The 218,751-nt window shown below is 37.6% G+C and overlaps 1 protein-coding gene, 1 long non-coding RNA gene and 1 pseudogene across 6 annotated transcripts; 2 read left to right on the top strand and 1 right to left on the bottom strand.

Annotated features, from left to right (window-relative positions):
* Nucleotides 1-39,009: 39,009 nt before the first annotated feature.
* On the top strand, nucleotides 39,010-39,107 carry LOC132518903 (U6 spliceosomal RNA; annotated as a pseudogene).
* A 655-nt stretch (nucleotides 39,108-39,762) lies between these two features.
* On the top strand, nucleotides 39,763-90,830 carry LOC132517035 (uncharacterized). Of its 5 annotated transcripts, none has more exons than XR_009539566.1 (4): nucleotides 39,763-39,999; nucleotides 40,878-41,081; nucleotides 77,938-78,144; nucleotides 90,710-90,830. It is a non-coding gene; the product is annotated as an uncharacterized LOC132517035 (long non-coding RNA). The 5 variants fall into 5 exon arrangements; XR_009539563.1 differs by lacking the exon at nucleotides 90,710-90,830 and adding an exon at nucleotides 88,797-89,038; XR_009539565.1 differs by lacking the exon at nucleotides 90,710-90,830 and adding an exon at nucleotides 85,484-85,778.
* Nucleotides 48,643-158,581, bottom strand: SLC12A2 (solute carrier family 12 member 2). Its single transcript, XM_060143503.1, has 27 exons — nucleotides 157,345-158,581; nucleotides 130,215-130,334; nucleotides 128,916-128,991; nucleotides 128,514-128,609; nucleotides 114,027-114,166; nucleotides 112,210-112,320; nucleotides 111,528-111,636; nucleotides 99,863-99,990; nucleotides 99,681-99,765; nucleotides 97,056-97,207; nucleotides 91,558-91,665; nucleotides 90,350-90,473; nucleotides 89,202-89,303; nucleotides 87,212-87,367; nucleotides 86,518-86,617; nucleotides 81,848-81,959; nucleotides 80,254-80,394; nucleotides 69,620-69,726; nucleotides 67,509-67,588; nucleotides 65,094-65,219; nucleotides 62,236-62,283; nucleotides 60,660-60,782; nucleotides 59,054-59,165; nucleotides 57,285-57,371; nucleotides 55,869-56,004; nucleotides 52,956-53,023; nucleotides 48,643-51,714 (listed from the first exon to the last, which is right to left on the bottom strand). Exons 1-27 carry the CDS (start codon nucleotides 158,083-158,085, stop codon nucleotides 51,579-51,581), a joined length of 3,624 nt encoding a protein of 1,207 aa, XP_059999486.1. The 5' UTR covers nucleotides 158,086-158,581; the 3' UTR covers nucleotides 48,643-51,578.
* Nucleotides 158,582-218,751: the final 60,170 nt, after the last annotated feature.

The raw sequence follows: 218,751 nt of genomic DNA, 5'->3' as shown, positions 1-218,751 counted from the left end.
ATTCATCCAAACAGTACCCCAATGACAGTGTGGGTCAGTTCCAGCAATCTAGATCCCAGGAACTATTCCCTTCTATCTTCTCTCTAAGCCTGATTCTTCAGTTTCCCCAAAATTCTCTGAGCTCTCCTTTCAATCAGTTACTTTAATTGTTAGAACAAGTTGTTGCTTTCATCTTAAGAATGCTAATATCTACCGTACTCCTAGGATTATTATGAGGATTAGAACTGTGGAACTCTCCAAGCATAGGACCTAGAATACAACTGCTTTAATGATGTCAAGAAGAAGGAACTGAGTTTTTCTCAGTCCCACCTCTGGTGCCCTCTATTACCATGAATATCTAAGCCAATTTAGGTCTGCCGTTCACAAGAGCTTTGCCACTTTGATTCATTATTTCTTACATACTCCCCATCTTTCTGGTTTAGGCAGGATGGGGTTGGGTTGGGCACACTGGACCCCATCCCAGGAGAGGGAAACCACAGCCAGGCCTCTTTGTTTCTGAAGCACATGTTGGCGTCTGCTCTGCCCAGGAGGTAAACTTTTACATTTCACAAAGGACCAAGGAAAACTGTAGTAAGAACCATTCATGATCCCCGAGGATTATGCCCAACGGCCCCAAGAAGCCTGGATGTAGCCCAGCTAAGTAAAAGAGATAAATTAAATGCTGTCAGCCACTTTAATTGTTTCTTTCCATGCTGTCATCCTTTGCTTTTCCTGCAATATTCTGCTAAACTGTTTCATGGGCTGATTGAGGACATGCACGTAAAATGTTGTGACGAATAAATCATTACACAAGATGTTTTTGAAGGAATAAATGCATTTAGCCTAACAAAACTAATTCACATCTTAAAAAGCCAGCTTCTCCAAATGCCAGTTATGTCAGCTAACTCTTTCTCCAGCAACCTAGCGATTTAATTCTTCACCCTTGTCTGCTTGGTCCTGCTACACACAAATGGTTTTAAGAATAGAAAAAAAAAAAAAAAGCTTTCCGGTGTCTGTTCTAAATTTGTTTCTATCTACTTGATGTCTCTACCTTTTACTCATATTTGTTTAGAGCAAAAACAAAATAGAGGAATGATATCAACCAGGCCCCAAAGGTTTATATATCTGTATGTTCCCTTTTGCTGTTGATAGTAAAAGCAATTCTGTTTTATAGCATAGATCTTGTCCGCAAACTATAAACATCCACTTCCCTCATTTCTTCAAGTCTCTTTTGAGGGCTGATGAAGGAAGGGAAAGCCAGTGACACGTGGGTATCTCTCCAGGGTGCTCTTAATAGCAGCCATTTCTGCCGCAAGGAATCTAATTGCCTGATTGCTTGATCCTCTTCAAAAGAGGAAAATGGAGTCATGTTGGAATCAGAAAAAGCCAAGATGAGGAGTTGTGTTGCTGAGCCCCCGGCCCTGACTCCATCCAATAGCTGTCCCCTGACAAATCCTCAAACAAATCATGCCTCCTATGTAACATACAAGCCTGAATATGAGGCAATCCTAAGTGTAAGCAAGCTCCCGTTTTCCCAACTGAGACTATTAAAAAGGGAGAGAGAGAGTACAGGGCCAAATTGAATCTATAAATGTTAGGAACTGTATAAATTAATAACGTTTACTTTCTGTTTCCAATTTAGTTAATCACCTATTTAAATATGGTATAATATCTAAAATGATATATTGATTTAACATTTTATTTCTCTACAGTCACATTCTACAAACTTTTTTTTTTTTGCGGTATGCAGGCCTCTCACTGCTGTGGCCTCTCCCGCTGCAGAGCACAGGCTCCGGACACGCAGGCTCAGCGGCCATGGCTCACGGGCCCAGCCGCTCCGCGGCATGTGGGATCTTCCCGGACCGGGGCACGAACCCGTGTCCCCTGCATCGGCAGGCGGACTCTCAACCACTGCGCCACCAGGGAAGCCCTATAAACTATTTTTATTTACATTCCTTGCATGCATATTTGCCCTATATATGTGCTGCACTTTTTAAATCATTTAACACAGATTTCCAAAGTATGCTATCTCCAGTGTCACCTAAACTGTTTTTTTGTTTGTTTGGGGGCTTTTTTTTTTTTAATTTTAGTTTTATTGGAGTATAGTTGATTTACAATGTTGTGTTAGTTTCAAGTGTACAGCAAAGGGATTCAGTTATACATATAATCATTCTTTTTTAGATTCTTTTCTCATATAGGTCACCTAAACTTTTGAGATATGGCACTTTTCCAGTGAGGCTGTACTGCAATTTTTTTCTCAAGCTACAAGTGCTCATTTGCATGGTATTAGGACAATTGATTATTTTCATTCATCCTTTGATGTATATTCATGATCTTAACAGAGAAATCACTCATCATGTTGCTTTTTTAATGGTTATTAAAAATCATCTTTAAAAGATAGTAAGAAACTTGCAATTATGATATACTGCAGGAATAATTACTTAACCTATTAAATTTATTTTCCTTAAAAAATCACTATACCTCTATCAGGTGACCTTTATAAAAACCAAAGTTATCATTGATTGAAGTCATTTCAGGATAATGTAACTTCTCCAAACCTCTACTTTATTCATAATGAAGTTATTGGATGTACAGCCCATCAAATAAGGAAAATTTATAAAATTAGCACAACAACAACCTGCAGTATATGCTTGGCCAAATATAGTAACTATCTATCATAAACTTAACATTTCTATGCATGAATAAGTGAACTGTAATTAAAATTAATGTTCATATACATTAACCAGTCAACAAAGAAACAGTAATTTCTTGGTTGGTGCTTATTAATATTATATGTTTCATGGAAAGAGGGTTTTTTGGCTCATTATTTTAACTCAGTCTGAGAATCTTTTATTTTTTAAATAGCTTTTTTAAATTTCCAAATTAAAAAATTATTTTTAAAATTCACTATAGAATATTTAGAAAATATAAATTATGATGGCACCCCCAAAATGTCCCCACTCTAATCCCCAGAAACTGTGAATATGTTACTTTACATGGCAAAAAGGACTTTGCAGCTGTAATTAAAGCTAAGGACCTTCAGATGGGGAAAATAGCCTGAATTATCCAGGTGGGCCCAATGTAATCATTTGAGTCCTTAAAAGCAGAAAATCTGCTATAAACTGAATGTTTGTGTGTTTGCCCCGATCCACCAAATTCATTTGTTGAAATCCTAACCCCCAAGGTGATGGTATTTGGAGGTGGGGATTTTGAGAGGTAATGGGGTCATGAGAGTGAAGCCCTCCTGAATGGGATTAGTGCCATTATAAAAGAAACCCTAGAGAGCTTTCTTGTTCCTTCCTCCATATGAGGACAAGCAAAAAGACCACCTTTTTGGAGGAAGTCACAGCAGTAATCCAGGGGAGATATGGTGGAGGTGGTGGGAAGGAGATACGTCTGAGGTAGAGCCCACACAGTTTATTGATGAGATAAGCATGGAATATTAAAGGAAACGTAAAGGCGTAAAGGATCACGTTGGAATAAGGAGCATCCCTGAATGATGACCGAGCCTGACAAAGACTGCCACTGTTGTCCTCTGTGCCAGAACAGGCTGGCCCCATGGCAACAGCCTTCGCTGTCATTGAACAATGACATCATGAAAATACCAGACGATTTCAATGTGTCCCTTTTTAGTTGCCCAGGTGGGAGCCCCACAAAAGATAGAGTTTGTTGGAATTAATTTCTTTAAACCACCATGCATTTCTTCCAAGCTAGAGACTTAAATTGTCTCTTCCTCCAGGTTGATATGAGTCCCGTTGGGACATGTTTGCCCATCAGGAAGCTGTTGCCCCAAAGTATGGCTTGGTTTGGCATCAAAATTATCTGATAAATGGATAGAAAAAAAATTTTCTCCTAATTGCCATCTCCAACGAAGATGCATAATATTTAGAAGTCATGTGGGCTTTATCGAGCAAAGAAGATGTAACCCAAACATAAGATTTCCCCAACGGTCACTTTGCTTTCAGAGTCCTCATCTGCTCTGCACATCCATTCCACGTGCAGAATGTGAACCAGGCTCTTAGAAACAAAGTGCCACAACTTATCTGGTTCCCCATATCCTCCTATAAATACGTACAAGGAGAAAAAAAACATTCAAGAAATTTGGATCAGTAAAACATCACCACCATGTGGTTATCCTTTCACAGAAGGAAAGCAAAAGGGCTAATAGAAAGATCTAGCAATACACAGAATAAGATAAGTTATAGGAAACAGTACTGGTAACTTCAGGAGAAAGAAAGGACATGCATTGGAAAGCAATTAGTAGACATCCTGATAGCCTTCTGTGTCTCTTCTCCAATCCTGGTTCTGGAACCAGCAGCAAAATGAACCCCTCCTCCAACCTGCTCCCAAATAAAAAGGCACTTCTTCCAAAAGAGGAGATGAGAAATTCAATCCGGTTCTGATAGTCATGAATCAGACCTGCCACAAGGATGGTTCAAAAAACAAGTGTTCAAAAACATTCCCCGTGGGAAATGGTAACTGGAACAACCAAATCCCCAAACTCCACTTCAAACGTAACACTCTCCACACACGTACTTTAAGCACAGACCCAGCACTATGTATGCCAGCTGCACTTAAACTTGAGCAGCCAGGTTCATAACCCAAACAATCCCCGATTAAAAGCGTACTGACAAGAATGGTGGTGAAAACGTATAGAAAACAACAGCAGGAGCACTCAAGTCAGAAAGACAAGCGTCTAAAAATAAAACCCCACCTATCAAAATGAAGGATGAGACACAGATAAGAAAATAACAAGAAACAGATGACAATGATATTTTCCACTGAAGTGTTGCTTTTTTCTTTCTTTCTTTTTTTTTTGAGTTTTGGTGTTCCGAAAGATTTTTTCATGGGGGCTCTGAACACTTCCATGGGCATTCTACCTGTGCAAAAAAGAGTAGAAATCATTTGTCAAACTCTGAAAGAAACATTTGGCTGATATGTTATAAAAGACTTAGCAGTCTGAGTGCATCCCGAGCTCATCGATGAAGGATTTCCCCCAAAGGCATGGGAAGGCACTCTGGGAGACAGCCAGAGGGAGGCCCTTCTGTCAAGGCTTGATTAGATATCAGCTTTGGAAATTATAATCCTTAAATAAGGTAGTGGAACACCTGTCGCAAGACTCCTGGATGGTTTTATGGTTTTCTTTCTTCTGCCAGAGTCAACCGTTAAAAAATTGTGCACAAGCCTTCCCTGGTGGCGCAGTGGTTGAGAGTCCGCCTGCCGATGCAGGGGACACAGGTTCGTGCCCCAGTCCGGGAAGATCCCACATGCCGCGGAGCGGCTGGGCCCGTGAGCCATGGCCGCTGAGCCTGCGTGTCCGGAGCCTGTGCTCCGCAACAGGAGAGGCCACAACAGTGAGAGGCCCGCGTACCGCAAAAAAAAAAAAAAAAAAAATGTGCACAAAGATACTAACTCCTTAGCAACTCTAGGGAGAAGTCACTGTAAGACTGAAATAAAATATAGCTCCCCTTTAGCCCATCACAAGGTCTAGAAGAATGTTCTCTCCTGATTGGCAGAGGAAGGTAAAATTTATTTTATGTGCTGTCTTAGTAGCTACAGGTAGCTACAACAAAAATACCATAAAATGGATGGACCTAGAGATTGTTATGCTGAGTGAAGTAAGCCAGACAAAGACAAATATTATATGATTATCGCTTATATGTGGAATCTGAAAAACAAAAAAGGGTACAAATGAAGTTATTTACAAAACAGAAGTTGAGCCACAGATGTAGAAAACAAACTTGTGGTTACCAGAGGGGGAGAGGGGGAAGGATAAATTGGGAGATTGGGATGGATATATACACACTACTATATATAAAATAGATAACTAATAAGAACCTACTGTACAGCACAGGGAACTCTACTCAATACTCTGTAATGACCTATATGGGAAAAGAATCTAAAAGAGTGGATATGTGTGTATGTATAACTGATTCATTTTGCTGTATGCCTGAAACTAACACAACATTGTAAATCAACTATACTCCAATAAAAATAAAAAACAAACAAAAAATATCATAGACTGGGTGACCTATCAACAGCAGAAATTTATTCCTCACAGTTCTGAAGGCTGAGAAGTTCAAAATCAAGGCAGCAGCAGAGGATCCACTTTCTGGTTCATAGATGGCTATCTTGCTGCTGTGTCCTCACATGGTCGAAGAGGCAAGGGAGCTCTCTGAGGTCTTTTTTATAAGGGCACTAATCACTTCCCAAAGGCCCCACTTCCAAATGCCATCAGATGGAGGAATTAGATGGACACAAATATTCAGTCTATAGTAGTGCCTTTGAGGAAGGGGTAATATTTCATCATCATTTCTCAGTATAAAAACTGCTTTTGAAATTATTTATTTTACAGGGTTTATTTAAATTTGGTGGTGGTGGGGGGATTGATTTGGATTTGTGGTTTTCATGAGGGTAAATTCTGGGCATTCTAGAAAAAACAAAATGAGTTCTAAATGTTCTTCATCCCTGAGTGAAGAAGTTGCTATCAAGTGGATGTGAAAAGACCTTTATCGTTTCATATCTGGGCTAATGCCAGTCAGTGTAAGAAAGAACAAAGACAATGGGCTTCAGAAATAGACAAGGGTTTGAGGTCCTGCTCTGATGTGTACTCTCTCCATGACTCTGGCAAATTACCTCACTTCAGTGACTAAGTAGGGATTACTATTGACATACCCAAAACTGCTGCAGGGGTTAACTGAAGTAAGGCATTTAGATCTCTGGGCACAAAGTCAGGCACAGAGAAGGTGCTCAGCATCTGTCTACCTCCATTCCCTGCTCGACGCTGGTTTTCCTGCAGGTAAGACTCTCCCATATTCAGGTCAAGATCCTCAAATGATTGATTGTCTCTCCTTCTTCTCTCCATATGGAGAAAGTCTAGGTTAGAAGAGGTGGAACAAATTCTTTTGGTGTGACCTCCAACTATCTTTAGTGTTATGCGTCAAACTTAATTTATTCAGTGATTTGGCTGATTTTTTTCTACACCTCCATCATCAGATAGCCGCCAAACAGCACTTAATCCCTCTGCCAGCCCAGAAATGCCAGCTCTTTATTACTAGTCACACCAGCCCCTCCCTCCCTAAACCTTCTAGAAAAAGTAAAGTTCTCAGGAACACACCCAGAATATACCTTGATCAAAGGAAAGCAAAATATAAGTCTTGGGAACCTGTGGGCTTTACCCTGATCCAGGATTGGTTTGGACTTTCTTCTCCAAAAGTTCATTTTCGGTAACTTTTCAGAATTGTGAGTTATTTTTCTCCCTGTCACTCTTAATACAGTGGAGGGGGGGAAGTCACATGCAATAAAAAGCCCAAGTACAATACCTGAGCAGCATAATCAGCTTAGAAAGTGAGGTGTCACTGAATGAAGCCAGTCATATTAACGTATGAGCTGGAGTCAGAAAACACTCTTGGTTAAAAAAAAAAAGGAGTAGGGGAGACTTTGGCTAAGGGAGGTTAACTTTTTTTTTTTTTTTTGTGGTACGCAGGCCTCTCACTGTTGTAGCCTCTCCCATTGCGGAGCACAGGCTCCGGACGCGCAGGCTCAGCAGCCATGGCTCACGGGCCCAGCCGCTCCGTGGCATGTGGGATCTTCCCGGACCGGGGCACGAACCCGTGTCCCCTGCATCGGCAGGCGGACTCTCAACCACTGCGCCACCAGGGAAGCCCATGGGAGGTTAACTTTTAAAAGCACATTTTATAAAGACATCGTGGCTGACTCATTAATATTGAGAACCATGATGATGTTTCTTGTGGGGAATAGAAGAAGTGCTTGCTATGGGACTCCAGCAATTAACAGTGGGACAATGTGAGGTTCAAATAGTTACAATTTCCTAGCGTTTCTTGCATTATCTAACAGTGCCCACAAGTTGGCCCTTGCCATGACATGCTTGCATCCCCATCTGTATATCACATTCTTTGTGGTATGTGGGTTGCTGCGCTCAGTGCAAACCAGGGAGACCACCATGCAAGATTCAGAACACCCATTTTTGGTAGCATTAGTCACCCTTCAGCTTTTACCGGGATGTGTTTCCAAGTAAGCTTGCCCAGAGGAAGCTAAGGATGTTCAGGAAATTTTAAGGACTACTCTTTGCTCCTGGGAAAGTTTAATTTGTTGAGTAGTGGGATTGGAACAACGCCACCTACAACAGATGCTTTAGCAAAGAGGGACAGTAAAACAAATGAGTGCTCTAATGTGTAGCATCTGCAGAGAATCTAGGTGAGAATTACTGGTGTTTAATGACCTAATCCCAGCAAGGTCGGCCAATAGTAGAGTTTAGAAAGAATCAAATCTCAATTCCTTGGCACAAAAGAAGCACAATTAAGATGCAGTGTGGTAACCAGTTTGCAGGGAAGAAATAGAGACGCAGATGTAGAGAACAAATGTATGGACACCAAGGGGGAAAAGTGGTGGGGGGGGTGGGGGGGAGGATGAATTGGGAGATTAGGATTGACATGTATACACTGATGTGTATAAAATGGATAACTAGGGGCTTCCCTGGTGGCGCAGTGGTTGAGAGTCCGCCTGCCGATGCAGGGGACACGGGTTCGTGCCCCAGTCCGGGAAGATCCCACATGCCACGGAGCAGCTGGGCCCGTGAGCCGTGGCCGCTGAGCCTGCGCATCCGGAGCCCGTGCTCCGCAACGGGAGAGGCCACAACAGTGAGAGGCCCTCGTACCGCAAAAAAAAAAAAAAAAGGATAACTAATAAGAACCTGCTGTATAAAACAGTAAATAAAATTCAAAAAAAAATAGATGCAGTGTGGTGAGGTCCTGCACGTGTTAATTGTACCTGGGTTGGCATTAATATCTCTAATAAATATTCATAGGAGATTTTTTAAAATTATCTTTTTAAATAGTATAGGTGATTTTTGTTTAATAAGCTAATTTCACATCTTTCTTTATGGTGTCTATGGAGGACAAGGGGACCCTAAAAATGGTGCCAAATGAGATCCGTTGCTGCAACAAATTTGGTAGGGCCAGAGCAGGTCAGATGGTCAACAGGGCTTCAGAAAAGTACAGTCCTACTCAGAGCAGGAATTTGCATTGCTGCCCACCCTCAAGACCATGTAACACATAGCCCCAGAATGGGGACAAGCCTGGGTCTCTCCTATCAACAGTCAAGGGGCCATAAATGTATGAAGAGTCAGTGACTTCTTCCTGGGGAAGTAAACCATTCCCTAAGCTAGCCAGCAGCTTGTGAACTCAGTGAGTCAGCCTCACCAAAGGAGCCAAAAGAGCAGGTGTAGCTATATTTGTCCATCACCAGAGCCAGGATAGGGGTATGTGTATGTTATGAGATCAGAGAACCCACCAATGGCCAAGTGTGTCATTGCTAAGGATTAATATAGTTCAGCATAGAAATATGTGTGTGCGTATGCTGTGGGCCCACAGGTACTGATCTCTACCTCTTTCTCCCTTTCTCTCATGCACATACACACACACACATATAGAGGTTAATATGGACCCTTTGCTAAAACAGCCTGGTGAAGAAGAAACTATGCTGAATTGTCAGTCACTAAGCATGGATTCTTGTTCTGATTTTCCTACTACTTTGGCTGCTGTGTGTCCCAGGCTAGAAACTTTTCAGTGTTGTTTTCCTCACTCATACAGTGATAGTGTTGTATCCAGATCATTCCTGTGGTCCCTCCCAACTTGACCTGAGTTTATTTCTTGTCCCAGCTCATTTTTTGCCTTCTATTCCTTAATTCAAAAGCTTACAACTTCTTGGAGCTTCCTTCACCAAACCAGGTCTTACTATGATATTCAGAGTGAATAAGGGAGAAAGTTTAAAGAAATACATACAATACATATGGTGCTGTGATTCTTCAAGGGGCCACAATTCTTTTTCAAGGAACCCCTGCTGGTCAGAGATGGAAATTGTAGAGAAGGCACAGGTATGACCCAGGCCAGAGTTATCTTCCTATCACAGCTCCCTAGAATAAATACTTCACTCCCTCTTCTCCATGGCAATGGGCCACATGCCCCTAGGCCACTGGGCATACATTTAGGCCCGTCTGTCCCCTTTAGCACAGTTCCTCTCCCAGAAAAGCAGTGTCCTCCCTACTTCCAGGAACCCGGGCCCTGAATGGCTAAGGCATCGGAAACTCCACCCTCTGAAAACCTTCTCCCTTCCCCACCGCAACCCCCATTCTCCAAATCTACCTCTTTCTTACCAACTGCCACTACCACCAGGTCGAAGTAGGATGCTAGAAAGTCTCTATGTTTCCTTCACTTTCTTCTAAGGGCATTTAATAATTAAGAGTTGCACCATATCCAGCTGGCTACAGGAGAGAGGGAAGCAGTCTTTTTTTTTCCCATTGCTGAGCACTCATCTATTTCTCTGTGACCCTCCTACCACTTCCCCCGATTCCACCCATCTGTATATAGCACTGTCTTCTTTCAGCTAAAAATTCAGCAAGTTTATCTACTTTTTGGGGGGTGGGAGAGTGGGGTGACCAAATCACATTATTTGAAGGAAGGGTACAAAGAAAGTATCTAAGTAGATGTTTTGATACATCTTATACACAAGATAAAGTTAACCCCAACATGCATGCTCTGGTGACCAGGGAAATCACCCCCATGGCTATGGAAGCCAGCCTAAGACTTAGCTCTGGTTATCACCATCTCCCTGGTGTGTTTGTCACAGAGATACTCTGCCATGCCAGAATCGGGGGCCACCGTCTTGCACAAGATGGTTATGAGGTCACCCAATTCTTTGATGGGTTGCACCTGCTCATTCAGGTAATGAGTCTTGATGAAGTCAAACAAATGGGGGCGAGGTTGAATTTTCAGAGCCATTCCATCAACAGAATTTATACTCTTATGCACTGAGCCCTTTAAGGCTGCTGGGAATCTCAGTAATTTGGGAGGTCTGACAAAGCTGTGTGTCATAGAGCAATTATGGGTCTGGGCCCACAGGAAAAGACAGGCTGACAATGGATGGCAAGTAACTCGCAGACCTATTGCTGCTTCTGCTAATGGCTTTCTTTACTCACCTTGCCAGGAAGCCCCAGGGCTTCCAAAAGCCTCAAATGTGCCCATGACACATTATCTGGAAAGGCCATGGAGATGCCAAATTGAATAAAAATTTACGGGTTTTTACAATAAGTGGAACTGAAATATTGTAAGGATGCCAGTCAGCCTCTCAAGGGAGCTCACTGGCATTCTGTGGTTGGACCTTGGTCCCACCATGAGGGCTGGTGACTGATGCTGTCACTTGACTACATGACATTGCCCTCCCTCTGAGACTCCTCTGGCCCCTTCTGGTGGCGCAAACTTGATTCCCAGTCCAGCCTTCCCACGCAGGCTGAATCTGTTGTACAAATCAACAGGCTGCAAGTGACTTGGCAGTTTCCCCCTCCTCTCGGTTTCCTTCTTGGAAGAACAGGAGAGGTCCCTATCTGCTGCAAAACCAAGCATTTTTAATGGAAGTGCAGCTAAAAGATGCATTAAGGGGAAACACAGTATTGGAACTTTATAACACTAACATTCTTTTTGTTCTCCTCTTCATAAAATTACTTCAAAGCCACATTATGTCATAGTGTGGATGAAAAGGGGCTGGGTTAAAAAAAAGGGAATTTCATTATTAACATCACCATGGTTAACCCCAGTGCCAAGATTAACAAACCAGCCTAACCCTCTGGCAATTCACTGTCATTTAATATATACTTAGAGCCCACCCTGTGTGAAGAAATGGGGAGAACACACACGTGGCCCTTCCCAATCAGACTTTACAGCCCAAAAAGGCAAGGCTCACATCTGGCATATCCTTTCCATAAAAATATTAAAATGCCACACAGGCATGAACCAATCATTTTTAAATGGGCCTATAAACCTTAATGTTCGATAGGTGTAAGTTCTCTCTGTGTCTTTCTATTCCACACTGAAACATTTTATGGTGATTTGGAAAGAAATACCAGTATTCTTCTTTCCCTTTCTCTGACTTCAGTGTTCTGCAACTCCCCCAAAGCCTGTTACACAACAGGCACTCTGCAAGGCTCAGGAGCTCAGAGCTGAGAAATGTATGGAACATGCTCTCAGAATGCTCAGACTGGAAGGGAGAGAGGGTGATAAGAGCAGGTGGGGCCAGATAAGGATATAATGGGGGTGTTCATGACCCAGATCATGAAAGAAGCAGCTCAGGAGTTTGGGTATAGTAGATAAAGAGGGTACTATTTATGGAGGGTGGGAGGGGAGAGGGAAGGTTTGGGCAGTGAACTTTGTGAGCCAAGGAGGAAAAAGGTCAAGTTTGTCCTTCAGAAAGATAAGCCTGATGGCTGGGTGGGGAACAGATCAGAAGGGAGACGGGGGATTCAAGCTGCTGAAATGGCCAAGGCAGAGGGAAGGCTGAACTCAAAGGCAGCAGGTATCCAAGTGTAAGTGCTACCCAGGCAGAGCTTTCATCTTCACAGGCTTTCTTTCTTCAAACTGGTCGTCCTGAGAACATGCCTGCAGTGGCTGGACTGGTTCTCCTTCCACAACTCATCCTTTTCCCACATAATGAAAGAGAGGCACCTCTCACCACCAAGAATCTTACTATAGTGTAATGTGTCAGAGTAAAAAGACTTGGGGTGGGGACAGAGAGGTTGAAAACAAGGGGACAATTCAAAATATAAACATCCATCTTATGAACAGACACATTTTCCCCCCAATTTTACTTTTTACATAAATGTCTTTTTATATAAATTTATATTCATTAATTACCAAAATTAAAAATATATTTCTGCTGTTTTGGTCCATTTTGAACTACTATAAATGATGGAAATAAGTGTAACCAGCATTTTTAAATTGCATATACACTTATGATCAAAAGGAATTTTTTTAATGTCTTAATTTTGAATTTATATATACTTTGTAAACGAGAAGTATATTGGGGTTATCAATAATAGACTTTCAAGTATAAAAATATATTACATTAGGATAAAATTCTTGGAGGGGTAAAATGGAAATGCAAATTTAAAAAGAAAAAGGAATGGTGTGGGCTTCCCTGGTGGCGCAGTGGTTGAGAGTCCACCTGCCGATGCTGGGGACACGGGCTCGTGCCCTGGTCTGGGAGGATCCCACATGCCGCAGAACGGCTGGGCCCGTGAGCCATGGCCGCTGCGCCTGCGCGTCCGGAGCCTGTGCTCCGCAATGGGAGAGGCCACAGCAGTGAGAGGCCCTCGTACCGTAAAAAAAAAAAAGGAAAGAAATGGTGTAAAAATCTACAATTATTAAAGAAGATGTAGTTCATATATATGTATATATAAATTTTTCTTTTTTTTGCGATACGTGGGCCTCTCACTGCTGTGGCCTCTCCCGTTGCGGAGCACAGGCTCCAGACGCGCAGGCCCAGCTCCCATGGCTCATGGGCCCAGCCACTCCGCGGCACGTGGGATCCTCCCGGACCGGGGAAAGAACTGGCGTCCCCCCATCGGCAGGCAGACTGTCAACCACTGCGCCACCAGGGAAGCCCTCAAACTAAGGTACAAACTTTTTTTTTTTTTTTTTTTGCAGTACGCGGGCCTCTCACTGCTGTGGCCTCTCCCGTTGAGGAGCACAGGCTCCAGACGCGCAGGCCCAGCGGCCATGGCTCACGGGCCCAGCCACTCCGCGGCACGTGGGATCCTCCCGGACCGCGGAAAAAACCCGCATCCCCAGCATCGGCAGGCGGACTCTCAACCACTGCGCCACCAGGGAAGCCCCCAAACTAAGGTACAAACTTTTTTTTTTTTTTGCGGTACGCGGGCCTCTCACTGTTGCGGCCTCTCCCGTTGCGGAGCACAGGTTCCGGACGCGCAGACTCAGCAGCCATGGCTCATGGTCTCAGCCGCTCCGCGGCATGTGGGATCTTCCTGGACCGGGACACGAGCCCGTGTCCCCTGCATCGGCAGGTGGACTCTCAACCACTGAGCCACCAGGGAAGCCCTAAATTTTTAAAATTTACATACAGTAAAAGTCCCTCTTTGGAGTTACTGTTGTACGGATTTTTGGCAAATGTATTCACCATCACAATCAAGATGCAGAACAGGGACTCCCTGGCAGTCCAGTGGTTGGGACTTCACCTTCCAATGCAGGGGGTGCAGGTTCAATCCCTGGTTGGGGAGCTGGGATCCCACATGCCTTGTGGCCAAGGGACCAGGACATAGAACAGAAGCAGTGTTGTGACAAATTCAATAAAGACTTTGGGACTGGTCCACGTAAAAAAAAATAATAAAAAAAAAGATTCAGAACAGCTGCCTCACCCCCCAAAATTCTCACATGCTGCCCCTTTGGAGTCTATCCTTCCCTCCGTTTCAATCATCGGTAACCACTGTATCAATATTTGATACAGTATTGTAGTGTCATCTTTTCCAAAATTTCTTATAAATGGAATCATGCAAACTTTGGGGGTCTGACTTCAACCATTTTACTGTGCTTACCAATAGTTCATTCCTTTTCGTTGCTCAGTAGTATTCCATTGTGTGGCTAGGTCACAGTTTATCCATCACCAGTTGAAGGATATTTGAGTTTTTCTCCAGTTTCTGGCCATTAGAATAAAGGTTCTATAAACATTTGCATACAGGTCTTTGTGTGAGCATAGATTTTCATCTCATATGGGTAAATACTTAGAAGTGGGTTATTGAGTCATGCAGCAAGTACGTGTTTAACTTTAAAGAAACTGCCAAACTGTTGGCTGTACCATTTTCCATTCGACCAACAATGCATAAGAGTTCCACTTGCTTCACATCCTCACCAGCACTTGGTATTATTTTCTGTGTTTTGTCAGCCGTTCTAATAGGTATTTAGTGGTATCACATTATAGTTTTAATTTGCATTTTCTTAAAGACATAGAGCATCTTTTCATGTGCTTATTTGCCATCCCTATATCTTTTTTAATGGTGTCCAAATAGTTTTGTCACAATTTTATTGGGTTGGTTTATTATTATTATTATTATTAGATTTTGAGAGATACAAGTCCTTTGCCAGACATATGATTTGCAAATATTTTTTCCCAGTCAGTGGCTTGTCTTTTTATCCTCTTTGGAGTGCCTTTCACAGAGCAAAATGTTTTAATTTGGTAAGGTCTACTTTATCAATTTTTTTCTTTTATGGATTATGCTTTTGGTGTTACATCTGAAATCACTTTAGTAACCCAGGTTTACAATGTTAGAATGTTCCTATGTTTTCTCCTAGAAGTTTTGTGGTTTTAGGTTTTAAATTTAGGTCTATGATAATTTTGAGTTGATTCTTGTGTAAAATATGAGGGGGTATGGGTTGAGCTTCAGATTTTTTACCATGGACATTCAACTGTACCAACATCATTTGTTGAAACATGTATTATTTAACATGAATGATGGTGGGTATCGATCATTAGTATTTAGACTTTACTGGATACCTTTAAAGAGTAATAATGAGGAATGAAATGTTTTTCTTTTCATGTGTCAGTATTCATAATATGCTGGGTTAGATTCTTTGCAAATATTTGAAATTATAGAAAACACTTTATTTTTAAGTTATTTTTTATTGAAGTATAGTTGAATTACAGTGTTGTGTTAATGCTCTACAGTAAAGTGATTCAGTTATTTATATATATATAAAAATGTATATATTTATATATATATACACAAATATATATTTATATATAAATATATATATATATATATATATATACACACACATTCTTTTTCATATTCTTTTCCATTATGGTTTTTTCACAGGATATTGAATATAGTTCCCTCTGCTGTACAGTAGGACCTTGTTGTTTACCCATTCTATATATACCAATTTGCATCTGCTAATCCCAAACTCCCACTCCTACCCTCTACCACCTTCCTCCCCCTTGGCAACCACCAGTCTATTCTCTATATCCTGATTTTGTTTCTGTTTCATAGATAGGTTCACTTGTGTTATATTTTAGATTCCACATATAAGCGATATCATAAGGTATTTGTTTTTGTCTTTCTGACTTACTTCACTTAGTATGATAATCTCTAGTTGCTGTAAATGGCATTATTTTGTTCTTTTTTATGGACGAGTAGTATTCCATTGTATATATGTACCACATCTTCTTTATCCATTCATCTGTTGTTGGACATTTAGGTTGTTTCCATGACTTGGCTATTGTGAACAGTGCTGCTATGAATATAGGAGGGCATATATCTTTTTTTGTTGTTGTTTTGTTTTGTTTTGCTGTACGCAGGCCTCTCACTGTTATGGCCTCTCCTGTTGCGGAGCACAGGCTCCGGACACACAGGCTCCGGATGCACAGGCTCAGCGGCCATGGCTCACAGGCCCAGCCACTCCGCAGCATGTGGGATGTTCCCGGACGGGGGCATGAACCCATGTCCCCTGCTTCGGCAGGCGGACTCTCAACCACTGCGCCACCAGGGAAGCCCGGCATGTATCTTTTTGAATTATAGTTTTGTCTGGGTATATGCCCAGGAATGGGATTGCTGGATCATATGGTAATTCTATTTTCAGTTTTCTGAGGAACCTGCATACTCTTTTCCACAGTGGCTACACCAACTTACATTCCCACCAACAGTGTAGGAGGGTTCCCTTTTCTCCACATCCGTTCCAGCATTTGTTATTTGTAGACTTTTTTTTTTAATTTAACATTTTCTAAATAACTTTTAAAAAATTTATTTATTTATTTTTGACTGTGTTGGGTCTTCATTTCTGTGCGAGGGCTTTCTCTAGTTGCGGCAAGCAGGGGCCACTCTTCATTGCGGTGCACGGGCCTCTCACTATCGCAGCCTCTCTTGTTGCGGAAACACAGGTTCCAGACGCGCAGGCTCAGTAGTTGTGGCTCACAGGCCTAGTTGCTCCGCGGCCTGTGGGATATTTCCAGACCAGGGCTCGAACCCGTGTCCCCTGCATTGGCAGGCAGATTCTCAACCACTGAGCCACCAGAGAAGCCCATATTTGTAGATGTTTTAATGATGGCCATTCTGACTGGTGTGAGGTGATACCTCATTATAGTTTTGATTTGCATTTCTCTAATAATTAGTGATGTTGAGCATCTCTTCATGTGCCTATTGGCCTGTATCTCTTCTTCGGAGAAATGTCTCTTTAGGTCTTCTGCCCATTTTTTGATTGGGTTTTTTGTTTTTTTTGTTGTTGAGTTGTACGAACTCTTTGTATATTTTGGAAATTAAGCCCTTGTCGGTCGCATCATTTGCAAATATTTTCTCCCATTCCGTAGGTTGTCTTTTCATTTTTGTTTATGATCTCCTTTGCTGTGCAGAAGCTTGTAAGTTTGATTAGGTCCCATTTGTTTATTTTCATTGCCTTGGGAGACTGACCTAAGAAAACATTGGTACAATTTATGGCAGAGAATGTTTTGCCTGTGTTCTCTTCTAGGAGTTTTATGGTGTCGTGTCTTATGTATAACAAACATTTTAGAGGGAAGCTTGATAATATATGGGGGCTACATAGTTTTCCAAAATTATTTTGGGGAATATTCAGGCAAAAAAAGAAAAGTTCTGAAGACCTCTCAAGTATCGGCAGAAGAAATAGAGAAAAAGGGTTTTACTGAAGAGTATTTCAACTCTGAAGGCTAATAATTTGACACTAGCAGAGAGGAAAGTTAGAGAGAAAGAAGTAAAAAAAAGAAAAAATGACAACCTGGTTCTAACTTGAGGGGGATGTTGGGTGGTTGATAGTATTGCCACCAACCAAGCTCAGAAATACGGAGGTAGAGCAGACAGGGGTGGGAGAGAGGATAAGAGCTCAATGTGGATTATGCCTTTGGATAAAAGCATGGAAAGAAGCAGTTATTATTTTATGGGGTTAGAGTCTGTTTTGTTTTGGTTTGGATTGGGTGGAGATTTGTCTTTCTATTCACTCTTTTCATTTTATGTGTGTGTGTGTGTGTGTGTGCGCGCGCGCACGTGTGCACAGGTGCACTAAAAGGTTGCTTTATGTTGGACTGTTTCTTCATATACAAATTGATGTTCGACTCAGGCTAGTAGTAGAGAAGTTTGTGTGGTGTGATGGAAAAGCAAAGACGGGAAACATGCAGGTATGAAGTATGAATCCCACCTTTGCTACCACTAGCTAAGTGGCCTTGGGCAAGGTACCTTACTTCTCTGAACCTCACTTTCTTTGCGTGTAATATGGTAGTAATAACACCTACTTGAAACAGGATATTAAACGGGATATTTTTCTCATGGAACTGCAACCGAGGACAAAGGGCAACAAGTACCCCCCACACACACATTCTAATAAGAGAGGCTAGATAGATCCAGATAAGTTTGCTTATTTGTTTATGCCAAGTGAGTTATTAAGTCTAGGAGAGGGAGTCTAGGATACTAAAGTATAATTTTCAAAACAAACAAAGTACAAGATTACACACATATAAATAGAAGATTACCCATACAAACTCACTGCTAAAACCCTGGCACTGAGAGAGGGAAGAGCTGGGGAGTGTACCTAAGGCCATGGCAGGCAGAGAGGAAAACAGCCCACCTGACTGACTGTCCCATTGATACCTACAATCCTCCTATCATTGCCTTTGACGGCCCCCAGCCCTCCACACAGCCCTGTGGGCATCTCCAGGGACCTCTGGCCTCCATCTGTCAGATCTATGCAGGTTACTCTGTGCCTGCCTTACCTGCCAGCCATGGCCCCCAGGGGTTGCAGGCTGTCTTTCTGCTCTCTTCCATCACCCAGTCAGAGAGCCACTGAAACTTCTGGGTGCTGTCTCACAGTACTTTGAGGGATGACACCGGGCCTGCTGGAGGCTCCGTGAACTTCCCCTGGTCTACTGGCCTCAAAGAGCACACACTGGACATGGAGTTTCTTCCAAGGCCGAACTCTGGGAATCAACTCACAGGGTCACTTTGCTCTGGGGCCACCAAACCTACTGGGGATATTGGTGTCTCCTCTCCAGGTCTGGCCCAGGAAATACAAGGATAGGCTTGGGTTCAGAGTCCTCCCTCTCCTCAACAACCATCACGTGCACAGTCAGTTCAAACTCTTGTTTCCTTTCTCTCATCAACAACTCCTTCCCTCAGCCTAGGGCACCTCTGTCTAGTGGGGGTGGGAGATGAGGTGGTACTAGTTCTGGCTGATTTTCTCAAGCTCCTATAATACCCGAACCCCAGGCTTTTGAAATTAAGAGCTGAGACCTTGCTGTCTTTGTTCTCCAGCTCGTTCCTGACACTCCTCCCCAGTCTGGGGGACAATGCCAGGCTCTGGTCTCGGGCCAACTGGCAAGAGCATTGTGGTGGAAAGAGGTGGAGAACCCCAGTTAATACTTCACCTCCTCTTACCACATTCATTTTATATGACATACACCTTAGGTGTGATCTGCGATATTCCAGTTTTCATTAAGACCTGGCTGGCCCAGAGTCTGATTGCTTCTGGCCCCGAGTCATCTTCTAGCCGTGGGTCTGCGGTGAAGCTCATCTGAGCACATTAAGGCTAGCTAGGGAGGCCATGGGCACAGACCACAAACCCCTGGCCTGAGACAAGCTGCTTGGCTCCCACTGGGAGTCTCAGAAACCCAAGCCTACTGCACAGCAGGGGAGCAGGAAGGGAGAGTGAGAGCGAGGGGAGGCTGGTCTCCTGTGCTCTGTCCACATCAGGGCAGAAACCCTGCCAGGATCAACAGCCTGGCTCCTGGCAAAGCCTCTGCCAGGCTCCCTCAACACTGTGGTCACCAAAGGCCTGTGTTTTTTCTGAGATGTGGATTTTGAAAATGACCTCCTGAGGTCTGGCAAACAACTGAGTTCTTAGAGGAAAGAGGACAGGGAGGTGACGCCTCGCTCCAAGGGGGTTATGAAAGCAGAGCAGGCTGTTACTGCGTGGGAATGGTGCTACAACAGCATCAGTGAACGCTCAGCGTTCACCTCCATAAGACAAAACTGTAGCCCAGGGCGTGGAATCAAGTCACGGAATTGTACACCCCCAAAAGAGACCGCTGGAGATGAGTTCTCAAATGCTGTTTCCGCAGTTCAGGGGTCGATACTGTTCCTCAAACCACTTCACCTGGCTCATCTCTGAACTCCTCTGCTTGAGCATGCAAAGTTATTACCTTACCCTGCCTCCTGCCTCTGCTGAGAGATGTTCTCTTGACTCTTCTTCCTGCCATTTTTCCTACTCTTGGTCTTCTGTCTCCTCTTGCGATCTCCTTTCCTACAGAGAAAGCTGACCTTCACATATACTTTTGACCAATTATGGGGTATCTTACACTCGGTGCATTGAGATCCATGCAAGAGAGCCCCAGCCAGGCCCTGTGCTTCGTGTGCCCTGCCCTGACCGTCCTCTGCTGTGCTCCTCTCCATGCGGTGGAAAGTCTGCAGCGTCAAGGGAGCATGATGACCCAGAGCCCTCAAGCCACCCACAACTCAAACATGGTCCCCAAATTTCCCACCGCATTGGCCCCTGCCAGCTTCTAGAACCCACATCTGCTTCTTCTCTGGGTCCTTCCTCCAATGTTCATAAGGCCCTAGGGGTGGAGGGCAAGGGGAAGGTGTTTGTGAGAAGAACGGACAGAATATGGACACGTGGAATGAGGTGTGCACACCTATGCACATAAGGTCTCTTAAGCAGCCCAGGAGTTGGCTCTCCCTGTGTGTTCTAGGGCAGGACCTTGAGGGCAATGAGAATCCAGACTCCTTCCATGACATTAGGAAGGTATACTTGTCAACTTTGGATGGTAGAACATATTTTATTCAACAGCTTTTAGCTTGATTTATAACGTTAAAATGAGATAATGCGGTACAGGGCTTCCATTTGTACTCTTCCCCCCGACCTTGTAAACATGAGGGGTGGGCCGGTACTCTTGTATCAGGTGTGGGGTTTGTATCCATCCAGGTTTGTCTCCTTTCCTATAAAGACTCATAAACTGTCTTGAAGTAAATTGAAGAATACGTGGAGTGGTTTGGTTGGCCTTGACTGCACGTTAAAAGGCACCAGCAAACCCCAACTAGGGAATTAGATTGGCACATTTTTTCTGCCTCTCCAATCTTTCCAAAGTCAAGATATTCCAAAGGCCACTTTTAAAGGGCTTTTTTTAATACTTTGTTCATTGTGCTTATCTGAATTGTAACTAACTTCACAAGTACATACTCAAGGAATTTTGTACTATCATGTTGACATTTCAGAAGGATTTGATTAGTTCTAACTTCACAAAGGAGGTACATGCATTCTGTACTGTGGAGACTCTGAATGAGCTTCCCTGTACTGGTTGTGAGCTTATCCATTGTTACCCTTAACCCCACAGTGGAAAGTTATTGCTTAGTGTCACTGTGGGAAAAGTGTTTCCTTGACGTGAATTTACACTTAAGAGTAGAATGATTAAGAAACATTTTTACTGATTTATGAGATGGGCGGTTTGTGAAAACTTATTTTTGCACCACATAGCTCTTTTGAAGTGGCAACAATATCATTAAAAAATAAGCAGGCAGCCTTTTTAGTCCATAATGCTATATATGTGTGTACTCGCTCACACCTACACCCACACACAAACTTGATCTGATTGTTTTGGGTAGGATACATGAAGTTCTAACAATTAAGAAAAAAGTATTTCCTCTAACCCCACAAGCTTCTTTATTCCCCATTCTTGAGATTTACATATTTATATATCTCATATATAAATTTTGAAGGTTCATTCTGAAAACAGCAAACTTGTCTTTATCTTGATTGGCTTTAGAAAAAGTGAGATAAATTCTTTTCATAGTCCAGGGACGTTAGTAAAAAGTCAGACAAGCTTATAATTGAATTCTGACCAATCCAGTGACTAACTGCAAAACCTCGGGAAGAATCCTGAAACTTTCTGAAAGCCTCCTCTGTAAAATGGGAGTAATGATACCTACCTTATATATTTGTCTGAGAATTACATAATGGCAGATGTAAAATACTTGACACACTGCCTGGCTCATAGCAAAAACTCAATAAATGGTGGATCTATTTGTAATTACCATTTCTTTTTTTATTTGTTCCTGAAATCTGCTATCATAGAAGTGTATCAACTCTACAATTTGTCTACCATTTCTTCCAAACAAATATCTGGAGTACTTTTTTCAAAACTGATAATTTGATAGATTTTCGTCATCTCCTGACTTCTTCCTTTGATGAGCATTTTGGAGGTCAGAGCAAATGGCCTGGGGTTAGGGTAAATTCCTTCCCTACACCTACTACTCTGGCCACAGCTTGGGATATAAAAGCACAAACTCAAAACAACAGAAAGATATAAAAAACTAATAAAAGTTGAGGGAAACTCTCTAGCTTCTAGTGGGTACAATGTGTGCATTTCTAACACAACTGAAACGACACTTTAAACCTAGATTTTAAATGTGTTTGCCTCAGTTCACCAGCTTCTAACAAGCAGCTATTTCCCCTCAAAATAAGGGCAACGTCGCCATCTACTGTTTCCATTTCATAATCACTGAAAAGAAACTGCTCGGTCTTAACAATGTAAAAGCTCGGAAAAGTCTTTTTCCTTCTATAACTAATAATGCAGTCTCTATTTCAGCTTCCAGAATAAACTCCGTTTTACAGAGTTTCACTGTTTGAAAATCTCTTGTTGGGGCCTGAAGGTGGCTCGATGTTGAGAATGGGTCTTGGATAAATTTAGTTAAATTTCTTTTCCCAAATTTTGTACCATGTGTATTTGTCCTCAAGCCTTCACCCTCGATTTAGTTATACTTAAAACTGACTAATGGGTGGCAAATTGTGTGTGGTTTGGTACTTCTGCCTTGAAAATTGTACAGGCAGGGAGTACTGGGAGGTGGGAGAAACCTGAGAAATATTGAGAAGCCAATCGGTGGTTACTGCTCAAAAAGTAGTTATACTTGCTTGACAGATCCGCATAAGACCTGGGAAGGGTGGAGTCAGCTATCTAGATCAGCTCTGTGGTGCCCTAGCACCAGATCCTCAACCTGCCCCGCCCCACAGACAGTTGACAGCCATGTCGTCTCCTGGATGTAACTTTTTCCTCTGCCTCTACCATGATTTATTACTGCGTACCAACAAATAGCTAATGCAGAGCTTTTTGTTAACTGTAAAGTGGTTTTGGAAACAGCTTGTATGAAAGGCACTTTGCAAAATCAAGTCCTAAGTACTTCATGAAGCTGGAGAAAAGGTACCCTTTCCACATTTATGTACATGTCTGGCGTTTTGTTTTTCCATCACCTCACTTGGCCCCGGGAAACACCTTTCATCTTCAAATGGCTCTCTTCCACACTTCGGTGTTAATTCAGTCTCTGGTGAATTGTTTCTGCCCCTGGGTGTGTTCCTCAGACACCAAGACTGTAAGATTCCTGTGTAATAATCTGGACGGTAACAGTTCATTTTCCACAAACAATAAAATAATGTAAAGTGTCTTTAACTCCTGCCGGGATAAACTGCACACCCCTCACAGAGAACAAGGACCCCTGCTCCTCACAGAGAACAAGGACCCCTGTTCAAATCCTGGACAGGAAGCAAAATGATTTAGAACAAGTGGAGTTTTTCACGTTTTTGGAAGTGTGTTCGTCTCTACCACTGGACTGGATTCTAGCCCTTAGATTCCAGCTCTTTTTGGGGTCATTTCCCTCCTGAAATTGTGATCAAAGTGGACAAAGCCCATGGCCTGGCCAGGGTATACACCCCGGAAGAGGAGACTTTGGTTTACTTTAGTGCAGACAAGGGGCTTTCCAAAACTAAAGTTATTGGGAAAAGCAGGAGAGGGAAGGGTTGGAAACCCACCTGCACACACACCCCGGCCCCGCCCCTGCTGTTCATAATCACTCACAGACTCTGAGCTGTTTAGGAACAGATTAGGTAACCTCAGTTTCTATAATCCCTCAAGACACGATGCCACAGAAACCTCACCTCAGCTCCTCTGATTCTGGTTCAACTGTAATTACATATACTAATTAGTTTTGGGTTTTTTCCTTACCTTTTGACTCCCTTCACCCATTTCTCCCACCCCTCACCCCACCCTACACTAATAAATGATCTATTCTCTGTATCTATAAGCCTGTTTTTTTGTTTTGGTTTGGTATTATTTTTTTAGACTCTACATATTGCTATCCCGGGACAGTTATAAATTAGGCTCATAGAGTTTTTTAGATCACATTGTAATTTGTGTTGCAAATCCTGGTTATAGGTTGTTTTATGCTTGTTTGTTTTCCTTTACTCTACTGAAGCGATTGTCATTATACCCCCCAGAGAAGGGGTCCCCAGCCCCCGGGCTGCTAACCAGTACTGGTCCATGGCCTGTTAGGAACCGGACTGTACAGCAGGAGGTGAGCATCCGGCAAGCAAGCGAAGCTTCATCTGCCGTTCTTCATCACTCGCGTTACCCCCTGAACCCACACCCACCACCCACCGGTCCGTGGAACAATTGTCTTCCACAAAACTGGTCCCTGGTGCCAAAAAAGTTGGGGACCACTGCCCTAAAGTCAGGAGTTTGGACACATCAATTTCCAGATGAAATTTACTTAATAGTGTGATGCTCTCTGAGGTTCTCAGCATTTTCTGAGTGGATCTTCTGCTAGACTCCCACCCTGAGTGGGCCATGAACTTTGTCTGCTGTCTGATGTGCCTCTTGAGGTCCTAGAGCTGAAACTCATGTTGAGCAGATATGGAAAATGCCTTCTGGGCACTGTGGTTTCAACTTTTTTGGTTCCCACCTTCACTTAGATATTGGCCTAATAATTCCTTACTATTCAGTATTCTGCTGCTTTTAAAAAATACTTTTTAATATTTTATCATGGAATTTTGCTTTTTTTTTTGGCTGGGAAGGCAGGTCCAAATACCTAGCCCACCTTATTAGTTGAAATAGGGACCATTTTAGTTTGAATCAATAGTTGTCATAGTAAACATGAATTTTATAGTGTAACTTTCTTTACCTAGAAGATAGATATAAACGTTTCACTTGTTTTTACTAGCAGGAAAATAAATTATTAATGCAGTGTATTCAAGACCACTCCCTTTCCTCCACTGGTTAAGAATTCCTTCTTTGCCAGTTCAGTTCCAGGACCTTTAATTTGCAGAATTGAGACAGTGAATGAGGAGGAAGAATGAAAAGGCTTTGGAACATGCTTGAGTGGTTTATATTGGAAAGGGCTTAGAGTTACTGGCAATATAAAAAGAAAATTAAGAATGTGAGAAAGAAGGGATGAAAAGATAATCTGTGGGACTGGTCTTGGAGTCAAGTTAAACATGTGGAGGAAGGGGGAATAGAGGCTTCCCAGGTAGCTAACCATCCTCTGAGACAGTAAGAATAAGATATACAGAAAGATAACCTTAAGAGCTTTTACTGTGCTTTAAGAATGAAGGAGCTCTTGGGACTTCCCTGGTGGTCCAGTGGTTACCTTCCAGTGCAGGGGACTCAGGCTCAATCCCTGGTCAGGGAACTAAGATTCCACGTGCGACAGTGCAACTAAGCCCACGTGCTGCAACTACAGAGCCCACATGTTCTGTAGCCTGTGTACCACAACTGTGGAGCCCTCATGCCACAACTAGAGAGAAGCCTGCATGCCGCAACTAAGACCCGATGTAGCCAAATGTAAATAAAGATATTAGAAAACTGTTTTTAAAAAAAAAGAATGAAGGAGCTTTTAATAACGTTTTGAGAGCTCTCAGAAGAGAATTAGATTGATTCTCTAATAATTTGTTAGATTTCAGAGTGATATTTCTTTGAATGACTCTCTCCATGGCATTTATGTTTACAGAACTGCCTAGCTTTATTCTGATTACATCATGTGCCTTACAAATGTTCATTTTTAACAACCAAATAATGTGGTATAAAATTTAAATGGACGGAAGCCATTTTATTCCTGCCCCGGGTGGAGATTCTCTCTGTTTTACCCACAGTCGCAAAGTAAAAATTCAGGGTAAGCTTCCATTCCAGTCTTGAGCCTGTCAACTCTGAGGCCCACCATCTAAGGGTCCCACCCTCCCCCACCACAATTCACTCGGCCTCATTTAGCCCACCATCCCGCCTAACTTAAAATCACCTCCTCGAAGATGGCGGAAGAGTAAGACGCGGAGATCACCTTCCTCTCCACAGATACACCAGAAGTACATCTACGCGTGGAACAACTCCTACGGAGCACCTACTGAACGCTGGCAGAAGACCTCAGACCTCCCAAAAGGCAAGGAACCCCCCACGTACCTGGTTAGGGCAAAAGAAAAAACTAAACAGAGACAAAAGGATAGGGACGGGTCCTGCACCAGCGGGAGAGAGCTGTGAAGGAGGAAAAGTGTCCACACACTAGGAAGCCCCTTCGCGGGTGGAGACTTCGGGAGGCGGAGTGGGGGAGCTTGGGAGCCGCGGAGGAGAGCACAGCAACAGGGGTGCGGAGGGCAAAGCGGACAGATTCCAGCGCAGAGGATCAGGGCCGACCGGCACTCACCAGCCGAGAGGCTTGTCTGCTCGCCCGCCGGGGCGGGCGGGACTGGGAGCTGAGGCTCCGGCTTTTGTCAGAGCGCCGGGAGAGGACTGAAGTTGGCGGCGTGAACACAGCCTGCAGGGCGTTGGTGCGCCGCGGCTGGCCGGGAGAGAGTCCGGGGAGGGGTCTGGACCTGCCGAAGAGGCAAGAGACTTTTACGTCCCTCTTTGTTTCCTGGTGCACGAGGAGAGGGGATTAAGAGCGCTGCTTGAGAGGGCTCCAGGGACGGGCGCGAGCCGCGGCTAAGATTGCGGAGCCCAGAGACAGACATGGGACGCTGAGGCCGCTGCTGCTGCCGCCAGGAGGCCTGTGTGCGAGCACAGGTCACTAGCCACACGCCCTTCCGGGGAGCCTGTGCAGCCCGCCACTGCCAGGGTCCCGGGATCCAGGGACGGCTCCCCCGGGAGAGCGCACGGCGCCCTCAGGCTGCAGCGTCACGCCGGCCTCTGCCGCTGCAGGCCCGCCCCGCACTCCGTGACCCTCCCTACCCCCCGGCCTGGGTGAGCCAGAGCCTCCGAATCAGCGGCTCCTTTAACCCCGTCCTGTCTGAGCAAAGAACAGACGCCCTCCGGCGACCTACACGCACAGGCGGGGCCAAATCCAAAGCTGAGCCCCTGGGAACTGTCAGAACAAAGAAGAGAAAGGGAAATCTCTCCCAGCAGCCTCAGAAGCAGCGGATTAAAGCTCCACAATCAACTTGATATACCCTGCATCTGTGGAATACCTGAATAGACAACGAATCATCCCAAATTAAGGAGCCCTGTGGATGAAAGGCTCTTGGTGCTGCAGCCAGGAGTCAGTGCTGTGCCTCTGAGGTGGGAGAGCCAACTTCAGGACACTGGTCCACAAGAGGCCTCCCAGCTGCACATAATATCAAACAGCGAAAATCTCCCAGAGATGTCCATCTCAATGCCAGCACCCAGCTTCACTCAACGACCAGCAAGCTACAGTGCTGGACATCCTATGCCAAGCAACTAGCAAGACAGGAACACAACCCCACCCATTAGCAGAGAGGCTGCCCAAAATCATAGTAAGTCTACAGACACCCCAAAACACACCACCAGACGTGGACCTGCCCACCAGAAAGACAAGATCCAGCCTCATACACCAGAACACAGGCACTAGTACCCTCCACCAGGAAGCCTACACAACCCACTGAACCAACCTTAGCCACTGGGGACAGACACAAAAAACAACAGGAACTACGAACCTTCAGCCTGCAAAAAAGGAGACCCCCAAACACAGTAAGATAAGCAAAATGAAAAGACAGAAAAACACACAGCAGATGAAGGAGCAAGATAAAAACCCACCAGACCTAACAAATGAAGAGGAAATAGGCAGTCTACCTGAAAAAGAATTCAGAATAATGATAGTAAGGTTGATCCGAAATCTTGGAGATAGAATGGACAATAGAATGGACAAATTGCAAGAATCAGTTAACAAGGACCTAGAAGAACTAAAGATGAAACAAGCAATGATGAACAACACAATAAATGAAATTAAAAGTACTCTAGATGGGATCAATAGCAGAATAACTGAGGCAGAAGAACGGATAAGTGACCTGGAAGATAAAATAGTGGAAATAACTACTGCAGAGCAGAAAAAAGAAAAAAGAATGAAAAGAACTGAGGACAGTCTCAGAGACCTCTGGGACAACATTAAACGCACCAACATTCGAATTATAGGGGTTCCAGAAGAAGAAGAGAAAAAGAAAGGGACTGAGAAAATATTTCAAGAGTTTATAGTTGAAAACTTCCCTAATATGGGAAAAGAAATAGTTAATCAAGTCCAGGAAGCACAGAGAGTCCCATACAGGATAAATCCAAGGAGAAATACGCCAAGACACATATTAATCAAACTGTCAAAAATTAAATACAAAGAAAACATATTAAAAGCAGCAAGGGAAAAACAACAAATAACACACAAGGGAATCCCCATAAGGTTAACAGCTGATCTTTCAGCAGAAACTCTGCAAGCCAGAAGGGAGTGGCAGGACATATTGAAAGTGTTGAAGGAGAAAAACCTGCAACCAAGATTACTTTACCCAGCAAGGATCTCATTCAGATTTGATGGAGAAATTAAAACCTTTACAGACAAGCAAAAGCTGAGAGAGTTCAGCACCACCAAACCAGCTCTACAACTGCTAAAGGAACTTCTCTAGGCAAGAAATACAAAAGAAGGAAAGGACCTACAATAATGAACCCAAAACAATTAAGGAAATGGGAATAGGAACACACATATCGATAATTACCTTAAATGTAAATGGACTAAATGCTCCCACCAAAAGACACAGATTGGCTGAATGGATACAAAAACAAGACCCATATATTTGCTATCTACAAGAGACCCACTTCAGACCTAGAGACACATACAGACTGAAAGTAAGGGGATGGAAAAAGATATTTCATGCAAATGGAAACCAAAAGAAAGCTGGAGTAGCAATTCTCATATCAGACAAAATAGACTTTAAAACAAAGACTATTAGAAGAGACAAAGAAGGACACTACATAATGATCAAGGGATCGATCCAAGAGGAAGATATAACAATTGTAAATATTTATGCACCCAACTTAGGTGCACCTCAATACATAAGGCAAATACTGACAACCATAAAAGGGGAAATCGACAGTAACACATTCATAGTAGGGGACTTTAACACCCCACTTTCACCAATGGACAGATCATCCAAAATGAAAATAAATAAGGAAACACAAGCTTTAAATGATACATTAAACGAGATGGAGTTAATTGATATTTATAGGACATTCCATCCAAAAACAACAGAATACACATTTTTCTCAAGTGCTCATGGAACATTCTCCAGGATAGATCATATCTTGGGTCACAAATCAAGCCTTGGTAAATTTAAGAAAATTGAAATTGTATCAAGTATCTTTTCTGACCTCAACGCCATGAGACTAGATATCAATTACAGGAAAAGATCTGTAAAAAATACAAACACATGGAGGCTAAACAATACACTACTTAAAAATGAAGTGACCACTGAAGAAATCAAAGAGGAAATCAAAAAATACCTAGAAACAAACGACAATGGAGACACAACGACCCAAAACCTGTGGGATGCAGCAAAAGCAGTTCTAAGGGGGAAGTTTATAGCAATACAAGCCCACCTTAAGAAGCAGGAAACATCTCGAATAAACAACCTAACCTTGCACCTCAAGCAATTAGAGAAAGAAGAACAAAAAAACCCCAAAGCTAGCAGAAGGAAAGAAATCATAAAAATCAGATCAGAAATAAATGAAAAAGAAATGAAGGAAACAATAGCAAAGATCAATAAAACTAAAAGCTGGTTCTTTGAGAAGATTAACAAAATAGATAAACCACTAGCCAGACTCATCAAGAAAAAAAGGGAGAAGACCCAAATCAATAGAATTAGAAATGAAAAAGGAGAGGTAACAACTGACACTGCAGAAATAAAAGAGATCATGAGAGATTACTACAAGCAACTCTATGCCAATAAAATGGACAATCTGGAAGAAATGGACAAATTCTTGGAAATGCACAACCTGCCAAGACTGAATCAGGAAGAAATAGAAAATATGAACAGACCAATCACAAGCACTGAAATTGAAACTGTGATTAAAAATTTTCCAACAAAGAAAAACCCAGGACCAGATGGCTTCACAGGCGAATTCTATCAAACATTTAGAGAAGAGCTAACACCTCTCCTTCTCAAACTCTTCCAAAATATAGCAGAGGGAGGAACACTCCCAAACTCCTTCTACGAGGCCACCATCACCTTGATACCAAAACCAGACAAGGATGTCACAAAGAAAGAAAACTACAGGCCAATATCACTGATGAACATAGATGAAAAAATCCTCAACAAAATACTAGCAAACAGAATCCAACAGCACATTAAAAGGATCATACACCATGATCAAGTGGGGTTTATTCCAGGAATGCAAGGATTCTTCAATATACGCAAATCTATCAATGTGATAAACCATATTAACAAACTGAAGGAGAAAAACCATATGATCATCTCAATAGATGCAGAGAAAGCTTTTGACAAAATTCAACACCCATTTATGATAAAAACCCTCCAGAAAGTAGGCATAGAGGGAACTTTCCTCAACATAATAAAGGCCATATATGACAAGCCCACAGCAAACATCATCCTCAATGGTGAAAAACTGAAAGCATTTCCACTAAGATCAGGAACAAGACAAGGTTGCCCACTCTCACCACTCTTATTCAACATAGTTTTGGAAGTTTTAGCCACAGCAATCAGAGAAGAAAAGGAAATAAAAGGAATCCAAATCGGAAAAGAAAAAGTAAAGCTGTCACTGTTTGCAGATGACATGATCCTATACATAGAGAACCCTAAAGATGCTACCAGAAAACTACTAGAGCTAATCAATGAATTTGGTAAAGTGGCAGGATACAAAATTAATGCACAGAAATCTCTGGCATTCCTATATACTAATGATGAAAAATCTGAAAGTGAAATCAAGAAGACACTCCCATTTACCATTGCAACAAAAAGAATAAAATATCTAGGAATAAACCTACCTAAGGAGACAAAAGACCTGTATGCAGAAAATTATAAGACACTGATGAAAGAAATTAAAGACGATACAAATAGATGGAGAGATATACCATGTTCTTGGATTGGAAGAATCAACATTGTGAAAATGACTCTACTACCGAAAGCAATCTATAGATTCAATGCAATCCCTATCAAACTACCACTGGCATTTTTCACAGAACTAGAACAAAAAATTTTGCAATTTGTATGGAAACACAAAAGACCCCGAATAGCCAAAGCAATTTTGAGAACGAAAGAAGGAACTGGAGGAATCAGGCTCCCAGACTTCAGACTATACTACAAAGCTACAGTTATCAAGACGGCATGGTACTGGCACAAAAACAGAAAGATAGATCAATGGAACAGGATAGAAAGCCCAGAGATAAACCCACGCACATATGGTCACCTTATCTTTGACAAAGGAGGCAGAAATGTACAGTGGAGAAAGGACAGCCTATTCAATAAGTGGTGCTGGGAAAACTGGACAGCTACATGTAAAGGTATGAAATTAGATCACTCCCTAACACCATACACAAAAATAAGCTCAAAATGGATTAAAGACCTAAATGTAAGGCCAGAAACTATCAAACTCTTAGAGGAAAACATAGGCAGAACACTCTATGACATAAATCACAGCAAGGTCCTTTTTGACCCACCTCCTAGAGAAATGGAAATAAAAACAAGAGTAAACAAATGGGACCTAATGAAACTTAAAAGCTTTTGCGCAGCAGAGGAAAACATAAAGAAGACCAAAAGACAACCCTCAGAATGGGAGAAAATATTTGCAAATGAAGCAACTGACAAAGGATTGATCTCCAAAATTTATAAGCAGCTCATGCAGCTTAATAACAAAAAAAAAACAACCCAATCCAAAAATGGGCAGAAGACCTAAATAGACATTTCTCCAAAGAAGATATACAGAGTGCCAACAAACACATGAAAGAATGCTCAACATCACTAATCATGAGAGAAATGCAAATCAAAACTACAATGAGATATCATCTCACACCAGTCAGAATGGCCATCATCAAAAAATCTAGAAACAATAAATGCTGGAGAGGGTGTGGAGAAAAGGGAACCCTCTTACACTGTTGGTGGGAATGTAAATTGATACAGCCACTGTGGAGAACAGTATGGAAGTTCCTTAAAAAGCTACAAATAGAACTACCATATGACCCAGCAATCCCACTACTGGGCATATATCCTGAGAAAACCATAATTCAAAAAGAGTCATGTACCAAAATGTTCATTGCAGCTCTATTTACAATAGCCCGGAGATGGAAACAACCTAAGTGTCCATCATCGGATGAATGGATAAAGAAGATGTGGCACATATATACAATGGAATATTACTCAGCCATAAAAAGAGACGAAATTGAGCTATTTGTAATGAGGTGGATAGACCTAGAGTCTGTCATACAGAGTGAAGTAAGTCAGAAAGAGAGAGACAAATACCGTATGCTAACACATATATATGGAATTAAAAAAAAAATGTCATGAAAAACCTAGGGGTGAAACAGGAATAAAGACACAGACTTACTAGAGAATGGACTTGAGGTTATGGGGAGGGGGAAGGGTAAACGGTGACAAAGCGATAAAGAGGCATGGACATATATACACTACCAAACGTAAGGTAAATAGCTAGTGGGAAGCAGCCGCATAGCACAGGGAGATCAGCTCGGTGCTTTGTGACCTCCTGGAGGGGTGGGATAGGGAGGGTGGGAGGGAGGGAGACGCAAGCGGGAAGAGATATGGGAATATATGTATGTATATAACTGATTCATTTTGTTGTGAAGCTGAAGCTAACATACCATTGTAAAGCAATTATACTCCAATAAAGATGTTAAAAAAAAATTTAAATGGCATGACTTATAATTCCAAAATTTATTGAACATTTAGAATGTTTCTTTTTTTTTTTTTGTGGTACGCGGGCCTCTCACTGTTATGGCCACTCCCTTTGCGGAGCACAGGCTCCGGACGCGCAGGCTCAGCGGCCGTGGCTCACGGGCCCAGCTGCTCCGCGGCATGTGGGATCTTCCCGGACCGTGGCACGAATCTGTGTCCCCTGCATCGGCAGGCGGACTCTCAACCGCTGTGCCACCAGGGACTAATTGTTGTTAAAATATTGGAATGAATATCTTTTTTATTAAAAAATACTTCTAGCATGAATGTTCTTTTGTCAAATCTTAACATTTTTTTGACATATTGTTTTAGATCTTTTGTTTTTAAGAAAAAGAAAATTTAATTATATGGTAGAAGGCCCATTCCTGATAAAATACTCCCAGTTCCTTCCAAGAGGTAATCAATAATGTGAATTTGGTATTATTCCTGGGTTGAATTTATACTTTTAAAAATAGATGTGTGTGGGTTTCTCTGGTGGAGCAGTGGTTGAGAGTCCGCCTGCCGATGCAGTGGACACGGCTTCGTGTCCCGTTCCGGGAGGATCCCACATGCCGCGGAGCGGCTGGGCCTGTGAGCCATGGCCGCTGAGCCTGCGCGTCCGGAGCCTGTGCTCCGCAACGGGAGAGGCCGCAACAGTGAGAGGCCCGCGTACCGCAAAAAAAAAAAAAAAAAAAAAAAAGATGTGTGTGTCAAAAAACAATATGCAATATTAGTTAGCATTTAAAAATTTTCGTAAATTCATCCTATTGTATGTAAAACTTTTTTTGTTAATATCACATTTTTGAAATTTAATGTTGACACATGTAACTCTAATCCATTTATTTTAACTTATATTTATTATATTTTACCTATCATTTCAGGATGTTTATAATGGGAAGATTTTCAGGTAACCAAGTCTGTGACACTTCCAGCACTAGAAGTTCTCAACATCTTCAAATACAGTTTTTAATTTCTTTCCCATTATGCTTTCAGGAAAAAAAAAACCCAGGAGCAAAGACTACAAGATAAACATTTTTATGTTCAGGGCCACCATTTCCATTGTAGAGTTGTGCTCACTAAAATGCTATTGGTAGACATTGATTAATATTGTCATATTGCTTCCCAGGGTAGCTGTAAAAATAAATCTGATTCACATTAGCTTATTTGATTATCATGTTCAGATATTTCCTATTTAGTAGTTGTAAATGGCACCTCAAATTTGCTTTAATTTGTATTTCTTTGAATTTGCACTGGAGAGACCATTTTTCCTGGATAAATATTTGCATCTCCTTTCTTGTTATAAACGGGCATTTAAAAATTTTTGAGAGATCTTTATATTGGCTTAGACTTTTGTGATCTTTGAAGAAAATGGCCACTGCTACTTGAACTGAACATATTTCAATGGCCAAATAGACACTTAATCCACACTCAAGGCCTCAGCTAGAGCAGGCAAAAAAAACTTCTTCTGGATCTTCAAAAACAGAAACTGAGAGGTGGACACTCCAGTAGAAAAAACTACCACAAAACCACCCTGCATTGTCACTACCGTTGAGGTAAACAGAGCCACAATTTCAGTAAAATGGATTGCAGATTCAATTCATTTTAACGAAATCCATTGAGAATCCATTTTGGGCAGGAACTGTCTGTCCTAAGGCAAGGGGGAAGTAGGAGCTTACACTCTTTGGTGTATGGCAGGAGAAAGAGGAGGATGACCTAAGGAAAATAAAGACAGATGCTTTTTTCTGGTTCCTTTCCCAGCCCCATAAGATAGAAGCGTGATAGAAAGGGAAAAGGAGGAGACCAACTAGGGGCTGGCTACCTCCCCTAGCACCAGTGAAGAAGGGAGTTCCCCAGTGGTGGTAACTGGTGTCTGAGCTGTTCTGACCCACACCCAGCAGTAGCTCTGTCCTCCACAGAACTCTCAGATGACAGCAAGCTGGGAAAGCACTCCAGTTTGGGGGCCTTCCTGGAAGCTTTTTACCCATTTCGTTGAGTGTCACTGTGACATGGGATAGTGATGGTAAGGAGTATATATTGTATTTGCCATCCTGTGGACTGAGCATGGGCTATCTTTCCTACTTCCCCTTTCTGCTTTGAACGCTGGACCTCTTCACTTAGTAGATCGTCCCTCTGAATGCCAGCTTGGCCTTCAACTTGGGTTTAACATTTTTATCTCTGCCTTCTCTGCCATCATCCTAAATGGTTCATAGATGAACATGTATCTACACATATTTCTAAATAATACAAAAAACTTTCTTCTTTGTAATCTTCATATGCAATAATCCATACTCATAAACAGGATTTTTAGTTCTCAAATAGAGATGGAGTCATTAGAAAATATTTTTAGTTGTAATAGGGGAGGACTCTAATGAATGAGGAATTTCCTAACCCCTTCCTACTACAAATTATTATAAAACAGATTACAGCTCTCCACCTCCATCACTACCACTCCTTTGGGTGAGCCACAAGTGGACTGCATGCCAGTTGTGAACCATGCCCTTAACAGGAGATTTGACGACCAAAACAGTACTGTTGGCACTGCCTACTCACTTTCCATCACTATCCAACATGCACAGATGAATGCACAGATGAATAAAGATGAAAAGAAAATGCATTTATCTTTTAAGTGGAGCTATTTGATTTTGACTCAGTTTAGAGTAAGATGGAGAATTTTGAAATAATTCTTCCTTTTAAGTTGACATTATTAATGTATATGTTTGTCGGCACCCTACTGACGTGTGAAAACGTGGTTGAAACAGTTTTTAAGTAAAAAAATAATGACCTACAGTGGAGAGCAATTACAAAGAAATTTTTCAACACTCAAGCCAAGTAATGGACCTTCCTCACTGGCCCTAACTTGGTGTTTAGATACATGCCAAGTACAGCACACACTCTACTTAATTTCCTTTGCTTCAACTTCCATTATAATTATGTTTCTTTTACAAATGCAATGCCAAATTGGCCTCCTTAGATGTTGGCCTTGCAGTTTAAAGAGTTTGTATAGTTCCTAAGATAGTAAATTATCTACCACAAATATTCCAAACCATTTGGGGGGGGGTGAGATTTTATTTTCCATACTTTTTAGAATTATGACTTTAAAAAAAAGTTTCTGTGGTTGACAAGTAATCATTTTTCCTTAGGGTGGGCACTAGAATTTAATCATCTCCTGGTTCCAGATATGCCCCTTTACTAAGCTGAAGTCTGGATTAGTCATTTAGCCCTTCAAGCCTCAGTTTCCTTACCTTTGAAATGCAGATGAAAGTATCCACTTTGCACACCTCCCAAGGTGAGCAGGGATCAAATAAGGTCATGTAAAAGCTTAAATATATTTCTAAATCCCAACCTTTGGGGAAGCCAGTTATGGTGAAGTCTAGAGAAAAATACTGGTTAGCGTTCTTCCAGTTCCAAGTACTAGAAGTACAATTTAAGCAGGATTAAGGTTAACAAAAATATATTGGTTCAGTATGCAAAAATGAACTGAATTTCAAATACTGGCATACCTTGTCTTATCATGCTTCACCTTATTGCACTTTGCAGGTACTGCACTTCTTACAAATTGAAGGTTTGTGGCAACACTGAGTTAAACAAGTCTATTGGTGCTATTTTTCCAACAGCATTTGCTCACTTTGTGTCTCTGTGTCATATTTCAGTAACTTGCAATATTTCAAACTTTTTCAGTATTATTATATCTGATAAGGGACTTGTATCTAAGATATATAAACACTCTTACAACTCAATCATAAAAAGGCAAATACTTCAATTTAAAAATGGGCAAAGGATCCAAGTAGATATTTCTCCTAGAAAGATATATAGTGGCCAATAAACACAAGGAAAGATGCTTGACATCATTATTCACCAGAGAAATGCAAATCAAAACCACAATGAGATATTACTTCACACACCCACTCGTATGGCTAGAATTTAAAAGTCAGATGATAATAAGTGTTGGCAAAGAAATGAGAACACTCACTGCTGATAGAATGTAAAACAGTGTGGCCACTTTGGAAAACAGTTTGGCAGTTCCTCAAACAATTAAACAGTGTTATCATATAACCCAGCTGTTCCACTCCTAGGTATATATACTCAAAATAAATGAAAACATAAGTCTACCCCAAAACTTGCACATGAATGTTTATAGAAACATAATTTATAATAAGCAAAAGCTGATAACGCAAATATCCATCAACTGATGAGTGGGTTAACAAAATGTGGTATATGTGTACAACAGAATATTATTTCACCATGGAAAGCAATTATACATGCCATAACATGAATTAACCTTGGAAACATTATGCTAAGTGAGAAGACACAAAATACCATATATTGTATGATTCCATTTATATGAAATGATCATAATGGGCAATTCTACAGAGACAGAAAGGATTCATGGTTTCTTAGGACTGGGGAGAAGTGTGATAACTAAAGGGGATGGGGTTTCTTTTTGAAGTGATGAAAATATTCTAAAATTGACTCTGGTGATGGTTGCACATATCTCTCAGTGTACTAAAAATCCACTGAATTACATGCTCTAAATGGGTGAATTGTATGGTATCTGAATTATGCCTCAATACAGCTGTTTAAACAAAGATAGTGGCTCACATACTGAACAGTCTAGGGTCCAGACCCAGTCTCTCTCCCGTTCACAGCTCTTCCTCCCTCTGTTGGCCTTCTCACTTGGCGGCGGAGATGATGACCAGTGGCTCCCCGATGGTCTTTTACCACTATGTTACCCAGTTCAGGCTGCCATAACAAAACACCATAGGCTGAGTGGCTTAAACAACAGAGATTTATTTCTCATGGTTCTGGAGGTTGGGAAGTCAAAGAGAAACGCTTCAGCAGGATTCAGTTCAGGTAAGGACTCTCTCCCTGGCTTACAGATGGTCACTTCCTCTCTGTGTCTTCCCATGGCCTTTCCTCAGTATGTGCGTGTGTTGGGGGCTGGGGGGAATAACACATTTTGGTGTCTCTTCTTCTCACAAGGACCCTAATCCTATAGGATTTGATGTCCACCTTTATGACCTCGTTTTTAAACTTAGTTACTTCCCTAAAGGCCCAATCTCCAAATACACTGGAAGTTAGGGCTCCATCATATGAATTTTGGGGGAGGCACAGGCATTCAGTCCATAAAAACCCCTTTTGCAAGCCCAGGTGAAAGACACACTTTTCACCCAAAGGTGCTAGTGAAACCTACAGCTGCCTGCTATTGGCTCAATTTGGATCATAAGCTTGTTTTTGTAACAATCACTTTGAGTAGCCAGGCCAGAGTCAGGTGTCTACCCCAAAAGCCAGGATGGGGATAGCCCCTCTAAAACAAGACAAGAAAAGAAGGAAATTATAAGCACTCATCAAAGAAAAGAGGCAAACTGAGGCCAAATAAATGCTAATGCCTACTCCACAGTGCAAGGCTACAAGTCAGAGAGTCTGTATGCCAGGCTTGGGTGGGGCAGAGGCCGTCTGTGTGACCAAGGACAAGTCTTTAACCTCTCTATGGCCTTAGCATCCCCTGACGAGAGCATTGAAGATAAAGGGAGACAAGACGTGAAAGTCCTTAAGAATCAGAAAATCAGAACTCCCAGAACTGGAGGGTTAGGAGGAAACTTAGTGATGCTCTCACTTGACAAATGTTTAAAAATCTACTCTATAAAAGCAGATGTAAGACAGTCTGATATGAGAATCAAAATGGCTTTCACATCACTAGACTTAACGAAATCCATTTGCTAGTTGTAATAATTTTAAGCATGTCACTTCATCTCCCTTGGCCTCACTTTATTTTATGAATTAACTCATAATAATAATAATAATAATAATAATGGATGTATTAATTAACTAGTTGGGGAGAATCCCTTCACAATGTTTATCATCACTGTGTACATTTGAGATATCTTGCAATTTTAGTTGTCAATTATACATCAGTAAAACTGAAATAAAAAAACTCATAAAAACTATTCTTGAGATGAAATTTGCAAACGCAACACACTTTACAAATGCAGAGGCAGAAGTGACACACTCACATATAACTCAGATGAGCCATACAGATATAAGGATATTGGTGGTGCAACATAAGGAAATTTCTCTGGAATGTGACATCTCTAAGGAGAAGAAATTGAGCAGGAAATGCTGCCTTCTTGTAAGTGGTCTCATTAGTGCAAAGCTCTGGACTTAGGTCACAGTTTGGACCCTCGCTACATCATTTTGAGACCTTGTGCCTCTGAGAATCTTCTTCCTTGTCTATAAAATGGGGATGGCAGTGTTCACTTTGGCAGCACATATACTGAGATTGGACGGATACAGAGAAGATTAGCATGGCCCCTGTGCAAGGATGTCAGGAAAACGCCATATTTTTTTTATGTATAAACAACAAGGATATATTGTACAGCACAGGGAATTATAGCCATTATCTTGTAATAAATTTTAATGGTGTATAATCTGTAAAAATACCAAATCACAATGCTGTACACCTGAAACTAAAATTGTAAATCAACTATACTTCAATTTAAAAAATGGGGATAATTCCTACTTAAGATATTCTAAGATTAAATAATGACGTAAAATGCCTGGCACCTAGTGGGTATTCAGTTAATCGAGGTCTTAACCTCCCCTTTCCCTCATCTGCGTGACAACAGCAGCCTTGGGGTTTCCTGAGGTAATTCTACCCCAAATGCTTTCCCAGGCAGGAGTTCAGTTACTCGAAACTGGATGTTACTGAATTCCTCTGCCAGAGTCCACGTTAGTCTGAGAAAACCTGGAAACTTTTTCTACTCAGAGACAAAAATGTGCTAAAAAGAAAACAAGAGTATCTCCTCTGCTCCGGAGGGCAAGACCCTGAACTTCTTCCATCCTCAAAAGAGAATGGAAGTATAAACATTCAAGTCACAGACTTCACAGTCCACAGGAGCCACACGGGGGAGCCCGTCAGGATAACACGGATTCCGCGGCCCCAAGCGCTCCTCTGCGGGCTAGGCGCGCGCTGCTCAGTGAGGCGCAGTCTCCACGTGAGGCTGCCCCGTGGGGCGGGGTCTCCCCGTGAGACGCGCGCTGCTCAGTGAGGTGGAGTCTCCAGGTGAGGGTAAGGCGCGCACCGCCTTAGGGGGCGGGGCCTCCACGTGAGGGTAAGGCGCACGCTGCCCCGTGGGGCGGGGTCTCCACGTGAGGGCGAGGCGCGCGCTGCTCAGTGAGGTGCGGTCTCCACGTGAGGACAGGCGAACGCTGCCTTGTGGGGCGGGGCCTCCACGTCAGGGTAAGGCGCACGCTGCCCTGTGGGGCGGGGTCTACCCCGGGAGGGCTTGGCGCGCGCTGCTCAGTGAGGTGGGGGCTCCACGTGAGGGCGAGGCGCGCGCTGCTCAGTGAGGTGGGGGCTCCACGTGAGGGCGACGCGAGCGCTGCCTTGTGGGGCGGGGTTTCCACGTGAGGGTGAGGCCCACGCTGTCTCGTGGGGCGGGGTCTCCACGTGAGGGCGAGGCGCGCGCTGCTCGGTGAGGTGCGGTCTCCACGTGAGGGCGAGGAGAGCGCTGCTCAGTGAGGTGCGGTCTCCACGTGAGGGCGAGGCGCGCGCTGCTCAGTGAGGTGGGGGCTCCACGTGAGGGCGAGGCGAGCGCTGCCTTGTGGGGGCGGGGTTTCCACGTGCGGGCGAGGCCCACGCTGCCTCGTGGGGTCGGGTCTCCACGTGCGGGCGAGATCTGTCTTGCCTCTCCTCTAAACCGCAAAGAGCTGACGAGGTTCCCCCTAGCCAGTCTTCACTCCGCTCTGACTGGCATTTGATAAAACTGAAGTCAAAATAAGAAAGATGTTTTTAAAACTATAAAAGGTGTTAAAGTTGCGTTATTTTCAAGACCCTCCCCCTCCAATTAAATAAATGGTGAAATTTGAGAACTGTCAAAAAGAAGACCGAAGGGTACGGTCTAAATCATAATTACACTTGTACTAACTGTAAGAAGAGGGCGCAGACAAGGAGAGAGAAGGGAACGAGGAGAGGAGGGCGGGCGGGCGGAATTATCAAGGTTTCTTCAGTTGGTCTGCACCAGAGTTGGGCGTGACCCGGGTTAAGCAGGAGAATCCCCCGCTCCATTTAGGACCTCTAAATGGAGGCGTATGTCAACCTTCAGTCTTATGTCTCAGGAAAAGGACCTCTCAAAAGACTGGAGGTTTAACAACAAATGAGCATTTGCTTCACTTTGTGTATTTTTTGACACAAAGTTTTCTCAAAACAGCGGGCACCTGTGGGTCCGAATTGTTCAATAATCCTCAAAGAACGAAAGCCACCGAGAAAAGCGTTTAAAGGGCAGTTGAGATAACAGCCGGTGCCTGGACTTGGCCAAGCGGGTGAGTAATTTCTTAAGTACTTTGACACCTAACTAAACACTGGCTCCTTTTACTCTTGGACTTGAGCATTTCACCCCCAGCCCTATCGCCCTCTGTCAAGGGTGGGCTGGAGCCCCAGGGCTGCTCCTGACACGCTTTCCCCCAACTTGCTTCTCGCGCCGAGTTTGGGGGTCAGATCGCCTGGAATCGACCTTTTAAAAATGCCTTAAAGGAGGGCGCCCTCGCCCAGCTGCCCAGCCCCCGGTGTCCTTGGGTGTCATCTCGCGTTCTTCTCCTCCACTCCCTCCCCTTACACGATTCTACTCCTTTATATTTACTGAGGACCTATTATGTCCCAGTCACTGTGCTAAGTATTAGGGATACAGCCACCAATAACCACTTATTAAATGACCCCTTCTGCAAATAATGATAGCGTAGTGATTAGCATGAAGGAAACAAAAATTCTTGAATTGAAATAGCAGTTGTTGCAGGTTAGGTCTCAAGAATTCAAGCATACATCTTATGCATATCATTACTGTGTAGTTGTTACCACTAGAGCACTAAATCAAATCACCCATTTCAGAAATCTCCAGTCCTAATAAGGCTCCTGTTCCTGTAATTTCATTCATCCATTCTCCTGTTATCATCAGCCTTCCTCTCTATATAATTAATTTTTTCACTAATTAATTAATTCCAAAATCCTATATTGAAAACTCCTAGCTGTTCACAACTGAGATAAGCCACTGGAGATACGAAAATGAGTATGTCAGTTAAATTAATAGGGAAATCAAATATATAACAATGCCAGTGGCCCAAGAAAAAAGATGAGAGGGCTGCAGAAGGAGTTTGGCAACGGGTGTCAGAGAAGTTGACTTTTGAGATGTGTCATAAAGAAAGAGCAGGATTTTGCCAGTTGGGAAAAGTCATGAGTAATATTTACGTAACATTTTCTCATTCATAAAGTATGTATAAGAGCATGGGTTTGGGAGGCAGTTGGTCCTCAGATACTTGGCAAGACAAGGCATTGATGGCAGATGCTTTTTCACAATGATAAAACAAATTCGTTCAGTTTTTAAATATTTCACCACTCCCACTTAGTTCCAAAAATGTACTGATACTACAGTATCGGTGAAGAAGCTGGAGTGGAGTGGAAAAGAGAAAGGATGTGAAAATCCAGGGGTAGCCCTAATAATTTGAATATGTGCCATATACTCCTAATAGTATTAATACTTCACCTATCAGTCAAGGTTAAATGGAAAACAAAATAAACTACATGGTCCGTAGGGTGCATACGATAAAAAAACCAGTTCTTTTGTTCATCATTCATTTCACTTATTCAGACATTCAGCAACATTAAGTGCCCACTATGTTGTAAGCCCTGCTTAAAGTCACTGCTCCCAGAATGGTGGAAAACACAGAACAAAGCAAGTAACTCCAGTGTCGGTGGTGAGGCTATGGCAGGGGCAAGTGGGTGAGCACAGAGGGGCACAGCAGAGAGGAGGGAGCCCTAATGCAGCCTGGTGGCACCAGAGAAAACTTCCCAGAGCAGTTGATTCTGAGCTTCCTCTTGAAGAGCAAGGTCAAGGACAGACCAGCCCGTGAAACTGAGATGTTCAACTGCTTGGAAGCAAAAGCTCTGTGCAGATGGTTAATCTGGCTGGAGTAGAGAGTTAAAGACACGGGACAGTGAGAGCTGAAAATGAACCTAAAGAAGTTCATTTTCAGAATGACGTAATTAATATGAGAGGCAAAGAGACAAATAAGAAACCTGTTGTAATAATGTGAACTATATGATCATTTTGGCTAATCCACAAAGTCCGGGTCTGAGTTAGAGGACTAGAAGAGAATAAAGATTTGGACTTAGTTTTAAGTGGCTTTCGCTTGGGTGTGCTGAAGAATTTAGCAAAGAAACAGTGCAAAGGATACAAGTCAGTGGATGTAGCTCTGAGGTGGCCCTCTAGTTCTTCAGGAATGCACCCACCACGTTCAGGGGATATGGAGGGACAGAGCCTTCGGGAGAGAGGAGCCCAAAAGCGTGGCCCACATCAGTACCCAAGGAAGGGTCCATCTCCTCCAGGTGCGGGAATCATTCCTCTGCCCTGACTTTATAATCCCGAACTCTTTCTTACCATCACGTTAGGATTAGAGCAGGCCTGACGTGGTCAGTCTCACAGTGTTGGAAATCGGAACTGATGGCATAGCTAATCTATTGGTTGGAGAGAGGTAGAAATTTGAGTTGCTTAGGAGGAGAACATCAATAAGATTGGATGATGGATTATCCTGAGGGGTGAGCAAGAAGATGGCGTCACTCACAGTGCCCTGAGTGCTTGAGTATTTTCTTATTTCTAATTCAGAAGAGATGGGGGAGAAAGAGCTCACATCAACTGAACACTGTCCATATGTCACCTGTTTACATATTTTAACTTATTTAAATTTCACAACCCCTCTCTGAAGTGAATAGTATTATCCTCATAGTAGAGTTGAGGAGCAAGGCTTAGAGGGGCTGTGATCACAGTAAATAGCAGAGTCAGGACGGGAACCTGGGTCAGTCTCTCTGGAAAGCCACGTCTACACTTCTATTTCCTCTCACAAGAGGACCTTCCAGTATATTTATACTCAACTTCCCTGAAAAAATATGGTCTCCTGCAGTGAGCAGAAAATAATATTCCTTTCACTGTACTATACTGGTGACTTTCTTCTTCATCATTTTTTTAAGTTCAAGAGATAGCTCTTGTTTATCAGCTATTCCAGTACAACAAGTTCATCCAACAGAACATGTCAGCTCTCTGTGCAACCTGAGCTCATGTGCAGCTTTCTGCCAAGGAGCTAATGTTGTGCCGTGGTTTTAGAAATAGAAGAGTATCTTTGATATTTTGGAATACTTAAGCCTGTTGGAGATAGGAACATGACTTTTCCTTTATCTACATCCTGCTATTTGCAAGATAGTGATACCTTTTGGAAACTAACGATTATTTTCATAGATTTGTATCTTAGAGTGTACTTTTCTGGGATTAAGAGGAAAAAAACTCATATTCCATGTGATTTAGGAAGGGGAGAATTAAATGTAGAGCATTGCTTCCCTATTTTTGTTTCTTTAGCCGTGACACCTGAGAAAATTAATGGAAGTGATAAATCCAAAAGTGTCTCTTCTAAGGATCAGAAACAAATCCAATTGAGAAAGGAGAAAAAAAATGTGAAAAAGAAAATGAATATATCAAGTGTATAAAGTTTGAGATGATCAAATCATGCTCGAATTGCTAGAAATTTCAATACATAGGAATAAACATTTAATGAAGGATTATTAAAACTGACACAGCAAGAAATAGAAAACCTAAGTAAACAGTAACTGTGGAACGAAATCAGCATAATTTAAGTATTGCTTCTAAAGAAGGCTCTAGTCCCAATTGTGTTGGTAAATTATTTCGGTGTTCAATAGCTAATTGTCGTGTTGGGTTCCAGACCCTGAAACTTATCTTTAACTCATGTTCTAAACAGCTCCTTTATCTTCCTCCCACATGCACACCTTTCCCCGGACTTGCTCAGCTTCCTGTTTCAATTTCACCATCCACCTGTGGCCCAAGCCAGAAACCTCGATGTCATCCTCACCTCATCCCCTAGTCTCTCCTCCTAACCACACTACATTCTATTGCCTTTAAAAACTCTTTCCCAATGTTTTCTGAATCTAAACTCTTTCAATTCTTCCTGCTACTCACTTGGTTCAGTATCCTCCACTCCCTTGACATCTCTCTCTAGAACTATTGTAATGACCTTCCATCTGATACCCATGCCACCAGTGCCCACTGGCTCCCTCTACTGTAGGCTGGGGGTAATGTATGTCTTCTCCAGAGAAGTTAATCCTGCACTATACTTTTAAAATCTTTTTGGGGCTTACCATTGCATGGGCGTGGTTCAAGGGTAACAGGGTGAGCTGCTGAGAATTTAGTGCAACATAGTAGGAAAAATCAACCAAACTGCTTTCAATTTCTTTAGAAAAAGTACAGTACTCTGCCTATTTTGGTGAGGGAAGACTCTGCTATTACCATTCTAAATGCATTTCTAAATGGCTATTGCATTTCTAGATACTGTAGGAAAAGCAGAACCTTCTGTGATCTGGAGCCTACTAACTGAGCTTTTCTGAATTTTCCCATGAGGACCATTGTCAGGGAAAGGGGAAGGGAAAGGCTGGTTCTTGTTCTGGGGTTGAGGGAGGCTGACCCCCCCAGTGTGGGCAGGGACTGGGGTGGAAGGGAGTTCTGGAGAGATACTTCCCTAAGGAGAAAGGACAAGATGGGTGTGCAAATGGAGTTGCTGCAGACTAGGGAATCAGGAATCCACTGCCAAATAACCCTGTGAACAGAAACTTTGAGTCAGGGATGGCTGGGTTGGAAGACAGGGAGGGGAGTGGATTTGAAGCATTTGGCTGCAGAGCTTGGAAACCTAGTAAAGCTGTCAGTGGCTTGGGTTTGGCCTGCGAGCTGTTCACCTTTGAATCAACCTCTGGAACCTGGGCAAGCCAGCACTTGGAGAAGGAACCAGCCACTGGTGTAGACCAAAGAGCTGAGGCCCTTCCCTAATTTCCTGGGCTACATAAACCCCAGACTCCAGGGCAAACCCAAAGAAGAGGGCATGGCTTCTGAAAACTAATGAGGTTATTGTAGCCATCAACATACCACCTTTTTACTACAGTTGTTGTTGAACTACTGGGATTGAGTTGTATTTTTCAGAAGCCATAGAGCACACTATGCAGTGACAGTCTTACCTGAAGAATCAAGTCAAGCCAAGAGAGGCAAAGGAGAGAGAAGGAAAGGTAGAGACAGAACCTTAGAGTCTCTGCTTTTACACAAACTTGAGTCCCTGAACTGAGCTGTCTTCCTGGACTTCTTTTTCTGTTAGTGTGCTTTAGGTTCTATTCCTACCACTGAAGAAGATCTAACATAAAAGGAAAACACTGAGGAATGTGGAAGGGAGGTCATTATCTGAATTCACAGCTGAGGACATGGAAATAAGTGTACCCTGTGGAAGAAACTCAATAGATAAGGCATGAGTAAAGGACAAAGGCCACCGTAAAGAGAGGGTTATACTGGGAAGCTGCATTTGTGAAGGGGAGGACTTTCACTCAAAACAGAGATTGTTTGGCAGGAGCAATTAGATTTTAACAAACTCTCCAGGTGATTCTGATGCACTAAAGTTTGAGAACCACTCTTCTAGTGAGTGTTTCAATACATAATACATCTGTGCTTCCCTATCTTCAATTTTCTGAAAAACACCAACTGTGAAATTTACGGTCAAGAATGCTAAACTCACAGGTGCATGGATAGTAAACAAAGGATTATCTTTACTGATGGAACAGCCATAGAGAAAGACTACCTGAAAGAGTTAGGTCATACCTCTGAGATTAGTACCACGTAGCTAAGAGGAGATGCTGATTAAAATCAACAGATTTTAAAATTCAGGAAAAAGAACAAAAAAAAAGAAACAACAAAAAAACTAACTTCCATTCTTCACAATTCACTGTTTCCCAGAAGGAAGAATGAATGCAAGACTTTTAGCCATAAAAGCAGTCTTTCACAATCCATGAACCTTCCTTGGAGTATAACTTTCCATCCTACTACCCCCACCTCAATTCCCAAATAGTTCGTGTCATCTTTTAAATGTCTTGACTAGTTAACACTTCTAGGAACCTCAAAGGAGTTTTCATGGCTTAAGCAAAAATGTTGTGTGCTTGAAATAAAAATAACCTGTGTTATATTGTTCATACAGATAAACTCTTAAAGCTCACTCCTTTTCAAACTGTGATGACCTCCTTTTAAAAATGGGTTACTTGGGACTTAATTTTAAAAGAGCATATGCAATCATATCTTACAGCAGTAGTTGTTATATGTCTTCTGTGTACTATATGTAAATCAAAAACACACTGCCTCCTTACTTTTAAAAGTTTTTGCTCTGTTATTAGAGATATGAGCTGGATATGAAATCATCGTGTAAACTACTTCCCTTTTTCAGACTAAGTTAACACTTCCAGAATAAAATCTCCACAATTCTCTACCCCCAAAGCTTAATTAGCAGTATTCTAATGAAATTTTGACAAGTACCGAGTCTGGGAGGTCTGTTTTTGCATTCAGTATCCATGGATCACTGATTCTATTCTGTGGATTAAACAAGTAAATTTCATTTGTAGCTGTGGGCAGAGTATCTTGCTAATTGGCATTCATATCCCAGAAAAGTGGAACAAAGGATATGTGTTAACAAGACACCATCATTTTTGCGAATGAGTTCCTGATCTGTGAGGACAGCAGCCACAAGTAACGCTGCAGGAGGAGACATATTCAGAAGTCTTCACATTTTCCTCTAAAACAGTAGTTTCAAACTCTTAACGTTGTGTAACACAAAATTCAGTTGTAGCTTCAAGGGGAAAAAATGGGCTGAAGTTCTTAATGCTACCATTTAATAGCCTACCTGAAACTCCTGTGCCACACGTAAAACAGGTCTATAACCATTGTCTCCAGACTCTATAAGAAGACTGAGTTCTTCAGGTATTTTAGTAGTCTACAAAAAAATGTATTTCTAACTGATTAACCCACCAATACCTTTTATGTATCTACTATCTGAACTAGCTAAAAAGTACTTTCTGATGAGTGCATCCTAGGACTTCTGCTGTCTTTACTCAGATAGTTAAACTACCATCTATTTCCTATGATCCTACAGACATCCTGTTGATACATAAACAAAGACAGAAGTGTATCAAAGCATTTATCTTTTATTCCCAGTGAAAGAACAAAAAAACCCTGCTGGCTCAAATATGTAATTACATTCCTGTTTTGAAAACCACTGGATGCTCTGATGGTAAATGCCACATTCATAGCTGCCTTTGAATTCTCATAAACACCCCATACACATAAACAAAGAAGTGAGCAAACTGGCCCGAACAGCAGCTTATTGGAGAATAAGCAAAAAGCAAAGATCATACAATGGACACTTACATTTGTTTCAGATCTATTAGGTAGCCTGTGGCCAATCTATACTTGTAACTGTAATTTGCATTACCTGAGCACACACTTGCTGGGCAGATAAATATGAGTAGTTTGGAGATGACCAATCTATTCCAGCCATTAAGTTATGGATCAGGCAGCAGTGAATGTATAATGGCGACATCCCTGAAGATGAAAGATCTGTGCTCTAGGCCAACATCCTTTGTTGACATGACCTTGGGAATTTGCTACAATGCTCCAAGCTAAATAGTAGAAGAGAGAGAAATAGCTATCCTGAACATATAACACACCTACTGTAATGTTCAAATGATAAAGTGAAAATGCTTTGTAAAACTGTAAATTAGCTTTGCCAAAAATCTTAGAAGAGAATCAGATTATACTCAGGGGCTATGAATCCATTTTAATCTTCTAGTTTCCTCATTCATAACCATGTGATTTAACCAAAAGACAAAGCAGAATTAGAAAAGTTAAATCATTTACAAAATATCAAAATGAGCTGCATCTGATATGGCTCAGTCTCACTGTCAATATAACTAGTGATTATTCCAAAGGCTTAAGGATAGTGAAAAATTTCAAACAACTTTTCCAAGGCGTGAATATTAAAGTAAAGTATTTTAATACTTTAAAGTATTAAAGCCATTTCAAAAACTCAGACATCCATGAAGTAAATTGTATAAATGTGGTTAAATCACAAAGTTGACATAGATTTATAAAATATAAGAGTAGACATTAAATTGTTTTAATGAATCCACTTCCTTTATTGCAGTAACCTCTGTACAAAGCAGCAACTGCAATACTCAACAGTAAAACATTAGAAAAGCATTTCTGTGACAGTTATAGTACAGTATTATCAAAATATTACATTTTCAAACTTAGTAGATAAACATCCACCAGAGCTCAAATCTTTAAATTATTTTTCCATAGTCTTTAAAAATATGTAATGTCAGAAAGCATAAAAAAAGAATGTAAAAGGAAACCTAAAATACAAATGAAATAATGTAACAAATAAATATATGATTTAATTAACTGTTAATAATCACCTTAACACCACCATTCTCTAAACCCACTGAATTTTTACCTATAGAAATAATGACGTGTCATATGCCATTACATAATTATTTATTTCCAAGTTATCACCAATGATTAGAACTTAAAAAATTTTGGCATTAAAATAATGAAATTCAGCATAAATAAAATAGAGTAGAATAGCTTCAACACTAGCTAGCATCTCTAAGAATTAATTGCTGAAATTTATTAGAGCACTACAACAACCTTGAAAATTTTGACCTGGTATCTAGTGTTAAGTGAAAGTAATGCATTATTTTTTAAAGTGAAAAGCTTCTTAACATTATTTCACAGACAATATTACCCTCCCCCATTATGCATATTTAGATATATTTTATGTACTTTATACACATATGTATGATGCACGACATTTGGTTCCTGCAGTATAGATCACAATGATGTTTTCCTGAATGGGAAAAACTTAAAAAAAAAAAAAGTATGTGTACCTGTGCACATTTCAAGATAGCAGCACTCAGTTATGCCCTATTAACCATTGTAAAAGTTCAAACATATTGTTTACTGAATAATATGACATTTCTACTGTCTCTCCCTCCAAACACTACAAAACCTCCAATAAATGGTACAATGCTATGAGTTATAACATTGGAAAAAACTGTTAGAAAAACAATTACCTCATTCTCTTAACATTCTGAATTTAAAATTATTATCAGATCTCTTTTATGGTGTTAACTTAGTTCATACTCATGCAGCAAAAATATTGCACTACTGAACAACAGTAGTAATTTTATAGATTTCTATCAAGATTCATGAAAACCTACATAAACTCTGCACCAGTGAAACTTATACCAATGAACACACTGAACAGTACTTTAGATGAAATGTTCTCCATTTTCTAACTGAATGATAACTGTGTGAAGTTATATGCCCTTCAAATGATCACCTTTCTTCTCCATGAAACCTGTCTTTCAATCTGTGAACTCATGTTTACTGAAACAAAAAAATATAATCTGATGAATCTTGATCACTTTAAAATGCAAAAAACCAGCAACATGTCATTATAAATACACATATGCATCTGTGTATGCATATACATATACACACACACATACAGATATGTAGACATACTATCCCTTGAAATGTTTCTAGGAAATCCTTCCTTGAATAAAAAATGGAAAACTTCACATTAATAATTGCATATAAAGCTTTTAGTAACAGTACATAATGCACTGTCAAAACGGTACTAGTAGACTATGATGTCAAAACAGACATTTCAAAAGCACAAACTGGCAGTTTTTCTTAACACAAAAGTTTTAAAGTATTAAGAATGGATTAAATTTAAATGTTCAGAATAATCTGTTCAAACCTGAGTATATTAATTAAGACTATGAGCTTGACAATTGAATGAATTGAGCCTAAAAACATTTCACTAAGAAACCAGTGGTCCATTTAACCATTCAATGAAACACTAAATATTTTAATTATTTATAAAAAGGATGATATAGTGATATTCCATGTGTTTATTGAAATATTCTATTAAACAACAATGCTTTGTCTAATTTTCCTCCAGAAAAGTCTTCTAGCATTTCGTAAAAGTTCCTCAGATTTGAGGAAAACTCTAAATTAGGACAGATCTTTCTTCTAATAAATACAAACGATCTTAAAGATTTTTGTCTAACGATCTTAAAGATTTTTGTCTAAAGAATGACAATATGTGATTTTTCAGCATGGTATATAGAAGTACTGGATAAATCTCCAACCTTCCCTAAGGTTTCAAGAAATAGTAATCAAATAAGATATAAATAACAGCCAATTAGAGGTTTAAAAAAAAGAAGTCTATTTGGCCTTTTTTCCCCTAGATCTACATTGATACAGATTCATGAAAACCTAAACTTGGGGTCACTTTTTGGTTCCCATTTTTTTTCTTGCATTTTCATTAACTCGCCCTAATTCTCACCTTTAATATCTGACAGACACCTTTACAAAAGTAATAGAAAACATACAGTACTCAACACTAATTGGTCAATGGAAAAAGAAAAGCAGTGTCCATTTTATTTTAAGGTGAAAGAGACTAGAAATAAAAATAGCTGAAGGCAAAGTTTGACATTCTACAAATTTATAAAAGAGGATATAGTGATGCAATTTGGTTAATTTCAGAAGGCACCTCAAGGCTAAAGGCTTTTTGTACTCCTTTCATCAATCAAAAACTAACACACTTTTATTGCTATTCAAGTAGCAAAGGAAAACTTTACTCTCACAAGCTTCAGTCCAACAACAAGGAATCATCATTCACTAAGATAGAGATAAGGAATTGACTAAAACTGAAGTCTCCATACACATAGCAATGGAGCAACTTCTCTGTGTGCTTTCAAATTAATGAAATAGTGAAAATAAGTCAGTTTGCCATTGTGATGTTAACGTGTCATTGAAGATTTCAGTGATAGCAGTTACTTCACTAGGCACTGAAGTACCGTCTGGAGGGCTGTCCACTGTGCAGACAGAACATTTAAGAATAGAAGGTAAGGACACTCTGATGATTCCCACGGACTAGGAGAATTGGTGGTAGGTCCTTGGATAGAGCTTCTAACCATGCCATGTAGAGAGCACTAGACACAGCACCTTTTCGTGCAACTGGGAGACTCCTGGTTATCAAAAAAAGAAAGGAAATTAGACAATGCATTTACGTTGAGAAGAATAAAATGTAGTAAGAATTACAAATTAAGTCACAGTAATAGTAACTAAAAATTACTATAGTTACAGAATATTTTTGAGTGCAGGGAAATTCTGCATATAGTGTAGTAACTACTATACTCACATATAATTATTCCCATTTTTTTCAAGTTTGAACAAAATATTTCTCAAAAATAAGAATAGCATATAAATATTTCTATAAACCCTAACACATTTGGTATCTAACATTAAACCTCAAATTTCCCCTTAGAATTCTTTTAGATAGAAATTCTTCTATCTGAATTTCGATAGTGGTATCTATACATGGACAAATGAAATTCAAACATAATTCTACATATTAATGTTCAATTTCCTTTATCTCTCTCTGGACTCTCATTTCCATTTGTACATAGTGATAGTATGTCCAGTTGCTCCACAGAGTGTCTCTCTCCAGCTTTCTATGTTTTAGTGACTTCCATTACAGATACTTAATTATCATCAGCAAAATCTGAAATTTTCTGGTGTATTAAATATTTGTTGTTAATCAAACTAACAATCCTTTGGTATTACTTTATTTCATCATTTGGCATGTTTCAGAGATCTGAGCCTTCTTCACCTATATAAGGGCCCAGGCTCCAGGACTGAGAAAATTTGGGTTCAAGAAAGATCTAGCTAACCTGGTTTAGTGGAGGAAAAGCCAGAGTAAGCATAAGCACCGATTCAATGTGAAGACAGTGCGTTTAGATGTAAATTTTGTGTGTGGGAACTTGGTGGGAATTGAGATAGGAACTACTTTTTAAATTTAATCCTCCACGTAACTTGATGGAGTTATTTCTATGAAGAAGCTGCCTGGGATCGACGTTTTAATTTGCAGCCCTCATACCCCACAAATGTTGATGGCTATGCTGTGGTGTTTCCAAAGCTAAGGGATTTTTTAAAAGTGGGAAAAAGGATAAAGGAAAAATCGCAGATTAAACTATTATGATAAAGAAGTACTTAGATTCATGCAAGCTTAAGGTTAATATTTTTTTTTCTTTCCTCCTATCTTAAATGATTTCTTCATATGCTTAAAGCAAAGTATATTTAATAAGTATTTTTCCTCATAACCACAAAGTCATTATGGATGTTATATATACTTGGTAATAGAAATGAATCCTAATTGAATTATCATAAAGTGAATACCCAAGGAAATCTTTGTATAGGTATTACTTACATGACAATGATATTAGCTGTGTTTGAATGTTCCTTTAATAATTCATTTAACCTGATCTGCCGGTATGTCTGAAATAAAACAGAACAAAGTCATTACTAGACCTTTTGAAAACTGGAATTTACCCTGGTTCATAAAGCTATTAAGTAGACAAAAAGCAAAATCAATTTTGGTATAATAAAAATATCTTTCCAGAATTTTAAAAAAAATTAATGCTTTGCACTATCCAAATATAGTTACAACTTAAAGTAGATTTAGTTTACACCACTGGTTCCTCTCATAACCAACTGCAGTTTTTTTTTTTTTTTAACATCTTTATTGGAGTATAATTGCTTTACAGTGGTGTGTATCTGCTTTATAACAAAATGAATCAGTTATACATATACATATGTTCCCATATCTCTTCCCTCTTGCGTCTCCCTCCCTCCCACCCTCCCTATCCCACCCCTCTAGGTGGTCACAAAGCACCGAGCTGATCTCCCTGTGCTATGCGGCTGCTTCCCACTAGCCATCTGTTTTACGTTTGGTAGTGTATATATGTCCATGCCACTCTCTCACTTTGTCACAGCTTACCCTTCCCCCTCCCCATATCCTCAAGTCCATTCTCTAGTAGGTCTGTGTCTTTATTCCTGTCTTGCCCCTAGGTTCTTCATGAACTATTTTTTTTTCTTAGATTCCATATATATGTGTTAGCATACGGTATTTGTTTTTCTCTTTCTGACTTACTTCACTCTGTATGACAGACTCTAGATCCATCCACCTCACTACAAATAACTCAATTTCGTTTCTTTTTAGGGCTGAGTAATATTCCATCTTATATATGTGCCACATCTTTATCCATTCATCTGTTGATGGGACACTTAGGTTGCTTCCATGTCCTGGCTATTGTAAATAGAGCTGCAAAGAACATTTTGGTACATGATTTTGAATTACAGTTTTCTCAGGGTATATGCCCAGTAGTGGGATTGCTGGGTCATATGGTAGTTCTATGTTCAGTTTTTTAAGGAACCTCCATACTGTTCTCCATAGTGGCTGTATCAATTTACATTCCCACCAACAGTGCAAGAGTGTTCCCTTTTCTCCACACCCTCTCCAGCATTTATTGTTTGTAGATTTTTTGATGATGGCCATTCTGACCGGTGTGACATGATATCCCATTGTAGTTTTGATTTGCATTTCTCTAATGATTAATGATGTTGAGCATCCTTTCATGTGTTTGTTGGCAATCTGTATATCTTCTTTGGAGAAATGTCTATTTAGGTCTTCTGCCCATTTTTGGATTGGGTTGTTTGTTTTTTTTGATATTGAGCTGCATGAACTGCTTGTAAATTTTGGAGATTAATCCTTTGTCAGTTGCTTCATCTGCAAATATTTTCTCCCATTCTGAGGGTGGTCTTTTCATCTTGTTTATGGTTTCCTTTGCTGTGCAAAAGCTTTTAAGTTTCATTAGGTCCCATTTGTTTATTTTTGTTTTTATTTCCATTTCTCTAGGAGGTGGGTTCAAAAGGATCTTGCTGTAATTTATGTCATAGAGTGTTCTGCCTATGTTTTCCTCTAAGAGTTTGATAGTGTCTGACCTTACATTTAGGTCTTTAATCCATTTTGAGTTTATTTTTGTGTATGGTGTTAGGGAGTGTTCACATTTCATACTTTTACATGTACCTGTCCAGTTTTCCCAGCACCACTTATTGAAGAGGCTGTCTTTTCTCCACTGTATATTCTTGCCTCCTTTATCAATGATAAGGTGACCATATGTGCATGGGTTTATCTCTGGGCTTTCTATCCTGTTCCATTGATCTATATTTCTGTTTTTGTGCCAGTACCATACTGCCTTGATTACTGTAGCTTTGTAGTATAGTCTGAAGTCAGGGAGCCTGATTCCTCCAGCTCCGTTTTTCTTTCTCAAGATTGCTTTGGCTGTTCTGGGTCTTCTGTGTTTCCATACAAATTGTGAAATTTTTTGTTCCAGTACTGTGAAAAATGCTATTGTTAGTTTGATAGGGATTGCACTGAATCTGTAGATTGCTTTGGGTAGTAGAGTCATTTTCACAATGTTGATTCTTCCAATCCAAGAACATGGTATATCTCTCCATCTGTTTGTATCATCTTTAATTTCTTTCATCAGTGTCATAATTTTCTGCATACAGGTCTTTCGTCTCCTTAGGTAGGTTTATTCCTAGATATTTTATTCTTTTTGTTGCAGTGGTAAATGGGAGTGTTTCCTTAATTTCACGTTCAGATTTTTCATCATTAGTGTATAGGAATGCTAGAGATTTCTGTGCATTAATTTTGTACCCTGTTACTTTACCAAATTCATTGATTAGCTCTAGTAGTTTTCTGGTAGCATCTTTAGGATTCTCTATGTATAGTATCATGTCATCTGCAAACAGTGACAGCTTTACTTCTTCTTTTCCGATTTGGATTCCTTTTATTTCTTTTTCTTCTCTGACTGCTGTGGCTAAAACTTCCAAAACTATGTTGAATATTAGTGGTGAGAGTGGGCAACCTTGTCTTGTTCGTGATCTTAGAGGAAATGGTTTCAGTTTTTCACCATTGAGGACGATGTTGGCTGTGGGTTTGTCATATATGGCCTTTATTATGCTGAGGAACGTTCCTTCTATGCCTACTTTCTGGAGGGTTTTTATCATAAATGGGTGTTGAATTTTGTCGAAAACTTTTTCTGCATCTATTGAGATGATCATATGCTTTTTCTCCTTCAATTTGTTAATATGGTGTATCACACTGATTGATTTGCAAATACTGAAGAATCCTTGCATTCCTGGGAGAAACCCCACTTGATTATGGTGTATGATCCTTTTAATGTCCCACTGCAGTTCTTGATACATATGTCTTAAGTTATTTTTTAAAAAAATCACATGGAAGATTAATGAAAAGGAAGCAGGAGAGAAAGAATACCTTGGTCTTATAAAGTTCAAGCTCATTATCTGTTATTCGCCATGGTTCATCTTCTTTCATTTTATCTGCAATATCTTGTTCTTTATCATCTTCATGAAGTCTGTATGGCTCAATCATTTCATCAAAAGCTACAATACTTAGAAAAACAGAATACAGATAATTAACCTTATGCTGAATTACTTAACAGTAAGATCTTAAACACTAAATTATAACTTGAAAAGTTAGTGTAATTATAACTATAGAAGTTAGTGTTTTCCAACCATCGTGCTCCCTTCCATACTCTGACTATAACAATCACTCTGGCAATTTATTTTGAAAATAGCAATCACTAGTTTCTCTAACTGGTTAGAAATTTAGAATCATATTCATAATAAAAGAACTGCAATTTTAACTGCTAGTGCAGGTTTCCTTGTATCTGCCCCTACTCCTATACCCCAGCCCGCCAACCTAAATAAATTTCATCACATTAGCCAAAATGATCCTGTTAAACATTGAGTCTAATTGTGTTACTCCTTTACTCAAAACACTCAATTGCTTTCCCAGTTCAAGTACCACTGAAGAGAAGTAGTGTAAGAAGAGGTACTAGAACATTTTGAAGGGAGGAAAGGGCAGATATTAAACATTTAAGATCCAGAATTAAGCTGTAGGTCCAAAGATACTAAAAAGGACAAAAAAGATAGTGGAAGAACATGAACAGCATTCTAAACCTCTATGAATGTGAAAAACATATTTTTCAGAACCAGTCTCATACAAATCTCCTAGTATATATTCTTCTATAAGAGAAAAAAATGTCTCCCTGACTACAACCTTACAAGGTATACCTTACTGTTCTCTACTTAAAATGAATTCTTTATACCAGCTTCATCAGATATTCAACATATATCTGAAAGTAATTAAAATTATGTACAGTAATATAAATATATATAATTATAACAACTTCCATATACCATTTCCAGGTAGAATAGTCCACAAGTCTACTTTTCTTTGACTCTTGAGAATTCTGAATGCAATTACTATAGGCAAATTCTTAGATTTATTTTTTTCCCTATTTCAGTAAAAAAACAAAATAGTGGAAAGTGTTACACATGTGGAGTAAGGACTGAGTGGTCATAATGAACAATGGAAATTTAAAGAACCATGTGGAATTTCTGTGGCACTAATGATTTTCAAAAACTACTGGTAAATCAGTAATTGAATTCTTCTCTAAATATTAAAAACCCTTTAGACTTACTTCAATATCTGCAATAGGCATGCCAACTATCTGCTAGATTAAAAACAAGTTGACTTCACATGTAACTAACAGCAGGCAAAGTCCCCAGGTAATTAGTTTAAGTTAAATGATCTGTTAGCATGTCTGAGTAGGCCATCCATAAAAGAATCAGAAATTTATACAAAGTAATTAATCCAATAACTTACTTTTCTTTCTTTGGTTTAGTATTAATATCTCCTAAGACCATGATATCAGAGAAGTCTATCCGGAACTTGCTAAGCAAAGTAGCCATCCTAGAACAAAGCATTGAGACACATGAAGGGTGTATATAGAAGTATTCTTACTCTATTTATGGCTGAATCGATAGGTACTAAACAGAGTCCATCTGAATTAACTTACAAAGTAGACATCTAAATTCTGAGTAGAAACTTGTGTTGTATTCTTTTATTTTCTCTGAATCTCTCCTTAGTATCCAATAATGAATGGACAGAGCAAGACATTAATAATGAAATCTGAATGGCAACTAGTTTTTTTAAAGTTAATTTTAGTCAAATTATATTGGTAAGTATATGTATTTCAGTAAAAACTAGTAAACAGTTATTTTAAAATTAGTCCAACTCTGACTTTTCGGGCAAAACTGAAGCTATAACTGATGGCAGATTAAGTTCACAGCTTTTTTTTTTTTTTTTTTTTATAACTGGGACAAACGTGAAAAGGAGCTCCAATAAGCCTCTAATTTTTCAGTAAATAAATACCTTTTTGGAGGCAGAGTTGGCAATTAAACTTTGGTGGTAACAATAAAAAAGTTGAAACACACATACAGGAAAAGCAATTAACAAAACAGGATTTTATTTTTAATAAAATGAGTTTTCTAAATTAAGGTAACAGAAAACAAGCTATAGGTTTAACTTTTAAATTACTAGTATTTCTTGCATAATTCATGATTTGAAATGTATAAACACTTAGCTCAACTCCAGTGTAAATCTACTAAGTGCCTAATATGTGTTATAGGACCCACAAAACTCAAATCTAAGATAAGAAAATAATTCAAGCCTCAGAATGTAATGATTGGTATCAAGTATATCGTGTTTCAGGAAGGGAATGTAACAACTACAAAGAAACAGGGAAGGCGTTATGAGGAAGGTGACAATAAGTACTGGGGTTTTAAAGAATGGAGTTATTTTAACAGAGAAGGGAGGAGGCAAGTGAAGAACTATTTGTAGTAGACAGATGAGAGCAGGCAAAGAAGTGAAAGTCTGAAATCATATGTTTGTTTAGAGCAGATGTAGAAATGTAAACTGAAGTACAAGGCGTATTTGGGGGAATAGGAGATATAGACAGAAAGGAAACAGGAGGACAGATCGTAAAGGGCCCTATCGCCTAGACTCTCTGTGGTGTGTAACAGAGAAGAAGTTAAAAATATTTGGGGCAGAGGCATCACATGATCAAAGCTTTGCTTTCTAAACGTGAAACTGGGAGCAATATGCATGATATATTACGAAATGATCAGAGATGAGACACAGTGTACTTAGAGAAGCAATGAAACCAGAACTAGAATTGTGACAGGACAGACAGAAATAAGAAAATGGACAATGCCATCCTGCATTTCTGTTGTCTAGAAGTCTACAAAATATAATGCATATACAAATATCACTTTTGTGTATTTTTTACCCTGATTTTTCTTTTTAAAAAAGGCTGCTTAACACTTTGATGCTGCAAGTATTTAATAAAGATTTTCTAAAATGTCAATATGTTAAAAAATATTACATATTAGTAAAACCAAGAATCTAAACTTAAACGTTAAGACTAAAAGAGAATGAGGTTTTACTTGTTTAACTAGACTTTTCAGCTTCACTACAGAACAGAGCAACATGACTGACATTTTCTGTGTTGTCTAATTGTTATCCGTATCAAATCTATATTGAAATAATGAAGTACTACTAGATAAATGCCCATCAATTTAAAACAGACTTACGCTCTCCGGTCATGGTCTATTCTGTTTATTTTTCCACCAATGAATACTCTGATCTTACAATCTTTCCACTTTTTCTTGGTAGTCAGAAGATAAGGTATCAATAAGGTCAAACCTGAATCATAAAAATATAACAAGTCACTTATTAAAACACTAATTTCTCAATTAAGAACTTTTAATTCAAGTTAGTTGCTAAAAACACCTTTATTATAACTCAATATGAAAGAAAATTGTTCTTTTGTTCTTTCAGTCCTTCCTTAATAATTCAGTCAAAAAGCCACTTGGCCTGAATAAGGAGAGAGGCCCAGTGGAGTCAGGGCCCATGCGAGGAAGTCAAAGAAATGAGATAGTGGCCTGGCAGGGTAGGGAGACTGGTTATATCAGGACTGAGGAAAAGAGAGTATTCACTGAAGCTAACGGGAGCCGTGTTTCTCAATGGAATGAGAAACATAAAAAGGGAGAAGCTGGAGCGAACCCTGCAGTGTTGCAATGGAAGTGGTTTCAATCTATACCTGTATATACAAATAGGTGTGTGTGTGGGGGGGGTGGGGGGGGGTGTTTCCTACATCTGTCCACTAAGAGGGCCTGGGAGCAGTCACACCCTAGTAGAAACGGGCATTTCTAATGCCCTGACCTTTGTTTCTAAATACCATTCTCCACTAAAAGGAATCAAGCCTCTTTGGATAAAGGGTGATTCAAGTGTTGGTGTAGGTAAAGTACAAAACTGAGCCTGGAATGTCTTATTTTATCAGAAAATAAAGAATGATTTGGACATGACAAATGGACACAGAAGTTATCCTAAAGAGAATACTGCTGGCCAAATCTGGGACAACATCAAAACAAACTATGAGAATGAAAAAATCATAATCCACTGAATAAAACAGGAATCCATAAGTCCACACAGAAGTAAAGAGAAAGCTCCTCTTTATAGTTAAACACCAACTAATAAATGAAGAAATGACAGGATTGGAAAAATCACCATTTGGACACCACAAACACACCACAACAATCGTAACAGCAAGAATAAATTCAGGCAGAAATATCAATGGATGCTAAAGATGGTGCCAAAAATAGCAGTAATGATGGTATATGTGCATAGTCTCAAAGTAACTCCCCATGCCCCAAATATCATAATCATGAAAGGGGGTAACGATAAGTTTTCGGTATATAAACCTTGGGAAAACCACCTTACTCAATGGTCAAAGCTACCTTCACCAGTGATGAGACAAATCAACACTATGCCACCTGATAAGACGCAGACAGAAGGGCACAGCATCACTTCTGTGATATTTCTACCCACAGAAACTAATTATGATGAATCATTAAACAGCACTCCAAATCAAGTGACATTGTACAAAATGGTCTGTAATATCTAAAAATAATGTTAAAGTCATGAAGCTCAAGGAAGGACTGAGCAACTTTCAATTTGAAGGATACTGAAGGGACAGGACAACAAAGTGTGATGCCTGATTCTGGAACTAATCCTGTTGCTTTGGGGGACCTGGCTTAACGGGAATGGGGTCAATGAAGAGTATATACCATTTCCTAGTACTACCCCCAAAACTTCAGAAAATTTAAACTTCTTAAAAACATATATTAGCAACCTTACCTCCATCATCAAAAAGCCACCAGACATCAATAGTGTTCTTTCCCTGTTTTTTCTGAAACTGTGTACTGGCTTCAAGAAGCTTTTGGTCAGCTACATTTAAAGGCACAGCAGGGCCTTTGGGTTCTGAAGGATCAAGCAGAAAAATAAGATATTAGGGAGAAGGTAAATATTAAAGTATATTTTGCTAAATTCCCATAGTTCCCTAACTTTTGTATATTCAAATGTTTATAATGTAGTTGTATATATGACATCAATCATAAGGTTATAGTTGTTTACAATTTAAATATACTTTTAAAAGGGTTACAGATAAAGAATATCTCTATAATACCTAAACTCATCCAAATTATCTTGCCTAATTTCTAATATTTTGAAGCATTCTGAATGAAAGAGAATCATAAAAACTACTAAAGAAAATTATGATCGCTAGATTTTGATTTTTGAAAAGCTGTTTCAGGCTAACTGGGCAAATTAAGCTTATGCCCGTTCCATGAACATAATTTCTTTTGTAATCTGGTTTCTCAATAATTCAAAGCTCAAAAAAAATTTTAAATGTAACGTTATCTGTAATATAAAAGACAGAAAGAAATGGGAGACATATCAATACAGTCATGCAGTTATCACAATGAAACCTCTCAGTCTAAGGAAAAACTCCCTCATCTATACCTAACTTTTGTCCCCTCAATATGTGAGGCCCAATTCTAAAGCCATATAACCACCACATCTTTCTTTGAATCACAGAAAGACTGTGGGAACTCCTAGGAAGGGCACCCATCTACTGTAGGTCTAAAGAACAATTTATCAAGGGAGTTCCCATTATGTATCCCCAGGAATTAAAAAGGAAGAAAAAAAAATCAGCACCGACTCTGTGAGCAAGCAAATGACTATAATGAAATCCCTACACCAAATTTTAAAAGCATAAATCCACAGAAGGAAGTCTGATCACTTTTGTAGAATGTCTGTCATTCACTTTTCATGCTGCCATGATGTACGCAAAACATGACGAATGATTTTGCATGATGAAATAATATGGCTACCAAACCACACTGCTCCATAACTCTCACCTCTATCTCCTTCTCATAAAATTCATGTACGTTGACATGACTGTATCTCCCAAACGCAGCAGGACTGTGAGAAATATTGTAATTTTTGAAATGAGAAATATATTAGTATCAAAATTAAGGACTTGGCTGGGTACAACTGATGGTAAAGAATGCAAGTGACACTGTAAATAAACCTATTTCAGTGTCTCTACTTATCATCTAAACCATGCAGTTTAAATTTAAAAATTAAAATACTGACTTTCAGGATTTGAATATTTCTGAAATACTACCATGATTTAAAAGAATTTGTCTTTGATTTAAAGGAATTTGTCTTTGATATATCACCTTTTCCTGGGGTAATTTAATGCTTTAGTTGGCCTAATGATAATTTTTCTAATCTGCATTTAATAAAAAACTGTAACATCACCTCACCATGGAAATAAAAACCAAGGTAAAGGAAGAAAATAATAAGATTGGAGTTAAAGAATTAACAGTATGAGAAAAAGGATTAAAATAAAATGATGAAAAATGCCTGCCTTTTTTCAACAGTGGTTGAGTTGGAGTCTTGCCATCCTCTTCCTCATCTAGATTATGTTTAAAAAACACAAAATATAAGTTAATTGCCTTCTTATTAATAAAATAATGAAAATGTAACTAGAACACATTTATAAATAAAACATAGTATGAAGAAACAGTGTGAAAAATAATTAAGACTGAAGATATTTTCTACACTGAGTGTTCAGGATTTGAAAAAGCAAACATATTTTAGACTCCTCCAACAGGGCTACTGAGTAACACCCACCCCTAAATTTCATTCCTGTAAAACGGACAAAAACTTCAGAATTTTTAAACTTTTAAACTTTCATACTTGAAATTAGTTGCTCTGGCTTATAAAGTAGAAATATGATATTATAAAACTGATGTTGCAAGTAATACATAAATTTCAAACATGCCACTGCATCACTGTGCAAATGACTGACAAGGAATTTTAGAAGCACTTAATAGATATATTTGATATTTGTAAAAATTAATCACCACTTGAAATATTTAGGAATTTGATCAGAGACAAGAGTCTTTTGGTTTATATAAAATGCCAGGTTATACAGGAGTGATTTTTCAAATACATAAATTTATATATATACATATATGTATGTGTGTGTGTATATATATATATATATACATACACATATATACACGTGTGTGTGTACATGCATGTATATAGCATATGTTGGTCCATTTACATACCTATAAATATTTCCTAGGGTTAATAGTTTTCCTAATCTGAAATTTTTTTCCTATTCTAAGCTGTACTATTTGTTTAAGGCACATAAAACTCCCAACTTGGACAGGAAAGAGTACACTGCAGTGGGCTCTTGAGCCAGACTCCCAGCATTCCAAGATTACCTCTAACCCTTCTTCTAGCTGTGTGACCTTAAGCTAGTTACTTTACTTAACTCCTCACTTTCCTCATTTGTTAAAAGGGTGAACAATACCTACCTCTTAAGGTTGTCATATTGCAAGCATTAATGCACTCAGCTCAGTGCCTAGCACAAAACATATATTCAAAGGGTACTCTTTCTGTCCCTCTGCATACTGCATGCCTCAATAAGACAGACGTACGAAATATAATAACTATACCAGAATGTTTATAATTCTGAAGACGTTTAAAATTATATAAACTTTCCTATATTTTCTGTACTAATTTTGAAAATAATTGGCTAAATAGAAAATAAGCACAAAATAAATGCTATTTTTGAATGCTAATTTTTATGCCTGTTATGGAACAAGAAACATTTCAATTATTACATTTAATTTAATAGTATTAAATATTACTGTTCATATAAAGTAGATATTTGATATTATCTATTTTTAATGATAATAAAAAACATAAATATAACTATGGACATTCTGTATTCATTTCAAAGAGCTCAGAAATGTCAAGGAAATCTTGACACTGAAAAATGATTTAAACAAAGTTAAAGGCATTTACATTTTTATAATAAAAAGATGAGTAGAAATGTACTGACCCAGTTCCCTACTCTATAAAAATAGACTTCATAAGATTGTGACATACATTAATGAGCTAATGAATGGATAACATCTACTACAATGTGAGAGGAACAGTAGATGCCTGATAAATATATTACTTCTCCTCCTATCATAGTTTTACCTGTTAATTCCTAACAGATTCCATAAAGAAAGGATCTGTTTTAGGCAAGAGAAAATGACAACAACAACAAACAAGAGGAAATGAAAGAATGTATACCACAAACTAAAAATAAATGCAGGAACATAAGAAGAGTTATCAGAACCAGTTTATAGAATTTTGAGGTGAAATAGAAAAAAAAAGATTATAATCAAGCCAGCAAAGAATTGATATGGAAAATGGGTCTCAACTAAACTCTCAACTACCACTACTCTAAGCAAACAAGGTAAATAAGGAGGAAAGAAAAAAGCAACATTAATGCTTCTAAATAATCTAGAAGAGGTTTCAGAGGTAGGAGTTGTCCAAGGTTATCAATTTCAGGAAAAGAATGGTAATTATTTTACAGGAAGCAAAAGTATGATACGGTTTGATGATTTACAGTGCAGATTTTTCTTGTTGCATGTCAGCTGGGAGTAGGACAGATGGAGATACTAGGCTGAACAGAGGTAGGAGAGTGAGGGTGGGAGAGTAAGATTTGGAAGTCATTCCTCTTTCCTTCTCATAAACATGACATAGAGATTTGTGGATGAAATTATCCCAAAGTCTCAGGAGATTTGGAAATCTTTTTTTGGCTTAAACCACATTAGCCACCAGGAGTATTTATTTCTGTAATTATGGCCCAACAGTTCAGCAGACAAACGTAAATTGCTCATTTCTTGGGAGGAGACTACATTGAGCAATAAAATTACACTTGATATTTTACTACATTGTTTTACCTGAACAATACCAGGTACAGTAGATGTAAAAATATTCTGAGTATCTCAGCACATAAACAAAACCCCTGGTATTGAAGTATCTTGATTTACAAAAAAAATTATGTAAACTAATTTTATAAACATCATTCCTTTCAGTGTTATCATATGCTATATACACATTACTCCAAAACTACCATGTTTCTTTCCAAGTTCAGATTAATCTATGCTTCAAATTAAAATTAAGTATAAATAAAAACATACAAGAGCATGTTTAATAAACTGGCATGGTTTCTGTTCTATGATCTACTTAATACCTTAAAAATAATCATTTGTAGCCATTTTGGAAAGGCATAAATTTTACCTGAGCAACTAGAAATGAACAATACACGTTTGAGAACTGGTTACTTTGTAAGACATACCATATAATAAAAACTATTTCTTCCAAAATTAAAACATTACCATTAATAAAACTTCTTGTTTGAATAAAAATTACCTTTATGTGTAATGGATTTTTCGCTAGATGGTTTAGAAGTATCTAAATCTGATTTTTTACTATACTCCACACTTAGTACCACATCCTTAACACCAGGAGACTTCTCTTGTGATGACAGTAATTCTTCTGTAGACATAAAGTATTCAAAATGTTATCTGAATCTTTTAACAAAAGAGGGCATCATGGTATAATAGCAATTAAATGACAATTTTAAGCAAAGTTGATAATGGTTAAGTTTATAATGAATAATTTCTTATTATAAACAAATGTGACAATCAATTTTGAAATGACTATTCAACTAAATATCTTTAGCCACAACTAACTGTCAGACATTTGAATTAGGTGATGGGGAATCAGTAATGAGTGAGATGTACAGAACATAAGAATCTGGTACACAAAAGAATGATGTATAAAATGTGAACCAACTCTACTCTAAAAGTCATTTACACATGAAAAAATTTAGGATGTGACAAATGTTCATATACATATAAGATGACAGACAACAGTGAAAAATTATACCCATGACTATAAAGCCAAAACTAGGGGATAGAGTTCTTTCCTAAGCTCATGGTGAAAGTGCCATCTCTATTTTTAAAGCACTTTCTTCATTTTTTGTTTTTTGGGAAGGAGTTAGTAAACGTTTAGCTTCCACAATAAAAAAGATTTATCATAAAGACAAACATAATATGAAATTGATCTTCTGTCCATAATCCTCATCACTGATATGTGTATATTAAGAGAAATAACAATAGTATGTAAGCCTCAGTGCCAGCACTATGCTAAGACCTTCACAGACAGTATCTTCACAATAGAGATAAAGATGAGGAAACTGAGGCTTGGAAGTCAACAAATTTGCCCCAGCTACAAAACTACTAAGAGAAAAAGCTGGAATTTGCAAAGCATATCTGACTCTACAGCCTATGCTCTTAAGCCCTGTGCTAAAGCAAATTCCTGTCTCCAAATCTTAATGATGAATAAGGAGACTTTCAAAACAATTCTTATGATTATAAACACGTGAAAATATTTTCTTGAACTTCCAATCACATTTAAATCTCAGCAAATTACAGAGTATATCATTTATTAGCCAAACTCTGATGTTTTTGAGAGTGAAAGGGAACACTACTAATAATTATGCAGAGTTATTAACAGGTATCCTAAACCAAAATTACTGTTAGAGCATAACAAGCATAATAAATAGTATTTTGCAAGGCCTACTCCAGAGTAAGAAAATGCATTTTCAGCAGGCCATACTTTTGTGTTACATGGATAAAGACCTCAAAGCATTCCTTTCAGAAATGCACAATACCCTTAAAGTGGTGGGGGGAGTGGGAGGATTAGAACAGCTTAAATACATGAACAGATGAGGAAAGTTCATTATATGCCTCTCAGCTATTTAGCCTTAGCTAATTTTGATGACCTGGTTAATTAATTGATAAGGATAAAATATTAGGTACACAATTTTCTTAAACTTACAGTATTTTTTAAGCTACAAGGAAATCATTAGAGGGTATGGAATTTTCCATACTTTTTATAAAGTTGCCCAAAGTGCTAAGTATACTTTAACAGGTTTTAAGCTTAATGAAAAAAAAGTTTTAAAAGCTTAAAAAATTATATAGTTTGAGAAGAGATCAGTGGGTGTCAGGGGTTAGAGAACAGGGAAAGGGTATGAATGGAAGCTATAATGCAGTAACACAAGGGAGATCTCTGTGGTGATGGAACAACTCTGTATCTTACATGAAACAACATATGTGACAAGTGAAACAGAACCACACACATGTGCTTGTGTGCACATTTGTACATACAAGTGTATGTAAAACCGGTGAAACCTGAATAAGGTATGTAAATTGTCCCAATGTCAATTTCCTGGTTTTGATACAGAACTATAGATAAGATGTTACCAGTGGGGGAAACTGGAGGGAGGGTACACAAATTTTTGTGAATCTATAATTACTTCAAAATGAGAAAGTTACAAAATATAGTCTTTTCTGAAGAAAGAGTAAATGATATAACAAAGTTTAGTTTTTCATTATTAATATGCCTCTATGTACAAAGTATATCTTCCATAAACATGAAAATGTCTAAAATGTTTTCCTCTGATTATTTTATTTATCATGTAGTTTTATAACTTTGGCCAAACTACAATCATAACTAATGTTTGTTTCCCTTAAACTTATGATTTGAATTGAATTTTATTCTATTAATAATTACTAGCCACCATTCAGGTTGGTACAAAGAGAAAATCCAAACTTTGGTAGAGCCAATCAGATCTGATCTTAAAATGCCATACAATAAGTATATGACACATATTAGATGGTAAATATTAAAATTATTAAAGAATTTGTAGAATTACATATAATTTTCTAACAAAGTAATTTATATTTTTAAGATAAAAAATGTATTTCAAACAAGATTTACCTTGTCCTTGAAGATGAGATATATCCAGACCCTCTTTTAGGCGGATAACTACTACTCCATATTGTATATCAAAGGCGTCACTGTAACAAGAAAAAAAAAAAAAAATTCTTTTAAATCACAAAAATTTCTGTCTCTCTCCTCTATAAAATGAAGGCAATAGTAGATGATCTCTAAATTTACTTTCAGCTTTAAGTATCTGATTCTTATAATATGCTTTAAAAATTACAGTGACATCCATATTTTCTCCAGATTCACTGGAGAAAAAATTAATAGACATGTTAACCTTCCTCTGCTGTACTGTGAAAGATCTAATTAACTATTAGAGAAGAAATAACTACAAGTATTTTAAAAAATAGTTAATAAAGTAATTGAATCAAAATCAATTTCCTTAAAGAAAATCCAGTGAATATAGCTCTTAGTCTACTTCAGACTAAAATAGGTAAATGTTTTTGCTATAAGGTATAGAAATTTCTATAATGTATATAATTTCTTTAAGCTATAGAAGTTGATTTGCAGTTTCAGACCCTCCATACTGTTAATATATACATAGTAAATAAAGTATACCTCAACTGTTCAAGGTATTTAAAATCACAACCAGAACATAAGTGTTACAAGATAAAAGAGTAAGCAGTATCACTGCTTTAAAATAGCCATCAATGTCTATGGTTCCAGAAACCAGAGAGCAATATTTTACCTATCTTTAAACTGCTGCTTGACATATAATACTTGGATTAATACTTGACTCTCAGAGCAAACATTCACTTCAGTTCCTAAAAGATCAGTGTCAGAAAAGACTCCTTTCTTTCAGCGCTCCCATTATGACAAACTACAACTAATAATGAATGAATTATTTGCAAAAATGTCACTTTTTCTATTTTCTAGGATAATTACTCCATCTCACTGGTCTTACGTCTTCAAAGAAAAAAAGCATACTCTTTGGCTCAAAGCCCACATGATGTAGTCTTTCTTTCACAGTCTCCTTCTTTCCCTAATCCCCATGCGTACAAAGTACAGACTACAGAATTAGAAAGGGAGAGTGAAGTGCTGTTTACGAAAAAGTTAACAAACCCAAAGCCAAAGACCAGTCACAACCTCTGACAAACCAGCAGAGCTTGAATTTTACTAAAAACCATTTAACAATTACTTGGGAAATCTTAAGTATCGTATATTTTACTAATGAATATAAAGAGATTTATGAAAGTAAAGTATGAGATCTGGTTACTTCCACAAAGATGTTTCAAGGTAGCTATGAAAACAAAAGCATTATATGTGATACAGGCAAATAATTATGTGGTTCTACCAATAGATACAACAGGAGCTCCAGGAAGGGAAATAACTCCAGTGAGTTAAGGATAAACAGATAAAAATTCACAGAGAAGTAGGATTTGAATCTGGTACTAGAGTTATTTTGCCAAATATAAATTTTTTTTAAATGACAATTTTTATAAAGAAATACTTTATAAGGAGTGAACAGTTCTATTTCAGCAGCATCTGTGACAAGAAAAAGACTACTCTTCAAGTATGATGTACTAAGAGGGAATCCTTATCCTCTATAAAACAGTGTGAATGAGATAAAGAGATTTGCTAAATAAATACTAGGAATACTAGAAAAGGTACTTTTCAAGATTAAAAACAAAATATGACAAAATAGAAATTTTATTCTTTTTATTAAATAACTCACTCCCAAAACACCTTTGTAATAGATTAAACAGATACGTATCCAAAAATAACATGGATAGATTCAAATCAGAAAGACAAAGTAACAAAAGGATAAGAACTCATTAGACAACCTGTAAGAAGGAAATTAAAGTGAAGTAAATCAAAACTATGCTGTCTTATAAACATCATTGGAAATACCACTGAAAAGTGAATAGTAAACGCAGAACTTAATACTTCAAGGGGGTGGAAAAGCAAACATGTAAGTGCATTTTAAAAAAAGAAATGTAAATAACTTCCAAATGATTATTTTCATTCTATGCTTCTACTAGAAGAGACTATATGAGAAACAGACTTCAAAAACCAGTGCAAGCTTTCAAAATTAATATTTTCTGAATCAACTAAGTTACTGAATTAAAAGGATACTTACTTAAAAAAAAAAAAAGGATACTTACTGAAATAAGTTTATATACATATCCATATCCCTCATATCTGCTTGCAACCAGTCTTTCTTAAATCCAAGGACAAGTGTGTTTGGTTTCATACGCCCAAGACCAGCAGCCTAAAACACAGAAAAAATACAACTTTAAAGATATGCCACTCACAAAATGCTTTTTAAATGACAATATCCTCCTAATGGACAGCCTCTAAACATTTTTATTTTTAACGTGTTTTTATAAATTTATTTATTTTATTTATTTTTGGCTGTGTTGAGTCTTCGTTGCTACGCATGGGCTTTCTCTAGTTGCAGTGAGCGGGGGCTACTCTTCATTGGGGTGCGGGGGCTTCTCACTGCTGTGGCTTCTCTTGTTGCGGAGCATGGGCTCTAGGCGCATGGGTTTTCGTAGTTGTGGCTCGTGGGCTCTAGAGCGTAGGCTCAGTAGTTGTGGCGCATGGGTTTAGTTGCTCCACGGCATGTAGGATCTCCCCAGACCAGGGATCAAACCAGTGTCCCCTGCATTAGCAGGTGGATTCTTAACCACTGTGCCACCAGGGAAGTCCCTAAACATAAAATTGTGTACCCTTATCAGCAAAAATAGTTGAGCATCCAATGCATGCATATTTATAAATTATACATACATTAATTATATTACTTATGATTAAACATACACAAAAATAGAAGATAAACACCTGAAAAGTTCTAAATGTATATTTTGTACTTTTATGATTTATCAGAATTTTCATTTTTAGGAAGGGAAAGATGATGGAATATACTTAACCTTTCATAAAAATCATAACAATACAGTGGTATTCCCAGTTACATATTTTGCCATTAAAACCTAGAAGCAGAAGTCCAAATTGAATACATGCGTTGTTGGCTACAGTTCAGAATTCCATCAGTTTTTCTTGCAACTTCATGTAGAGTTGCAATTCAATATGCTTATACAAATATGCTCCCAGATCCAATTAATTTCTTTTGTAATTTTTAAAAAATTAATTAATTAATTTTTGTCTGCATTGTATCTTTGTTGCTCACATGGGCTTTAGTTGCAGCGAGTGGGGGCTACTCTTCATTGTGGTGCGCAGGCTTCTCACTGCAGTGGCTTCTCTTGTTGCGGAGTGTGGGCTCTAGGCGCGCGGGCTTCAGTAGTTGTGGCACGCAGGCTAAGTAGTTGTGGCTTGCGGGCTCTAGAGCACAGGCTCAGTAGTTGTGGCACATGGGCTTAGTTGCTCTGCGGCATGTGTAATCTTCCCGGACCAGGGCTTGAACCTACGTCTCCTGCACTGGCAGGTGGATTCTTAACCAGTGCGCCACCAGGGAAGTCCTCTTTCATAATATTTTAAAACACACTAAAAATTCTATTCCCAAGGTTGGCTACTCACATAAGATTTTTTTTTTATGGTAAAAGATAAATAAAACAGTTTGCCATTTTAGCCATTTTAACATGTACAATTCAATGGCATTAATTACATTCACAATGTTGTACAACCAACCCCACTATCTGTTTCCAAAAGTTTCTCATCACCCTAAACAGAAATTCTGTAAACACTAAGTAATAACTACCCGTTCTTTCCTCCCTCCAGGCCCTGGTAACACCTAATCTACTTTTGTCTCTACGAGTTTGCTTATCCTAGATATTTCCTATAAATGGAATCACACAATATTTGTCCCTTGTGTCTGGCTTATTTCATTTAGCATAATGTCTTCCAGGTTCATCCATGTTACAGCATCTATTAGAACTTCTTTCCTTTTTATGGCTGAATAATATTTCATTCTATGTGTATACTACATTTTGTCTATCCATTCATCTGTTGACACATGCTTAGGTTGTTTCTATCTTTTGGCTACTGTGAATAATGCTGCAACAAACACTGGCCTACAAATATCTGTGTGACTCCCAGCTTTTAATTTCTTTGGGTATATGCCTAGGAGTAGACTTGCTGGATATACAGTAATTCCTTGTTTAGACTTTTGAGGAACTACTAAGCTGTCTCCCACAGCAGCTGCATCATTTCACACTCCCACCAGCAATGCAAAGGTTCCAATTTCTCCACATCCTCAGCAACACTTGTTAGTTCCTGTTTGTTTGTTTACTTAATTACACACATGCTAGTAGTGTAAAATGGTATCTCACTGTAGCTTTGATTTGCATTGCTCTAGTGACTAATGATACTGAACATTTTTTCATGTGCTTATTAGTTATCTTTATTTCTTTGGAGAAATGTTTATTCAAGTTATTAGCAAATTTTTTAATTGGGTTGTCTGTCTTTTTGTTGCTGCTTTAGGAATTCTATGTATATTTTGGATATTAAACCTTATCAGATATATGATGTAAAAAGATTTTCTTCCATTCTGTAGATTGTCTTTTCATTTTCTTGATAATGTCCTTAGACGCACAAAAGTTTTTAATTGTGAAGTCGAATTTGTTTACTTGTTTTGTTGCTTGTGCTTTTGGTGCCATATCTAAGAATCCATTGCCAAATTCAAGGTCATGAAGATCTACCTCTATGTTTTCTTTAAAGAGCTTTATGGTTTTAGCCCTTATATTTAGATCTTAGATCCATTTTGAATTAATATTTTATGTGCCATGAGGTCACACTTAAGTTTTTATAAGTGATATACTTAAATCATTTTTTGTTAAACTTACCAAGTGCTGACCATGTGCCAGACACTGTTGTAAAGACTCTGCATAATTAGGGAACAAAAGAAATAAGCCTAACCATGTAAAGTTTACATTCATTTTCAAAATGTTCTATCCATGCACAAGTTTCTTTCAAGAAATAAGAATTTTTTTTCCACTCTACTATAAACAATGCTTTGCCCTCAGGAGACAGATAAAGAATATTTTTTATTTAAAAAACTGTTATATAGCAAGGTAGCCACTAACCACACAACATAATTTTGATATTTTTGGGGTTTTTTGGTAAAAGAAAACCAAGAAATATCTTCAAGTTTTATTGTTTTTTAATGAAGTAAGCTACAAGATGACCAGCAACTTCTTGATGGTACAAAATACTGTGAGAGTTACTCCGTTTCTCATCACAAACTTTGGTTACAACCTTATTATAATTAAAAGGTTTTATTTTTATAAAATTGACAGTAACATTCAGAGGTACTCTGTGCACTTCTGTTTTCAACTTCATTATCGTAATAACTTTCCCTTGAATGAGTAAAGAAATTTCACATCTATCAGTCATCCTAAATCCTTTGTAAATTCTAATCGAAGTACCTATTCAGTTAGAAGTAATGTTTTCAGTTTCCATAAAACATCATGTGTTTTAAAGAAATAACATTACTGAAAATATGTCTTCTCTGGAACATATTCCTTTTGGCTCACAGAAAATCAGTTCTTCATGGACCTCCATAATTGAAACTGATATAGCAAAATGCAGTCATCTGAAGCTTATTACAAATAGCTTCGGTTTCAATCAAAACATTCTCACTGTGTTGTTTTTTTGAATCGTTAGCAATGTTTTCTGTGAATCTTCCACCAGAACTTGCTGACAAGAAAGGCATTTAGTTTGTTATAATATTTTTCTGTGTATCATCATAACCATTTTTACTGTAGCAGAAAGAACAACTCTTTCCCCAATAGTATGTGGCTTTTTATTTCTGTCATGACTATTAAGTAAAAACATTTCCAAACATCATGGTTATCTAATTTAGTTAAGTACTGCCATGAGATTCATATTTAAGAATTACTAACAAGAAATGAAGGAAACAACAGCAAAGATCAATAAAACTAAAAGCTGTTTGTTTGAGAAGATAAACGAAATTGATAAACCATTAGCCAGACTCATCAAGAAAAACAGGGAGAAGACTCAATAGAACTAGAAATGAAAAAGGAAAATAACAACTGACACTGCAGAAATACAAAGGATCATGAGAGATTACTACAAGCAACTATATGCCAATAAAATGGACAACCTGGAAGAAATGGACAAATTCTTAGAAAAGAAGAACATCCCAAGACTGAACCAGGAAGAAATAGAAAATATGAACAGACCAATCACAAGCACTGAAATCGAGACTGTGATTAAAAATCTTCCAACAGGGCTTCCCTGGTAGCGCAGTGGTTGAGAGTCCGCCTGGCGATGCAGGGGACACAGGTTCATGCCCCGGTCCGGGAAGATCCCACATGCCGCGGAGTGGCTGGGCCTGTAAGCCATGGCTGCTGGGCCTGCGCGTCCGGAGCCTGTGCTCCGCAATGGGAGAGGCCGCAACAGTGAGAGGTCCGCGTACCGAAAAAAAAAAAATCTTCCAACAAACAAAAGCCCAGGACCAGATAGCTACACAGGCGAATTCTATCAAATATTTAGAGAAAGCTAAAACCTCTCCTTCTCAAACTCTTGCAAAATATAGCAGAGGGAGAAACACTCCCAAACTCATTCTACGAGGCCACCATCACCCTGATAACAAAACCAGACAAAGATGTCACAAAGAAAGAAAACTACAGGCCAATATCACGGATGAACATAGATGTAAAAATCCTCAACAAAATACTAGCAAACAGAATCTGACAGCACAATAAAAGGATCATACACAATGATCAAGTGGGATTTATCCCAGGAATGCAAGGATTCTTCAATATATGCAATTCGATGTGATACACCATATTAACAAATTGAAGGATAAAAACCCTATAATCATCTCAATAGATGGAGAAAAAGCTTTCAACAAAATTCAACACCCATTTATGATAAAAACCCTCCAGAAAGTAAGCATAGAGGGAACTTACCTCAACATAATAAAGGCCATATATGACAAACCCTCAGCTAACACTGTTCTCAATGGTGAAAAACTGAAACCATTTCCTCTAAGATCAGGAACAAGACAAGGTTGTCCACTCTTACCACTATTATTCAACACAGCTTTGGAAGTTTTAGCCACAGCAATCAGAAAAGAAAAAGAAATAAAAGGAATCCAAATCGAAAAAGAAGTAGTAAACTGTCACTGTTTGCAAAGGACATGATACTATACATAGAGAATCCTAAAGATGCTACCAGAAACTACTAGAACTAATCAATGAATTTGGTAAAGTAGCAGAATACAAAATTAATGCACAGAAATCTCTAGCATTCCTATACACTAATGATGAAAAATCTGAAAGAGAAATTAAGGAAACACTCCCATTTACCACTGCAACAAAAAGAATAAAATACCTAGGAATAAACTTACCTAAGAAGACAAAAGATCTATATGCAGAAAACTATAAGACACTGATGAAAGAAATTAAAGACAAGACAGACAGATGGAGAGATATACCATGTTTTTGGATTGGAAGAATCAACATTGTGAAAATGACTCTACTACCCAAAGCAATCTATAGATTCAATGCAATCCCTATCAAGCTACCACTGGCATTTTTCACAGACTAGAACAAAAAACTGCACAATTTGCATGGAAACAGAAAAGACCCCGAATAGCCAAAGCAATCTTGAGAAAGAAAAATGGAGCTGGAGGAATCAGGCTCCCTGACTTCAGAATATACTACAAAGCTACAGTAATCAAGACAGTATGGTACTGGCACAAAAACAGAAATATAGGTCAATGGAACAGGATAGAAAGCCCAGAGAAAAACCCACGCACATACGGTCACCTTATTTTTGATAAAGGAGGCAAGAACATACAGTGGAGAAAAGACAGCCTCTTCAGTAAGTGCTGTTGGGGAAACTGTACAGCCTCATGTAAAAGAATGAAATTAGAACACTCCCTAACACCATACACAAAAATAAACTCAAAATGGATTAAAGACCTAAATGTAAGGTCAGACACTATCAAACTCTTAGAGGAAAACATAGGCAGAACACTCTATGACATAAATCACAACAGGATCCTTTTCGACCAACCTCCTAGAGAAATGGAAATAAAAACAAAAATAAACAAATGGGACCTAATGAAACTTAAAAGCTTTTGCACAGCAAAGGAAACCATAAACAAGACGGAAAGACAACCCTCAGAATGGGAGAAAATATTTGCAAATGAAGCAACTGACAAAGGATTAATCTCCAAAATTTACAAGCAGCTCATGCAGCTCCACATCAAAAAAACAAAATACCCAATCCAAAAACGGGCAGAAGACCTAAATAGACATTTCTCCAAAGAAGATATACAGATCGCCAACAAACACATGAAAGGATGCTCAACATCACTAACCATTAGAGAAATGCAAATCAAAACTACAATGAGATATCATCTCACACCGGTCAGAATGGCTATCATCAAAAAATCTAGAAACAATAAATGCTGGAGAGGGTGTGGAGAAAAGGGAACCCTCCTGCACTGTTAGTGGGAATGTAAATTGATACAGATACAGCCACTATGGAGAACAGTATGGAGGTTCCTTAAAAAACTAAAAATAGAACTACCATATGTCCCAGCAATCCCACTACTAGGCACATACCCTGAGAAAACCATAATTCAGAAAGAGTCAAGTACCACAATATTCATTGCAGCTCTATTTACAATAGCCAGGATGTGGAAGCTACCTAAGTGTCCATCGACAGATGAATGGATAAAGATGTGGCACATATATACAATGGAATATTACTCAGCCATAAAAAGAAACGAAATTGAGTTATTTGTAGTGAGGTGGATGGACCTAGAGACTGTCATATAGAGTGAAGTATGTCAGAAAGAGAAAAACAAATACCATATGCTAACACATATATATGGAATCAAAAAAAAATGGTTCTAAAGAACCTAGGGGCAGGACAGAAATAAAGACACAGATGTAGAGAATGGACCTGATGACACAGGGAGGGGGAAGGGTAAGCTGGGGTGAAGTGAGAGAGTGGCATACACTACCAAATGTAAAAGAGATAGCTAGTGGGAAGCAGCCGCATAGCACAGGGAGATCAGCTTGGTGCTTTGTGACCACCTAGAGGGGTGGGATAGGGAGGGTGGGAGGGAGACGCAAGAGGGAGGAGATATGGGGATATATGTATATGTGTAACTAATTCACTTTGTTATAAAGCAGAAACTAACACACCATTGTAAAGCAATTATACTCCAATAAAGATGTTAAAAAAAAAGAAATTGCTTTAGCATATTATGCTAAATCCATTAAAAATAGTCATTAAATGTTTCATTAATTAAAGAATGTTGTTGACAATGGAAATGTATAATAAAATATTGGCTGAAAAAAAGCATCACTGAACAAAAATGCAGAGTTTTGGCTTCATATTCTAGATGGTTAGTTTTTAAAGGTTGAGCTAATAGTGATGGCTTTAAATTATCCTTAGTTAATATCATGGCATTAAATATATGTGTGTATATATATTTGGAAAGGGGCTACAGGACTTGGGTATAATTTATATTTTAAATATTATTGGCAATGTTATTTCGGTCTACATTTTTTTTAGAAAATTAAAAAAAAATTGCTGTTTACCTCAAAATGTGGCTAATGAAGAAGAGGAAAGGTTTCAGAAACACTCAGCATATATTACAGGATAATTCTAGACTAGCTTTGCTCAGGAAAAAAGGTAGTTTTAGCTACACTAAGACTAAATGAGATCTACTTGATTTAAAGGGCATCATGATGTAATCTGAATTTTTTGTAAAAACAAGAGTTTTTTCTAATTTAAAATGAATGTTTAAAATTGGATTGACAATCAAGTGGCCCCTGCCTTAAAAAAAAAAAGAAAAAGAAAACAAAAGAAAAGAAAAATCCATTTAAACAAAGAAGTTAGCAGTGTTAATGTCTTACTGCCAAAGGGCTCCATAAGCAAGTTATTGACAAGACTACCTCTCCTTAAAACAATGAATCTCTAAATAAATTCTTATAACTAATAACTAGACAAATGAAGGGACAAAGAAATGAAAAGTCAGAATGTATAGTAAAACAAACCCATCTAAAACAGCACCGCTAGAACTATAAAATAAGTCACTGTATAAAGAAATCAATGTACAAAAAACTATTTTGACAAAGATTATAAACCTCTAACAGACATAAAGGCATTTTCCACTTTATGTAACAGGTTTCGAGAAGGTTCGAAGGAAAGAGAAGTACACTCAGTGGCAACTTACACTAAAATTTCAGTGATTAGTTCTAAAGAGGCAATTCACCTATCTGTAAGGATATTTTAAACAGTTCCTCAGACAGCTCTGCCACTGGAATAAACCATCTCCTGGGCATCTTTGTAAAGGAAATAGCACTTGCCAGGTTTATAGGGCAGTCTCAAAATGACACTGTTCTATGTATGCTCCCTTTGCCCCACACTGGTGAAACTGTCATGACCCACAGGGGTGCGTATGTTAGGTAGAGCAGAATGATAAGGAGGATGGTTCCTAACTCTTGGCCAATTTACGATATCATCATTTATACCACAGAAACCCACGAGGGCAGTGGCTCTCAAAGTGTAGTGCCTGGACTGGACCAGCAGCAGCAGCGTGATCACCGGGAAACTTGTTAGAAATGCAAATTCTTGGGCCTCACCCTAGACCTACTGAATCACTGTAAAGATGCGGCCCAGCAGTCTGTGTTTTAGCAAGTCCACCACGTGATTCTGATGCAGGCTGAAGTTAAGAACCATTGCTGTAAGTAAATATTTTCATTTCCTTCATAACATTTATTAAATACATAGAGTAGTTATCAAAGTATTCCTATAAACTGCACAAAAGCAAGCAAGATTTACCCACTAGAAACAACCTTATGACCAGGGGTGGAATTCCGTTTGAAATATTTATATATTTCACATACAAAAGCGAATAAAGTAATAAATAATCATGTATCCACCACTCAGCTTAAGAAAACAAATTTCACAAATATCAAGTACCCAACGTATCCTTTTCAAGATCTTGTATTTTTACTATATATTCCATTATCTAGGCATATATACGTATGAATTTTTAAGTTACATATTTTTAAAAATTTACATCATCTTCATATTACTCATGTTCTTATTTTAACTTGCTATTTTCCTTAACATTTCTGTCTGAGGTTTATCCTCATTGATATGTATAGTACCTTTTCACCACTATATGGAATTCCACTGCATGATTATGCCACAATTTTCAATAATATGATTAATGGCTGCTGAAGTTACTTTAATTTCCTTTTCACTGTAAGAAATGATAGTGCTATGAAACTTCACATAGCCTTCTTCACATGTGTAAAATTTCTCTGTGGTATACACTTAAGAATGGAATGTCTCAGGATATCTGCACTTTTCAAAGACACAGAATACTGCCAGGTTGCTGTCCCAAGTGATTGTCCAGTCTACATTTACTACAGCAGTGCAAAGATTTCCAAGTGCTCTACACCATTTCTAACACTTGGTATTGGCAGACCTGATTCTGATCAATCTGACAGGTATGGAATAAAGCTGTACTGCGGTTTTAATTTTTACTTCTGTCATTTAGGTTTCCTCTTCTTTGCATGTCTATTGCTATTCTTTTTTTCTCTTATAGATTTAGTATTTCTTTATATATTGTGCACCACATTCTTTTGCTGGTAACATTATCTTCTTTAGGTCTGTGGCTTCATTTTTTGTTTTCATGCTTTCTTTAGAAGCACAGTTTTATAAATGTTAACTAAAAAATAATCGGTTTCTTCTTCATAATTCAACTTTTTGTGTCTCATTTAAAAACTTCTTCCCTAGTCCAAGATCATAAAATTATTCTCTATTTTCTTCTAAAAGCTTACAAATTTTGCCTTTCATGTTTACGTCTTTAATCTATCTGGAAATGTTTTGTTGTTTGGTTTATAAGGATGTGTTATATATATTTTTCACATAAATTATCAATTATCCCAGCTCATCTTTTCAATGTCACCTCTGTCATGTATTAAATTTCCTATATGAGTGGCTCTATTTCTACTCAGTTGAATTGTCTGTCTCTACTTCAATACCACAATGTCTTAATCACAATAGTTTTATGCTAATAAGCCTTTATATCTGGCAAAGCAATCCCACTCCCACCCCTTATTATTCCTGAGGATAGCCTATGCTATTCTTAACCAAGTGCTTGTCAAGTTTTAAAAAACACAAAACAGAAAGGGCCCAGTGACAGCACTGAGTCCCCCACCTCTAACAAAGCAGCTCCACAATCGACACAGTCAATGGGCTTTTGCTTAAGCTTTCTTTTGAAGAAAGAGGTTCCTATAAAAATAAGTTGGCCAACACTGTCTCCCTACAACCTTTAAGGGTTGAAGAAACTGAGTTTCTGAGAAGTTAAATAACTTGATTGGTCCGAAATCCATAATAAGGAAGTAGCAGTGCTAGCATTTAAACCTACGACTGATTCCAAATCCCACATTCTGGTTACTAGGACACACACAAAACCGAAAGAGAAGTCTAAGTTTAGCACCAGTAAAATAATAGTGAGAAATATAGTAGGGAATTAGAATTTTTAAAAAATTAAATAAGGACTGCCATTACTTAAAACAACAGGGAGTGAATGGGAACTATCTTAGGAAAAGGACAGAAATAGGCTAAGATAATTCACAAAGAGGTTCTTCACTGTCAGCCAACAGCACAGTATTTCTGTAACTCTCAAATTATACAAACTGTAATATTCTACTTAAGTAAAGATATTTTAAAGATTTATGATTTTTATTAATGTGAATAATGAAACCTGGAATAAACAAGTTTTTGAAAGCTTACACAAAACTAAAATACTGTCATTTGAAAGATGTAACAAATTTACCTGCATCAAATGTTGTGCACCCTCTCTCAAATCATCTGCATGTACTGGAGCATAAAAAGCCTTCGTTTTGTTTTTAATAAGCCATCGCTGATATTTGGCTTGATCAATGGACATCTCTTTCATAGCTTGTCTTCGAGGGCCCTTTAAGGTAAAAATATTAATAATGTCTTTAACTGAAAGGTAATCTATTTCCCCTTTATAAAAATCCTCCTGTTATCTTGGTTTAAACAAGGTGTCTAAACATGGCGGTGGGGGAGAAGGGAAGTATAATGATAGCTTTTCATTTTCCTGTCAGTGAATTCTTTCCAATAAAGATTATGAAAAAACAGTGTTGATGGAACAAAGACACAGAGGGTGCCAGTAGAAGGAAGAAGAGGAGAGGAATAAACACAGACTTGGAAAAATAAATGTTTTGATACTATTAAATGAAAGAAATTATAAATTATTGAAAATGGAGAAGAGATTACACAGAGAAAAATAAGAGCCTTCTGTTTTTCTATGGAAAGTTTCCCATCTTATTTTTTGTTTGTCTCAAATGTCTGAGTTGTTAATTCTCAGAAACCTAGAAGTATCATTACAAGTCAAAGTGAGCTATATAAATACGTTTTTTCTTTGTACTTGTTAAACGATGAAATGACACAAGAAAGGCTTTTTTAACTTGCCATTCTATTTTGATCCTTGTAAGCAACACATAAAATGTGTTACACGTTTTACCTAAAATGTATTTTTAAAAAATCTAAAACTAAGATTAAAAGTATACCCTAATTATACATGAATAAGACAAGGAAAAGTACAATTTATCTTTCCTAGTAGAATTTCCCCTTTGTAATTTCTTATGCTCAAGACCCCAACCTGAATTGATCTAAGATAAACTGTGAAACTCCACAGGTCCTGAGTGGAGTCAGTGTCTCAGTGTGTTCTTCCACTACCCCCCCCCACATGCACGCACATGCACACTCACACGCACGTGCATGCACACTCACTTTGCTACTATACAAGTAGAAGATCAACTCTAGCAGGGGCTGGGACGTAGGGCATATAACACACATTTCTAGCACCAAAATAAAATGAACAGTAGAGCCTGGGAGATAAGTTAATCTGGCAAATACTCCAATTTCTTATGCTGAAAAGGTGATCCATCATCTAGTAATTGTTTTCAATAGCCAGGATGCCAAAAACAAAAAACTACTTTTGGATGACCGTCTACCCCTATTTTAAATAATTTCCTTGCTCATGAATAAAACTAAAATGAATGAGCAATTAAAGTGTTTGAATTTGGAAATTCAGCATTCACTCTACTCTTCTTACATATCAGATACTAGATATCTACCATGATTTGTCCACCTCCTCCAGCCTCTTTTTTTTCCTGGTAAGTATATGTTCCCAGTATTCTCAGGACTTTATGAGATTTATCAGCAAGCAAAAACACATACTGAATTCCATTTAGGTTCCTTAGTTATTGGGAAGTAATTTTTCTTAGCAAAGCAATATAGTTGCTAAGACCTACTCAAATTATTTCAAATCTAGAAAGCTCCACAAATTACATACACAGAGTGAAAAATGTTTTAATATAGAAAACAAAACTAGTACTTACCACATGTACATGACCACAGATCATCAAACCAACATTTTTTGTGAAATCATGAACAAGATGAAGTAAAGCTGGGCGTGAGTTTGGAGCACCTGTCATAACAAGACACTGTGGCCTAATTTAAGATTAAAAAGAAAGAGAAGTTTAGGGTTTTGATAACATGGACATGATTTTAAGTCACTTCTCTAAGAATATATTATTACACTAGCCACTCCTTTATGCAACTGTCCTCAAGACAGGCCACAAGATTCTCACAGAAGATGACATAACTAGGGTTCCTTGGTACATGAGAAATGCAGAAAAACAAAACCTTCTTTGAACAACCATCATACCAAATGTCCTAAATTAATAGGTAATATTATACATCAAGATTCTGGGAGGCACTACAGAAAGAAATGACCATGCTGGTTAAAAACATGTAACAACTTTTCATCTTACAAAGGTAATAAATATTCCAGTTCTTTCACAGAGTCCACAAAACTTCCTGAGAGCATGGCCTTGCCTTCATGTAAAAAACAGGTCACTTTCCTTCTTAGCTTGATCACATCATACTTACTTCTACTTTGTAATATCAGCCCTCCCTAATCTAGTTTAATTTTAATGACGTCATATGAGTAAAACCACCTGTGGTGAAGAAAAGGTTTCTATTTGAACTAAAAGTTTTAATACTAATTAATTATGCTGAAAGCCAAAATTGAATTCAGTTGCCTTTGCAAACACAAGACAGTGGCAAGACTTTCATGGGTTTTTTTTTTTGGTTTTTTTTTTGCAGTACGCGGGTCTCTCACTGTTGTGGCCTCTCCCGTCGTGGAGCACAGGCTCCAGATGCACAGGCTCAGCGGCCATGGCTCAAGGGCCCAGCTGCTCCGCGGCATGTGGGATCCTCCCGGACCGGGGCACGAACCCACGTCCCCTGCATCGGCAGGCGGACTCTCAACCACTGCGCCACCAGGGAAGCCCTTTCATGTATTTTTAACCCTTGATTTTTGTTGACGAGAAATAAAAATCAACCTTGTTTGAGGAAAAAAAATTCAGGTATCCATGTTATGAATTCAAACAGATTCAGAAAAAATTTTTTTAAAAAAATTTTGATTTTTTTTTTAAATTAAGTTTTATTGGAGTATAGTTGCTTCACAATGTTGTTAGCTTCTACTGCACAGCAAAATGAATCACAACAATGTGTATAATTAAAACAAACTTTAACAAAAAGCAAATAGACTAAAAATTCTGACTTACCTACTAAATTGTTAGGGTAGTTCCTAACTATACTTATAAAATAAGCAGGAAAACCTGAATAAAGACCTAAAAATGGTACTAACTCATTCAGAATTTTAGCAAGCTATGTGAAAAGCCAGTTCTGCTTGGGGGAATTGCTTTGGGGCAATCAAATATGAAGTCCTCCTCTAAGGCCCAGACTGCTAGTAGTCCAGTCTCTCCACCTGAGCTTCAGCAGGCTACATGGCTCCCCAGCTAAACACTGCATTTCCTAGCCTTCCTAGCAGCTAAAAGTGGCCCTGTGACTGATTTCCAGCCCGTACGATGTCCCTAATTCCTTGTCCTGTTCTTTAAAAATGAAGCTGGCCACCCTCCATACTTTTCTCCCCTTTCCGGTAAGCTAGGCCGTGGTGGAGGGGGGGTGATGTCTTTGACCACATGGACAGAAAAACACATCCTAGGGAATGGCAGACTGACAGATAAAAGGAATGTGGAACTTGAATAACCAAGTGCAGCCAATCTACTTACCAGCCATGAATATCCATCTACCTCTGGACTATCACATAACACTGATATCTATCTTGTTTAGCCACTTTAGTTTTTCAGCTTTTTGTTATGGTAGTTTAACCTATTACTAATATAACCTATTACTGAGGGAAATGAACTTGTAGTCCCTATCTTTACTATCAATAGATAGTAAACACACCACACAAAGGCATAATTTGGGTGTAATTTTATCATTCTAAAGAAAGGTATAGAACAAAATATATTAGGGATTATTTCTAGTAACAATGACAGAGTATGAACATCTGCCTTCATCTTTACTCCCTCCTTAAAAATCTCCATAGTATGATGGGATTTTTTAAGTCACCAAAAATATGGAGAACAGGATAGGACACAATAGCATTGAATTTTGAAAGCCAGAAAGCAGATGGAAGAAAAATAAAGGATTTGACAAATCAGGAAAAGGCTAAATTACAAATGAGCATAAGAGAAAACTATGAAGCCATCTGATTTTACACCTAAGAACCATCAAAATGCCTAGGACTTAGAGGCAATAGATGTCTTTGGAAATGGCAGGGGCAATATGTTAAAGAAACTAAAATAAGAAGGACTGATTTAAAGTTTGCATAAGAAGCACCTAGATGAACCCAAATCATTTCCATCACTATGATGGGCAACTGTCCCTGTCCCTCTCCAATCCTGTTAGGCTAGGGCTTATTTGCTAGAGAGACCTCTGGTCTGGGAGCATAAGCATATGTCCCAGATCTCTGGTCTGAGGGCATAAGCAGCTACTTTAAGTAGGGGAGTTAGGAGAACATTTACTATATGCTGAACCCTGAGATCTCTGAGCTGCCTTCCCACTTGGCTCTCAGAACTCTGGTAGCCAGAACTTTATCAACAAGCAGAAGATTAAAAGATTCTTTTCTGAGAAATCTAATCAGATCAAAATAGAAAACCTTTAAGATGACTTAAATTTCTTAAAGAACCAGCAAAGCCACATTAATCTACATCAAGGGCTTCACTGACAAGCCCCAGCCACCAATGCAGAACTTCCCTGGCCCAGGATCACAGATACTTCAGACAATGCTAAATCTAAGAACCCAAATTAAAGAGGCAGGAAATAGTGAGAAAGACTATTTCTCACTATTCAAGGAAATAGAAACTGTGAAGCGAAGAAAACAAAATCTTCTGGCAAATTTGGTGAACGCTGAGATACTGATAAATAGAAATTTAAACAGGAAAAAAAATTTATTGCCTACACAGAAAACAAAAAGCCTGTACAGGAAAAAAAAGCAATCATAATTTACTACATGGCTGGGCTCTTGAATCATGCTTAAAATGTCAGAATATAAATATCAAGTCTAATATAATCAAAATAATGACATAAAAAATACCCTGGGATGGTGGGGTAAAGGGAAGGGTGCACATGTGTGGTGGGCATACATGGATGAAAGAAATCAGCAGATAACGCCTTAAGTTAAAACTCAAACAATACAACAAGACAAACCCTCTTTTTGGGAATATGAAGTAAATATTACACGATTCAGTTAAAAGTGGTTGCCTGTGGCATGAGAGAAACAGGGATTTGAGAAGTGGGGCAATTGCTAATTTTCATGACAAACCTAAGTTTTTCCTCTTTAAACTATGTTCATGTATAATTCTGATAAAAATTTTAAAACACTTTAGAATAAAATTTTTTTTAAATTTCCCCATTACTGTAATAAGCCAAAGCAACAGTTTTTTATTAATGGCAAATTAACTCTGACTCTTGGTCATACTCTCAGTTCTGGAATACAACTTTTTACGTAAAGGAATGATTTCTATTTTCTGCCATATTTGGCATCGACTAGTCAAAATGTTCAAAATGTACTGCATTTAAAGTTTTCCTCCCAGGGCTCTCATTTCTTTTTCTTTTTCCAGTTTCTCTCTACTCCTAAGCTGAAGATCTGTGGTCTCTGGAAAACTTTCATTCTAGAAGAAAGTTGCGGGCAGGGCGGGGGGAAGAACCCAAAGAGTTAACAAAAAGATATACAAAGATGTTTCTTCCTGGGGGAAATTTGGTAGAGCACTTCTTTTCTGGCACGTATCCACTCTGGAAGTTTTCTTTAAAAAAGAGTTTGCCTTTTGATTTACTGAAACAAGGAATTTATTTCTGTGATTACTGTGCAGAAGCCAGTGAGAAGTGATTACTCATGACTGTGGAAAGTCACCTGTTCAGAACCAGGCTTACATGAACAGTATGAGAATGGCTGTCTAATGATCTATTGTCTAAAAATGACAAGCCTACTTATAGCTTGGTATAAGTAATAATCTACAATTTCTAAGAATCTATATAAATAAACAATACTCCTGGATTTACAACAGTGCTTTAGTAACTGAATCTCATCAATTATTAGAAGCATGTTAAATTAAGGAATAGTTTTTAAAATGATAACTGATAAACTATTATAAGATAAAAAATAAAGTAATTTATTGAAGAAAGTAAGAAATACTCTTCACTCTAAGGCATTCTTTATCACTAAAACTGGTTTCCAGTACCACAATGAGAATGAAGCCACTAACATGAAAATATTTACTGACTTAGTAAAATTGCAAAAAGGGGATTTTTATGAATTTCATCCTCAGTAGTTATATAACTACTGAGGCCACAGAGGGGGAAAAAAAGTTTACTTTATGATACCTACTATTTAAAAGTTTTCAAATGAGAGACCTCCAAAACTTTCACAACATTTTTGCAGGGTAGATGATAATTTATCTCTTTGTAAAATTTTGATAACAAGAAACCTCAATCTTGTTTTTGAATAAACTGCTCAAATCAAACCAAAACAAGAAATAATACCCTATGCTTTTAGAGAAATTTCCATGAAATATCAGCATATGAAAATGTTACTGAACAATAAAGGAAGAACTGATTGCCACCTAAGACAAAATGTTTCTGTTACCTTATGACTTACCTGAAGTTTTTCACATGATCTTCCACTCCAGAAAGACGTATCGAATGCTGCAGTGCATTCAGGTAAGTCAGGGCTTGTGTGGAGGATCCCCAGTTCACATCTGTGGGAAGACAGTATTCATGCAGCAGCTTAATACCGGTTGTAACAAGTCATCAATAACAAGTACTTTCACATTTAAAAAGTCAATTGCTAAAATAAACTATTGTACTCAGGACTTTCAATAGTTCAAGTTCATGGCATGAAATTAAGACAATGCCAATCTGAACTACAATTACATTTAAAAAAAAAGTACAACTTAGAAAAGACTGGGATGATAGGGCTGCAGACATGCTGTGCATGCAACTCAAAATGAGCCTTTTACAAATAAAGACAACATTTAAAAATTACTGCTTATATAGCCAAAGGTCTAAAAGGAAAGAGGCAGATCTATGATTGTTATAAAGTACTATTTATAGTACTGAACAGTTTAAGTTATTTGAACAGGCAAATTTTACCTCTTACTGAATAAACAAACAGTCTGGACACAAATGATGATTTTAGACATTTGTTACTTTAGAGACTTAATAAGCATATTAGAGAAATAATTGTTTCTGAGATGATTAAAACAGTATCTTCTTTGTCCATTTCATTTCTAAAGCCACCATTCTAATCCAAAACTTCATTCTCTCATACTTGGATTACAAAATGTAATTACCTGGTTTTTTGTAGGTAACATAAATGTAAAGTCCAAGAACTATCACATATGTTAGCAGTGCAGCCCACCAGTTAATGACAAACATCACTATGCAACAAAGAATTGCTCCAAGTAGTGATATCCACATGTTGTAGTATTTGAAGGCAGGGCGCCATCCTAACAATAACAAACAAAATAGATAAATAAAAGTCACTTGGATACCTCATCTGCTTTAGACAGTGGTACATACGTATGCACAAAATAAATTTCTCTGCGGCTGCTACACTAAAAGGTCTTTAAATGTGAACTATAAGGCTAATTATAACAGTGAAGTCATAGACCATTACTGATCACAACATCATGATTCCTGACAGCCATGAAGTGGGCACATCTATTTATGTCCACATTACCCTATCTTACTAGTTTCTGTATTCAAAAAATTCCCTACCAAAAAAGTATAAATCGGCCTACCCCAGTGAATGCTAAAAACTAGAGAAGATTAAAACATTAGGTTTCAAATTGAGTCCTTAATAGTGCGGTTTTATTTTCTGTGTTTTAGCAGGAGACACATCTATATCCTAATGAATGTATAAAACAATTCAAACTGTTCTTCAGAATCATTAAAAAAGTAATCTACTTGCTAGAAAAACTGTGAGTTGACTATAGAATTATACCTTCCCATTTGGGGAAGTATTTATGAATTAATAAGCTCACTCGAAAAACTGTTGAAGACCGTGTTTTAAAATTTTCATTCATAGGTAATTCCAGAGCCCAAAATACTATTTTTAAATCATTTCAATAAAACTTATATTCTTTTCTAAAATTAAACTTTTAAATTTTGAGATAACTGCAGATTCACACAAAGTTGTAAGAAATAATAAAACAGAGATTCCGGACACCCTTTACCTAGTTACTCCCAATGATAACATCTTGCAAAATGATATCACGATATCACAACTAAAATATTAATACAGTCAAGATAAGGAAAAGTCCAACACAAGGATCCCTTGTGTTGCCCTTTTATAGCCACACCCGTACCCACCTCTAAAATTTATATTCTTAAAGTAAAAACTGAAGCTAAGGTGTTTGTGTCCTAAGTTCCCATACTTTATCTTTCCTTTTCTGAGAAACTTTTAGACCCTTAGAAGGAACAGTGCTTTTGTTCCGTATTTCCTTCTCTGATGTCCAACTGCTATCATGGTTTATAACAAAACCCATAAAAAATGTATATGGAGTAATTTTTCAGTTGATAAAGACCCCTTATATTAGAACTCCACAGAACTCATTGTGTTAAAAATATTCCTGGATAGGTTAACTATATCATAATAATGTTCTTGGAACTGAAATAGCAATCATCTGAATAAAATAATAAAAGCAGAAAAAAGCAAAGTAATTCTTTCACAGTGTCAGAATTTAAAATTAATGCTATTTTAAATTCTTTGAAGACAAGAAACAGGCATTATTTACCAATCAACTTCATGATAAAGAGATCTTTGAAGACTCAGTTTGACTCAACTATAAAGGCAGAGTGAAGCACTCGTGAGCTAATTCTCCACATGCCATCTTTTAAAATGTGTTAAAGTTTTGTTTTCCTGGGCTTCCCTAGTGGCGCAGTGGTTAAGAATCCGCCTGCCAATGCAGGGGACACGGGTTCGAGCCCTGGTCCAGGAAGATCTCATATGCTGTGGAGCAACTAAGCCTGTGCGCCACCACTACTGAGCCTGCGCTCTAGAGCAAGCGAGCTACAACTACTGAGCCCACGTGCTACAACTGCTGAAGCCTGCGTGCCTAGAGCCCATGCTCCGGAACAAGAGAAGCCACTGCAATGAGAAGCTCATGTACCCCAATGAAGAGTAGGCCCTGCTCGCTGCAACTAGAGAAAGCAACAAAGACCCAACACAGCCAAAAATAAATAAATAAAATAAATAAATTTATATATAAAAAAAGTTTCATTTTCTCTAAAATTAGACATTACCACATTTACAGAACTTTTAAAAAAACGTAAAGTCACCTGGAGATTTTGCAAGTGATGCATGAAATACTGAAAAATTGATCAACGCATATGATGCAAGGAAGAAGTTAGAGATAATTGGAGCAATAACATTCAGTTCAGCTGCAAAAGAAACATGAAGCATATTTAACTGACATATTAGACCTTTTTTTAACTCTTCAAAACTATGAATTATTTCAAACCTGTAGATAACAGCATAATGAATACTCCTACATCCACAAACCAGATTTAATGAATTTTGCCATATATACTTTATATACTTTAATTTTCAGAAATCATACCTTATGTACACAGTAGAAGCCCCCTTTATACCTCAACTCATCAAAGTTGGAATATTCTTTCCAATGACATTTCGTTTTACTACACACATAAATGGTCCATAAGCATTGTGTAGCACTCTTCTGGGTGTTTTAAAAGTTAACGTAAATTATATCATACTATATTATCATTCTGTAATTTGTTATTTTTACATTTATTATATTTGAGATTCATCCATATTAATATATGAAAACCAAGTTTATTCATTTTTTTACTGCTGAATATTATTCTGCAGTTTCACTCTTCTGTTGATAGGTACTCAGGTTGCTTCCATTTATCACTATTATAATTAATGACACTAAGAATATTCTTATATATGTGCATTTCTATAGGGTAAAAACCCCTAAAAAGAACTGTTGGGTCACAGGACACTTAACCAAATACATTCTTAAATATCACATGAGAGTTAGTTTCCAGTAGTATAATCAGACTTTTAATAAAAGTCCAAAGTCTTCTTGAGCAGTGAAAGACCCATTAGCTTCCTTACGATCAGAGGCAACAGTACCAAAAAGTAGATCGGCGGAGGTTCTACCTTCATGAAAGACACTGGAATCCTTTTCCTTACGCTATTATCATATTTGTTTTAGGGACAAGAACCTGAGAGTTCCCTCTAGCCCTAATGGAGAATTAGTGATGGTAAGAATTTTAGCAAATATTTAACAAGCACTATTATTTGCATTATTTTCTAAACACTCTTTCCTTTGATCAAAAAGAAACTAACTTAGTATTGCAGGCAAAGTAACAGTTTGTTTATAATTTAACAATTCAGTGTTGACAGCTGATACTATAAATGCACCAACATCTACATTAGCGTACATTTATAGACTAACCAATTAAGATGAATCCAAGTGCGATTAAGAATGTTAAGATGTAGCCACGAAGAGGTTCATTATTTTTCCCATAACCTTTAGCAAACATCTGGAAAGCTGGGTAGATGTTGTCCTTACATAAGGCCTAATGAAGAAATGTAAACATTAAAATGAAATATATCGAAATAAGACATACAGATCTGCTTACAGTTACAATAGGTTAATCAGGAATGGAACCCAAGTTTCTAATTCTTGGTCCTCTTTCTTTCCCCTCACGCTGCTTCACCTACAAACTGTAAAGGAGATTCAAACATTTCTAGCATCAGAAAGACAGGAGGTTTAGAATACACTGAAGTTTTTATCCATTTTATTCCACCCCAGGTTGAAATTCTTATATGAATAAAGAGCCAAAGGAGCAGGCATACACATAGAAGAAATGTGGAACCTTGAGAAGTATGACAGACGTGTGACCTATTTTAAGAAAACCAAGTCCAAATCCTAGACTCAAAACAAATGAAAATCCTAATTATAAAACATAATCACCTTTCTTAAAACAATACTGAAAATAATTTTAGTAAATATTCTACACCTCTACTGTACTAACTAGCTACAATAAAAAATTAAGAACAAACAAAAAGAACAAAGGAAATTAACAAAGCTGCAGAATCGATATCTCATTTGTTTTAGTAATAAAAAGTATTTTCTATCCAGTATCAGCCATTTATTTAATGCTCATTTAAGGGAAACAATGTCTATCATACTTATTATTTATATCCTGAGTACCTAACATAATGCATAGCACGTATTAGACATTCAGATATTCATAAAATTAAACATTAATGTTGGCATTATGCTAATAGGAATAAGATACTTTAATTCTTTTGATTTATGGTCTTGGACTATACTTTTTATCCTTGGTAAGACATTATGAAAATTTATGCTAACAGTATGTCCATAAAGCAAAAATTCATCACCACTTCCAGAAAGACAACTCAAAACTTACACCCTGAGAGTAGATATAGGCCAAGTGTTTATATATACACATCCACATTCATATGCATAAAATTAAATATGCTACTCTGGATATATGTGTTTGTATATGTCATATAAATATCAATACATGGGCTTGATAGAAGTAAACAAATAATTTAAAAATATTAAAAATCCCATATTTAAATATATTACCTTAACTGCCCCTTTAATAAAATTTGTAACATGAAAATACTTACCTGAAATATTTTGGGCGCACTCACAAGGGATGCTAATGCAGAAGAAAGAGTGGCTGAAAAGATACCTGCAGAAATTAGTGGTGCAAAGCCTGACACCATGCTCATTACCTTAAAAAAGTGACAAAAATGGAAAAGTAAGTCTTACATAAAATTCAAAAAAGAACACAACACTTCATCTTTATTATTCCTATGAAGAACACTAATAGTAATTCTGGGAGAAATCTGATAAAAATAACAATAGTAAACAGTAATAATGGTTACGTGCGTACAAACTTCTGAAACTGATTTACCACCAGCCCTAAATGTAAAAAAACTTTTTATTTTGTAAAATGTCAAAGGCACACACAATGGCAGAAGAACATACTAAACTACAAAGTATCCATCGCTCAGTTTCAACAGGGCCAATCTTTTCATTATTGTGAATTAAACCCCAGATCTCATTTCATGCGTAAATTTTTGTGTGTACCTCTAATGCGTAAAAACCTTTAAAAACTGTAACTCCAGGGCTTCCCTGGTGGTGCAGTGGTTGAGAGTCCGCCTGCCAATGCAGGGGACACGGGTTTGTGCCCCGGTTCGGTAGGATCCCACATGCTGCGGAGCGGCTGGGCCCGTGAGCCATGGCTGCTGAGCCTGCGCGTCCGGAGCCTGTGCTCCGCAATGGGAGAGGCCACAGCAGTGAGAGGCCCGCATACCGCAAAAACAAAAAACAAACCAAAAAAAACTGTAACTACAAAGTCACTGTCACAGCTTATAAACTGGGTAATTCCTTAACAGCATCAAATACCCAATCACATTCAAAATCCCCAAATTATTCCTCTTTTCTTGCTTTTTAAAAGTTTGTTCAAATCAGGATCCACAAAAGGATTACATTTACATTTGGTTGATATGTCTCTTAAGTCTTTTTCAATCTACAGGCTCACCCTTTCCTTTACATTTTATGATTTTTATGTCATTTCTCCTAGAGAAACCCCACGCTCTGGATTTTGCCGACAATCTCCACTGCCTTGTTTAACTTGTTCCTCTCACCTCTATTTCTAGTCAACTGGTAGGTAGGTAGATCTAGACAAGTTGATCAGACTGAGGTACAAGTTTTCTGGCAAGAATATTCCAAGGTGGTTTGATATACTTCTGTCAGGAAGGTTGTTTCCTTTTTTTAATGTTAAGATAGTAGATTGGTATTGTGGTTATGTTTTTTGTTTGTCTTTAAAGAGTACTTATTAAAGCTAAAAGTAGAAATATCCAGCTGAAAGGATCTAACTCCAGGATTTGCCTCTAAATAATCTAGGAAGTGAGGAGTCATAAATAAAACAAAATTAGCCATGCGCTGATAACTGATGAACTTGGAAAATGTGTATGTTAGGTACATTACATTGCTTTCTCTATCTTTGTACATGTTCAAACATTTCCCTATGATGAAGTTTAAAAAAAATGGATCACTAACTTAGACAATGAGAAGGCAATCAAATAAATCCAAACAGAGGAGCACAATACAAAATAAATTGCCTGGACTCTTCAAAATGTCAACATCCTGAAAGGTTAAAACAGGCAGGCTGGGAACTCCTCTAGATTAAAGAATTTTAAAGTAACTAAAGGCCATGTGTGACACCAGATTGAATCCTGGATCTGAGAAAAATTGATCTGGGACATTACTGGAAGAAGAGAGGAAGTATGAATATGGAATATATATTTAGACAACAGTATTTCATCAACACTGAATTACTTGGGTGGGAAATTTTACCGTGCTTGTACAGAATGTTTTAAATATTTCAATCTGATTGTCATGTGATGTCTATAATTTATTCTCATTATGTTTGAGGAGAAAAATACTATACATATATATATATATATATATATATATATATAAAGATAAGGCAAATGGGGCAAAATATAAACTACTAGTAAATACAAATGAAGGGTAGGTACACAGGTTTTCATTGCACTGTTCCTTGTGAACCTTTGAAATCTGTCTAAGTATTAAATTGATTCCTAAGAGTTGTTTAATGGATTCAGGTACTGTCAACTTGATCTATGCATTATAAATTTTACCAGTAGTGAATGATGATCAACATCTAGATTCATTACTTCATTAGTGGAGATTTACCTTTCATTTATATTGACCAAGAACATGCCAACTGAGACCAAGGAGATAAGGAAATCAGGTTTTAGGCTGTTTACTATACACTTGCCTATAATTTAATATTAAGTCTGATGTAAAACTAGCTCTGGGCACAATCCCTGGCCATAATACCTAAGTCTGGTTTCATGTATACATAAACCACCTTGTTTCACTTAAATGTCTCTCCCTGCATCTTTCAGAAGATTTAGATTTAAACCTGAAGAACATATTTAAGAGTTTTAAGAAACATTAGCATTGACTTCTCTGACTTCTCTGAGAAAAGAAAAAAGATGATTTTCTATTCAGCCTTTTAATACCAATTTAGTAGTTACATACACATGATACATTTTTCATAATCACTATTTTTACACAGTTATTATTTAATGCTAGATTATCTAGCATTGCCAAATCTGTCCTTAGGGAAGGAGATTATAAAGGATAGATAAGGTGGACCAAGATAAAAATAAGCAGACTTGATTTCTGTTATATATACTTCTCAGATAATACAAAATTCCATGTCTGTCTGTAATGCCTTCAAAGTTAAGTAAGTACAAAGGCAGGAGGTAAATGAAGAAAAAAGGGGAGAAAAAAGAATATGATACATTGATAGATTAAGCCAAAACTGACACCAGCAACATTACATATAACCATAACATTTCACCTTTCATGTTTTGAGGAAAAGATTCATTTTCTTTTCTTCCATCATCTCTGAATTAAGATAAATAATGCTCCATGCTTAGCGTCTAGAAACTATGCTTCTATGATTTGCCAAGTTTCCTGTTTTCTAGTTATACATTTATCCAATAACCTTTGTGTTTCCCACCATTTTATGGTAAAATATGAGTAGCAAGTAAATGAAATGATTCAAATAATAGTAACATCAGTGTTATCAAAAATACATAGTGGGAACAAAGATGAAAAACAAAAGATGGTCTGGTCTTTAATAAGGGGGGGAAAAAGACAAAAGTCTAATAAAAAGTAAAAAAAAAAAAGTGGCAAGTAAAACGAATGGTGAGATTTTGTGTGGGAAATGTGTGTGTGTTGACGATTTAGGGTCCAAAAAAATGTTCATGGAACTGGGTTTGAAGAGCAGACAGATTTGGACATATAAAAAGAAAAAGCCAGTGCATTCCAAGCAGAGTGAAGCAACAAATAAAGCAACAGAGTAGGGTAAGCGTGTGCATGTATACATATACAAACACGTAATGACTGGAGTTCAGTCTGGATAGAAGCAGTGGGACCTAAGTTTGGGTATGAAAGGCTCTGAAGGAGCAAAGAAGCTCACATTTTGTTTATTAAGCAGTGGTGAGTCAAAGGTTTCAGAGGACATTAAAATGTAGAAATATAAGAAACATAAAACTAAAGAAAATTAAACATTTAAGAAAAATAAAGTGACCCTATTATATATGCATATATTTATCAACTATATGCAAAACAGTATTATATAGTGTGCCTTTGTATAGATTTCATGATGGAGTCTCCACTTACATGCTCCTCAGTTACGTTCTATTCACCATTCTTCATTTTCCAAGTGACAAGCAATTGATAATTTTACAGGATTTTCTTTCCATTCTGTATCGCTTTACAAAGTATTTTTTTTTTAATTTACTTAAATTGGAAAAGCAACTTTACGTACACCAAATTCTCACACTTTGCTTGAATGAGTCCATACTTAGACTTGATAAAGACAACACACTTCTGTATTTCAAGGCAACAACACAGAAATCTGATTGGCATTTTCAGTCACTGGGCAGAGACCAACATCTGTGCCTTTCATACACAGTATCAATGTCCGAATTGGCCTGAATAATTAGCTGGACATGAATACTTTCTTTCATTCCTACGATTTTGCCTAGTCTTATGACTAGAAAAAACAAACTTCTATTACATAATTGCGTTCAATATTTTTAACCACTGAAAGTGCAGTAAATTGCTTGAAACTATACAAAAGAAAATACAAATAATGGCATTAAATATTTAAGTTATAAAATTTTAATGTAAAATACACAGATTCTACATAAAATGTCTATATAATGTTCTACAATACATTAAATCCTCAACTATTCTGTTTATTATGTTTACACATTACTGGAGAAACACTAGGAAGCGAAATTTTTATTTTCCACTTTGAATTAGCAGTACCATCTATTCTATAAATTTACCACAGAATATTTTGTTTTAATCTCCTGAATTTACACCTTTATGTTCTTTTGTTTCTAGCATCCTGAGGCTTATCAAGCAACTCTCAAAATATCCTCCAAATTTTAGTGATTCCTTTTCCTCTTCTATCTAAAACCCATAAATTTTATAAAAATTTCATTTTGCTTTCAGTATCTTACAGAGGTAATAATAAAACTGATATTCTCCAAATACTTAAGCAGTAACACTAATCTTCACACAGTTCATACGTTTAATAGTTCACAAACTTTCAAGCATCCATTAATAATTTTATTAATCTGTTGTTCAATAGTGGTTTAACACAGCATCACTATATGATAGCCAGATCTAATGAAATAAAACTACTGATACTAATCAATACTTTTTTAAAAGGGCATTCATATATAAAGCAATTATGGAGAAACCTCAAATTGGAAAACTGAACTCATTTCAATTAGTATGGGTTTAAATTGCTCAAAATAAAAATGAAATACTTAGATGTAAGTCTAACAAAATATGTACAGGATTGATATTCTGAAAACTACATAATACTTATGAAAGAAGTTAAAGAAGATCTAAATAAATGGAGAAACGTAAGTGTTCATGGGTTGGAACACTCAACATAGTAAATCTATCAATCCTCCCCAAATTCATGTACAAGTTTAATGCAGTTCCTATCAAAATTCCAACAAGACTTTTTTGTAGATAAACATAGATTATTCTAAAATTTATTTGGAAAAGCAAAGGGACTAAAATAGCTAAAACAATTTTGAAAAAGAATAAAGTAGGAGGAATCAAGCTACCCGATTTTAAGACTTAAAACCAACTATAGTAATCAAGAAAGTATGGCATTGGTGGAGGGATAGACACAAAGATCAATGGAACACAACAGAGAATCCAAAAATAGATCCAGCACATATGACCATGTGTGAGATGTTTTCTTGCTTTCTGAAACAGTATACTGTATATATGTACTATATATTATACCCTATGATAAAAGTGTTGCCCTCTGGGGCCCTTTTGCCTCTGAACAGGCTCAGATTTCATTCTTTCATATTTTTCTGTTTTCACAATTAGTTGCGTACAGTCTTTATTGATATCTGGGTATAAAGTAACAACAATCCTCCCTTCTAAGTTTTTGCTATACTCTGAATTGTCAGAGTTGATAGCAGTCTGACCTCTAGATGAACACAGAATGTCTGTATAATATAAATTTGATGCTCACCTGGAAGTTGTTCATTAGGCCATAGGAACAAGGATAGCTTTCACAAGATGAAAAGTCAAAGTTAAATTTGCAGGCTGCAGAAGTACAGTTTGTTAGCTCTGTTACAATAGTGTCATTAACGTTCCCCGTAGCATCCCGAACAACACAAGAACCTGAAGCACAAGTGACAATGAGGACAAAAAATCAAACTAATGCTTACATTCATTTCAAAATTATATACACCCATAAAGAAATTACAGTGCTGACTGTATATACTTGCTTATTATAGCATACATTGTATTTACAATTAAGAAAGGTTTACCTGAAACAGAATTTGGAAAGCATCATGGTCCTCAGTATTAAGAATTATTTGGAATAACGTATGATGTATAACTAACAGTAATGACCATTCCTTAGAGTTCATATATTCTTACTTTTGAAGCACTTTAACAATGCTTTCTCATCATATATGATGTAAAAATCACAGGCATTACAACAAAAACTAAACAATAAAACAAAAATTAAGTTTTGAAAGGAAGAGTTTTTTTAATGACTAGACAGTCTGTATACAGTTCTTCATACTTAAATTTCTTCTTTGGACTTTCAGAGCAGTGTTTGCAAAACCATCTCCTTAAAGGTACTCCTGAAACCACTGGAGGTTGAGGGCAGAACAGAGAGAGCCCTATCTAACCTTAAAGCAGCTATGCTTTTATAGTTCATATTTTGATGTTCTCCATCAGAATTGTCTGGGGAAAAAAGGTTCCACTGCTTGAGCTAGTTACACAATTACTAGTGTATAGGTGATCTTTACTGACTCCGCTACTGAATATCAGGGAGAAAGGGCTACTCCTGTTGCCCTAGTGTAAACAGAATGAAATGAGTACAAGGGCAAGCATTATTGGAGCGTCAGGTAAAAACAGAAATGTTTTCCTGCAATAACAAATTATTTCCCATGAAACATAATCAGTTATATCATTTTTTTAATTAAAAGTAAATTTTCTAGCTTATGTATAATGTATATAAACAGCAGTCCCCAATTTTTTTGGCACCAGGGACTGGGTTCGTGTCAGACAATTTTTCCATGGACGGGGTGGGGATGGTGGGGGGTGGGGTGGGGTGGTGGTGGATGGTTCAGGCAGTAATGCGTGCGATGGGGAGTGGAAGATGAAGCTTCGCTCATTCACATGCCACTCCCCTCCTGCTGAGCAGCCTGGTTCCTAATGGGCCGCGGACCAGTACAGGTCTGCAACCCGGGGGCTGGGGATCCCTGTATACAAGCATGCTAGAAACTTTTAGGGGAATACAAAAATATTTTGCTAATAAGCTTATAAATGTAATTCATTTTCTTTTTTCAAAATGAATTTCAGGAATTTCTGTATGCATTGCAATGATAAATGTAATCGAGTTACTTTTTCAAATGTTAACACAGCCCACCATGATAATATTATTAGCATTTCTAACTCTTGTTTAATAAAATTTCAAAATTACATTTATGCAAATTAGCAGCTCAGTTTGTAAAAACAGTTCTGTCATTACTTCCCAACACATGACTGAATATATGGCAAAAATAAAAATTTTCTTACTCAAATACATGGAAAATTTATATTCTGTAGTCAATGAATTTGGAGTTTGTAATTCTTCTGATTAGTACTAGACTAAGATTTATTCTTGTAGTATGCTTAAAATTTTTACTGTAAAACCTGAATTTTAGAATTTAGATATTAAAGACAATGCTTACATTTTAAAAACATATGTTTTCCGGGTAAACTATGTACTTTCATGAATGTGTACTAAATTCAAGACAAGACAGTATCTACAGTCAATGTATGCAAATTATATGTAAAATCAGTAGTTACTAAATTTTTTTCTGTACTCTGTTTCAGTTAAGAACCTCCTATTACAAATAGCCTTTTAAAATTATTTATTTATTTGCTTATAAATAAATAAAACACCAAAACCCTCTTTGCCATGAAAACAGTTTTTTAAAGGAAGTGCCATTATCATATGGTTGGTAACAAAATCTCTGACCTTTGACTTCCTTATCTATAAAGATTTAGAGACTGGCTGATCACTTAAGTCCTTTCTTCAAGTTCTAAAATGTTATGATTCCATGAATGTATTAAAGTGGCTTAAAACCATTTTCATTAATTTAATAACACTTTTCATTCAATTCCTGTGCATTGAAATTAGGTTTTATGGTAAAAAATGCCAGGTATTTCTTAATAGCCTTGAAACAATCTTCATACAACAAGATTACATAAAAATATAAAATAACCATCATAAACAAAAATATTCCAAAATTTGTAACGCTCAGAAAGTAAAATGCATTTACTTCTACATATGAATTACATTTTCTGTAAATATATCTCAGTGAAATTTAAGAATCTGCAGATAAGATTTTACATAACTTTCTAGCTTACTAATTAATAGAAATCCTAAAGGAAAAACCTTAGAGCATTTAGTGACTTAGATAATGTCTACAGAATCACCACTAGTTTACTTATTTTTGAAAATACAAAACTTAGAATCTTTTTATTGAACTATTTCTTAATTTAAAAGTTAGAAATATAATGTCATGAAAATGAATCTTTATAGTATGTACATCATTAAATTTCTGAAACACATAACAAATGTAAGGTTATTTACCTACAGATACTGCAATTCCTATGTAAACCACCGTAGTAATTAAAATGGCTAAGAGTGTTCCTTTGGGTATGGCTGACTGAGGATCCTAGAAGACAAGAACATTTTTTAAGTCTACCTTTAAAAATAAATATAGGTATATCACTTTTTGTATAAAATCGATACAGCATTATTAAAATACTTACTGCGAGATCACCTGAGATATTTGCTCCGGCCAGAATACCAGTTGCGGCAGGAAAAAAGATGGCAAACACAGAAAAAAAGTTCTCTTCCTCTCGAAAATCTGGTCCAAAGTTCTCATTAAATATTTCAGCTGTAGAGAACAAAATATTTTTGGCAATTAATGGATAGCAGATTAGACCATGATAATTTAGGTTAAGAATAAGTGTTTATCTAAGACCCCTGACTTTTCTTCAGCTCAAGTAACTGGTAAATTCTTGAATTATTTCCTAATTCAAGTATGTATTGGTGTTTCTCTTTTCTTATATGAGGGAAATGGTTTACATTCAAAATGATTTGACCTGGTTCATGCCCCACTATTTTTTATACCTTACTAATTATGTTTCAAGCACCTCTAACTTGATTGTTATCTCTCCAAGAGGTCAAAGAAGCAAGAAAGCAGGCAGAAGAACAAAAGGGACATAAAACAAACCTGGAACCACATTTTTCCTTACATCCAGCTTATAGTCTATCTATCTGTACAGCTTTCTCTATTTCCTAGTGGTGACTTGTTTGACTTTTGAGGCTATTCATCTGGCATCCAGATAATTTGTAGCTAAGACAAACCAGGTAAAGGTCCTTTCCATTTCAACAATAATGAAAGCTTCAACTAGTCCTGCTGTTTCCATCTATTCTGACAGGCCCTGACACTGAAACAACCAATTAACGGTCATCCATCCATCCATCCAATATTTGCATATACACCACGTGCCAGGTCCTGTACTGGAACCATCCAGTATCTCAAAGTACTGAGAGATCCAACAGCAACAAGCTACCTTCATGGAACTTAAGAGTATCAATGAGGAGCTACAAAACAAGTTAAAAAGGTCACTGCAAATAGCAGTAAATGTACGGATGGAAACAGGGTGTTGTGATAAATAATGAAAGAGAGACAAACTAATTCAATGTGGTTACAGAAGGCTAAAGAGATACAACTAAGGAGCTAACACTTAAGCTGAGACTTTAATGAGCAGGAATCAGCCATGTGATGTTCCAGGAGAAAGAGTACACCAGGAATAACCAACAACATGTAGAAAGGCGCTGAGGCAGGAAAAAAGTTTACCTCTTTTGGAGAACTAAAAGATGCAAAGCCCTCACAGTAAGGGGGAGATGAAATGAGATGGAAGGGATCAGCAGGGGTGAGATTATGCAAAATTTTAATTTTATAGGAGTTTAGATTTTGTCCTACGCCAAGGTGGGCGTAGAACCACACAACTGACATGATGCTTATGTGGATGCTGCATGGACAGTGGACTGAAAGCATCAGCATCTGAAGCAGGGAGACCAATTAGGAGGTACTGCAGTGGTTCAATCTAGTGATGGGAGAATAATGTACTGATTAGAGAAGGATTAGTAAGTAAGAGGGCAAGTAGAAAACACTGAAATCCTGGTTTCTTTCACTTACTAGGATGGAGAGGTCTGAGAACGGTTAGGTAGGAGGGACATCAAATAAACAATTGAATGTATACCTATATCTGGAGTTTAAAGGAGAGATGCAGGAATAGAAATATGTGAATCTCTTGAGAGCATTTTGAGCCATGAGAAAAGATATTGCCAAAGGAAAGAATACAGTTAGAAGATGCAGGACAACACTCTGTGCAACTCTGACATTTAGAGGATGGAAAGAAGAGAAGGGGTAACAGGAGTAATAGATATAGTGACCAGTGAATTAGGTAGAAAAGAACTCACTAGAACACAGTGACTGACATCAAATAAAACAAGAAAAGTGTTTCAAGGAGAATGGGACAACTAAATATAATGTTGCTGAGAGTCAGAAGACTAAAAAACTGCACGCTGTACCTAGCAACATGTTATTGTGACCATGACAGACAGAAGCCAGTTAATAGGGGTTGAGAATGAATGAAATAAGACCATTTGGTGAAAGTAACATGGGGAATAAGTTACACACGGTCTCAAAGTATCTCTCCACAAACTACTTATTAATTACAAAGAAGAAAGTGGCAACCTAACAACAGATAAAACTCTCAGGTAGCACTTTCACCAAGTCATTAAATTTAACACCATCAGTGATGGGGAAAACTGACATCATGTGAGTCTCCTGATGTGAGACTCTGAAGACACACTCTTCATGTAGTGTTCTTGGCAAAAGTAAACAAGTGAATCTATGGAAATCAAACAAAACCAACTGGAGGGACTTTCTAAAAAAACAAATGGTCTGTACTCTTGAAGAATGTCAATGTAGGGAAAGAAAAATAAAAGGCTGTGGGGCGGACCAAGAGGATGTGGAAATCATGTATCCGCACAACTAGGGGACCTACCAGGCACCAGTGGGGGACCATGGACACAAAAGGGGATGGGAGGAACCCCCAGTGACCGGCTTGCGGGATCTTGGTTCCCAGGCTGGAGGTCAGGCCTGAGCTCCTGTGGTGGGAGCTCTGAGTCCAAACCACTGGACTAACAGAGAACCTACGATCCCAGGCAATATTAATTAGAGTGAGGCTTCCCAGAGGTCCTAATCTCAGCACCAAGACCCAGCTCCATCCAACTGTCTGCAAACTCCAGTGCTGGATGCCTCAGGCCAAACAACCAGTAAGACAAGAATACAGCCCCACCCATCAAAAAAAAAAAAGAAAGAAAGAAACGACAAAAAAATATGTTACATATGAAGGAGCAAGGTAAAAACCTACAAAACCAAATAAATGAAGACGAAATAGGCAACCTACCTGAAAAAAGAATTCAGAGTAATGATACTAAAGATGACCCCAAATCTCGGAAACAGAATGGAGAAAATACAAGAAACACTTAACAAGGATCTAGAAGAACTAAAGAGCAAACAAACAATGATGAACAACACAATAATTGAAATTAAAAGTACAATACAAAGTACTCTAGAAGGAATCAATAGAATAACTGAGGCAGAAGAACAGATAAGTGAGCTGGAAGATAAAATGGTGGAAATAACTGCCAGGGAGCAGAAAAAAGAATGAAAAGAATTAAGGACAGTCTCAGAGGCCTCTGGGACAACATTAAACACAGCAACATTCAAATTATAGGGGTCCCAGAAAAAGAAGAGAAAAAGAAAGGGTCTGAGAAAATATTTGAAGAGATTATAGTCGAAAACTTCCCTAACATGGGAAAGGAAATAGTCAATCAAGTCCAGGAAGCACAGAGAGTCCCATACAGGATAAACCCAAAGACAACATGCCAAGACACATATTAATCAAACTATCAAAAATTAACTACAAAGAAAATATATTAAAAGCATCAAGGGAAAGCAACAAATAACACACAAGGGAATCCACATAAGGTTAACAGCTGATCTTTCAGCAGAAACTCTGCAAGCCAGAAGGGACTGGCAGGACATATTTAAAGTGATGAAAGGGAAAAACCTACAAACAAGAATACTCTACCCAGCAAGGATCTCATTCAGATTCGATGAAGAAATTAAAACCTTTACAGACAAGCAAAAGTTAACAGAATTCAGCACCACCAAACCAGATTTACAACAAATGCTAAAGGAACTTTTTTAGGCAGGAAACACAAGAGAAGGAAAGGACCTACAAAAACAAAAACAAAACAATTAAGAAATGGTAATAGGAACCTACATATCGATAATTACCTTAAATGTAAAAGGATTGAATGCTCCAACCAAAAGACACAGACTGGCTGAATGGATACAAAAACAAGACCCATATATATGCTGTCTACAAGAGACCCACTTCAGACCTGGGTAAACATACAGACTGAAAGTGAGGGGATAGAAAAAGATATTCCATGCAAATGGAAATCAAAAGAAAGCTAGAGTAGTAATTCTCATATCAGACAAAATAGACTTTAAAATAAAGCCTATTACAAGAGACAAAGAAGGACACTACATAATTATCAAGGGATCAATCCAAGAAGAAGATATAACAATTGTAAATATTTATGCACCCGATATAGGAGCACCTCAATACATAAGGCAAATGCCAACAGCCATAAAAGGGGAAATTGACAGTAACACAATCCTAGTAGGGGACTTTAACACACCCCACTTTCACCAGTGGGCTGATCATCCAAAATGAAAATAAAAAAGCAAACACAAGTTTTAAATGAGACATTAAACAAGATGGACTTAATTGATATTTATAGGACATTCCATCCCAAAACAACAGAATACACTTTCTTCTCAAGAGCTCATGAAACATTCTCCAGGATAGACCATATCTTGGGTCATAAATCAAGCCTTGGTAAATTTAATAAAATTGAAATCATATCAAGTATCTTTTCTGATCACAACGCTATAAGACGAGATATCAACTGCAGGAAAAAAAAAACTGTTAAAAATACAAACACATGGAGGCTAAACAGTACACTACCAAGAGATCACTGAAGAAATCAAAGAGAAAACCAAAAAACTACCTAAAAACAAATGACAATGAAAACATGACAATGCAAAATGTATGAGATGCAGCAAAAGCAGTTCTAAGAGGGAAGTTTATAGCAATACAATCCTACCTCAAGAAACAAGACACATCTCAAACAACCTAACCTCACATTTAAAGCAGTTAGAGAAAGAAGAACAAAAAAAATCCCAAAGGTAGCAGACGGAAAGAAATCATAAAGATCAGATCAGAAATAAATGAAAAAGAAATTAAGGAATCAATAGCAAAGATCAATAAAACTAAAAGCTGGTTCTTTGAGAAGATAAACAAAATTGATAAACCATTAGCCAGACTCATCAGGAAAAAAAGGGAGAAGACTCAAATCAACAGAACTAGAAATGAAAATGGAAAAGTAACAACTGACACTGCAGAAATACAAAGGATCATGAGAGATTACTACAAGCAACTATATGCCAATAAAATGGACAACCTGAAAGAAATGGATAAATTCTTAGAAATGCACAACGTTCCGAGACTGAACCTGGAAGAAAGAAAATATGAACAGACCAATCACAAGCACTGAAATTAAGACTGTGATTAAAAATCTTCCAACAAACAAAGGCCCAGGACCAGATGGCTTCACAGGTGAATTCTATCAAACGTTAAAAGAAGAGCTAACACCTATCCTTCTCAAACTCTTCCAAAATACAGCAGAAGGAAGAACACTCCCAAGCTCATTCTACAAGGCCACCATCACCCTGATACCAAAACCAGACAAAGATGTCACAAAGAAAAAGATCTACAGGCCAATATCACTGATGAACATAGATGCAAAAATCCTCAAAAAAATACTAGCAAACAGAATCCAACAGCACATTAAAAGGATCATACACCATGATCAAGTAGGGTTTCTCCCAGGAATGCAAGGATTCTTCAATATATGCAAATCAATCAATGTGATATACCATATTAACAAATTGAAGGATAAAAACCATATGATCATCTAAATAGATGCAGAAAAAGCTTTCGACAAATTCAACACCTATTTATGATAAAAACTCTGCAGAAAGTAAGCACAGAGGGAACTTATCTCAACATAATAAAGGCTACACATGACAAACCCACAGCCAACATCGTTCTCAACGGTGAAAAATTGAAACCATTTCCTCTAAGATCAGGAACAAGACAAGGCTGCCAACTCTCACCACTATTATTCAACATAGATTTGGAAATTTTAGCCACAGCAATCAGAGACAAAAAAGAAATAAACGGAATCCAAATTGGAAAAGAAGAAGGAAAAGTGTGACTGCTCGCAGATGACATGATACTATACCTAGAGAATCGTAAAGATGCTACCAGAAAAGCACCAGATCTAATCAATGAATTTGTAGAGTAGCAGGATACAAAATTAATGTACAGAAATCTCTTGCATTCCTATACACTAATGATGAAGAATCTGAAAGAGAAATTAAGGAAACACTCCCAGTTACCATTGCAACCAAAAGAATAAAATACCTAGGAATAAATCTACCTAGGGAGAAAAAAGACATGTATGCATAAAACAATAAGACACTGATGAAAGAAATTAAAGATAATACAAACAGATAGAGAGGTATACCATGTTCTTGTATTGGAAGAATCAACATTGTGAAAATGACTCTACTACCCAAAGCAATCTACAGATTCAGTGCAATCCCTATCAAACTAACAATAGCATTTTTCACAGTACTAGAACAAAAAATTTCACAATTTGTATGGAAACACAGAAGACCCAGAACAGCCAAAGCAATCTTGAGAAAGAAAAATGGAGCTGGAGGAATCAGGCTCCCTGACTTCAGAATATACTACAAAACTACAGTAATCAAGACAGTATGGTACTGGCATAAAAAGAGAAATATAGATCAATGGAACAGGATAGAAAGCCCAGAGATAAACCCATGCACATATGGTCACCTTATATTTGAAAAAGGAGGCAAGAATATTCAATGGAGAAAAGACAGCCTCTTCAATAAGTGGTGCAGGGAAAACTGGACAGCTACATGTAAAAGAATGAAATTAGAATACCCCCTAATACCATACACAAAAATAAACTCAAAATGGATTAAGGGGCTTCCCTGGTGGCGCAGTGGTTGAGAGTCCGCCTGCCAATGCGCGGGACGCGGGTTCGTGCCCCGGTCCGGGAGGATCCCACATGCTGCGGAGCGACTGGGTCCGTGAGCCATGGCCGCTGGGCCTGTGGGTCCAGAGCCTGTGCTCCGCAGCGGGAGAGGCCACAGCAGTGAGAGGCCCGCGTACCGCAAAAAAAAAAAAAAAAAAAAAAAAAAAAAAAAGGATTAAAGACCTAAATGTAAGGCCAGACACTATCAGACTCTTAGAGGAAAACATAGGGAGAACACTCTATGACATAAATCACAACAAGATCCTTTTTCATCTATCTCCTAGAGAAATGGAAATAAAAACAAAAATAAACAAATGGGACCTAATGAAACTTAAAAGCTTTTGCACAGCAAAGGAAACCGTAAACAACACTAAAAGACAACCCTCAGAATGGGAGAAAATATTTGCAAATGAAGCAACTGACAAAGGATTAATCTCCAAAATTTACAAGCAGCTCATGCAGCTCCATATCAAAAAAACAAACAACCCAATCCAAAAATGGGCAGAAGACCTAAATAGACATTTCTCCAAAGAAGATATACAGATTGCCAACAAACACATGAAAGGAGACTCAATATCACTAATCATTACAGAAATGTAAATCAAAACTACAATGAGATATCACGTCACACTAGTCAGAATGGCCATCATCTAAAAATCTACAAACAGTATATGCTGGAGAGAGTGTGGAGAAAATGGAACCCTCTTGCACTGTTGGTGGGAATATAAATTGATACAGCCACTATGGAGAACAGTATGGAGGTTCCTTAAAAAACTAAAAATAGAACTACCATATGACCCAGCAATCCCACTACTGGGCATATACCCTGAGAAAACCATAATTCAAAAAGAGTCATGTACCACAATGTTCATTGCAGCTCTATTTACAATAGCCAGGACATGGAAGCAACCTAAGTGTCCATCGATAGATGAATGGATAAAGAAGATGTGGCACATATATACAACGGAATATTACTCAGCCATAAAAAGAAACGAAGTTGAGCTATTTGTAATGAGGTGGATAGACCTAGAGTCTGTCATACAGAGTGAAGTAAGTCAGAAAGAGAGAGACAAATACCGTATGCTAACACATATATATGGAATTTTAAAAAAAATGTCATGAAAAACCTAGGGGTGAAACAGGAATAAAGACACAGACTTACTAGAGAATGGACTTGAGGCTATGGGGAGGGGGAAGGGTAAACGGTGACAAAGCGATAAAGAGGCATGGACATATATACACTACCAAAAGTAAGGTAGTTAGCTAGTGGGAAGCAGCCGCATAGCACAGGGAGATCAGCTCGGTGCTTTGTGACCGCCTGGAGGGGTGGGATAGGCAGGGTGGGAGGGAGGGAGACGCAAGCGGGAAGAGATATGGGAATATATGTATATATATAACTGATTCATTTTGTTGTGAAGCTGAAACTAACATACCATTGTAAAGCAATTATACTCCAATAAAGATGTTAAAAAAAAAAAAAAGATTATTCTGGATAGCTAATGTTGCAGGTTGTCTGATCAATGAAAGCCCTGTTGAGTTGTAAATACACCAGTGCTGTGAGAATCAGATTAAATCATTTGTTCTTTAAAAAAAAAAAAAAAAGAAACGAAATTGAGATATTTGTAGTGAGGTGGATGGACCTAGAATCTGTCACACAGAGTGAAGTAAGTCAGAATGAGAAAAACAAGTACCGTATGCTAACACATATATATGGAATCTAAAAAAAAAAAAAAAAAAAAAAGGTTCTGATGAACCTAGTGGCAGGACAGGAATAAAGATGAAGACGTAGAGAATGGACTTGAGGACACAGGGAGGGGGATGGGTAAGCTGGGACGAAGTGAGAGAGTAACATGGACATATACACACTACCAAATGTAAAATAGATAGCTAGTGTAAAGCAGCTGCATAGCACAGGGAGATCAGCTCGGTGCTTTGTGACCACCTAGAAGGGTGGGATTAGGAGGTGGGGAGGGAGGCACAAGAGGGAGGGGATATGGGGATATATGTATGCATATAGCTGATTCACTTTGTTATACAGCAGAAACTAACATAACATTGTAAAGCAATTATACTCCAAAAAAGCTGTTAAAAAAATAAATAAAAAATAAAAGGCTAAGGCACTGTTTCAGATTAAAGGGGACTGAAGATTATGTAAAGAACTAGTTTTAAAAAAAGGAGATTGAAGAGGCATGACAAGTGAATGCAATACAGGATCATGGACTGGATCCTGGAACAGGGAATAAAAAGTCTGTACATAATCTTTGTACAAACAGTTGGAGGGACTTCCCTGGTGGTGCAGTGGTTAAGACTGTGCTTCCAATGCAGAGGGCCCGGTTTCGATCCCTGGTCAGGGAGGTAGATCCCACATGCATGCCGCAACTAAGAGTTCACATGCCACAACTAAGGAGCCTGCCTGCCGCAACTAAGACCCGGCACAACCAAATAAGAAAAAAAGAAAGGAAGGAAGAAAGAAAGAGTTGGAAAAATTTGTACATGAAAAATGTTATATATAACATTATGCCAAAGTTAAACCTCCTGAACTGTCCTTTTCCTTAGTAGATGCACACTTAAGTATTTATAGGTAAGAAGTCATGATTTCTGCAACTTCTCTCAAAAGGTTTAGCAATCATAGTAATAACAATTAGATATATGAGTGATAAAATAAATGTGGCAAAAAAGAACATAAAAGTGTAAATTTTTTTGTGAATGTAGGTAAAGGGTGCAAGGAATTCATTTATTTTTTTATAAATTTATTTATTTTTATTTATTTGTTTTTTGGCTGCGTTGGGTCTTCGTTGCTGCACGTGGGCTCTCTCTAGTTGCAGCAAGAGGGACTACTCTTTATTGCGGTGCGCGGGTTTCTCATTGGCTTCTTTTTGTTGTGGAGCACGGGCTCTAGGCACACAGGCTTCAGTAGTTGTGGCTCGCGGGCTCTAGAGCGCTGGCTCAGTAGTTGTGGCGCACAGGTTTAGTTGCTCCTCGGCATGTGGGATCTTCCTGGACCAGGGATCGAACCCTGTGCCCCACATTGTCAGGCAGACTCTTAACCACTGAACCACCAGGGAAGCCTCCAAGGAATTTATTGTATTAATTTTTCAAGTTGTCTGTGAGTTTCAATTTTTTTTGAAATAACAAGCAATAAATGGGAGGTAAGGATTTGAGAAATTTGTCTGTGAAAGGGGCCTGGAAAGTAAGGTGGTAACTGGAGGAGAATAAAAGACCAGAGGTAGTATTTTCAAGGATGGGAATTACTAGAGCAAGTATGTAAGGTTATACAGAGCTGACAGTTTTGATGCAGGGAAGCAAGTAAATTACCAAAGGATAAATGCCTTTGAGAAAGTAAATGAAATGGGATCTAGATCACAGCAGAGGCACCGGTCTTTGGCAAAAGGGAGATATTTCTCATATCAAAAAGGAAAAAGGAGAAAATGAATACCCTATTAGGTAGTCATTTGAACTGACAAGTTTATTAACATAACCTGTTCACTGCAGACACTACCTTAATAAAAGAAAGGCCAAGCAGTATCAACTGCTAAAAAGGAAAAGTCATATTCCAAAGTATATTTAAATTTATTTATCTCAGATTGAGATAAGCCCAGATGTGCTATTTGAATACAATATAAATTATTACTATACTAGATAAGGATGGATCTGAAAAAAAGGAAATGAAAAATATGGCCTAGCAGATATTTACAGATATTTTTAAATCAATTAAAGCCATAAACAGAAAATACATATTAGGAATCTTTTTAGAAGTAACCATCTACTATAATTTTAGAAATAAAGGTGGCAAAAACGAATGTTCAAAAGTCTATAATGTAAAAAAAATTTAAGTAAAAAACACATTCATAATTAGAAGAAATGTCACAAATACAATTTATGAGAGAACGAAATACAGAAAATTATCTAACTAATAATACTAACCTTCACTTCTGGCATGCCTAAAAGACACCTCTTCCCCTAATTCAGGAAATCATGATTAGACATTTAGTGCCTGGTTTCAGAAGTAGGCATAAGTGCTAGTAACCAGAACAGACATCACACTATCTATCAACTCAGGATGAGTAGGTAAAATTATTGCAGGCAGGTGTTCTTGCTTAAGGTAAGCACCTTGAAACAACTCTTATGTGAAAACTGCCCAGCCAAGTCAGTGTCAGACATAGGCCAAACAAGCGCGACTCATATATGTTCCAAGGATGGTGTGGTGTTACCAGTCGGCAATTAGATTAAGGAGCTTACACCAGAAGGTAAATCAACTAGGTCTCTAGGATCCAAAATTTAGTCAACTAATTTTTTTCCAGTAAGACTTTCTGAAGGAAGAAGTGCATTGATTTATTGTACATTCTGCATCTTTTCACAAATCTGTATGCATAGCTCTGGGCTAAACAACTCAGGAGAAGTGAAGCTAGGCTTTTCCTTCTAAGGCCTCAAAACAAGGAGTTTTTGTCAATTTAAGACAGACACACCTATTACCCTAAGTGATAAGCACCTCTGATGCTACTGCACCTATTCTTTCTGGCTTTCATTCTACCTTGCAGAGATAGGCTGCTCAATGGAGGGAGTGGGGAGAAGAGGAGATGCAGAAAGACACTTTAGGAAACAATAAGTGACAAGTAAATTTCACCTGTAGTGAAAATTAGATGCAGACTGAAAGAGGGTATGGAAGATAAAAACTGGAAAATTCTCACACAATTAATAATGTAAACTGTAGAAAAACTTAGGTTGCAATTATACCAAGAAACTAATATTTCTAGTTGCTTTCACAGTCTTAGGCACTTTTAGATTATTGTGTTTAAATACAACTAAAAGAATGAAAAAGTGATGTTAGAACAAAACTTACAATTTCAGTAACAAATTCTCCAAATGAGAAGAGAACAAAAGCACTTTTCCTCAATAGCACTGATTTCTCTACATTCTATCACCTTTTGTTGCTAGTAATCAGAAATGAAAGATGTAAATAAAAGTGATTTTTTTTACTCCAATTACACAACAAACATAGAGGAACCAAACTAAACTGGAAAGTCAATTACTGTTAGTCACTACACCAAACTCAATTACATTACAAACTATGTAAAATGTACTAAATTTATTTAACACTGGAATGCTGTAATATGCACCTTTAAAAAAAATTCTATCTTTCTTACTTACACTTATAACCAAAGAAACCTTTGGGTTTCTTGCTCTCCAATGGGATAAATGTTCCTATGATGAAATCAGCAATAGCAAGTAGTAGAATCACCAAAAGCACAATCTGAGCCTGAAATTTTAAACGTGAAAAATCAAAATCAAATATATCATGTCTATACATTAATTCAGTTCGACTAGAATATAACTTCCATGAGGGAAAGCTTCTGTCTTATTTCCCTGGTGCCTCACACAATGCCAAGCACAAAGCAGGTGCTTAATAAATTTTTGTTAAATAAACAATCTTTAAAGAACTATCCAAAATGAATAGCAAAAGTAGGATCAGGCCATATATTTCTGAAATGAATTAAAGATGTGCATGTCCTGTTAACAAATAACAGAAACTTTAAAAATATAGGAAAAAAATCACAGTACTTATATTACCTTTACTAAATCCCTCTGACATACCCCATAATTCTTTTTTTTCCTACATACTCTGATTACCTCTTAAAATGACTGTTATCTCCAAATCCTCACTACGTCGCCAAATAGAAAATGATCTTATACGTGAACTTCTTTGAAAATGGCCACTTAGGAACCTTCAAAATCTGAAAATATTACTACACCTTAGAACATTCCTAAAACACAAGGTCTAAAAGTTTGTACATTCAACATTTACAAATGTTCCAATGATATCACTACTTACTTTTGCCTCCCATTCCATTCCAGCTACTGAGATACCTAAAAGGATTACCACTGTAATGGCTCCAATAATTCGGATATCATTGATTTCATCTATCATAAGTATGGAATGTTCCTACAAAAAGAAAATAATAGGATGAGCAGTATTAGTTAGTTCAGATAAATTCTTCAATTCTCTTTGAAAGTTTTAGAACTATCACAGTGCCTCACATGCAGAAGTTGAATAAATGCCTACTTAAGGAATGAATAGAGAGACCTAGGGAAAAGGAATGAATTACTGTTTACTATTAAGGTGTCATTCAAGCAGCTGAAGACATCAAAAGTATGATCAAATTATTAACGCTGCTGTATTTTATACAGACTCAAATATGAAAAAGAATTGCTAACAAGTAAGGAAAAAAATCCTAATATGACTAAGTAGTACTAATAGGATTTTTTAAAGTTACAAAGCAGAAATATATTTTGCATTCATTGCGGTTAGTGAGCTCATTCTTTTAATGGTCTCTTATGTTGCATAAGGAAAAGAGATGTACACACTATCATGCTGCTGTCCAAATCACACCAATCCGTTCTAAGAGCAAAATTACTTGTGGCTAAATATCAATGACATCAAAAACATATACTAAATTAAACAATGAATGAATATGAATTCTTAATGATTACACCGCTTTCTCACTTCCTTTGCTTTGTCTCTTTGGCCTACACAACTAAGGTCAATGCCAATGCAAGAGTCAGTCCTTTCAGATGTCACACTTCCTAACATACCATGTACTACAGTAGATGAACAGTTACAACCTAACATGACAACTATAGGTGTCACTCAAGGTTCCTCTCATTTAATAATACTGAATCCTATTTCACTTGTACTGCTTTAACTACACACATACTAATTACTCTTTTCAAACAAGTTCTCTTCTCAACTCCAGAGCAATATTATCAACCACTTTCTGGCCAGCTCTGCTTAGATATACTACTTAGATATACCAAATTAGACATCCAAAACGAAAATGTTCTGCATCCTCTCTCACAGTAAATGGCATTACCATCCGTCTAAATCTTCCTTTCTCTTTCTCTAATTTCCCACATCTCATTCATCAAGTCCACTTACTCAACTTTTTAAAAATCTCTCAAATACACCCACATCTCTCCAGCCTCACTGGTCACTGGTTTAATATTAGCCACCATCTCCTCTCAGGACAGCTACAACAACCTTTTAAATGGTCTCCATCTCCAGATGTGATCCCTCAAATACATTCTTTATACTGTGGTCAGATATTTCTTTAGGCCCCAAATCTGATTATCATGGATCCGCAACTCCAGTCAAGGTAAGATTCAAATTTAAGAGCAAATAAAACCCTTCCTGGCATGATCCTTTTTTCTCCCTCTCATCTATCTCTTGCCTCTTAGTGCTCCAGCCATACTGAAATATTCTGTTTTTCTTTTTTTCTTTTTTAATATATCATACTCTACTCCTTCTAGATCTGTTTCCTTTTCTTCCCTATTCCCCTCATACCATACTTTACCTCTCCTATCTGCCTGCTAATGGCTAGACTCCCTTCCTTGGAAAACCCTGCCTTGACACTCCTCTGACACCCCACTCCTGGATGGTATACTAAGTGATCCCCCTCGTGTTGCCACGGCCCCCTACAGTTAGCCATTTCTGACACTCTATAATAAATTTTTTTGTCTATCTCCCATACTAAACGTCTTGAAAGGCGAGTTTCATGTTCCTTGCTGCTTTCCTAGTATCATATATGGTAAGTGGCACATAAACCCTCAATAAAGATTTGGGAAACAAATGACTGGAAAAAGGTGAATTACCTTAAGCAACTCCACCACAGTTTCGGCAAATCCAACCACATACATAGCAACTGCAACAGCATTGGCAAAAGCGAAGATCAGGCCAATCGCACCGCCAAATTCTGGCCCTAGACTTCTAGATATTAAATAATATGCTCCTCCTAAAGAAAAGGAAAAAAAACACGCCAAAAGTACTAATGTTAGAATTTTAAATGTCAATCCTTTTAATTATACAAGACTTCACAAAGCACATGCCACCAGTCAACACAGCAGTTAAACTCATAGGCAAGTGGGTGAGCATATTTTTAGGAAGAAACACCCAGAAAGAATTCTTTACAACCCACTTCATTCATAACAGTTCTGAATATCCAGAGAATTCTCCTCATGTTAAATATAAAATCATCCTGCTATTTAAATATCTTTCTCTTCTAAAACTTAGATTAAAATGGGTAACAGCCTCTTCCTCATATTCAGAGACACCAAGATCATTTCCCAATGATTTTCTAAGTAGTAGTTTTAATCTTAATGTAACATTTAAATTCACAATCGACATGATTCCAGTTACTTAAATTAGTGTGGTAATTTGCTGGTAACGTGAATACTAAGGCAAAAAAGAAAGTATCAGAAGAAACTTAAAGGATAGCACATACTGGCACCCTTAACAGATATATTAATAGTTTGTATTCTAATAAATCCTGCCTAAATGGCAGAGCAGACAAAGACATTAAATAAGCTGTCATGAAGCAAGTATTTTTCTAACTTGAAAAACAAATCAGTATGATGATTTTGAGTCAGTCTAGTCTTAGTTGAAGTCACTAAGAGCTCTCCTTGTTGGACACTGATGAAGTATTTATTCTTAAGACCATATAATGAAATGCCATTAAACAGCTTAATATTTATTTCTACTGCTTTCCCAGTATAATGAAGACAAACGCAACAACAGATTCTACAATTTAATAAAGTACTAAATGTGCAAACTTTATTTTGGAAATATCTGTAATAGGTTTTGTAGTTAATTTTTATCAAGTTTCTCAAAATATTATATACTTTAAACCTGTCCAACAAAACTACCTTAGTAATTCACTTTACTAATTAATAATTTTTATCATCTTGAAAATTCTGAAGAAAAAGAATTGCAACCTGACCATTTAGTATTAGTCTCACTTTATTTATGAGATGAAATGACTTAAAAACTTCCCCCAAATCTTTCTGAACACTAAAAATTCTAATGGACTTATATAATGACAAGTTTAATTAATCACAAGGAAAATCCCTGGAATATAATTAATCACAGCCTACATTTAACAAACATGTTTTCAAAATTCATGTAAATTATTTCATTTAATCCCAATACCAATAATGAATTAAGAGAAGTATTATCTATCCCGATTTTATAGATAAGAAAATTAAGTCACAATAAAAGGTTAATTGAAATCAGTCAACCATTCACGTGCTTCAGTAGTTGACAATACAAACTTTAGAATGAGAAATATCACCAAGAGAGCCTATAAATCATGGAATTCATTTGTTATGTGTTTAAAGTTTTGATTTTATGAAATTTCAAATCTTTCTATTACTAAAAATATATATATCTTCTTTTTAAAATTTATTTATTTAATTTTATTTTGGCTGCATTGGGCCTTTGTTGCCGTGCACAGGCTTTTCTCTAGTTGCTGCGAGCGGGGGCTACTCTTCGTTGTGGTACGGGGGCTTCTCATCGTGGTGGCTTCTCTTGTTGCGGAGCATGGGCTCTAGGCACGCGGGCTTCAGTAGTTGTGGCACGCGGGCTCAGTAGTTGTGGCTCGTGGACCCTAGAGTGCGGGCTCAGTAGTTGTGGTGCACGGGCTTAGCTGCTCTGCGGCATGTGGGATCTTCCCGGACCAGGGCTCAAACCCATGTCCCCTGCATTGGCAGGCGGATTCTTAACCACTGCACCACCAGGGAAGCCCCCCAAAAATATCTATCTTAAGGGGCATTTAACATGGGTAAAGATAATGGGAAGGGAAATATGAATATTCTTTATATGAATAAAGATAATCGGAAGGGAAATGAATATAAGTAACAAATTCTGACATTTCAGAACTATTTAAAAATCTTCTTCCAATTGGGATACCTAAACTTAAAACCTAGGACCCAGTTTCATTACTTTTTAAAAGATTTTTATTTTTTTTTAAGAAAAAGTTACATATGAAGAATATAAAAGCATCTGCTTATCGTCCTATACTTTAAATTCCTGATGAAAAGCAAAAGTACTCTGCCCTATTTCTTCTCACTTCCATTCCTGCATCCTAGAGGTAACCAGTTTTAAGAGCAGCTTTCTCCCCCTTTTTTTCCTTAGCAACAAAATAGATAGCATAAAAGATCTACTACTCTGAAAGACTGGTCTATTTACTAATCAGCATAGAGTGGCATCTTAAATTAAAATTTTTATTAAATTTAAATTTTATTAAATTTTTAACTTAATTCTAGCAAGTACAATTGACTCTTGCATGACACAGGTTTGCACTGTGCAGGTCCACTTATACGTGGATGTTTTTCAACAAATATATTGAAAAACTTTTTGGAGATTTGCGACAATTTGAAAAAACTCACAGACGAATCACACAGCATAGAAATATTGAAAAGATTAAGACAAGGTTACGTATGTCATGAATGCATAAAATATATGTGGATACCAGTCTATCCTTACATAGGTATGAGTTGAGTGATATTTAATATAAAATTAATGTGTTAATTTTCTTAGTGTTTTATGTAACTTTGCTCTCAGAGAATTAATTACCGTTCAGTATGTGCCGTATTTCCCCTCACCCCTTCTAATTAGAGAAACTGACTATCATCACAGATAAATGTTTTTTTAAAATGTTACAATGTTAACAATACTGTATTATGAATATGACTGTACTGCTATATGCCATAAAAATTGTACAATGATTCACTCAGTGTATAGGCTAGGCTATCCTGACACAATCGTATCATTATACTGGGTTACAATAAAGCAATCATATTGCTGCCTCTTTGTTATCAATGTATGAATTGTTATACCTGTAAGTAAATACAAATTTCTTTTTCCACATTAGCCTCTCTTTTTTTAATGTTTTTTTAATTTCTCATATTTAAAAAAATTTTTTTGTTGGAGGATAGCTGATTTACAATCTTGTGTTAGTTTCAGGTGTACAGCAAAGTGAATCTTTTCATATTTATCTCTAGTGTTAGTAATATGTGTAACATACACTACACAGTGTTTTGTATTATATAAGACAATATTGATGTAGGCAGTGACAGATGATACATCTTGCAAACAGATGATATAAAACATATGGGATCAGTACAGTACTGTAAATGTACCTTTTCCTCCCTAGGATTTTCTTAATAACATTTTATTTTCTCTAGCTTACTTTATTGTAAGAATGCAGTATATAATACATATATACAAAATATGTGTTAATTGATGGTTTATGTTATCTGCAAGACTTCTGGTCAACAGTCTATTAGTTAAGTTTTGGGGGACTTCAAAGTTATACATGGATTTTCGACTGAACAGGGGTCATCAGCATCTCTAACCTATGTGTTGTTCAAGGGACAACTATACTATTACCATTCCCATTTACATATACGAAAATTAAAGCTTAGAGAAGTTAAATAACTTGACCAAGGTCATGCAAGTAGTAAGGGAAGAAGTAGGCTTAAACTCAGGTCTCTCTGACTTGTGTGCTTACTTGGTACAGTAGGTATAATTAAATTAGCCTTTTTATTATCATTGAATAAGCTGAAGAGTATGAAAAAAATTATGATGAATTAAGAGGCAACAATAGAAAAAATAACTATTTTATTTACAAAAAATCTACTGCTCAAGCAAACACGGGAAGTCAATATGGAAAAACTACCCTCATGGACTCTCATAATTTGGCCATAAAATGCCTTGTCTCCTGAGTGTAGAAGACATCAATGAGTCAGGTACGAGAGATACTTAAGTAATGACAATACTATATACACTGGGTTCCATTATTACTACACATTGATCTGGGGACACATGCCCCTGAAGCTCTCACTAGATTTCAAATCAACAACCAAAACACTGACTAGGTTAATCAAGAGCCATATGATTACTGGCCATAAAGTAAGTCACTATAAATTTCAAAGAATTGAAATGAGACAGTATTACTGACCACAACAGTGTTAAATTAAATGTATAGACTTCCCCTAACTATTTCTAAATTATGCAACACACTTTTAAGTAACCCACTAGTAAAAGAATAAACCACAGGGAAATTAAAAAGCATTTTGAATTGAATGATAATGAAAAGAAAACATATCAAAATTAGTGGGATATATCTAAAACAGGAATTACAGGGAAATTTATAGTTTTAAATTCTTATATTAAAAAATGATACTTCAATTAAAAATAAATAAATAAATAAGGTGAAATCAATGATCTAAGCTTCTACGTTAAGAAAGCAGAAGTAAGTAAACCTAAAGTATAAAAAAATAATAAAGGGTTAAAACCACTGATGCAGAAAACAATAAAGAAAAATCAATAAGGCCAAAATAGGCAAACTCCTTGAAAAACCTGCCAAAACTATAACAAGAACAGTAAACTGAAATAATCCTATAGCTATCAAAGAAATTAAATTTGTAATACACACACACACACACACACACACACACACACACACAACCATAGGCACAGGTAGCTCCATTGTTGAGGAAGAAATAAGATCAATTTTACAAAAACTGTTTCAGAAAACTGAGGATGAAGGAATACTAGCCAACACCCCTTATGAGTTTAGCATAATCCTAACGCCAAAACCTGACAAAGTTTATTACAAAAAAAAGAAAATTTTAGACAAATATTCCTCATGATCATAGATTAAAAAATCTTTAACAAAATGTTAGCAAGTAAAAAGTAGCAGAAAGCATAATATCTTTGACCAAATATATCTTTGATCTTTGTGGGGTTTATGCCACAAATGCTAGGTTATTAAGATTCAAAATATCATATAATTTGTGATAATAACAGAATAAGAGAAGAAACCCATATAACCATTTCAACAGATGTAGAAAAAATCATGACAAAATTCAACATCCATTCATAATAAACAGTCAGCAATTCAGAAATAGAACTGTCTCAATCTGACGAATGACATCTTCCAAAACTCCATAGTTAACATCTTAATAGTGATATATTGAACTCAATCCCTCTAAAACTGGGAACAGGCAAGGATGTTTATTCTCACCACTTCTATTCACCATGGTATTGGAGGTCCTACCTAATTGAACAGTGTGAAAAAAGAGAGGGAGAGAAAGAGGGAGACAGGAAAATACTAAAGATTGGAAAGAAAGAGTATAAACCATCTCTATTCACAGATGACATGACTGTTTATGTTTAGCAAAGTCACAGAATAGAGAACCAAGATATGAAAGTCTATTGCATTTCTATACACAATCATAAAAAAATTGGAAAATGAAATTTACAAATACCATTTACCAGATGAAAAACATGACTGATGGGTAAATTTAACAAAACATGCAAGACTTGTATACTGAAAATATACAACATTACTGAGAGAACCAAAGACCTAAATAAATGGACAGATATAGCATGTTTAGAGATTGGAAGATTCAATATTGTTAACATGACCATTCTTCCCAAAAAGATTTTTTAAGAGTGAAATTCCAAAGCCCCAGCAAGGTTTTTTGTTTTTGTAGAAATTGATATTGCTAATTCAAAAATTTATATGGAAATACAAAGAACCTAGAAGAGCCAAAACAATTTTGAAAAAGAACAGAGTTGAAAGACTTAGGACATATAAAGCTAAGCAATCAAAACAGGGTAGTCTTAGAATAACTGGCATAAGAGAACAAACAAACAAATCAGTGGAACAGGATACAATACGGACAATACACAGAAAACTGATCTTTCAACAACAGTACCAAAACTAATTCAACATGGAATAGATAGTTGGTTGACAAATGGTGCTGGAAGAAGTGGCTATCTATATGGGGGGATAAGAGTAGGGGAGAGAAGAACAATCTCTGTCTCACATAATGTGAGGCTATTCATAGTTAAGAATCTAAAAATAAACCATAAAGATTCTAAGGGAAAACATAGGGAAATATCATCATGACCTTGGGATAAGCAAAGATTTCAAGACAGAACAATAAAAGCACTAGTCAATAAATTAAATAGACAGATAAATAAATCTGAGAATCTGGGCTTCCTCAAAATGGTAAACGTTTCCTCTTCAAAAGACATGATTTAGAAAACGATAAAAAAAGATGATGCAAGTCACACACTAGGAAAAATATACACAATACATGTTAGACATAAGACTTGTATCCAGAAGGTATTTTTAAAAATTCCTCCAAATCAGAAACAAAAAGATAACCCACTTTAAAAACTGGCCAAAGATATGAAAATATTACAAGGTAAGATATACAAGTGGTCACAAGCACATGAAAAGATGCTTATCATCATCATCATTAATCATCAGGGAAATGCAGTGGCGGTAAGACACTATTAAACCTTCATAAACACAGCTATAATTAGAAAGCTGTAACAAGTGTTGGCAAGAATGTGGAAAAACTGGTAGTCTCATATATTGCTGATGGGAGTATAAAATGGTACGACCACTGTAGAAAATCACTTGGCAGTTTCTTATAAATGAAAAGTATACCTACCCCATGAATCAAGAAGTCATTCCTAGGTAGTGTCCCAAAATGAACAAAAACATACAAAACCACAAAGACTTGTACAAGAATGTTCATGTCAGCTTATTCATAATAACCTCATACTAAAAAATAGCCCAAATGTCCATCAATAGGCACTAAATAAACACATTTTTTACTATTACAAATTTTATAGTGATAAAATGGAATACTACACAGTAACAAAAATGAACAAACTACTAAAATGGATATATTCCAAAGACATTATGTTAGGTGAAAGAGATGAGACATAAAAAGAGTACCTTCTGTATAATCCAGCCTGGGCTACCAGTGAGGATCTGATTGTCAAGAAACTTTCCAGTGTGATGGAAATATTCCATGTTTTGATTGAGCTAGATGTTACGCAGGTTTACATGCTTATGAAAACTCACAGAACTGTAAACTTAAAATCTGTGCATTTCACTACATGTGAATTTTACTTCAATAATGCTTATTTAATAAGCTATAAATCAACTGTCAACAACTAACATTTTTTAAATTGTACCATAGTCAAAATGAGATAGCAGGAAGTAATCATATATGTTAGACTTCAAAAGGAGATTTCTGGAAAGGGGCATTATCAGATACAGCTTTCACGAATACTCACAACAACTGACTTCAACTCAAACTACATAGAACCTTTAAAGTAATATGCACAAAGATAAAAAACCCAAACAACTATATGCAGGAAGGTAGGAGCAGTATTTATTAAATTTTGACCAGGCACTCTGGATGTTTGTCTAATAACTATGCCACAAAACAGACATTTCTTAAACCACATGTGGCTCTTAAAAGTTCTCATCACAAAGAAAAAAAATTTTTCCCTTTGGTATCTATAACAGATGATGGATGTTCACTAAACAATGTGGTAATTATTAAAATATATATAAGTCAAGTCATTTTATGCCCTATTAAACTTGTACAGTGTTGTATGTCAATTATATCTCAATAAAAATAAAAATAAATCACACATGGCTCAGTTAGCACCATATGGCTCTATGTGCTAAGGTGGACTAAATGTTTCATATTAATGTGAAAAATATTTGAATTTTTAGAAACACTAACAAACCTGTTCAACTCCAAGTTAATTTCTTTTGGACTATTTAATCTTCATTTATTGTGAAGTAATGCTTCACATGAAGTAATGCTACTAATGCTCACTCTTAGACAAAAGTTGGACAACAAATCTTACTGTCCATTGTGATGCTGAAAAATCACAGCAAGCATGTGGTCTAGGACATCCTCAGTGACTCAAGGTTGTGGGTAACAATCTCTGAACAAAACCAAACTTTGACACACATTTTCTATCAAAATTAATTTCTTTCAAAGATTAGCTTGAAGCCCATTCAATTTAAAATACAAACTACAACTACGAGGTAGAAAAATGAACACATTTAAAATTTAATAAAGTCTGAAAGGTAATAAGCTCCAGTTTTAAACAGTTTTGTGAAACGACAATGTGATGGTTAATTTTATGTGTCAATCTGGCTGGGCCCTAGAGCCCAGATATGTGGTCAAACATTATTCTAGATGTTTCTGTGAGGGTGTTGGGCTGAGATTTACATATAAATTGATGGACTATGAGTAAAGCAGATTGCCCTCCATAATTTGTGTGAGCCTCATTCAATCAGCTGAAGACCTAAATAGAACGAAGACAGACATCCCCTCTCCAACAAAAGAGAATTCTATAGTAGATAAGCCTTCACATGTGAACTCAGGCCATTCCTGGATATTCAGCCTGATGGCCTTCAGATTAAACTGCAGCATCAGCTCATTCCTGAGTCCTCAGACTGCTGGTTCACTCTTGAATATTTTGGGCTTCCCAGCCTCTGCAATCACATGACTCAACTCCTTCCAATTATTCTTTCTACCTATGTACACTTCCTATTGGTTCTGTTTCTCTGGAGAACCCAGACTAATACATACATGATACAAGGTAAAATGCAAATCACACCAAAAAAGGTCTTGTATACAAAATATATAAAGAACTCAAAGCTCAATAGTAGGAAACCACAATAAAATAACCTCAATAAATACCCTCCAAAACACTGGGCAAAAGATTTGAGTATAGAAAGAAAACTATTCAGCAATTACTCTTCAGAGTTCATCTGGTATGATTAGCAAATACTCCAGAATCCTTTGTCAGAGCAGTAAGCTACCTACTTCTGTACACTCACTTAACAGTTTATTCAAAGACACCTTGTATAAAATTCTGAGGAAGAACTTTAGGAATGCTATGGGGTGATGATGGATCCAAATGGATTCAACATCCATTTTAGTTATTGTTCTAGGAAATGTATCCTAATACCCTGGTTAACAAATACGCAACAAGGAATCTGCCTGTTAACATTCAGTAAATTTCCTCTATTCCGTTGCCATTATGAAGCCATACAGGAAAAGGCGAAGTGACAAACATGTAATCTTCAGACCATAATTCGGTACTATGTTATCATTGTGACTGATCACTTGAATACGTTAAACTTTAAAATCAAAGACATGTAGCTCTAATTCTGCAGCAGACAATTTGGGAACCAAGTTAAAGTATTTTTAATCATTAAAGACTGGCAAAATTGAAAGGTCACCAAATGAATCAAAGAGAAAACCCAAGCCAAATTATTTACAATTACTTGCCAGATTCACGTTTGAGTTACTTGTGGTGCATAAGTAGTGCTTTACTGAACTGAAAACACAATGTTTATGTTTAAGTCCAATAACTCATAATATAAGTTATAGAACTGCTTTTATTCTTTTTTTTTTTGGCCATGCGGCATCTTAATTTCCCCAACCAGGAATCGAACCAGTGGAAGTAAGGAGTCCTAACCAGTGGACTGCCAGGGAAGTCCCAACTGTTATAGAACTGCTTTTTACAGCTTCTTCAAACATTTCACTGATCTGAAAAACTACAATTTGAAATAATTTAGCAATAAAAGGAAAGAACTACAGAGCTGAAATCTAATTTACAACTCCTTGGTTGGTAATGATAGGAACTGATAAAGTTATACAATAGGCTAAACAAAAAAATCTGACAATCAATGATAATCTGATTTTTTACCAATACAGAGAGTACCTTCTGTCACTTACAAGATGTGAAAAATGTTAGTTTTTCCTCACTTCCAATGGTTTGGCTTTACCTATATACAAAAGTGAGGAGGTCAATTATTTCAGAGAGAAGGAAAAGATACCAGTATGTGAAGGTAATTCTGACATATTGCAGACATTTTTAAAAGGTTTACCAGTAGAATTTGCATAAAATTAATTTTGTTTAAAAAAAAGGCTGTTTAATTTTGTATAATGCAACATCAATGTTGTATGACATCAGACAATGTATTTCAAAGACCATGGTACCATGCCTAGCAGTTAGATCTCAAAAAATAACTGTCACTATTATCTGAACATAAGCTCCAAGAAAATAATAGGGTCTTGTCTGGCTTGCACTGTTACAAACCCAGTGCCTGACACAAAGTGCTCAACAATTATCTGTTGATTGACTGAAATACAAGGAATATAAAAATTTGATCTTAGTCACTTATGCAGATTTCTATTGACTTTAGATTCTCAGAACTGCCCATCACAAATTTGATGTAGCCTGGGCTTTTATGTGAAAGTGTACTGACCTCTGCTTTTTTTTTTTTTTTCTGACCTCTGCTTTTAATACTCCAAACCAGAAAGTGGTTGAAGAACTGTTCCCTTCTATTGCTCAGTTCACATAATACACTATAATCCACAAGCAGAATTTACATTTCCATCTTATAAAAGGTTGCCTGTGGTTGTCCTCTATTTCACAGATGAGTTGATATTCAGAGGTTAATTATCTGAGAACAGAAGAGACTCTGGTCTGTGAAATCTAGGAAATGCAGACCTGAGTGACAGTGGCTGCTGGCCAGCGCCATCTAAGTTGCAGAACCTGTTGCACACGGTCCAAGGAAATTCTGTAAAATCCAAGATCTCAAGGACACTGGGAGGACTTGCAGAACAGGAAAGAGCTCTGGGCTCCCAGGTGCAACAATCTGTAGAGCCTGAATATGTGCGCTAGGGCAGGGAGTATGCCAGTGACTCCATCAGCTAGTTGCTGGTGCTAGTTTTATTCTGTAGAGGCAGAGGGCCTAGGGGATGGTTCTCTAACCTGCCACCAGTAGCTTTAAATAGCAACCCCCCATATTACTATAGTCTAATCAAGACTGAAACTCAGAATCTTGTATTTTCTAAGTTTTTACTTTTTTTCCCAGAAACCCTGAATATTTCCATATTATTTTTATCCTAGACTTCATAATTGGACACTATTACATTTGTTCACAAGTTGACAGTTAATTTATATTTTTTAAAAAACTACACTTTTCTAGATTGGTACCTGTTTAATATCTAAAATGTACTGTTAAAGCCAACGTTAAGGCTATTTAGTAACATTAACTAGCTGTGGCATAAATCACACAACACTAGGAAAAGTACACATTTCACACACTTACATGGAGTTGGAAGTACATATACCTCACAAAACAAGAATAAAATATTATTCAGTGTTAATATAAAAATACATGTCATAATTCAGTTAAGAGTCAAGATAAATAAAATTAAAATGTCAAGCACTACCTCAAAATAGTTCTTTATATTAATAACTACGCACTCAAGTTTACAAAAGGGCTCTTAAGACAGAAATTAGTAAAGAGAGCAGCCACAACGTCTCAGCAATATTTTGAGTAAAATACTTCCTTGTTAATGCCCTTAATAGTCAACTTTCAGTCCACAGAAAATTAAGATGGGTCTCCAGACATCTCTGTTCCCGTAGTATCCCTCCACTTCTCCTATCTAAGTCTTTGCACCCTGACCCTCCAGATAGCTCTAGCTCTACTGCTCTCCTCTTACGCAGCCCTTTCAAGGAAGGAAGTCAAATAAAGTCCTCAGTGGTTGGGCTAGAGGGCATCCAATGCAGGCACCCTTGGTCCCATATTACTAAAAGATAAAAAGCTTATTGTGAAGAACAGCAAATAAACTGCATCTATACATTAAGTCTCTTAAAGTTTGTTTTAAACCATAATTCCCTCTCTCTGTTTTTTGCTCCTTGTAAAGTTTTATTGAACAAGGATTCCTTGTTCCAGAGAGATTCCTAGTCTGGCATTTGCTGTCGTCATCCTACAGTGTCATTTAGTAAGTTCCTCTCTCCCCTGAATATGCTTCCTGAAGCTATAGGCATGATGTGATTCATATTCGATATTTCACAGGTAGTCTTATTAAGTAAAGCATTTACAAAGTTGAAATATTCCCTTTTCTTCTTCACTTATTTTGTAGAAAAATTACCCAAAGGATAAATCTCTTATCAATTTTTTGCTTACAGTGAGTTCAGGTAAGGAGTTTTCACTCAGAAAACTTGATTCACACTAGATTCTTTATCAATTTTCAAAATAAGTTTTAGTTCTCTAGCATTCTTCAAAGGTGAAAATGACATTTTTGTGTGTGTGTGATGTCTGTGAACCTAGGGATTTTATGTTCTCATTTAAATCAGTTACTATTAGTAGTAGTATTGCTGTTCTATCCAAATTTAAGTCAGTGTTAGTTTCTTCAAGTTGGCTCCTTGGTCCTTTTGACATGAAACAAAGTAGGCTTTGTTACCTTCTTTACTTTTTGATGTGGAAAGATGTCTAGACTTCTCTAGTACATTTCCTATCCAGATCTGGAATCAATGCTTTCTCCAAGGTTCCCTGGTTCCTTTGAATGGAAATACACAATGTGGGCACTCAGGGTGTTCACTGATACTGGGCTGGTCATTTGTTACAGGTGATATTTGTGGACAGAGCTAAGAAATATATACTTTTGGGATAAAATGTATGAGTCATACTGATACTTTCAATTTAGAACCATGAATACAGAATACAATGTAATCTCACCAGTTTTATACCTATATCTACTTTCTCCCTTGTGGAAATACCGTTTTTCCAAGAAACCAAAATAAATCCTGTTAGGGATCTCCAAGTCTACAAAGCAGATGGAGAGGAGACACAGGGGTTTACATTTATTGCAAGAATCTCCAGGAACTTTCACTGCAGACGATGCAGCTCATTTATTATTCTATAAAGGATTAGCCAGCTTTCTAACATCACTAACTGATCTAAGGGAAAAATGAATGCCTTCTAGCAAAGCTTCAAAGCATTTGGTCACTTCTTTAAATTAATGGCTTTCTCTTTTTCTATAGGTTTCATTATTTCAGCAAATGTATTTACTTTGTCATTTATGAACAAACGATAACAGAAGAATTCCAAATTGTATAATCCATTTTTTTTTTCTCTATAGTTAGTTACTCTCTGTGAACTATCATTTTGAGGGAACTCAGGCAAAACTGCAACAACATATGGTACTTTGCTGGGACACATCTTCATGCACTCCATATTCTCATACTTCCTTGGTGTCCAGGACAGAAAACTAGATACAAGTCTCTGAGGTATTCATAAAAATATATGAAAACTACTGGTAGTATTGAAACATGAAATGGCTTTTTAGTCACAACGCAGGAAAATCTATACTTTCCTTAAGTTTGCACTCACACAGAGAACAGAATGGGGTTTGTGCTGACAGTGGGTCCATGCCCCACTCCCCTTGAGGCTTACAACCTAGATTTGAAGGGCTGAAGACAAGGAGAAATTTTATGATGATTTGCTGATCCTCTCAAATACCTAACACAGCATCCCATTTCTCCCCCTATGTCCATTCCCCAATAGCAGCAGAATGAAATGAAGCATGGGGCACCCAGTTACATAAGAAACCAAGAATCTCTCAGCACTGTCTGATCAATCGTTGGACATAACCACATCTTGGACCCCAATTTGCTCAACCCGGATTCACGTACATATAAAACTTCAGCCAGCAGTGATGCATGCTCAGCACAGTCATAACTACAGATGTGAGCTACCAGCTTCCCTTAGGGCCATAGTGATCTGAATTCTCTGGTATGTAAAAAAATATGAAGACGACTGGGGAAAAATGAAAAGCTCAATCCGGTTCTCTCTTTCTCCAAGTACTAACGCAGAAAAAGCAGAAATTGCATGTATATAACGTCAAATACAGATCTGCAAAATAGTTGAGGCAGATGGAACAGGTAGATTCTTTTCTCACTTGATCTGCTATGATGAATTTACAGAAGCTGGTATACATTTTCTCTTCTTTCCCTTAGGATCTTCCCCTCACTCCAGCTGAATGATGAGTTTTTGTTTGGAAAATGGATTTCTTTTCTTCTTGTTTTCAGGGGTCCCAAGGCCATTCTCCTGGTGTCCTGGGTGTTCTCCCTGGGAAGAGTAAAACCTCACAAGGCAGGTCTTGTGGGCTCCAATAAAATAGGCCTCAGGGTACCCAGAGAAGAGAGCTAGAGTTGAGGGCATGGATTCAGCGTCCCAGGTGTAACTCACACAAGCTATTAGACCATGAGGACAGAACTCTGCCTAAGTTTCCTTCAGTGGGGAGGAATGAGGTTACACCTGTACAATACTGACCAAATGCAGGATGCACACCACTGATCCAAGGGCTGAAGCCTGGGAGAAGGCAACAAGGGGTGCCTTGGTGGAGAAGAAAGCCAGTTAGAAGCTCCATTCTTGTTACCAAACACACTGAACAATCTGAAGCATACATGTTTGTGTATGGATCAACTTAAAATTTTATATTCAAAATATTAGTTAAAAAGTACTTGACAGCAACTTTCTTGCCTATATAGAACCTGATATGTTGCTTCTTTAAGGTAAAAAATAACTAGAGATATTTTAAAATCTCAATTTATTTAGTGTCAGTAATCCAATGCTGATGATGTAAAAAGACTGAATTTACCTCCTCGTACAAATCCATTAGTAGCTATTGCCGAAGTAGACAATCCTGTGATAGTTGTCACAACAGTGGCCATTATTATTACAAGGACTGACAGACCTTTAGCGAAAAAGAAAAGAGACTTGAGAATACTTACACTCTCATTTAAACCTGCCACATCTAGAACTGGTTAGTCTAAGTATACTGAATTTACATTACAAGCTATAAATTATCTTACTTTTATCTCATATTAGATCAAATCAGAATTATGAAAAAAGTGACATTAAGACAACAGTCTGATACAAAGGAGAACATACTGTAGAATGATTCCAACTGCTTGAATTTTATGAGGTTCAGACTACACATGCACACAGCCCTTTCCCTATTCATTCTCAAATGAATCAAGCAGTATGTCACTTCACTTACCTATTCCAGCTTGACCCACAATCCATGACAATCTAATAAAGAGCATTACTCCCCAAATGTTTAACATACATCGTACCTAGAAAAAGAGGCCAAGTCACAGATGAAAAGTAATTAAATACACAGTAAATGCTAAACTAGCCAATAGTAGGATAACATACATTTTAAACTATAGAAGGTCCTTTCAAATCTCTTATCCCACCCTTAAACAGTTTTTTTAAAGAGCTTTATTGAGAGCTTAAATGTGAGCTAATTAAAGTATAATGTAATATACGAGTATATGTGTGTGTATGTACTTTATACACACACATTTATCTGAAGCAGCAGAAGCAAAAGAACAAGAAAGGCACAAGGAATATTTTAAGACTTCAGCCCTAAAAAAAGGAGCTTATGTTCCCCCTTATCAATGCAAGTCAGTTTTTTACTTATTCTTTTATAACGTCTTCACTTCATGATTTCTACAGCGGATTTAAGTATTATGTAATATCTGTCAACACAAAATGCCAACTGTTCACACATCTTTCGAAAACCTACTCTTTGTAAGACAGCATCCTCAATTTATTTTTACTTTTATTTATTATGCTCGTACATAGAATACAGCCTTCCAAAATAGTAAAATCTAAGAATAGGCAAACAACACAACTCAGAGCTTAAAATACACTCTACTGATTAGACAATAAAATCACTACTAGAACTGGTATTTTTCCCTCTACTTCTCCCCTAAATGTCAATACAACTCTATATTAGTGCTTCCAAAGTCCCAATGAGACTCTCTACTCCAGTCAGATCCTTAGTGCCTATTCAAACACAGAAAAAGAAAGTAAATCTGAACCTTAATCACCTAAACCTGTCTACTGAAGTGATCTCAACACTTATGTCTCCTTTATTCTGTTGCTTGTTAACATCTATACATTTCTCTTCAAAAGACAATACAGTAGCAGGAAAGGAAGCAGGCATATTTCAGCTATATTACCTGCCCAGCTTTCTTGATTGCGTTGCTCTCATCAATTTAATAGCTTCATACTTAATTTTTGAAAAGTGACAATATGTGAGATTCAGAAGAGGTTATAAAATATAACTTAGAAGTAATCAAATATAATTTGATTAAATTAATAAATATATTTACTTCACTGAATTTAATACCCACAAGGAAAGGAGGTGCAAGTATTCATTTGGTCCTCCATAACAATCAGATAAAACCGTTTAAAAAAGAGAAAGCATTATCTCGAGAATGATGATATTAGGAAGATTGTATAATAAACAAAAATGTGTAACTCTAAAATTAAGTCTATAGGTACATACTAGCACACCCTTGATCCAGCCAAACTTCACAACTCCTTTACTTTCCGCGGTATATGTGACCACAGCCTCTCGGGTTGGTGTACTTTCTTCCCCGTTTGCAAAGCCATCCTCAAAAGGTTCCTGGTTATAAGAGGAAATGCGAATTATGCTTAAGAATTATTTAAAATTTAAAATCACCTGATAAAAACAAACATCACTAAATACACTTAGTGTATTTACAAGAATCAAGGGTTTCTGAATATTTTACCTAAGGACTGAGTTTTAAAAATTTAATTATCATGAAACCCATTTTAATAATTTAAACTTTTAATTACATTTTGGTGGTATCTGGAGAACACAAAGAATACTATTTGCTAAGTATAGGCTAACCAGGTCAGTCAATTCAGACCTTGTCTCTCCAGCCACAACTTTATATTGCCTGGATGCCACCCTTCCCCTATCTGGACTTTCAGTGTTAACAATATAAAAGTCTTCTTCGTCACCAGTGAACAGTTTTCCCTTTATAGTCTCTGACAGCGGGACTCCGTGGATCCCAAGATTCACCCCTAACTCCTGCCTTTACTCACTCCTGAGTTCAGTCACTCAGCACTCTTCATTCTTTCCTTTCTAATTTTTCTCAGATTCAGACGTGAACTGGTTGACACAATGCATTTTCACTAGTGTTTCCTTCTAAGGCTTTTATGTTTCATGTCTGATTCTATAATTCTTAGTTTTTCTTCTTTATATTCTCTCTTTCCTTCTCTCCATGGCTCTCAACTTTTGTTCAGTCCCAACACACCCAAGGCACATGACAAACTTCCAAACCAGTGGCAGTGCCTTAAACAGATCATGAAGGGTGGAAGGGTGTTGGGAAATAGAAAATGTTCTAGATCTAGAATCCTGTCCCTAACACTAGCCCCATAGTTCTTCCTCTACCCATATCTCAACAGCAGGGAACAAAGTACAGCTATATTTCAAACATTCAGTCTTTAAATGAAAAAGAGCCAACTAAATTAATTATCATTTAATCCTGAACACTGTGATCTAGATTTCCTACAATACTTTTTTAAGAAATCATTTTCAGTAGTTATACCCTCTACTGAATTCTGAATATAATTTTTTTCATAGAAATGAGCTGCAGCAAGTTCTGTGTTACAACAGAGAAAAAACTATGTAGTAATCCAAACTTCCTTTTTTTCTTTGACTTCTGTTAGCCAAGTAGACTCATTTAATTCCCTTAATGCATTATTGCTATATGGCCTTTCAAAGTGCTATCAACCTAGATCAGCTCTTATATTCCATATTTTTATAATGTACCTACTGCAAATTCTTAGATTTTTAAGCAATAGAAGAAACAGTATAGTAAGTTAGATGCAGTAATTTCTTTAAGTATATTTTTTGAAATTATTTTACCTAGGCTCTTTTAAATAATGAAATTTTAAACTAATCTCCACGTTTACACTAAAAGACATAGCTATAACTTCAACTACATGAAATACATGGAAAATAACTCATTTTAAGATTACTAAGAACTTAAAAATGAACTTTAATGTTGACTAATTCTGATAGCTCACAAACTTTTAAAAACAGATCCTAAGAGAAATAAATCATCATAATTTCCCTTACAGCACAGTTTCATAACTACTGTCTACTGTATCAAATGATTATTGTACTTTAAAAAGGATGCCCCAGGCTTATGGCATATAAGACACTTCATAAAAATTCTGTAATCACCCCAATCTTCTATACTTTTTAAAACAGCCTTACTGAGCTCTTATTCACATACTCACCCATTTAAAGTGCATATTTCAATGATTTTTAGTATATTCACAAAGTTGTACAATTATCACCACAGTCAATTTTAGAACATTTCCATCATCCCAAAAGAAGCTCCACACCTGTAAGCAGTCACTCTCCATTTCCCCTTTTCTGAAGCTCCTGGCAATTACTTACTGACTTTCTATCTCTATGGATTTGCTCTTCTGATATTTCATATAAATGGAATAATGCAATCATACAACATGTGGCCTTTGTGTGCGGCTTCTTTTCCTTAGCATAACGTTTTCAAGGTTCATCCATGTTATAGTACATATCACTCTTTTTTATTGCCAAATAATATTCTGTTGTATGGATATACCCCATTTTAAAATCTGTTCATCAGCTGATGAACATTTGGGCCTATTCTACATTTTAGCTATTATGAATAATGCTGCCGTGAATATCTGTGCACAAGTTTTTGTGTAGACATGTGTTCTTCATTTACCTTGGGTATATACCTAGAAGAATTTCTGGGCCATGAAATACTTTTTGCAATGACTATTTCTGGTTGTCTTTCCCACCTCTTCTTTTGTATCAGTCTGCAGACTGTCACTCCTCATTTTAGTCCATGTGTCTATTTTTATCCCTCTTTCGTGCTTAGAATTTGTTATAAACATGGAAACCAGTAATAGTTAAACGTGTGAGAAATACGTACAAACAGGAAAAAATGTAATCGGGGCCTGTGTAGCTCAGCAACCCACTTTGGCTTTACGTCCACTGTTGTTTATGTTCTATACAGTAGGACATCACTGATGAATTCCCCCAACGCTGCCCCCAAAAAAGAAAAAAAAGAGAATTGATGGCTCAACTGTTCAATTATTCAAATAAAGCCAGAACAAAAATGTTTGCCTATTAACTCAATCAACTTTAAAGTAGACAGAAGTTCCTTAGATTTCACTCTAGGATATTTGGTGCTCTTCAGTTATAAAATAACATAAAATATTATATAACCTGCAAGTATTACAGGAAAATATAATGCCTATAATAATACACAAGAAAATACAATGCCTATAATTATACACAGAGAGATATTTCTATTCCCATCTCTATTAAAAGAAAACTAAAGATGTGTGTACTTAATAGGCTACTTTCTCCAAGGCTAAATTCTGATGTGCATGTCTTTTTAATAATTCAGAAGCAGGCAGGCGTCTTAATATTTTTGCTTTATTTATTAGAATTCCACCTGAAAATTGAAGATCTAGCAATAATTATACCGGTTTCCACAATACTATGAACAACTATATTCAAAAAACACCGTAAGATTTTTCTGCATGTATAACATATTTTAAAAGAAAAATGAATCCAAATAAAATTTAAGTTTAACTTCCTTATCATGTTCCAATAGCTCTATTTTAAAAAGTGTTATTAATCTTTAAAATACAATTCAAAAATTAAAATGAATTGAGTATGTTATTTTTTATATTTCAATCAACAGATTTAAGTTAAATAAAATTGGGTTTATATTTATTTCCTGAAATAACAAGAAACCAAGGTAGAATACATTTTGTTTCTATAAATACATTAGTTTCAGAGAAATAAGGAAATTGTTGAGTATGGCGTTTTATCTACACACACACACACACACACAAAATATTGTATACAAATCTTATTACCAGGAAAATTTCACATATACACTTATGAACTATAAATTATACTGACAGAAAAGTACATAAATAAAATCTTCAATCTACCTACCATTTTCAGAGAAATGAAGGGTTTGTGTTTTTTACTGTTTTTCACATAATGAATACAATGTCAAAAATAACAACATGATTTTTTGGATAACACCATATTAAATGAGGTGGAACAAACTAATTTAAATTTATTTGGGGAAATAATCTTTCAAAAAGTAGCACTGTAAATCTGAGTCTACAAAGCAAGGATTAAGACTGGGCATGAGGGACTTCGCTGGTGGTGCAGTAGTTAAGAATCAGCCTGCCAATGCAGGGGACACGGGTTCGAGCCCTGGTACGGGAAGATCCCACATGCCGCGAAGCAACTAAGCCCGTGCACCACAACTACTTAGCCTGCGCTCTAAAGGCTCATGAGCCACAACCACTGAAGCCCACGCGCGTAGAGCCCGGGATCCGCAACAAGAGAAGCCACCACAATGAGAAGCCCGTGCACTGCAACGAAGAGTAGCCCTCGCTCGCCGCAACTAGAGAAAGCCCGTGCACAGCAACAAAGACCCAAAGCAGCCAAAAATAAATTAAAAAAAAAAAAAAGACTGGGCATGAGAACAAGAGTGGGGAAGAGAGGAAGAGACAGAGGAAACAATGGAAAACACAGAGAGGTAGACCCTCAGTAACTGGAAGGATTTCTTAATTTGAGGAGCCATGAAACACAGAGTTCCACCAGGCTGTTAAAAAATTCATGACTGGAAATTAGGAGAGGGGCCAGGGATAAAGAGCTAGTGGGTGAAGCTATGGAAAAAGAATGAAAAGAGAAACTTTGGGAAAGAAAACCTGAGTAGCTGAGCATTTTTCTGAGAATACAGAAAACATAAGAATGAAAGGGAACTCTGGTTTCCATGGTCATTTATTTCTTTGCAGGGAGTAGAGAAAAGGAGAATTTCTGCACTGTGGATACTCTCCCTTGTATATTCAAATTTCTACCTCAACTTGATCATTCTTTGTCCTCTAACCATAGTTATCTTTTTGCTGCACACCACACACCCCACCTCCAAATGTCCAGCCAAACGTGCTGAAATACTACCCCACGTTCATCAATGCACACCAACCTGGCTTCACCATGCCACAACACTGGAATAGTTTTAAGACATCCAAGGACTTCTCTGCTACCAAATCTAATAAATCTAATGTACAGTTTTTAGTCCCTGTCTCAAAGAACTTTTGAAACAGCTCATGATACTGTTGACAACTCCCTCTTTCTTCAAACTTCTTTTGAAATACCACACTCTCTTAGCCTCTTCCACCCAGCAGTTAAATGGTAAGAGTCCTTTCAATACTTGGTCTTAGACCCATCTCTTTTTTTCACTGTTTCTCCTATGGTCATCTCACCAGACCTGTAGCTTTAAACACCCTCTGTATGTGATAAGTAATAAGTGACGGCTCCCATACTTTTCCAGATCAGACCTCCCCTCTCAATATCAGCCCTGTGTGTAAAATACTGATGTTGCCACTTTTATAGTTCCTTACTTTCACTACTCCAATTCTTACCAAATAAGAAAAAAGAAATTGTCAGTGTACTACAAACAACTTTCCTCTAAATGAAAAGGAGAGGGAAACAGTTTCTCTTTTTTGGATTAGTTTTTAATTCTTAAAGGTTTCAGTAGACACTTAAATATCAAAAAAAGTATCTGATCAGAAAGATAGTACGTTCTAGACTCACAGATTTAGAGAACGAACTTATGGTTACCCATGGGGGTGGGGGGAAGGGGGGGGAGGGATGGATTGGAAGTGTGGGAGTGACTTGTACACCCTGCTATATTTAAAACAGATAACCAACAAGGACTTACTGTATAGCACAAGGAACACAGCTCAATATTCTGTAGTAACATAAATGGGAAATGAATTTGAAAAGAATAGATACATGTATAACTGGATCACTGTGCTATATGCCTGAAACTAACACAACATTGTTAATCAACTATGCTCCAATATAAAAATTTCTTAAATAAAATTAAAAAAAAACTTTCCATCAAAAAATTCTTAATAATTAAAATCCTTTATAATGTAAATTGATTTTAGATTTATTCTGCAATACACGTCTTAAAATTTTAGTTTTTCAGTTTCCAATATCCAAAACTTAACTTGTTTTGAATTCACTAATTTAAATTACCCTTTACATATCAAAGGTCATAACTCACACTCTGCTTGACCTAAAAAAAAAATACAACTGAACACAAAGGCTAGGCTTATTGATGATTTCTCAGTAAAAAAATTCCTAAAAAATCAAGCTATCATTTCTTCCCTAACACCAGAATTTTTTTCAGTATTTTAGAGACAACCTAGGATGAAGACAGATTTTTTAAAGTGATGAACAATAAAGCTTTAGGAAAAAATACTTATCCAAGCTTTTAAAAAATTACAATTAGAAACCTTAACACTGCTTTCACTGGCTCTGTAACCGAGAGTGCAGTATTGTCTTCTGTGTACATCCTCATCATGGGCACACCAACACACTTTTCATTGATAAATGCTTTAGGTACACATTACACCAAAATGTCAGTTATTTTCTTTCTTCAGACATCCCAGTTACTAAGTCCACAAGACTTTCATCTCAAGTATACAAGGTAGTGTAGATGGTCTTTGCGACATCACTGGACAAGGATGTTAATACCCATGAAAGATGATTGTGCAGTGCTCAGAATGATTTATGATCATGTTTTGTCCAAAGCTGAATAAAGGTGCTTATCATTGTACAAAGAAAAATCAAGACTGTCTAGACAGTGCAACTTTTGAATACAGTTAGAATAAAACACATTTCTGGCAAAGCCTATTACCAAATATATTCATTTTTATACAAATTTATTCTCTTTTTTATAGTTAAACTGGTAAAGACTTGGCAAAAGTATCTTAGCTCAGCAATTTCAGGCCATAGTAGGCAAAAGACAGTAACCTACATAATTTTTTTAAAATTTGGGAGGAGGAGAAAATGTTTGGGTTTTTATTTTGTCTTACTGGTGTTTCAAAGAACAACTGAGCAAAGCTGTACCAAACTATCTCTTTAGGTCTATGGCTGCTACAATATTGTTTCCAGGTAGACTTAAGGGTGCTCAAATATGGACACTTTTTGAAGAGGGAAATGTACCAGTCCCTTAAAGTAACTTCTGATATTTTTCTGTTACCTGAAGATTCTACAGTTGCAAAAAGCAGTTTCTGAGCATAAACCACAACCACATCCTTCCACTCATTCATTAAACAAATATTTATTAATCAGTTTTATCAAGAACCACGCTAGGGACTCCCAGAGTTGATATTTTTATAGTAGAGGCTAAAGATGATGGGTAGGTTTTCTATCTTCTATCCAGGGCATTTTCTACTATACCAAGAAGCCTCTATTAATTGTTTAATCCAGTTAAAAAAAAAAAACAAAAAAAAAAACAACGGTTGATGCCTCTTTTCAAGTCACAGCCTCTCTGTGACAGTTTCCTAATCTGTAAAATGGAGATAATAATCCCTGACCACCTGTACCATTTCCTTGGAGTCTCAAGACTGTAAATAAAGATCAATGTGTTACAGCCACATAAAGCAGCTGAGGTTTCTCGGGCTTGACTATCAAGCCAACTGATACAGCTTGATTATAATACAGCAATTTACGTTTCAGTGCCATGTTAGAAATGTAAAAGTGTGACTCACAGTTATACACTTCAAAAGGCTTAGCAGGAAAATTATTCCTAGATGGCCTGGCTTTTCAATGCCCAGCCACTTCTCAACAAGAACAAGATTACACACTCAGTTGACCCTATCAGAGCAAAGGCAGCATTTTCTTTTCCCTGAGGCTGTACATGCTCTCAGCGCCCAGTCAGTGTTGCTCCTGCGGCACCTGCTGGGAAGCTCAAACCCAAATATATTCATTTTTTATGAATGTTATAAAAAGGTCCTCCATGTTAATATGGAGGACCAAAACCCATGCCAGTGAGCATCCCTTAACTCCTCTTGCAACTAAGGGTCCTCCTCCTTTTGTCCCCACACTGCATCTCTGAAATATATCTTGCATTAAATCTTGATCATGTTTTATGGATCCATTATGAATCCATGCTTCTGTGTTAAGGTTCATTTATTTAGAGAAACAAAATTTTCTTTTTTTCTTTTCTTTTTTTTTTCTTTTTGGCTGTGTTGAGTCTTTGTTGCTGCGTGTGAGCTTTCTCTAGTTGTGGCGGGCGGGGGCTACTCTTCGTTGTGGTGCACTGGCTTCTCACTGTGGTGACTTCTCTTGTTGCGGAGCACGGGCTCTAGGCACGCAGGCTCAGTACTTGTGGCTCGCGGGCTCTTGAGTGCAGGCTCAGTAGGTGTGGCGCACAGGCGCAGCTGCTCCGTGGCATGTGGGATCTTCCCAGACCAGGGCTTGAACCTGTGTCCCCTGCATTGGCAGGCAGATTCTTAACCACTGCACCACCGGGGAAGTCCATAGGGAAACAAAATTTTCTATTAGCATTATCTCTGCAACTAGAAAGTGGTTATTAAACTAATACATTAACTTACATAGTTAATGTGAGGATTGGGTAAGATAAGGTATTCGTTTACATTAAAAAAAAGCTAAAATTATTGAAGATGAAGAAAGCTACAAAGGACTAAAGATAGGATATGAGATGGCTTTATTTTTTCAATATAACAAAATTATATGTATTGGCTAGTCATTTTCTGGCTGCCACAAAATATGCATCAAACAATCATTTACCCTGCCAAATGAAGACTAGGGAACTACACTGCATCCTAGCATTTTGATCTATGAAATAAAATTTGGATCCCAATCACAACTGATGTTACTTTTTACACAGTAAATCAACCTTACCAAATAATCTTAAGCAACAGAAAAAAAACCAAACTACCTCAACTGGAAAACAACGTTGCGGGGGGCAGATATATAGCTTATAAAATTTTGCATGCATTTAACAACTACTTATTTAGAAGATGTTATGTACAGGGTAGTAGCTATGGTAGAAATAAGAGAAATTTTTAAATATACAGAACTGTCTACCCTCATTCAAATTATCTGATTTCAAATTATTCTGGCAGACCATATCATCTAAATGCTAAAAATTTGTTAATTACAACTACCAAAAAGGTCACAAGTTCAACATGAAGGGTGATCACACATAAATAGAACTGAAACAATAATCCATTCCAGAAGTTTTAAATTCTCCCCAATTAATATTTGTACTAAATGAAAAACAAGATGGAAAAGCCTATTTAGCAGTGTAACAATCTGCCTCTTCCATCTTTTTCTGAGCAATTCTCTTACTATTTCCTATAACTACAAACACACTTGGAAAATATAACAGGGAAAAGGATGATTTTTTTTCTCCATGACTTTTAAAGAGTTTGACTCTGGATAAGAATTGATTTATAGGTTAGGCAATAATTTGGTTTTGCATATTTGGGGTAAGGTGAACCCTGGCATAGAATCCAACCCAATTCAAGTTTATTGTGACATACACCAGATTTTTTGTTCTAAGTAATATTGCAAGATACATCAAAATAGTAGTTTTTCTACTGTCAAGAAACAAAAGTTTCATACAAAATACAGTTGTACATAATCTAGGTTTGGCTATCCATTACTCATGGGGTAAAATAAGAATCTGTAGTATAGGAGACCCTCATCGTCTCTCCGGCTTCCTTTAATTACAGCCAACGTTTACTGAAATACTACTGTGTTCCAGACACTTCCCTAAATGCTTTCACACCCCATTTCCCTGAACTGGCACATCTTTGAGAGACAGATCTAATCTCCACTTAACAAATGTGGGAACAGTCTTTTGACAGGTTAACTTACCCCAAACCGTGTAGCTATTAATGTGGCAATGCAGAGAATCTTCTAAATGGTAGAATTCCACATATTACAGGGAGCCAAGGTGAATTATTTAAAGTTACCTATTTTGGACAAGGAGACATTACACAAATCGCCCAACTTAAGAAACTGTCCTGCTCAAACTTCCCAATTCCTCAGCTATTTTCGCTCTTTACCTTGCTTCATCCTTCCCTCCTTCCTCTGCTTCCAAACCTACAGAAGCTAAGGATTTCTGACACAGTTCTCATAAAAATGACAGCAGAAGTTCTGCGCTGTGTATGACACCAGAGGGTATTTTTAAAAATTTCTTTGCTCTTTGTAGAAATTCCCCCAGGGTCTACAGTGTGTGCGAAACTCTTTGCCCTACAGGACTGTTACAGACAGCTGGATCAGACCTCCTATGGAGGAGAAAAAATTGCTAGTGTACAGATATAACCCACCTGGAAGGCACGTAAAATGTTTAATATGAAATTGTGTCCTAAATAGAGTTATACGAGTTATTTAACTTTAGGAGCTTATTTGGAGGCTATGGTGGTAGACAGGGTAGTTAGACCAATAAATCGTTCAGTTTCTATGTTACCTAGAATTTTCTTTTTCCAATTAAAAACCGACATTAGCAGCGCAAGCTAGCAACTCCTTCTGATCAAATGCTCTTGGTCATACTGGGTTCCTTCTTCCCGTACATGCTTTACCATTGCAACCTCTTCACCCCTGGGTCCACTTACACATCCATGCCCTCTCAGGAAGCCTTGAAAAAGAAAATTATCCACACAGAATCCTTGAGATTTGTCATCAATGTTTTATTACCACACATAGTAAGATTTGACATGATTAAAGAAAAAGTAAATATTAGTCTGTTTTAGTAGTCTCTGTATTTTTCCAGTCATACACCACTTTATTATTTCTATTAATTTTCCTTGAAGTTTTTTATACACCTTCAAAATCCTATCCTTTAAGTTAGAAAATTTCTGAGAGTTCTATCAAATATTTAATTTGATATAATACTGCTTTATTGCTGAAATGTTGATTTTAAAGTATTTTCTCCTGGGGGACTTTTTGCCTGCTACCCTGTCTTTAACACACTTTGAATATGGCTGGCTCCTTCTCAAACTTTAGGTCTTAGCTCAAGTGTAGCCTCCTTCCCAGACCACCCAACATATAGTTTCTTCTCAGCAGTGCCCCTTTTTTCTTCTTCATAGCATATATCACACCCAGTAATTATTTTTTTTATTTACTCAGCTCTTGTAATATATGTACCTACCTCCACTCCTTCAATGTGTATTAAAATGGAAGGTCCACAAGGGTACAGACCTCTCCCTGTCATTTTTAATCAAAGACACAGTGAATGAATATTGAGTCTTTATGGGCAATCCCTGTTTTCCAAATAATGTCCTGAAATAGTAACAAGTAAAATTTTAAATGTCTGCTCCTGAGTCAGATCCAAGTTCAAGATCTAGCTCTGCTATCACTAGCTATGTGAACTCTGGCAAGTTGTTTAACACCTCTGGCCCTCAGTTTCCACATCTGTAAAATGGAGATAATATTACCTATCCCATAGTGTTTGAGAAGATAAAGTGAGAAAATATCATGATTGTATAGAACACAAAAACTCTCATACACTGCTGGTGGGAATATAAATTGGTACACAACTTTGGAAAAGAAGTTTGGGCATTATCTTCTTAAGCTGAAAAAAATGCATACCTTTTAACCCAGCAATTCTAATCCTAGATATATCCCTATAGATAAACAACACTTAAATGAAGTAGGACACTTATATTAAAATGTTCGTATCAGCATTGCTAAAAACTGCGAAGGACCAGAAACAGTCTCAAACATCCACAACTACAGAACTGTAGCATTTCATATAATGGAAGATAATTAGCAATACAAATGAATGAATTAAAAATACACACAAACATAACAGTGAGCAAAAGATGACAGATGAAAAAGCACTGTATGATTCCATATAAAGTTTTAAAGCAGGCAAAACTAGACTAATGGTCTTCCAGAATACATAAAGGTGACAAAAACAAACAAACAAAATACCAAGACCCAGACCCAAATAAATGATCACCATTAAGTCAGGACAGTGGCTACTTTTGGCACAGGGAGATCAGTATGGGGTGCACAGAGGGTTTCTGGAGTGCCAGCAATGTTCTATTCCTTGATCTGGGTGGTGATCACTTGATTAAGTTATGCATTTAGTCTTTACATTTTTTTTCTCTGCTATATACCACCATTCTAAAAAGACCTTTAGGGCTTCCCTGGTGGCGCAGTGGTTAAGAATATGCCTGCCACTGCAGGGGACACGGGTTCGAGCCCTGGTCCAGGACGATCCCACATGCCGCACAGCAACTAAGCCCATGAGCCACAACTACTGAGCCTGTGCTCTGGAGCCCACAAGCCACAACTACTGAAGCCGTGTGCCTAGAGCCCGAGCTCCACAACAAGAAAGGCCACTGCAATGAGAAGCCTGCGCACCGCAACAAAGAGTAGCCCCCGCTCGCTGCAACTGGAGAAAGCCCACGCAGTAAAAAAGACCCAACACAGCCAAAAATAAAATAAAAATTTAAAAATAAATAAATAAATAAAGCAATGGGCAAAATGTCTAAAAAAATAAAATAAAAAGACTTTTAAAAGATTAAAAAACAAAATGTATTAACTGCTTGGTACACTGTCTGACATTAACAGGGTAAGTGGTTGATAAATTTTGGCTATTATTATAAACAACAAATAAGTGATTATTTCAACTGCCCATGGGGTGAGTTTAAATAGCTGGATGTTGAACAAATACACAAAAATAAGTACTGCAAAACATTATTAATCTAGACTCTACTACACTGCTTCCTATAATACTGGCAGTTTAAGATTACCTCTGGAAGAATAAACAAAAACACTGACCTATATATAGAAATGTGGCATCTCCATTCTGAATGGTGGTAAAAGATTTATTACCTACACCATCAAGAAGTCAATAGGATATAGTGTGAAGAACCTGGCTTTGAGCCAATGATCACACTACTAGAAATCTTTTGTAACTTCTCTAGTGCTAAAAATGTGTTTAATAAATGAAAGCTTCCTCCCTGTGCTGTTTTCTTTGGTGGCAACTGATAAGCACATCATAGCAACACTAGCTAGGGTTAATATTAAATTGCACAGTAGGAGAACAGAAGCATAACTTGTGGGCCTAGCTTTATTTAAGCAAATTAAATCACTGTTACTGACACTCAGAGGAGTGGGGAATCTTCATTTCAGGGCACAGTTAGTATAAAAGAATTCACTGCTTTCTTTACAAGCAGCATATTATTGATTTAAAAAAAAAAACAAAATTACACTTCAAAAAAGTTAAAGTTCACCAAAAAATGGTATTTAAATCCTAAAAACAAACTTCTGAACTAAAGTATCCATCAAGATACTTTAGATAAAAATTTCTCATTTTAATAGCATCTTCTTAATACTAAAGTAAGCTAAAGTGTTAAATTAATATTATGAAACAAAGCCAAATCATTAACTAAAAATGGACGCATACATATGCAAATTTAGATGCCAAAGTGGCTGGGCTTATTCTAACCGTTTTTTCTTTAAGTACTAGCCAATTATATCACCCCAAAGCTACCAACATTTCCTATCCGTGCTGTCGGTGATTGGTGTATTCAGTGTAATGCTCCCCATACAGACTATGCTCTCAAAACAAAGTATTGTTTTACAGGAATCCAATCTGCTCTGGTTAACAATGGTCTATTAATATCCAGTGGCATTAATGCAAAGCTCAAAACTCAAGTGCCACAGATAAAAGTGGATGCTGTGACCATGTGACTTTACAATGAACCAAGTCAGAACTGCTGATTGCAGTCAAAGAATTCAGTCCTCTACCTAGCCCATCGTGTTCAAGACTGAGTTACAACAAAACGCATTATGCATAGCATAATTTATACATTATTTCAAATCCCACACAACTTGCTAATGTCAACAAATAGCTTAAAAACATTTTAATTCAACTTACCAGAAAACTTATATTATTAAGTGATACTGGAAGGTGTAACTGTGTCATTTACATTTCAAATTGTTTTATTTTTAAAATAAGGAGAACCAAAAGTTGTCAAAGATATAAATATATGACTTAGCAATATCCTAAATGGGTAAAGTATTAGAAAAGCAATATACATGGAGAACCACGCGATAACAAAAACTACATTTAGCACGTGGTATGCACTTGATAGTTCATGTATTTCTCACATGAATATGTGCTATTTCTCACTATGAATTATCATCTTTCCCATTTTCTATAGAAGGAGACTGAGAATCTGAGGTGACAAGTTCTTTTTCTGAAGGTTACACAAGCATTAAGCGGAAAGGCCAAGATTTAAACCCCTGACTGACAGCTAAACTATCTATGTATGGAAAAAAAACTAGGACAGATTGAAAAAAAGCAAAGACCAGAAAGGAAATACTCTTAGATAGATACAGCTGCACTGAGTTTGCTTTCTTTTTCAACTGAGAGCACTTCCCCAAGTGTGTGCAACTTGGATGGCTTAAAGTGAAGCCTTCCTAGCTTGAAATATTAGAAAAGAGAGCCCAAGAGCCAAAAGAGGAACTAGAAATTAAGTGGGAATCTCTAGGAAAAAAAAAAACAGAATGATAGCAAGGGTAAGCCCCAAATCTCAGGTGACCACTAAATCACACAGGTACAGGGGAGGATCTGCACCACACACACACACACACACACACACACACACACACACACACACACACACACACACACACACACACACACACACACACACACACACACACACACACACCCAAAGAGATAGGCTAAAAAAGCAGCAGCTGAAAACACAGGACACAACAGAGATATCAGGTACTGCAAGTGGGGATAGAGGACTCAGTGTGCAGTTTGAATCTAGGCAACTTAAGTACCTGTTAGAACAAAAAACAATAATCCTTAGCAGAATACTGAAAAAAACAACTACCCAAAGTTGCTACAATGTGTTATCTACATAGAAGTCTAGTCTTTACCCCAAAATATTACTGAACAGGAAAATATAACCCATAATCAAGAAAAAAAGTCATTAGACATTAACTCCAAGTGGGCCCAGATGTTAGATATGAGAGACAAAGACTTCAAAATAGCTGTAATGAACATACTAAAAAATTAAAGGTAAATACGGTATCAGTGAGTAACAGAGAGGGAATCTCAACAGAGAAATGGAAGCTATATTTTAAAAATTAGAGATTCTTAATCTGAAAATCAAAATAATTGAAATAAAAAATTCATTAGATGGATTCAACAGCAGAGTGGAAATGGCTGGAGGAAGCAGTGAAACCCATTAACTTACAGATAGAAGAAATTTAAACCCAAAAAGGATCCACACAAAGAGAAAAGCCCCTATGTACAAATTCCTGAAAGCCAAAGGTAAAGAATATATCTTGAAAGCAACCACAGAAAACCAATGTATCATATACAGATGAGCAATGGTATGATTAATGGTTGTCTTATCAGAAATAATGGTGGGCAGAAGACACTGGAAGTGCATACTCAAACCACTGAAAGAAGAAACTCTGGCAACCAGGAAACTGACATCCAGCAAAACTATCCTTCAAAAGTGAAGTAAAGACATCTTCAGATAATAAAAACAAAGAATTTTGTTGCCAGTTGACCTCCCTTACAACAACTACTCAAGGAAGGGAAATAGTATCAGATGGCAACACAGATCTACAAGAAGAAATGGGGGAAAAAAAAAAAGGAAATAAAACACCATATAAGCATTCTTTCCTTTTTTTTTTAAAGTCATAGGACTTTTGTTGAAAACAAAAAGTACAACACTGTATTGCTGGGTTTGTAATTTACACGATGACCAAAGTACTAAGAAAAGTATTCTGTTTTAAGGTTCCTATATTTTAGCTGAAAAAATTCAATATTCTCTGTAAGTGGAACAACCACTGAAATAATGCAAAGAGATATATAACAAGAAAGTAAATAGAATTAAAATGGATATTAAAAAATATCTGATTAGCATAGAAGATGGCAGGAAAAGAGGATTAGAGGAACAAAAACGGGTATGAAAACCAACAAATAGCAAAATACCATGCCTAATAACAGCCAAATCACAATAAATGTAAATGAACTAAAGAGTCTGCAGAGAAAATGCAAGTTATGGTACACATATCATACGGTACATGTATGAGACTATCATAAAAACATTCACTTAAATAGAAGATTACTATGGGTGACATAGGAAACTGATTACTTATGATTAGTTATTTAATGCTAGGTGGGAAGAGTAGGATATAAAATCATAATTTTTACATGTATAAAAATGTAAAAGTGTTAAGGATTTGAGGTCTTTAACTTTCTCTGTTTTTCAAACCTCCTACATTATCTTCTCTTCATAATGATACGGTAACAAACATTTTAAATAAACAAAGTACAACAAAACCCTTGGAGTAAATTTTTAAAGTGTTGGTTCTGAAAAGGACTAATACTTAGCCTCTTAAAATGCGATACTCTAGGATGACACGAGACTGAAATTTTCCAAATGTGTAGTTGGCTGCCTCTTTTTGTATTGAGATTTAAAACACCATGGTTACTTTGTGCCAGCACTATGCTAGACGGAGATACTGTGACAACCAAAACTCAGGTCCTGTCTCTGTGTCTACTCAAGAGCTATTCTAAGACTGCTATTTTCTGCTTTTTATGATTTTCTTATTTTCTATCTGTATAACATGCTGGTCATCTTTGAATCCACCTCTGCCAGTGTTCATTTTCCCTTCTAATCTGCCCTCGCTCTGAAAACCAGAAGGCCATATTTGTTATAACTGTGTATAAAGTTTAACTATGTAGTCCCCAAGTGCAGGTGTGCTGAACCCTTTTAAATGAGGCCTTTTTGTTGTTATTGTTGCTGCTTTGCTTAATTACTGAATCAGCTTTGTTTCTAATCAGCAAATCTGCCAAATAATTGGGACTGAAATAGGTGAGACGATAATTTTTCAAGTGCTACAAGCCAAATCTATTATTTCTGGAAACTTACAGGTAAGCCAGTACTAAGAATAATTTATCATAAAGCTTAACTTCTGAAATAGTAAAGCCTGATTATTTGTGTCTGAAACCATTAGGTTCTATAACAGAGAGGTAATATCTCACTCCAACTATTCCATGTGAACTCATCAGGATTCAGACTTACCAGTTAGTACTTTTGTGTCTGACTTCCCTACAGAATTTGTCCTAGCACCTCACATGTGAGTTTTCACTAACGTGTCTATGTTTAAATCCAGCATCTACCACTCACTGGCTGTGAGACTTAGGCAAGTTGCTATTAGCCTCTGAGTTTGTCTATCTGTAAACTAATTGGTTTGGAAGATTACTGTGCACAGACTACAGACTGCTCCTGAAACATGACAGATGTTGAATAATTGGTAACATTATACAACTCATTATACAATTATCTAAGGATTAAATCCAGATCTTTGATAGGTTCCTACAGTAGGATGTTTCAAACTGACAATCAGCATATCAAAACAAACAAACAAAGCAACAAAAAAACCCACAACTATGTACTACTGTCATAATGATAACCAAAGTCTGTCTAGGACACTGGTTCTCAAACCTGGCTCTCTGGGAATCACCAGGAAAGCTTTTTTAAAATGGCATGTATATTCTTTGAGAGAGAGGAATCTGTAATTTTTCTCCAGGTAATTCTTTTAGAAATTTGGGAATCACTAGTCCAAAAGAAAAGGGAGACAGAGCTAGTTTCAAAGAGATGCAGCCTTACCAAGTATTAGTTAAGTGCTTAGGCAAACCACAACCTTGCAAAATATGACTGCTACTCTACGACCTTCTGAAAACCCATTTCCTCCAAAGATAGATTTGAAGATCAAATACAGATACATGAGTTAAGAGTGCTTTGGAAACTTAACACTTTATACAACATTAAGAAATTCTTCACAGCCTTTGCAATATTAAAGACCCAGATCTCCATTCTCAGAAAGAGATAAATTCCACTGATTCAACAAACATTTCATTGAGGGCCTAATATGTTTAGACAACTTTATTTAAGGAAGGATCTCATGCAAAATTAGAGAAAATTTGACTGTTTAATAATTTTAAACTAGTGGTGACTATTTAACATGTAAGAAAAGGAAGGGAGAAATCCAAGAAAGGAGGAATGAGGGAAGGGAAAAGTTCCTTTAAATATCACTTCCCCTGACAGCACTGGCTAACTGATTTCTCTGTGATGAGGGAAATGTTCTGTATCTTCATTGTCCAGTATGGTAGCCACTAGCCAACATGTGGGTATCGAGCACTTAAAATCTGGCTCAAGTAGATACATTTTTAACTTTAATTTATACTTAGTTTAGGGACTTCCCTGGCAGTCCAGTGGTTAAGAATCCGCCTTCCAATGCAGGGAACACGGGTTCAATCCCTGGTCAGGGAACTAAGATCCCACATGCCGCAGGGCAACTAAGCCCATGCACCACAACTAGAGAGCCTGTGTGCCTCAACTACAGAGCCCATGCGCTCTGGAACCCACGCACCACAACTACAGAGCCCACGCACCACAACTACAGAGCCCACACACTCTGGAGCCCTTGCACCACAACTACTGAGCCGGTGCTCTGGAGCCCATGCACCACAACTAGAGAGAAGTCTGCACGCTGCAATGAAAGATCCCGCGTGCTGCAACTAACACCCAACACAGCCAAAAATAAATAAATAAATAACTATTTAAAAAATAAAAAATAAAAAAATTTAGTTTAACAGCCAAATGTGACTAGTGGTTATAGTACTGAAAAGTGCAACACTAGAACATTTAAACATTTACATCACACTTTTGGGAGATACAGATAAGAAAAGCAGAAGAATTTAAAAAAAAAAAAACTTACTATGATTCCATTTATAAGAAACTTTCTTATACTTAAATTTTTTTTTAAATATTTTTTTATTGGGAAAAGATCTATCCATACAGTGAAACTGAGGGGTCCAAATCTTTTCTACTTTATCTTCAATGAACTAAAACATAACTGACATGGGAATTTAAAAAAACAAAACAAACAAACAAAAAAACCAAAATAGCAAGAACTTACATAGTATTAAACTGTAGGACATTGGAATTAACATCAACTGGGAGTCAAAATGGTTGTTGCAAGTTCCAACTGTGGCTCTGCCAGTTACGGGTCTTATGATTTTGGACAGGTTACTTAGTTCTTTTGTATCTTAAATTCCAAATGTGCAAACTGGGGCCATCTGCCCGTCAAATGTCCTTTAGAGATTCTAGATTACAATATAAGGTGCATAAAAGAGTTTAAGATTCTTCTGTACTACAATAATTTATAAAGAATAGTTCTATTATTCAACGTGTATTGATTGAGGGTCTGCTATGTAGTAGGGGCATAATGATAAACAGTCACAGACATAGTCCGCTCCTCATGGAACTTGAAGTCAACTCAAGTTTACTCAAATAACCATCTTAACAAACATGCTCCCACTAACTGAAATAAGGGCTCGAAGAGAAAAGAGGTTTGTCCTAGACTGGAGGATAAAGGCTTCCTCTCTCAGGAAATAAAGATTGAAGTGAAATATTAAGACTGAAAAGTTATCAGTATGGTATGGAGGAGAAGGGAGGAAGAATTCATGGATAGTATTACATACAAAGGCACTATGGCCAGAGGAAGTACTGTGCCATTGAGAAATTGAAACACTAAAGAAGAGGCAGGCCAGAACTAGACAATGCAGGGCTAGTTTTACGCCAAGAAATAACATGATCAATTTTGTTTTAGAAAGATCACTCCAGGCTCAATAGTAATAGGAGGGCATAGTGAATAGGGGAAACCATAGAAGGCTACTGGAGAAAGATATGCTGCAGACTGCTCTAGGATGGTAGCAGTGAGGATGAAAATAATATTTAGGAAATAAAGGTGATACAAAGAACTCGGTGATGAACTGGATGTAGAGAGGTGAGAAAAAGTGTCAAGGATCACTCAGTTTTCTCACTTGTGCAATATGATGAATGGTGGTACCATTCACAGAGACACAGGGCACAGGAAGAGGGCCTGGGTGGTTTTGTTTTCAGAGGTAGAGGAAGAAAACTCATAAGTTTGTGAGTGTGGGGTGTCCTTTCGGCAGGAAGCAAAAACGTCCAGCAGGCTCTGGATGCCCAGAACTCACAAAGGTAGTATTAGTACGAGACAAAATTTGGGGAGCAATTAGCCTACAGGTGATATAGACAGGGGATATACAGAGAGAGAAGACGGCAGAGGAAGAAGGAAAGCCAGAATCAAGCCTAGAGGATGGCCAGTTTAGAGACGAAGGAAAATGCAGAAGACATTGGGCTGAAAGAGCCAGAGAGAAAGAAGTAAAACTAAAGGAGAGAGTGATGTTACAGAAGCCAAGGAAGTATCAAGAAGACTTCAAAAGAATATCAAATGCTGCTGGAAGGCTGAATGCTGCTGAGAAAAAACGTTTGCTGGAATTGGTGATAAGGATGGAGAAGGTCACTGGTGACTTCAATAAGAACTATTTAGGTGAGGGGCTTCCCTGGTGGTGCAGTGGTTAAGAATCCGCCTGCCAATGCAGGGGACATGGGTTCAAGCCCTGGTCCGGGAAGATCCCACATGCCACGGCGCAACTAAGCCTGTGCGCCACAACTACTGAGCCTGTGCTCTGGAGCCCGTGAGCCACAACTACTGAGCCCATGTGCCACAACTACTGAGCCTGCGTTCTAGAGCCCGTGCTCCACAACAAGAGAAGCCACCGCGATGAGAAGCCCGCGCACCACAAAGAGTAGCCCCCGATCTCTGCAACTAGAGAAAGCCCGCGCACAGCAACGAAGACCCAATGCAGCCAAAAATAAATACATTTTTTTAAAAAAGAACTATTTAGGTGAAACGATGGGGTAAAAGTCATGCTACAGCAGATGATCAGGGTCCTCATAGGTCCTTTAAGTCTTCCTCCACTGGAGTATAATAAAGCCTGCTCTACCAAGCCACCTACCCACAAAAAAGCCCCAAAGTGACTCGCACGCTAAACTCTGTTAGAAGCTACATCATTGAAGGAACCAATTCATACCAACCCAACAAAGAACCATCCAGAGGTTTCTAGTATTCTTACTTTAGATGAATAGCTAATTTGTCAGTGTTCAGGAACAGCATAGTAAAAATTTAAGGCAGAGAAATTTCTGAGCCCAAGGGTACTATGACCACACCAGCCACAATCAGCTTCTGCAGAGAGACAAGATTCCACTAAGCTATGTTTGCCTTTCAGACTTCCCCTTCTTCTAATCAGAAATCCCCAAGTCCTCCATGGGCTCCAAGTTTTTCATAATAGCTTTAAGAAAGCACTACTACAGGTTCTAGTGAAAAATGTAAGAATCATAAATCCAATGGCAGATGATAAATTTCATATTTAATGGGAAACCATTGATATATTTTTAACTTCAGTATTTAAGTAGTTTTCCTCGTCCATTCCTCACTCTCTCACTTTGTGGAGTCAACCCACTAGTTCCCCACCCCTTTATACTCTATTTGAAAAACTACCGGTTCTCACGGTTTTACCTGAAATTTGCAGCATAAAAGCACATTTTTATACTACAAATTAAAACCCATTTTCTTAGGTTCTATTATTTCACAAACCAGTAGCTGCAATTTTGTAAGTGTTTGCCCCATTGTAGAACTAATTTGTAGAAATGAAACCCAACTCTTGAGTCCACCTCCAAAACTTGCTCTTCCCAGTCTCCCACCTCTTCATAAATATCGACTCCATTCTCAACAGGGGAAAACCCCCCATCCAAACAGTCACCAAATCCCAACAATTCCACCTTTTAAACATATCCAGCATCTAAACAGCTGTCATTGTATCAAACACTATCACCTTCATAAAAGTCATCATCATCTTAACTAAAACACTGCAGTAGGCTTCTAACTTGTTTCCCAGCTTCCACTCTTACCCCCTTACAGGATACTCTCCACACAGCATGAGAGTGATGTTTTAAAAATGTAAGTCAGGTCATGTCAAGTCTGTGCTCAGAGCTCTCCATGACTCCCTACCTCACTCAGGGTAAAACCCCAAGTCTTCATCACGATATACCAAGTTCTACACTGTTTGCTTTTCACTATTGCTCTAACCTCCTCCCCTATGACTCTCCTGCTAGTCACTCCAGTCTTGCCGGCCCTCTTGATTCTCAGTCATGCCAAGCATACCCCAGGCACACTGCCATCTCAAGGTCTTGGTGTTTGCCGTCCTCTGCCTAGTGTTCTTCCCCTCAGGTGTTTTCACGGGCTGATCTTTCACTCCCGTCTAGTGTCTGCTCATGTACCAGAGGGGGCTTCTCTAACTCCCCCAGAATAACACCACCCCAGCTATCAGCATCTATCCACCTTTCGGTTTCTTCTCGGCAGTTACACTGACCTATCTGTTTACTCTCTCCTACTGCTAGAATGAAAGCTCCACAAGTCTGTTGTGCTCACTGCTGGAACCCCAGCACTCAGAACAGGGCTATTATTGATGCTCAATCAAGATTTGTTGAATAACTAAATTCATATTCATTTCACTTCAGCATGGAGCCAATGTGACTAGTGCTACAGACTTTACAAACGCGTATGAAACATGTAATTAAAAATTAGTGAAAACAAACACACTAAATACATAAGAACCTAGAAATGCTCTTTTGGTCCTTCAAATTCTGGTCTAACAAGATTGGGAATGTGACTATGAACCCAAACACACATAGAGAAGACGCTGATTACGACAGCAGTGTATAGATTTTTTGCCAAATTTTAAATCCCCAAATTTATCTTTCCTTCTCCCCAGGCAGTTAGTTGGTATATACTTGGAGAATGTGTACAGTCTTACAGGTAAACCAGACTTCAGCTCTGGTGGCATGGGTTTAGAGGGTGGGGCCCCTGGCAAAATTGTGAAACAGTGCAAGTTTGTGCCCTGCACAACTATTTCTGATCAAGGTCCCACCTTTACTCATTCCTGGACCTACTCTATTCCTTATCCCCAGGGATGTGACCCATTCTGGTTCCCCCAGGGCGACCTTCAAAGACTCAAGCTCTGTACTGACATGATTAGTAGTGTGTGGAATTTCTTGTCCACGGCTCAGCACAGCGCATTTAGAGCAGCAGCTACACTTGTTTAGTGTTTTAAAGTCCCTGTTAAGTGGGAGGGACTGCCCACCCTGATACATTCGATAAACGAATCTTTATTAACTACCTATTCTCTGTCTGGAGATGAATGAGACACCAGCTCAGATCCTAGTGAAAGAGACAGTCATATTAGTCAGTAATTACATTGTCACAAGAATTCCTCCTCTTTTCTCTCAGTTATGTAACCATTCTACTCTCAGGAGGTCAAGATAGAAGAGTGATGTTGGCAACCCCCAACATGTCCCCCTCAACGTCCCTGCCATCTCAGAGCAGGTCCACGGGATAGGGAGAAAGAAGAAACAACAATAAAGAGGAGCTACTATGTCCTGGCATTAATAAGAAAAACCTGGGTGTGAATGCCAGCTGTACCACTTTCTGTGAGAGTGGCATTAAGCAATTTCTTCACTTTTTATGACCCCATTTTATCATGAGTAAAATGTGTATAAGAACTTATTTCTTAGGAATTAAATGAAAAAACCAACAAGTTCAGTGAAACATAAGACACTTGATACAGCTGTTCCCTTGACCTTTCCCTTTTTATTAATAAGACAGGCTAAAATAGAGAGGCCACGTACAAAGATTTGACATACCACCAGCAAAAGGCTCCAAGTCTTGGCCTATGGACAAAACTGCAGTGGTAATGCACTCTTTTCAAACTACTTTAAAACTGCTTCAAATCCAGTAGGAGCTACTATGGATTCTCCACCACACACTTTTCCACATTTGATAATCATGCTTTCCATCACACATGTTGAAGTTGTCTATCAAATACTTATTTGTTTACCCCCCACTTTCTACTTTCTTCTTGTAGGGGCAGGAATCACTACTTCGGTTTTATTCTTTGAAATACTTAAAAAAAAAAATCAATTACTGGCATATCTCTGAAGACTTTGCGCCTTCTTTAAAACACTTTTCTCTCAGCTTCCCTGACACTGCTCTCCTGGCTATTTCTCACCAGCCTAACAGCTCCTTCTTAATTTCCTTTGCTAGTGTTGACACAATCTCTAGTAGACCTTTAGACATTCCCCAGGCCCAATCCCAGACGCTGTTTCTGTTCTCTTATTTACCCACTCTCCCCAAGTAATTTCATGCACGACTTTAGATGATAAATACATAAATATATATACATGTACATATGTATGTAAATATATATGTATATACACATACACACATATATTGCATATACATATAAAATATATTCTGCCCCTTCTCCCTCAAAATGACTCTTGGACTAAGATATCTTGCAGGCTACTCAAAAGCATTCTTTCTTTCCTCCCCAATCTATATTCCTTCTCCAGCCTTTCCCATCTTAGGCAAAGTACCAACCATCTATTCAGCTGCTCAAGTCCAAAAGCTGGGAATCAGCTTCTCGTTCACTCCCACATCCAATCCACCTACATCCCACTCATTCTGCCCTCAATCCTTACTATCTGTAAGGAGACCACAGTAAAAGCTGCTTCCATTCTCACCCTTCCCCATCCAGCAATCAAAAGCTGTCAAAACAAAACAGATCTTGTTGCTACCTCACACAAAACTCAATAACATCGCACTACCTTTATAATAAAATCTTATAGTGGCCTCCTCATAGTTCTTTTGACATACCACTCTCTCACCTCACTATCTTCACAGATTTTGTTCCTTTGGCCTGGAATATTGTTCTGCCCTATCATCAACTTAGCCTTCAGGTTTCAGCTTCAATGTCATACTTTGTATACCCATCACACAGACGACTGTTTAAAAATGGATAAGTTTATACTGTATTTTCTTGCTTTTGCACCTTTAAAATAATAAGGTGCTTTCATTTTGCACTCTAAGTTGAGTTGTTTATTACTTTATTTGGTAATACCTAATTACAGTTAAAAAAAAAAAAGGCTTCCCAAACCCCAATTAAAATTAGGTCCTATTATATCCTCACCAGCATTCTAACCCTTCTCTTTCATAGCACTGGGGGAAAAAAAAAAAAAAGTTTGTAACTAGGTTATTTGTGCAACCATTTGGTTAATGTATGCCTGAGTATGACAGAGTCAGTATCTGTTTTGCTAATCACGGCATCATCCCACAGTGCCACAGCCAGGTGGCCCACACCTAAGAAACTCTTCTCCCCAATAAATATTTGATAAATGGAGAACTCATAAGTCCTGGCCCTAGAATGGCTGCATAATATAGCAAGACGCACCATGGTTATTTAACTATTCCCCTTCAGCTGGATTTCTAGGCAAAATACTTTAAAAAGTCACAATGCTGGGCAAAAAAAGGAATTCATGTAGAAGACACTATAGTCCTTTCCCCCAACAAGTTTCTGGAGTGCATTTCTTTTACTTCTTTTGTTCTTCCATAGTTCCTAGCACAAAGTTAGATCCATGGTAGATATTTAAGCATTCAGTGACCCAAGCAGACTACATGACAGTCACTCAAGAGCTAAGATTAAATGTTACAGAATTCTAAGTATTATGATTTCACCTAGAGCTACAAGCATCAGAAAAGGTTTTAAGGAGTAAGAGTCAATCTAAAAAGTGAAGAACAACTTTTGGGAATCGAGCCAACCTATACTATCAGGCCTCCCCTGCCCTCCTTGAGCAGTGGTTTATCTATAGCCAGATTTGTATTCCTTAACATGACACATCTCTTTAATCCATTCACTCAATTCTAAACAAAATTATCTTCAAGAGGAGGTTCTATGCTTATTTAACCTAATAAACCTTTTTTGCTGTCCATAAAGGGCCCGAATGGTAAAAGGTAAAAAACTACAAAGAACTCATTACACTACATGCTGCACAAATGAATTCTGAACATAACATTTTAGATACTACATTCACTGAAAAATGCAGAAATTAGGAGAATCTAAAACTGAAGTCCTAAAGTTTAACGATGTATTTTCTTAAGGGCCAATATAAGATTCAAATGGTAACTATACTAGGCATTATTTTGCAGGCACTGAACGTGGGCCTTTGCATACATTTTTTCCCCCTAATCTTCAAAATAACTCTGAAAGGTGAGGAAGCTGAGGCTGAGAAGCTAGGTGACTTCTTCAACTACTATACATCTAAACAATACAGGTGTTCTTTTTTATATACTGTGAACTGACCAAAAACACCAAACAAACAAAAACCTGAAAATCTGGAGAACTGGAAGGGCTTTGTTATTGACAGAATTTAGTTTAAAATAACAAAAACATTCCTAGGAAGCATACTAGATCAAGGTATATAATATCCTTCAATTAAAAAAGCTTTTAAGACTTATGGGTAAATACAGACTGTTTTACTACTAAACTACAGGGCTTTGGTGAAATCTGAAACTATCTATATAATATTTCCAATAATAAAAATGCTCTAAAAGGGAAATTACCAGCTATATGATCTGCTTTATGAGAATTTTGAGTTTTGAAAGGAAAATATAATAGATTTGAAAGAAACTACAGGAATATGGATAAAATAAGTGTTTTAAAAATCGTTTTTCTTCTTATATGACAAAATACCGTAACAGAATGAAAGAAGTAGTATTACCCAAAGCTAAATGATGTCAGGCTTTTAAACAATCAATAAGCTGTAAGTGTTGGGACCTCGGCAATTATTTCAATGAATGTTATGAATGTTACATTTTCAAATACTGGGACAAGTACAGTCTTGTATGAAATGACTGTATGAAGTCAAATAATCATATCCAAAAGAAATTACATACTTTCTGTATTTAAACTTTCCGACACTTCGATCGTGTCAAACTATATGGTGCTAACTCTTTGCATTCACAAAATTCCATCAATGTAGTCATTATACACTTATAAAGGCAGTCTTCAAGTAATCCTAAATCATAAAAAATTATTAATCAAATCTCAAAAGCATCAATGTCATCTCAAAAGAACGATTTTGTACCCTGAAAAAATAAAAGTTGTATGCGGCCATAAAAGAAGAATTACAGAAATCAATAGAGTTTATAGGGATGGTTTCTGTTCACCAAGTATAACTACTTAGACAAGACCCCAGAAGGTCTTTCTGGACATCTTCCACAGAAAAAACAATTCTATTTCTCTCTCCCTCTCTCTTAGACTCTGCCCCCCGCCTTTTTGATGTAACCCTCTTCCAAAAGGTTTACATTATAAAAGTGGATTTATACCATTATCAGGAAGAGCTTGTCCCAAGACTTAAGATTTCTATATCAAGATTGCAGGAATTGAGCTTTAATAATTCATACACCACAAACACACCCTGCTAAGATTTTCCCTTCAAATACTAATGTTCCCACTCTTGGGACCCCTAACGGGTGTACATAAGCCACACAACACAACCTTTAAAAAAAGACACGGATGGTAGGTGCTCTCCACTCCCTCCTGAGAAACGTCCTCACCACCTAAACCTCCTGCACATTCCCTTCTCGGGGCCTAAAAGTACAACTGTCATTCAGAGGGATGGTAATTGTTAAGCGTGGGTGAGAAAAAAAAGCATACACAAGATATATAACTGGATGGGGGAGATTGTTAAATGCAGCCTCTCCGGTATCACGTAACTAGCCTAACCCGCTGCCAACTTTTAAGAGATTAAGTTACATTCCTCTGCAATTCCACCCTTGACAGCTGAATCCAGAGATGCCAGCGAGTTGTGCACGTCCATTCACGCCGCCTCAGCAGACGAGAGCCGGCAGCTACATCCCGCGGTCAGCGCGGACCAGCGGCTGGGGGGGGGGGGCTGGCGAGAGGGCTGCAGAGAGGGCCGGGAGAGCTCACCTTTTCTAGCTCATCGTGGAGCTCCGCCAGGCTGGGCCGGAGGAGCTTCTCGCCCAGCTGCGCTACCGTGTGCCGGTAGTAGTCGATCCTGGGCACGGCGTCCATAGTGTTGTGGCCGAAGGTGCGCAGGTAGTAGGTGTTGGTGTGGGTGTCATAGTAGTAGTGCTGGTGGTGCCCACTGCCGCTGCCGCCGCCGCCGCCCGAGTGCAGGCTGCTCCCCTCGCTCAGCACTGTGTCCCCGCCGTTCTGGAAGTTCACGTTGGGCCCGTCGCCTCCGATCCCCGCTGCATCCGACATGCTCTCGTCTGCCGACGAAGAGGCAGCTGGGTCCACGAAGTTCACGCGGAAGCGGCCCTTGGCTTCCTCGCTGCCCTTGGCTAGCCCGCTTTCGCCGCTAGCTTTCCCGTCCACGGGGGTCTCCCTGGCCCTCGCCCCAGCGTTAGCCGACGCCGCAGCCGCAGCCGCTCGCCCGGCATTCTCGGAAACCAGATCCACCTGGAAGCGGCTCTGGCTCGGGGTGGGCCCCAGGGGTCTGCCCAGCCCGTCACTGGCCGCCGCGGCGCCCTCCCCGCGGACCCCGCCGCCGCCCCGGCTCGCAGTCGCAGCATCCTCCGGCACCAAGGGCACTGCCGTGCTGGGCAGGTCCATCCCGGCGGCGGCCAGCGCGGCGGCTGGAGGCGTCTCCCCGACCCCCGCCAGCCTCGCGGCGCCGGAGGAGGGCGCCGTGGGCCCCGGCTCCATCGTCGCCCGACGCTCGGCGGACCCGGAGAGCCTGGCGGACCTGGCGGGCTGCACGCCCTCCGCGCCCCCGGCCGGCGGTGGTTGCGGCCGCAACGCCAGGTGAGGGAGTCACACTCTCCAAGCCGCGCACGCGCCGCCGCTAGCCCAGGCCCGCACGAACGCCTCCGGCAGCGGAGTCTGCGCGCGAGTGCGGCGGCCGCGGGGCGGGCCCCGCTGTTTAAAGCCTCGGCGGGGCCGCGGCGTTGGTGTCTCCTGCTGCAGCACGCGGGAGGCGGGGCCCGCGACTCGTCCGCCCCTCAGCCCGCCCAGCCGCGGTCCCGCAGTGGCGCGCGGCGGAGGTTCCCTCGGCTCCCGGCCAGTCCTGGCTCCTGCGCTACTCCACTCAGGGATCGCGTCCGGCCCGTCCACGCCGGGCCTCGGGCAGCATGAGCAGCGCGATCCGGGAGCGGCCAAGCGCCGCCTCGCCGCCGTAGCCGGGAAGATCTCTGCGCCGCTACCTCCTCTTCCGTCGCCCTCCTCCCACCCCTCCACCTCCTTCCCCCGCCCCGCTCTGCGGCGAAGAGGAGCGGGGGCCCCCCGGCCTCCTCCCTCTCTCCCCGCCCCTGGGTCAGCGCGTCAGTGGGCCGACGGCACAGGCCACGGCAGACCAGGCTGCGGACGGTGTCCGGCCCACCCGGCCAGAGAAAGGGCGCGCGGGCCCTGCCTCGGCTCACGCCGACTGCTGATGCTCCGGCGGCGGCTCCGGAGGCAGTCGCCCGCTCGCTTTTTTTTTTTTTTTTTTTTTTTTTTACGTTGTAAGCTCTCAATATGGGGCTGAGCCGGCGAGATCTCGCGAGATGCTGCCAGGGCTACCGGGCCGCTTCCCCTGCGGCACGTGGTACCCGAGGCGATGCAGGAGCGGCGGGCGGCCCTGAGCTCCTGCGGGTGATGCCGGGGGCTATCCCGTCCGGACCGCAGGTGCTTCCGAAGTTGCGGGCAAGGTGCGCCTCCCGGGGAGGCGCGCCCCCCGGCGAGGCCTGCTCGGAGCTCCGGCCCGCCGCGACTCCCCTCACCCACTCCAGGCCTGAGCCTAGAGGGAGGCAGGATTTCCTCTGTGCTGCCTTTGAGGCGTTTACCTGCCTGGCAGCGTTAGATTTCCATAACCAGATACTAATTCCAGTCGTGATGCATTGGGTGTATACACATTTCCTATGACACCTTCATTTTAAAAGCTGTGATGTTTGAAGGTGAGAAGGGAGCCTAGTTGTGATACCGTATTGTTTCAAGACGATTTTTAACTGGAGGCATTTCCAAAAAGCATAGAAATGAATACACTGAGAGCAATAACTAACCGTGGAGCACTAACCGGGAAGTTTCGACGTGGTTTAAGTTGTGAAGAATTCCGCTATTTCAAGTAAAACAGAAAGGTACTTCTCCTGTGCAGACCTATTTTCTCTTCTTTAAAAAATAGGGGAATATAATTACTTTGCAACTTTCTTAGCGGTAGAATCCATTTTTAACCTAAATTCTACCCACAGCCCTACATAAACAGATAACCATGAATGGTTTCTTCCATCACTTGTCTTTTAGTTTTGTATTGATGTTTACGTAATTTTAAATTTTATTTATGGGGATAAACACATCCTTTGCTGAATCCTGGAAGCATGATCAAAGAGAGGCAGAGTTTGCGGAACTGTTTGGAAATACCGTCAAGAAAGATGCAACCAGGCAATTTTCAAAAAATTGTCCTATCCGTGATTTTATTTGACATTCACAACTTTTCATCTCAGTTTATTATCTCTGTTGTAAAGATGGAGAGAGGAAGGAACCGCTCTTGGATCATGGAGCCACAGTTTTTAAAGTCCCTCATGAGCTGTAGTAATATTAGAAAACTAGAAGAAGCCAGAACAATCAGGTGGTCCTTTAGGCAGTACAGTTTCTACTACAAGATTGCTGCCTTAGTAGTTGATGCATGTGGTACCTTTTAGCTCCAGAGCTAATTTGGTGGCTGTGGGCATTCAACATTCACTGGTCTAAACAAATAGTAAGCACCTACTATGAGGTGCTCTGTGTTATGGGGATCTAGCAATGAGCAAAACAGACAATCCCTTCTCTCGTGGAGCTCATAGTCTAGCAGGAGAGGCGATAAACAAGATAAATAGGTAAAATATGTAGCATGCTAGTAGTGAGTGCTAAGCAATGGGGAATGGGATATGTGTGTAAGATGAAGGTGGTAAAATTTTTCATAGGATGGCCCCAGTGAGAAGGTGACATTTGAGTGTGGAAATGAGTGATGCAAATACCTGGGAAAAGAGTGTTCCAAGCAGAGGAAAAGCAAAGGCCTGAAGGTGAGAGCATGCCTGAAATGTTGATGAAATTGCACGTAGGCCAGTGTGGCTGAAGCTGCTTAAGGGTTGGGGAGAATCAAAGGTCAGAGAGTTTAGGGGTTGGGGACATGACAGTCCAGAATGTATAGCACCTCTTTGGCTTTTACTCTGAGTGGGATGGTATGTTAGCTTGGGCTGCCTTCTCACTGTGTCCTCACATGGTAGAAAGAGAACTGTGATGTCTCTTCTTCTATAGGGCACCATTTCTCTCTGATCAGGGCTCCACCCTTATGACTTCATTTAACATTAATCACCTCATTAAAGGCAATATCTTCAATACAGTCACATGGGTTAGCACTTCAACATAAGGATTTTGGGGAGACACAGTACAGTCCCTAGCAATGGCAAGTTATTGGAGGGTCTGAGTAGAGGAATGACATGATTTGATGATATATAAAGGATCAGTCTAGCTGCCTTGTTGTAAATACACAAGTGGGTAAGCAGTGGTGACAAAGAAAAAAGCAAGGGGATGTGTTAAGAGGTATTGCTGCAATCCGGGAGGTGAAGGTGTGGCTTTGACCACTGTGTGTAGCAGTGGAAATGGGAGGAAAGTGGTCAAGCTCTGAAGTGGAGGCAATAGAATTTGCTGATGGATGTGGAGTATTGTAGAGAATCCAAGAGTTTTGGCCTGAGCAACTGGAAGAATGGTATTGCTATTTTCTGAGATGTAGAAGATGGTGAATGGAGCAGGCTTGGGTTGGAGGAATATCATGAGCTCAAACGGATATGTCTGTTGGAGGAAACAAAGAAATGTATAGTAATAACAAATAATAGTCACTCATAAACGTGTGATGGCAAACCGAGAAGTTCTAGGAGAGGAATATGGTACAATGAGAATGCAAAAGAGAGGGACCAAACTTAGTCAGGGAGGAAGTGACTCTTCAGTGAGGTCTGAAGGATGACTAGGATTAAACTATAACTTTCATAGGGGTTTGAGAAAAGGGAAATACGGTGAGCAAAAGGCCTCTTGGAATGAACTTGGTCAGTTTGGTTAAAGAATAGGGATTAAGGGACAAGAGTAATAAAAGATGAGTCTATTCTAAAAGCCCTATAAAACCTATAAAATGGGTTTCCAGGAAGATTTGGGGTGGGGAGCACAAATGATCAGATTTACATTTACTAAAATTCTCTCTAGTTATTATATTGTGGGCAGAAGATTGGAGAGGAGCAAGAATAAGTATGGAAAGTCGGGATACAATTTCAGTAATCTAGGCATGAGCTGATAGTAATAATAGTAGCTAACATTTATAGGGAGTTTATGTCCTGTATACTGTGCTAAACTCTACGTTCATAGTCTTATTTAATTCTTACAGCAACACTATGAAGAACATTATAGTATTATTCCTATTTTACAGATGAAAAGCTTGGTTAAGGAAAAGAGTTTAAGAAACTTGTCTGAGGTCACTCAGCCAAAACCAAGATTTAAATCCAGGGAGATTTCTCCACTAATCAAGTTATAGGAGTTTGGATTATGGAGGATGCAGGGAAATGAGGAAGGGGAAAAATTTGAGCGATATGGTACTTAAGATGTAACTCAGAGGACTTGGAAACAGATTGAAGGAATGAGGGAAAATGAAGGATAACGAGTTTTCAAACTTGTTCACCTGGAGTTAGTTGGCAGTGACATTAGTGAGGAAGGACATTCTAAAGCTAGGTTTGAAGATGAATATGAGAAAGCTGGTCTGGGACATTTTGGGCTTTGAGACATCCAAGTGGAAAATTAAGACAGCATTTGGCTACATGGGTCTTGTGCTCAAAAAGAAGTTTGTATGAGAGTTCAAATGTGAGGGTTTTCTGCAAATAGATGATAGTAACTGACACCATGGGCATGAATACGGTCACTCAGTAAGATGGAATAGAGCAACGCCGTGCAATAGAATGTTGAAAGTATTCTGTATCAGTGTGGCCCAATGCAATAGCCATGAGCCACTTGTGCTTTTTGAGCCCTTGAAATGCCTAGGGCAATTGAACTGAATTTTTAAATTCTGTTAACTTAAGTTTATTAAACAGCCCCATGGGCTAGTGGCTTCCATATAAAACAGCATAGGTATAGAGTTCAAAAGAAGGCCTAGGGCCCAGACTTGTGTGATTCCAACATTTGATGACTAGATTAAAGGAGAAGTGGCCTGAGATATGAGAAGAAAACCAGATGAAGGCATTTGCAAAGTAGGATCAGCTGTGTTAAATTGGGCCAAGAGGTGGAAAAAGATGAGAGGTGAATATATATTGAATTTAGTAACATATATTAGCCAACATAATGAGAGGGTAATGAGAGAGGGAGCAAGGGCTCCAGGAGATAGAATCAAAGTATGCATGTGAAACTTGTAGAAACACTGTCAGGAGAAGTCTCATGTAGTTCACTGCTACCAAACATTTATCAGATTTACCAGTTGTCAATTTAGAGACACTCTGAGGAGAACAGACTTGTTGTTAGGGCCACGATGGAGGAGTAACCCAGGCACTTTGCTCATCTTCCCCTTTTGCCAGGAAGTCGGTCTGGCCATGTATGTACCAATGTCCTTACTATGTATCGAATGTACTCAGAATTTTAGGACTAGAAGGGACTTAGGATGTTGTTCCAAGCTTCTCATTTCACAAATGCTAAAATGTCCTAAAAGGAGATAAAAATTATGTTTGACCTGCAACTCTTCACATCTTGCACCATTAGAGCATGTGAGATACAAAACCTTGAGGAGCTTTAAAGTCACAGTTTTTATTTATCTTTTTTTTACACTGAGTTTTAGCTAGATGTGCTTGCTGTGCTCACATTCTACCTGGTTATGGTTTCCCATTTTTACTAGCTAGCAATCAGCATACAGGTTAGGTCAATGGTATTGACCTTGAGAAATTGATTATCATGGGAAAAATAAGTTACCCTAGAGAAGCTTGTATATGCTATAAATGTTACAATTTTGTTTTCTTATCTAAGTCTGATCATATTCTTCTTAAATTAAAAATATAAAGATTTTAAAGTCAGTCATAGAATTAAACATTAATCAAAATCTGACTTGCTTTTTATCTAAATAACACTTAAGTTAGTATTTGTAAATTATGTCTTTCAGAAAACATAGCCCAAGATTTTACTGAATCGAAATCTTTTATGTTTTGTTTATCCAAGCAGTAAATTCATGACAAATACGTTTAAAGTAAACACAATCTCTTTTCTCATTCCCTACCTCCACCTACACATGTGTTTGTCATAAAGCTAATCAAGAATAGATATGCAATATTTTTCCAACATTATTAATTAATAGAAATATTCTAAGTGATAAATGTTGTTAACTCCTAGTTAACTATAAGAAACAAAATTTGGGGCTTCCCTGGTGGCGCAGTGGTTGAGAGTCCGCCTGCCGATGCAGGGGACACGGGTTCATGTCCAGGTCTGGGAAGATCCCACATGCCGTGGAGCAGCTAGGCCTGTGAGCCATGGCCACTGAGCCTGCGCATCTGGAGCCTGTGCTCCCCAACGGGAGAGGCCACAACAGTGGCCTGCGTACTGCAAAAAAAAAAAAAAAAAGCTAATCAAGGAAATCACTAAAATTTTGTATTGGAAAAGTTATTTGTGTCTGCACTGATTTACTTCTAATTCTGCGGGCTGTGAACATTTGCAATAAAGTTCAAAATTGTTATCAAATATTAATATGTCAAATAAATACTTTTACAAAATAGCTAAGTGATTACAATCATGGTCCCCATAGCTAAACAACCTGGATTTGAATCTCAGCTTCACTGGTTACTTACTAGTCATGTGACATGGACTAGTGTGACCTCTGTGCCTCAGTTTCCTCATCTGTAAAATAGAGATAATGATGGTAGCTAACTCATAGAGTTATGAGGATTACATTAATTACTATCTATAAGGTGCTTAGGACAGTGCCTGATACATGGTAAGCCCTAATATATATAAACATTAAATAATTATTTGAAGCATTATAATGTTTTATTGAAACTTTAAAAAAATGGCTCTAAGGCTAAACATTTAAATTGTATCTTTTTGGGGGAGTGTGTCCTGTTTAGTTTTAAATTTTGCTTTTCATTTTGATTTTGAGAAGCTTTTAAATGATTTTTGAGTAGCATGTAAGCTGTCTTTTTCTGTTACAGATTTGGGGTTTTTTAAGCAGTTGTTAGTATAATTATTTTGCTGCCACTTAATTTGTTTTTTTTTAATCTTTTTTTTAATATTTATTTATTTGGTTGCGTGAGGTCTTAGTCGCAGCAGGTGGGCTCCTTAGTTGTGGCTCACAGGCTCCTCAGTTGCAGCATGTGGGCTCCTTAGTTGCGGCACATGGGCTCCTTAGTTGCGGCTTGCCAGCTCCTTAGTTGCGGCACATGGGCTCCTTAGTCGCACTGCCACTTAATTTGGAAGATAGAACAGCAGCCCAGACTGAGGATTTCTTTTTTATTCACCTTAAATCCATTTTTTCCTCCTACTGTGCCCTTTAAAACTAATGGTTTGTTACTAAAACCATTATGCACTAAATGTATGTTACATACTAAAGTATGCTATAGGAATGTTTTGTCTGTATTTCACTATACTTTCCCAAAAATAAAGATTAAAAATACACACACCAACACTTTAACAAAACACACAGGCCTTAAGAATTAAATTACACCTACTTTATGGAGTCAAATATTGTAATGTACCCCATAACTAAATTACATACCTTCATTTTCTTCACATTTTTTTTTTTTTTGGTCTTTTTTTGGCCGCACCATACAGCTTGTGGGATCTTAGTTCCCTGACCAGGGATTGAACCCGTGCCCTTGGCAGTGAAAGCGCAGAGTCCTAACCACTGGACCACCAGTGAATTCCCTACATTTTCTGCACTGTTAATGAAAAATCTCTAACTTTTTATCCTCTATTATATTCCTTAATGATTACTCCAGTTTTTCGCTTTCAAAAAGCCACAAGTATAATTGAGATATGTTTTTGTAATTGTGTAAGATTCCTGAAATTCAAAGTCATAAATATGGAAGGGATTTTAAAGGATTATATAGTAAACCCCTATACTGAGGAATAGAGTACTTGTTCTGCCTTTGACATTTAAAAAAACAAACTTTTTTTTCCTTTAGTAACACATACTCATGGTTACAAGTCCTTACAGCCATAGTATTAGACATGTAATAAATGCTCAAATACTTATTTAAGAACAGTATATTCTTCCTAATGGCTAAACTAAATTATTCTTCTAACAATTCAGACTTTTTGCTTCATGTCCTTCAGAGGTTATGGAAACCCATAAAATGTAAGGTTATTTTTGGTTTTATTTTCTAAATGATTTCCTCTTGCACGTCATTATAGAGCCCAATTTCTAGGTACATAATTATTTTTATTACTTTTCTCTGGGATCTTTCCAAGTAATTTAATCTTCTTTATATGTGGGCCAAAACTATTAAATTCAATATTCCACTTAAAAAAACAACAGGGACTTCCCTGGTGGTCCAGTGAGTAAGACTCCGTGCTTCCAACGCAGGGGGCCTGGGTTTGATCCTCTGTTGGGGAGCTAGATCCCACATGCATGCCGCAACTAAGAGTTCGCATGCCGCAACTACGAAGTCTGCGTGCTGCAACTAAGAAGTCCGCCTGCTGCAAATAAAAGATCCCGCATGCCTCAACTAAAACATGTCACAAGGAAAATCCCGCATGCTGCAGCTGAGACCCAGCACAGCCAAAATTTAAAAAACAAAACAAAACAGAAAAAACAACAGATGATCATAAAGTTAAGGACAGACTTTTACAATTCAAGTAATTATTTTTTCTTGAAACTGGGCTACCACATCTGACTTCGAAGATGGCCCTGAGTAACAACTCTTCCGATAAGTCAAAAAATGTTTTTTGTTTTTTAAGAGTTTTGAACTGAAAGTCCACCACTATTTCAACCAATTTCTAAAGACATAAAGTTCCAGAATATAAATTTTAAAATCCACATTTATGAGGTCAATTAATTAGATTTTTATAATATTTTTCTAATTATAAAGGTAACACATGTTTAATAAAGAAGTCATAGGAAAAATCAAAGGGAAATAGTACTTATAATGCCATCACCCTACAATAGCATTTACCTTTTGCTTTTTGATATTACAAAAAGATTTATTATATATTTTGTTTTGTAATTTTTAAAACTTACCAGTAACATGAACATCTTTCTGTATATATAATTATCTTGCAAATGCATGAGTCCTAATGGCTTCATAATATTGCAGTATTTGGATTTTCCATAATTTACTGAATCTATCACCTATTTTTTAATGTTTAGTTTATTTCCTTCCTTTGTAAATATAACAAGCAATGTTGCATTGAATGTCTTTGTGCATATAAATTTTTTTTAAATTGATTACTTTCTTAGGCTAAGTTCCTAGACGTGAAATTTCAGGGTATGTGTATTTTTAAAACTTTTGGCATACATTGCAAAATTGATTTTCAGAAAGGTTATATCGGTTTATTCTTCTATTAGCTTTGTATTTGAGTGCCTGTCTCCCACCATCCTTAGAAATTCTGAGAAAGATCCTTCTTAATCTTTGTCAGTCTCATTAGCAAGGTTTAATTTTCAGATCATCACTTGCTAGTGAGGGTGAACTTTTAAAAGTTTATTCATCATTTACATATCATTATTTCTGAATTGCCTGTTGATATCTATAATAGACATATTCTGTATCCTAGAAGTCTGGCTTCCATTCTGCCTTGTTTTGGTAATAGCGTACAAATGTTTTTTTGGTGGGGTGTTGGGTATGGCCTCTCTGTGCAGTTTTGGAAGGACAGAACATTGGAGGACCTTGACTGCCCCAGCCTAACTGTGGGCACATGCCCAAATGTGCCAGTCTGGTTCTCCTAAGACTTTTGAATTTTGCGGGGTGTGGTGCAACGTCAGAAAGTAAGTCCGGTTGCTGGGTCTGTTAGCTGCTCGTACTTCACTGCCTCCCTAACTAGAGAGCTGCCTTGCCTATGGGCAGCCGAAGGGTGGACTGGAGAAAGGGACAAAACAAAGGCCTTTGCCTCTCCTTGGGACTACTCTGACGAGCGCCCTGTGGGGTTGGCTAAGGCTTCAGCTGCATCTGCAGCGTTAGTTGGCTTCTCCCTCTGCCCAGTCTCGCCTCCTCATTTCCTTACAGGAGTATCTTCGGAAAGCAGTCACCAGCGAAACTTCATCTTCCACCTCAAACTGTTTCCATGGAACTGGCCTTTTATTTCAGTGATAGCACTCAGAAAAGTCTGTATAGTAGTCCCTCTGGAACTACTTCTCTTGTCCTTTTTGCATCCAGTTCTCTTTGCTTTTAGCTTTCCTATATTCTCCCAGTGATTCACTCTTAAGTTAACCAGAGTTGGCTCCCATGGCTTGCTTTTTGATATTACAAAAAGATTTATTATATATTTTGTTTTGTAATTTTTTAAACATACCAGTAACATGAACATCTTTCTGTATATATAGTTATCAATGTTCCTTGCCATTTTTCTAATGTCTTTTACTTACCAATTTTAGGAGTTTTTAGGTATCACAGACATAAACCTTAAACTAAATTGGTTCTCTTCAGTTTATCAGTTGCATTGTAGTTTTGTTCATCCTAGTGTTGACATGCAGTTATTTTTAAAACAGATTGCGATCCAGTATCTCAATCTTTTCCTCTGTGATTTTTACCTTTTATATAATGCTTAGAGAGAACCACGCCATTACAAGACCATGTGCATAAAATTAGTATGTATATATGTTTCAGTTTAACATTTTATGTTTAATCTCCTAATTCTTATAACATTTACTTTTGCTTTGGTATAAGGCAATGATTTAATAATTTTCTTCAAATAATTTGAGTATTTTGGCTTTTATATTAAAGTCTATTTTAACAGTATCCTCAAATTTCAGTGCAGGAATAAGATAAACATTTATCTTTTACTCAGACAGTAGTGCAGAACTGTGTCTCAAGCTGGCCAGGTAGCTCCGCCATTCTCATCAGGAGCTCTCATCTTTGGGTCAGAGGCAGTTGCTTCCTATCTTGCTTTTTTCTAGTCAGTGGGAAGGGGGAACTAGAGAGTAGAAAACAAGCAACTTCCTTAACAACACACACGTGCATGCGTGCGCACACACACGTGCGCGCACACACACACACACACACACAGACATACTAACACACACACACATACTCGCATTCTTGCATCTTACTGGCCAAAATTTAGGCATTTGGCTATGCATAACAGGTTAGGAAATGTCATCTTTTACTGGGCAGTCATGTGGCCAGCCAAAACCCATGGAATTGGAATTCCCTTTGATGATGAGTCCTGCCAGTGGGTAGAAATCTGCATTTTGAAGGGTTATAAAACATTCTATTAAAATGGCAATTATGTTGAACATGGAACTGAAAATGTACCTAGAAATATTAAGTGAAAATTATACATAGCTAATATTTTGTGGGGGCTTCCCCATACAAAATGGTGTGTGTGTGTGTGTGTGTGTGTGTGTGTGTGTAGGTGTACCATAGCAATTCAAAGCTTCTCTTCCTCTTCCTTCACCATCACCACCAATATGTATTTGGATGTGGAGCTTAAGTTGAGAAGAGATTTTCTTTTAATTAGATGATTTTAAGCCTCTTGACATACCTCACGTACTTCTTTTGTTCAGCTCTCAGATTCCTTTTTTGCAGGGTGGGTAAATATAAGCAATGATGATAGGAAGAATACATTAGTATGAATATTTAAGAGGATTTGCAATTTATGTAGTAAATTCATCAAGAAATACTATATTCTTGAAAAGGAATGGCTTATATCTGATTTAGGAAGAACTATTAAAGATCTAATAATGAAGAATAATCTGAAGTTCTGTCTTCTCATCTATTCTAAATATACTCAGTAATGGGACTGATTTTTATTGTGATGGTTTGGGCACAGTTTTATATTCAGTTTCTCTGTACTTTATTTTGGGGTTATAAATGCCCAAACCTTAGAATTCATCCTGCAAGCCCAAAAGATGACTCCTTGGAAACTAACATAAAATATTCTTTGATATCATAGACAGAATATTGGTTTTGTGTAAACTATGGTTTTGATGCAGAATGGTATTAGGTGCTTTGTTTTATTTTTATAGTTTTTAATCATGATATATAACAGATACAGGGAAGTGTTTAAACATATATGTACATTTTGATGAAAATTACAAAGCAAATATCTGTATAAATCATGATTTGGTAACCAAACATAACATTGCCAGGTCTCCAAAAGCCCCCAAGTGTGCCTTTTCCTCCTTACAGCCCTTTTGTCCCACTCCCAGATAGTTTGTGATAGTCATTTCCTTGGTTTTCCTATCTGTATATACACCCCTAGACATAATATAAATGGATTCATACTGCATGTTTCTTTGTGTCTTGCTTCTTTTCAGCATATGTTTGTACAGTTGATCCACGCTGATGTGTCATAGTGCATTTATTTTCACAACATTATAGCTTTGCCTTGTATGGCTATATCACAATTTATGTAGCCATTCTACTGTTAATATTTTGGTGGTTTCCACGTTAGCTTTTGTTTTTGCTATTGGGAACATTTTTGTCGTGAACATTTTAGTACACGTGATGGTGAATATATGCGTGTTTTTGTAGGGTCTATATTTAGGAGGATATTGCTGGTTTGTAGGGTATGTTCTTCACCTTCTATAGATGGCGACAAACCATCTATAGAAGGTGACAAACCATAGATGGCAAACTTTTCCAAGTGGTTGTACCAAGAATGGTATTATTTTTAAGATTCTTTACCATATCTTCAAATATTTGCTAAACGTTTCTTGAGAGAGGAAAACAAACTGGTTATACTATGGTATTGTATTTTATTATAAAATAAATTTTGTTTTTATTTTTAAATTTTATTTTATAGAAACAACAGTACATTTTATTCACCACACATTTTCATCTCTTTTGCCTATCTGCTAAGAAAGATGGATGATTGTAGAATGAACAAACCATAAGCACCCAGAAGGAAATAATAATTAAAATAATCAGGAAAATGATATTATGTTAAAGCTATTTTGGATGATGTTCTTTTTTTAAATTAATTTTTATTGGAGTATAGTTGCTTTATGTTAGTTTCTATAAAATAAATTTTAAAACACCATCTAGAAAGGATGGAAACCCATTCTTTCCCAGTCATGATTTAAAAAGGTATCTCAATATGGATGATATATATTAATATATACTATATAAAATATTTATTATATTATAAATTATCCAGTATTAATATATAAAATATAGTATAATATATAATTTATCAATGATATATTCATATAATATAATCATATAATGTATATATATCAAATATACTATGTAATACAGCATAAATATATAATATAGATAAATATATATGGTAAAATAAAATTTTAAATCAAGCAAAAGTCATAAGATGCAAAGTAAACTCTCTACTAATTCCTCTCCCTAAAGTTCTGCCTTAACTGACTGCCTAATTAACAGTTTCTTTTGTATGATTCCTGGAAAATTGTTTCTATATATTTCTCCATGTACATAAACAGATGAGAATATATATGGTATTGTTACTGAGTCTAAGCTCGCTCTGCTCGCTGCATGACAGGCCAAAAAATCGGGAGATGAGGTGTTGAGGCAAGGAATCCGACTTTATTCGGAAAGCCGGGAGTCCGAGAAGATGGCAGACTAATGTCCTAGAGTACCATCTTATTGGGGTCTTGATGCTAGTTTTATTTTTATAGAACAGAGAGGGGGAGGAGGTGTGAAAGTAAAGTAAAAAGGCCATAAGTCTTACAAAACATCTGCTGTTTTGGCCAGCCTCAGGTAGAGGATGTGTTAATTTCTTCTTTCTTGCAGCCATTCACAGGTGGGCAGGGTCAGAATGTTTCTCTGTGAGATCAGCAAAGGCACTTGTAGTTTAACATTTAGGCAGAGAGGCAGGCTTCCCCCAGGGAGGCCATTATGTATGCCAGTAGCTATAGACAACATACAAAAAGCAACTGAGAGCAGAGGTTAAAGTAAAAGAAACAGATCCAACATGGAGTCAGATTTTGTTCTTTCCTGTTACAGTATTTTTTGTTTATATTCACTTTATGTAACAGCATGTATGATTCCATTCTTTTAACAGCATGTATAACTCTTAATTTGCAATACTAAATAATGTTGAATTGTTTGGGTACATAATAATTTATTCAACCAAGCACACTAACTGATGGATATTTAGGTCATGTCCAGGTTTTTGTTATTAATGATGATGGATCAGTAAATACATTGGAACATATGCCTGGTAACTGTTGAGAGTTTATTCACTGGATGAAATCCTAGCTGTAGACTTACAGTTCACAGTGTACAAGAGTTTTAAATTCTGATAGATGTTGCAAAAATGCCCTCCAAAAAGTTGTATCAATTTACATTTCCATCACCTGCTTTTGCCAACATTGTGCATTAGCAGAATACTTTATGCTTGCTTTTCTGATCATTGAAAAATATTGGTGTGCATTTACTTAATTATGAGTGAAGTTAAGGATGATTCTATTTGTTGTTCTTTTTCTTTCAACTGCCTGTTAATATCCTTTACCTATTTTTGTATTGGGTAGTTGCACTTTTTTCTCTTAGTGTTGCTGAATGCAAGTTTATGTGCCCGATGCACAGTGAGGCCAAACAAATGGAAACGTTGGAGTTTGGAGCAGAGAAAAGTTTATTACAGGGCCGAGCAAGGAGAACGTGTGGCTTGTGCTCAAAACCCCAAACTCCCAGATGGTTTTCTGGAAGAAGTTTTTATAGGCAAAATTAGGGGTGAGGGCTACAGGTGTGACTTTCTTCTGATTGGTTGGTGGTGAGGTAACAGGACAATGTTCTAGGACTTCGGTGCTCAGCCTGGAGTTACCATCCTCCACCTGGGTGGGGGCCTTATTTCCTACCGAAGAACTCAAAGATATATTTTTATGTGTATTCCTTGAAAAGGAGCTGGAACTCTGTTTTACTGCTGCACTATTGTTTGTTGATTGCTCCTCCTTTGTTTCTGCATTCCCTCACTTTTCTGATTAGCAACTATTTGAATCTGCCCTTTGGTACCTTTGGAAGGTCTAGGAGGCTGAAGTCTTTTTCCTACAAACAAGAAATAGGGGACAAGGAAAGGCTTTTGTGTCCAGGAGGGCCCCGCAAGTTCATGCTCAATTTCATTAGTGATTTGTAAAACTCATTATAAATTAAAGAAATAAACTTTTGGCCTATTATGTGTTAACAAATATTTTCCTATTTTGTAGTTAATTTTTGTAACTTTTGTGGACTAAGTTTTAATCTTTTTTATGGTTTGGGGGTTGTACATAACTTGAAAATTGCTTAGAAGCCTATTTCACATGTTGTCATTTGTTTTGTAAATTTATAAAGACGGCTAAATTTCAGTTCCAGACCACCCCAATAAAGTGAATAGCACAATAAAGCAAGTCACACAATTTTTTCCATTTCCCAGAGCATATAAAAGTTATATTTAGGGCTTCCCTGGTGGCGCAGTGGTTGAGAGTCCGCCTGTCGATGCAGGGGACACGGGTTCGTGCCCCGGTTCGGGAAGATCCCACATGGCGCTGAGCGGCTGGGCCCGTGAGCCATGGCTGCTGAGCCTGCGCGTCCGGAGCCTGTGCTCCGCAACGGGAGAGGCCACAACGGTGAGAGGCCCGCGTACCGCAAAAAAACAAACATAAAAAGTTATATTTACACTATGCTGTAACCTATTAAGTGTGCACTAGCATTATGTCTAAAAAATGTACATGCCTTAATTAAAAGATTTTATTGCTAAAAAATGCTAACCATCATATGAACCTTCAGTGAGTTGTAATCTTCTTGCTGGTGGAGGGTCTTTTCTCAATGTTGGTAGCTGCTGACTGATCAGGACGGTGATTGCTGAAAGCTGGGGTGCTGTGACAATTCCTTAAAAATAACAATGTAGTTTGCCACATTGATGGAATCTTCCTTTTATGAATGAGTTCTCTATAGCTTACAATGCTCTTTGACAGGATTTTATGCACAGTAAAACTTCTTTCAAAATTGGAGTCAATTCTTTCAAACCCTGCCACTGTTTTATCTACTAAGTTTATGTAATATTCTAAATTCTGTGTTGTCATTTCAACAGTCTTCACAGTATCCTTACCAGGAGTAGATTCCATCTCAAGAAACCATTTTCTTTGCTCATCCATAAGAAGCAATTCCTCATGCATGCAAGTTTTATCATGAGATTGCAGCAATTCAGTCACATCTTCAGGCTCCACTTCTAATTCTAATTCTCTTGCTATTTCTACCACATCTACAGTCACTTCCTCCACTGAAGTCTTTAATCCCTCAATGTCATCCACGAGGGTTGGAATCAACTTCCTCCAAACTCCTGTTAACATTGATATTTTGATCTCTCCCATGAATCATGAATGTTCTAAATGACGTCTAGAAAGGTGACTCCTTTCCAGAGGTTTTTTAATTTACTCAGATCCATCAGATGAATCACTATCTATGGCAGCTATAGCCTTAAGAAATGTATTTCTTAAAGAATAAGGCTTGAAAGTTGAAATAACTCCTTGATCCATGGACTGCAGCATGGATGTTGTGTTAGTAGACATGAAAACAACTTGAATCTCATTGTACATCTTCATCAAATCTCTTGGGTGACCAGGTGCATGGTCTATAAGCAGTAATATTGTAACCAAGCAGGATCCTATGAGGGCTTACCGGGACAGACCTCTCCCCCATATCCTCTACTTTAGCTCCTCTCTGAAGTACCTAGATAGTAGTATCTAAAGCACATTTCCTGGGTTGTTTTACAGATTCTAAAACCCCCACCAAATGGAAGGTGTTAACTACTTGATGACCCCCAGGCCCTCAGGCTTACTGGAGCCTAAGGATTGATGCTGTTAACCCTTGTGACACCACCCTGTTACCTCACCATCAACCAATCAGAGAATTGTACATGAGCTGATCACTTACCCTGAGACTCCCCTCCATCAACTTGCCTTTAAAAATGCTTTGTTGAAATCCATGGGGAGTTCAGGCTTTTTGAGCATTAGCTGTCCTGGACTCCTTGTACGGTGCCTTACAATAAATGCTGCACTTTCCTTCACCCCAATCTGGTGTCAGTAGATTGGCTTTGCTGCATGCAGATGAGCAGACACAAATTTAGTTAGGTAACAATATTTTGAAAGAAATCTTTTTTTCTGAGTAGTAGTTCTCAAAAGTGGGCTTAAAATAGTCAGTAAACCATATTGTAAACAGATGTGTTGTCATCTAGGCTTTGTTGCTCCATTTATAGAGCACAGGCACAGTAGAGTTAGCATAATTCTTAAGGTCCCTAGGATTTTCAGAATGGTCGATGAGCACTGGCTTCCACTTAAAAGTCACAAGTGCATTAGCCCCTGACGGCAGTCAGCCTGTCCTTTGAAGCTTTGAAGCCAGGCATTGACTTCCCGTCTCTGGCTATGAAAGTCCTGGATGGCATCTTCTTCCAGTATAAGGCTATTTCATCTACAATGAAAATCTGTTGTGTAGTGTAGCCAGGTCTTCTGGTTAACTTGCTGCAGCTTCTACATCAGCACTTGCTACTTCACCTTGCACTTTGATGTTATAGAGACAGCTTCTAAATTTAAACCTCATGAACCAACCTCTGCTAGCTTCAAACTTTTCTTCTGCAGCTTCCTCACCTCTCTCAGCCTTTATGGAATTGAAGAGAGTTAGGGCCTTGCTCTGGATTAGGCTTTGGTTTAAGGGAATGTTATTATGGTTCATCTGATCTTCTATCCAGACCACTAAAACTTTCTCCAACTGGCAATAAGGCTGTTCTATTTCACACACAAAAAGATTTTAAAACCATGATTGGAAGACAGGAGAGGGGAGTAAGCTATTCCATGACTTCAAAAAATGGTTCTGATGTTACAAAAATGTTAAACACATATTATATTTTTGGGGACACTTTTGGTTGCAAGCGATAGAAACCCAACTCAAACTGGCATGAAATAGCTTAAGCTAGTTCTATAGAACATCTAATAGAAACTCTAATGATGGATCCAGGGGCTCATTATCAGTCATCTACCACTGTAACCGAAAGTGGGGGCCAGAAGGTTGGTGGAAAGGAAAGTTTGCTTTATTTTGGATGACAACAAACGGGGTAGGGGTCGGGGAGGGGACCCCTGGGGCCGACTCCCCCCACCCCCACTGCTGACTACTGACTATCAGTGGGCAAGAGTTTTATAGACAGAGGGAGGGGGCTACAGAGACAGTACAGTCAGCTCTGACAGTCATCTTGAGATTGGTCATTGGTAGTCTGACCAGCGACATCTTGATTGTTTTAAGTACAATTCATCTTTAGTTCCAGGGTCAGTTTGTTCCCATTTCCTTGAGGCCAATTCTTAGAATTATGGCAGCTTAATTCTAATTCTACTCTGGTCAATCATGTAGTTAACTTCTTCCATCTGGTGAGGGTTTCAGTATCTACAAGGCAGCTCACAGGGTATGGCTGAGAATATTACCTATAACAATCAAGAAGGAACTGAAGGTCCTTAACTATGCTTAATGACTAAATTATTAATTTTTAGTCTTGTTAGACTGTTTTCCTTTGTCTCTGCATTTTCTCACATCTCTGATTAAACTTATTCTTTGGCTGAAGTTTTTCCACAGACAAAAGGCAGGTGGAGGACATAAGGGGCAAGGACCATAGGGTCCTGCTCTGTTTCACCACCAGCCAACACACATAGTAAATAAATATTTATTGAATGAAAATCAGAGCTCTTTCTCCAACTCTAGATTTTTTTTTTCTCTTCGTACGTTAGCATTACTTCTCTTCCATTGGTGAAGGATTCCTCCATGCAGTAGTAAAGATGCCATAAGCCACTCCTGACATTGTCCTTACAGCTTACAGTCACAGAAGAGGACTTCTGAAAGGGTTCAGAGTGTACCACCCTAAAATATGCCACTCTGGCCTATGGATTATTTTGAGCTGAAGGCAATTGAGAAAAAACAGAGACAAGAAAAACTCTCTGGCCTCCCCATCTGTACCACAAAGGGCAGAACAACCCTTAGTCATTGGAGATAACTCTAGACTCTTATCAGCCCTGGGATGGCACCAGAGGAATCTACATACTATACCTTACCAACTAGCCCTTATCTTCCATTAGTTTTCCCCATATATTTACCTTCCCACAGTTTGCTACCCTTAGAAGTCTAAAACCCTTTCCTTTGTCTTGTCACTTCTCTACAAATTTTTTTCTTTTGTTAAGAGCATATATAAGCCCCACTTCTAAATACACGTCTGAGTTACTTATTCATCACTGAACTCTCCCGTGTGTATGTGCAATGCATGTGTTAATAAACTTCTGTATGTTTTTCTCTTGTTAATCTCTCTTTTGTCAGTTTAAACCCCGGCCATTGAACCTAAGATGGGTAGAGGATAAACATCTTTTGTCATTCACACTTCCCATTAACTGACAGAAACTTCTCGGGGGAGGTCTCCCGCCACGCTCTGGACTACCTTGAACTGGGTTGTGTGCGTAAGACTAGGACTGGCTGTGGATGGGTAGGGGTAAAGTCAGTCTTGCCAAGACCTCATAGCAGAGGAGACAATGATTCCCCAAAGGAATGGATGCTGGCAAACAAACTAAACAACTGCGTCATGAAATCCTTTGCATTACAACTATCTTGGTCTTAACTGACCTAAAACAAATAAACTGCTAGTTATTTCTCCAGCGAGAATGGTTTTATTTGGGATCAACAAAAGAATTGCAATTTGGAGTCTACCACTTTCGTGTGCCCTGAGCAAGTCCTCAACCACAAGGAGAGGAGAATTCTTTTAAGAGGGGAAAGGAAGTTGGGAGAGTTATAGTGAACAAAGAGTCCTTTGGAAGAATTGAGAGTTGGAAGTATAGTGACTTTTCATTGGCTGAGTTGTGACAGTCTCTCACTGGCTGAGCTCTTGCCAAGCAGGAAGAAGGAGTCCTGTTGGTCTCTGCTATCCTCTTAGGGCATGAGAGCTCCCCCTTCTGGCCTCCTGACTCTATTTTAATTAAGGTTTCTGTTTATTAATTTTCACAGTCTATCTATAGCAGTGCTTTTCAACTCATGCTGCAGGTTAGAATCACTTGCTGAGCTTTTTAAAAATAGAGATGCAGAGACTCTACCCTAGACCAATTAAATCAGAATTTCTTGGGTGAGAGTTGGTGGTGGAGAGGGGTGAAGCAGTGATATTATTTTTTAAACTCTTCAGATGACTTTAATGTGCCTTTTCAGTGTGGAACCACTAGATTATTGTGTAAATCACGGAGATAATATTCAAGACAGAAAAATAACAAAAATATTTATAGATAATTAATCTGTTGTCTCATGTGAATACTATAGTTACTTGTTATGAAAATTACTTAAAAGTTCATAGGCCATCATAACCTGTGATCCCAATTAAAGATTTAAAGAAAGGAGAATTCAGTGTTGGTTTGCACTCCTTAAGCCAGAGGTAAATATAACACATTTATAAGCTCTTAATCAACTTGATGAAGTTAGGTTAGCTACATTAACACATGAAAAACAGTCAACTTGTTCTTGTGCTTTAAACCTATAGGAAATGGATTCATTAGCATCTCCTAGAGGAGAAATTGGCACATGCCATTTCCTCAGCAGTATAGGTGATAAACTGTGCTCTGCAAGGAATTCTTGAAAGATAGAAAAAGGTTCTATACTATCCCGTTTTCTCACTAGTTATAACTGCATTTTAGATGCTATCTCTTTCAAAAGCCAAAGCTACCCTTCCAGAAATACGAAGGATCAGACTTGTAATAATTCATTCAGGACTGTTATACGATAGCTTTATAAATTCAATTTGAAAAGGGCAGCAATCATTTCTGAGTTCTAATATCATATTGGTGGATAGAGTCTAATGTACTAATAGATGCTAATATTGTGCTAATCCAAAATGTCTTATGCTTACCCTTTGTAAATGGTATAACTGACCATTCTCTCTTTTAATGATGGAATAACTATACTTTTGTAAACAGCAGCATGGCATAATGAAAAGTAGCTTTTAGGATCAGATATACCTGGAACTAAATTCTGCCTGCTATTTATCAACTGTGTCATCTTGGGCAGGTTAACTTCCTAGTGCCTTAGTATTCTCAAGAGTAAATAACAATAGGACCCATCTTGCAGTGTTGTAAAAATTAGAAATGGCAACTACTGTCTTTCTGCATTTTGCTTCAGAATTTTAAAAAATTGCACAGTTAAAAAATGAGTAAATGTATTCTCCTTATAAGAAAGTAAAACATTACAGGTAAGGAATTTAGTCTTTGATGACCCATACCCCTTCCCACCTTGCTAATGGTAACTAGTAATATCAGTTTAGTGCATAACGAGGGACTGAATATACAAATGAACAAGAGCCAGACCATGTATTTCAATAGAACTCTGACACACGCTCTCTCTAGCACCCAGACTGGTAAGTCAAACCACAAGTTCGGCAGCAATTGGTCCAGCAGTGTCTGAGCTTGGTCGATGACTGTCAGCTTCCAACTCAGGACCAACTAGAGAGAGCAAAGTACGTTCCCTAAACCAATCACATAAGATACCCCTGCTTCAAGTGAGCCAGCCTCTAGCTTTCCATGCCAACAATTTCTGATCACAGAATACCTGAAGACTTCCCTTTTCCCGCTATAATACTTCTTTTTACCACTCCCCTGCCTGTCTTTCAGCCTCTGCCAAATATCAGTGTTGGTGGCTGACTCCCTTGCTATAGCAAGCCCTGTATAAATATCCTTCCATCATTCTCATTTGTTTATTTCCACAATAGCTTTCCAGTCTTTTTATTATGCATTTACAGATGGATATTCATATGTACCCTTGGGAAATATATACTGCTTTATAGATTTTTTTTAATTGAAGTATAGCTGATTTACAATGCTGTGCCAATCTCTGCTGTACAGCAAAGTGACTCAGCTATATATATATATATATATATATATATATATATATATATATATATATACACATACACACATTGGTTTTTTTATATTCTTTTCCATTATGGTTTATCCCAGGAGACTGGATACAGTTCCCTGTGCTATACAGTAGGACCTTATTGTTTATCCATTCTAAGTGTAATAGTTTGCATCTACCAACCCAAACTCCCAGTCAGTCCATCCCTCTCCCTTTCCCCCTTCCCCTTAGGAACCATAAGTCTGATCTCTATGTCTGTGAGTCTGTTTCTGTCTTGTAGATAGGTTCATTTGTGCCATATTTTAGATTCCGCATGTCAGTATATCATGTGGCACTTGTCTTTCTCTTTCTGACTTACTTCACCTAGTATGATAATCTCTAGTTGCATCCATGTTGCTGCAAATGACATTATTTCATTCCTTTTTATGGCTGAGTAGTATTCCATTGTATATCTGTACCACATCTTCTTTATCCATTCATCTGTCAATGGACATTTAGGTTGTGTCCATGTTTTTGGCTTTTGTGAATAGTGTTGCTATGAACATAGGGGTGCATGTATCATTTCAAATTAGAGTTTTCTCTGCATATGTGCCCAGGAGTGGGATTGCTGGAGCATATGATTATTCTATTTTTAGTTTTCTGAGGAACCTCCATACTGTTTTCCATAGTGGCTGCACCAACTTACATTCCCACCAACAGTGTAGGCGGGTTCCCCTTTCTCCACACTCTCTCCAGCATTTGTTATTTGTAGACTTTTTAATAATGGCCATTCTGACTGGTGTAAGGTGGTACCTCATTGTAGTTTTAATTTGCATTTATCTAATAATTAGTGATTTTGAGCATCTTTCATGTGCCTACTGGCCATCTGTATGTCTTCTTTGGATGCTTTATGGATTTTTAAAAACAAAAATAGTGTCATATTGTACATATTGTTTTGTTATTTGATTTTTTTCTCAAAAATATCCTGGAAATCTCTCCATGTTCATCCCAATTGTTTCCACTGGAGGAAGGTAGTAATATTTATTCCAGCTTCTTGTAACACAGTTAGCTCTGCGGTGCTACCTACTCCAGTGCTTTGCAGGCTACTTGTTTTTCTGTGTCCATCACAAGAAGTTTCTTTCTGCCATTGCACCTCTATCCTACTTCCCTTTGACCCCCATCTCCAGATTACTCCTCCTTTAATCTTCATCCTCTGAGCTGCAGTTAATTCTCTGTGACCTGGCTAGCTGCCTTCCTTTATGGCTGTTCTAGGGCAGTTTCTTCACCTTTGCAAAGTTGGGGCATGTCTAAGGCTTCAGAGACATTGATCTCTGACTGCTCTAGGTCCTGTGTATTGTCTGCTCAATTTCCTCATTGTAACATATGACCAATGCAGTCTTACTCATGCTAGATTCTTTCACCTTGAGTCAGTTTTCCAATTGTATGTAAAGAATTTCTTCCAGTGAATTAAACATACCAACCTTAGAAACCAGTTTGTGAAGGAAGTAAAATAAAGTTAAATGCTTTGTTTACTTTTGTTTTTACCCCAAAATTTGGGTAAACCTTGCAGTCATCTGAATAATGTCCCTCCTGGTAAATACCAATACATTCAGAATGAAGACATCAATGGTAGGGTCTTAGAAGAATTGTGTTTAAGCACTTGGGATGGTAGAACCTTTAGACCCAATATGAATAATTAACTGAATTGATAACTAGCATATATACTCTGGAGCAATATAGCCTTGTATTTAGATCTTGATTCCTCTGGTTCAGTGAACTCGGGCAAGTTTCCTAATTTCTATGAGTCTTAAGTTTCCTCATGTCTACAATGAAGATGAAATTACTTACATTGCAGGATTTGTCAGAGGAAAACCTTTCTTCTACCCTCTTGGGTTCAATAATTGAGGATGTGTGAATTAAGCTGACAAAGAGAAAAGACAAGAGAAAAGACAGCTTTTAATCAACTATTTACGTGGGAGCACAAGGTAAAATGAGACTCTCCAAACAGTTAATAGGAATGGGCAGGGGGAGAAAAGGCTTCTATGGGAGGAACAAATGGGTTTTTAGGGGAACAAATGGGAAGTAAGAAAGATTGTGATGTTTGTTGATGCAGGTGCCGGTGGTCTTCTCCATCTCTTTCTGGCCAGTAAAGCTCCCCTAGAGAGGGAATTTATGACATCATTACTCCCAGAAAGTTCTCCCTTTATTTTGGTAAGAGAAGCTCTGAAAAGGCTTCTTTCTGCATCTGTTGTTAAATATCGACTGTCCTATACACTAATATGTATAAAATGGATAACTAATAAGAACCTGCTGTATAAAAAAATAAAATAAAATTCAAAAATAAATCTCAACTGTCTTTAGTTTAAAATTATCTTCTTACCAACTCTGGGGGTCTGAGTAGGTCTCAACAGGATGCTGTGAGAATAACTGAGGTTAATCTGGTGAAGCTCTTAGCACAGCACTCCAAATATATTTGCAGTTACTATCGATATTTGAAAATTAGTCTTTCTGCCTTGACACCAGTAGCAGATGAGAAACTATGGGAAGATTGAACCGTTTAATAGATCTCAGCCAGTTTGCTTAATTCCTGGATCAGCATTTCTTATATAGTTATTCAATTACTGATTCATCCCTTTTTGCTCATACGCAATTAAACTCTCAACCTAACTTTTCCAAATCAATTTCTTCTTGAGTGTTAAACTTGCCTTAGAATTAATTGCAGTTGTCCTAAATAATTTGGGTGACTCAAGAAAATTAATATCTGCTAAGATCTGTTCCTACCTTTTGTACCTTCTACCTGGCTTCCTATGGATGTTCTGGGTTGTCATTCAAGGTGGGGTTTTTTGAGGGTTTTTTTTTTTTTTTACCTATATCTTCTTCATTTTATTCGGCTTTTTGGCCCTCAAAGGAGAAACAGAAAAATGTTATCTTTGCTTTGGTAATCCTCTCATGTCATCGGTTGTTTTATAAATGCTTAACATTTATAGCACCCTACGAGTTACTGGGAAAAATACACCTTATTAATAGACGTCATCTTTTTTGCCATTTGATAATGTTATAGACTTTCATAGAAGGTCTCAGGAGCTGGAGTAAGCAAAATCCTAGTAAGTTTAGGATAGGTCAGAAGATTTGGATATTAGGTTATATTACTTGCAGGAGGTATGTAACTTCTCTTCAAATTGGCTTGAACACATAAATTGCCAAAGTTCTCTTCTGCTGCCTCAACTCACCAGATAAATATTTGGTTTACTTTGCCTGGGAAAGCATTATCAATATAAAAATATGTTAGGTGCTCTCTACACAAATGCAATGGAGTATAAACAGGCTTATTAACTGACTACTTTAAATTGGTAATTGCTATTTTGTTTGTCAATAAAACTTTTATTTATTATTATGATATTAAACAATTGGTATAAATATATTAATAGGATTATTTACTAGTTTCTAAAAACATATACTGTATTTTGTTTATGAAAATGCATTTAAAAAAACTATAGTTGGTCATTTGACATGAAAGCATTATATCATTTTGCATTCAAAGTTGCCAAGATGAAAATATTGAATGCCATCCCCTGAAGGCTAGTAAGTTTACAGTTTGTTGGACCACCAGGGGGAGTGAATTCTAGAGCTAAGAACCCCTCAGTGATTCTACAGTAGACTTGAATAAAATAAAGTCAAGATACATTTACAACAGCCTGACAAAATGCGTAAGAGAGAGCTAGTTTGGCAGCCTTGGGAAATTTGATTAGAAACAAACAATTTTAATATTTTCAATTAAATAAATCATTAACTTCTTTTAAAACCAGTTATGTTTGCATTTGATTATGTCTTTTTACACTAGAAAATTAGAATTTTATCTATGAAATGTCAGCATAGACTCAACTTCAGACTCAGTCTCTGTGGTTGTGGAATTTATTCCTGGTTTACTAGCAACTATTACAAAACAAGGTCTTCTAAAAGACCTCTTTCTTAAGTTTTCTGTCTCCTAAGAAAGAAGCTGACCCCTAAAACGTCACTTAAAAGATTGCCAACTCAAATCAGAACATTATTTACAATAAAAAGGCAATAGTTCAGGTCTATAACCATAATTACTTGGGTAAATCAGGATAGGACACACTAATTTTTCTAAATTGCCAAGGCAATTGAGGGCTTTTTCAGTCAATTAGCCTGAATTTTCCTTTACTATACCATTCAGATGACTTGATAATTCAAACTCCATACTTCAGAATTTTAAGCCTTATTTTGAAAAAGTGGCATTTGTCACATTTTGAGATACATAACTTAAAACAGAGGTGCCTTATTGAAAACTGCTACAAACTAGTGATTGAAGCTATTTTGCATATATTTTTCCTTCTTGATAGGATCTTAAAGACATTGATTATTCTTAGTTTCTCATATTATGCTATTGACCATTCATCCCATAGCATATTATTTTCTCTAGCTAACAGATGGATAGTCTGAAAACCTGTCCTCTTAACTGAACAACTTGGCCCTCTCAGGACTGACTGGGATAAAGCTGATTTTTCACAAGGTGGAGAGGTGAGGAAGAGGCCTGACTTCTCAATGACCGATGATCTGCCATCTTGGTACAGACGGTTTGATGAAAAAAACTGTTCAACATGGATTCTAGGTAAAGCAGTTAGCTGGCCTTGGAAGACAAACCAGAAGTAACACCTGCATGGCCTGTCCCTAAATAATGGTCCTCCTTACTGACCTGCCATTCAAGGGGAGAGGCTGATACCAAGCCCCAGTAAAGGAGCCTCACACAGGCTGGACAGGATTCTTATTACTCTTGCGGTATTGGAGCAGAATGAGAACCAGGACCGAGGAAGAAATTCAGCTAAACAAACCAGTGCTAGGAACTTAGGACCAAGGTTGAATTCTGTTATCACAGGCATCAACTAGTCATACATAATTGATTCTAATGGTACCATCATCCATCGCCCCCAGGCCTCCTGTGTCAGACCTATTACTTTTTTTTAAATCTCTCAACTCAAAGGATCTACGCTTTCCTTTCATAAAAAGCTTGACTGCATAGTAAAACTATAGCAAAAGTTATTGTCAAAAAACAAAAGCTGGTTTCATTTCCTTTAGGGAAAAAAAGAACTTGGTTTTACAAACATGGGACTCATCTCCATTCTTTGAAGAAGATTGGAAATATTTGTTTTATGTCCAGAGGGTACAAAGATGGGTTCTCTTCTCCAAAGATGTATCAGAATCTTCCTTTGAATACTAGTGTAGAAGGGAAAATATTCCATATTAAAAAAGGCTAATTGTTCATATCCATAATACGAATAACTGCTGGAAAACAAATTTTTTTGAAGGAAAGTACTGTGTAATTCCCAAACAAAAGGAAAATAATGGGCTTGATTTCAATCTTCTGGCACAAATATTAAAATGATAATTTTACTAATATAATCACCTTTTTTAACATCTTTATTGGAGTATAATTGCTTTAAAATGTTGTGGTAGTTTCTGCTGTATAACAAAGTGAATCAGCTATATGCAAACATATATCTCCATGTAAATTCCCTCTTGAGTCTCCCTCCCACCCTCCCTATCCCACCCCTATAGGTGGTCACAAAGCACCGAGCTGATCTCCCTGTGCTATGCAGCTGCTTCTCACTAGCTATCTATTTTACATTTGGTAGTGTATATATGTCAATGCTATTCTGTCACTTCGTCCCAGCTTACCCTTTCCCCTCCCCGTGTCCACAAGTCCATTCTCTATGTCTGAGTCTTTATACCTATCCTGCTCCCAGGTTCATCAGAACCACTTCTTTTTTTTTTTTTCTTAGATTCTATATATGTGTTAGCATATGGTATTTGTTTTTCTCTTTCTGACTTACTTCACTCTGTATGACAGACTCTAGGTCCATCACCCTCACTACAAATAACTCAATTTCATTTCTTTTTATGGCTGAGTAATATTCCATTGTATATATGTGCCACATCTTCTTTATCCATTCATCTGTCGATGAACACTTAGGCTGCTTCCATGTCCTGGCTATTGTAAATAATGCTGCAATGAACATTGTGGTACATGACCCTTTTTGAATTATGATTTTCTCAGGGTATATGCCCAGTGGTGGGATTTCTGGGTCATATCGTAGTTCTATTTTTAGTTTTTTAAGGAACCTCCATACTGTTCTCCATAGTGGCTTTATCAATTTACATTCCCACAAACAGTGCAAGAGGGTTCCCTTTTCTCCACACCCTCTCCAGCATTTATTGTTTGTAGATATTTTGATGATGGCCATTCTGACTGGTGTGAGGTGATACCTCATTGTAGTTTTGAGCTGCATTTCTGTAATGATTAATGATGTTGAGCATCCTTTCATGTGTTTGTTGGCAATCTGTATATCTTCTTTGGAGAAATGTCTATTTAGGTCTTCTGCCCATTTTTGGATAAGATTGTTTGTTTTTTTGATATTGAGCTGCATGAGCTGCTTGTATATTTCGGAGATTAATCCTTTGCCTGTTGCTTCATTTGCAAATATTTTCTCCCATTCTGAGGGTTGTCATTTCGTCTTGTTTATGGTTTCCTTTCCTGTGCAAAAGCTTTGAGTTTCATTAATTAATTAGGTTTCATTCATTAAGTTTCATTGTTTCATCTCATTTGTTTATTTTTATTTCCATTTTTCTTGGAGATGGGTCAAAAAGGATCTTGCTGTGATTTATGTCATAGAGTGTTCTGCCTATGTTTTCCTCTAAGAGTTTTATATTGTCTGGCCATATATTTAGTTCTTTAATCCATTTTGAGTTATTTTTGTGTATGGTGTTAGGCAGTGTTCTAATTTCATTCTTTTACATGTGGCTGTCCAGTTTTCCCAGTACCACTTATTGAAGAGGCTGTCTTTTCTCCATTGTATACCCTTGCCTCCTTTATCAAACATAAGGTGACTATATTTGCGTGGGTTTATCTCTGGGCTTTCTATCCTGTTCCATTCATCTATATTTCTGTTTTTGTGCCAGTACCATACTGTCTTGATTCCTGTAGCTTTGTAGTATATTCTGAAGTCTGGGAGCCTGATTTCTCCAGATCCCTTTTTCTTTCTCAAGAGTTCTTTAGCTATTCATGGTCTTTTGTGTTTCCATACAAATTGTGAAATTTTTAGTTCTAGTTCTGTGAAAAATGCCATTGGTAGTTTGATAGGGATTGCATTGAATCTGTAGATTGCTTTGGGTAGTATAGTCTTTTTCACCATGTTGATTCTTCCAATCCAAGAACATGTTATATCTCTCCATCTGTTTGTCTTGTCTTTAATTTCTTTCATCAGTGTCTTATAGTTTTGTGCATACAGGTCTTTTGTCGCCTTAGGCAGGTTTATTCCTAGGTATTTTATTCTTTTTGTTGCAGTGGTAAGTGAGAGTGTTTCCTTAATTTCTCTTTCAGATTTTTCATCATTAGTGTATATAGCAAAGCAAGAGATTTCTGTGCATTAATTTTGTATCCTGCTACTTTACCAAATTCATTGATTAGCTCTAATAGTTTTCTGGTAGCATCTTTAGGATTCTGTATGTATTGTATCATGTCATCTGCAAACAGTGACAGCTTTACTTCTTCTTTTCCGATTTGGATTCCTTTTATTTCTTTTTCTTCTCTGATTGCTGTGGCTAAAACTTCCAAAACTATGTTGAATAACAGTGATGAGAGTCAGCAGCCTTGCCTTGTTCCTGATCTTAGAAGAAATGGTTTCAGTTTTTCACCATTGAGGATGATGTTGGCTGTGGGTTTGTCATATATGGCCTTTATTATGTTGAGGTAGCTTCCCTCTATGCCTACTTTCTGGAGAGTTTTTATCATAAATAGGTATTGAATTTTGTTGAAAGATTTTTCTGCATCTATTGAGATGATCATATGGTTTTTCTCCCTCAATTTTTTAATATGGTGTATCACATTGATTGATTTGCATATATTGAAGAATCCTTGCATTCCTGGGATAAAACCCACTTGATCATCGTGTATGATCCTTTTAATGTGCTATTGGATTCTGTTTGCTAGTATTTTGTTGAGGATTTTTGCATCTATGCTCATCAGTGATACTGGCCTGTAGTGTTCTTTTTTTGTGACATCTTTGTCTGGTTTTGGTATCAGGGTGATGGTGGCCTCATAGAATGAGTTTGGGAGTGTTCCTCCCTCTGCTATATTTTGGAAGAGTTTGAGAAGGATAGGCATTAGCTCTTCTCTAAATATTTGACAGAATTTGACTGTGAAGCCATCTGGTCCTGGGCTTTTGTTTATTGGAAAATTTTTAATCATGGTTTTAATTTCAGTGCTTGTGAGTGGTCTGTTCATATTTTCTATTTCTTCCTGGTTCAGTCTCAGAAAGTTGTGCTTCTCTAAGAATTTGTCCATTTCTTCCAAGTTATCCATTTTATTGGCATACAGTTGCTCATAGTAATCTCTCATGAAACTTTGTATTTCTGCATTGTCAGTTGTTACTTCTCCTTTTTCATTTCTAATTCTATTGATTTGAGTCTTCTCCCTTTTTTTCCTGATCAGTCTGGCTAATGGTTTATCAACTTTGTTTATCTTCTCAAAGAACCAGCTTTTAGTTTTATTGATCTTTGCTATTGATTCCTTAATTTCTTTTTCATTTACTTCTGATCTGATCTTTATGATTTCTTTCCTTCTGCTAACTTTGGGGTTTTTTTGTTCTTCTTTCTCTAATTGCTTTAGGTGTAAGTTTAGGTTGTTTATTTGAGATGTTTCTTGTTTCTTGAGGTAGGATTGTATTGCTATAAACTTCCCTCTTAGAACTGCTTTTGCTGCATCCCATAGGTTTCGCTTCGTGTTTTCATTGTCATTTGTTTCTAGGAAGTTTTTAATTTCTTCTCTGATTTCTTCAGTGATCTCTTGGTTTATTTAGTAGCATATTGTTTACCCTCCATGTGTTCATTTTGTTTTACATTTTTTTCTTTTAACTGATATCTAGTCCCATAGCATTGTGCTTGGAAAAGATACATGATAAGATTTCAATTTTCTTAAATTTACCGAGGCTTGATTTGTGCCCCAAGATAAGATCTATCCTTGAGAATGTTCCATGAGCACTTGAGAAGAAAGTGTATTCTGTTGTTTTTGGATGGAAAGACCTATAAATATCAATTAAGCCCATTTGGTCTAAGTTGTCATTTAAAGCCTTTGTTTCCTTATTTATTTTCATTTTAGATGATCTGTCCATTGGTGAAAGTGGGTTGTTAAAGTCCCCTACTATTATTGTTCTACTGTCAATTTCCCCTTTATGGCTGTTAGTATTTGCCTTATGTAGTGAGGTGCTCCTGTGTTGGGTGCATAAGTATTTACAATTGTCATATCTCCTTCTTGGATTGATCCCTTGATCATTATGTAGTGTCCTTCTTTGTCTCTTGTAATAGTCTTTATTTTAAAGAGTATTTTGTCTGTCTTATCTGTTCTTCTGCCTCAGTTATTCTGCTATTGATTCCTTCTAGAGAATTTTAAATTTCATTTATTGTGCTGTTCATCATTGTTTGTTTGCTCTTTAGTTCTTCTAGGTCCTTGTTAAATGTTTCTTGTATTTTCTCCATTCTATGTCCAAGATTTTGGATCATCTTTACTATCATTACTCTGAATTCTTTTTCAGGTAGACTGCCTATTTCCTCTTCATTTGTTTGGTATGGTGGGATTTTACCTTGTTCCTTTATCTGCTCTGTATTTTTCTGTCTTCTCATTTTGTTTAACCTACTGTGTTTGGGGTCTCCTTTTTTTTTTTTTTTTTTTGCGGTACACGGGCCTCTCACTGTTGTGGCCTCTCCGGTTGCAGAGCACAGGCTCCGGATGCACAGGCTCAGCTGCCATGGATCATGAGCCCAGCCACTCCACAGTATTTGGGATCCTCCCGGACAGGGGCACGAACCCGCATGCCCTGCATCGGCAGGCAGACTCTCAACCACTGCACCACCAGGGAAGCCCCTGGGGTCTCCATTTTGCAGGCTACAGGTTCGTAGTTCCCATTGTTTTTGGTATCTGCCCCCAATGGATAAAGTAGGTTCAGTGGGTTGTGTAGGTTTCCTGGTGGTGGGGACTGGTGCCTGTGTTCTTGTGGGTGGAGCTGGATCTTGTCTTTCTGGTGGGCAGGGCCACGTCTGATGATGTGTTTTGGGGTATCTGTGAACTTAGTATGATTTTAGGCAGCCTCTCTGCTAATGGGTGTGGTTGTGTTCCTGTCTTGCTAGTTGTTTGGCATGGGGCATCCAGCACTGGAGCTTGTTGGCCGTTGGGTGGAGCTGGGTTGTAGCATTGAGATGGAGCTCTCTGGGAGAGCTCTCGCCGATTGATATTACGTGGGGCTGGGAGGACTTTGGTTGTCCAATGTCCTGAGCTTGGCTCTCCCACCTCAGAGGCCCAGGCCTGACACCAGGCTGGAGCATCAAGACCCTGTCAGCCACAAGGCTCAGAAGAAAAGGGAGAAAAAAGAAAGAAAAAAATAATTTTAAAATAAATAATTATAATTTAAAAAAAGAAGAGAGCAACCAAACCAATAAACAAAGCCACCAATGATAACAAGCGTTAAAAACAAAACTAAGATAAACATAAAAATCAGAAAGAAATCAGTTGCAGACAGCAAACGCCAAGTCTACAGTTGCTCCCAAAGTCCACTACCTCAATTTTGGGATGATTCATTGTCTATTCAGGTATTCCACAGATGCGGGATACATCAGTTTGATTATGGGGATTTAATCCACTGCTCCTGAGGCTGCATGAAGAAATTTCCCTTTCTCTTCTTTGTTCACATAGCTCCTGGGGTTCAGCTTTGGTTTTGGCCCCGCCTCTGTGTGTAGGTCTCCCTCAGGCATCTTTTAGGAGGTCTGAAGTCTGCCAGGGTTCAGTAGGTATTCTGTAGGAGTTATTCTACATGTAGATGTATTTTTGATGTATTTGTAGGGAGGAAGGTGATCTCCACGTCTTACTCCTCTGCCATCTTGAAGATCCCCCCAATATAGTCACCTTTTATCATATGTGAAAATGAGTCACTGATACGATAAATCAGTCTTTGTCTTACTCCTCTGATTGAAGTGATATGAAGGAGTGTTGAGAACTTGACACCATCACCATATGTGCTTCAAATGATACCACACTCCTGATTTTCAACAACCAGGTAAGTATAGATTTTTCTTGCCTGTGCCACCAAATTCCATTCCTAATAAACACCAAAACTTATCATCTTGTGGTGAACCTATGGAAACTCTATTTACAGTTGGTGAATGTCCCTTTATGATCAGAAAGAGTTAATGTGACTAAACCTTCTAAATGTCTCACTTAACAGCGGACACTCTGGGGAACTGGACTTATTAATGTATTTTTTTTTTGGTTTTAGTTTTTAATGAGACTCAGGAACTGCCCCCCCAAACATTTTTATTAACCCATAATACGTGTCAGCCCTTGGGGTAGATACCATGGAGAGTAAAACATAATCCTGATGACGGGAAAACATGGAGTCTACTGGAATAGAGATTCTTGAATTTTTTTAACCTTCTATTTGTTCCCATGAAAGCATTTTCTAGAGGACTCCACCACAGAAGCACTAGACATCCATAAGAGATTAATAGTGTTTCTCTTTGAGTGGTATGATTACAGGTGCTTTTATGTTTCTAAGTTTTTTGTTTGTTTATTTATTTTGCAGAGAGTATAGTTAATTTTTTATAAGTAGAACAATAAACACTAGGTTTTGAAGCGATTAAAACTAGGTTTTGAAGTGAAGTAGTCCCCCTTATCCATGGCAGGTATGGCCCATACGTCCCCAGTGGATGCCTGAAACCACAGGTAGTGCTGCACCCCACCTATACTACTAGGTTTTTTCCTGTACATCCATACCTATGATAAAGTTTAATTTCTAAATTAGGCACAGTAAGAGAATATCTGAATTGTCAGCATTGTCTTGCTCTTTGGGGTCATTATTAAGTAAAATAAGGGTTACTAGGACACAATACTGCTACCCAGAGGGCTACTAAATGACTAATGGGTGGGATGTACAGAAAAAGGGTGGTTCACATCCCAGGCACAATGGAGAAGGATGGCACGAGATTTCATCATGCTACGCTGAACGGCGCACAATTTAAAATGTATACATTATATATTTCTGGAATTTTCCATTTAATATTTTTGGACCACGGTTGCCTGCAGGTAACTGAAACTGTGAGAAGCAAAAGTGGATAAGGGGGGACTACTGTAGTGCTTTTTCACAACAACCTCGATGAATATTTGTTAAGTGAATGAATACATTTTTCAAATTCTTGAATTTTTCTCCCTTAAAAACGTTAAGGACATTTATTTCAGGTCAGAAGAACTCCTCAGACTTCCTCTAGGAGAGGTATTCTGCTAACTTGTCTTCAACATTTGAAAACCACTGACAAGTAAGTAAAGGGCTTGATAAATTCTATGGATGTTATATTGTACCCAGAGGATAAAAAGGTGAATTTGTCTTCTCACTTTTCATTTTTAGAACATTTTAGAAATAAACTCTATTTATGTAGGACATAAACATAGTTTGAGATCATTATAACAGCTAAAGTCTTCCAACCCATCTTGATGGACTAGATTAGAGAATGCAAAAAATATCTGTCTAAGCTGTAGGATGTAAAAATAAGAAAACGTGATGAAAACTAACCTTAAGTTACTAGGTTAGTTACTTAAGTTACTAGGCTAGTTGGCTGGAATGTGAAGGATAATGAGTCCAGCATTCCAACTTTAGACAGCCCACTCCCTTTGTATATTTCTTTAGCCAGAGGCTATGTTGCTAAATTAGCCAGACTTCCTACATAGATGTTCTATGGTCTTAAGGAAACCAGATAATAGGAGCACAGTGATATCATGAAAAAACCAATTCGAAATACAAACTTTAAAAACTTTGTATGTGTGTGTGTGTGTGTGTGTGTGTGTGTGTGTGTGTGTGTGTGTGTGTGTGGCAGGGGGTACTTTGGCATCAATATTGGTGGAAGAGCCTGGAAGTAGCAGTAGTATTTGTTGGTAAAATTCCCTACTGATTGGGTATATGCCACCGAGACATTTAGAGTCCTGTTGAAGAGACAAGAGACATACACATGGCAAATTAAATAATAAGATACATCATATGCCTTTTATAAGCCACTCATTTCCCTCTGTGCCACATCTTATAGGTCTTGGACAAAAGACCTATAACTGGACAAAACTCATGTAAGCTCCTGCCGGTTACCTACTACTTCCTGCCCAGAGCTTCTCGAAGGCCAGCAGAAATGCATAGTCTCATGCATGTACAATCAGGAAGTACAGGGGAGTTATTGCCAGCAGAGCCATCTTTAATCAATGGGGGACAGGATCTTATAAATAAATATTTCCTCCTTTCATCTCCCAGTGGATTTCCAGAGATGCATTTCATAAGGCTCACTAGAAGATCCTGGTGAGACCTGGCATCAGTTACTCACAGTGGGGGCCAATTCAATAGGCATCTTTGGACTGGCTCTCCCTCCTTCTTTGTCCCACTCCCTCAGCCTCTTAATCATGCTTCTTGGGATCACTGCCCACATAAACTGCTAATATGCAAGCCTATCTTAGCTTTTCTTTTGAGAGACCCAATGTCAGACACCAGGCAGGGAGAAATCAATGTGATGATAAGGCCATGGCCTAAGAAAGGTAATTGTAAACTGAAATCGAGAGATGGATTTCAGAGACTCTATGAAAGAATTGTTAGAACTCAGTAATAAAATAATGAAGAATGAGAATAGTGACCTTAGAGAGCGAGATGATGAGTTCTATTCTAGATGAGGTCATAATTTAATGGTAATACCCAGCTGGCAGTTGGGACTAGGATTTAGGAATCAAATTGAGAGTTGAAAACTTGAGAGTGAATAAGTTCTCTAAAAGAAGACTTTTGAAGAGATAACCAATGGCTCTAGACTGAATTTCAGATAATGATCAGATTTCAGGAGTCAAGAGGAAAAAGAAAAAACTAATAAAAAATGGAAACATAGGGGCTTCCCTGGTGGCACAGTGGTTGAGAGTCCGCCTGCCGATGCAGGGGACACGGGTTCGTGCCCCCATCCGGGAAGATCCCACATGCTGCGTAGCGGCTGGCCCGTGAGCCATGGCCGCTGAGCCTGCGCATCCGGAGCCTGTGCTCCGCAATGGGAGAGGCCACAGCAGTGAGAGGCCCGCGTATCGCAAAAAAAAAAAAAAAAAAAAAAAGAAACATAGGAAAATAGGAGTTTAGAGCTATGTATAATGGTGGGAGGGGACATATAGTTCAATTCTACCATCAGATCAGGGATCAGACTGAAGAGGCTCAAGATGAAAACAGGTAATACACAGTGAAGAGATGGAGACAGTGATGGAGAGGGCTTACTGCACACATGATGTAGGTGGAGATAGTTCGTTCCTGACACACAAGCCTGCTATTGTGAACTGAAGGAGAGAGGTTAGAAGCTTGTAAATCTGAGCAATTCTTTTCAGAATTTAATAAATGGATAAAAGGTAGTGGAGAGAACTTACATTTAAAATATATCCTGAGCTTATTTTATTTCTAAATAAACTTTATTGAAATTAGTCATCAGTTACTTAAAAATTGAGATTTATCTTGCTCTCACACTTTCTTGCCTTTTTATTCTTAAGAACACTCATTTTAAAAAAAAAGCATACTCATAAGCACTTTCTCTAAGATGTTGGTCTACAGAATGGCATTATTGAAAAGTACCTCTCTTCCAGAAAATATTGGAAGAATTCCATTTGCATAAATATTGCATAACTCAGTGCCTACTTTTACATACCCATATTTGCCGTAAGCTAATCCTAGTTTCCAAAGAAAGGCTTTTGCACTGTTGAACAGCATTTCTGAAATACTGCCAACTGCATCTTGTGATTAAAGTTCTCTGGTATAAAACAGGTTAGAAAGGGTGAGATGCCATGCAGGTATTTAGAGCGAGAGTTTGACTTTGATGTTTTATATTTGAATGAATCATGGTTTAGTTAATCTGTTTCTGCAAAAATATTTTCAATATGCAATCTGATCATTTTCTACTTTTCCATTGAATGTTTTCTTTTCGGTGATTTTCAACCATCTGCTTTAAATATAAATGACAGTATATCACTGTGTGCTTAGATTTTAGCATACTTCATCCCTCCAGGGTATGTTTATTATCTGTTGGACTTATACTTTGAATTAAATAGTTATTGAATGAGTGAGATTACAGACAGTGGCTAGTTGCCCACAGAGAATAAGTGAGCCTTACAAACCACATATTGTTTATCCAATTAGTTGTGATAAACCTCTTGCTTATCTATACAATATAACTATGACAATCAAACTGTAATGCACTTGCAGGAGGTTTTTTGTTTTTGTTTTTCTTGTTTCACATTCTTATGACCATGGTATTATTTCAATTGATATTAGACTGCTGCTGAGCTCTCACTCTTTTTAAACTTTTACAGCTTTTAGTTTTGCTTAACTTGTGGACTGACAAACATTCCACGTTATTTTAATTCTTCTTTTGGTGTAAAACTTTCTTTGTTCTCAATGCACAAGAAATGCAAATTCCTTTTTTTTGTTTTTGTTTTTGTTTTTGTTTCTTGTGGTACGCCGGCCTCTCACTGTTGTGGCCTACTCCTGTTGTGGAGCACAGGCTCCGGACGCGCAGGCTCAGTGGCCATGGCTCACGGGCCCAGCTGCTCCACGGCACGTGGGATCTTCCCGGACTGGGGCACGAACCCGTGTCCCCTGCATCGGCAGGCAGACTCTCAACCACTGTGCCACCAGGGAAGCCCGCAAATTCCTTTTTGATAATGAGATTTTTAAAAAGGAGGAGAAATAAAAATTTTGCAATTCTACCAGAGAGAACCACTACTGACATTTTAGTTTATACAATGTCATAATTTCTCGTATGTCTATATAAATAAAAATGTGATTAAATATGATATAACCTTCCCAAACTTACTTTTTTCATTAGCATGTATCATAAACACATAATCTTATCCTAATATTACCCTACAACATGATTTATATTGGGTACATTATAGAGGTACTAATCTGTTTCTGTTAAATGTTTAGTGTTTTTTTAAAAAAATTTCTTCCGGTTTTATTGGGACATAATTGACATGTAGCACTGTATAAGTTTAAGGTGTACAGCATAATGATTTGACTTACATACACCATGAAATGATTATCACGGAAAGTTTAGTGAACATCCATCATCTCATATAGATACAACATTAATGAAATAGGAAAATCTTTTTTTCCTTGTTATGAGAAGTCTTCAGATTTACTCTTTTAACAACTTTCATATGTAACATACAGCAGCATTAATTATATTTACCATCTTGTACATTACATCCCTAGTACTTATTTATTTTATAACTGGAATTTGACTACCTTCAACCAATTATCCCCCCACACCCTGCCTCTGATAAGCACAAATCTGGTCTCTTTTTCTTTTTTTAAAACTTTTCTTGGGGTATAGTTGATTACAATGTTGTGTTAGTTTCTGCTGTGTTTAGTGTTTTCAATGCTGTGATCAACAGCTGTGTAGTTAAACCTTTCCTGATTTCCTTAATTAATCCTTAGAATATATCACATTATTTCTGTATTAGAACTTTTATTTTCAAGTAACAGAAACCCACCTGAGTTAACAAAAAAGAGGAATATATTAGACGAACACCAGGGGTATTTTGAGGAACCTAAGGATGAGGATGGAGCTGGAAATATTCTCTCGACTCCTATGTATACTCGTCTCTGTACTTCTGATTCATTACCTCTCTCTCAGCCAACAGTCTTCTGCTGCTTCATGTTACATGGCCACAGACAGCAGCCAAGTTTATATGTCACAGATTCATCCATCCTGAGAAAAACTAAATCGATCCCAATCCTTTCTCATCTCCCCACCCCATTCACAATTCCAGATTTCCAGGATTAGCAGATGTTCACGTTGGCACAATCAACTTGGGCCAAAGGGTGTTGTTTGGTGAACTTGGTTGCCAAGAGTCACCCAATAACCATATAAATGGTGGGGAGGAAAAGAGGGACTGGGGAGATGATCTATAAATACCGTCACTCATCACACACATTTTTATTTTGAGATATTCATTGTAATAAATTGGCATTGTTAAACCAGCAAAAGAAAGTAAATTCTTTTTTCTTTCTTTAATAAGAATAGCTTTTTCCAAGACTGAATTCATTTTATCCGACAGTGGACAGCAACACCTTTACATATTTTTCAGCTTATACTTCTACAAAGGAGATACCATCCTCTACAATCTAGTTTGACTCAAATGAAAAATTATCTATTGTCAAAATCATAATAAGAATAAGAAAATTCTAGTTTGGAATTAACAAATACACACTACTATATATAAAAAAGATAAACATCAAGCACCTACTACATAGCACAGGGAACTATATTCAGTATCTTCTAATAACCTACATATATATGTGTAACTGCATATATGTACATGTATAACTGAATCACTTTGCCGTATACCTGAAATTAACACAGCATTGTAAATCAACTATACTTCAATTTAAAAAAAATTAGAAAAAAAAAAGAAAATTCTGTGATGGAAAAACAATCTTAAAATTTGTCAACTCTTCTCTTTTAGACCTAAATATAAAATAATGTTTCTTACGTAATGAATTTTATGGTTATTATAAGAAAAGTACATCTAGTATTTAAGAATAGAACATTAATATTTATAAAGAAAAACCATGACCAACTTAAAGTAAATCTAAATTTTCTACAGACTTTCATTATGCAATTAGAAAAACATTTCCACAGGCGAGTGAAATCTTCCAGTCAAGCATGTTGAAATCTTTTGGAGAAGAAGGAAATAATAGGATAGAAGGCATGAGGTGAACAGAATTTCACCAGTTTTATGTTATCTAGAAAAGGCTATAATGTTATATAAGTCTGGGATTTCTACATGTTTCTCAGTTCTCTTATTCTCTACTTTATTTACCTATTGCTGAGTAATAAATTACCCCCAAATTTAGTTTATTTAAAACAACAAGCACTTATTATCCAACACAGTTTCTGACACTCAGGAATCCAGGAGGAGCTTAGCCAGGCGGTTGTGGCTCAGGGTCCCTCGTGAAGTTGCAGTTAAGCTGTCAGCTGGGGCTGCAGTCATCTGAAGGCTTGCCTTAACTGGGGGATCTGCTTGTAAGCTCACTCATGTGGCCATTAGCAGGAGGCCTCATTTCCTCACTACAAGGTCCTCTCTGTAGGGCTCATGACACAGCAGCTCATTTCCTCCAGAGCAAATTACCTGAGAGAGTTGGTAGGGAGGGGGACATAGAAGCTACACTGTCTTTTATGACTTAGCCTTGGAAGTGACAAACCATCACTTCTGCCATATGCTACTGGTCATGTAGAACAACTCTAACATTAAGGGGCTTGGGAGCGGGGGATTATGTGAATACCAGGAAGTGGGAATCACTGGGGATCATCTTGTAGGCTGGCTAACACATACACCATTCTCAGATCTTAAAAATTGCCCTCACAACTTGATTTATATTTACATCTCTAGATCTGATTCCCTTCTACTTTTTTCTTGGTACTCACTATAATGCTACAAATTAATTGTAATTTTACGGTTTGTATGTGGAGACTTTCTTCCAGTAGTCAAAAGTTTAGGGCTTGGGTTTCTTACATTTTTACCAATGATCTAAATTCTGAATTATACATATTATACTTAATTTAAAAAATAGGTTGATTAAATGTTTCTCTCTTTTTAGGCTATTATTCATTTATTAATTTATTCAGCAAATAATTATTGAGTTCAGTGTATTGTGTTTTTTGAAGTTTTCCGATATATCACCCTGTGTTCTAGCCTCCTCTTTTATTTATTTATTTTTATAAATTTATTTATTTTATTTATTCATTTTTGGCTGCGTTGGGTCTCTGTTGCTGCGTGTGGGCCCTCTCTAGCTGTGGCTAGCGAGGGCTACTCTTTGTTGTGGGCTTCTCATTGCAGTGGCTTCTCTGGTTGCGGAGCACTGGCTCTAGGTGTGTAGGCTTCAGTAGTTGTGGCACGTGGGCCCAGTAGTTATGGCTCACAGGCTCTAGAGCACAGGCTCAGTAGTTGTGGTGAACAGGCTTAGTTGCTCCGCGGCATGTGGTATCTTCCCGGACCAGGGATCGAACCTGTGTCCCCTGCATTGGCAGGTGGATTCTTAACCACTGCGCCACCAGGGAAGCCCTAGCCTCCTCTTGTAAAACAGCTTATTGAGATATATTTCACATATCATCCCATTCACTCGTTTAAAGTATAAAGTCCCCTATTTTTTTTGGCCACGTGGCTTGCAGGATCTTACCAGGGATTAAACCCGTGCCCCCTGCAGTGGAAGCTCAGAGTCCTAACCACTGGACTGCCAGGGAATTCCCCAAAGACCCCTACTTTTAAACTGTATTTTTCAAGACAAACGGCCTGACAATATCTAAAATTGAGCAGTCAAAGATATTTGGCCACTCTATATGTACTTAAATAAGAAGGTCCTTCTTTAAGACTCCATGATCTTCTACCAGAGCAAACTTGAAGAACAGATGTCTTATTTATTCTTCCTGTGACTGCTCTGCAGAATTCTGGAGACTTAGAGGGGTGTTAAATGTATAGCAAACAGGACCAAACAAGTAACCTCAGTGACCTGAAGACCTGTTTACCAGGATAAGTCCTCCAATCACAGCTCTATTATTTCCCCCAAAGAACAGATAAACAGACCAAGTCCCAAGTGACTGTAAAAGACTATGTTTACCAAATTATCAGCACACACCCAAACGCTGTTGCTCCAGATAATCTGGTCTTAATGAATGGAAATTGTCTTAACTAAGGATATTTCAAAAAGTAAAAGATGTTTTCACGTGCTCTTCAAAAGCTGTCACACAAGCATAAAACAGAGTAGGTGTTGATCTTAACTGAAATGTAGCATATAGTCTTTTGTTTCCCTCCTCTGGAATAATTTTTAGTTATTTAGAAAAAATTATGCAACTCGTACATGTACTCTGCTGAAAATAGAAAATACTCAAAAGCAAAAGTACAAAAAAGAATTCATAAGCACCCTTAATCCTATTATCCAGAGATAGTCTGTGCTGGTTTGCTGTGTATTCTTTCAAAAAACAAATTTTGGGGAGCATATATTTATATAAATTTTAACTGGTATATTGCAAGCTTTGACAGTCTGAAATTGAAAACTGGGCTTGCATTAATATCTAATACTCACATTGTTTCTAATTGTTGTGCAGTCAGTCTGTCATGATCTCCAGGAGGTATCCACCACCATCTTTCCTCCCTGCTCTGGCTCCCCTGAGTCCATGTCCACTGACTAAAACGGCCCTGAAGGAACCTCACCATCACCCTGCCCGTTTGAAGGGACCTTTCATCTCACAGTGCTTAGAAGGCTGCCAACTATCTCATGGACCTCAAAGCAGCATTGCCATGTCCATGGCTCGGGAGAAAACAGCTCTTTCAGCTTCTCAGGGCTCAGCTCTAAATTTCCTGTCAGCAAGACTACAAACAGATACACATATTTATCCTTATCTGTAAGAACAAGTGACATTTTTTAGGAGAGTGAGATCTCAAACCATATATATAAAACAAAACAGTTCTCTCAAACAATAGTACCTGTCATACAGTTAGCACTGTATGCATGTAAGCTAAGAACGCTTAGCTTCCCCATGTAGGCAGCCTCCTATGTGAACCTCTAAAACATTCAAGGTTGGGGGGCTCACCAACTCAAACACCTTCTATTCGAATGAGGGATCAGCTTAATACTTACATAGCTAAATGGCCTATTCAGGATTATCAGATCAAAGAAGCAATCTGCCCTAAAAGTAGATTCAATACTGCAAAACAAACAAACCATAAAAAGCAGCTCACTGTATTGACAGTTTTGTAAGGTTTTCATCTCCATCCAGGTTTCAGTTGGCCAGGTTTCAGTACAGATATGAGTTCAAGGTCCTTGTTCCTTGATTAGTAATCTCAGCTCCTACGCCAATTCCTCTGAGGAGGGTCTTAACTATGGGTGTGAGTGGCAAAGGGGGTTTCATATTCATGCTTTAGGCATATGTATACTTTCAAATGGTTGCAATGAGAATATAGTCATATATTAGTTATATAATTTAGAAAAAATACTGCCAATATCACAACCAACAAAATAAAAGTAGAAACCTGGCCACAAATACATTGAAGCCTTCACCGTGGATCTCATGGTACATCTATTTCTAGCTCACTGTTGTGTAATGGTGGCAGCAGCGTGATCCAGTGGCAAGATTAGCTCAGGAGTCAGTGCGCCTTGCCCTGTAACAACTGTGTGATCCTTGAGCATGTCATTCAGTTTCCTTATCCATCCTGTTATGGAATGCTGATGTCTCTTGGAACTCCACCATTCTAGAGGGTGTATGACTCTGGCTTGAATGCTCTGGTTGTAAGAAATGTCACATTCTTTTCTTTCCCAAATAAAATTGAATCTTGATTTCTCTTTTACCGTGTTGAGGGAAAATTCAATGGCGATCTTTTTTTCAGACTTCTTTTCCCCTGCTATAGGATTCTGCCAGAGTCCCAGGTACATTGTGCAGCCCACCCATCTAGGAGTAAACCCCTGGTCTTCGACACTAAGCAGTGTGAACATGTTGCTTGTCCAGTTCTCCAAGGCCTTGTGTGGCGGTACCTCAGCTTCTTTTACCCTTAGTGTGACCATGAGGATCCTTTAACAACCCTCCAAGATAATCCTCTTAAAATGTATTGCTACCTCTCCTATACCAGTCATTTGTCTGTTTGCTTTCTGCTCTGTTCCTGCTGGTATTCTTTGCTCTTTTAATATTCTAGAGAGCTGAAAGTCTGCAAGTTACATCTCCCAGGGTCCCTTGCCAGCAGGGTTCTGATTGGGGCTGCTAATGGGAGGCACTAGCAGGGTACTGGAAGTCAGGAAGTAAGGAAAAGATAATCATTCTGTGGCTTCCAGTTTCTGACAGTATCTCAGGCAGCAATGATGGTAGTGACTACAGTGACAGGGTTGCCAAAGTTCCATCCCCAGTTGGGGTGGCACCTTACAAACACATCCAGAACTCACTATCAGCAGAGTGGCAGGTATAGGCTTGTGAACCGCAGCCTAGGAACACTGGCAGTTTCTAGTCTTTGGGTATCATCCTTCTTGCTTGTCATCCTCCACCTCCCTCCTTCCCTGTTTTCTCTCTTTTAGTACTTTTATAAGCAATTGGATTAAATTTCCTCTAACTGGAATATCTAACTTGGGTTTTGTTTTCTTGACTAGATACTGATTAACAAACCCTGTATCTCCCCTACCTAGTATCCTTGAGGCATCCTATCACAAGATCTGTTTACCTCTCGTGGGACCCTGGGTAAGAGTAAGATGTTGTCCCTGCTAGTCTCAGATCCCATCAAACCCTAGTTAGTTAAAATTCTTTGGGTTGTAAATGACAGAAACTCAAGTGAGGAAACAAGACAAATTGGAAAATTTATTATAAGTGTGAGCCATAGAACCTCAGTGCTGGGAAGTGTCTAGGCCTCCAAAACCATGGGTGGAAGCACTGTAGGTAACTATCAGTTAGCTAATGCTGTACAGCAAACAAAGACTCAGTGGTGTATAATAACAGTAAAAAACTTAGTGGTTTATAATAATAATCATTTATTATTTTTCATGAGTCTGTGGGTTGGTTGGGTAGACTGGGCTTGCATGATCTCATCTGGGTTTCTTCATGTCTCTTTGGTCAGCTTGTGTATCCTTTAGGGACTGGCTTCTTAAAATGACCTTGGTTAGGGCACTATAGTCATGCTCCTTATCCTTCCAGCAAGTGAGCCAAGCATGTTCTCAGGGAGTGGATGGATCAAAGAGAAAAAGGGTAAACATGCAAGGCTTTTTGTAATCTATGCTTGAAACTGGCACTCTCTGACTTTCACCAAGTCACAAGGCCAGCCCAGATTCAAGAGATGAGATACTAAGCTCTGCCTGTTGATGGGAAGAGCTGTAAAGTCATATTGTGAAGGGAGGGACATATAGGAAGGGGAGTGAAGAATTGGAATCAGGTTTGCAATCTACCCACTACAGTAAAACCAGGAAGTCAGCTCTGCTTTTCTGTGAAGGTTTGCTTTATTTTTCATTCGCACACCAGTTTTTTTCTTTTACCTGGTCCATGTGGTAGAAAATGACCGTTGCTACCAGCTTTCTCATTTATGTGTTCACTATTCAAGAAGACAACCAGGCTACAACTGGAACCTCAACCAACGCTATATATCCTGGAAAAGATCTCAGGGGCTCACCTTGAGTCAGGTGTTCACCCATGGATCAGTAAATTTTGGTCTAGAAGACAGAGTCAATTGGTGTTCCCATTATAGCCATATGGATGGAAGGAGAATAGACAGTAGTTATCAGATCAGGAAGCAACAACCCAAATGTTATCTAAATGAGCCACAAAACATACATTGTTCCAAGACATCTTCAATTTTGTTTTTAAGAGAAATGTCTTTTTGAAAGTATGACTTATGTCATGAACAAAGGAGGAAGACGGGTTAGTGTGGAGATCAAGAAGATGGGTTCTAGAGTTAGACTGCCTGGGTAGGTATCTCCCATCTGCCACATCAGAACTGTGTGACCTTGGGCAAATTCTTGACCTCTTTGTGTCCAGTTACCTTAAAAGTTAGACTGGAAAGAAAATGATTCCTACCTTATAAATTATTAGAAGAAGAATTTAATTAGAGAATGCATACTATATATACAACACTGTCCATACCTAGTATATGCTTGATAAACACTAGCTATTGATACTGTTAATACCACTAAAGAAAAAGTGTTGAATGCTGAGGATAAAAATTCATTAGCATAGCACTTGTGATTTCTATAACCCTCATTATCAGGTATATCTGCGAGGTGCTGCTAGAGTTCCCTAGTTTGAAATTAAATTAAACTCATCACAGGGCATCCTCACTGGAAATTCCAGATTTGTGTTTACCATTCTGACGATTAGTCATCTTTTCAAGGCCTTCCTTCAGGTTTCTGTGCATGTTTATTAAAGACACAAAGAGTTAAGCCAAAAGTATACAAAGTCCAGGAAGGTCAAAATGGCAGTGATGAAACTGTGAACCCATCAGAAAGATGGGGATCAGAGAGTGACTCTGCTTGAGGCTATAGTAAGTCAGAAAATCATATAGTTTTGAAGAAAATAAATTCTTTCTTATCCAGTTTTCCCCCAACTCCTACATAAAGCCCAGAAACCTAGAAGTGTTAGTGATTGTATATCCAATAGTCCTGGCCAAAAAGGAAAAAGAAAAACATTTAAATATTGAAAGATTTAATACAGATAATGTTAATAATACTATGTAGAATGCAAGTAGGTAGGAATTCGGAGGACACCAAATCCGAACCTTATTTTAGCAAAGATAGGAAGAGCTATCTGCTTTTTTCTTTTAATTTTTATTTATTTTTCTTTTAATTTTTAATGTAATATAATTTTTTGAAGATTAGATAGCATTCAATGAACTCAGTTTAAAAGTATGTGCAAGATGTTATGAAAATAGCTTCTTCTGTTTTATATGCCACACCTACATTCTTCGTGCATATTCACATAGGAAGCAGCTAAGACTGAAAGCAGGCAATTCTTTTATAATCTTATCAAAAATAGAAGCCAATAGTTGTAATGACTCACTTGTTTCCTTCTGTTTTCAATCCTTATCTTGGGACCACAGATTGCATTACAGTTCATAAGTAATTGTACATCTTTTGTGAAGCACCTTGAAATGTTCTGGCATGACAATAAACTGGCCGTGTTTTAGAATTCCCAAACAAAGCTAAGTTTTGTGGCTGAGTCCTGTCCCTTTAATGTAACACTTAATATTATTTTAAGAACTGCAGCAAGTCACTAGAAAAAAAGATCAGAGCCAAGCCCTTAATACATAAAATAAATCAATTTTTATAAGAGATTTCCCTAGAGCGAAATCTATGTAATTATTTTCTTCACTTCTAAAATATGCAGTAAGCTTATCTCATTGTAAATTCTAGGTAACATGATGATTAGAGAGTTTTTTCTTCTGTATTGTCCTTGATTCCAATTTATATTTTCTCTGCAGAAGTACATTTGAGTATTTTGAAAACTATGAATAATGTTAGTTTGGTTGAGGGTCCAACCGATATTAAAGAAATTCCTATGGCAGAAACTAGGCACAACTCATTTGATTATTAATACAAAGTTAAAATGTGTGGTGCGGAGTGTGGAAGAGACTGTTAGTTGTTCCCTCAAATCCATTTCCCCCTTATTCTCTATTAATAAAGCCCCTGGTATTTATCTGCGTACATGGCTGCCCCAAATCAAGGCTGCATTTCTTACCCTCCCTTGCAGCTGGTTATGGCCAGGTAATTCAGTTCTGGACAATGGGATCTAAGAGGCAGTTATGTATGACTGCCTATAGACATTCATGTGAGCGAGAAATACACCACTATTACCCCCATCCCACCACCCACCTGCTCTCATTGGATAAAGGCATAGTGAGAGGTGACAAGAAAGAGAGTTCTTTGTCATTAGGTACAAATGACCCTGAGAAGGAACTATACCTCAGGCTGTAATCAGAATAACAGACCAGAGCCTTCACCAGCATACAGTTTCAATAGAAACAACATATTTATAAGCCATCCTTAACAGTACAAAACATTTGTTTGTGAGCTGGTAATTACTTTTCTATTGGAGGTTATCACATATTATAGTCCCCACCAATAGTTCTACCTCTGTTGAAGGTGGAAAATGAGAATTGGGCTCAAATCATGGGAAGAGAGATTTGCACCATAAAAAAAAAATTTAGAGAAGAATTTAAAGATACTAAAGATAATGAAAAGTGAAAAAACCTAAGTAGAAGATCTTAATTCTGTTTATATTTGAAATAGGATAAAGAGCTGCATTTTGTTTTCTAGTTTTTCCAAGTTTCTTTTTGCTATAGACTTATATGATTCCCCTAAATATTGCGTCTCTTTTTTTTTTTTTTTGCCACGTAGTGTGGCATGTGGATTCTTAGTTCCCTGACCAGGGATCGAACCCATGCTCCCTACAGTGGCAGTGTGGAGTCTTAACCACTGGACCGCCAGGTAAGTCCTATTGCATCTATTTAAAATTATAGAAGCCCTTTTCAGAAAAAGGTATAGTTTATCCTTTATTCTTTTTTTCTGTCTAATAAGCATTACTTGGAAAAATCTACATTTGACTGCAGATGTGAATAATTCTTAGGGAAACTAAAACAAACAAACAAAACCCCACTACCTTACATTTTTATTTTTGTCATGGATACCTTAGGTAGTCAGGTAAATATATATTTAATCATATCAAAGCACCCAGTTAAACTATAATTTCTAAGCCATTTTACATGTCATAAATAGGACAAAGATATCCTCATTGCGTATTGTAACTATTTTGTTTAGAGCATCAGGTAAGATTGGCTGTAATTATAGCTTTCTTTATCAAGTTTGGAAGGCTATCAACCATAACACACATTTATTCTACCAGTCATTTTAATCAAGTCTGAAAACCACAGGGCAACCATCACTGTATTAGTGGTCATATATGCCCTGGGGACAAAAATGCCTAAACAATTCTTCATTCTCTGGGACATGAGAAAAGAAACAAATGTGAGACAATCTGTGCTTCCTTTTGGTGGTCTATGCAAATTCTTGGCCCTTGGTCATCTCTTTTCCCTAAAAGAAAAAAAGAGTAATTGATGAATTTATGCTACTTCTACTGCTCCTACAATAACAGCAAAACTGATCCTAATTTTTCTCTTTTTGCCTGAAAAATCTCCCAGAATAGCCATATTTCTTTAAATACACCTTATATCTAGGCAGCTAAATCTAGAGTTTTTCCCTAAGTTTTACAAATACATTGTCAAGATATGGTAACTATACCAGTATATGTTTCCTCTTTTCTATCTTCTCTTTAATTTTGACTATAGTCTGCTTATACTGAACATTGAACAGGATGAAACATAACATTATCAATGGAACATTCTGCCCATATCTTAGCATTATGATATTTATTTATTTTTTAAAATTATTTTTTTCTGGTAAAGTGTGATACAGTGGAAAGGAAGGTAGACCAGGAATTAAAAGAACTAGATTCACTTTTTGCGTTGGATCTTGATGTGCAGTGTGAACTTGGGTACCCAGGGTGTTAGTGGGCATCATTACTTCACCTCTACCATGAAGGGAATTAGACTAAAAGGTCCCTAAATTTTTTCTCTAAATTACAATATGCTAAAGTCATGATTTGAACAAAAGTTTAAAAATAGCTATTTATTTACCTGGTATACTCAACTTAAGTAAATTTTCCTGGTTTTTGCTTTAAAAACTATAAACCTTAGCCATAATAGCACTTATGGGGCAATTTTAATGGGAATTTGAAGTAGATCCTTTATTGATGTTTTAAAAAAAATACTAACTATCCATGTTTTCTCTCTGAAATGAGTGGATTATATATGATTATTTTATACTTCATGAGCATTTAAATATAGGACCTCCAACTGCAAGTTATACTTGGAGTAAATTAAATAATGAGCAAGTCTGCAAATTTATTATTAAAATCATATTTTTTGTTTTGTTTTTTGTTTTTTCAAACTCTAAGTGTATATTTTCTAAATTAACTGATGCTTAAACTTTTGGAGAAGAAATTTGGAATTGTCGGAATCTTTATTCAGACTATCAGAAACTATAGAAATAAAAGCATTCCAAGGATGAACCAGATTTCATCGTAATTCAGTTTGTGCATTAGCCATTCCCATAGCCCGGAATATTACTTTTCTCATCCCGAACCCATTAATTTATATTCTTAGAACGTCCTCCTCTTATTATTCCCACTATTAAATCTCTTCTTCCCCTCCCCTCCTCGGCCACCTACTCTGCCTCCATACTATTGATTACTGGTGCAGCTCACTTTGACCTTTCCTCCCCCAGCTGTGGACCAGGCACTGAGACATCTCAAGGGAATGCAAAATCCCGGGGCTCATGGGATCAGTGCAGTCTGTCTATCTTCCACACCTTTTCTTTCTTGGTTGCTTTTAGCCACAGAGCATTCATCCTTTGTCTTTGGAAGGTGTTGCTGTTTGTTTATGTTGTATAATAAATTTAGTTAGCATCTGCAGTTTCAAATTATTACAGATTTCACATGAATGAAAGCATCGGTTCACATGGATTCCCCCTTGACCTTCAAATAAGAGCTAACCTAAATCAGAATTATGCATGGGAAAGCTTATAATTCACTGAATTTACCTCAGGACTTTTATTGCCACTTTTAAAAATTCTCAGCTGGTTTATAGTGACTTTACAATGCTGCGGAGAAATGCCAAATAATTTGGAAGATATAGTAGTTTCATCAGCTGCTGAATGAATACAGATAAGGAAAAAAAGAACTGAAATATAAGAAGCACCTGGTTTATATTCAAACTACAAGTGCTTCAGACTGACTACCTAACAGTTGTCTTCACTTTTCTGAGGAAAATCATTAAAATGTAGGATTCGTTTCCTGACGTTAGCGGACTGATAAGGACATCGGAAAGAGGTAACCTTTAGGTAACCAAAGGCTGTGGAAGGTTAAAAATCAAGGGCATTCTGAGTCATGCTTAGCTTGAAATTATAAGCTGGGCAATGATGAGTACTCTAGAATAAACTAAAAATCTTTGTAATGTTGAGAAAGGAAGACAAGAAAGGAAAGTTAGGTGAGCAGAAAAGCCAAGAAAAGCCAAAAGTGCAGACAAAACGTTATTCAAAAGCATGCCCTCTGAATCAACACTGACTGGCTGTGTTTTGTTTATATAATTCCTGGATGTATTTGAAAAGTATATACTTTCCATTGGTAAATATCATGTTTTGTGTGTGGCATTCATTCATAGTTAGAAACAGTGTCATGTTACATTCATCTGTTCTTGGCAAGGAAGCTGGAGAGAAGTCAAATTTTGAGGGCTTTTCTTAAAAGCGGTGCTGAATCCATCCATAAAGAAGAGAATGTAGATGTTGAAAAGATATGGTGTTAACCTGCTAATTTCTAGACTTGCTTGTAAATTACATTCTCTTTGTTAGCAAATACATCAATTTTAAGTCAGATACATTTTTGCCATAGTGCAGCTGTGTTCTGCTAGTGAATGAAAATTATTTAATAACCTGCCACCAAATTCTTTAACCAACTCATCATCTGGGATTAAAGTTCTCAATGTTCATTCCATTGCTGAGTGGGTTTTCTCCAATTTAACTGAGAAATTTTACAGACAACAGACAAGGTTTTCCTAGCTTTAGAAGTGCATCAATGCATCTGTACTAAAATTCCTTGCTTCTATTGAATTATTCATACTACTGTCATCCAATTAAGAATTCTGTCTTCATTTTGTTAAGGCAGTTCGTTTTTATGTCACATGAAAATGGGTAAAAAGGCGTTTGCTTAATAAATGAATGATGCTGGATTATTTTATCTTTAAGGTCCTTTGTAACATAAATTCTATGATAGAACGTTAATATTTTCTAAAAAATAGAAATTTAAGAATTTTATTATTCACATATTAAATGACATTATTCACACCCACATAGAAATCTTTTCTTTAAAACATCCTTTAAAGTTGTGAGTTTCTGGTATATATTTAACAGAATGCAAGTCTTCCTAGGAAATAAAATTTTGAACTATTTTCTGCTTTCAGAACTTAAATATTAGTTGGAATACCCCTCTTTTTTGAATTTTATTTTGTGACTTAAAAATAATATGTGTCACCATAGCCACATGGGTAGATTCCAAAGCAAAAAAGTGGGGTATTTTGACAACCCTTGGGAACTCTGTAAATTAGTGGAGAAGGTGTGATCATCAGTGGGAGACAGCATGCAAATCCGCATTCAGATTTCAAGAGAAAATTCTTTTATTTTTTCACTGAGTTCCATACACTGAGACCATCCCTGTGAAACTGCCTAATCTCGAATTCTATAAGTGTTTTAAGTGGAAAGAGTCAAGCCTTATGTGTTAAATTTGTATTATAGCTGCCTTAACAAAGTACCACAAATGTAGTAGTTTAAAACAATATAAATTTATGTTTATTTATTAAGCCAGACACCGGTCTCACTGCACTAAAATAAAGGTGTTGACAGTGCTGAGTTTCTCTCTGGCAACTCTAAGGAAGAATCCATTTCCTTGCTATTTCTAGCTTCTCGGGACTACATGCATTCCTTGGCTCCTGGCCCCTTCCACCATCTTCAAAGCCAGCAACTGTGCTGAGTCCTTCTCATGCTGCCATCTCTCTGGTTCTGTGCAGCAAGGAAAGGTTCTCTAGTTTTAAAGACTCATGTGATTAGTTTGTGTCCACCTAATAATCCAGGAAAATTTCCCCATTTCAAGATCCTTAAATTTAATCCCATCTGCAAAGTCCCTTTTGCCAAGTAAGGAAATATATTCACCGATTCTGGGGACTAGGGCATGGACATATTTGGGGGAGGGAGTTCATTATTCTGCCTACCGTACCTTGGTAGACATTCATTTGCTAATGCTTTTATTCCTCTCCTCTCCCTGTCTGTACTGATGCCCTTCTTTCAGGAATTTCATTTACTCTCAAGCATTTGGCACCTTACGTTTAATGGGGATGATTTTTTATTACTGACACATAATGAATTCAGTATTTTGTGTTTTAATTTCAATTAATCTGAAGTCAGTAATCTACTGTTACTTATTTTCATTTATATGACATGTAAATCAGTTATTAAACAGGCAAAATTTGGGAATTCCCTGGCGGTGCAGTGGTTAGGACTCTGTGCTTTCACTGCTGAGGGCCAGGGTTCAATCCCTGGTCTGGGAAACTAAGATCCCATAAGCTGCACGGCGTGGCCAAACCAAACCAAACCAAACAAAACCAAAAAAAGGAAGAAAAACCAGGCAAAGTTTTAGCTGATTTAGTAGGTTGTAACACTATGTATAAACTATTGTTATTTTATAAGCTAAAATATTGATGTAAATAAATGAGGAATTTTCATCTAGAATGCCTTCTCTGACTGATTAAAGGATTGATTTTCTGTTAGAGACAAGCTGTTTTTCAGAGTTACTACTCACTTGAGTCTCTGATTGGCTGTATAAAAATATGGATTAAATTTAAACTATATTACAGGGATGGGACTTCCTTGGTGGTCCAGTGGTTAAGAATCTGCCTTCCAATACAGGGGACGTGGGTTCCATCCCTGGCTGGAGAACTAAGATCCCGCATGCAACAACTACTGAGCCTGCATGCCACAGCTAGAGAGAAGCCCACGAGCCAAAACAAAAATCCTGAGTGCCACAACTAAGACCGGATGCAGCCAGATAAATAAATAATAAATAAATAAATATTTTTAAAAACCTGTATTACAGGGATAGGAGTGAAGGGTAGAGAAGGGAAGGAGATTAGTAGTTTGGATTAGGTTATTACCTTTATTAGTGGTATTTGTCAAATACTCCTGTTTCATGGCCCATTGATTTCAAGTCTCTAAACCACTCACTTTAGAACTAGTGTTGCCAGGTAAAATTCAGCACACCCAATTAAATTTGAATTTTAAATAAACAATGGATGACTTTTTAGTATAACTATGTCCCATGGAATGTTTGTGACATGAGACCAAAAGAACAGTTGTTTATCTGTATTTCAAATTTAACTAAGTATTTCATAGTTGTACTTGCTAAATATGGAAACTCTATTTGGAACTAAAATTTGCACCAAAAATATAGTTGATTTTTCGACAAAGGTCAGGTTAAATTTGTCTTTGCTTGTTCCTGATAAATTTCTAACAAATACACTCGAATTAAGGATGGGGTGATAATGCCATATAACGATTAGGGAAACAAGTTGAGTGTCAATAGTTGTTCCTCTTCTTTTCTGCTAGGAATTCTATGGGAAATGAGAAGTTTCCTAACCTCTGCATTTTAGTTTTTCATTTTGAAACACAGGCCACCTAATTCAGAAACATTTGTAAGTTTATAAAAGACAGGGCAGACCAATTTTGGAATATAAATTTAAATATGGATGAGATTAGTAAATGCAGAAAAGAACAGGGATATCATTTTATAACATTCCCATAACTTTATTTAAAAAAAAAAGTTTTAAAGTTGCCATAGATCAAATACCCACATCACCACCAGCTCTAAAGTAGCTGTACTTTCTCAGTTTTTGTTATAGTTGGGATTTTTGATGTTTCAGATATCACTTGAAACAAAGGGGTAACTGACTGGTTGCTTAGATCCTTGGATTGTACAGAATGTTAGTTGACTTGGGACTTTTTGCCATGGGGCTCTCGCTGCTCCATTGCTGGACCTCTGGGATCAAGTTGCTTTCTTCACTTTACCTTTGCCATCAACCCTAATGCTTTTTACATCTTCATTAGTAAACCTTAGGCTCATTCTAAATCTCTGAGTCTCTGTAACCTTGTACATCTTCATCTTCACCGCATAGTTTCCACAAGTGGGCATGGGGTTACCCTAGATTTTCTGTCATGAATTTTCCAGAGACTTTGAATAGAGTCATTTCTCCTTTAGGACCACATTCTCATAGCTCTGCATCCTCTGTAGGCAGCTATTATCATTTCTCTCAGTGAAGTCTTCCTTGGCCCGCCTTGATCTTGCTCTCTGCCTGACTTCTATTCTGACTGTTCCAACACTGTAGATTACCTTCCACCTTGAGCTTTCCATGACCTGGACCTCAATTTCATGACCTTACAGACCTTCTTCTCCTTTTTTTAAAAAAATTGAAGTATAGTTGATTTACAATGTTTCAGGTGTACAGCAAAGTGATTCAGTTATATATATATATTCTTTTTAAGATTCTTTTATATTATAGGTTATTACAAGATATTGAATATAGTTCCCTGTGCTATACAGTAAGTCCTTGTTATTTATCTCTTTTATACATAGTAGTGTGTATCTGTTAACCCCAAATTCCTAATTTATCCCTTCCCCCTTTCCCCTTTGGTAACTATATGTTTGTTTTCTGTGTCTGTGAGTCTATTTCTGTTTTGTAAATAAGTTCATTTGTATCATATTTAGTTTTATTAATTAATTAATTTATTTTTTATATTTTGGGCCGCACCCATGCGGGATCTTAGTTCCCTGATTAGGGATTGAACCTGTGCACCCTGCAGTGGAAGGGCGGAGTCTTAACCATGGGACCTCCAGGGAAGTCCCTGTATCATATTTTAGATTCTACATATAAGTGATATCATATGATATTTGTCTTTCTCTGTCTGACTTACTTCACTTAGTACGATAATCTCTAGGTCCATCCATGTTGTTGCAAATGGCATTATTTCATTCATTTTTATGGCTGAGTAATATTCCATTGTATATGTGTGTGTGTGTGTGTGTGTGTGTGTGTGTATACACACCACATCTTCTTTATCCATTCATCCATTCTTTATCCATTCATTGTATATATATATATATATATATATATATATATGTGTGTGTGTGTGTGTGTGTGTGTGTGTGTGTGTGTGTGTGTGTGTGTATATATATGTACCACATCTTCTTTATCCATTCACCTTTCAGTGGACACTTAGGTTGTTTCCATGTCTTGGCTATTGTAAATACTGCTGCTATGAACATTGGGGTGCATTTATCTTTTCGAATTAGAGTTTTCATCTTTTCTGGATATATGCCCAGGAGTGGGATTGCTGGATCATATGGTAGCTCTATTTTTAGTTTTTTAAGGAACTTCCATGTTGTTTTCCACAGTGGCTATACCAATTTACATTCCCACCAACAGTGTAGGAGTGTTCCCTTTTCCCTACAACCTCTCCAGCATTTATTATTTGTAAACTTTTTGATGATGGCCATTCTGACCTGTGTGAGGTAATATGTCATTGTAGTTTTGACTTGCATTTCTCTAATAATTAGCAATGTTGAGCATCTTTTCATGTGTCTGTTGGCCATCTATATCAGACCTTCTTTAGCACCTCTTCCTTGGTAAGAGATTTCTGGTAAAAGACATAGGACACTGTGGGCCAAGTCCTCTGCAAAGCCAGTTGTGTCATTAAAAAGATTATAGGTCATGTCTAGAGCCAGAACAAAGTATGAAAGGCAGGCAAGATCCAATCAGGACTAAATGAATAGAAAAGTTTGCAGCATCTCATGATGCAGTAAAGCGATTAATAGAATCAAATCAAAGCATGAAGGAAGTTAACTGCAACCAGGATGAGGGTACAGAATTCGAGATATCCCAGTTCGGGGATTAAAATTGACTTCATGAATGGCATGGGCTCGTTAACACAGTTTATATAAAAATGGTAAGTCCACTTGTGGTTTCAGCAAAATAATGGATATGTAGATCTCAAGTCCCACTTTCTAGGCTTAAAGTTCTGAGCTATGAGTAACTGTATCAAAGTCCTAGAACTTTGAATTAATCACTTCATTCTACCTAAGGTGATAAATCGCCATTAATTAAATGTCTTGATATTCAGGAAGGTTTTAAAGTTAAATATGAATACAATGAAATAAATCAAGCCCATGGTAATTTACCTTTATATAAGAACATTTTACACAATCATTAGGAAAATGTGTGTATTTGTTACCTAATCTGAGAGATTACACATGTGACTTCCATTTGAAATATGTATTTGGTTTAGACATGTGACTTAAGTGGAAAATATAATAAAATTGGAATAATTTAAAACATCAGTTTTGTTCTATTTAAGGACACTAGGACAATTGTGATTCATATTTTTTGTAGATATAATTTATTATATTTGTAAGAGTTACGTAGGAGCTGAGGGAGATCTTTCTTGTTAGGGCTGTAAATGTGTCTGTTCAGGCATTTGAAATGCTTACCAAAACTCAGATTTATTAAATGTATAATTTAAAATGTGAGACAAAATGTAATTAACTAAGTATTTAAACAGAACTTCTTATGTGATTTTAATCTGTTCAACAGAAGTTAGTTGAATATTAATAAAGGAATATATGAAAATGGTTTTTCCTGTTTTATATAACAATTAGAATTTTAAGTGGAAGATTTGGATGTTGATCTCAAAGGCTTAAGAAAACATTGTTAAAATTTTTTTGAATATTACTTTGAAACCTAAATAACTGTAAATAGCCCGTTTTGAACACAAACTAAAACACCAGACGTAACATTTAACATTGTATGTTTTCCCTTCCCTAATTTGTTTTTCCACTGCCAGAGTATGGTAAACAGCTTCCTGTTCTGCCCCAGATACTTCTTTTTCTTCCAAGCCTGGTTGAAGTTCTGCATCTTCAGAGTATCTTCCTTAAAATCCAGCTATCAATGATTATTTCTTGCTTTGAACTTTTAGTACTCTTTTATCTGCTTCATTCACTTTGGGCTGAACTGTTATAATTTTTCAGCCACAACAATGTCTCTTAACCCACTGGAAGGCAACATCTTTGCACCTTCATGCCTTCTGCACTACTAGGTACTTTATGCACTACTAAGTAAACAGTTGCCTGCATCAAATCCTTGACTGAGTGATTTTATGTATTTCAATAACAATAAAATTTTTTATTTATTTCAATAATGAAACACATTTTTATTTTTAACAGCTTTGTTGTATATATACAACACACCATAATATTTACACACCATAAATTTTTCCCATTGAAAGTATACAATTCAGTGATTTTTAGTAAATTTATAGAGTTGTGTAACCCTTGCCACAATCCAGTTCTAAAACATTTCGATCACCTATCCCTCCAAAAAGAATTCCTTTGTGCTTATTTGCAGTCAACCCCTATTCCTACTTCCAGCCCCAGGTAATCACTGATCAGTTTTGACTTTATAAATTTGCCTATTCTGGACATTTTATGCAAATTGAATCACACAATATAGAGTCCTTTGTGTCTGATTTCTTTCACTAAGAAAATGTTTTTGAGGTTCATCTATACTGTAACATTTATCAGTATTTTGTACCTTTTTATCGCTGAATACTCTTCCATATATGGATATACCGTTTTGTTTAATCATTCGCCAGCTGAAGAACATTTGTGTTGTTTCCAGTTTGGGGCTATTGTGAATAACACTGCTATGAACATCTGTGTACAAATCTTTGTGTGAATATATGTTTTCACTTTCTTGGGTAGATTCTTAGGAGTGAAAATCCTGGATCACATGGTAAGCTTATGCTTAACTTTATAAGAAACTACCAAAACTATTTTCCAAAGTGGCTGTGCCATTTGTAATCCCATGACAGCAAACATTCTGAGACCTATTTTTTTTTCTAGACTCTGCTGGTTTCTGTGGTTTCAAAGAAAAGTCACAGTCCCTGCTTTCTAAGGGTTCACAGTCAAGTACAAATAAATCAATTACCTAAACTTGGTTTTTATGGCCCTGTAGAAGACAGGACTGCATTTGATCGTAAGTCGCACAATACTTGTTTATCAGCTTATCAATATTTCAATATTAAAGACATTTAATGATGTCAGATAATAAGAAGTCTAAAGATAAGTACCCCTACTTGGGTGCAGCAGTTCAACAATGCTATTGGTAGCCACCGTTCTTTGCATCTTTCCTTTCAACCTCAATGGGTTGACTTTTCATTCTAATGCTTGTCATGGAAGGTTTCAGTATGGCTATTGTAGCTCCAGGAATTGCATCTTGAAACTATTGCATTCACAGCCAGAAGAAGAAGTAGTCCTCATCATTGTTTTTCTTCTTATTACAGATAAATCTCTTCCAGAAACCATCCCCCATAGAAAATTTCCCTTATATTTGTTTGACTGATGCTGGGCTACATACCTACTTGTAACCCAGTCTCCATCAAATGAGGATGGATTACCATGCTCACTTACCCTGGGACTGGGTGAGAAATACAGGTCACATTATGGTTTTTTTATATTGAAATATAGTTAATTTACAATGTTGTGTTAGATTCGAGTGTACAGCACAGTAATTTGGTATATATATATATATATATATATATATATATATATATATATATATATATATATACACCAAATATATATATATGGATAGATAGATATATATTGGTATATATATAATTTGGTATATATATATATATACCAAATATATATATATATATATTCTTTTTCAGATTCTTTTCCATTATAGATTATTACGTGATATTGAGTATATTTCCCTGTTTTATAGAGGAGGTCCTTGCTGTTTACCTATTTTATATATAGTATTACAAGTCATGTTGAATCTCATTTTTACCATGATTCTTTGGACAGTCTTTAGAATCCACATTGGGACCGTCACATTAACATTCTGAGCCCCAGTTTCCTGTTCTGTAAAACAAGGGTATTGAAGTTAGACTAGATCTCTGAAGATTCTTTTCAGCCTAAAAGACACCTTGGCATATTAGAGTTATTAAAAATTTCCCTTCTCCATTGTAATGTGAATTTTATGGGGCCCAAGTTCATTCTTACTTGATTCTAGGTACTACAACCAAGGTATAGAAGTGGAGAGGTGGGGAAGAAATTTTTATTTTCATTTGATTTCAGGCAAATCCACCTTTTTCTCCATCTGACTTTGCTTGGATCATATCTTAGAGCTTAAAATACTTTTATTAAGATAGCATTGAAAGAATTCAAATCATGATCTTCAATACTAAAACTCCCTTGTTTAAAATATGTCTTTGTGGTTGGCTTGTCTGCTATTTTAAAAGCACTATGATGCTTAACTATTCCAGCTGCTAAATAGGACAGGTGTCTAATGATCCTCAGAGCAGTTGTCTAAAAATAGAACCTGAGCCTGGACTATATTATCCGGCACAGCCGTAAGCAATCACCACTATAATTAATGTAAATAAACACCATTTTATTGATGAATTTTAATGCAGTACAAAAAGATTTTCACTGTTTACAAAAATTGGTTTAACTCGTCCAGATTAGAACCTAGAGTTTTATGATTTAGGGGAAATTTTTAGCCTACTGCAAAAAGGGTATGGCACAAAATATTGTATGCCAGAGGATGTCCATTTGGTATTTCTCCTATGAACTTCTTAATGTAAGTGGCATGATGAGATTAATTTTCTTGGACTTCATGAGGGTATTCTACATATTGCTTTTTTCACTTAATACTGTACTCTGGAGATCATTTTATAACAGTCTATGTAAACATACTTCACTATTATAACAGTTTGAAAGTATCCATTTATTTAACCAGTCCCTTCTTGATGGACACTTAGGTTGCATCCAGTCCTTAGTTTATTATCAACCACTGTGCGTTTTAACAAACATTGCAATTTAACAAACACTAAATACTTACTCTGTATAAAGCCCTATTTCAAACATTATTAGATAAATTAGAAGTGTTCTTTTGCCATCAAGGAACTCACAACCTAGTAAGTATAGTTGGCTGACAGTTCATGGCCTGTACATAAGAATCCAACATCACCCAGAAATACTTTTTCCTGTCTTGATATTGCCACTTTGTTTAAAAATCCCCAGTCTGCCTTTCTCTTTACATAGATACAGGAACCATCCCCCACCTTTTTTTTTCCCTTTTTGTCTCTTGACTCTTCATCTTTGGTACTTTAGGAGAGGCAAAACTTTACCTCTACCCGTCTTAGATTTTCAGCTGGGATTCTTTAGCAAAAAGACGGATTATCAAGAGAAAAACAGTTTATTGATGTGTACAGCCCACATCGTGGGAGAGAAACCTAAACCAAAAGTAACTCAAAATGGTGGCCTAGAATTCCAGCTTATATAGCATCTTCAACCAGGAACAAGAGATTTGTAAAGTAACGACAGGATAGAGGAAAGTAGTTGCAGGCTGCCAAGGACACAGACTGGGGGAAGGTAAATATGTGGATACAGTAAGGTTTGTTTGCAGATTCCTCTGGTGCCATCTCTGGGCTGATAAAAATGTCTTCTTTCCTCCTGGTGCAGGGAGGGCACCTTTATCTCCTGTTTTTAGGAAGGAAAAGGAGAGCCAGAGTATCTTTCTTACACCTGCTATTTCTTAAGTGCCAACAGTCAATATTGACTATTGACAATAGTCAATATGCCAAAGTGGCATACTTTGGGGTGATATATTCTGGTTTACTTCAGGACCAAAGAGCCTGCACACTAGTGAAAGGATTGTGGAGGATCTGTGAGCTTCACCATCCTTGGTATTATAGATCAATTAGAGAAAAAAATTGGAGGTACAAATACCATTGCAATATTCAATTAGCATATGAATTGCAGATATAGCTATGATTAAAAACACTGTGGGGCTTCCCTGGTGGCGCAGTGGTTGAGAGTCTGCCTGCCGATGCAGGGGACACAGGTTCGTGCCCCGGTCCGGGAAGATCCCACGTGCCGCGGAGCGGCTGGGCCCGTGAGCCATGGCCACTGAGCCTGCGCGTCCAGAGCCGGTGCTCCGCAACGGGAGAGACCACAACAGTGAGAGGCCCGCGTACCGCAAAAAAACCCCAAAACACTGTGGATATAGACCAAATGCAGGTAAATATTATAAAATATTTAAAAATAAAATAAATAATATTTA

Source organism: Lagenorhynchus albirostris, chromosome 3 (genome assembly GCF_949774975.1).
Source record: "Lagenorhynchus albirostris chromosome 3, mLagAlb1.1, whole genome shotgun sequence".
NCBI lineage: Eukaryota > Metazoa > Chordata > Mammalia > Artiodactyla > Delphinidae > Lagenorhynchus > Lagenorhynchus albirostris.
Note: the sequence above shows the minus strand (reverse complement) of the source record. Positions and strands in the feature narration are given on the sequence as shown.

What these genes read in the sequence shown, in the direction of transcription:
- SLC12A2 (XM_060143503.1), bottom strand. Translation starts at nt 158,085, where the DNA reads ATGGAGCCGGGGCCCACGGCGCCCTCCTCCGGCGCCGCGAGGCTGGCG. An exon ending in TGTGGGTCAAGCTGGAATAG is followed by an intron (nt 128,610 to 128,915) that starts GTAAGTGAAGTG and finishes TTTTCGCTAAAG; the next exon opens with GTCTGTCAGTCCTTGTAATA. An exon ending in TAATGGATTTGTACGAGGAG is followed by an intron (nt 114,167 to 128,513) that starts GTAAATTCAGTC and finishes CCTTTTCTTTAG; the next exon opens with GAGGAGCATATTATTTAATA.